The following is a 273,493-nucleotide window of genomic DNA, read 5'->3' as shown; positions in this document are numbered from 1 at the left end:
CAACAACATTTCTTCGTGTATTTAAAAATATGTTTTCCCATAAATGTTTGACGACTACAACCAGAACAGACCAGAACAGCGCTGCGCTGCAATGTGGCTTCATCTCGTGTCTTATGCAACCGCATTTCAAGACGCTGTACAGAATGGCATGTTTTGGGCATCTGGGGGACATGAGGCTTTCTTTTAATAAAGACGGAGACGCTCGTAGGCAGAGGAGAAGATGGAGATTTCGAATGTGAAATTCAACAGTGTTGATGCTTTTGGTGTCTTTTTCAATAATAACGCGATTACATGCGAGTGCGTGTACCTAACGTTCAGTCACTTAGTGACCGCGTCTCGTGGGTATGCACGTACAATACATGGATGTATAAATCATCCGAGTGTTAATGTGTGTTTGGGCTGTAATTGTATCCCACTAAACACAAGCGATGTGGTGTAAACTATGAAGTGGAGGTGGCGTCAGATGTACAGTTTATTCCAAGTGTGGAAAATAATGGACCTAATGGCACGCAGTGGAATACCCGTGTCCCGCAGGGAGCGTTTCCCCTCTCCCTAATGAGTATTGGAAGTTGCTCCTGAAACGCTGATGTTTCATCGGCACATGTGGCAGCATAAATCGGCACGCTGATCCCGGGCTATCGAGTTTCCTCCCGCACGAGATGGGAGCCCGCGTTGCCACGTCCGCGCACACTTTCACCTCGTGTGTGTTTTTTTTTTCATCTTACAACTCGATCCTTCATGGGGCCAATTCCCGTGTTAGTGGAGAGACCGCTTTCGTCTGAATTTTTTTTGGTTCGATAATGGCCAAGTTGCTGTTACTTTTTTGTGCCAATTTTGCAGATTACAGTAAAACAACCTTGATTTGCGAGCATAATTCGTTCCGGAAACGTGTTTGTAATCCAAAGCAATCGTATATCAAAGCACTCGTATATCAGTTGTGATCACGTGACGCTCGGCAGACAAAGCGTATACGTACTACTCGTATTGCAAAACCTCGCTCGTTTATCAAATTAATATTTATTTAAAAAAATTGCTCGTCTTGCAAAACACTCGCAGACCAAGTTACTCGCAATCCAAGGTTTTACTGTATTTCACTGAACATTGACGAAGTGGGGGGGGGGGGGGGATAAAACATTGACGGCTACGTAGTTTGAAGGCAGTGAGTGGGTGGGTGTATCCTGCGATTCGGACAAAATGCAGTTGAATGGCAAAATCGCTTACAGTTGAATCTCTAATAATTGCTCTTCCGGGGCCGTACAAATCAAAATAAATGTCTAAGTTTTTTTTTGCCAATTCATATATTCATCAGCTGAGGGCCCATTGAGATGGACAGTCTCCAATCGTAAGAGATATTTGGGATCACAAAACGGTGCACTGCGCTTGTGAACTAGGGTACGGGTCGTGTTGGCAGTCGAGAGGAGTGAGGGAGGGCAAGGTGCGGAGGCGAGGTAACGGGAGGCAAGAGAGCCAGAAGATATAATTGAGTGTTCCTGAAAGAGTTGAACAGGTGAATGCGAAGTGTGGCTCGGACTAATTCTACTTTGGTCTCGTTCAAGATGCGTGTCGCGCTTTGAACTTGAACCAAAAGTCGCACAAGGATGACCAATTAACCTGGCTTTTATACGAATTTTTTTATTTTATTTATAGTGGTTAGGACCCACCAAGATTTTTGCTCAAAGTGATTTCTGTTTTATTTTCACCAGGACATTGTTGGTTCCTTTATTTTTGCCCCAGACCAGTTAATTCTGACCTTCATAGAAATCAAATGGCAGGGTTTTTTGTGCAAAATAATTCAAATCTGCTAGTCCAGTAATAACCGTTATTACGGCAACGTAAACATACATCGTTATATTTATTGTATCATAAATAACTAACAATTATGCTTATAATTGGGGTGAAGATTAAAGCATCATTTTTTTGTCCCAATTTTTTTTGTTTATTCCTGATATGTTAACTTATTGTAAACACTGATGCCATCAAAGCTGTACAATACAAATTGCTTACAATTAACGTTTTTGGCTATGCCTTCAGTGGTTTTTCATAAAACAATGCAAATATCATTATCTGAGTTTTTTTTTTTTTACTGGGTGAAATGTTAACGCTTGGGTTCACCTAAAATAAAAGCTTGGAGAGGCCATTCCAAATACGTTCTAATTGTTAGGGCTAACATCGTGAAGATGCTGCGTCTGGAGTTGGCCTGTATCTCGCTGAAGATAGAAATTGTAGAGACCAGACGAACGTTCTGCACAAGTAAAACATGCGACTGTAGGTTGTTTTGTTGTGATTCTAGCTGCATAGCTTCTCAATATTGCTTCCTGAAAACGCGATTGTCATGAGATTGTGATGGCTTGGGGGAGGCCTTCATCTGGCAGGGGATTGTCTAGGAAAATCATATCATGAAATGTTATGCTCCATGCATGTTTCGTAGAGTTACAATGATTTGCACAAATCATTCGCACATGTGTTGGGCCTGAATTTGTGCAAAGCAGAGGTTAATGCCTTTCTTGGTAAAGCAGTGAACCACCCATTATATAAAATAAACCTTCAATTGGCTTATAATTGGTGGGTTTTAGTGGCAATTTGAGTAACTCTGTAAAATACTTTGTGAAAATGGCCTCTCGACTTTTCTATGTCCTCGTGGTGTGGTGGCGGCTACTGTGGCGAGGTGAGCGTCGGTGGCAGGTTGAACTATGGTGGAAAGGGCGCAGGGAGGAAACAAAGCTGAAAATGCTGCTTCGTGTTTGCCCATTTAGTGCCAGGTGGCAACGAATTGGATGTCATTTGGCTTTAAAAGTCTCAAACATCAAAGCACATCTACTCAGCCCAGCAATGCGGTGGTGATCATCAAGGAAACTCCCCAAATCCTGCATTTAGCATAATGATAAAACAATAAACCATTATGTATGGTTGGATAATTATTTTTATATGAACCCAGTGACCCGAGTTCCATACCTGGTCATGCTTTCTTTGGTTGGGGCAGCCTTCATCCAGCCGGGTGGTGGGGGAAATGCAAGAGGCCTGTAATCCAGCCTCCAGCGCTGGAGGGTCCAAATGTTGTGAAACTCCTCTTCCCGTGAGGGTGTCAAGGTGACCCATACCTTGACTTGCCATGAGAAAGCGGTGCAGTGAGTGCAGGACTCCCTCTGTTCCGCCTGTATGGGATCGAGTGTTGCCCCCTCGCACGCGTGGGGTTTTCTTCTTCTTTTGTTCTTCCCCCCAGAGTGATCCGGTTTACATTCCATTCATCTTTGCACACAGCGGTGTGCTTTGAAATTAGTTTCCGCTGTGTGCGAGGATGAGCAATGAAAACCGCGTTCACAGGCACAGAACCTTACTTTTCTCCGACGTTTCAAGGAGTTGGTCAAACATCACAATGTATTGCCACAGCTGAGCCAGTGGTTGGCGCCGGATCTGGATGCCTTCCTGCACGCTCATCCATCGTTTCCTGCGCACTCTGAATCTATGAAAAATGCACGTTACGAATCTGTATGTGTAGTTCTGCACCGTTTAAAGGGCTGTGAATTGCCACCGTTACAGTATATACAGTTAAACCTCACCAGCTCGCAGTAACAATTGCAGTGAAGTATGGTGAAATAGCTTCCATGGCCGGCAGGGGAGGGGGGGTCTTAATCCAGCAGTGGATTAATAACGGGCTGTATTCCTACGCGATCATGCAGTTGTGTACACGTTATGGGGAAGACATGACGGCAAAAACAAAAAGATTGCACGATTGCAGTAAAACCCATCCGTGTGCTCCGAAGCGATCCGCACACCTTCCTGTTTATTGTCAGTGCACGACGTTCTTCCTCTTCTACGAGCCATGCATTTTGGCTACGTACGGCGTGAAAGAAGTTCAGCGTAATGCGCACGCATACGTGCGCGGATGAGAGGGAAGAGCGTTTGTGCATCCCGCGCGCTGCACGCGCCAGCGATGACACCCCTCTCGATGTGCCTCTGGCGGGGGGAGGTCCTTCTGCCAGTCGTGGCGAGAGCAAAGCAATGTCGGGGTTGCCTCCCTTGACTTTTTGTTTACCTGTGCGCACACAGGAAGCAGTCGAGTAAGTGGTTGGCACCACTGCACCACTGCAGCCACGGTTCGAGTCCCAACACACGTGACACTCCCCGGTATTCGAGGCGGTGTGTAATACCAAGGTCGCACTCAATGTGCACAAAGTCAACCACAACACCTTCCCGATCTCGTAGAGGAGCATGAGCCGTCACGCGAACTCCGGTCATCCTCGCAGCGGCTTTTTTGGCTCGCCATCGAACAAAGGCGGCCACCGCATCGCGCGCTTTCAGATGCGCGTCTGCGGCCGTCTGAAACGCTCTTCCTTCCGACATTGGGAAGCCACTGGAGCTGTGCACTGTTAGATCTAGATTGAAAACGAATGTATTTAGAACTGATTTTTGCGATTAGTTTCTCCTTTCCACGCACCTCCGATGAACACGGTTGGCTACATACGGTGCGAAAGAAGTTCAACATACTCCCCTTTATACGGAGTGCACCTACGGTGAGTGGGGGGGGGGGTGCGAACAAGTGCAGTGAAACGTGGAACCATAATAAGCTTTGCCGCGCGGCTGGCTGGCGTTCAACTTAACCAGAGACAATCGGTGCCGTTTCTCCAGCCAAGGGTGATAATCCCACATCGGAGCACCACCCATTCCGAGCGTGGATTTTCCCCGTTCAAAATTCCCACGAAGCTTGCACAAATAATCTCGCATTGCCCCCCCCCCGCCGCCGTGTGCGAGAAGTCAACGTGTAACGCAGCCACACGCCGCGGCATCGAGCGAAGTGACGTGCCTGAACTAGTGCAGGTAGCGAATTTGGTAACGTTTTATTGTTGATGGGTTCTTAATTAAGCCGGTAATATATCTCGCTTTGTGATTTATGATCTCATTTTCAAGGCAGAGCCGAGCAATTTAGCCACTTATGGACGGATTTCATAGTTGTGTAATAATAGTAATGGTGTTTTTATGCAGCAGCAGCAGAATTCATGCAAGTGGTATCTCACAATCTGCAACACACCGATGTTCCAATACAGTGGGTCATTTTCAGCCAAATGAATGCGTTTTTTTAATTATTTTGGAGGAAATCGGAGCACCTCGAGAAAATCCACGCATGCGAGGGAACAACGCTGTATCCCACACCGATGGGACCGATGGTATCAGTCTGCGCGGGAGTGGAGGATGGCAGCCTTCACGTGGCCCACTCTGTTAAGCGAGAAAATCGCGTCGAATGCTATCAACGTGACGAGCGAACATCGATCATCGATTTCCCGGTCTCCAGAGCAACGACACGGTCTCGTTGTATCCGATTTATCCTGGCCAGTCGCGGTATGGCAACCTGAATGCCCACGGAAGGGAGTGTGTGATCCTCCATGCCACGCCTCCACAGTGCTGGATTATACACCACGTGCACCGCGTATCTATTAAAGTATTGTGGTGAAGGGGTAGTGAGTCGTGGTTCGTATGTTGTCATATGAACCTAAGTGACCTGTGTTCAATTCCTGCTCGCGGGAATTGAACTGTCATCAGTCTGATCCACGTTAGCTTGTGTCCGTGTCAGTATAATTCTAGTGTACTTGCAATATGAAACGACAATCGCATAAACGTTCCGATACATCGGGACATCGATCCAGTGCCGCCTGTTCGCCGAAACCACCTCGCCCCTTCTGGATCGCAGCAGCCTCGCTCCACGCCGCGAATTAAATTGACGGCGAGGGATGGTGGTGAGTCTGGACTACGCCCGACATCAAACATAAACATCTCGTGCAGGGAGGGATCCTACCGTCAAACCTCCCGCTTTCGAAACCTTCCACGCCGCCAGTGGTCGACCGTCAACCGAATCGGGACTGGTGCATTGCCGATGCGGCCACCTGACGATGCAAACAAGTATAACCAGTAAAAACAAAGTTTTTCACTATAAATCCTTTAGATGCGTGGCGGCTAGAGTCCTCTCGTCCTCTGGCTTGAGATGGCTGCCACCTATGGGTCAGATGATTGTCTGCCAGTATTAAGCAATTGGTAATTAAATATTTAATTTGTTTTCCCTAAACAGTGTAACATTTTGGAAAAAAAAATTCACGAACATTAATTGTCTCGCACAACGAGTCTGTGTACAAAATGTCAGCTCGATTGGATCACGGGAAGTGGGTTAAAAAACGACCGAAAGATTTGCACGGTCGTAAGCAAGAAAGCAAGCACGCAAGCAAGCAAGCGAACTTAATATAAAGGATTTAAAAAACGGCGCATCAAAGATTTGGCGTCCTACAAGTGCGGCCACTAATCCCCCCAAACGAATCGACCTCATTGTGAACAGGAGGAACAGACGAGATTCCACTGTGCGTCTGAACAGACAATTGAGCGGATAACAAAAAAAAATCTAAAAATACATCTTTAATCTGCTGCTATGAATCCGTACGAAAGAAGAATAATGTAATAAAGTAGGCTTAAAAGTTTGGCTCAAGTAAAAAATAACGACTAAAAACTATGTTTCATTTACCAGGTAAGGCCCACTGAGCTTTACAGCTCTTTTCAGAAGCGACCTGGCCACAAATGATAGCTCACAAAAGTGGATCATCGCGTGGAAATGTACAGCGGACAAATACTTTAAACGCATGTTTATTCTAAATGTGGAGGATATTCAAACTCCAAATATACATTCTAGATTTGAAGCTTTCGTGACTGCAAAGATTCATACTCTTAGGTTTTTTTTCGGTAAAGTCACGTAGGTAAAAATAAAAAATACTAGAAATAATAATAAATCACGACGTTTCGGAGGCAACACAAGTCTCCGTCATCAGGTGGGACCGTCACAGCTAAATTTACTGTATCAAGTGACTTTACCGAAAAAAAGAGTCCAAATATACAGGCAGCTTCAGGGTCGGGATAGAATCCACGACCTCCTGCATAACAGGAGAGGGAGCTAACATCTCGCCACGCGGCACCCCTGTTAAATATGAGCAAAACGCAAATCAAGTGCAAGACGTTCACTAAATGATTGAATATCTGTTTTGAGGGACAACTGGAAAAAAAACACATCGTAGTAAATCTACCTAGAGCAGTTAATGAAGGCATAATGAGACGAACATGATTTAAGAAAGAGTTTGATAAGAGGAGCTTGGAGTCCTTTTAGAAACGCAACTTTAGTGAATTACATTGCAATATACCTCAAGAAGAAAGTTCGTAACAAGGACGTGTATCACCTTCTGTTCCTGTATACGAGTCATAAACACGAACAAAGAACATCGAACAAAAGCTGAAACGTGCGCAAATAAGCATAAAGAGGCTAATCCTTTTTTTATTTTTATTTTTTTACTATTAGTTTTGTGAAATTTAAGTATTTGGTTTTTGACTCCGCTGGTCTTCGCTTTAAAACTGTTATTGTCCACTTCATAACCGACGTCACACTTGGGGAAGTTAGTGCGTCAGCTATGCGAACGGCTGGCGTGGTGGGTGTCCTCACTTGGGTGTTGTGTGCGTGTATGCGTGTGTTTAGGTGTTTGTGTTTATGTCTGTGTGTATGTGTGCGTGTATGTGTGTTTACGTGTGTGTGTATGTGTGCGTGTATGTGTGTGTGTATGCGTGTGTGTATGTGTGCGTTATGTGTGTGTTTATGTGTTTGTGTTTATGTGTGTGTATTTGTTTGTGTATGTGTGTGCGTGTATGTGCGTGTATGTGTGTGTATGTGTGCGTGTATGTGTGTTTACGTGTGTGTGTATGTGTGCGTATATGTGTGTGTGTATGCGTGTGTGTATGTGTGCGTGTATGTGTGTGTTTATGTGTGCGTGTATGTGCGTGTTTAGGTGTTTACGGTCGTTTGTTGTGCTTCCCCCGGCACCTCCGATTAGCACGGTTATCTACGTACGGTCCGTGAAACGTGCAACATGTATGTTGAACTTCTGGATTCAACGTGTACGTTGAACTTCTTTCGCGCCGTACGTTGGCAACCGTGCTAATCGAAGGTGCCGGGGAGCATTCCCCCACAGGACTCCTCGGCCGCACAATCCACATCGCTAATGAATGGCGTCAATTGCCTTAACCCCCAACCCATATGTGATCGTTCCGGACGAATGAGTAAATCGTGGAACTGCAGTGAGACGAAACTCTGGGTGCGTTGTGTTTGAAGCCGTAGGGTCAGGTCAAGGGCGACGTGCAGGTTCACACCTCGTGCCTCGCCACTGCTCTGAGTCACGCGTCTCTAATGACCATCACCCATCACATGCTCGTCCTTACCCCCCCCCCCCCACCATGTGCCAACGAGAATGGTCTCGCTCAGGCTTTGCCGTGCCGCTTAACAGCTGGGGGGGGGGGGCATTGGCGTTGTGCCCCTTAACTTGGGAAAGAGTTTGTGCTCCGTGGTTGTCGTGTTTGTTAACTACAATGATTGATGTACTAAATCACGGTTCTTTGTGAATCGCCTGCTGGATAAAGGGCTCCCACCTACTCCCCCCCACCTCATACACGCACAGTACACACACAGTAAATACACACAGTATACACAGTACACACACAGTAAATACACACACTACACACACAGTACACACAGTACACACACACACTACACACACACACTACACACACACTACACACACGCACAGTACACACACTACACACACACAGTACACACACTCTCACGATGGTGCCCCACGTCCGAACACACAACCGCTTTCGAGTGAATTCAACCCGCATAGTAAATCGAATTTAGCGTTTACAAAATATATAGGTGAGTTTAACACGTAGGCTTTCGCGACAAATAGCATCCATAATAGAGTTTATTTTGAGGGTTAGATCGCGTAAATATCAATGTGTCTCGATTTAAAGCTTTCGTGACTGCAGGGATTCATCTTCTTGGTTCTTTCGGTAAAGTCACGTAGAAGGGAAATAATAAAATAATAAAAATAAAACATAATAAAATAATTCTCACGACGTTTCGGCCACAACGCAAGCAGTCGTCTTCAGGTGAAGACCAGGTCTGTCGGAAAGACAGCGTCATTCAGCGTAATTCAGACGCTGTCTTTCCGACAGCCCTGTTCTTCACCTGAGGACGGCTGCTTGCGTTGTGGCCGAAACGTCGTGAGAATTATGTTATTATGTTTTATTTTATTTCCCTTCTACGTGACTTCACCGAAAGAACCAAGAAGATATCAATGTGTCTTTGAACCCGCCTCCACCCGACACAGCCAATTATTAAGGCGTGTCACCTAAACAGAACGTGCCAATTCGTTCCAAGCACAGCACTAACCGGTTGTGTGTTGGAGAGAAAATCCGCAACGTCTACAATCCTAGCACGACGTTTCGCCGGTAATTGCAACATGCAGGTCAGTCGCTTTTACCGCACGAAATCGCACAAACCGAAGAACTCCCGCCGCATAGAGCGAGGGAGGGGAAAGCGTTTATTGTAAAGTGGCAGTGGAGGCATTGCGTGCCATCTGAAAGCCACGTGCCCCCCTCCCCCCCGTGCTGTGTAATTATAAACACCCCGACTCGGCATCACCCCCGCCCCCCAGTCGAGGTCGGAGTAGCCCCACAAACGCAGGGCTCTGTGTGTGTGTGTTGGGTCCACGACGCCACAGCACCGATACAGCTCAACAACAACAACAATAGCAGCAGCAGCGTCATCCGACGTCCACCACGGAACGGCGGTTAACATCACCGCGGCGCTTGTACACCATGCCACGTGCACTTCGAGGCCACGTGGGAGGCTCCTCCGGGTTTTGTAGAGTTGTCAGTTTTGGGAAAGAAAAGTTGGGTGTCCAACAACCACGCCCGGCCGCCTTTGTCTCCCCCGTGCTGATGATTAAATACCAGATGCAGAACCGATTGAAATATTCGTGACTGGTTGTTTGTGGGAATGGCACTCGGGGTCGTCGGGTTTGTGCCACGGTGCGCTGAGCTAAATACCACCACTCCCCACCCACTCGCACGCACGCCTTCATTTATATCGTACTAGCAGCTAAGACCCGGCGTTACCCGGGTATTTGCGGCTCTGATTTGTGAATGTAGAGTGGCTCAATCACTGTATTCAGAAGGAGGTGGGGGGGGGGGTTTATTGGTGTTACAGCAACTGTTAAGATTTTGCTGTGGCATGGGGCCCTTGATGCATGTAATATAATAACGTGCCCCACACTGGGGTACGAAACGATCTAGCGAAGCTTTTACTGACGCGTGAGTGATGCCACGGATGAACGAAGGAGCGTTCTCACGGGGGTTCACCGTTTATTGGAATCACCAACGGTGTTTTGGGTGATTCAATGAATGGCAATTGTTCGATTAACTTTATGAGGAGGAACCGTTAGATGTGCGCTTGGGGGGCTCTGCCCCCTCCCCCCTATATTAAATATCGGCTCGCCATGTAGCTAAGGACCGCGGGGGTTTAAAAGGCAACTCTGCCAATTTTGGTGGCGGTAGCTTTAACGGTGTTGATTTTTATTTGGAACAGGACAGACTTTCATTTATGTTATATAAATATTACAATAGTAATGGACACATCGATGGTTTGTGACTGGCCGAGTGACTGGTAAAACTTATAATGAATTGATTCTTAAGGGCAAGAAATTTTAAATGTTGACACTCATGTAGCAAAGTCTATGCTTATAACTTCTGTATAAAAATAATAATCTGAAAATACAAACGATTGAATGTTGGCCCACACAAATGCTCGCCTCTAGATTGACTGGTCTCCCTCGAGGCAGGGTCAAACTACCGTTTTAAGTCGATGTACATCTCAACAAAATAATGACGAATATTTGATTTGTCATCTGTTGATGTTCTGTTGTTGTTCTTGAACCAGGTAACATGATTTAGATTCCTGGCCACGGCTCACATCAGTGGGAAGTGAACCCGTATCTGGCCCTGGGTCCCAATGCTTCAACTGACTGCACTCCCCAACTTGGGGAAGTATGATCAAACAATCTCTGTGATCGACACGACAACGGGATGTCCTCCCTCCATCCAGCAGCAGATTGACAGAGCACTCTACATTATGACCGTGTTTTTAATTTTCTATTGCACACATTTTAAAAAAATGTATGTAAAAAGCAACTCTTAAATGACTTGCCGTGTGTGAAACTTACGCGAAATGTGAATCGAAATTCATAGACGTTGCATTTGTGCTTTCAATAAACGATCATTCGTTTTGGTTTACAAACTGTCACTGTTTACACGCCTGGTTTATTTTCTGAAATATTAAACCACCGCTGAGAAGGCCGCGCTGAGTCTTCGCTTCCTAGAAATCCCCAGCAGACAGACACGTGACGGCACGAATCTGGCACAAGTTGCTCAGAGCCAGCGTTGTGTGTGTGCCTGTGCACTGCGCTGAGCAGCCAGACAGGGAATGCGAATTTTCAACGGAGCAACGGAAAATAAAATATCGAATGACAATACGACGAATGCAGAGATGTCATTCGCAGGTTAAAAAAGTTACGCGTTTGTTTATTTACCGAGTGCTTTGTCATTTCATGAAAGTTATGCTGTGCACAGCATGTATGCATTTAAGTTATCGTTGCTGAGCAGAGAGGCACAGAGGCGTAAAACACTCGGCGGCCAGCCACCGACAGCACTAATGGAAGTTGTGACCGATGTGAGTTAATGCGTTTCCTGAATTGCGCGAGGTTATACGCACTTGGGAGAAGAGATGATGGGAGAGAACACGGAATAAATGATCATCGACGAAATGGGTCATTCTCGTATATTAAATGGTAATGACTCTGAGGGATAGAGCAGTTGATTGTGGATGAGAGATTCCATAACTTTATAAAGTGATGAAGTAGGGTAGAGGAAACCTGATTCATTTAACCTCGATGCCAGAAAACAATGGGAAATGGTCTTCTGGATATATGTTAAACGTTGTTTATGGTCGTGATGAATGGAAATTTACGTTGTTTATAGTGCCCAGTTTAAAGTTCGGAAGCCAGAAATGAAGGTCTCAAAGCAATTACAATTGAACAAAATATATGGGTAAATACGAATGATTATTGATGGTGTATTATTTGTGTCTTTCGGTAAAGTCACGTAGATAGGTTCAAAGAAAATAACAAAAAAACTACGACGTTTCGATCAGAACACAAGCGATCGTCATCAGGAGGAAAAAAGAGGGGGAAAGCTGCTGAGGCAGACACTAAAAATAGGGGGAGAGCTTTTTTATTATAATTATTTTTGATGACGATCGCTTGTGTTGTGATCGAAACGTCGTAGTTTTTTTTGTTATTTTTACTATTGTTTTCTTTGAACCTATCTACGTGATTTGACCTAAAGACCCAAAGAATATTAATTCCTGCAGTCATGAAAGCTTGAAGTCAAGATCTTGTGATGGTATGTTTAATTAACATCTGTAAAGATTCTCAAACTTTTTGGCATGGAGACAATAACACATCTCAGATGTTGCATGGTGAGTAAAGTCCCTGGTGTTTTGAGAGCTGGCATCGCATACCAACATCACCCAGAGGTTTATACAATTTGGAATTCCAAGGCAGACATGCATCAACTCGACGAAAACTCACCCAGAATTGTTTTTGAGGATTGTGGGTAACAGAAACAAAGTATCAACTTATTTTAAAAATTCTTTTTTCTATCTACGTGGCTTTACCGAAAGACCCAAAGAATATTAATTCCTGCAGTCACGAAAGCTTTAAGTCAATATTCATCAACCTACCTTCTGTATTTTCACATACAAATTTAATAATGTTTAAGACAATCAGCCTATTGACACTGCAGAACAATATTTGTATGCTTCATCAGGCCCATGAAGGTCAGACCTGATAAGGACCCTTGAAGTCAAGATGTGTATTTCAAATAGTTTAAATAATAAGATAACTGGCATTGTATTGGACAGTGCACTGGAGGTGTGAGCAAAGTAAACAGAAAGAAAGTTTGCTGAAACCACAAAAAAAACCACGATCGTCTTCCTTTTAAAAAAATGGAGACGACTCATTTGAAGACCTTCTATATATCTCAACTAGCTGTACTACCCGGCTTCGCCCGGGACTTGTATCCACCACGGCCGGCCGCCTTTGTCTCCCCAGTGGCGATGTTAATACGCCACACCAGTTACTCGTTTGAGGTTGAGTCGACCTAGGGGAGGTTCAAATAATCGTCACCGGTGGTGGCCGTGAGCGGGAATCGAACTCGGTTCGCCGGGTTTGTAGCGCAGGGTAGCGTTAAGCACTACACCCACCACTCCTCACACACCACACACGCACAGACACACACACACAGACACACACACACAGACACAGACAGCACGCTAAGCACTACACTACCGTTCCCCCTACACAACACACGCGCGCGCGTCCATAGGTACACATACACGCGCTTGCTGCAGACACACACGACTTTCAGGGTGCGTACGGCAGTAACCGACTGAAATAATAAAGCGGCAATGCTGCGCGAGGAACGCCTTAGACCTGCAAGACATTTGTGTAATGCGAGCGTAAACGGACAAACACATACAAACACATACACACACATACACACAAACACAAACACATACACACACATACATACACACAGACACACACAAACACACACATACATACACACAAACACATACACAATACACACACATACATGCAGACACACAGACAGACACATAACACACATACATACACATACATACACAGAAACACATACACACACATACATAGACACACACATACATACACACACATACATAGACACACACATACATACACACAAACACATGCACACACGTACATACACACATACATACAGACACGCAGACATACACATAAAGACATAGAAAAAAACCCACATACATACACACACACAAACACATACACACACATACATACACACAGACATACACACAAACACACACATACATACACACAAACACATACATACACACACACATACATATACACAAACACATACACACACGTACATACACACATACATACAGACACGCAGACATACACATAAACACATACACACATACACATGACCCGGCTTCGCCCGGGATTTGGATCCACGATGCCCGGCCGCCTTTGTCTCCCCAGTGACGATGTTCACACACGACAGCAGTTACGCGTTTGAGGCTGAGTGGACCTAGGGGAGGGCCAGGTCCGTTTCAAATAATCGTCAGCGGTGGTGGGCGTGAGTTGGAATCGAACTGGGGTCGCTCAACCAGCTTAATGACTATTTGTACAAAGAACATATAAATAATGGATTAGAATAAGCAGGCTACAGTCGACATTATAGACTGCCAGTACACGCAGTCAGCTTCATAAGCAGGCTAGAGTGTACATGATAGAGTGGCAGTACGCTCACCGAGCTTAATAAGCAGGCTACAGTCTACATGCTAGACTGGCAGTACGCTGACCCAGCTTAATGACTATTTGTACAGTGAACATTTAAGTAATCGATTGTTGGCGCGTTGGGTTTAAAAGTAATATTAATTGCACACATTGTGGTGGGGGTGGAGTGAACAGTAGGAAAAACTTTGATGAATTTACCTCAGAGTGGCGTGGTGGGTGTCGAGGCCTAGTAGCGTGCAGAGCCTGCGGCCTCGCCAAAATTGTCCACCCGGCAGAGGCAGGGTACGGGTGGCGTGCCTTCCCCCCCCCCCCTCAGCGCTCCAACAATACTGTGTAATGGCTATTATTTAATTATTTACGGAGCCTATGAAAGTGGCGAAGGCGTGGCTAGCCCTTGGCAGGGGCAACCGCCGTCCAATGAAACTGCAGCCCTTGGCGAAGGCGTCCCTAGCCGTTGCCAGGTCCAATGAAAGCGGCGAAGGCGTCGCTAGCCGTTGCCAGGGGCAACCGCCGTCCAATGAAAGTGCGTATGGTCCGAAATCCACACACAGACAGACAGACATCCACGATTTTATATATATAGATAATATATACATTTTGATTTAAAGCTTTCGTGACTGTAGGGATTCATATTCTTGGCTCTTTCGGTAAAGTCACGTAGAAGGGAAATTATAAAATAATAACATTATAAAACAATAACATTCTCACGACATTTCGACTGCAACACAAGCAATCATCATCAATTTTTCTTGCTGTTGATTTCACACCTGATGATGATTGCTTGTGTTGCAGTCGAAGCGCCGTGAGAATTATATTGTTTTATATTTGTATTATTTTATTATTTCCCTTAAACGTGACTTTACCGAAAGAACCAAGAATATAATATAAACATTGTTTACGAAGATTCCAGATATTTTAATAAGTCCATTTAGAGGCCAACCATCCATGAGTGCAAGTTGGATTTTGGAGTCTACGATTGTCCCCCATATTTCCAAGAATCAGATTCTATCACGGCCAAATCACTATCATAAAAAATACATTTCGATTTAAAGCTTTCGTGACTGCAGAGATTCATCTTCTTAGTTCTTTCGGTAAAGTCACGTAGAAGGGAAGTAATAAAATAATAAAAATTAAACATAATAAAATAAAATAATTCTCACGACGTTTCGGCTACAACGCAAGCAGCCGTCTTCAGGTGAAGAATGAGACAATGCCAAGCTAGGAGCTTATATATAAGCTGCGTTGGAGGTGGAGGAAAGAGCGCCTTAACAAAAGAATGTGCATATGAAGAGGAATTTAGCATATTCATGGAAAATGCGTATGAGGTGGGCGGGGGGGTTTCAAAGTCATATTATGCCCATGCATTATGCAGGATCAACAGCACCAAGGGGGGGTGCAGGGATTAGCAGTAACAAAGGAAAGGAATGTTAATGATATGTAGCTGCAGTTACTCAACCACCACGTAGAAAACTAAAGTATAAACTACATAAAAAACTAAAGTATAAATAGCATAGCACCATCAGTATACTTACTATACTCTACACTAAGCTGAGTTACTAACAGCAAGTAATACATTACAATTCTACGTCGTAAAAATTATATAATATGCTTCCATCTAAACTTTATTCTATTGCATCACACGAGCATATACCGTACTATATACTGCCAACATTAAATTATATACTGTATTGCTGTAAACCAACCTATATCTTATACATTTAATATAACACTATGTATTATTCTACCCACCCTAATGTGTGTCGAAATGGTTTATTACGTCCTTCCAATGATTGCTAAGCCAGAATCCATCTTCTCGGTTAAAATTGTCTCTGTGTTTGTATATGTGGATCGCCTCATGAACGAATCTCTCATGATAGCCAGATGGCTTGCAGAGAACCTCTGTCTTGGAGAAGTCAATATCATGTGAGCCCACTGAGTTGTAACAGTGATCTGCCACGGCTGAGGTGTTTGTCCTACCGTGTTTCAGGTCAGCTTTATGTTCACGAATGCGGTCCGAGACATGTCGTTTGGTTTCCCCAATGTAACTGCTACCACAGAGGCAACTTAGTTTGTAGACGCCAGGGTACTGTATGTCTGGAACCACATCTTTTACAGACGGTACCAGATCACGGATTTTATGTACTGTGTTGAATCGGACCTGGATCTTGTGTTTAATCAGGATTTTGGAGATCTTTTTTGTGACCCCAGCAATGTAGGGTAAGGTGATGGTCTTGAAAGGCTCCTCAACAGGATCCTTCTTGATGGTTGGAGTGATGGCTTTGCGGATTGTGTAGTCGGAGTCACCATTAACCTTAAGAGCTTGGCGTACGTGTTTGAGTTCACTGGCAATGTGTTCATGGTCGGAGATGCATTGGGCTCTATGATATAGAGTCTTGATGAGGGAATTCTTCTGGGATGGATGGTGGTGGGAATCCGGTTTTAGATAAGCATCCGTATGGGTGGCTTTCCTGTAGACAGAGTGGCTCATTGAACCATCAGGTCTCCTTTTGATTAGGACATCCAAAAAGGGTAGCTTGCCATCTTTTTCGACTTCCATGGTGAATCTGATGGCTGGGTGTATGGAGTTGATGTGGTCGAGAAATTGGTCTAGAGCAGCACGGCCATGTGGCCAGATGACAAAAGTGTCGTCTACGTACCTCTTCCATCCAGACTGCCACTCTACGCCCGACCTTATGGAAGAGGTACGTAGACGACACTTTTGTCATCTGGCCACATGGCCGTGCTGCTCTAGACCAATTTCTCGACCACATCAACTCCATACACCCAGCCATCAGATTCACCATGGAAGTCGAAAAAGATGGCAAGCTACCCTTTTTGGATGTCCTAATCAAAAGGAGACCTGATGGTTCAATGAGCCACTCTGTCTACAGGAAAGCCACCCATACGGATGCTTATCTAAAACCGGATTCCCACCACCATCCATCCCAGAAGAATTCCCTCATCAAAACTCTATATCATAGAGCCCAATGCATCTCCGACCATGAACACATTGCCAGTGAACTCAAACACGTACGCCAAGCTCTTAAGGTTAATGGTTACTCCGACTACACAATCCGCAAAGCCATCACTCCAACCATCAAGAAGGATCCTGTTGAGGAGCCTTTCAAGACCATCACCTTACCCTACATTGCTGGGGTCACAAAAAAGATCTCCAAAATCCTGATTAAACACAAGATCCAGGTCCGATTCAACACAGTACATAAAATCCGTGATCTGGTACCGTCTGTAAAAGATGTGGTCCCAGACATACAGTACCCTGGCGTCTACAAACTAAGTTGCTTCTGTGGTAGCAGTTACATTGGGGAAACCAAACGACATGTCTCGGACCGCATCCGTGAACATAAAGCTGACCTGAAACACGGTAGGACAAACACCTCAGCCGTGGCAGATCACTGTTACAACTCAGTGGGCTCACATGATATTGACTTCTCCAAGACAGAGGTTCTCTGCAAGCCATCTGGCTATCATGAGAGATTCGTTCATGAGGCGATCCACATATACAAACACAGAGACAATTTTAACCGAGAAGATGGATTCTGGCTTAGCAATCATTGGAAGGACGTAATAAACCATTTCGACACACATTAGGGTGGGTAGAATAATACATAGTGTTATATTAAATGTATAAGATATAGGTTGGTTTACAGCAATACAGTATATAATTTAATGTTGGCAGTATATAGTACGGTATATGCTCGTGTGATGCAATAGAATAAAGTTTAGATGGAAGCATATTATATAATTTTTACGACGTAGAATTGTAATGTATTACTTGCTGTTAGTAACTCAGCTTAGTGTAGAGTATAGTAAGTATACTGATGGTGCTATGCTATTTATACTTTAGTTTTTTATGTAGTTTATACTTTAGTTTTCTACGTGGTGGTTGAGTAACTGCAGCTACATATCATTAACATTCCTTTCCTTTGTTACTGCTAATCCCTGCACCCCCCCTTGGTGCTGTTGATCCTGCATAATGCATGGGCATAATATGACTTTGAACCCCCCCCGCCCACCTCATACGCATTTTCCATGAATATGCTAAATTCCTCTTCATATGCACATTCTTTTGTTAAGGCGCTCTTTCCTCCACCTCCAACGCAGCTTATATATAAGCTCCTAGCTTGGCATTGTCTCATTCTTCACCTGAAGACGGCTGCTTGCGTTGTAGCCGAAACGTCGTGAGAATTATTTTATTTTATTATGTTTTATTTTTATTATTTTATTACTTCCCTTCTACGTGACTTTACCGAAAGAACTAAGAAGAAAAAATACATTCTGCCTGGCTCTTAGAGACGAAGAAAAAAAAGAGGGCAGTTGAATCATGGGAAACTAACGTTGTCATCTGAGCTCTCACAACAGATGAACGTGAACAAACCAACCCTTTCGTTTGGAGACAGCCAGAAAACACAAGCGAGTGTGTGTGTGACTGTTTTATTGAAGGACGGGGATTAATGTAATTTAATTAGAGGCGAGCAAAGAGCCTGCAGGGCATAGTTCCTTTTGGAAATGAGAATTTGATTCTGAAAAAAAGAGATCTAATGTTTCCAGAGAGGAGAGAGGTCTGAGTTAGCGTTTGTTGCCTGCTGCGGCATAGAAATCGGAAACACGCAACACCGATTAAACAAAAACGAATTTCAATAAAAAAAAACACCTGAAATATATGCAGCTAATTATGGATGCAGATGCACGCTGGGGATTGCAACGCGAGGCGCAGATATGAACGGGAGGTTTAGGAAATAAACGAGAAATAAATAAAACAGCCATCATCATATTGGCGGTGACCGTGGAGCTGAGAGCAGTGCGCATTGCGAGACGGGAAGACGCTCGCTCCATGGACGGGACTCGTGGTGGAACGGCGACCAAGAGGGCCACACGCACGACGGGAGGACGGCCGTGGAGTCTGAGATCAGCTCGTGCGGAGACGCGAGACGGAGCACGGACACGTTAGGAGCGGCAATGTGGCGGGGGTGGCCTTCGTCCAGCAGTGGACAGATCACGGCTGACGATTAAACAAATGTCTGTCTAGCCCGTGGGATGCTGGACTGAATGTTTATGGGGTTTTTTTACTTTTATGTGAAGATTCAAACTCGAGAGGTGAATTAGGTACGCGTACTTTATTTCAATATCGACACTAAGAGGTCTCAGCACGTAACAACAACCGCTATTCGCCACTAATTGGCGGTGACGTCAGCACGATGTTTCTGCCAGGACATGTGCACCTTGAGGCCACGTGAAGTGTCGAACGCCCGCTGGCAGGAGGACACGGGGCAGACCCAGGTGCCACGGGTCGACTGACTGAGATGACCGAGATGACTGTGCCCCCTACTCTGCTAACTTGCTGTGCTTTAGCCACCCGGCGCTCCGCTCGTTGTTTTGAGCGTTGCTCCTCCGCCCTCTGTTGTTGTTGGAGGGCGACTGCCCTCACACACACACATCTATTCCAAACACTCAGAGGAGTATGTCTTAGCATATTGTAAACATGGATCATAACGCGATGTCAAAACGCGAGGGAGCTGCCTCTCCATGTCCACCCTTCGTTCGCCTCCTCCACTCCCACCCATAAACAAACTCTCCGGCTGTCGGAATCCCTCTCTGAAAGTGTTTTTTTTTAACAAACCCAGAGCGCGCGTTGTTTTTATCAGCGCGTGAGAGAAAGTGAGAGGAGGGGAGAAAGAGTGGAGAGAGTGAGGGCGGGCGAGCGGGCGGGTGCGATGTCGTGAGCGAAACGGCGCGTCTGTCAGCGGAAGCAACACCCTGGGAACTGCAGTCGAGGCGTCGCGAGCCACGCACGCGAAGCGAACCCCGCGGCACCGCGCGCGATGACTTTGTTAGCGGGACCACCGGCCATGGGGGTTCCATCCCACCCACCCACCACACGCGCGCGCGCGTCCACCGTGGCCAATGTTTGAGATCGCTGCTTGGTGATGGAGCGCTGTGGGGTGGGATGGGGTAGGGTGGGATGGGGTGGGGTGGGATGGGGTAGGGTGGGATGGGGTGGGGTGGGATGGGGTGGTGTGGGATGGGGTGGGGTGGTGTGGGATGGGGTGGGATGGGGTGGGATGGGGTGGTGTGGGATGGGATGGGGTGGGGTAGGATGGGGTGGGGTGGGATGGGGTGGGATGGGGTGGGATGGGGTGGGGTAGGATGGGGTGGGATGGGGTGGGATGGGGTGGGATGGGATGGGGTGGGGTGGGGTGGGATGGGGTGGGATGGGGTGGGATGGGGTGGGGTGGGATGGGGTGGTGTGGGATGGGGTGGGGTGGGATGGGGTGGGATGGGGTGGGGTGGGATGGGGTGGGATGGGGTGGGGTGGGATGGGGTGGGGTGGGGTGGGGTGGGATGGGGTGGGGTGGGATGGGGTGGGGTGGGATGGGGTGGGATGGGGTGGGGTGGGATGGGATGGGGTGGGGTGGGATGGGGTGGGGTGGGATGGGATGGGGTGGGATGGGGTGGGGTGGGATGGGGTGGGGTGGGGTGGGGTGGGATGGGATGGGGTGGGATGGGGTGGGGTGGGATGGGGTGGGATGGGGTGGGGTGGGATGGGGTGGGGTGGGATGGGATGGGGTGGGATGGGGTGGGGTAGGATGGGGTGGGGTGGGATGGGGTGGGATGGGGTGGGATGGGATGGGGTGGGGTGGGATGGGGTGGGATGGGGTGGGATGGGGTGGGATGGGGTGGGGTGGGATGGGGTGGGGTGGGATGGGGTGGGATGGGGTGGGGTGGGATGGGGTGGGATGGGGTGGGATGGGGTGGGGTGGGATGGGGTGGGGTGGGGTGGGGTGGGATGGGGTGGGATGGGGTGGGGTGGGATGGGGTGGGATGGGGTGGGGTGGGATGGGGTGGGGTGGGATGGGATGGGGTGGGGTGGGATGGGGTGGGGTGGGATGGGGTGGGGTGGGATGGGATGGGGTGGGATGGGGTGGGGTGGGATGGGGTGGGATGGGGTGGGGTGGGGTGGGATGGGATGGGGTGGGATGGGGTGGGATGGGGTGGGGTGGGATGGGGTGGGGTGGGATGGGGATGGGGTGGGATGGAGTGGGGTGGGATGGGTGGATGGGGTGGGATGGGGTGGGATGGGTGGGATGGGGTGGGGTGGGATGGGATGGGGTGGGATGGGGTGGGGTGGGGTGGGGTGGGGTGGGATGGGGTGGAGGGCAAGCGGTCGTGTAGCGGTTAGCGCACTGCGCTGCGAGGCCAGTCGACCCGAGTTCGAATCCCGCTCACGTCCGCCAACAGCAGATGAGGATTATACTGGTCAACACACCTTTTCTGGCATAAGGTATTCCAACAGTTGTAATGTAATTTTGGGGTGCTGATTCCAAATCTGGCATCAGTTTTTGTCTATCACATCAGGTTTTTGAGATATCAAATATTGCATTTTCAATAAAAAACTGCAGAAGAAAAATATTAAATAAATGTGGATATCTACATAAAATTATATTATAAACACACTATCCTAAAAATACAGCACTATATTTTAACACTAAAGCAGTCACTGACTCGTAACAACTTGGAATCATAAGTGCCAGAGTTAATTTCGGGTAAAATCAATGAAAATGGGGAATGCCGATAGCATAAAAATGAGATGTGATAGAGCAAATCTGAGATCAGATTTGGAATCAGCACCCTGAAATTAGTCTAAGACAGCTGCAAAAGTCCAGGGCAGAATTTTTTTTTTGTTGACCAGTTAATTATCTGAACCGAGCCCTGGCCACAGCCTCAAACGAGTACGTGTGTGCGTTGTATAGTAAATGTCGTCACGAGGGAGAGACAAAGGCGGCCGGGCGTGGTTGCTGGCTACCCCCCCCTCGCCACTTTTACGCCGTGCCGCCCTTGATCGGTGCTACTCGCTCACAGCACTTTGCCCAAAAGCGTGTTAAGGCTATACGGGGGAGCTTTGTCTTTAGTGGGGGCGACGGATCCCGCGCGCGTGGAGGCTGCTGCGCCCATCGCTCTCCGTGGCTCGCGCCGCGTGTTGCTTCGGCCACGGTGTCCGACGGTTTGCTCCACACCCTCCTGAGAGCTTCTTCAGACGCTGCAGCCCCGGTGGACGCGGCTGGCGCGTTGCGGTTGCCGCTCCCGACATCCGATGATGTTTTTTTGTTGAGATCTTAATCCGTTTTTTTTATTGTTTCATCAACTTTCTCTTTTGATTAATTGACTTTGTTCTTTTCATTATCCTTTTGCTTCACGCCTTATTGTTATTATCATAATCACATTTTATGATGCGCCCTTGCATCTCATGTAACGTCTATCGGAAGGGGGGAGCTTTGTGTAGTCAGCTCCGTTTTTGTCGATTTCCCTTCCTCACTCCGTCCATTCGGGAAGCTGAGTCTGTTACACGCTTTTTAAAAATATCGTCTTAAAAATCACCTCTTTATTTTTTCTACTTCAGGCTTTCTCCGTAACGTTAACTTTCAGAGCTTATAGACATTGTGCTACAGAAAACTTTACTTCATTTATTTAACCAGGTAAGGCCCACTACTGAGCTCTAGATCTCTTTCTCAGAAGCGACCCGGCCATAACATGATAGTTCAACTCAGTAGCTTATCATCGCTTGGAAAATTATAGCAGCCAAATACTCTAAGCGAATGTTTCTAAATGTGGAGGGGAAAATCGGGAGAATCTGGAAAAAAAAATCCAGGCCACCACAGCGAGAACATGCAAACTCCAAATATACAACAGGCGCCAGGTCGGGATCGAACCCACGACCTCCCATATACCAGGCGAGGTAGTTAACATCTCATCAGGGTCGGGATCAAACCCACAACCTCCTATATACCAGGCGAGGTAGTTAACGTCTCATCAGGGTCGGGATCGATTGGGCATGCCGTGATTGGCTGGGCATGTCAACGCGCGCACACGCACACAGGCTCGCGCTATCACTAGGGCTGAACGATTACTCGATTTCAAATCTAAATCGCAATTTGAAACAATGCGATTAGCAAATCGCAAAGGCTGCGATTTTTAAATCCTTTATATTAAGTTCACTTGCTTGCTTGCTTGCGCGCTTACGACCGTGGAAATCTTTCGGTCGTTTTTTAACCCACTTCCCGTGATCCAATCGAGCTGACATTTTCCACACAGACTCGTTGTGCGTGACAATTAATGTTCGTGCAATTTTTTTTCCAAAATTTTACACTTTTTAGGACAAAAATATTATATTTAATTACCAATTGCTTAATGCTGCCATGCAATTATCTGACCCATAGGTGGCAGCCATCTCAAGCCAGAGGACGAGAGGACTCTAGCCGCCACGCATATAAAGGATTTATAGTGAAAAACTTTTTTTTACGGGTTATACTTGTTAGGATTTGAAAGTCCTATTACTTTCTGCTATTTCTTTTATACCTGATGATGATTGCTTGTGTTGCAATCGAAACGTCGTAGTATGATATTATTTAATTTATTATTTTATCTTTATACGTGACTTTACCGAAAGAACCAAAGAAGAATAGATATTTTCCCCAAATCGTTCAGCCCTAGCGTACACTCACGAGTGTGAATATTATGCGGAGACTCCAATTTCAGGTCGGCAGTGAGGTTTGCTTTGGGGTTTGTAAATTGCTGCTGACACGAGCAGGTGTTTAATCAACGAATCAGATGACAATCAGGACACATGTGATGATCAACGTGCCACTGGATGGTGATGTTGGCCTGGCGCCAGACCTGTTCTCCTAAGAGGCCGTCTGGATCTTCCTGGCTTGCAAATCTGAGGTGGCACTCGCTGTCTCTGTGGACTATAATCATGGGGCGTCTCTGTTTTTTTTTTTTAATAAAGACTATAGACCATTTCCTGTCTTGTCATCAGAGACATCAAGCCAAATTGAGTTCGTAAAAAGTCACAGACGCCTAATAAAAAATATATATAGGGAGCACAAAGATCGCTGGCTACAATCTTCAGCAATGTTTCCGGACCAGAACCCTAAATCCACGCCTACTGCACAAACCATTTCAGATGCGGAAACTTGACGCACAAATGGGGAAATTAAAAACTCCGCTGTGCGACTATGGTCAACATCCCGAACAGAACCATGGGGCATATGACGACTCAATGCCCGCTTCACAAATACGAAGGAGGTATCATCACAGTGCGACACTACACTACTGATGCAATTATCTGGCTCGTTTGCCTCAACGTAAAATTACGGTTGTAGCTCTGCACCCTACGTCAGCCACACTAAGAATGTTTCAATAATACAGGTAGGAACAACAGTTCCACACTGCCCACCAGGGAGTATTTGTCTGTCGTGCATAGCCCCTCCCAAACGTGTACGCTCCCGGATTGGTTGAAGTGCGTCACGTGACCGCGAGCTTTCTGTCGTGCACGAATGCGCTGTCCAACCAAGTACCTACCTGCCCACTCCGAAGGAACGTGTTTCATTAAACGAGGAATAATGTAATTTGCCTGTAAGCGATCACTTTGTGTGCATTGTTTGCACCACGTCTTTTTTTATGGACGCGCCGTGTGGTTTTTTTCCTCACCATAATTCCATCGTGTTTGAGGCTGTATCTTCATTATAATTACTATGGCAGATTTAAATAAGTATTTTTGTTAGAGATGCGGCTTGCTATTTGATGATAATCTATATTGAACTTAATTTTTCTTTAAAAAAAGATACTTTTATATTGCGATTATGATTCGCTCGCAAATTTTTATTTCTCTTATCTGTTATTATTTATTGTTGATTTATTTGAATGTGACTTGTTGTTTTTGTTGAGGAGAAAAAAACCCGATTGAAGAGCTTCTTGGCTTAGGCCTTAGAGGGTACTTCAAAATACACCGAAAAAAGATTAAACATCGTTGTATGTTTTCTCAATAGCGAAAACTCCAATAAGAATAATTTACTTTCCAAGAGATCATCTTGAGCCAAATGATGCAATGCGTCCGGAGGATGCCGATCAGATGATATGTTGCAATGCAATCAGCTCGTGTGCATGTGCTGGGTAGATTATTTACCCTGCTAGATGGAAAGAGACGGCGGTGGTCGGGGAGAAATCCCATCCAGCAGTGGATTGACCATGGCCAACGACTACGACGATGATGCAATTATGTGTAACAACTGCACACCCGATCATAGGTTGAATAATGTGCCTTTAAAACAATCGAGGCACCACATCAACAAGCCACTTACAAGAATGTGCTCGCTGCGATGAATCCACACCACTCGCATGACCGCTGTGCATTGGGACTCTCCCATAAACGAGAGTTCCCCCCCCCCTCCTCCTCTTCGCTTCAAACTCAAACAACATTTCACAGGACGCCGCGACTTCCCTCCCTGTTCCTCCGTGAACCCCACGCAAAGCAGCGAGCGCATCGTGGACTCTGTTAGCATTCCAGCGACCCAACTCTTAGCTCTCTCTCTCTCTCCCCTTTCACTCTGCGGGCACACAGGCACGCGACATTCTTGTCGTGATGTGTGCGAGTCGCGCTTGCGTGTCAAAGCCTGGGGTGGTGGTGCTAGTGGTGGCGGTGATGATGGTGGTGGTGGTGGCTATGATAATAGTAGTGGTGGTGGCGGTGATGATAGCGGTGGTGGTGGTGGTGGTGATGATGGTGGTGGTGGCGGTGATGATAGCGGTGGTGGTGGCGGTGATGATGGTGGTGATGATGGTGGTGATGGTGGTGATGGCGATGATAATAGTAGTAGTGGTGGCGGCGATGTTGGTGGCGATGGTGGTGGTGGTGGCGATGGTGGCGGTGGCGATGGTGGCGGTGGTGGCGGTGGTGGCGATGGTGGTGGTGGCGATGGTGGTGGCGATGATGATAGTGGTGGTGGCGATGAGGATAGTGGTGGTGGTGGTGGCGCGCCTCTGCAATGTCCCGGCCTGTATCGTTCCAACGAGCGGGTTGCCGCGTGCGGCTCTCACGCACCAAGTCACAACAAAGCGATCTCTTAGTTTTCGTTGCCACGCGCAATCGATTTTAATGAATGACTACTTCCACCACATTATTATTATTGCTGCGTGTTCAAATGCGTCCTCGTACAATGAACCGTGACGGCATCGACGTGCAATAAGTGATCAGCATCAACAGGTCGCTGCGTGCATCTCGTTCATGGATTGAAACATTAAAGACGAGCCACTGCAGTGCGATGTTGGCCGTGCAAACACAAACTGTGGATCGTATCGTAAATCCATAGCGATACATTGAGACGCACAGAGATACATAAAGACGCATTAAATACAGGTCACGGTGCGATTGTGTCCATGCAACCCAAGCTGTAGACCGTATCGTAAAGCAGTGTCGTCTGCGCTCCTTTAGTGGAGGAGGAACAGCAACACTACACGAGCCCCCTCTCATTGGCATTTAGCTACTGAACACATTTCCATCTCACGCAATAATTACACCGATCAACAACAAAAAAAAATTCTGGCCTGGACTTTTGCAGCTGTTTTAGACTTAATTTCAGGGTGCTGATTCCAAATCTGATCTCAGATTTGCTCTATCACATCTCATTTGTATGCTATCGGCATACCCCATTTTCATTGATTTTACCCGAAATTAACTCTGTCACTTATGATTGCAAGTTGTGGCGAGTCAGTGACTGCTTTAGTGTTAAAATATGGTGCTGTATTTTTAGGATAATGTGTTTATAATATCATTTTATGTAGATATCCACATTTATTTAATATTTTTCTTCTGCAGTTTTTATTGAAAATGCAATATTTGATATCTCAAAAACCTGATGTGATAGACAAAAACTGATGCCAGATTTGGAATCAGCACCCCAAAATTACCTTAAGACCGTTGGAATACCTTATGCCAGAAAAAGTGTGTTGACCAGTGTAATAGAAGTCGTGTTCACTTTGCATTGCATTAGAGCGCCAACAAAATTACATGCATCGCTTCATTTCTCACTTTGACGTCTTCCGTAACGCTGCTGGAGACCGACTTTGAGTCGGGATTATCCGTGTAAGGCACTACGAGTAGAGTTACAAGATACGCCTGTCCATAATAATGCAGGATAATAATACGATGTTATTTTCTACATTCCTACAAATGATATGAACAGGTCGAGCGCAATATGATGTGAGATGGATGTGGTGGCGTGCCAAATGAATTCCCAGGACAACGTTCTGGACTGTTCGGGCTGAATTTAAGTGGCTGTGCGTGGGGAATTGATGGAGTTTAGTTGAACCAAATCGTGATTGCCCTCCCCCCCAGCTGTGTTTAACGAGCATTGAACACTGCAAATTCACAATGGGTGATCCTGAGCTCCGAATGGAAACTACATTTTTGTGGTTGAGAACCGGGATTGCCAGGTGAAGTCGATGAACCGTGTGATTGGAGCAGCTGTTTTGTTGTAATCGTCATGCATTGGTCAGTTCGTGCAACATTTTACCCAGTGAAATGTGTTCAATATTAATGATGTTTTACTTGTGTATATGTGGCGCGCGAATTTTTATACCGATCAAGAGGCAAAGCGAGGGCCAATTTGTAGAGCGCCTGTGGGAATCCGAACTTGATCGTGAAAAACAACGCGCTGATGGGCACAGAGAGGAAAGTTCTCCCACGCACTGCCGGCGATGACACGGATCAGAAACGCGGATATCGACGAAGGAAATGGAACAAATGCTAGAATGTGCGCACAGAAGCATGGGAAGGCGCATCTCTGGAATTATATTTAGTGGGCAGACGGCATGGATGAGAGACCACACGTGGTTTTGACATCAGTGTGACTGTGAAGAAGAGTTCGTAGACTCGGACAGCAAAACGCGTTGGAGTTGGACATCAGAACGCGTTGGACTCGGACAGGAGGACGCGTTGTTGGAAGGGAAACTAAAGCCGCTGCTCGCGATTAATAACTTGGAGGTGGCCAAGGTAGATACTGATCTGCAGAGAATTTCCATGGAGCTAGTGACTAGGTGGAACCAGGTGGACAGTTACAGTAGAAAAAAAACATTCTTACTCAAATTGGAATTGGCAGCCTGGAGCCAGTGTTGGAAATTCCACATTCGTATGACAGGACTGATCTAGCGATAAAACAACAGAAACGGCACGGCGCGCGCACACGTGCATAGTAAAACATCTTCACGGCGTTGCTTGCCACGGAGTGTTATGCGCAGACATCGTTTGAAACGTTTGCTCCAAGTAGACCCATAAAGTTTGCTCTGAGACCTCCCTATGATTAGAACATCGCGAGCGCGTTACACAAGAGACTTTTGACTTTTAAACAACTTTTATTGCCGCCAGCAGCAACAGCACTGGAGGCGATTTCGATTCGAAATACACAATCACGATCAAACAAATTAAAATAAACGCTACAAATCCACGGAGAGAGCGTGCTGCCTCTGAGCCGTCGCTCGCGACGCCAGTTGCACGTGGCGGGCAACGATCATCATCATCATCATCGAGAGAGAGAGCGAGAGAGAGCAATCCTTATTCTTAGGTTTTTTTCGGTAAAGTCACGTAGGTAAAAAAATAAAATTAATAAAAGTAAAATACCTACGTGACTTTACCGACAAAAACCTAAGAATATGAATTCTTGCAGTCACGAAAGCTTCAAATCTAGAGAACGATCCCCCTATCCTCGATCCCCTTCTCGTTGCTGGGCGCACGTGCAGCGCCTAACTAACACTGCACCTCGGAACGTATTTGGCCGGGCCGGAGAGTGTCCGTCGAGACAAGGGGGGGGGGGGGCACTCTCTGAGCGCGGGAGGGAGGGGATGAGGCAAGTTCTAAGCGTGGGGGGGCATCCTCTGAGCGTGGGTGGGGGGTGATCTCTGAGCGTGGGGGGCTCTCTAATCGTGGGGGGCACCCCCTGACAGCGCGGGGTGCTGCGTGCACACAATCGTCAACAGAAGGCGCCTGTGTAAGAAGCCAGCACATCCTTTGTGTGAGCCGTGCCTCGCATCCCACACCCGCTCCTCTTGCCTCTCGCACAGCATCACGCGTACAGACACAGCAGTGGCTCTACACCTGGGCTGGGGGGGGGGGGGAGGTGCGAGACGTGCCACAACTTTTTTTTTTAGAGGGGCAGATCATCGAAAACGCAATTTAAGTACGGGCACGTCAGTACAACTACTAAGTTTCATCAAACCTATCGCACTTTTTCGGGTTTAAAAAACATTAACCAAATGACTCTGAATGTCTTCTTGGTTCTTTCGGTAAAGTCACGTAGAAGGGAAATAATAAAATAAGAAAAATAAAGCATTATATTTTATCTATTTAATGTTTTTTTTATTTAATTATTTCCCTTCTACTTGACTTTACCGAAAGAACCAAGAAGATGAATTCCTGCAGTCACGAAAGCTTTAAATCGAAATTTGGCTCTTAATGTCACTGAATAATACCCAGAAAGACCCTACGTACATGCAACCTACTCGCTGTACTGTATCTTATCTTTTTATCTTGTGAGTGAGTGTATTTATCACATCCACTTGCATAGAGCAACCAAGACATTGTTTGGTCCATTTAGCTGCAAATTCAAACCTGATTCTCAACTGCCCATTATTAAGCAAGGGCATTTGAAAATAATTATGTTCACACGACAGTAAAAATAATAACATTCATGTCCCACGGTCGAATATCACAACAATCGAAATGCATTCGTTGGAAGCTCAGGACGAATTTGCTCTGTTTGGCACAAATTCACGTGAGCCTCAAATGTAATAGAAGTATTACTTTTGCAAATAAATACTCAGCCGACCCGAAGGACAGCACACTGATGATTGTGAATCACCGTGCCCGGTCAGCAGACTGCGTTGGTTCCTTTGTTTGCGAAGCTGCAAGTAATTTCGAATGTAATTGGAGCCTACATTAATAATTTAGAATTTAGCGAGTTAAATGCCATTGCTTTTTTAAAAATAAAGTCCCTCTGCAAAAATATTATTCGGGTGGTAGGGCTGCAGTTGGAAACGCATCATCATCATCATCATCACCGGCAGCCATGGTCAATCCACTGCTGGATGAAGGCCTTCTCAAGGCACCACCTCTAACCATCCTGCGATGTAACATCCACCCGGCACATGCACAGGGACTCATTTGTAACCAATCGCTCCATCTCCTCCTTGGACCCGTTCCATTCCTTTGCTGCCAAAAACACACGAATTGTATGCGTGCGTTCGCACTGTAGGCTGGCTCCCCTGTCATTACCTCCCGTGGTCACTAGTCCCTTCGCACTCACAGCTGACTCCCCTGTCATTACCTCCCGTGGCCACCAGTCCCTTCACACTCACAGCTGACTCCCCTGTCATTACCTCCCGTGGTCACTAGTCCCTTCGCACTCACAGCGGACTCCCCTGTCATTACCTCCCGTGGCCACCAGTCCCTTCACACTCACAGCTGACTCCCCTGTCGTTACCTCCCGTGGCCACCAGTCCCTTCATACTCACAGCTGACTCCCCTGTCATTACCTCCCGTGGTCACTAGTCCCTTCGTACTCACAGCTGACTCCCCTGTCATTACCTCCCGTGGCCACCAGTCCCTTCGTACTCACAGCTGACTCCCCTGTCATTACCTCCCGTGGCCACCAGTCCCTTCGTACTCACAGCTGACTCCCCTGTCATTACCTCCCGTGGCCACCAGTCCCTTCGTACTCACAACTGACTCCCCTGTCATTACCTCCCGTGGCCACTAGTCCCCTCACTCCGCATGCAGGCTCTATTGTCATTACAGGTGTATATACATGTATGTTGAACTTCTTTCGCACCGTCCGTAGCCAACCGTGCTAATCGGAGGCGCAATGTGCGCCCGGGTGGCGCTGCGTGACGCCCGCTGCCTCACAGCGAGAGGCTTCTGGGTGCGATTCCCGACTCGGGTGCCTTTCTGCGTGGAGTTTGCCTTTCTCTCCCCCTGTTCTGCATAGGGTTTTCTCCGGGTTCTCCGGGTCCCCCCCCCCCATAGCTAAAACAGCAACAACAAACCCACACACAATATAACTGGTATTGACCAAACATCCCGATGCTTAAAATAATTATCTGCAAATTACTCAAGTGACTTTACACACACCAGCAACATTGTCCCACGACTGCGAAAACTTGGCAGGACCCTGCTGACAAAAAAAGAGTCTGAAAATTCAGGGAAGCTTTACTGGCGACACAGCACCAATAATAATAATAATCACAATATAAATTAAATCGTTCTGCCTCACAGTGCGCAAACTTGGTCAGATTCCGCGAGCAAATGAACGTCAAAGCGAATCGCTGGCTGCGAGCCACCGTTTCGTGGATCTAACGAACGCGCGTAGGGCGTCGCGTTTACGTTTCCGCGCAATTAAAACCAAAGTGCTAAATAGGGGGTGGGGGGGGGGGTGATAAAAGCGGAGAGCATCGTTTTCAGTCGCCGTCTCTCGGCTTTCTCAAACGCTCCCCGCTGCGCACAAACAATCCGAGCTGATATTTCAAGATGCCGCGTTCGGGTCGAGTTCCGCTCGCCCGCCCGCCCTCGTTGGCTCAATTGAGGGGGGCAAACGGTGCGCCGCCGGGTGCATTCAACTGGCTCGGAGTCGCGGTTTTAAGAGCGCCGACGTGTTTGGACGCAACGCGCTCCTGCCCCCGTGAATTAATTTTTTGCGCGGTCGATGTAAAACCGCGCCGAGCCCGCCCGGTCGCTCGCTCGCTCGCCAATCTACCCCCCGCTTTCGTTTCAAACCACGGAACGGTGATGGATTGCGAAATGCTGGGCTCGTGGTGGCTGTAAACCTTCAGCGTTAATGCTGACTAATGCCTGCCTCGTGTGGGTAAATAGGCGAGGAATAAATCCTTCACCCTCCCCCTCTCTCTCCCATGGCTCAGTGACCTTGGATAGGTCAATATTTACCCGTTAAAATTTGTTGTGATGGTTGGACACACAGCGGACTTCTAATTGCTCGTTCGGCCCTGTGGCGGGGGGCATTGCTAGAACACCTGTGCCGATTATTTATCTCTCAGATTTTTCTTTAAGCAGCAAAATTTGTTTTTCTGTTGGCAATTTTAAAACGCCTGTTTATGTACGAGTGCAATTTCATGACGCTGCTGTTCTAAGTATGTTAATGCTTCATAATTTGCAGCCCGTTGCCAATAAAGTGTTGGATGAAAGCCTTTCAGTCATGGGGGTTATTTGACCGTATTTCAACTTTGCTAATCTGTGTGAGTTGATGAAGTGTATATGTGGGGGGAGGAGGTGTTAGGTGGGGGGGGGTTCCGGACTGTGGAAGTAGATATCACAGTGCTACTTCTTGTGAGATATCTTCAAATTATCTCTGAGCCACGCGATGGGTACTGCTGTACTTTGACACTTACCCTGGTATAAAGATGGAGTTGTTTCCGCTTTGGTTGAAAAGAAACCCCCTAAAATCTAATGTAATGGATGTGTTTCGTATGATAATTGATGACCCAGCTGGCAATATGTTCAGGAGATAAATGCCCAGGTCTGCTAGCCACCAGACGGCTTCGGGAGAGAGTTCGTGTAGTGTCGCAAGCCCTCTGTTGAGGAAGCACAGACTACAGTGCCTTCAATCGGTCACTTGACGAGTGTCTGTCACTCGTCAATTGACAGTAAAGCGTCCGAATAATAATAATTATAATTTCAACTTATAATGAACACGCCAACTGCTCAAGCTTGAAGAGAAAGAACGACTCAGAGACACGAGGAACACGTACAAGTGGGAAAGGCTGCCAGGTGGCGAGCCAGTACCAAATAGCACCCAAGGTCTGCGGTCCTCTGTATATGAAGGTGTTGTCGGCCGATTGATGAGCGTTTAAATGTGGGAGGAAACCGTAGCAACTGGAGAAAACCCACGCGTGCGAGGGGGAAACACTCTATCCCATACTGATGACACGGGCTGAGTCCAGATCTGCGTTTTCCTGGCTTGCCAACGTATGCCACCTCCTCAAGTTCAAGTTCATTTATTAGGTATAGCCCTGTGAGCCATTCGGCTCTTGAATCGGGTGCAACCGCAACAAACAGAAAACAAACACATGAACAAGAAAACATCTTAAAGTGACTATGTGACTATGTGCAAACAGAAAATCCAAGAAAAGACAGCAAAATATTGCAGAAAAAGCACCGTACACCAACACTGTGTGCAAAAATCCCAGTGGGATGCAAGTCAAACAACAACAACCACAAGACAACTTAGATTAAGGCAATCAGTCTACCTCTGTACTACAACAAACAAACATGGCCAAACCAAAAAACTTTTCGAAAATCGCCATAAAAGCTATGAAACAGTGATCATAGGAACTGTGACCGAATTTTCACAATAAACGACGTAAGAACATGTACTACCAAACTCTGCAGCCATAGCTGTCTGCATTAGTCACTCCACAACAGCAGGAGCATCAGTCCTCGACGCCCGTGGGAAGGGCGTTTCGCAACGATTGTGCGCGCGGTGATTCACCAACCCTCGCTGCTTCCACAGCGCTGGGTCACGGGCCACGTGCCTAGCCAGCACCGCCGCCCGTCTTCCACGCTCACGTGCGGACAGTGATGGGACACCCACGCACGGACAAACGGGGCGCAGCAAGGCACCTGCTGCGAGTTACATCTCCTCCCTGCACCGTCCTCCCCCCCGCCAGCCGATTACAAGGCTCCACTTAAAATTCACCAAATGGAGCTGCCATTTAAGTAAATTGCGTGGAAGTAAATTGTGTAATGGCTACAGACAATTTGCGTGGGGGAGTGGACAAAAGGGGTGTGTGGACCATTAGTGCGTGTTTGTGTGTGTGTGTTGAACTTCGTTTACACCGTACGTAGCCAACAGTGCTAATTGGTGGTGCGGGGGGAAGGACAGCAAACTAAACACACAAAGTAGTTCTAAAAAAAATTCGTTTTCAATCTAGATTGTAAAGTGCATAGCTCCAGTGGCTTCCTAATATCCGAAGGAAGAGCGTTCCAGACGGCCTCAGGAGCGCGTCTGAAAGCGCGCGATGCGGTGACCGCCTTCTCTGTTCGACGATTAGCCAAAAGCCGCCGCTGCTGTGAGAATGACCAGAGTGCGCGCAATGGTTTTGCGCTTCTTGACGAAATCGTCAAGGTTCATCGCGGTTCACCTGCGGACAGCACTCCCTGTGTTGTGACGCGTGCGAGTTGGACAAAAGTAGCGAACCGATGCCCTTCGCCAATAGCAGCAGCAGCGGCAGCAGCAGCAGCAACTGCGGTGGTGCTCATCGCTCGTGCTTGGTCTCGGGCCCATCTCCGCATGGGGCAGCGCTGCAGACACCGTGATGAAAGTGTGAGCGTCCGCAGGCAATGGCGTTTCGTGGCACGTGAGGGAGTGTGAGGAGGTAGAGAGAGGAAGAGACGAAGACGATAGGAGCAGGGAGAGAGTGAAAGGGCGTGAAACGGAGAGAGAGAAAACGGAACGAGGAGAGCGAGGGAACGTGACAAACAGCGGGAGAGTGGATTATGCAGAAGTGTGAGATATTCAGACGGGAAATGAAGAGGTGGGAATGGTGAGAGCGAAGGGTGAGAGGCGAGAGCTTGACGCATGGAGAGAGACAGGGAGAGGGAAGGTGGGTGAGGTAGAGTAGGGGGAGGAAAGGGAACAAGGGGATGGAGAAACAAATAGAAACTAAAATAAATGAGAAATTGGGATATACAGTACAGGCTAGAGAAAGGTGGAGAGAGAGAGAGACACGTTTTGCTGCCTGAGATGGCCGGATGGGTGGACGGTCAAGCCCAAAGAATGTGCGGGTTGGTAGCTTATAACAAAAAATAAATAAGGAGATATCTCCTTCACAGATATCTATCTGTCCACATACAAAATATATAGAAGCGTATTTGTTACACAACCCATGGGCCGCACGGCCTTCTGGGAGTGTATACTTTTGAGCAGGATTGTTTCATGGCAAGCAAACTCTGGACCGTGTTTGACACACAGTATCTCATCAGCAGTCAGATTTGCTCGAATAAATATACTGATGAACTGATCTTACATGCAAGCACGTTTTTTTATTACGCTACGGGGACCCAATTATTTGAAAAATAACACGGCTCAATAACGACGCTCATGATTATTTTAGTTGTCTCAGCTGTGCGACAGCCTATTGTCAATTCCCTACCGTGTTGGGGTTCCACCCCACATTGTGTAGGTCATGGGAGTTGTTTGACCATACTTCACCATACTTGTCACTGCACGTTGGTGAACTGGTTCAGAATTCACTGGGCCACAGACGTTAACCGTCGCTGCACGGTGATTGAACACAATGAAAATGTTCACAGATATATTTATTCATAAACTGAGTAAGTAACTTCGTGCGACTTGGGAAAAACTTTCTGCTCCAGAAAAACCGAAATGAAAACAATAAATGCTGGTACCCGCACTGAGAGGCACGCACACAGCCATTCGTTAGCGCGGGGGAGGCAATTTGCGAGTGGCGGACTGATTTATGAAGGGGCCCTGATCATTTGGACACAAATCCATCATTCTTGGCTCAAGAATGTCCGTTAAACATGAGCTATTCTCTCTGCGCTGAGGGTGGAGGAAAGTGGAAATGGGTGGACAAGATACTGGAGTGTCGCTTGTAGATAAGCGTTTAAAGACCGTCATGGTGCCGACCGTCCGCCCGCCTGTTATCCGTGCGACAACAAAAATTGCTTTCTGGGGGCTCACAGGGCCCATGGTGGTGATGAACTATGATGAATGAGAAACGTGCATTGTGGTACCCTGTGAACTGACAGTCCAAATTAGTGCACGCTTGACGGAGGCTGAAGAGACTGCAGACCGAACTACAACTCGGTTTGTCAAAGACAAAACTGGCCGGAACAAAATGTAAAAGCTAACAACTTACTGCATCGTTTTTCCTCAAACCATCATGCATATAAAACAAATGAACATATCACATTTTCTAACTAACCATTTGTGAAGCTCTGAACCGATTTTAATCTTCGATATGTGTGTAAGTTGAACTTCTTTCGCACCTTACGTCGCCGACCGTGCTAGTCGGAGGTGCAGGGGAGGGTCAACAAACTAAACACAAAACATCGTTCTAAAGAATCGAGTTTTGAATCGGAATTTAAAAGTGGCTTCCTAATATGGGAAGGAAGAGCGTTCCAGACGGCCACAGAAGCGCATCTGAAAGCGCGCGACGCAGTCACCATCTATATAAGCAGAGCTTAATGCTGTCTCCACGTGATAATACCCTTCCTTTGTTTGACCCAATGACCTATTTACTTTTTCCCAGATCAATGTCATCGAGTAGCATTTCTTTAAACACGCAAACTACCAACCGGCGTCGACCTTCTGTGCCTCATCAACAACCGAGTCCGGCTCGGTAAATGCTGCCGTGTTACCAGATATCATTGGCAGGAGCACTCCGTCTTCATTCTGGAGCCCTGTTCAACAGAAGAAGAAAAAAGCAATATTGTATACAAACTCGTGAGGTGCTTCTGTGGAGCATCATCGGGGGTGAAAGCAATAACTCGTTTGAAAGGTGGGTTGCTTCAAATCGAAACAGGTCAGACGTGCCTTTAGCAAGAGTGATAGCAGCCGGTTCACATTGGAGAGTTCACTCATCCGGCCTCGGGGCGCGTCTAACGTGAAGAGTACGTGGAGCGCCGGCGAGGCGTGGGAGCCGTGCGCGCGCACTGCGATTGGGCGGCTGTTAGAGCCCAGCGGTCGCCCTGGGTAATACTACGGGGTGTATTGACGAACAAAAATATGCACACTTTGCTTCATGGCGGGTGAGAAAAATCCCCGGGGCATTATTCTGAACGGAGTAGTTTACATGTTCAAGGCGTCAAGGTACACATTTGAAATATTTCTTGAAAAAATATCTAACTGGGTGAAAACTTCATAGCATCATTGCCCCCTATCAAATGATCGTCGTTTGTGAAACGGCACCTTCCTGATGTCCTTGCGATACAAAGATTGGGCGAATACCAATTGCACTACATTCTTCATAATCGTCATCGTTTTCAGCCATGGTCAATCCAGAGCTGGATGAATGCCTCCCCAAGCCGCCACCATCCCTCGTGATCCTGTGATGTATTCATCCACGTAGCACCTGCGAACAATGACTAATAAGCAATTAATAATCATTAGTTTTGCTATTCATTATGGAATCTCTGCTTGTGTTATGAAATTCCGTTGGGGGGAGGACGGAGGGGGATCCTGGGCCATCCAAAGGTACAAAAAATGCACAAGGCCTGAGACAGATCACTTCCCCTATAGCTGAGACACACTTCCTAAATGTGCAGCCAATTTGCGTGACAAACAGCCAATGGTGAGTTTTGACATTCAGTGGAAATCATCCTCAAATGAGTGTGAATGCGCGCGTGGGCGTGTGTGTGCATAGAGCGGTGCGCTACGAACATCGGTGACGATTATATCTGAACCGGTCCTGGGCCTCCTATCAAATTATTACCTGCTGCGTTGTGTGAAAACATCGCCACTGGGCAGACAAAGGCGGTCGGGCGTGGTGCTTGCCGCCCACCCCCTCGTGTGCCATATCGGCCTTCATAGGTGCTGCTCGCTAACAGCACTTGCCCCAACAGTCTGTTAACAGCTGTACGGGAAGGCTTCGTCTTTGTGTATATAGCAGCGTCCAAGACACCACTGGTCTCTTGCTCGAGTGTAACATTGTTATCTGGAAATGTAGCATTTGCAAAAATCATGGAAGCATTGTCCAACCTGCAAATGTTATTTAATTTTATCAACGTCAGCCATGGTCGATCCACCGCTGGATGAAGGCCTCCCCCAAGCCGCCGTCAACCCTCACGATCCTGCGATGTGGTAACTTCGCCCAGCGCCTGCACACAAACTGATTTCATCGCTCCGTCTCCTCAATAGACATAGCCCTAGGAACCGTTTCAATTCCTTACACAAAAAACGAAAACTTTACTCTTTTTTTATTTATATACCAGGTAAGGCCCAATGAGCTATACTGTAAAGCTCTTTTTTAGAAGCGACCTGGCCACAAATGGCTTATCGTGTGGAAATGTATAGCAGTCAACGAACTCTAAACGCGCGATGTTGATGCTAAATGTGGAGGGGAAAACCCGAACTGACCCCGAGGAAAATCCACGCGACCACGAGGGAGAACATGCAAATTCCAAATATTCAGGCGTCAGGGTCGGGATCGGACCCGCGACCTCCTGTACACCAGGCGAGGTAGTTAACATCTCGTCACAGTGGCGAGTAATAAAATTGGAGTGCTTCCCTCTTTGGTTTGGCATTTAACAGAATTTTGGGGCAACTGCTGTTAGTGAGCACCTAAGAAGGCCGGCATGGCACACAAGGGAGTGGGTGGCCAGCACCATGCCCTGTCGCCTTTGTCTTCCCAGTGTTGATGAGTATACACTGCAAAAGGACACTAAATTAAGGCTGAGTCGACCTATGAGAGGCCCGGGACCGGATCAAATATTTTCCACTGTTATTGGTCGTGAGCAGGACTCTAACTCGGGACCGCCCGTGTTTGCAGCATACACGTGCACACATAACACAAAGACAAAGATCCACCGTGCAACCTTAACGGACTGTTGGGCCAAATACCGTTAGCGAGCGCCTATGGAGGCCGCATAACGCCGCACGCACACAAACGCAATCAGGCCGCCGCTTGATTCTGCGATAGGAAACAGCTGTACAAAACCTAATTGCCCGCGTGGCTCTCAGCCCAGATGCCACGGCATGCGACGAGTACAGCGTTCATCCACCGTGCACGGGTGACTGCGTGCTGCACAGAGAAGCGCACACGAATGTTGAAATCGCATCGAGGTGGAGCGCGCCCGCTTGCACGAGTGTGTGAGCAATCATTTATTTTGCCGCGATGAAGACATGAATTAATTTGAACAATCGTAATGAACTATTTAACGTTGAATTACGGAGAGAATGTGTTTTTGGTTCAACGCGTAGGCTTTCGCGACCAATATTATCCAAATAGAGGGTTTTTTTTGGTGTTAGATCGTGTAAATACGCATCGTTAAATCCGCTACCACCCGTCAAAGCCAATTAGTAAGGTCTGTCCCTTCAGCAAAACGTGGCAATTCGTTTCTAGTTCAGTTGGAGAGTAAACCCATGCGTACTCGAATTGTACATTTTGTGGGTTTACTCTCCAACACACCGGTGTTACTGTTCTAGTAACGAATTTGCACGTTTTGTTTACGTAACAAACCTTACTAATTGGCTGCGTCGGGTGGTGGCGGGTTAAATGACACACATTTATATTTACGATATATAATCCAACAAAAAAAACCCTCTTACGGATAATATTTGTTTTTGGTTTCTTGCGGCGATAGAGGTGGACAATTACAAGGTGACGTAGAAGGGAAGTAATAAAATAATAAAAATAAAACATAATAAAATAATTCTCACGACGTTTCGGCCACAACGCAAGCAGCCGTCCTCAGGTGAAGAATGAAACACCACCAAGCTTGGAGCGTATATTTAAGCTGGGTTGGAGGGGGGAAGAAGAGCGCCTTGACAAACTAATTTGCATATCAAGAGGAATTTAGCATATTTATGGGAAATGCGTCGGAGGTGGGCGGGGAGTTTCAAAGTCATATTATGCCCGTGCATTATGCAGGATTAGCAGCATCAAAGGGAGGGGATGGGGGTAGCATTAACAAAGGGAAGGAATGTTAATAGTATGTATCTGCAGTTACTAAACAACCACGTAAAAAACTAAAGTATAAACTACATAGTATGACTTTACCGAAAGAACCAAGAAGATGAATCTCTGCAGTCACGAAAGCTTTAAATCGAAATTACAAGGTGGCCTAGCCCGCAATTATAAAGCCACGCGCGTTCAATGAGGCATGCAAGAGAATTCGCGTGCCACTTGAGAATCACAATATTTCTTTCATACCGCAGGAGCCGTGAAGCTCTTTTTACCACAGATGTCCGGTAGGGGCACGCGGTCAGAAGGTTACAACAACACACGATGCAAAAACACGATAGGAGTGCTAGTAACGAATTGGCATGTTCGGTTTACGTGAAAAACCTTACAAATTGGCTGTGTCGGGTGGTGGTGGGGTTAACGACACATTTATATATTTACGCGATCTAACCCCCCCAAAAAAACTGTATTAGGAATAGGAACGTTTAGCAAATAATTACAATATATATACCAATAGCACTAAAAATTTTATTTTCCAGGTAAAGTCCACTGAGCGATTCGCTTGTTCGTTGCCACTGCAACCCGAGCAGCAGCCAGGGGAGGAAGCGAGGACATCAGCTGGACCAGGTGTATCGCTTCATCGCGTGGCCGTGGGAGATGCCAGCGGCTTGGGGAGGCCTTTGTCCAGCAGTAGATAGAGTCATCTTGTTGGGCGACTTCAATGCCCGAGTTGGTCATGATACTGGCATCTAGTCTAGAGTGATTGGAATGCATGGACCAGATCAGCTCAATAACAACGGTAGGAGGCTGCTAGATTTTTGTGCAGCCCATGGGGGACCGCACAAACTGTAACAACTATAGGGGCATTTCACTCCTCAGTGTGCCTGGAAAGGTCCTGGCAAGGATTATTCAATATCACCTTGCCAGGCATGAGGAGAGGCTTGTGGTGCCCCAATGCGGTTTCAGGAAAGGGCGGTCCTGCACAGATGCCATATTTTCAGTCTGTCTGCTACAGCAAAGGTGTAGCGAATTCAACAAGACCTACATCTGTGCTTTATTGACCTGGTCAAGGCTTGTGATACCATCAGTATATTTGGGCTCTGGGTTATTCTTCGTGCTTTCGAAGTCTCTGACCCTCTGCTCACGATCATTACAGACCTTCATGACGGTGAGTGGGCCCGGGTAAAACTACGTGGCTGGGGGTCGGAGCCATTCCCTATTCACCTTGGGGTGCGACAGGGATATCCTCTGGCTCGCACATTATTTAGCATCTATTTCGACCACGTAGTTCGTGAAGCCTTCGATGGCTGTACTGAAGGAATTTCGATCTGGTACAGATATAATTGGAGACTGATCGATGCCCGGGTGCGGTCAAGGGATGGCTCTCCCTATTGGTCAACCATGATATGTATGCCGATGATCTGGTAATTGCTGCTCACTCAGAGGAGGAGTTGAAGGTGCTGATACTGAACATAGCGCTTGCTACTAAGAGGTGGGGCCTTGACTATCAGCCCCACCAAAACTAAGCACCTGCCTGGGTATTTTGTACCATCGGATACTCCACCCCCACAACTCCCAATTGGTGATGGGGCAGTTCTGGAGAGAGTGGAGAGTTTCCCATACCTGGGCAGTGTGATCATGACCGCCTCCGGTTTGACAGCAGAGGTCTCACTCCGAATCAGTCGAGCGGCATTATCTTACCAGCGATGTCAAGATCGTCCTCTGTGGAGGAGGCTCGTGAAGGACGCTACCGGGAAGTTGGAGGCAGTCGCCCTCCAACAACAACACTAGTCGGAGGAGCGATGCTGACAACAACCAGCGGAGCGCCGGGTGGCTAAAGCACAGCAAGTTGTCACAGTAGAGGGCACAGGTGGTGCATCAGCCAGTCATCTTGGTCATCTCGGTCAGTCGACCCGTGGCACCTGGGTCTGCCCCGTGACCTGCCAGCGGGCGTTCGACACTTCACGTGGCCTCAAGGTGCACATGGCCTGGCACAAGCGTCGTGGTGACGTCACCACCACTTAGTGGCGAATGGCGGTTGTTGTTGTTGAACTTCTTTCATGCCATACGTAACCAACCACGCTAATCAGAGGTGCAGGGGAAGGACAACAAACTTAGCACACAACTCAGTCATAAAGAAATAGGTTTTCAATCTAGATTGTTCTTAGCTCATGGGGCTTCCTAATGTCGGAAGGAAGAGCATTCCAGATAGCCATATAAGTGGATAGGAAAGCGCGCGCTGCAGTGAGCGTCTTTGTTCGATGGTTAGCCAAAATGCGCTGCGAGGATGACCGGAGTTCGGGTGATGGTTTATGTTCCTTGAAGAGATCAGCAAGGCATTGCGGTTCATCTGTGGCAAACACTTTGTGTGTAATGAGTGCGACCTCGTGAAACTTGCATTTAGCTTCGGGGATTGTTGATCACAGATTGCGTGGTGCATTGCAAATCATAGTACTCATGAGGAGGATGGTGGACAAACAAACACCCTTCTATCAGATTTGAAGCTTTCGTCACTGCAAGGGTTCATATTCTTAAGTTTTTTTCGGTAAAGTCACGTAGGTAAAAAATTAAAATTAATAAAAGTAAAGTAAAATAATAATATAATATATAAATAAAATACTTTTATGAATTTTAATTTAATTTTTTTACCTACGTGACTTTACCGGAAAAAACCTAAGAATATGAACCCTTCTATCAATCGACGGTGGCGCTATGAGGATGATGAGCGTGCTCACACGGGAACCCCCTCATTCCTCTGGGCTCGGCTGCCAAGCCAAGACCTCAGTGAGGCGCGTAAAGTTCACTGCAATCGCGTGTTATTGCGCCAATGTTTGCCCACGGATCATGATCTTAATTGGGCTTATCTCTCGTCAACTACCGCGGTCCCGCCTCCCCCGTTAAAGCCACCGCTCCGGGCTGATTTGCGAGCGATTCAGAAGCAGAGCATGAAGAGTTCGCTGGGAAAACAACCGCCGTTATCGGCTCGCTGTGGGTGTTGGCAGTGGCCGCCCCTGCGAAATGTGATTTTAGGAGCTCTCATGAAGTAGTTCGCCTCTGACAGGCACTTGGTGGCAATGGAGCAAAGTGGACGTTCGAACGAATGTGACACTTTAACACCCGTGGGTTTTATGGGAATTGCGTTTTTGGTTTGCCATGTGTCAGCTTTTAGATTCTGACCATGCCTCGTGTGCCTGGTACAATACTTAACAGGTTCTCTTGAACAGCACTTGTACCAAGAGTAGATGTAGGCTACACGGGGGGTCGTCGTTTCTTGCATGCAATGTGGAAATGGTGGCGCGGTGGTTAACATGCTGAATTGGATTTCCAGCCAAGTGTAAACTGGGCCGAGACCACTTTTCCAGTTCCAAAAACTGGCCATTCCACTTTCCATTGCTCATGCCATCATCATCCGAGGCCATCCTAGCTTCCCATAATTTATCTCAGCCTTAAATAAGCACCTAGCGAGCGTAGTGTGTAAATTTCAGCGCTCGGGAGATAACAGCGGCTGGGCATGGCTCCAACCACAGCATACCATCGTATGCCATACTGGCATAAATAGGTGCTGACTATCAACCGAACAATTTGCCTGGTTAAATGGGGGCTTTTTAAAAATATATATATCTGCACATACACATACCCGTCATGCTGTATTTATTTTTGTTACTATATTTTCCCGATTAAATGTAAGTGAATCTGAAAACTCGTGCCTCGATATTTTGCCATGTTATTTTTTTTTAGTATTTTTTCATGTAAAGCACAAAGCAAAGGGCCTGCAGATACTCCGCGTGTACACGTGGGACCAACTGTGGGCACGCATTGTCGCGGCGTAACATACTTGCTTTAATTCTAGATTTGAAGCTTTCGTGACTGCAAGGATTCATATTCTTAGGTTTTTTCGGTAAAGTCACGTAGGTAAAAAATTAAAATTAATAAAAGTAAAATAAAAATAAAATAAAAATCACGACGTTTCGGAGGCAACACAAGCTTCCGTCTTCAGGTGGAACCGTCACAGCACGCTTGCTGCATCAAGTAAATGAGAAATTCCAAAAGATACTACCCCGTATATATACTGGTTGAGGGGGGGAATGAGCCAGGGCAGGCCCCCTTTTTATTATTATGGTAAGGTTGGTGCGGCTTGAAACTACGTGACTTTACCGAAAAAACCCAAGAATATACTTGCTTCAAAACCATCTCGTGGCTGCACACTGCCAATGCAGGTGAGTGTCACCACTGCAGCATGATCGACCAACTCTTATCTTCCATAACAGAGGGTTTTTTTGGGTTAAATACGCGCGTTATATTTACGCGATCTAATAACCCCCACAAAACACCTTTTATGGATAATATTGGTCGCGAAAGCCTAATTTGTTAAACCAACTCTTTTCTTATTCGTATTTATTTGTATAGTTTGTTGAACTTCTTTCGGACCGTACGTAGCCAACCGCGCTATTCGCAGGTGCGGGGAAAGGACAACAAACGAAACAGTAAAAGCAGTTCTAAAGAAATGAGTTTTCAATCTAGATGATTTAAAAGTGCACAGCTCCAGTGGCGTCCTAACATCGGAAAGGAAGAGCGTTCCAGACGGCCGCAGAAACGCATCTGAAAGGGCTTGATGCAGTGAGCATCTTTGTTCGACGGTTAGCCAAAAGCCACTGCGAGGATGACTGGAAGTTCGCCTGATGGTGTATGCTCCTTGACGAGATCAGCAAGGTATTGTGGTTTACATAGCGCCTTAGCCAAGGTGCTGAGCAGAGAATTAGCAACGGTACAGCAAAACTGTGTGATGAGAAGGATGGTAGTACATGATTAATATGATGAATATGATGATGCGGGAAACAGATGATCATGAGAGTGACAATGAGTGGTTAATTGGTGAGTGAGTGTGATGGACGGGTAGGGAAGTTGGGAAGAGGGATGGAGTTAATGATGGGGGAAGGGGGAACAGAGACACAGAGACATAGAGACAGCTGGGATTGTGAACAAGAGGGCGAGACGGAGCATAGAACGAGATGTGACAAGCGAGATATGACAAAAACAACAACAAACCACCTTAAACGCATTTGTTACCATTGGATTCTGGAAGCTAAGCGGGGCTGAGCCTGGTTAGTACTCGGATGGGAGACGGAATGGGAATAGTGTTGTAGGCTTGAGCTGAAAATTGGCCAGGAGATTGCAGGACAACAATGGGAATGGTGATGGTTCACCCACACTTATGTGCGGGTTCTCTCTGGGTTCTATATTCACCTTCTACGAGTCAAACACTATATTTTTGGGTTTTTTCGGTTAAGTCACGGAGATAGAAAAAATAATAATAAAGTGAATAAAATGAAAATAATAAAGATAATAAAATTAGAATAAAAAATAAAAACTACGACGTTTCGATCGCAACACAAGCGGTCGTCATCAGGAAAGAGGGATTAGCCTCTAAAGGCAAACTGTTTATGAAGGTTTAAAATGGGCGTAGCCCAAGTGTCAGCAGCATGGGCGGGGTAGCTAATGTTAATGTTGTTGACGGTGGAGGTTGCTGCGAGTGGTGATGGTAGTAGTGGGCAGCGATGGTCCTGGTGGCGGGCTTCCACCAATTAAAGAGCTGCCAGGTCTAAAATGGAAACATTACAGCCAGTTATGACTTCAACTGGTTGATGATTGCTGAATTTGTACCCATCTTCTCGGTTGAAATTGTGTCTATGTCTGTATATATGGATGGCTTCATGAACGAATCTTTGTTGATAACCAGTGGGCTTGCAAAGTACCTTCGTCTTGAAGAAATCAATTTCGTGTGAGCCAGCCGCATTAAAATAATGATCAGCAACGGCAGAAGTATTGGTCTGACCGTGTTTCAAATCTGCCTTATGTTCACGGACACGGTCCGAGACATGTCGCTTAGTTTCCCCAATGTAACTTCTGTCGCATATACAGCTTAGTTTGTAGACGCCGGGATGTTGCATGTCAGGGATCTTGTCCTTGTCAAACACTCTTGAATGGAATTGGCCAAACATCCCAAATCATGGACCCTCCTGAAAAAAAATGTCTATTCCTTGATACATAATGGTGCGTGTGTCATTATTAATAGCCGGATAGCGAATGTACATCGCAGCACCACTGCAGCTGCAGTTATTAATCTAGGTAAAACAAAATATGCAAGTTGTGAGTTTTTGTTTAGTTGTAAAGCTGCATTGGCGATTAGGTCATTATTCAACTCTGCTCACAGTTGTGTATATTTTCGTTGGCGATGGATGTGCCATCGAGTTCCAAATGAATGCCCAGGTGTGGAGGTGAAGCTTCGCGATTGTTGAGCACGGGCTTGTGATGAATTATCCCGATCCCTGCCAGGGATTGAGAGAAACGCAGTGGAACGCGTGCGAATCCACGTGACTGCTGCCTCAGGATCGCTGGTCCCGTTTGTCCGGACCCATGGACGTGCGCAGACGCTCTCGGCAGAGGTCGCAATCGGGTACCCGGCCGGGTACGATTAGCCGTTTGCGACCCTGGTGCGGCCGGGTACAGATACGGGTAGGCCGTGAGTCACTAGTGAGTAACCGTTTGTCACTCATTTCGGGTAGGGTACGGGTAGGATACGGCTACCTGTGGCCGGGTGCGGGTACCCATTTGCGACCTTGGTGCGGCCGGGTACAGATACGGGTAAGGAATAAAAACCCGTTTGCGACCTCTGGCTCTCGGTGAGACTGCAGTGCCGTCCGCATCAAGATGTCAGAGGCAGCGCCGGTCCCCTTAACGAGAGTGCTCCATCAGCCGCACTGAAATGACCCTCGCAATCAAGAAATCGTTTCGTGACAAAAATAGTGTCGATGCTGGTTGGGTGTAGCCGATTCGCAGGACGTATTCACTCTCACAGTCCTATTTATCACAACGGGTTTCAGCCACGATACGCACGAGCTAAACTGCTCGAACCGCTGAATTGCATGTGCCTAGAATGATATAATTCACTGCACGTGAGTCAGACAATCTAAATATTCCCTTTTTAAAATGCATTACCGAACCACGAACATCAAGATTATTTAAAACACTCTGTCTGTAAGACCTCAATGTATCCTGAAGAAGGCCTATCAGCTGAAACGTCAAGGTCTTTGTTTACTTTCAGTGAAACAATAACAAACCTCTGAGTATGTTTAATTGCCCTCACATTTTACGTGTTAGTTCACTCCAGTAGCAACTTTGTAAGTCAGTAACTAGACAATCAAACTTTATTAAGCCAGGTGAGCGACCTGGGGGATATATTTATTTATATACAATAATAATAATAAAACAACATACTAATCCTTTGTCATGAGACTTAGCCTCAGTTTTGTACCAAATGTCTCTATGTTTTACGATGGATCTGTGTGTGTGTCGTGGCGGAGAAAGCGCACGCATGTCGGCGGATGAAACTCCGCAAAGTTTACACAAAGGCCAGCAACTACCTGCTGTTGTCTGCTGCACTGCCGTCTTCTAGTTGACAACCTTGAAGGCACAACTGTTTTCTGTGGTTATTTTCCATTGGGAGTCTCCGCTCGGCTCTGGTTCGGCCTGTGACAATGCTCAACGAAAACTAAACTAAAACTAAACGATTTTTTTTATTTAACCAGGTAAGGCCCCACTGAGCTATACAGCTGTTTTTTTCAGAAGCGAGATGACTACAAATGAAAGCTCAACGAAGTGGCTTATCGCGTGGAAATTTATAGCAGCCAAATACTCTAAGCGCATGTTGATTCTAAATGTGGAGGGAAAAAAACCGGAGGACCCAGAGAAAAATCCACGTGACCACGAGGAGAGCATGCAAACTCCAAATATAGAGGCGTCAGCGTCGAGATTGAACCCACGACCTCCTGTATACCAGGTGAGGTAGTTAACATCTCGCCTTTATTCAGCAGTGCTTTGACAATGGACTGTAAAAATAATAGTGGTCCAATATAGCAATTGTGAAATCACGTGACATTATTCGGTCCGCTTTGTAACAAGGAAATGTAAAAAAAAACAAGTTGGTGTAACATTTATCTGATGTTGAAATACCTAATTTTTTAAGTTATTGATATACCCATCGCAACAGAAAAAGATCCCGCTTGACTTCCATTCCACACACATATTTGAAGCAGATTGACACCGCTTCTGAAAAATTTGAAAAAAAATTCACTCATAAAAATAAGTGGAACATTCCTCCACTAATCACCACCATGTGGGTATCTCTGCATAAGCATTTCTCTGGGCCATTCAGGTGTAAGCCAAGATTATGGGTCATGAACATTCTCAATGGGTTTTTTGATTTACTTCTTAGCTTGTTTTCATCTGCAGCCCTAATTATCATCAGTGCCTGTAATCATGCCATCGCACCGATTATTACTCCGCAATTATACAGTTGCTTTGGACTCAGGACTCGTACCAGGTGAATAAAGTGTGTGTGCTTTTCTCTACATGCCTGACTTACCCACATCAAACGCAAGAACGTTTCAGTACTTGGAAATTGTAAAGTAACCCAATGTGTGCGAACGCAACTGCATATTCAGTTACAAGCGTGCGTGGTGCACCTTTCCAACGAAATGTAGCGGAGATTTTTTTTTTTTAAAGAATGCCACTCGTTTATTTCATTTATAAACCTCGAACGCTCCGTTAATGAAAACTGTGGCAACTTTCCAGCATCCGTAGCCAAAATAAGGTCCGGTTACCCAGTGACATGTAACAAAATCCTTCTAAAAGTAGGCAAGCATTTTCTTAATTATACAGCGTGTATATTTTTAAAATATACATTCGCAAAATTAATATGTTATAACTCAAAAAAGGTATTGGTTTTACAGCCTCTGGTGTAGTGATTTTCAGAATGCAGGATGAAGATAATTTCACGGAGACAACGCAGTGCTCTGGCCTCGACGCCACAAGGCTACGCCTTTGCCAAGTCTCCTTAGTCATGGCTCAGCTCAGGCTCAAGTGAGCCGGCTCAAAGCCACGCACTTAACTGGAGCTGGCTCTGAGCATGCTCGCAGCCAGGCTCATGACCTCCAAGAGCTGAGCCTGAGCCGAGCTAAGGCCGATTTGCTCAGGTGGCTTTGGAGGCAGGGGGGGCGCCACGGTGGCGAGACGTTAACTCCCTCGCCTGGTATGCATGGGGCTCGTGCGTTCGATCCCGACCCTGACGCCTGATGTATATTTGGAGTTTGCGTGTCTTTCTCTCTCTCTCCCTTGTGGTCGCGTGGGTTTTTCTCCAGCTCCACCAGTTTTTCACTCCACATTTAGAAGCAACACGCGTTTAGAGTCTTTGGCTGCTATACATTTGCACGTGATAAGCCACTTCGTTGAACCATCATTTGTGGCCAGGTCGCTGCTGAAAAAACAGTTGTATAGCTCAGTGGGCTTTACCTGGTAACCAAACCAAAAAAATACTGTCATAGTTTTTGTTTGGTAAATAAATAGAAGGCCATGTCAATCGTGGAGGTGTGTTTTACCATACCTCACCATGTCGGAAAGAGCAGTGGGCGCAGGACTGCTCCATATAACACTCGGCGCCATCCATGCCCTTACCGTGTCAGCCCATTACCCTTGGCCCCCACTCACCGACCCCCCCTCCCCCCCTCTTGTCCAACTGCAGCATTGCCCCTCCAGCCCAACCACCTGTAACTCAGTAGCACTGCCCAAGCCAAATGCCAATCCGATGGCTGCTTATTTTGCGTTGAGCCTCTTCGCCCCCCCAATTGAGGTGGTCCACAGCTCGCAAAGGCCGAAATCCAGGCACCCCGAGGAGATGCAAGCAGCGAGGCAATGTCGCATGCGGGTACCAATGGAGCCGCCGTCTCGCAAGACACCACTTGTCCCGCTCCGGTTGTATTTAGCGTCTCAAGAAACTGTTGTTTAGTGCATTAGAGTGCCTAATTCGTGATGGCTTCGCGTACCCAGAGCTGTCTCGACACGAAGTAGAGCGCTGGGCATATGGGACGGAGGAGAGACGTGAGAATCAAAGTGAGAGGGAGTCACAGTGAGAGACAGACACACGAAGAGGTGCAGAGAGACAGAGAGACTTGGAGGAATACACGACGAGAAAGTGAGATGGAGAGACACAGAGAAACACAGAGAGACACAGAGGGAAACAGAGGGAAACAGAGAGACACAGAGAAGCACAGAGAGACACGGAGACACACAGAGAGACACAGAGAAACACATAGAGACACAGAGAGACACAGAGAAACACAGAGAGACACAGAGAAACACAGAGACACACAGAAAGACACAGAGAAAAATAGAGAGACACAGAGAGACACAGAGACACACAGAGGGAAACAGAGAGACACAGAGAGACACAGAGAGACACAGAGGGAAACAGAGAGACACAGAGAGACACAGAGAGACACAGAAGGAAACATAGAGACAGAGAGACACAGAGACACACGGAGAAAAACAGAAGGAAACAGAGAGACACAGAGAGACACAGAGGGAGACAGAGATACACAGAGAGACACAGAGAGACACAGAGGGAAACAGAGAGATACAGAGACACAGAGAGACACAGAGAGACACAGAGGGAGACAGATACACAGAGAGACACAGAGAGACACAGAGGGAAACAGAGAGATACAGAGACACAGCAGGAAATAGAGACACAGAGAGACACAGAGGGAGACACAGCGAGAAAGAGAAAGTGAAAAGTGACAGCTTAACGGCTCAAACATTACATGAATAGGGAACATTATGTGCAGACTGGTCATCGAACACCATTGCTTACCAATCACACAATTACAAATAATTCAAAGGCGTTCCAATGGCCATTTTTACCGTGATCAGCTGCACACTATGGTCCAGATGTCTTGTGACCGCCAATTAATGACAACCGAAAACGTCCCTCCCCCCCCCGCTTGCATATTTATTTCTGTTTTAAATGAACCTTACTTTTAAAAAGATTAAGTTTTAGAGAATTAAAGACATCTGGACCACCCTGCACGCTGCCGAGTGTTGGCAGTGGTGCCATTACAGACAACGATTCTGTCAGGACCAGTGCGTAACAGTCTTGCGCACACACAGTTGTTACCAAGAGGTGTCCGGTATTGATTTGAAGCTTTCGTGACTGCAGGAATCCATACTCGTTGGTTCTTTCGGAAAAGTCACGTAGGTAGAAAATAAAATAAATCACGACGAAAGCTTTCCCACCTGATGACGGACGCTGTGTTGTGCCCGAAACGTCGTGATTTATTTTATTTTATACCTACGTGACTTTACCGAAATAACCAAAGAATAAATAGGTGTCCAGTTGGCTGAGGGGGTCAAATTGCTGCGCCGGCACCGTTGAAATCCTGGGTTGGTATCCGGGCAAAGCCACCTTTGATTAAAACGGGTTCTCAAGTTTGGCCCGCAATTATTTTCTTCGCCTCATTCCGCCCCTCCGATTAGCGCGGCTGGCTACGTACGGTGCGAAAGAAGTTCGACGTTCAGCTGATGACTGCACACAAAAAAAGAGGCGTCGCTTGATGTGGTCAAAAAAATAAACAAATCCCAAGTTCTGAGAATTAAAGCATAAAAATGTTCTGTTGCATTCCAAGCAGCAAATATCGCGATGACAGGGTGCATCGGGGCATTGCACCTCGTGAGTGAAGCGTAAACGAGGTCACGGATCTTCGAAGAAGTTCTATGATGCCACCTTCAGTGGGACATTCCCTTACATTGGGGTACGCAGGGCTCTGCAAGAGCCGCGAATGAAATATCTGTCGCGTAATTTGACAGCGACAGCACGGTTCGAATACAATTGTGAAAGAGACGAGAGAGTGTTTTATCCGTTATAAGGTGGAGACATACAGCGTTGCATACGGTTTAAGGGGCCGTCCATAAATGACGTCACGCACCTAGGGGGGAGGGATCAGACATTTGTGACGATGTGTGACGAAGGGGGGGGGGGGGTGAGAAATGTGACATCACATCAAAATGCGCAACTTTAAATAAATATAGACAACACGTTCTACTTAATTAAATAGACTTTTTAATAAATGTTTTCTCCTACAACATCAGAGTTCAGCGCCACATTAAATACGCACTACAATGACAATAGTTTAAAGCGATTTGAAGCATATTTTTTTTTGGGGGGGGGGGAGGCAGAGCTTTGTGACGTCATATTTGAGGGGGGGGGGGGTCTGACTTTTTGTGACGCCGTTTGAAGAGGGGGGGGAGGGTAAAAAATCGTCCAAAATCGCGTGACGTCATTTATGGACGGCCCCTAACTCAGATTTTCAATCAAGCGGCCTGGATTTTATAAGTCTATCATTTAAAATAACTCAAAATAACACAAATATATAATAGATTAGTGCCTTTCCTAAAAACATATCATAGTTGAAATCTCATGTACATGAGTATGCATGTGTATGCTGTACATGTGTGTGTGTGTGTGTGGTGGAGTAGCTCACAACAACGAGCGGAGCACCGGGTGGCTAAAGCACAGCAAGTTGGCACAGTAGGGGGCACAGGTGGCACATCAGCCACTCATCTTAGTCATCTCAGTCAGTCGACCCGTGGCACCTGGGTCTACCCCATGACCTCCTGCTAGCGGGCGTTCGACACTTCACGTGGCCTCAAGGTGCACCTAGCCTGGCACAAGCGTCGTGGTGACGTCACCGCCACTTTGTGGCGAATGGCGGTTGTTGTTATAGCGGTAGTGGTTAGCGTTCTTTTCTTCGTACCCCGTGACCCGAGCCCAATCCCCCTTAGAGCCAAAAACAGCGGTGGATATTTGAACCGGCCCTGGACCTCCCCTCGGTAGACTCAGCCTTAAACGAGTACGTGGCGCGCTGTGTAAACATCGGCATTGGGGAGACAAAGGCAGCTGTTGTCAGACGTGCCGTGCTCATAGTTGCTCGCAAACAACACTTGCCACGACAGTCTGCTACAGGCTACATGGGGGATCTTTGTCCTTATTTTTCGGTTATTTCGATTACACACACACACTCGATTATACACACACACACTCGATTACACACACACACTCGATTACACACACACACACACACTCGTATACACACACACGCACTCGATTACACACACACTCTCGATTACACACACACACAATTACACACACACACTCAATTACACACACACACTCGATCACACACACGCGTACTCCACGTCTGCCCCCACCCCCACTCGTGAGCTATTTGAATGCAAAGTCTTGAGGCAGGTCGCCAGCTCGGAGCGCGCATACCGAGAGGGCTAATTAATGTAATCCTCTCCGTCCGCACCTGCGCAAAGTTGGCCGCTTTTTTTCCTTGTTGGGGTTCTGTTCTTTTTTTTTCTGCGGCTGCTGATACAAATATAACTCGGCTTGGATTAAATACAAAACAAAAACATGTCGAGGTTGATTTCATCAGAGGGGAATGTCGAGGCCAAATGTGTTTTTTGTTGTTGCTGCGACGATTGCATCCCGATGATAAAAGCTCCTGTAAGGGGCCGTCCATAAATGACGTCACGCGATTTTTGAAGATTTTTGACTCCCCCCCCCCCCCTCGTCATACGGCGTCACAAAAAGTCAGGCCCCCCTCAAATATCACGTCACAAAGCTCTGCCCCCCACCACAAACCATATTTACATTTTGAAAAAAAACATGCTTCAAATCGCTTTAAATAATTGTCATTATAGTGCGTATTTAATGTGGCGCTGCACTCTGATGTTGTAGGAGAAAACACGTATTAAAAATGAGGCGTTGGAAAGCTTAAATGTTGCATAAAATTAACTTGACAATATTCAACGTCTAACTAAAACTGCAGATGTTCAGAAAATTACATTGAAATTATCTTATAATTATAAAATATTAAAAGTAATTATAACTATAAAAAATACTTGAAATTTTGTAGTAGAACGAAGGAAAATCAATCATGTATTCATTCCACAGAATGAAAAGCCCTGGCAGAATCATTAGAATCAAATGTTTAATAACAATCATTAAAAACAATCACAAAATGTATGCTTCTCCATTCTCCCATGGAGAAGGAAAATGCTCCTTCATGGAATAAATGAAAGGTGACATTAGTAAATTTAAATAATCAAATAGTTAATAATGAAAATTAATCAAAATTAGTGTTATAACAATCATATATTCTTTCCATTTAAAGCTTTCGTGACTGCAGGGATTCATCTTCTTGGTTCTTTCGGTAAAGTCACGTAGCAGGGAAATAATAAAATAAAAAAATAAAACAATAAAATACAATACAAGGGCTGTCGGAAAAAGTTGCGCATTTTGATGTGACGTCACATTTCTCAACCCCTCCCCCCACCCTCGTTACACATCGTCACAAATGTCTGACCCCCCCCCTAGATGCGTGACGTCATTTATGGACGGACGGCCCCTAAGAGAAAACAAACATCATGCCCTGCGCACCTTCTGCTTGGTATATTCACAGAGCGTCTGCACGCAACCCCATCTCAAGACCCCATTAGGGGGCATCCATTTAGTCCGTACGCATGGAGCGGGGAGTTGGGGGGGGTAACCCAAATGCGTTCGCTTGTGTATGGGGGGTCTATTGATAATATGCGTACGCATTGGAAACGGTGGCGGGGGGGGGGAAGCCTCAATACGAATTTGTCTACATTGGCCTTCAAATCAGTTAGATCGTCCGGCGGTGGACGATCTGTTTGCTTAAACACGTTAATATTATTATTCCTTGATCGTTTCTGCGTGGATTAAATATCGGCCGTTCTATAGGATTCTGGGGGGCGGGGTGCGTCAAGCGAACGTACGCAGGTGGGAGGGGGGGTGTAAAAAGTACGTGTGCGTACAGGGAGGGGGGGAGGGTCAAGTTTTTACAGATTTTTGCGTACCTACTAAATGGATGGCCCCTTATGAGCCGGTGAGACGCATGTATCACGTAGACACGAGGTGAAGATACACGGTATTATTATATTTAGTTTATATAGAAGAGAGAAGAATCCGTCAGAGGCAGGGGAGAGGAGGAGAAGGTATTGATCTTGGCCTTAAACAGGGGCAGGTTGGTTGTAAGTTTGAACTTGGGCACATTTTATCGATTTTCTTGTTAAATATACTACTCTTTAAAAAAAAATCTACGTCTCGAGTGTCCTGGTTGGCTGCTGGCTGGGCTCCTGTCCACCCCAACAGTCACTCTCTGTTGTTGTTGTTAGTGGCTGCTGAGAGCCGTTGCCACTGAATCTAGCTGGGTAACTGGCTAAAGAGGCTTTCCCATGTAACACATAAACATTTGAGTTGAATAAAAATGGCGTAAGAAGTTCGGAAGACGTTGAAAAATAATCAAAATCATGGTTAGCGACACTGAAGAGATGGGAGTGACATATACAGAAGACGGTTAATTTAAATTGCTCTAACTTTTCGACGAGTGCTCCTATGAATGCAATTATTTCCCCTGAATATTATTTAAAGACTATAGAACATATAATATAAACCTCACAATGCATATTATCTCGGCATTTATGTAAAAAAAACTACTTTCAGTGCTTCCAGTACACGAGGATTGTGAGAAGAGCATGAACATGGGCAGCTGTTTCTCATTTTCAAATGCAGAGCAATGGGCTCTCTCCTCGTCGAATTAAAAATAAACACAGACTGCATGGCTGCTTACACAAAACATTCGTCAATAATTCACCATTCGTCCATAACACAATCTATATATATCCACAATAGAGGTTTCATGGGTTAGATCGCGTAAATATAAACGTGACGTTAAACCCGCCACCACCCGACACAGCCAATTAGAGAAGGTTTGTCACGTTAACAACGTGCCAATTCGTTACTCGTTCAGCACACCTGTATGTTGGAGAATAAAACCCACGACATTTACAATTCGAGTACGACGTTTCGCCAATAATTACAACCAGCATCATCACGCAGACAGCCTGATGATGCTAGTTACTAGTAACGAATGTGCATGTTTTGTTTACGTAACAAACCTTACTAATTGGCCGTGTCAGGTGGTGGCAGGTTTAACTACGCATTTATATATTTAGCGATCTAACCCAAAAACCTCTTAATGGTCGCGAAAGCTTACGTGTTAAACAATGTCTATATGGCAGTGGTGCTCAAACGTTTTGGGCAAGAGCTCATCCTCATAGCACATTATGCAGGGCCTAAAACGTCACCCAATGTATACGTGTCCTTGCAATGCAGTGTTTTTGAACTTGCAATCGATAGCATGCATGAGGATGGGATCATTTGTCACACAAACAACTCCGTATGGAGCCGGACATTCAGAGGGAGAAAATTCAAATAAAATATCTTCGATAAACTCTGGCAGCTTTTGCACATCACGCAAAAGGAAACTACCGTGAAGCCTTTGGGGGTGCATTTAATGATTAGGATTCATAACACATGCTCAAGAATCTCATACAGCACAAGAGTCTGCAACACTGACACAACAACGAGCGCTGACAAAACACGATACATGGAACAATGCAACAACTTTTCGATTTAAAGCTTTTGTGACTGCAGGGATTCATCTTCTTGGTTCGTTCGGTAAAGTCACGTAGAAGGGAAATAATAAAATAATAAAAATAAAACATAATAAAATACTTCTGAGAATTATTTTGTTATGTTTATTTTTATTATTTTATTGTTTCCCTAATCCCTAATAAAAATAAAATAATTCTGAGAATTATTTTATTATGTTTTCTTTTATTATTTTATTATTTCCCTTCTACGTGACTTTACCGAAAGAACCAAGAAGATGAATGCAACAACTGCAACCCCAGTCGGCAGCCTGACTCGGTGGTAACACTCGCGCACCACAGCGAGAAGGGCCTCGAGTTCCATTCCCCGACTCGTGCGCCTCTCCGTGCGGAGTGTGTGCACGTTCACCCCCTGATTCTTCGTGTGTTTTTCTATGTTCTACGTAAGGCAGGCAGGCAGGCAAGCAAGCTGTGTTCAGAACTCGTCATTGTAAACTCAGCGACCATGCACCCAGTGGATCAGAATATGTGCGCGTATGTTTAAACACATGATCGATCACCGTGGTCCTCGAGCTGTACCGGATCGATTTGTTCACGGGCACTGTGTAAGTCATATTCTTAGGTTTTTTCGGTAAAGTCACGTAGGTAAAAAATTAAAATTAATAAAAGTAAAATAAAAATAAAATAAAAATCACGACGTTTCGGAGGCAACACAAGCCTCCGTCTTCAGGTGGAACCGTCACAGGACGATAGCTGGATAAAGGCCCCTACATTACCACTGAACAACTAGACAAAAGGACGATAGCTGGATACAGCTATCGTGCTGTGACGGTTCCACCTGAAGACGGAGGCTTGTGTTGTCTTGTGTTGCCTCCGAAACGTCGTGATTTTTATTTTTATTTTATTTTTACTTTTATTAATTTTAATTTTTTACCTACGTGACTTTACCGAAAAAAACTAAGAATATGAATCCTTGCAGTCACGAAAGCTTCAAATCTAGAACTGCGTAAATCGACTCAGTTGTGGCTGTACAGCTCTCAGATGTGTTTTCGGGTCGTATCGCGTGTCGTTCGGCACAGTGTCTGACGCTTTATTCCACACGCTTGGAGCCTTCTTCAGGAAGTGAACCGAAGAGGCCTACGAAGTTGCAGAACAATCGTGCAAATGGTTATTTAGTGTTAAGTAGTATATAATGTTGCATCGAACTAGGCTCCACATCTTTCAGAGACGGTCCCTGCCTTTTACATCTGGCACTTCACCACCATTGCATTAAGCAAGGTTTCTGTTCAGAATTTGCTTTCTACTGAATCAATGCTGATGAAATAATGCAATCCCTGAAGACTTTGGGGCTGATATGCTGTGTATAAAAACACGTTTCATTTATTAATATCGAGTAACAGACGTAATGTCAATGAGATGCATTGTCTGCCCGTCTATTTAGTTGGCATGTAAGTTTTCATCTGTTGGGGTCATTGGCCAACACCAGTTACACCGTGCGAACCTCCGATTAGCACGGTTGGCTATGTGCTTTGCGAAAGAAGTTCAACATACATATATAAGCCTGTAATGACAATAGAGCCAGCATGCGGTATGAGGGACTAGTGGCCATGGGAGGTAATGACAGGGGTATCAGTTGTGAGTGCGAAGGGACTAGTGGCCATGGGAGGTAATGACAGGGGAGTCAGTTTTGAGTGTGAAGGGACTGGTGGCTACGGGAGGTAATGACAGGAGATTCAGCTGTGAGTGCGAAGGGACTGGTGGCTACGGGAGGTAATGACAGGGGTATCAGTTGTGAGTGCGAAGGGACTAGTGGCCATGGGAGGTAATGACAGGGGAGTCAGTTGTGAGTGCGAAGGAACTGGTGGCTACGGGAGGTAATGATAGGGGAGTCAGCTGTGAGTGCGAAGGGACCAGTGGCTACGGAAGGTAATGTCAGGGGAGTCAGTTGTGAGTGCGAAGGGACTGGTGGCTACGAGAGGTAATGACAGGGGAGTCAGTTGTGATTGCGAAGGGACTGGTGTCTATGGGAGGTAATGACAGGGGAGTCAGTTGTGAGTGCGAAGGGACTGGTGGCTACGGGAGGTAATGACAGCGGAGTCAGCTGTGAGTGCGAAGGGACTGGTGTCTATGGGAGGTAATGACAGGGGTATCAGTTGTGAGTGCGAAGGGACTGGTGGCTACGGGAGATAATGACAGGGGAGTCAGTTTTGAGTGCGAAGGGACTGGTGGCTATGGGAGGTAATGACAGGGGATTCAGCTGTGAGTGCGAAGGGACTGGTGGCTACGGGAGGTAATGACAGGGGTATCAGTTGTGAGTGCGAAGGGACTAGTGGCCATGGGAGGTAATGACAGGGGAGTCAGTTGTGAGTGCGAAGGGACTGGTGGCTACGGGAGGTAATGTCAGGGGAGTCAGCGGTGAGTGCGAAGGGACCAGTGGCTACGGAAGGTAATGTCAGGGGAGTCAGTTGTGAGTGCGAAGGGACTGGTGTCTACGGGAGGTAATGACAGGGGAGTCAGCTGTGAGTGCGAAGGGACCAGTGGCTAAGGGAATGATCGAGAAGGGAGCGTGGTCAGGTGACAGAAGAGGACGGTGGAGTCTACCGGTGGAGCGAGCGTCCAGAGTCAGCGAGAATGATCGAGAAGGGGGGCGTCGCCTCGTGTTGGTATAAAAGGGAGATGCACGGGATACTCGGGGCTGTTGCAGTGGGACTCTCTGCCTGATGTCAAGTGAACGTCGTGTCTTCAATAAAGTGCCATCTCAAGAGAAGTGTGTCAAGTCGTCATTATACACATATGAACCAAGGCCGTAATTATAATACATATTGTGGGGGACACATCCCCCCCAGTATTCAAATATGCTCAAAATGTCCCCCCCCCCCAATATATTGCTATACAATAGATTTCTGTTTATATGACTGTGGTTATGGTTGTACTTTATGTATCCCTAATCTCTGCCATTGCATACAATTAAACAAGAAAGGTAACAAAGAAAAAACAGAGCAATGCAATACAATACACTATTAGACATTATTGTAAAAAAAAAAAAATCCATCCTATGTGTTAGTGAATTTTTTTATATTTTAGGCAGGAAATTCGTTTAAAAATTTAGATTTTTTTTCTGGGAGGGGACCCCCAGACCCCCTGGAAGATTTGGTCCCCTCCAATGTTGACACCATGGCTACGGCCTTGCCATGAACCCACGTGAACGTCGAACATTGACGCCGAACGGCACCGGTCACACCGTCGGAGAGAGAGAGCTTTCTTCACGGGCACTTAGTCGCGAGCCGTAAATCGCCAAGTGGATTTATCTGTAAAGCAGTCCGCAGACTTGCCCCGGGGGCGGGATGTGCTGCCTTAAGTCAACCCCGCGTCCGTTGCTGTTGCTGTTGGTGGTGGTGGTGGGGGGGGTGGAAAGCCGTAAGCCGCCAGCTTCACCTGTCGCAAGCCATCATCGAGCCTTCCGCTCGTTCTTCACGGGGGTTGTTGGGGTTGGCGAGCCTCGCTCCGTTTCAGTGCCGCCGCGTCTGTCCGCGAGACGTCTGTCTTCAATTATTGAGATTCGACGCCAAGAGAGAGGGGAAGAGAGAGAGAGAGAAAAAAAATAAGTTGTAAATGCTGCACTTTGTCTAAGAAACCAAAAGTAGCAGCAGCAGCACCAGCAGCTGTGTGTGTGCATCTGTGTGGTGTGTGTGTGTGATACTGTTTATGTGTATGACTGGGCATGCGGTATACATGCCTCTGTGTGTGTGTGTGTTTAAAGGAGAGTGGGAGCGGTAGTGGTTAGTGACCGTGCTACGAATCCGGCAGCCTAAACGTAACGTCCAATCCTGGGACTCCCCAAGGTACAATTCAGCCTTAAATGGGTACCTGGTGCTGTTTATGAACATCAGCACTGTAGAGATGAGGGTGGTGGTGTTCGCCACAGCATCCTTATCAGCCTTCATAGATGCTCCCTTACTTGCCCCGACAGCCTGTGTAGGCTGTACGGGGGATCTTTGTCTCTTTTGTTGAGATAATGCAATGGTTAGCGCAATGCACGAGAAAGCCAGAGACCTGGATTGCATATCTGGCCAGGAAAATACACCAGTGGTGAGGTAGTATTTGCACCTGTTCCGGACCTCCCTTAGGTTGGCTCAGCCTAAAACAAACAAACGTCAGCTGTGTGCGTTCTGCATGCATTGCGTGGCCATGTCACGTGACGTGCAGGGCAAGATGGGGGCACAGATCCCCCGGTCACAAGCCTGCCTTTTGCCGACTACTCACCAACAAATTGTGTGGCTTATTCATCTTTTCGTTGTTTCCAGCCTGCGCACGCGTTTCCGTTTGTTACAAAGTGAAATGTTTTTGTTTGTTTCTGTGAGTGCTTATGGGTGCTTCTCTCTGTGCGTGTGTGCGTTTGTGCATGCTTGTATGTATGTATGTGGCGTGGATCTGTGTACATTTTCTAATCCCGTTCTCAGTACTTTCCTGTCTGACCTGCACATGTCCTAAATCCGGGCTAAGGTGGCTTCACTGGTGCCTCACAATAGTCCCCTTTATCCAGAAGGGGCAGCATATAAATAGGGCTTTAACCTCCCTCACCTCTGCCATGGCTCCCTGATCCTTGCTCCAACCCTCTCTCTGCGTGAAGGCACCGGCTCAGCCAGAGTTTTGGTTAAGAGTCGTGGGTGTGAAATTCCGCAGTCATCACGATGTTTCCCAGAAGGTAAATATCACTGAATTCCACACTTTATTAGAATTCCGCATCAACATCGCATTTATTGACACACTCAACGTATCCCCCCACCCCACCCCACCTCTCTCTCTCTCTCTTCGCTCTCAATATGCAAGGGGCGCCTTGAATGGATTATTTTTGCTTCAAATGCCTCGACGCTTTTAGGTAGAGGCGTCGTCTCCGAGAATGGATGGACAGGATAGCGCACAATGGCGGCACCGGTACATCATACTTCCGCAGCAGCTCCTACAAGACATTGCGGGAAACACAGTCATGTGCTTTCCCCAATTCTACAAAACAGAGGTAGACTGGAGAAGCATACCGCCCATGACCTCTCAGATAGAGCTGGTCCATTGTTCCACGACCATGACGGAATCCGCATTGTTCCTATTGAATTTGAGGTTCGACCACCGGGCAGAGCCTCCTCTCCAGCACTGAGGCATCGGCTTTACCTGGGACTCATACTCTTAGGTTTTTTCGGTAAAGTCACGTAGGTAAAAAGTAAATAATAATAAATAAATAATACTGATAATAAAAATAATAATATACATAAAATAAGTGCGTTATTATGTTATTTATATTATTCCTATTACTTTATTATTATTTATTTATTATTATTTACTTTTCCCTACGTGAGTTTACCGAAAAAACCTAAGAGTATGAATCGTTGCAGTCACGAAAGCTTCAAATCTAGAATTTACCTGGGACGTTGAGGAGGGTGATCCCTCTGGAGTTGGAGCACACCCTCTGGTCCCCTTTTAAAAATAAAATGGAAACCACGACCCCAGTTTTCCAATACAGAGGTACTGTACCCGCCTTCCATGCAAAATTGAAGAGGCGTGTTGACCACGACACTCCTACACTGTCCAGCGCTTTCAACACCTTTGGGCGAATCTCGTCCACTGCAGCAGCTTGGCCAAGACAAAGGCCCTCAACCGCCGCAGCGACTTCAGCAGCCGTGATGGATCCGACCCCCGCCAGCTGTTTCGAGGGCTGCCAACATGAGATGAGATCATGTCCACCGGGTTGAGGAGCTCCTCAAAGTGTTTCTTCCACCTCTCGACTATCTCCTGAGTTGAGGTCAACGTTACGCCGCCACCCTTACTGAAAACAGCCTGGGCCACGTCGCGTCGACCCCCGCCCCCCCAAACTCCTCCCACGCCCCGGGGATTTCGCTTGAGCGACTGCTGCAGCTGCCGCCCTCTTGGCAAGCCGGCACCTCTCAATCGAGTCGGGAGACTTTTTCCGAGCATAGCTCAGAAAGTCTCCTTCTTCATCTTGCGAGATTCCCTCACCACTGGTGTCCACCAACGGGTCCTAGGGTTGCCGCCATGACAGGCACCAACTGCCTTCAGGCCACAGATTTTCGCAGCTGCATCAACAATCGAGGTTCTGAACATCGTCCCCTCGGACTCAATGTCCACGACCTCCCCTGGAGTGCAGAAGTTTTCCTGGAGGTGGAAGTTAAAATCTTTCTGCACTGGGTCTTCTGCCAGACGTTTCCAGAAAATCCGCACTATTCGTTTGCGTATTCCACGTCTATCTGGTTGGTGTCCCAAGCATCAGATCCAACTTACCACCAGATCGTGATCAGTTGACATCTCTGCCCCTCTCTTCACACGAGTGTCCAGAAAAGTCAGTCTTAGGTCCGATGATACAACTATGAAATCAATCATTGACCTTCAGTCCAAGGTGCTCTAGTACCAAGTACACTTATCAGCCTCCTTGTGTTCAAACATGATGTTTGTTATTCACATTCCGTGACTAGCGCAGAATTCCAATAAAATCTCACCGTTCGAGTTCAGATCGGGGGGGGGGCATTCCTCTCAATCACGCCTCTCCAGGTATCTGGATCGTTTCCTACATGAGCATTGAAACTAGGGAGTTGGTAGGTGGCACTCTGTCGAGCACTGCACTCACCGTCTCGAAGAAGGCCAAATACTCTGGATGAAGGTGAGACCGACTATGTCTATCTTCTTGGTTTTTTTGGTAAAGTCACGTAGACGGGAAACAATAAAATAATAAAAATAAAACATAATAAAATACAATTCTCACGACGTTTCGGCCACAACGCAAGCAGCCGTCCTCAGGTGAAGAACAGGTCTGTCTTCAAGAACAGGTCTGTCTTCACCTGAGGACGGCTGTTTGCATTGTGGCCGAAACGTTGCGAGAATTGTATTTTATAATGTTTTATTTTTATTATTTTATTATTTCCCTTTTACGTGACTTTACCGAAAGAACCAAGAAGATGAATCCCTGCAGTCACGGAAGCTTTAAATCGACTATGGGGCTTCTGCTGCCTATGAGAACTCTTATGTCTAAGTTGAATGACCTACAATGACCAATATCTGCAGTACAGATGTAAGGGTTGTGCTCCTATCGTGGATAAAGAGGTCTTCTTCTGGAGGTCTGCACTATGACACAGGGTGATGCACTGCTATCTGCAGGAGTTCTGAATGAAAGTGTGTCTCATGACCTAATGCCTATAGGACATTTGGAATATAATGAAAAGGGTCCAGAAGTAATAAAAAATGTATCTTACTGACACGATGAAATGTTGCTTTTGGCGTTCCACAATCCCGTGTGCGCTTTTTATGTTATGTATGGTGTAAAGCTGTTGCTTGCACCATGGCTTTTTTTATCCAAACATCGTCTCAAATTATTTTAACTGTCATATTCTGGGAATGCTCTATTTTTTGACGTGTCAAGCCATAGGAATAACAATTCGCGTGCATTAGGCTCTGAAACGGCATGGCATTCAAAGGGCCTTAATAAAACACAAAACAAATGGAAATATACAAAATGGCACCAGGACAAAATAATTGAGAAAAATGGTGTTCCTCAGCAGTTAGCACGTTTTAAAGTGCGAGAACTCCTAGCACAGACCTTGACGTGCAATCATGGGCACGGCGTTAAATGGTTAATTACTTGTTTTTTTCCGATTTGCAGCATCGTTTAAGTAAAACCATCGCCGAACAAATGAGCCATGAGACATTTGGTGGACGCCATTTTTATTGTATTTCTTTTATTTTCCACAACAATGCAGAAGCAGAAGGAACTGGGATACACGCCATCCGAGTGATCGATGAACTACGCACACGGAATGGCAAACGGGACTCCATGTCAAACACAAAGGAGAGAAAATACAGAACGAGATGACGAGCAGAAGGCTTCAAAGAAATGGGGGAACAACTATAAAAAAAAATACTTTACCAGGTAAGGCCCCACTGAGCTATATAGCTGCTCTTTTTTCTATAAGCGACCTGGCCACAAATGATAACTCAACGAAGCGGCTTATCATCACGTGCAAATTTACAGCAGCCGGATACTCTGAAGGACGACCTGGAGAAAAATCCACGCGACCACGGGAAGAGAAACATTTAAAGCTCCAAATATACTGGCATCGTCACGGTTGGGTTCGAATCCACGACCTCCTGTATACCAGGCTTGGTAGTTAACATCTCGGCACCCAAGCACGCAGGGGCAATACAACAGCCACCAGGATTCAAGACATCGTCAAATTCCCAGGACAAGCCCGGAAACACGAAGCGACAGAGAGGTGGGTGGCCCAGGCTGTTTAGGTAAAGGTGCAACCCTGCAATTGGCGCTACGGTGGCGAGATATTGCCTAACCTCGTCAGGTATACAGGAGGTCGTGGGTTCGATGCCAATCCTGACGCCTGTATATTTGAAGTTTCCATGTTTTCCCCGTGGTCGCGTGGATGTTTTTTTTCGGCTCCTCCGGGTTTTCCCTCCAAATTTTGAACCAACATGCGTTTAGAGTCATTGGCTGCTCTAAATATATACATAATAAGCCACTTCGTTGAGCTATCATTTGTGGCCAGGTGCCTTCTGAAATAGAGATACAGCATATAGTTCAGAGGGCCTTGCCTGGTGAAATTAAAAAAAGTTTTGTTTCAAATTGCTGTCCTCTTGCTACTGCTGGCGAAAGCGCCGCCGCTTACAAGAAAACTCTAGAGAGCACCTTCACGGGGTAATCATTGGCCTACTCTTCCACGCTGGCCAGGCGTCTTGGAAGAGGTGGGAGCGCCAACACTTTACCCCGCCACGCACGTGACCTGCCGATCGACTCAATGTGGCGAATCCTTTCATGCCGCTGGGCGGACGTAACGTCGGTGAACATGAATCTACGATGTCACGTGGCCCCCCAATTGCATGCTAGTTTCATTACGTGGCCCGCCGAGCAATGCCGTTTAAGAACCCTACTATACGGCATCGACAATTGAACGTGGGTTAGCGGGCAAACCAGTAGGGCCTCACGGCTTTGAGGATATGAGTGAAATTCCCAGCCGAGGTTGGATAATCTTCATAGTTATTGCCATTTATAAATTTAATATCAAATATATCCACACCCCTGCCTCTCTCCCTCTCTCTGCTGCGAAGAAGGCACATTGCCTGAAATGTCAGCCCACGATATATTTGCCATTATCAGGTAGTTTTAATTATAAACGTGGTGTTTTCTAAATCCTACCACTTCGTGAGGTTTGCATCATCACTTGGTGCGAAATCAACAGTGATTGTGCGAGGGGAGACTGGTCCCCATCACAGGAATGTGGAATTTCCACCAATGGCTCTGCCCCAGCCAATGGCTGGGCACTTGTGAAAGAATGGGGACACTCATGTTGGCTTCTGTATAGCCGAGTTTGCATGGGAGACAATAGGGTGCACTCGCCTGTTCTTTGGAAGTGTTGTGAAATGTGGAACTGCCACTCATCCTGAAGAGACACTCACCTGAATGAGGAAACGGGTGTTGTTGTATAAATTTGGATCACGCATTATCCTTCCGCACACACCTATGCTTCTGGCATTCAGAGTCTTGAGCAAATAGTGGTTGCAGGCAACGCAATCCATCAGACTTAAAGAGCAGGCACTCGGTGTTGGGTTAGTTCAGGTAAAGTGTCTATTCTTGTGTATTCATTTTTGTTAAATGGACCCGTGCGACGTGACAGCCACTGATCTCATCGTTAAAGTTCGAGTACCCGCTTAGTGTGTAGACTTTACAGTCGTGCGTGCGTGTATGGCTGTCGACTTTTTTGGGGGGTCTATCCATCTTAAGGTGTTGTTGTTTTAATCTTTGGGTTGTAGGAAATGTCAGGCCAGCCGACTGAAAATGCTCAGCTGTTGTGTGAAATCTCCATGTCAGCCTATTCGACGTGCAAGGATGGATGTGTTACTTTTATATTGTGCTTTTTTTTCCCCACAGTTGTATTTCAATCGAGCTGTCAGAGTGACGTCTCGAACGGAGGATTCTACTCGTTAGCCCGAGCACAGCGGCGCGACTCCCCTGGCTTCACGAACAGCCTGCAGAAGGAGGCAACACAGAACTGTTCTCGATTTGAAGCTTTCGTGACTGCAAGGATTCATACTCTTAGTTTTTTCGGTAAAGTCACGTAGGAAAAAAATGAAATTAAAATTAATAAAAGTAATAATAGAAATAAAATAATAAAAATCAAGTGAGGCTCACTTGATACAGCAAATTTAGCTGTGACGGTCCCACCTGATGACAGGAGACTTGTGTTGCCTCCGAAACGTCGTGATTTTTATTAATTTATATTCTATTATTACTTTTATTAATTTTAATTTCATTTTTTATCTACATGACTTTACCGAAAACACTAAGAGTATGAACACAGAACTGCTTCTGAAATCCCTTCAGGTGATGCTTTTTTTTTCACACACTTAGGGGGCAGCACTCTCCCGCATGCACTGCGACAGATGGATGTTCATCCCATGACATTCGAGCCAACATTTTTGCCTGATTCTCAGAGCTAGAATTTACCCAAATCAAGCAATACATTATGAGTTTTTTTGTGTGTGCAATTTATAAGTGACTGGGTGGAGACCATCAGCTCGTTACATATGACAATCTAGTTTAATCTATGGGTGGCTTCCCAATTATGAAAACACGATTGTCCTGCAGCGCCTACTCAATCCTCTGATTCCCAAAGCCATTGGGGCAGCTCATATAATATTTAAATAGTATTTTTGTTCCCCTTCTCAAGTATACAGTCTCACGGCATGGCATAAAGAAGTTTTCATTTGCTATCCGTGCAGTGATCATTGCACCACCATGTGTAATATAATGGCCCTCGAAGATCACGTGACAGAATTAATTTGAAAGTTCTTTAAACAAGGGCCTCAATTCACACGAGGAGCACGACTTCTATATGTCACATGTCAAAAATACAACATTTTTTTTTTTACTTATAATCAGAAAATACATAACATCAACTGAAAGTGTACAAGAGATTTGACATTTTGTGTATTTGTTGTCATTGGTGTCTGGGCAGAGAGCATCTCCTTGCTTCGCTTGAGAATCCAGTTTCATCACAGGCGGTGGAAATCCGCATTCGATTTTGCATTCTCAGCAGTGGCGGCTGCGTGATCTGACACGCTATTAACCCTTAAATCCAGTCAGTCGCATCATTTATTCAATGTTTTTATTTTATTGTATTGAAAAAAAACTAGGGGAAGGTACAGCGTACGGTCAGACGGGGTTGCCTGGGGTGCGGCGGTAGCGAGATGTTCACTACCTCGCTGTGATATGCAGGAGGTCATGGGTTCGATCTCAAACCTTACGCATGTATGCATTTGGGGTTTGCACGAGGCTTTCAGGAGCGTTGCGGGGGAGGCAAATGAGGGTTGAGAGGGTGTGGTGCAGAGGTTGGGTGACTCACGGTATTCAACGTCTTTTTTTTTACAAACGTCTTATATATAATCTTTTATTTTGGATTAAACCAGCGTCCTCAATTATGATTCTTGCCAATACTGGTTTTGCTGATCCACAGTCGTCGTACTAATTTTACGTCAGGCGATGCGGAATTATTTAGCAAAAGGCAAAATTCACTCTGCTTCTCTGTTGCGAGTTCTAAGTTGCCGTCCCTGTGACGTCTCATGTTGTTGTCCACTTTTTAAGTTTTAGGACTTTGGGGCTGTGCTTAGCAACTGTGTAAAAAAGCAGGGATGAGATTCTCATGTTAAAATGTCAGATTATAATTTTTTTTTCCCATAATTTGTATCTTTTTTTTCTCTATCTCAGAATTGAGATTGTTGCATTGTTCACAATACACTCGTATACTTATACAATGTGTCTTCATGCTCAACAAATTTGACGTCACCCAATTCCATGCAACAGTACTTTGTGGTGGGAAAAGCTTTGACATGAGATGGCATTGAAGTGATTTCACTCCCTGTAATGTCACATTTTCAGATTAATCAAAAACTATTTTTCTTGGATCAATCGAAATTTCGTATCTGGGCTCAAATTTGTGTTGGATCGTGATGGATTGATGCGATAATCGGGAACACCTCCCGATAGTGGCATCGTCTTGTCATCAAAACAGACGCACGGCTATTGTGAATAATGCACGAGATTACACCCTTATTGTGCAATTCAAGACTACAATCAATCGAAATGAGACGCCGATTTAAATGCAGCCAGATGATATCTTTCATACGCGAAACAGAGAAGGGCTATGTGACAGCAATGGGACCACGTGTCACATATTCACAGGATTCTCAGTGGCGTTTCCCCCATTCCATTATCTACCGACGAACTTAGAGCTGGCGCCTGTCCTAGTTTTCCCAGGATCATCTCTCTTTTTTGCAAAAGTTGTCTCGGGAAATCTATAAATGTTCCCGGTAAGTGAAAAAAATGAAGTTCTCAGCTTTGCCATTTTTCGCAACAATACACCACTCAGGACAACGCGCGCGCACGAAAGCCCTCCCCTCGTCCCGTGACATATGCGCCGTTTCCATTCTGTAATTCAGAGGTTGCAAACTCTACGAGCAAATGGCAAACCCCTGGCGATGCTCCTGCATCCACGGACTCGAGGCAAACGGCGCAGCGCTGTCCGCGCTCCTCCGCAGGTCCAAATCGAACGCCATTCACGACGGGGAGGAGGAGATGGGGGGCGGGAGAGAGCCTGAATGGCAAAACGAGCGAGCAAACAACAGGGACCGCTGCACAAACACCGGGGCCGATTCATTAAACTGCATTCGCAGGCATCAAGGGCAGTGTGTGAGGGTTGCCGGGGACAACCTCGACGATTGTGAGATCGCTGTTCGTTTGTCTATTGAGGAACCGGCGCTTGCTGTACTGCATTTGAATCGGCTGGCCCTTCCACCGCCGTGCTTTGCCTCTGTGCTGTTCTGCTGGTGGTTCGACTGCGCGTTTTAGTTTGGGAGAAGGGCATAGCTTGCGTGAAGCAGATGAACGCTGGTCAGTGCACTGGGCTGTTATAGACAATAACAACTTCCTTAAGCGACACGCAATTGCTTTGGATTAACACGACTGTTTAGCATCACTTAAGACCAATCTGCCCCAGATGTGCCTGGTATCATAAGATTATGGAAGTTGAGAAAGGCTTTGAGCCTAGGTAGTACTTTAAACTGAGCTGAAACTATTTTTTTTCTTTTGACCAGGTAAGGCCTATTGAACTAGAAATATTTTTTCAGAAGCGCCACAAGTAATAGCCCAGCGAAGTGGCTTATCACATGGAAGTGCATAGCAGCCAAATACTCTAAACGGCGTGCACGTTGATTCTAAATGCGGAGGGAAAACCCGGAGGGCTCTGGGAATAATCCACACGACCACCAGGGACAGAGAGGAACACGCAAACTCAAAATATACATACTCTTTGGTGCTTTCGGTAAAGTCACGTAGGTAGAAAAAATAATAGATCACGACGTTTCGATCGCAACACAAGCAATCGTCATCAGGTGGGACAACCACAGCAAGAAAAACTGCTGAAAAACTGACAAACTTTAACTGACAAACTTTAACTGAAGTGGGACAACCACAGCAAGAAAAACTGCTGAAAAACTGACAAACTTTAACTGACAAACTTTAACTGAAGTTTGTCAGTTTTTCAGCAGTTTTTCCTTGCTGTGGTTGTCCCACTTGATGACGATTGCTTGTGTTGTGATCGAAACGTCGTGATTTATTAATTTTTCTACCTACGTGACTTTACCGAACGAACCAACGAGTATGGATGCCTGCAGTTACGAAAGCTTCAAATCAAGATCCAAATCTACAGCAGGCGTCAGGATCGGGATCGAACTCACGACCCTCCTGTATACCAGGCGAGTGAGTTAACATCTCGCCACCGAGGCGCCCCTCCGATGGATGACCACCAGGGCTTGCCAGGTGTTGTAGGCGTCGGGCTGAGCGACGTCATTCCCTCGGTATTCGTGGGGTTTTCTTAGGTTGTATTCCCTGTTTCCTACCACAAACCAAACATTCATTCATGGCGTTGGTCAATCATCCCGACGCAGGATCTGCCTGAAAAAGATTATTGAGACTCCTTGAGTCTTGCCAAGTTAAATAACTGGCAGTATTATAATTATTCCTTGCAGATCCTATATATATATATTTTTCCTGTGATGTAAAAATAATTGAGTATGAATCGACAGATGGTTATATTATGAGTTGGGACCACTACCTTAGCTTTACGAGAATAAAAGAGGAATGATAATTAACACAACCCCAAGCATTTATCATTGGGAGCGATGTTTTGGTGCTTTCCATGAGCCTCGCGTTATTAAAATTCTTGCAGCGCTGGCACCAGTGGCATTCAACCTCCCTGCCAACATCACCACCACCACCACCTCCTCCTCCACCGCCTCCTCCTACTCCTCACTTTTGTAGTGCAAAGATTTAAACCGTCTGGCTCGGCTGGTGTGGGAGGGATGGACATCTAAAGGAGAGTCAACAGAGAGGCACATGTTTGAACAGCGCACGTTATTCAATATCTGGGGCAGTAGGCTTGGCTTGGATACAAACGGAGGCGGGGTGGTTGGGGGGAGATTTAGGGTTCTTGCCCAAACGTCCAAGGTTCAAACGGTTCATAATGCTTCTGCCACTTGCCCTGATTTAGCCCAGACTTTCCTGGTTTTGGGAGTAAGGTGCATGATGTTGCATACTTGTGCACACAAAGACAAAGATTCCCCGTGTAGCCTTCACAGACTGTCGAGGCAAGCCTTGTTAGCGAGCGCCTATGAAGGCCGGAAACGGTACACGAGGGGGAAGGTGGCCAGCACCACGCCCGACCGCCTTTGTCTCCCCAGTGGCGATGTTTACACACCGCACCAGGTACTCATTTGAGGCTGAGTCGACATAGGGGAGGCCCAGGATCGGTTCAGATAATCGTCACCGGTGCTGGTCGTGGGCGTAGCGCAGTGCACTAACCGCTACACCACCACTCCTCACTCCTGTGCACACATACAAAGACAAAGATCCCCCATTTAGCCTTAAAAGACTGTAGGGGCAAGTGCTGTTAGCGAGCACCTATGAAGGCCGGCACGGCACACGAGGGGGTGGGTGGCCAACACCACGCCCGGCCGCCTTTGTCTGCCGATTGACGATGTTTACACATCGCACCAGGTACTAATTTGAGGCTGAGTCGACCTAGGGGAGGCCCGGGACTGGTTCAGATAATCGTCACTGGTGTTGGCCTTGAGCAGGATTCCAACTTGGGTCGTTGGGTTCATAGCGCAGCGCGCTAACCGCCTGTGTTTTATCATTCATTCTTACCTGATGATGGTTGCTTGTGTTGCAACCGAAACGTCGTATTCTATTATTATTATATGTTATATTTCTACGTGACTTTACCGAAAGAACCAAAGAGTAATCAAATCCAGTTCGTGCGCAATACCTCATCTCATCACGGCGTTTAGACATCCCGTTGGATCTGTCCTCCTCCTTGGCAGTCACTCATCTGGAAGACTGGTCATCTTCCCTTCTGGCTGCAACCATTGTTCTCAGAAAGTGGTACGTAATTTTATCGACCCCGGAGGGATAATGAGCTGAAGTGACCCGCACCTGTGAGTTGAAGCCATGACCTTCCCTCTCTGATCACCACTCTGCTGCCTCTATACGTGTTTGCTTTTTCATGAAAACGTGGCAAAACACACACAATGCACCGACGTTGTGTGGAACCAAAGCTTGTGGAGCTCTCCGATGCGCACTTCGGGTTGTGTTCGTTGGCACGACGTCCGACGTTTCACCGCACGTGCCGCGGAGCTGCTCCGGGAGCCAAAATTCCGTTGCCGAGAAACGAAAGTTTCCGCGTTGCTGAATGATGTTGGGGCGCGCGGAGCGAAACGTCGAACAACGCCACGCGGTAGAACGACGCCCCGCACGGCCGTAACTTGTGCGGCGCACGTGCCGTGACGACAGCCTCCGCAAGCGGCCACGCGAACCGAGGCTCTGCGCTCTGTCGTGCCGGCGTAAGCAGCTGGGTGCGCTCCGTGCAACTTCGTTCGGCGAGGGGGCAGACATCACCACTGTGGCCCCTTCCACCCCCCTCCACCGCGCGGAGAGCGATGCGGATCTCGTCTGCAGCCTTGTTTTGGCGCTGGTGATTTGATGTGGCAGGCAGCCTTGATTGCCCGTAGAGGTGGAGTGCGAGATAAGCGCGGCTTGCATGGAGGCGCGCAGGAAAAACGGGCGCAATCGCGTCTGACGCCGATCGGAACTATGGCCACCAATTTACTGTTAATCTCTCACCCAACAGTGCAACCATCTACGCGGCGAACCATCCCGCCTCCGGTGCCAGCCGTGCGTTCGTCTGGCCCTTCGGTGCTGATGTGCACACATTAGTTCGCTTCTCGCGCCCCCGCAAAGTTACGTGCCCCCACACACACACACAAAAAAACAAAATTCGCGGACGTTAAAAGTTGCCAGCGGATGCCGATAGGAATCTTTCGCATTTGTTGCCGATCGCAATCGAGCGCGCACCGCCTGCAAGAATGTTTCCAACGTGCGATCGGTCAACAGAGATGTCTCTTAGCGCACCTCGTCGAGACGGCGGTGCGTATTTTTGGCTGAACGGAGCATTTACACAAGCGCCGTGGGGTGAACGAGCTGATTTTGTTCCACGTTTACATCACGGCCCAACGCCACGGCTGTTATTGTCTGCGATGAAAAACTGCCAGACGTGGCAAACCTTCTGTCCTCTGCTTTGTACCTACAATCAAGTAACAGCAATAACAACGACGCTACTGAGCAGCCCTTTGTCTGTCCACTTGCTGGATGAAGGTATCCCCCAAGATACGTTAACCATACTTCACCACGCTGCCTCAGTCCCGCTTGGTGAAGAACGGGGCCCAAGAATGGTGCGGATATCACTCGCCGTGGCCCGGGAATCGAACTCAGGTTGTCTGGTTCATAGCGCAGTGCTCACCACTGTGCTTTTTATAAGGATGCTGTATAAAACAATGCTCATATTGGTCATTGCTGTACTTTACACATTAACACTGACTGTAGCATCTGCCTCTGGGAATGCATTTAATTTTCTTTTTATATTAAACAGGCTGCTGGCACTACAATTTCACGGTCGTTTGTCTTCGCCAAGTAAAGTGATCGTCTGTGTAGTGGAGTGGCCAAGTCGCTTGCTGACTGCCACCGCTCCCCAGGTCACTCCTCTAAACGCATTGCAGTGGTGAAAGGTGAGCCGCGATGATGGAGCTCCCTCCTCCTTGGAATGGCATTACATTCAAACGTTGATTTCATAACTACACAGCCCTTTTTCAAAGCACTGCTGGCCGAAATCCTCCCCACACTATGTTGGTATTGTGTGTTTGTTTGACCATACTTCACTCTGCTGGTTAGTGTCTTCCGCAGTCGGGGGAGGGGGGGGGGGCTGAACTGGTGGCGAGATGTTAAGTACCTCGCCTGGTATACAGGAGGTCGTGGGTTCGAGCATGACCCTGACACCTGCTGTATATTTGGAGTTTGCGTGTCTCCTCGTGGTCGCGTGGATTTTTCTCCGGATCCCTCCACTGTTAGAAACACGCGTTGAGATTGTTTGGCTGCAATTAATTTCCACGTGACGAGCCACATTCCTCGAGCTACCATTTGTTGTCAGACCGCTTCTGAAAAAGAGCTGCACATAATTGGTTTTTTACCCTTTTATCTGGCAACAAAACTGACACCTTTTTTTACGAGGAGTCATGTTTGCATAGACCACAATACCTGCAGTCATAATGCAAACAAAAAACACAACTCTGATAATGTATGCACTGTCCTTGAAGTTGATTGGTCCACACCCGAGACAGCTTTCCTTAGAGCCTCGTCTCACATAGGTTGGACCAGATGACGCCAAAAAAAAGGTGTCAGTTTTGTTGCCAGATAAAAAGGTAAAAAATCAATTATAATATTTTTTACTGGCAAATGATGTACCAATGGTGAAGAGCTACACAGTTCAGTGGGCCTGAGCTGGCAAAATAAGAACAATCGCTTTTGTTCTATTACGCATATCACGTGCCATCAGTGTTGACTGTGACTGGGAGTCGAACTCAGGCGACTGCTTTCACAGCGCAATGTTGTGAATCACTATGCCACGGCTCTACCCACTTACCGCAATGTGCTTATGTTATATTCTATCTGGTTACTCCCTCTCTATGTTTGAGTCTCGGAATTGGCATCCGTGTTCGGGACCCAGGAATAGATTCGTAGCGAGCCGTGGTGGCGTCGTGTTGAAGTTTATTTAGGACACTGCACATTATTTTTGTATATATATAACAGACCTCGGCTGACCGAGAAATCTTCATGGGTTTAGTCTGTGTTGGTTTAGCCCGCACCTCCAATAAGCACCGTTGGCTACGTACGGTGCGAAAGAAGTTCAACGTACAATCCATACATAGACTCACACAGTCACTCACAGTCACTTACCCACTCACTCGCCCATCCTCCGAGTAATACGATTGGCTGCGTATGGGGCGAAAGAAGTTCAACATACGTACGTAGAAGGCGGTGAAGCCTGTTTTCCGAGGCTTCACCAGCGAATCGCGAAGACATTTTTTTCTGACCTATCCTTGGGTGGAAGAGGTGGAGCCTTGGCAACGCTTGTGCTTCACATCAACAAGGTTCTGGGCTCCATTCCCGACTCGGAAATGTTCTTGCCCTGTCCTCCACGTTCTCCGGTTTCCTCCCAAAGCGCAAAAAGAACAACCACAATGCAACTGGTGTTGGTCAAACATCCCAATGCTGAAAGATTACCTGCAAATTACTCAATTGGGATTACACAGCAGCAGCAGCAACATTACCACCCGCTACCCCCCCCCCTCCTCCCCATAATCCCCCCTCCTGCTCCCACCCCATTGTGAAAAACCTGGCAGGACCCTCCTGAAAAGGTGTCAAGACCCAGTGAAGCTTTTCTACGTAAACAAACTATACATTCTACATTTGAAGCTTTCGTGACTGCAAGGAACCATACTCTTTGGATTTTTCGGTAAAGTCACGTAGGTTAAAAAGTAAAACAAATCAATTAATTTAAATTTAAACGTATACATATCTATCGTTCTATATCGCATTCTTTCTCACCGTTTGAGAAATATGCTTTTCAATCTCAATGGCATTGTTTATATCATCATGCCTCAGACTGTGGGAGGCGGATATGACCCAGTCAAATGCAAATAGCAATTTACTCTGGCATTCCTGTAATATCGGCGCCGACATTGGTGACTTCGATCCAGACGCGCAGCACGGTTGTAGGATATTTTGGGCTCTCGTGGTGCCTGTGAAATATCTGTGGGATCTGGCAGAAGGAAGACGGCTTCGGTACCAGTGGCGCTGTGGTGACCACTTGAAGTCGTCCTGGTGTGACGGATGCAGCGATGCTATCCGCACTCTCTGGATGTATCCGATTGTTTATGTTTAAAACGTGAACGCGGAGGTTTGATCCAAGCATTTCAGACGTGCGGGAAAGCATGCTGTGTAGGCTTGCGGTACGATGCGAAATCTGTTTTCACGGTGTGTTGATTGTTGCGATATCAGTATTCCGTAACATTGTATTTGCATTTCACTCTCATTGTGGTTTTGGTGCTGTGTTTCCCAGTACCAATCTAACCCAAAAATAAATATGTTTTCTGGATGATATTGGTCGCGAATGCCTACGTGTTAAACAGTACCAATAAAGTGGACGTAATCATTATTAAACAGCAGCTCACTCAACGTAAGCCTGCCTAAAGCGTTTGTGGTCATTTCGATCCATAAGGCACATGCTGTTAGTTACACGAAAACGATTACATGTTACGAAAATGTTGACATCACATAGTCGCCACTCCAGATAATATAATTCAAAGCACGAGTTTAATGGATAATAGTGATTTACTTACAAATGTAACTGTTCCATTTGTTTTTTTTCTTTCATAATTAGTCTGTCAAGAAGTAACACAAATGACATGAGCTCCGGTGATGACGCTTCGACGATATTTTGCAACAACAACAACAACAAGAAACAGGCGATACTATTGCTGTGGCTCTTGTGCATCTGAGGCTATCCCTCGCAATCGAGGATAATTGCCTTCCATAGAAAAGTTGGATCATTATCTGCGGGTACGAAGATGGCTGAAGAGAACGATATGGGATCGAGCACACAAGCGCATGTGTCACAGACAGAGTGGTGGGGTGGAACTGCGTTGCTAAGTCGGGCTGCAGCGTTGCTGTTTCCGCCGTTGAGTTTCAAAATGTTGAAATAGACCCTTTGTGTGTCTCCATCTGAGGGTGAGCCTGAGTGGGTATCGATGGAGCACGTATTCATGTTGGCCTTGAGGACATCATTGAAGCGCTTTCTCTGCCCGTCTCTTGAATGCACACCCAGGCTAAGCTGGGAGTAGAAGATTTTGCTGCTTCGGGAGTCTGGAGTTGGGCATACGGACGACGTGGCCGGCCCAGCGAAGCTGATGTCGAATTTATCATGGCCTCAATGCTCGTGGTGTTTGCTTGCGAGAGGGCACTGAATGTTAGTGCGTCTGCCTTCCCACCTGATTTGAAGGATCTTCCACAGGTAGCGTTGATTGTACGTCTCTAACGCTTTGAGATGTTTCCTGGATGTTATCCACGTCTCAGCTCCGTACAATAAGATAGAGATTACGACTGCTTGATAAACCATCATCTTGGTTTTGGACCTGATGTCACGTTCCTCAAACACACCTTTTCTCAGCCGACCGAAAGCTGCACTTGCACATTCCAGGCGATTTTGGATTTCTTTGTCGATGTCAGCATTCTGAGAAAGAAGGCTTCCGAGGTATGGGAAATGCTCAACATTTTCCACAATCTCACCGTGGATGTAGATTGTCGGAGTTGGGGACTGCTCATTGAGAACGGGTTGATGTATAAGACCTTAGTCTTTAAAATATTGAGCGTCAGTCCCATTTTCTCAATATGCCTCGGTAAAAGTTTTGACGATTGCCGTAACGCCGCTTCTGAATGGTCACACACGAGAGCATCATCCGCATACTGGAGCTCAGCAACTGCTGTCGGGATGGTCTTAGTTTCAGATTGACGTTGGTTGACGTTGAACAGCTTACCATCCATTCGGTAGTTTAGCTCCACTCCTGCTCGAAGCTTGCTAGTAGTTAGCTGTAGCATCGCGGCGAAGAATATTTATAATAGTGTTGGGGCAATGACACGAACTTGGTTGACTTCAGTCTTAACTGCAAAAGGGTTTGTCTACGTTATATACCGTGGTAACTTCTCCTTCTGTGACATGGACAGATTGCTGAGCGAGATGTTAAATACCTCCCCTGGTACGCAGCACGTCGAGGGTTCGATCCGTGCCCCCGAGGGCCTGTACATTTGGAGTTTGCATGTCCTCCCCGTGGTCGTGTGGATTTCTATCGGGTCCTCCGGTTTTTCCCTCCACGTTTAGTCCAGTATTTGGCTGCTATAAATTTCCGCACGATGGTAAGCCACTTCGTCGAGCTTATCATTTGCGATGGCCAGGACGCTTTTCAAAAAGAAGCCGCCTAGCTCAGTGGGCCCCGTCACAAATCGGTTGAACGCAGCCGAGCAAATCAACGCGGGCAGCCCTCAGTTGAAGCCGACACGGAAGCAGCCGACCGAGGGCCGTGAACTTGTACGAGACGGCCAGTCGCCACGTCCCCGCTGCGATGGGCGCTCGTCAGACAAAGACAAAGATCCCCCGTGTAGCCTTAACAGAATGTAGGGGCAAGTGCTGTTAGCGAGCACCTATGAAGGCCGGCACGGCACACGAGAGGGTGGGTGGCCAACACCACGCCCGGACGCCTTTGTCTCCCCAGTGCCGATGTTTACACACAGCACCAGGCACTCATTTGAGGCCGAGTCGACCTAGGGAAGAAGGCCCAGGACCGGTTCAGACAATCGTCACTGGGTGTTGACCGTGAGCGGGAATCAAACCCGGGCGGCCGGGTTCACAGCGCAGCGCGCTAACCGCTCCACCACCGCTCCCCCACGCACACTCACACAGGCGAGACCATTGTCAACTCATCAGGATTGCCCCCCCCCCATACCCACCCACCCTCGCGACAAGCACACAGGGTCCCCTCCCCCCCCTCCCCCCCACGATCATAAACGACACGTCCGCTCGTCACGTCAGCGCTCGCCCGCGTGCGTGCGCGCGTTAACGGGAGTCGCGACATCGCGTCCATCCGGCAGGAATTGTAAACTGGCGACGGCGAAGTACGCTAAAATAAATATCCGCCTTGGGCCCCCCCCACCCCACCACCACCTTCCCACACCCACCCCTCCCCAAGCCTAAATAAGGAAAAAAAGAAACTCGTGCTCCAAATGAGACTGTCTGTGGGGTAATTGAGCGAGGGGAAGTCTGCCCGTGCCGCCGATGCTCGCCTCGATAGGGGCTGTTCGGCGCTGTCGCCGCCGCGCTGAGAGGGGGCTGACGCAGGCGATGGGCGCGCAACAATGCCACGCTTGTCCACCGCGCCGCGCTTATCTGCGGCGAGCTCGAGTGATGGTCGGCAAAATATCACGTCCTCCCTCCCTCCCTCCTCCTCCTTCTCCTCCCGCACGGGACGCACGCAGCAAACATCAGCACGTGGAGCGTTCGCGGAATCCCCCCCGAGCGCGCGCGCGCACGTACGCATGGGCACAGCGAGGGCATGCGGGCTCGTGACATTCTCCGCGCATTCCAAACACCGGGTATGTCGCCGCTTTACGTAACGAGAGAGAGAGAAATAAATAATTGAGTGAGCACATCTGTGCTGCTGCTGCTGTCTCTTTGCGGGTGTGCTGGCGAGTGCAAGCAGTATTCGATTCTCGGTGGTAACGCCAGTACTATCTCCACTGCGCCGAACGAATATATCGCCGCTCGATGATTTGGCATCATCGAATCAATAGCCGTCGTCCATTCGTACATTTGGGTTTGGCTCCGTTGATTTTAACAAAAGGTTATCACGAAGGAGCTACGTTGCACGGATGAGTATCACATGCGGTAGTTTCAAAGCGTGAGGCCGTTGTTGCCACGTGGCTTTAACAGTTGAGGTAATTTGTGAATAATGATTTCCAACGTGGCGAATTAGGACCGTAACGCCGGTACACGTGGGCCCAACTGTTGCTCGGATGCCACGTGATCTTGAGCGCCCGCTGAGAAGCAGGCCGTCCACATTTACGGTAAATGCACCTGCCGTATTAACCAGGGCAGCCGCTCGGTTCGAATCGCGAACCTCTGCAAACGAGCAGCCGCCTCGGCCCTATGCACGTGGTGGCAACTGGCACTTTTGATTTTGGGAGCGCTCGCCTATTTAACGGGCTCAGCTGACATTAATTAGCAGCTGTGCATAAAAAGGGGGGTTCTGTGGGTGGTTACATTGTTAGTTGTCGCGTTGAGCGTAAAATAACAACGATCCCATTATTGTCATCAGCGGCGATCCTGTTCACTCTATGGCGTGTGCCCCAGCTGCGGCAAACATTGAAGGGGTTAATCATCACGGACAATTCGTATGATCTTCAATGAGGACTCCTAATTCTTCTCCTCTGCGCGATGGCGATGGCAGAGCACTGAGCGAGCGGTGCTGTGATCCTGTTTTTTTAGTCCTGGAAGCGCACCCTGGATTCCCAAGTTGTCTCGAGTCGACGGTCTTCGTGACAAATTGGGCACCGTAGACACTTGGTGCACATCTTCTTGGTTCTTTCGGTAAAGTCACGTAGAAGGGAAATAATAAAATAAAAATAAAACATAATAAAATACAATTCTCACGTTTCGGCCACAACGCAAGCAGCCGTCCGTTGTGGCCGAAACGTCGTGGGAATTGTATTTTATTATGTTTTATTATTTATTAGTTTATTATTTCCCTTCTACGTGGCTTTACCGAAAGAACCAAGAAGAGGAATCCCTGCAGTCACGAAAGCTTTGAATCGAAAATGTGTGCACAGTTAATGTCAGGATGACATGTTTCACTTATCATCACGCAGCGCTATCAAACCCACATCATCATCATCATCATTCCATATTCCTGGCAGCATCGCGGTTATCTGAAACATTTTTTTGCGATCTGGCAATTTAATCTGCGTGAATCGTCACGGATAACTAAAGTGAAATGTGACAGCAAGGCATAAGCGCGAAGACCGTTTGGGTTTTTTTTGTTTCTATGTGGGTGGTGGAGTGGAGTGGTAGGAGCCACAACTCGTTTAGGGCCTCAATGCTCAGCCTGCCAAACGCGAGCGCATTTATGTCCTCACACGTTCCATTATGCTCTGACGTGTGTCTTTAACGTCAGTCAGTGAGAGAGCCCTGGAAATGCAAATACAAATTCGCAAGGATCCCAATTACGGCATCGGGTATCAAGCCCAGGCCTCTCCCCCACCCCCAGCGCCTCCCTCCGTCTCAACGCGCCCATTCAAATAAATCAGCACAAAGGGATGGGTTCACCCGTTTCTCCACCTTCAACCCACTGGTAACGTATATGTACATATGTATGCGTTATACGTATGTAGTTGTGGTTGTGAATATGATTGTGAGCTGTAAAGAGGAGGTTAGTGCGCTGCGCTACGAACCTGCCGCCCCAAGTTCCATTCCGGCTCACGGTCAACACCAGTCATGGTCATCTAAACCGGATCTGGGCTTCACCTGGGTCGACTCAGCCTTAAATTAGTACCTGGTGCGGTGTGTAAACATCGCCACTGGGGAGACAAAGGCGGTCGGGCGTGGTGCTGGCCACCCACCCGCTCATGTGCCGTGCCGGACTTCATAGGAGCTCGCCAACAGCACTTGCCCCAACAGTCTGTTTTGTGTATTATGGGAGAATCTTCGTCTTTTTGTTGTGAATATGATGATCCAGATTGGCATCTTGAAGCAGCAGCTGCAACGGGATTTCGTCGATTTTTCCCTATTGATGCTGATGGAGACGTCGGTGCTATGTGAGTGAAGACATCGTATGGAAACGGCCATTCGCCAACACGCGCATCTGTCCCAATCACCATGAATTATATCCTGAGTAGCTGCGAATTCAAGCGTGTAAATTATGAGCTCGGAACAAAGTCAGTGATCGTGTTCACTGGCGACAATGCCGGATTATCCCAGTAGCAAAATTAGCATATGCTACGGGGCCTGCACTTTCAAGGGCCCCGCGCTAAATGCTTTCAAGCTGTCCATTCCGGTTCAGTGATTCTGCATTTGCTCTGTTACTATAGTACTATATTGCCTTCAACTTTTATGAATGACTGGATTCATCCTCTTGGTTCTTTCGGTAAAGTCACGTAGAATGGAAGTAATAAAATAATAAAATAAAACATAATAAAATAATTCTCACGACGTTTCGGCAACAACGCAAGTAGCCGTCCTCAGGTGAAGACAGACCTGGTCTTCACGTGACTTTACCGAAATAACCAAGAAGATGAATCCCTGCAGTGACGAAAGCTTTAAATCGGAACGACTGGATGTTTAAGGTTAGAGATTTGTCGTAGTATCCGACTGTATAGCAAATGAAAAAATACAATAACCTTACTATGTAAGTAAAAAAATTGTGTTTTAATATTTACGTGTATTTTTATTTATGTAGGGCCCCCTTTATAAAATTATGCTACAGGCCCAGCACTAGCTTAATCCGGCACTGACTGGCGATACATACATTGGGATTTTAAACGACAGTCATGAATCGTTTGAGACTATCCGCGGTTTCACGTGACCAGCAACGGCAGTCTTGTTTGCACAATTAACGCATCCCTGCAAAACGTTTCCATTTCCAGGCAGAACCGATCGACTCGTCAAACTCTTCAACACCGCACCTTCTTCAGTAAGCGCACCCAACTCGCGTCTTTCGCATTGCGCACATTAACGCAATTAATTCCCAATGCTAATTAACAGCTCTCAATACCGTGTGAGTGGGGAGATGGGGGTGTGTGTGTGGGGATGGTGGGGTGTGTGGCCTCGTCATAATAAACACAGCGGGCCCAGGGGCAGATGGGCTTTGGCCTTTCAATCAACAGCGAGAAATGCTCAACAAAGGCACCCTCCAAGGAGGCAGACTGCCCGTCATGTTAACGAGACCTTTGGCTTTTTTACTTGTTTCCTCCGCGTCCCCTCTGCATCCGCAATGGCTACCATATGGGCAGAGGCGTCAAAGCTTACACCCCCCTCCCCCGCCCCCCATTTAGCCTGACAATGACTCCCAGCCTCCCAGGCTCTGGGGGTCACCACCAACATCACCGCTTCCATCACCGCAGCCACTGACAAATGTGCACTCCGAGCACCATCCAATGGCGTATTTATATATATGTATACCACTGTGCCGTGCCACTAACAGCACTAACACCATCGCCACTAGCTTTACTACCATCACTACTAAAACCACCCACACTGCAATACTCACAACCAATGCAATTACATTCAAAACTTAAAACTTTCGTGACTGCAGGAATTCATATTATTTGGTTCTTTCGGTAAAGTCACGTAGATATAAAAACAATTAATACAAATAAAAACCACGACGTTTCGATCGCAACACAAGCGGTCTTTATCAGGAAAATGGGGTTAGCCTCTAAAGGCTCACCCCCTTTAGAGGCTAACCCCCCATTCCTCTAAAGGCTAACCCCCTTTACCTGATGAAGAGTGCTTGTGTTGCGATCGAAACGTTGTGATTTTATTATTATTATTTCTATCTACGTGACTTTACCGAAAAAAACAAAGAATATAAAAACCAATGCGATTATATAGCGTGGTCCAGATGTATTGTGACCCCAAATTAATTGTCCCCTAATTTTTATTTATTTTATATTGCGTACATTACATTCCACACCCATTGGTATACGAACAAATATTAAGTTGTAGAGAATTAAATGGGGGAGGGGGGGAGGTCACAAGACATCTGGATCACCCAGTATAATTACTCACTGTTCCAACTACCATCAACGCTGTACCATTACCATAACCACTATCACCACCACCACCGATATCAATCACTACCTCCACCACCACCACCGGTGATAAAAAAAAAGGAAACATAAGCGGGTGTATTTTGTTTGCGAGCACCTATTAAGGTCAACTAACAGCACCACCGCCACGTGCTAGCTGTGCTCCACTCATCCCTCCACCTCCTCTCCCACTCCCCCGGCTCCTCTCCCTCCTCCTCCTCTCCCTCCTCACTGCCACACAGGGCGCACACTGCCATTGGCGAGGTGAGGCTCCTTACGCCCGCAAGCGCGTGTCGTCCTCGGCACCCGGGTGGCGATGATGCCACCGCGGAACGCGACGTGCGAATCGGTGCTCAGTCATCGCCTGCAACGTGCTAGGGTGGCACGCGTGGTCCACGCACGCGCGGTGCAGGCACGCGCGGGGCAGGCACGCGCGGTCCAGGCACGCGTGGTGCAGGCACGCGTGGTCCAGGCACGCGCGGTGCGCGGTGCAGGCACGCGTGGTCCAGGCACGCGTGGTGCGCGGTGCAGGCACGCGTGGTGCAGGCACGCGTGGTCCAGGCACGCGTGGTGCAGGCACGCGTGGTGCAGGCACGCGCGGTGCGTGGTGCAGGCACGCGTGGTGCAGGCACGCGTGGTGCGCGGTGCAGGCACGCGTGGTCCAGGCACGCGCGGTGCAGGCACGCGTGGTCCAGGCACGCGTGGTCCAGGCACGCGTGGTCCAGGCACGCGTGGTCCAGGCACGCGTGGTCCAGGCACGCGTGGTGCAGGCACGCTGGGGGGGGGGTGGGCGCCCCAGAGAGAGAGTGGGAGGAGGGGCGAGAGGGGTGTGAGGAAGAAGAAGAAGATGATGTTCTTAGGTTTTATCGGTAAAGTCACGTAGGTAAAACATTTTAAATTAATAAAAGTAAAATAAAAAATAAAATTAAAATCACGACGTTTCGGAGGCTACACAAGCTTCCGTCTTATATGAATATGAATCCTTGCAGTCACGAAAGCTTCAAATCTAGAATTAAGATGACGATGATGTGGAAATCGGGATGGTGATGAGATTGTAAAGGGAAAGATCTGTTTTTGGCCATCTGTAAAGAAGATCATCATAGCTCATCGGATCATCCCAGTCTCAATAAATGTTCTGAGTCTGAAACAAGGGAACCTGTGACTACTGGACATCTATGAAAATAGCTTCACAGCTCATCGGATCATCCCAGTCTCAATAAAGGTTCTGAGTCTGAAACAAGGAAACCATCCAGGGCTGCGCTGAGACGTTTCTGCCGCCGCTCTGAAGATCATTGACAAGATGCTTGAGTTTGGATGCTGGAGCTCTGCACTATTACACTTGCTTCGTAACAATCATGACTATGGTCTGCTGTGACTTGTATGTATGTTGAAGCTTTTTCGCACCGTACATAGTCAACCGTGCTAATGCGGACATCCACGAATTTTTTTTTGTTAATGCGTACACTGGTTGTGAAGGTATTTCGCCAGTTTCCCGAAAAAAAATTCGAAATTTATTCACCAACTCTGTGTCTACGGGTAACTCCGTGACGTGACCTGTTCGATTAAAGAGGTCAGGTTAACGAGCTCAGATTTGTTTGGGCACATGCCGAAATCAGACTGCTGGCATGTGGGCCTTCATAAAATTGAGTGCATTTGGTGTAAACAAAGTTCAGGAATTGACGACGAGTGTGTTGATGCATTGTAACGCTTCAGCATCAGTTGGGCACTTATGCCAGGGCTTTTCTAAAGTGTCCCTTTCAGAGACCACCATGCCCTTTGCCCACGGAGACCTTTAACACCGCTGTGTTAATGTAAATAACCTAAATTGCTGAATGGACTTGCCGCGATCTGGCTATCGCTCGCCGTTAACGTGTTCGCTGTACTCACCTACGGCTCTGCTGCTGTCAATGACATTGTCATGTCATTTGTCGACTTTTTTTCTTCACATTTCCTTGGAAAGCCTCCTTGTATCTGGCAAGGCAAAGTAATTATAATATATATATTGGGGAGGACACATCCCCCCCCAATATTCAAATATGCTCAAAATGTCCCCCCCCCCCCCAATATATTGCTATAAAATAGATTCCTGTTTATATGATTGTGGTTATTGTTCTACTTTATTAATCCCTAATCTCTGCCATTACATACAATGAAACAGGAAAGGGTAAAACATTTTAAAAAGAGCAATGTAATTCAATACACTATTAGACATTATTGTAATAAATAAATCAAAAGTCCATCCTATGTGTTCGTAAATTTAAATATTTTAGGCAGGAAATTCGTTTTCAAATTGAAATTTTTTTTCTGGGGGGGGGGGGGGACCGCCAGACCCCCTGGAAGATTTAGTCGCCCCCAATGTTGAGTCCATGGCTACGGCCTTGGTATCTGGACACATTTTTACATATTTCTGATGACGACGACAACGACAACCACCGTGCACACGGAGTGATGAGAGCGGTTCGCGTGCAGGTGCGCAGAGTGGCGGGGGAGGATGCTTCCAGTGGTGGATTCGCCGTGGCTGATGATGTCGATGACGACAACAACAACAACAACGCAGATGACGACGACGACGATCTCGTGTGGTTCCTGGTGGTGGTGGTGGCCTTTTAATCCGTGCTTGGTACAGTACTATTTCCAAATGCAAGCGCAGTGGAGCAGTATCGATAAGGGCCTCGTAATGCAAATGATACATTCGTTTCCTTGTTGCACTGGGGAGGCTAATCACGAGCACATTTCCCCCGCTGGGCTGGGCACCGGCACCGAAATTGAACGCCGCACGTTTCACACATTTCACCATCGGCCGTGTCATCAGACCCTCTTTCATGGGCTGACCCTTTCTTGCACGAGACAAGCAAAATAAACCCAGCCTCTCTCTGTCTTTCTCCATTAAAACAAAAACACCAACCCGTTACCAGCAGACAAAAACACGTGTTTAGCCAAAAGAGGCAAAGCTGGCTGGTTAAAAGTCTGCTCGTAGTCACGCATGTTCATTTGAGAACTCACGAGGCTTGTCTCTGATGGCCAAATCGATAAAATTGCACTGAATGTGCCAAATCCCGTCAATGATCTTGAAAGCTAAGCATGCTTTGAACCTGGTTAGTACTTCTACGGGAGGCAGTCTGGGAATAACAGCTGTTGTAGGGAGCCTAAATATGGCAGTAGAGTCATGGATTCATGTATCTATCTACACGGAATTTTCAATGTTGACCTCTTACGTGTGTAAGTTTTTTTTTCCGGGTACTCTGACTTCCTCCCACTTAAAAAAATAATAATGGGATTGGCCAAATATCTTAATACAATATCAATGTATTGTGACTCAGGAATGCTTTCCAGTAATGCTTTACTGGATAAATAAAGTGCATACTTATTATGATATCTGCCTGGGTAAAGCATTGGCGAGAGCGTGTGATTTGCATTTGGAACGTTGCAAGTTTAAATCCTAGTCGATGTTCATCTCGAGTCAATAAATAGAGCGGCACTTTGTGCATCTTCCACAGTCATGTGGAATTCTCATCACCTAGCTCAGGTCTATAATTAGAAGTTTAGAATGTCTGCATGCTCGTTTGAGCCGAATAATGCCCTGACTTTTGGTTTTTCACTTTGCGTTCTACCTAACACATGCGCTGAAATCCCAGCATGCGTTTTTATATTGCAATTTCACCCAGGGCTTGCACTGTATTTTAATTTCCAACGAGCATCAATTTCAGTCATTTGACTACAGCTGTTTGAAATAAAATTAATATATTTCGAGAGAAGGGCAAGGAAGGCCGTCTGGACATAACATCATCACGCTCCCCCCCCCCCCACCCCACTTATTAATATTTAGCTCAGTGCGATGCAGACTGTGTTACTAAGATGCCCTCAATTGCCTGGAGCGTGTCAAGTCCACGCTGCGTGTCCACAGGTGCGGTCTGTCTCCGCGAGTGTCTGCGCGTGTCTCCTCCGCGTGTCTCACTTCCACGGCGGCCTCCTACAGGTGCCGGATCTGACTGTCGTGTTTGGCCAAGTTTTGCGAAATTGGATTGCTGCAGGAAACCGGGCTGCAGTGATTTGGCGCGTGCGTGGAGAGCGCCGCGTCTACACTCGAAGTCTTGCACGCGCACAGAGTCATCACCCCCCCCACCCCCACATACACACACAACAAAGACAAAGTTCCCCCGTATAGCCTCAATATACTTTTTGGGCAAGTGCTGTTAGCAAGCACCTATGAAGGCTGGAACGGTACACGAGGGGGTGGGTGGCTATCACCTCGTCCGGCCGCCTTTGTCTCCCTAGTGGCGATGTTTACACACCGTACCGGGTACTCATTTGAGGCTGAGTCGACCTAGGGAAGGCCCAGGACCGGTTTAGATAATCCTCACTGGTGTTGGCCGCGAGCGGAAATCGAACTCGGGTCGTCGGGTTTGTAGCGCGGTGCACTAACCACTGCGCCACCGCTCCCCCGTATAACCACACACACGTGCACACACATTATGTATATGGAGAGATAGTGAGAGGACAGCTGAGTAATGATAATGATTCCTCGCTTGGAAATTAGATTTAATTCTCAGAAACGAACACGATACCCATCAGATTGTTAGATCAGCATAAATATGGAATTGTGGGGGAGGGGAGGGGGGGCTTCTGTAATTCCTGGTGGAGGCGGGGTAGGAGGGGAGGGCGAAATATATTCATAGATTTCAGACACGGATACAAAGTTGACCGACCCATTACTAGGCTGATGGCTTCTTCCATTTATCTTACCAGTTTTCTTTTTCTTTTTTTTCTTTTCTTCAACCGCCTATCCATGCTCTTAGGTTCTTTCGGTAAAGTCACGTAGATATAAAATGAAATAAATAAAATCACAACGTTTCGGGCGCAACACAAGCGTCCGTCATCAGGTGGGACAACCACAGCAAGAAACAATTGCTGAAGTGGGCAAAAAGGGGCTGCTGCAACAAGAGGCCGAATCTAGATCGCCTATCCATGGACTAGAAGTTATCCGCTACCTCGTCCGGGTGTAAAAATAGCAGGATCAATGTCGGGGCATAGTAAAAAAAGCTGCATGTCCAGGATTTTTGGCTTTTGTGAGTTGCGATAGAAGCGGTTTAGTAGCCAGGAAGAAGTCAATTTTGGACAGCGCGCAGTGAAGATGTGAGTTAAGTCATTTTATTTAAAGCTCTCTAGGGGTCGACTAGATGGTGCTGGGGAATTATTTCAGCGAGGAAGAGTCTTTGGGCGGTATTATCTTACCGTATTTAGAAGGTAAATAGGTGCACGTTCCACTTTGAATGATAAAGTAACGATCGCTGGTTTAAAACCAGTGGTGGAATTCGACATTTCTATGGCAGATATCAGCCTCTCTGTAGGATGACCACAGATAATTTCTCACCGAGGTGCTAGATGGGTGGCACGAATTGTACCCACCATGTAGGGATGGTGGTGTCAGATTATGGAATACATTTAATTGCAAACAAACGTTGCAATCTACTTTACAATTGGCAACGCGGGGCATTTTTAAAACAAACGCGCAGACATCGATATAAGTGAGTGACATTCTTTAAAATCCCTTACGTTGTAAGCATTAACGAAATAATAAATCTATCCAAATAATTGCCACATCAATATTTTATGTATGTTGAACTTCTTTCGTACCGAATGTGCTAATCGGAGGTGCGGGAGAAGGACAACAAACGAAACACAAAAAGCAGTCCTAACGAAATGAGTTGTCAATCTAGATGATTTAAAAGTGCATAGCTCCAGTGGCTTCTTAATATCGGAAGGAAGAGCCCTCCACACGGCTGCAGAAGCGCATCTGAAAGCGCCCAATGCAGTCCCCATCTTTGTTCGATGGTTAGCCAAAAGCCGCTGCGAGGATGACCAGAGATTGCGTGGTGGTTTATGCTCCATGACGACATCAGCACGGTATTGTGGTTCATTTGTGGCAAGCACTTTGTGTGCGATGAATGATGTACACGTTCGGCTGGAAGCCAATGCAGCTCAGCGAGCACCGGACGGAACACGGTCGGATCTTGCAGTACCCGTCACGACACGTGCCAAAGAATTTCGTACACGCCGCAGTTTGCGCACTGCTGCCGTATACGATTTTATTTTTCTTGACCAGATGGTAACTCGAGTGATCAGGATAGTTTCATTTGCAAGAGCATACGATCTTGAGTTGCAATTGCACGTGCTGCGATGAAGGGTCATTGCCCGAAACGTCCACCGTTATCCACTTTTCTTGTAAAGACCACTGCGTTATTGACGAATGTGTCGCATAATAAACAGCACGTTTTGGAAAAGCACGCGTGTTTATTAGCGCGTGGGAATAGCTTGACACTCGAAGGTGCCGCTTACGCCCCTTGTCAAGGGACGCCGCTGCCTTTCTCCGTGACCGAACCGTCACGTCCGCGAATATAGTTGGGCCTTCAACATAGACGCGCATTCTCAGGATTCTTCGGCTTTAGTAGTAAATGCCTGAGGCCTTGAGAGTCGGGTCCCCCGCGTGTTCTCACTGACACCGCCTCGACTGGTTTCGCACGCTGACGCCGTTCACCTCTCTCGGCAGTCAGATGGTGCGTAAAAGTCTCAACGGCGCATTCCGTGTCTTGCGTGCCTTGACGTCATCACGATTGCTCTGCAAGTGACCGCTGGGGTCCTTTTGCTTGGCTTTAAAAAAAAAACCTGCTGTTATGATTTATTAGCCAGCGCGCTTTTGCCGATCTCAACAAAACCCGAAGCTTCTACATTAAACAAACGTCTTTTGTGTGTTTTGCGTGAAATGCTGCGTTGGCAGCGGTGCATATCATCTCAAATAACAAAACACAAAACTCTACACATTCGTTAATAACGCTGCCCCAAAAGGAAAAGACAAAACAATATATAACATCGATGTTATAGATACAGTAGAGATGAATAAGGATACCACTGGCATTAGTTGTTTGTGCATCGCCTCGATATTCATATAAATGGTCCAAATGTGTGCAACCCAGGTGGCGACGGTTCCATGCACGGAATGCCCCCCCCCCCCCCACCGTTTACGAAGGCTGACGTTTTGCACGCTTCGTCGCTCGCCAAATTCTGCCTCGTCCATTCTTTGTACGTCCGCTGTAAGTGCGTACGGACGTTGAAACTTCTTTCGCACCGCACCTAGCCAACCGTGCTAATCGGAGGCGCGATAGTTTTATATTTTTTATATATATAGCAGCCAAAGGTGACGACGTGGGCTGGTACGCGGTGTTGTTATCTGCGGCGAAGGCGCGCTAACTTGGCCGTTTAGGGCAGCAAGCAATTGATAAGGAGGTGGGGGGGGGGGTGTCACCCAATAGCGGAGTTCACGTCAAAAGGGAAGACGTCACCGACAAGCGCGTCTCTATCAGCCGCAGCGACGGTGACATTAAGCATCGCATGCCTTAGGAAACCACAAGCCCTAAATGAAGCTATATTTATCTGTGTGTGTGTGTGCGGGCTAAAGGTACATACAGTACGCACGAAGGCGGGGGTGGTGGGGGGGCTGACATTCGATGATAAACGCCGTACCCCCGCGGACTGACGTGCCGTTGTGATTTATCACAAACCCACACCCGCTGTGTGTGTGGGTCACGCGTGGAGTTGGTGGGTCACGCCGAGATGGGAGGGCTGCACACGACGCACGCTCACGTGCTCGAGACGCGTTGCCCGCTGGGGTTTGGCCAAATGTTCATGACCCCCCCCCCCCCCCGCGTAGCACAACAACAACAAACAAACAAAAACAACATAAATTCCCAAATGTACATCGGCAGCATCCTCTTGCAAACGAGTCGTCATACGATTACAAAACAACAATAATCTGAACGTAAGTGAGCCCGATGTTGTTGTTGTTTTGAGTATCGTATTGATGAATTTTGACTTAAAGCTTTCGTGACTGCAGGAATTCATATTCTTCGGGACTTTCGGTAAAGTTACGTAGATTGGTTGAAAGAAAATAACAAAAACATCACAAAAAACTACGACGTTTCGATCGCAACACAAGCGTTCGCCTCTTCCTGGTGACAAACGCTTGTGTTGCGATCGAAACGTCGTAGTTTTTAAACAAATGTTTTTTGTTATTTTCTTTGAACCTATCTACGTGACTTTACCGAAAGATCAAAATAATATCGTACGTATCTTGGTCTCCCCTCTTGTGCGTAACACGTGTGTGTGTGTGTGCACATGCACGTCATTCGGTATAGAATGTCCTGCTTTAGCATGAATGTTGACAGATGCCGCTAATTCAACGTTTGTTTTGCATAGTTTCTCAACAGTGACAGACTCTTCCCAAACTTGCCAAAGGTGTCTCAGCGATAAATCAAAACGATTGCGTAATCTTACAGGTAAATGCATTTTTTTCTTCCTTTTAATATGAATGGGATGATTCCCAAGATTAAAACTATCTCTATTATTTTTCGATTTAAAGCTTTCGTGACTGCAGGGATTCATAGTCTTGGTTCTTTTGGTAAACAAAGGCATACTTTTCTTGCTGTGGGTTTCACACCTGATGATGATTGCTTATGTTGCAATCGAAGCGTCGTGATAATTTTATGTTGCATTTTTTTGTATTTTAGTATTTCCCTTCTACGTGACTTCACCGAAAGAACCAAGAATATGTATCTCTGTTATATGCAGGCACATACAAATATGTCATAACGTCCATATGATATTTCCGCAAACTTAAACGTACTTCGATGTTGATATTTTCTATACAATGCTCAAGAGCAACTCCAACATGCGTTATTGTAAACAGAGGCATAAAACAAACACATGGCCTAATCCAAAAACTAAAAATGGATCATTCATGAATGTACTCGTATGTATGTGCCTGTAACACATACAAATGCCACGTGCATGTGTTGCGTGTGCACAGTGTGTACTCTGTGTTAACGTGTACTCTATAACACATTCCTGCGGAGGGAGCTGGTAGGAACGTTGGGTTGCTCGGTCAATGGTCAGGGTCAACGGCGCAATATGCCCGACTGTGAGGGCGGGCACAAGCCGGCGTGAGTAGGTTATACGTTGAGTTTTATAAGGGCACCACGGAGTGACCAGCCCCTCCCCACCCAGCCCCACCCCTCCCACCCCACACCCAGAACCACCCAGCCCCACCCAGCCTCGCCCCACCTTCCCCTCTCCACTGAGCCCCACCCCTCCCATTTTTGGATGCACGACGGACGGACGGACGGACACAATAATCCCCTGTGGGCTGGTGTAACCAGGAGGTTCCTACCCGTATAACACGTATATATATTTGCACGTGTATGCTTACACAACATACACGAAAAACAGATTAAAGGAAATGTATTATACGCACCTAAGATTGCGTCGTGTTTGCTCCTGCGAAATGCAATGCATTTGGTTTTGATCCATTTCATTGAACCGCTTGCCACGCGGAATTGTTTGAAGCTGTTTGACACTTATTGTAACGTCCTCTCTGGGGGAATTGTGCACCAACACAGGACATTTACGCTGGCGTTTAAGTACTGTACTGCATTGATGTGCTAGACTTTGGGTCTGACGGCTTGACCAGCCGGTATCATCCCAGTGCGATGAATTTCGGACGCAAGGACACGCAGAGTTGTTTTCACCACGATGGCACAACCCGAATTGGCATCTTCCTCACAAATAATATTTTTTATTGAACGTAAAAAATGCACGGTGAATACAATGCACTGCCTACAATTTGCTTGCAAACTTGTCAATGGGAAAACATTTAAAGTATGGTTCATCTGTGCATATCTCGGAGCTAAAACTGTTGGCACGCAGATGCACTTTGAAACAAAATCCACGCAGCTGCAAAGTCAATGTCGCTCATGAATTCTAGACAGTGACGCATTTCAGCGGGCTAATATCTGCCATCAGTCACTCAGCCAGGTGCCCTGGGGGCACCACGGGGTATTGCCTTTGCCCACAGGGCGGCTGAGTGTGAAGGTCGCCAATGCGCGCAGGGAGGGGCAGGGTTTGGTGGATTGCCCAGGTATTTGTCTGCATGTTGTGATGCACATGGCATGACTGTGTGTGTATGCGCTTGTGCGTGTGAGGAGTGGTGGTATAATGGTCAGCACACTGTGCTATGAACCCGCAAATCTGAATTTGATTCTCAGCAACGATTCATGTCAGCGGTGAGCGATAATCAAGTGATCAGAACTGGTCTCAGGCCTCTTGTCGGTCGATTCAGCCGCAAATGAGTAACCCGGTTTGGTGGGATAATGAAATTATGCAGAGGTCATCACTTCGCAGTAAACAGAACATGGCTGATAAAGATAATGAGACACGTGGTGCTCTCAAGTGCTACGCATGCTTTTTGTGTTGAGGAGCCAAGCGCACACACCACCACACCGGTTACCGATTTGAGGCTGGGGCCAACCTCGATGGAGTGGGGAGGGCATCTCGGCTCTGATCTACAAAATTCTTGCCGCAAATTAACCACAATGCATTGCTGGTCATCCTCGCACCAGCGGCTTTTGGCTAACTGTCGAACTGCACCGCGCTTATTCAGATGCGCTTCTGCGGCCGTCTGGAACGTTCTTCCTTCCGATATTAAGAGGCCACTGGAGCTATGCACTTTTCAATCATCCGGAATGAAATGTTTTTCTTTAGAGCTGCTTTCTTGTTTTAGTTTGTTGCAAGGCCGTAATTATAATATATATTTAAGGGGACACATCCCCCCCCCCCAATATTCAAATACGCTCAAAATGTCCCCCCCCCCCTCCAATATATTGCTATCAAATAGATTTCTGTTTATATGATTGTGGTTATGGTTGTACTCTATTAATCCCGAATCTCTGCCATTATATACAATGACACAAGAAAAGGTAAAAAACAAAAAACCTATTATACATTATTGTAAAAAAAAAATCCATCCTATGTGTTAGTGCATTTTTAATATTTTAGGCAGGAAATGGCAGGAAATGAGTTTTCAAATTTAGATTTTTTTTTCTGGGGGGAGGACCCCCAGACCCCTTGGAAGATTTGGTCCCCCCCAATGTTGACTCCATGGCTACGGCCTTGGCTTGTTGTCCTTCCTCAACACCTCCGATTAGCACGGTTGGCTACGTGCTGCGTGAAATACGCTCAACATAGTACATGGATCCTACTCTGTGATTCATAACTCTGCGAGATCACATTGGCACACCCTTTAAATAAAATATTTTAAAAGTGTATTTTTTCCAGCTGTGGTAGGGTACGCCTGACTTGTCGGTGGGGTTGGTGGCTCACACAGAGATGGAGCCATCATATCGGTGGATGCACCCTCTTGCAGGCCTCTAGGAGGCAGCAACGCGATAAGAGTGCCACACTCGGGGGTTGAGGAGTCTTTTGTAACCAGGTGAGATGCTGTTATAAGCGTGTATCTTTATGACTGTAATCCCATTCGTTACACTCGTGATATAAAATAATCGTATCACCTTACGCTAATCCGGAGGTTACATTGCTGTGTTGCAACAATTCACTTGGGGAGGGCGGGGGGAGATGGTGTATTATGGTGGATACAAGTGTGGGTAGCTTAACAGTGTGTTCTAGAGCTGTACTGTAAATTGTTTGGCGTTATGTCTGATATTTTACTCTACGTGTTAGGAACTTCTATGGGAAATAAGCAAGTGTGGCTTACTTCCACATGTTGTATTTTAACATGTGTTGTATTTTGAAAGGCTATTGTTTTACACATTCATAGAGCCATAACACACCACTTTGTGGTAGAGCTGTTCCATTATCCTTCAGGGCTGTCGGATGGATAGACTGCCCACCATCATAGGAATGTGGAATTTTCACCAATGGACTCTAGGCTTCCAACGGACATGTGAATGGCCCATGCTTCTTTTAGCAAAGGCACACTTTGACTTTTTGACTTTGAACATACAGTGGTGAAGACTTTGGAATGTTGGACTGGCCAGTGGGGCACGATGGGAGAGATGGGCGTTGAATGATCCAAGCACTGACGTGTGCGTTCAGTGGGGAGCGGTGGCACGGTGGTTATCGCGCTGCACCATAAACTCAGCAAGCCGACTTCGATTCATCGCCACGGTCAACATCAGCCACACACCAGCCCCTCGTGTGCCCTTCCAGCCTGAGTAGGTGCTCGCTAACAGCACTTGCCCCAACGAGTTATATAGTCTGCATGGGGAAACACTGCCTTTGGCCGTGTCTAACCAGTGGTGCCTCATACGCATGGAGTCTCACAAGCTACCCAGTGATTCTTAGCGAGCATCGCCCATGCATGTCGGATGTGTGTTGGGGTAATTAGCCATAATCCCATAACTGTTGGTTTTGTTTGCCTAATTTCACCTCCAAATGGACACCTCATTTCCCCCTTAATCACCAGGCGACCACTGACACCTACCTGGGATAATGTGGGAGGTCCTGTACGGACAACGAGGTGTGTACGCGCATATCCTTGGCCGACCGTGTTACACAATGACAATGGCACTCGTAACAAAGCTACTTGGCTAATGTAGAACGCTAGCGGCAGCATACGCCTATGGCGAACACATTGCAGTGTTGATGCCTGGTACTCAAATCAAAGTCTGCCGATAAAACGTCTTGGAGTTGTGCGGAGCCATGACGACTCAGGTTTAGCCTTTAAAATATAGATGTATTGTAAAATGTCCTTGAGCATAGCCTGCAACGGTGCATTTCGTATTGCTAATTTTAATTAACAGCAGTTATAATGCACATAGGGGGGTATAACTCTTTTCGCAAACAAAAAATTGTGCAATTTAAGAATACATCCGAAATGTTTGTTTGTACTTGGCTACCGATGTAAAATTATTCAGAGAGTAGAGAGTAGGTACAATTTGGGGTCACAATGTGAAAAAGAGCTTTATTGCTCATCTGATTCATCCAGCATAATTATGCCGATTCAGATTTTTTTACATTTTAGTGATTTGTAGCGCCTCTAGTGGCCGCAGGGGTGATGTGAATCAATAATATGCAAACATAACAATGTACAAACACCCAGATTCTTACACCGAATTTGATATCGTGCGATGGATAATCAAAATGCATTGACGAATCGATGCTCAGATGCAGCCGATTTCTAGAGTGTAGACAAACATACAGACATTAGATAGTACGGTCACATACAACATGTGCAATGAATTAATGTTTAATATGAAAGACAAATATGGTACTTAGGTAATGCGTCATTATCGAAAGCACACCACTTAGGGCACAGCGCAATGCACTCACGTGAGATCACAAAGTTAAAGTGGCTACGCTGCTGAAGTTCAAACTTAGAATGATCGTGGTGCCACTGTGAATGCATTTGAGTCCAGAGCTCGCGGATTCAAGAGCAACTTTATTGGCTCCGACGCTCAAACCTTCTACCTACCTATCCCAGACAATACAGGAGGGCACAACGTACAGGGTGAACCACTTAATAGAATTCCCCGCTACAATAATAGGGAGGCACTGTGGAGATAACGACAACTTTTTAATTCAAAAGCCAGCACACACGTCTCTCACCGATCTCAAATGGCACCAAATATAACGCCGCAGTTTGACTTCCCCTCCCTCTGCACGACGTGGAGCCATCTTCCGCCCTCGCACGATTTGAACACCTGTTCAGAAGAAAGTGAGAGGTTGCGTTAGAAATGTGGGGTGTCTATAAATGGATCGCCGGCCCGTGTTATTACGATTGCCAATACACAGGGAGCGCCACCGGTGCCCGCGTGTGCACGTGAGATGCGTCAAGTCGCACTGCATGGGGCGCGTACAATACAATACGTTTCCACATCCACTCAGCCCGATCGGCGGTGTGTGTGTGTGGCTGGGTGTGTGTGAGTGGCTGGGTTTTTGAGGATAGATGTGTATGTGTGGCTGGTTGAATGTCAGTGGTTGAGTTTGTGTGGCTGGATGTGTGTGTGGATGGGTTCGTGTGGCTGTGTGTGTGTGTGGCCGGGTTCCATCCCTTCTCTACGCTTGCGAAACGTGGACCCCCTTAATGGAGCATCTTCGCAGATTGGAAACATTTAGGCTGGCCTGCCTACGATCCATCCTGGGTTTAACCAGGCTGGATTGTGTGAGGAGCTCACAAATCCTTGAAAGATCTAGGCAAAGTCCCATCGGTGAGCTCCTCCGGCAGTCAAGGCTGCGTTGGCTAGGTCATGTAGTCCGCATGCCCAGCCACCGCATGCCGAAACAGCTTTTGTTTGGTCGGATCGAGGGGGCTAAACGGGCGCGGCACGGGCTAGAGAAGAGATAGAGTGATGTGGTACAGGATGACGTGGAGCTGAGTGGACTTGCCGATGACTGGTACCAGCGGTGTCAAGATCCGCCTCTGTGGAAGAGGCTCGTGAAGGACGCTACTGGGCAGTTGGAGGCAGTCGCACTCCAACAACAACGGAGCGCGGAGGAGTGACGCTCACAACAACGAGCGGAGCGCCGGACGGATAAAGCACAGCAAGTTGGCACAGTAGGAGGCACAGGTGGTGCATCAGCCACTCATCTCAATCAGTCGACTTGTGGCACCTGGGTCTGCCCCGTGACCTCCTGCCAGCAGGCGTTCGACACTTCACGTGGCCTCAAGGTGCACATAGCCTGGCACAAGCGTCGTGGTGACGTCACCGCCACTTCGTGGCGAATAGCGGTTGTTGTTGTGTGTGTGGTTCGGATCGTGTGGCTGGTGGTATAGCGGTGGTGTAGCGGTTAGCGCGCTGCGCTACGAACCGTGACGATTATCTTGAACCGGTAATGAGCCTCCCCTAGGTTGACTCAGCTTCAAATGAGTATCGGTGTGGTGTGTAAACATCGCCATTGGGGAGACAAAGGCGGTCGGGCGTGGTTCTGTCCACCACCACCCCCCACCGCCCTCGTGTACCGTTCCGGCCTTCATAGGTGCTCGCTAACAACACTTGCCCCAACATTCTGTGAAGGCTACACGGGGGTTCTTTGTATGTGTGAGTAGCAGGGTGTGAGGTGTGGCTTTACGCGTGTGTCTTTGCGTTAAGTGGGGGGGGGGGCAGACGCGCAGTGGTTAGCGCACTGCGCCACGAATCGAGTCCCGCTCAAGGCTGACAACATCAAGGCTGACATCACTGGCCACGCTCAATCCACTGCTGGATGAAGGCCTACCGAGACGTGTGTCCGTCTCACGGTTGTGCGATGTCATGAATCCGCCTTGTGCGGCACTTGCACACTGTGACCATCAGCACTGGGAAGCAGAGGTCGCAACCGGGTACCCGATACCCGTACCCTACCCGATACCCGGCTACCCGTACCCGGCCGGGTACGGGTACGGGCAGCCGTTTGCGACCCTGGTGCGGCCGGGTACGGGTACGGGTAGGCCGTGAGTCACTGGTGAGTCACCGTTTGTCACTCATTTCGGGTAGGGTACGGGTAGGGAACGGGTACCCGTACCCGGCCGGGTACGGGTACCCATTTGCGACCCTGGTGCGGCCGGGTACGGGTAAGGAATCAAAACCCGTTTGCGACCTCTGCTGGGAAGACAAAGACGGACTTGGCGTGGTGCGAGCTGCACACCCCCCCCCTTCCCCCAGCCCACCTTCCCTTAATAGGTGCTCGCTAACAGCACTTCACTCTGCAGCCTGGAAGTATTGACGCGGGATCTTTGGGGTTGCACGAGTTTCAGTTAAAGCTTTTAAGTGGGACTGGGTCTGTCTTGCGGAGGGGGGTCGACGCGTTCACGCGTGTGTGTATGTCGGTGAGTGTGTGTGTGTTGGTGTGTGTGTGTTGGTGTGTGTGTGTGTTGGTGTGTGTGTGTGTTGGTGTGTGTGTGTGTTGGTGTGTGTGTGTTGGTGTGTGTGTGTGTTGGTGTGTGTGTGTGTTGGTGTGTGTGTGTGTTGGTGTGTGTGTGTTGGTGTGTGTGTGTTGGTGTGTGTGTGTGTTGGTGTGTGTATGTGTGTCGGTGAGTGTGTGTGTGTGTGTCGGTGAGTGTGTGTGTTGGTGTGTGTGTTGGTGTGTGTGTGTCGGTGAGTGTGTGTGTGTGTTGGTGTGTGTGTGTGTTGGTGTGTGTGTGTTGGTGTGTGTGTGTTGGTGTGTGTATGTTGGTGAGGGTGTGTGATGGTGTGTGTGTGTCGGTGTGTGTATGTCAGTGAGTGTGTGTGTCGGTGAGTGTGTATGTGTTGGTGTGTGTATGTCGGTGAGTGTGTGTGTCGGTGAGTGTGCGTGTGTTGGTGTGTGTATGTCGGTGAGTGTGTGTGTTGGTGTGTGTGTGTCGGTGAGTGTGTATGTCGGTGGGGAGCGGTAGTGTAGCGGTTATCGCGCTGCGCTACAAACCTGGCGACCCGGGTTCGTCGCCAGTGACGATTATCTGAACCGGTCCCGGGCCTCCCCTAGGTCGACTCAGCCTAAAATGAGTACCTGGTGCGATGTGTAAACATCGCCACTAGGGAGACAAAGGCGGCCGGGCGTGGTGTTGGCCACCCACCCCCACGTGTGCCGTGCCGGCCTTCATAGGTGCTCGCTAACCGCACTTGCCCCAACAGTCTGTTAAGGCTATACGGGGGATCTTCGTCTTTGTGTCGGTGAGTGTGTGTAGGTGAATGTGTGTCGGTGAATGTGTGTGTGTCGGTGAGTGTATGTGTGTCGGTGAGTGTGTGTCACGATTGTCTGAACCGGCCTTGGGCCTCCCTTTGGGTCGACTCAGCCTCAAACAAGTACCTAGTGCGGTGTATAACAAAAAAAACATCACCCCCACTGGGGAGACAAAGGCGGCCGGGCCGTGGTGCTACCCACCCCACATCAGTCCGTTTAAAGTGTTGGAGGTGGTGGGGGGGGCGATCTTTGTGTTGGGCACAAGGGGAGCTCATTGAATGAATCTGCACCAAAGTTGGCGAAGCCGGACCCAATGGGCGTGAACGTTCATCTCCCGTCTCTCCCCCCCGCCTCTGCCCCCGCCAACCACACACACAAAAAAAATCCACCCAGCTCTCTCTCACTCACTCCTCCTCCTCCCCACACACACACACGCCCCAAGCCACTCGACACGAGAGTGCTCCGTTTGCTCTCGCCTCCTCTTCCCCCCCCCCACGACTACAAGAAGCTTCAGCAGCCGCGCCGCTCACAACTCGGCAGTCAGCGGCCTCTGGCAGACGCGCACTCGCAATCCTCCTCCCTTTACGCCTCCTCCTCCTCCTCTCTACACTCCACCCACGACTTAGCCTCCGTGTAATAGACAGCGCCAGCCTACAAGTTAATCGACGTATATTAAAGAGAGAGAGAAGAGAGGCGAGAAGCGGGCTTAGAGAGGAGACTTTCCAACGAGTTGAAAAGAAGAACTGCAGAGAAGCGAGAAGTGAATCCACTCCACGGGCGGCAGGTAAGCGCGACCAAGGGGCTGCTTGTGAGCACACGTGTCCTCCTTCCTTGTCTCTAAGGTGCGATGTGTATTGGGGGGTGTGTGCGCGCCTGCGTGTGCGTGAGTCACCTTAAGGGAGGGTTTATGCACAACGTGATTGTAATACGTCGTGATTATGTCACGACAACTCGGGCGCTGCCGGTGGGGTTCGCGTTGTGAATTGATGATGCACGTGCACATGGCACGGCGTTACGCCCACACACGTGTGATGCAAAATGTAGTTCGAATGGGGGGGGGTGGGGGTGGAAATAACGTTCAATTCGGAATTGTGCAAGGGAGTTCATGTAATTCATCATCACCGCGAAGTCATCCAGCAGTGGGATGTTGTGAATGAATGGTGAAATTCATTGGGAACTAGCCCGCAGCCTAAAATGTGCTTTCTGTTAGAATGTGGATTTGTTTGGACGCGAGATTGAAAAGGCGCCAATGCTGCACATCTCTATATATATATGAAGTTGTACAAGACCGCACGCAACCCAAATAGTCTGGTTGGTCGTGAGCAATGCGCGCTTTTTGATTCAAGTGCCTGGCTGTTGTTGATTTGTGGTGGAGTGGAGGGATGCCTGGGTTCGATCCCCCACCATGACTGTAATCATTGGCAAAAATGGTATCTGATCGGATGGGTCCCTTTCCCGCACCACCATTCAACAATCCGCATTGACTAGCATGGCGAAGTATGGTCAAATTACCTCCCTTAGGGGCAATCCATTTAGTAGGTACGCAAAAATCTGTCAAAACTTGACCCCTTCCCCCGTCCTCTGTACGCACGCGGACTTTTTACAGCCCCGCACCCCCTCACCTGCGTACGTACGCCTGACGAACCCCCCCCCCCCCACCCCGAATCCTATAGAACGGCCGATATTTAATCCACGCAGAAACTATCAAGAATGAATAATATTAACGTGTTTAAGCAAACAGTCCACCGCCGGCTGCATTAAAGAATTAAGTTGCGTACCTTGGTCACTTATTTTGCTGCGCTGTTTGTCTGACAGCTGAAGAAACTGAACCTTGGCTCATTTGAAGGCCAATGTAGACAAATTATTATCGAGGCTTCACACCCCCCCCCCCCGTTTCCTATGCGTACGTAACATTATCAGTCGACCCCCCATACGCAAGCGTTCGCATTTGGGTTAACCCCCCCGCTCCCCCCTCCATGCGTACAGACTAAATGTATGGCCCTTTAACTGACATTGCCCGCGAGAGAGCTTCATCCAGCAGTGGATTGACAGAAAGGGGCTGTGTGAATGCATTGTGGATGTATTGTCTATCTACACTTTGCCCCAACAGTCTGTTAAGGACATACTGGGATCTTTGTCTTGTATTTGTGTGTATGTGCTGTTCGCGTGCCTGACCCACGTGCGCGTACGTGTGTTTGGTGTCGTCCGAGTTTCGATTCCAAAATCATATTTGACTCTCAAGTCATGGCGACTTTCTTCTCGACCTGGCTCTAAAGTCGGGCTGAACGATTAATCGATTTCAAATCGAAATTTGAAACAGTTGCGATTAGCAAATCGCAAAGGCTGCGATTTTTAGCGATCTGACAAGTCCTATTACTTATTGGAATGTTTTTATTATTCATTATTATAACTTTATTTATTTAACTTAACAATTGTTACATGTTATGTTGTTCTATTTAAATTGAAGTATTTAAATAAATACATGTTGGAAGCAATTAATATATTTAGCAGTTCATATTTTGATGGTATCATGTGGAAATGCTCCATCGCATGTTTTAAATTATTACACAGTGAATTGAACTAAGCTTGACTTGAAACAAATGTAATCGCAAATCAAATTGCAATTAGATAATTTCCCCAAATCGTTCAGCCCCACTCTAAAGTGACCGCCTGGTCACTCGGGAGAGACAAAGGCGGTCGACCAGAGGATGCGGGCTTTCTACCACCAACCCAGATGCGCGCCGTGCAATTTGACCAGGGAAGTCCTCGTGGATATGGGAGTTGCTTTCGCCAATGACATCTGGGCCAGCAGCAGCAGAAGCGTCTGTCTCAGAAGGCTGACTTGCTGACGAGGTATCAACCAGGTGTAGCGTCTGCTTGGTTAAGTAAACACTTCTGGATGATATTGGTCTGGAAAGCCAAGAGGCTGAGGCTACTTAAAGCTCACCTTTATTGATAGACTGAAAACGGAGTTGTATGTCATCGGACTTAATGGGTGATCACTGACGTGGCAGGATTTGCAGGAAATGAATGCTTATCACGTGGTAAGTTCTGTGCGCCGACTATCTCTGATAGGTTTATCTACATCTGTACACATTTGCTCTGGGATTAAAAAGGCTCACCTTGGGAAGAATTTCAGTTGTTTTAGTGCCGATTATCTGTTCCGGACACTGTTCAAGGGCGTGATTCGAACAAATTACCGTCAACGTAAAGTGATATACTCTGGGTTGTGTGTGTGTGTGTATATATATACTGTGTACAAACAGTACATTAAAGATAAAGATCCCCCGTATAGCCTCTAACAGACTGTTGGAGCAAGTGCCGTGAGCGAGCACCTGTGATGACCGGCAAGGCCAAACACCACAGCCGGCCGCCTTTGTCTCCCCAGTGCCTGATGTTCACCACAACGCATCGGGTTCTCTTTTTAAGGCTGAGTCAACCTAGGAGAGGCCCATGGCCGGTTCAGACGTTCGTCACCCGACCTTGGCCGTGAGCGAGACTCGCTGTGTTCATAGTGTAGTGCGATACTCCAACGACAAAGACATATATACACGCAACACACATGCAACTCACCTCGTTCAGGGTAATACGGCTTAGGACCTAGGACGTAACATTCTAATTAGTAAGCTCTGCAGCTAATACTAGCCCATTGTGTACGCACTGAAATGCTTCCCCCCCGCCCCTTCGCAGTGTTAATTCATTTTCTGCTGTTGGGATGCATTGGTTACATGAAGTCAATTAAAAAAAAGGGAGATCCAACTTGACCTTTGAACTACTGGAGTACACCGACATAAATCAAATACCGTATTGTTGCAGTCCACCCACCTATTATTGGCTTCCTGTAACAATATTCTCAATCGGCGTTGGTTTAAACGTGCACGTATTAGACATGTTTCAACCTTCTATGTCTCACCAGCAGTCAAGTTTGTTTAATGCTGCTGAACTGCCGTATGCTATTGGCAAGAGCACTCCGTTTAAAATATCGTCTATGGGACTCCCTTCCACAGCAAAAGCAAAAATGCATACCAACTTAGGCTTTACGTGAAAAATGCGCGTGTACTCTAATAGCATATTGTGTGCGATGATGTCCATATGTACGTTGTGGTGTTGCACATTTATTCCTGCCGTCGATCGCTTAGTCACATGTTCCTGCAATAATGTCGTGGCATCTATATGATGGGGAATGGCAATGTGCGAGTATTCCTGTTCATTGGTTTTTTACCCTTCTATCTGGCAACAAAACTGACACCTTTTTGCAAGGAGTCATGTTTGCATAGACCGCAATACCTGCAGTCATAATACAAACAAAAGAACATAACTCTGATAATGTGCACTGTCCCTGAAGTTGATTGGTCCACACCCGAGACAGCTTTCCTTCGAGCCTAGTCTCATATGGGTTGGACCAGATGACGCCAAAAGGCGCACAACTCAAGGACAATGCACCATCAGAGTATGAGAGCTCGGGGCAAGCATCTACACTATGGGGACCTCATTTGCCAGTAAAAATATGATAATTGGTTCTTTACCCTTCTATCTGGCAACAAAACTGACACCTTTTTGCAAGGAGTCATGTTTGCATAGACCGCAATACCTGCAGTCATAATACAAACAAAAGAACATAACTCTGATAATGTGCACTGTCCCTGAAGTTGATTGGTCCACACCCGAGACAGCTTTCCTTCGAGCCTAGTCTCATATGGGTTGGACCAGATGACGCCAAAAGGCGCACAACTCAAGGACAATGCACCATCAGAGTATGAGAGCTCGGGGCAAGCATCTACACTATGGGGACCTCATTTGCCAGTAAAAATATGATAATTGGTTCTTTACCCTTCTATCTGGCAACAAAACTGACACCTTTTTGCAAGGAGTCATGTTTGCATAGACCGCAATACCTGCAGTCATAATACAAACAAAAGAACATAACTCTGATAATGTGCACTGTCCCTGAAGTTGATTGGTCCACACCCGAGACAGCTTTCCTTCGAGCCTAGTCTCATATGGGTTGGACCAGATGACGCCAAAAGGTGCACCAATCAACTTCAGGGACAGTGCACATTATCAGAGTTATGTTCTTTTGTTTGTATTATGACTGCAGGTATTGCGGTCTATGCAAACATGACTCCTTGCAAAAAGGTGTCAGTTTTGTTGCCAGATAGAAGGGTAAAAAACCAATTATCATATTTTTACTGGCAAATGAGGTCCCCATAGTGTATTCCTGTTCAGTTACAGTCCTTTCTCAATCCATTGCTGGATGAAAGGCCTCGTTCAGCAGTGGATTGGGGGTTGTTTCACCTGTAGGTGTTGATCATGGGGGTTGGGGGGGGGGGGTGTTGACCATACGGTGTTGGTCAGTGCGGGTTGAAGAAGGGGAGGACCAGGAATGATCCAGATATCACTCGTCGCTGACCTTCGCATCGGTCAAGTTTCAAACGCAAGTAGCTGGGTTCATACCGCAGCAGCGTCGCGAACCACCGCGCAATCCCTCCACCGTAAATGCAAACCCGTTGCGTAATCAGTTTAATTAAATTAAGTTGCATGAGTAAACATGTTGAGTTAAACTTGCGCACTTCGTAAGATTACAAAAAGTGACCTTTCTATCGTAGGGATCATCCAGTGCACACACAGAAACACATGCACACATTCAAATCACAAATCCACATTCTAACACATTGGCTTTGTTCAGATTTTTTTGACCCAAAGTTCCTAGAACTCTTTCCATGGCTATTTTTTTCTGTCCCCCCCCACCCCCCTTTGGCTACCCGTCAACCCGTAAATATGTGTGTGTATCTCCTTTGAAATGTCTCCAAAGCAAACATCCACGCACAGCCCTTGGTGTGTCTGCCTCCCGGGCAAAAAAAGAAAGAAAAAAAAACTGGAAGGAGATGGGCTAAGTTGTGTGCCGTGCATTCCTCACCAGGCGAGCGAGGCAAACTCGTGCCTGCATTCCTTTAGCCGACTGCCACCCGTGCCCTCCGTTGTGTTGTCCTATTGTGTGCAGCAGCAGCAGCAGCAGCACCACACGCTTGCTTTGCTTTCCTTATTGTCTGCCCATTGGTTGCGCTGTGCGTGTGCGATGACCATATTACTACTACTCGAGCAGCTCCGCACGGCGTGAGATCTGTGCTCGTTCGGACGCGATAATGGCTCGCAGTTGTGCAAACAACGTAAAACAATGCGTAAAAAACATGGTCCGGTAACACGCTGGGTGGGTCATCCAGGCTCTCAGAAGCCAGTCGGGAGCATGGACGACTCTGCAATCGAGCAGCTTCGTTGGTGGGGCGTTTGAGCTCCTAAGGTGTCTGGTTCTGGCTATCGGACCATGATCTCATCATCAGGACCTTTTCAATCATCCCGAGCTGTATAAGAGCTCCCTGCGATTGGATTGGAGCTTGACGCTGCATCCTGAAACTTGTCGGGCGGAAAAATCGTGTACCGGTGCTGTGCATTGCACACTGCGCGTGCAGATGATGATGATGATAATGATGATTAACAACGTGTGGTGCCGCAAAACACGAGTGAAGAACGTGGCGGACAGGGCACCCATTGCGTGGGCATGTCGCGCAAGGTCAAGGCATTCAGTGGCTCACAATGGCGTTCTCCCATAAAACAACAAGCCGTGAAACCTATAAAGGGTAGAAGTGGTGTTGTAAAGTCATTTAATGACCTTCTTAAACATGGATAATGAATACGTGGGGCATAAATCGTGACGCAAAGTTGTAACCTCATTTCCTGTTTGTTCAATGACGGCAGGAAAGATATTGGCCTCCGTGCCAAATTCAGATCGATTTTTATTATTAGGGAATGCATCATTGCCGCTTTGGTTCGATGACTATGGGGATCTACGAGTTAGACTCTGGCAATCTGATGCGACGTTACCCTTGGCATTTGCGGAGACCTCAAATATTCGGAACACTTCGACAATTGTGCACTTTTCCCACTGATGCGCGCAATGGATGCGCTTGAAAATGCCTCTCAGGTGACAGGTGATGCCCAACGGTCCACGTTTTAGTCGAATCTCGAGTTCTGCAGCTTTTATTATACGAGTGCGGGGGGGGGGGGGGTTAATTGTGATTCGTCAGTGAGGTATGCCACGATCTGTACGTGTCAGGGGCATATTTTGTTTTAATGTGTGCGCAGCAAGGACAGTCGATACTGCTGGCAGACAATGTGCTCCGCAGACAAATATGTCGTCGACATATCGTGCATCGGGCGACGCGTTTATGGGCACTCCCAGGTCTTCGGTAGACTCTTTTTCAGGACCGCCGCAGTGTTTTAGTGCGGCAGAGATGCGCTTGGTGAATTCTAAAGAACGTAATTATCTTCATATATATACACTCACACACGCGCAACCGTTTACATACGCAGCATTTTCAAAGTATGATGTGGGGGGGAGGGAGTCATGTCATTGCGAATGGGATGCTCCCCGTGCGCATTCCGTTACCCCGTTCAAAATCTGCTGATGAATAAGGCGACAATGGACTATGATGTTCATGATGAATTATCCAGTAACTAGCCAGTGTCTTGCATTTTTTTCCACGTTATATATATACAATAGCGTTCGATAAATGGAATAGCTTCTAAATGGGAAGTGTTATCACGTCTAGGTTTACCTCCGATTGCACCTTCCGGTTTTCACGGTTGGCTACGTATGGTGGGAAAGAAGTCCAACATTCGCTACATTCACAATTGTCTCATCAATAAAGAATGTGTGTGTGTCTCGTATTAATCTTTTTTTTGGCAGTAGTTTAACGCTTGAACCATTTTTTTTTACATAAATGTCACGCGTTCAAAGTTGTCACAGAAGCATGCGCGATGACTCGCGGTTGAGTAAACTAAGGCGGGGGAAGTTTGTCTTGAGAGCAATCCCCAAGCCCACTTTAAGTGTCGTGTCATTAAATGTATTGCATCGCCTTTTTATCTAAAAACGCGAAGGCGATTAATCGTACCGCTAATTAAAACAAAAACAGCGGCGTCCACTGCAGTAGCTCAACGTGCATGACTTTGACACAACAATTTAAACCTTAGCAGTGGTTGTATGTGCGTCGATTTGCATGCAGCTTACTTGCACGTGTCTCCACGTAATTGCGTTCAATGAGTTTAATAATTTCTGAAGGGCAATACAAAAACGGGCAATACAATGCGCCACTTTAACCCACAGTGCCGTGCGCCTGAATGTATGACAGTCGCAACAAAACCGCCCTACTGCGTGCACAGGAAACCCGCCTATGTAGACGTCCCCACCACCACCACCACCCAACACGAGTGCGACGTTGGCTCTTGAGCGGCAGTGATTTTATACATTCACAAGCTGTCACCGTGGGGGGGGGGGGGGCTCTTTGTTCGGCACTCTGCCACACGGTGCGAAACCCCTCGCCATTTACCTTGGGGGTCTTTTTGTTGTTGTTGTGGTGGCCATACAATGATAGGGGGGGGCCCCCAACGAACGCAGCGTCGTCGTGTTGTGTGTGTGTGTCTACCTGTGTGTGTGTCTGTGTCTACCTGTGTGTTTGTCTACCTGTGTGTGTGTGGCTACCTTTGTGTGTGTCTACCTGTGTGTGTGTACCTCTGTGTGTGTCTACCTGTGTGTGTGTGTCTATCTGTGTGTCTGTGTGTGTGTGTCTGTGTGTGTGTTGTGTCTACCTGTGTGTGTGTGTCTACCTGTGTGTGTGTGTGTCTACCTGTGTGTGTGTCTACCTGTGTGTGTGTCTACCTGTGTGTGTGTCTACCTGTGTGTGTGTCTACCTGTGCTGTGTGTGTGTCTACCTGTGTGTGTGTCTACCTGTGTGTGTGTCTACCTGTGTGTGTGTCTACCTGTGTGTGTGTCTACCTGTGTGTGTGTCTACCTGTGTGTGTGTCTGTGTGTGTGTGTCTATCTGTGTGTGTGTCTATCTGTGTGTGTGTCTACCTGTGTGTTTGTGTGTCTACCTGTCTGTGTGTGTGTGTCCTCCTTACGGTCGCAGTCGCTTGTTGCGGCGCGTGTCTCAAGTGCATCTCCGTCATTCCCATTGAGACCACTCGCAGTAGAACGTGTCTTAGAACGTGTCCAAGAGTGGGGCAGACGATTTCGTATCTCGACACAGTTCTGGCACACGGAAAATGGAAATTTCACCCTCCTCCACCCCCGACAAGAGCGTGTACTCTAGGGCTGAACAATTTGGGGAAAATATCTAATTGCGATTTTTCTGACATTGCGATTTGATTTGCGATTACATTTTTTAAAAGTCAAGCTTCAGTTCAATATTCACTGTGTAATAGATTTAAAACGTGATGGAGCATTACCACATGATACCATCAAAATATTAACTGCTCTATATATTCTAATGCAAGGATGATAACTTTAAAGATAGTAATTGCTTCCAACATGTATTTATTAAAAAAAAAATTTGAAATAGAACAATCAAACATAGAACAATTGTTAAGTTAAATAAATAAAGTTAAAATAAAATAAATAACACATTCCAATAATAAAGTAATATGACTTTTAAAATCTCACAATCGAAGCCTTTGCGATTTGCTAATCACATTTTTCAAATTGCGATTTCGATTTGAAATCGATTAATTATTCAGCCCGAGTGTACGCCTAATGGAATTACCTTTGCACAAATCAATATTTTTGCTGATCCCGTAACAAACTCCTCCACTGCTCATTGTAAACGCTGAGCAGTGTGGTTGCGTGTGTCTTCTTTTTACGTAACTGTTATTTTTACCTGCAATGTATTTGAACGGGGATACACGTGAACGTGTAAGTTTGGCGTACGTATTAACGTTTGACTGATATTCATGGGAATGTCATAACAACGTTGATTTTCTAAAAGACTCGACCAAAAGTATGAACAACACCCAATACACCGCTCAAGCCCTGCCTTGATACGTTGAGCGTACCCGAATACAGGTTTTACAAGAAGCACAATCACACATTGCCTTTTGAAGGCCATGTAATTAATGAGTTACTACTTGCTGAACAATTTCAATTAGTAGTATCTCATGGTACGCCTGACAGGGTACATCAGGGAAGGCTGTACCACCTGAAACCGCTTCAACTCCACCACACAACTTATTTGTTTGACTTTTAGAGCAGAAATTGAAACGTTGAATAGAGATTACAACATTTCCGTGTCGGGCGGCCGTCCATTGCACTTGCGAACCCGGCAAACCAAAGTTCGATCCCAGACCATAGCGAACTTCGCCGGTGTTGAATGAAGTTCTTTGCATCCCCTGTCGATTATATGGCGTTTCTTTGACCATATTTCACCACACAAGTCATTGCGGATTGGTTGAGGGTGAGAGGATCCAGGAACATGTCAGATATCACTTTGGGAATAAAATTACCCTCCGCTTGGAATGGAGCCAAGATTTATATTGTTGAAGCATCTCGTCACTTCGCAAAGTTAATATTTACAGTAAATGTGTTTTGGGGCGCATGCACCAATACGCATGCATCAGCATTGCTGATGAGTGAGGTTCATATGGGTTATATTCTTATTCTCGGGTCTTTCGGTAAAGCCACGTAGATGGATCAAATAATAAAAAATAATAAAAAATAATAACAATCACGACGTTTCGATCGCAACACAAGCGCTGATAAGGTAATGAGTTATGAGTGTAAAGGTGTCTGTTCAGAAAAGTGAGCGACTCGATCAGATGAGCCTTCTTGTCTCGAAGTTTGTTGAAAGATCTAATAGTTGCGTGGGAACCCTCCCCATAGAGGCGGTTACATCTTGAGTCATATGGGTCATGTTGGGTAAACGGAAAATCTTAAAATCTTAAAATCTTACAAAAATGCCCTAAATTACTTGACAGCATCGCTCGGACATCGAGCGCTTTGTACGCTGAACACACCGTAGCATTACTCAGAAGAATACATATTTTAAAACATAGTTTCCTGAAGTTCATTATTCTCTTGTTCTTAAATATCTTGCTCTGAGTTCCTGTTGTGATTATTTATAGAAAGCTCATTGTCAAATGGTTTTTCCACTTGATATTATCTGTCTCTTTCATGGTTTTTAAAGAACTATTTTGTTGCCTATCAAAGACCCCCTCTGTTCTCTGTGTACAGACTCAGCTCATCGAATCTCTGCATGATTGTAAGATGTTGTTGTATCTTTCTCAAACCTTGAGTAATCTTACAAAAAGTAATCTCATTTCCTTTCCCCCGTATCTGCCCAAGTGAATCAACGTCCTATTGTAAAACGTTGCGGGCACAAGTTGACACAGTATTCTTAACCTACGACCAAGTCTGAATCCATAGTCTAATCATTGTCACCACTTACTTTTACAATGCATTTAAATTTACAGATGGTACACCAAGATACATTTTACGTGTCTCCGTCTAGGGCCCGATTTTCCTGTGTTGACATTTATGATATGAATGCTCACTTTGATATGCACTGTGCCCTGCAGTACACAGTTTATATATAGTTTTTCTGCAGCACTTTGGGCTAGTAAGAGGGTTTTGCAACATTAAAGCTGGCGATGTGCATATGAAGATATTCTTAGGTTTTTTCGGTAAAGTCACGTAGGTAAAAACATAACTTTTTAATGTTTTTACCTACGTGACTTTACCGAAAGAACCTAAGAATATGAATCATTGCAGTCACGAAAGCTTCAAATCTAGAATGCATATGAAGACATGAACTTGGCGATTTACTGTGGCAAAGCCCTCTTAAATTGCCTTCATGTGTTTCCCCTATTGCGCAGCACGTTAAGTTTATAATTTAGCAAATAGTGACGTTGGTTTGACCTCCCGTGCACCCGGCTTGATAATGATAGTTAACCAACAACGACAACAACAATAATCACGACCGTGCGTTTGCAGCAGTGCACAAGCGAAGACAGCAGGACTCAACGCGTTGGTTCTGAACACTGGGTCTAAAAAATGTAGTTTGATAATTGGTGATGGCTCTCTTTGCTATGAAGATGGGTCAATGAAGGGCCATCGCTATGAAGAAGGTACATTGGCCGAAACGTCCCCTATCATATCTTTTGAGGAAGTGGTATTGACGAACGCGAGTTGTTGAAAACCACATTGTTAGGTTGACAGATATTGGACAGGGTGGTACAGCCTTGGATTAGTCGATCACTGATAGATCATACGCATGCAACATTCGCATGCAGACATTGAGATCGGAGGTGGTACAGCAAGTAGGCTTTCCGACTGATATGTTTAGAGTTTGTGTGTCGCCTTGTGTTACGAGTGGCTTTCCCACTTGCAAAAGTACTCAAACATTTAATTTGCAAAACATAACGAGGCAGGATCCTCATTTAAGGCTCTTGTTGTGTGCATCTTTAATACACAAACGATAATAATAAATAAATAAAACCTTCGATCTGTTTGGCATGTGGAAGGAAACCAAAGCACCTGGAGAAATTTCGATTTAAAGCTTTCGTGACTGCAGGGATTCATCTTCTTGGTTCTTTCGGTAAAGTCACGTAGAAGGGAAATAATAAAATAATAAAAATAAAACATAATAAAATACAATTCTCACTGAGAATTGTATTTTATTATATTCTCACTGAGAATTGTATTTTATTGTTTTATTTTTATAATTTTATTATTTCCCTTCTACGTGACTTCACCTGGAGAAACTCCACACATGATGGGATAACACGAACAACTCCATACAGATGGATTCAGTGTTACTGTACTGCCAAATTCTGGTCCAAGCCTACAACACCTCGTGGCGTTTCCAGGAAGCCCCTCGTCGTAGTGCTAACCAGGCTTAGCATGACTCGGCGTCTGAGATCTGTCTAGAAGGGCACATTCAGGGTGAATTAATCATAGCCAAATGAAGTAAGGCAAGTCATTCCCAGCAGTTACATATTCACTTTGTCCCTATGTACAGTATTGTATATACATATACGTTTGACCATTTTCCCTAACTTGCCTCCGTTTGTAGATTCGCAATGTTTTCGCAAGCCAGTGCTTATTTCTTCAACGTTTAAATCGCACCGTAATCTACGTGGGATATTTTACGTGCGCAAGGAAAGCTCGCCGTGGTGTAGAGCAGCCAAAAAAAATGAAGTCATAATCCAGACCGTGAACCTGGCTCGTCTCATTCGTGCCCAGAACCCCAGCGAGAGTACAGGGAAGAAACGGCTGTGTGTGGTGTGCAAAGCCTGCAGTGATTATGTATGTATGTTGAACTTATTTTGCACCGCACGTAGCCACCGTGCTAATCGTACGCCTCTTGGTGTGGCGGACAAAGTCGAAAGTCAACAGTAGTCAGTGGGCATTTGCAGTAACGTACAGCAATGGCATCTTAAGCAGAATAGCGTTTTTACGTGGCAAATTATCGTAGCTTTGTAGTGCAAGCAGCAAGACTGCAATACATAGATTTGTAAAAAAAAAACAATAATATTTCGCACGTAATAAAAATGGCACACACTTTCAAAAGGTACATTTTTATTTGAAATAATGTTTTTGCTGTTGTAGTTATGTTAATTATTTACCTATAAAAGCCTCGGTGAGAGATTATCCTCTTTTCTTGAAGGCTTCTGCATTGCGATGTTTGGTCGGTTAAATGTGTGTTGGCTTGTGGGACGACACTGGAGTGGAGCACCCGTACACACAAGAGGGTTAACAACACTCGGGACTGACACCTAATGGTCACCTTGCAGCCCAAATCCTGCACACAACAGGCAAACTCCTGGTGTGATAAAACAAAAAATATCCTGAAGCAGAAGCTCAGTGCTCGATACAGCAGTCACGTTTGCAAATGTGACGTGTAACTTTGATCCTTACCTGCCGTGTGTATCCATAGTTCGATGGTAATGTGACTTTGTATTGAGTGTTATCCTGGTGTGGTCTGAGACTGCTTGGTTGTTTTTGCTGTCTTGCCCAAGCTTGATACATCATAATTATATTATTAATGTATATTATTGTATTTATATTTAGTTAGTTGTGAACCTTTTATCTATTTTGCACTCCTATCGTTGTTGTTGTTGTTATTATTGTTGTTGTTATTGTTGTATTGTGTTGCCGTTGTAACTTGCTGACCGACCCATACTGGAGATCTGTGAAAAATGAGCTTCATAACTCATTGTATTCCTCTTTGCAGTCTTAATAAAGATTCTGATTCCATGCTGACATATTCTGTACTCGGTAGGATCAATGAACCCTGCTCGGCTTTCAAGATCCAATGAGATAGATGTAGATTGATCTGTGATTTAACCAGGCGCTTCATCCTACAGATTCATAGTAATTCTGAAGACACAATTAAATGTTTATACGATACCATGTTTAATACTGTGGATGTTTAAACATTGCAGTTGCTATGCTTATGCATTGTAGATATTTTATGGGTCTGCAAGGTCGTTTTCTCTTCTATGACATGCATGCTTCTCTATTCGTGGTGCCTTATTTATATGTCTGGGGACTATCAGGAACAAGCAAACACTTTGCCTTATATTTAATGAAGTTACAATTAATTCATGATCAAGGATAATCCTCCTTAAATTCTCAACGCTACCTCCCACCATGAATCGTATATTTCTCTGCACACGGCTCTGAGCATATTATCATTATTCATTGAGGACATCAGATTTTTTGGGAAAAAAACACTTTATTTTGCCCACGCATAAAACATTACGTCCTCATTCAAATAAATAAGCAACACGTGTTTTTGATTAGCTGCACGGCCAAAGGATCGAGTTTTTTTTTGGCAAACCACGTTGTTACGAGAATTTACCCGCTAATGCTCGTAACAACTCTGCCTACGTTTCTTTCTGTGTTGCCACTTCGATTTAAACGCCCAAGAGAGGAATATAAAAAAAAGAGTTTGCATGAATCAATTTGTTTGTTTTGTTTCCATAACACAGGGCTAACATTCAAAGGTCTGGCTTGCTCGGGGCAATGTAAAAATTGTGGCCGGGACAATGAATCGCGAAGCCACATGACCAGTGTGGACATGTAATACATTTAATTAAAATGTTGTGTCAACTAATTAAACTTTTTTTTTTCTTCCCCATCACATGCCGAACCTGGGCTTGAAATGTTTGTAGAAGGTGGTCGAGGTAAAGGGGGCAGCCCTGCGCTTGCTTGCAAGTCCCCGCTGCCCGCGGAAGGAACTCCACCAGTCGGAGCTCTGAATGGGTTGGCCTCTAGAAGGTGTTTGGCCTTCTCTTCCTAAAAATAAGCAATGTTTTTTTTTTATTTTACCAAGTAAGGCCCCACTGAGCTATATAGCTGTTCTTTATTCTAGAAGTGACCTGGCCACACATGATAACTCAACGAAGTTGCTTATCATCGTGTGGAAATTTAAAGCAGCTAAATACTCTGAATGCACGTTGAATCTAAACGTGGAGCGGGAAAACCAGAGGACCTGGTGAAAAATCCAAATGGCCACGGGGAGAGATAACACGCAAATTCCAAATATACAGCAGGGGTCAGGGTCGGGATCGAACCCACCACCTCCTGTATACCAGGCGAGGAAGTTAACATCTCTCCACTGCGGAGCGCCAACACTGATATCGTTACTCCATCTCTTTGGTGGGCGTCCTATTGGGCACGTTCCATTCCTGCGCTACCACTCCGTTCTTATTCCATTTGAAACGTAATGCCTTCATTCGTGATCATTTCTTAACACGGCCATTCGAAACAACGAAGTGGTAGGTTCACTGAAGCTACTCACCGGTAGAGTGTTCGCCGCTTGTTGCGGAGGTTCACGGTTTAAATCCAGCGGCCGCCCTGGTTATTACTTTGGGCGCATTGACCGTGACGTTACTCGCCGTCTGCTTCAACAGCGGAAGTGAATTATCCCCTCGCAAGAGTTGTAAAGCGCACTGAAATGCCCCAGCATGTATAAGGTGCCATATCACATCTTCGTCATTGCCATTATTAAGATGGTCAAAATCGGGCTCAGGCAAACCATATTTAAATAACCAACAATATTGATCAACTAGCCTATAGCCCGTCCAAGGACGAGTTAATAATGTTGTTAATCTGAAATATTAAATAGAAAATAATGACCCGCTCATGATTATTAATGAGGGGGTGGGGTCCACACGAGGGACGTCATCAGCTCATGATTATTAATGAGGGGTGCGGTATGTGGAGTAACGTCACGCGCGGGACACACGCACATTCTTGGCTGATTATATTAGTAATATATTCCTGAACGCGGCGGATGAAGACTTTGTAACCGTACCAGTCGGCGTCCGGGTCAATCTGCATCGTTTGCTTTTTCTCGCATCTGTGCTTCCTCCCTTGGCACATTCCTAATCGTGTTTGACCTGCAATGACAATAAACATTTTGTGCCAAGTGCAGAAGAATTTGAAAACCGGGGGGGGCTTCCTATCCTCGGCGCACTTCAATCTCTTGGCTACGCGGGGGAGCTGCGGGTGCTCGGGGTTAACAAACCGTGGGGCTGCAAAAAGGCCACGCTGGGTGGGAAAGCCTGTGCAGTCACGGCCATGCCTACAGGTGCGAGCGTGTGTGCGCGCGCGCATGACGAGATGTTAACTACCTCGGCTGGTATACAGGAGGGCACAGATTCTATCCTGACCCTAAGACCTGTATATTTTGAGTTTGCAAGGTCGCGTGGATTTTTCTCTGGGTCCTTGGGTTTCTCCCTCCATATTTATAATACACATGCGTTTGGAGTAATTTGGCTGCTGTACATTTCCACACGATGATGAGCCACTTCGTTGAGGTATCATTTGTGGCCAGGTCGCTTCTGAAAAAGAGTTATACAGCTCAGTGGGCCTTACTTGGTCAAATAAAAATTGTTTAGTTTTTATTGCGGGCGGAGTGGCAGTCTATTGCTATGAACCCGGCGACCTGAGTTCAATTCCTGCTCACGGCCAACACCGGTTAATATCTGAACTGGTCCTGGGTCTGCCCTAGGTCGACTCAGCCTCAAATGAGTACCTGGTGCGATGTGCAAACATCGCCACCGGGGAGACAAAGGCGGCGGAGCGTGGCTCTGGCCACCCACCCCCTCGTGTGCCGTTCCCGCTTTCATAGGTGCTCTCTAACAGCCCCAACAGTTTGTTGAGGCTATATGGGAGATCTTTGTCTTTGCAGTCGATGTGTTCTTATATTCCTGTGCATCTGTGTATGTGTTAACACGAGTATGCGTGCGTGTGTATATGCATTATTTACGTGTGTTGCGTGCGGAACGGTGGTGTAGTATGAACCCTTACGAACCTGAGCAGCCACGGCTGACATAGGTGGCAAATATCGGCACTAGATCTGGTGCGCTGCGTGAACATCGGCATTGGCGGGGGGGGGGGGAGACAAAGGTGGACATTCGTGGCTCCGACCGCGCCGCCACCTCGCGCGCCACACTGCCCTTCAATAGGTGCTCTCAATCACAGCACTTGCCTCCCGTCTATTGAGGCTGTACAGGGGGGGGGGGTTCCTTGGTCTCTGTGTGTGTCGGCGTGAGTGCGTGAGTGCGTGAGCGAGTGAGCCGTGTTCACCGAGGTGTTGCGCTGTCGCCCGCTCCGTAGCCCCCGCTGCTGCTGCCTGCGCTGCACGCAAGCAAAGAAGCGAGAGCCGGGGGGGGGGAGCGGCTTTGGAGGTTGCCAAGTGCGCGTGCTCCTTGACCGAACAAAGCAATTGATCAGACCCCCCCTCCCCTCCCGCCGCCCTCTCACCCCCTCCCGCCTTCCTGTCCCTATTAAAACAAAAAAGCAAGGATTAAAACCCACTGTTTCGGAGTGGCGCACCTTACAACTCGAGATGAATGATGGATGCACACTTGCGTGCGTGCGTGTCTCTGTGTATACACCCATCAAATGAGTACCTGGCGCATTGTGTAGTAAACATTGCCACTGGAGAGAGACAAAGGCGGCCGGGCATGGTGCTGGCCGCCCACTGAAATCACGTGCCTTGCCAACCTTCATAAGGGGCTAGTCGCTAACAGCACTTGCCCCAACAGTCTGTTAAGGCTACACGGGGGAACTTTTGTCTTTGTTTGTATATACCCTTCACTGGCTACTTGAGTGCTCGCAATGTCAACCCGCCACCTATGCATGTGCTTGAATTGTGCCTGGTCCATGCACTGCACTATGAACCCGGTCAGCTGATTCTTTTTTATCCCCGCTATGGCTATCATCTGAACCGATCCTGTGCCTACTCCAGGGCAACTAAATATATATACACACGTACGTGTATTTAATACGAGCGCATACCGACAAAAAGGTACACAGATTATTTCGTTTGGTCCTCGCAAGCTTCCGAACGTAACAATAATGTTGGCGAGCGCCTATCGAGGCAGGCACGGCCCACGAAGGGTCGGTTTCATGCGCACCACGCCTGGCAGGGCTGCCTTTCCCTCCCCGGTGCCATTATTCGCACGCGGCACCAGGCACCGAGTTGGCCTCGTGGAGTCTCACGATACATTCCGATATCGCCTTCCAATGAAATAATCCGTAAATGGGAATCCAACCCAAGTGGTTGGGATTGCAGTGCAATGGCATGCGCGCGACACATACACACATACACACACACGCGCGCGTGCACACAGTTTAGCATATCCAGGGATTATAGGAGAGAAGGCACATGAGAGATTACCGCTTCATTTCTTCGCTGTTGGGTGAGTGAACAGCAGCGCTAAATCCCAGGATTATAGATCCGCCGAGCGTGGTCGCACACCTCTTGATGCTGCGAGGCTGGGGGGGGGGGGGGGGGGTTGCAGAAGGAGGGGGCTAGACCTCTTGGTGGTGTGACCCTAGGAGGAGTTTTTGTTCTTGATGGACAATAACTGGAACCCAGAACTGCCGCACTTCGCCCCAGCACCGCACTGCTTGAAGTGTTGAGCAGCGAGACGACGCTTGCGCGTACGTGGCACTCCACACTCGGGGCTTTAAACTCGTATGGGTGGATTTGGCGAGAGTGGGAACTCTGTTTCGAAATGCGCACTCGCTTTTAGGGTGTACGCAGGTCGGCAGGGGTTTATACCGTGCAGGGGTTTATGCTACTAACTAACTACTATTAACTTTTTACTTTAACAGGTAAGTCCCACTGAGCTATATAGATGTTGTTTTCAGAAGTGACCTGGCCACAAATGATAGCTCAACGAAGTGGCTTATCACGTGGAAAATTATATTGGGCCAACTACTGTAAACACACGTTGATTCTAAATGTGGAGGGGAAAAACCGGAGGACCCGGAGAAAAATCCACACGACCACGGGGAGAACGTGCAAACTCCAAATATACAGCAGGCGTCAGGGTCGGGATCGAACTCACGACCTCCTGCATACCGGGCGAGGTAGTTAACATTTCGCCATCGTGCATGGATTTATACCATGCAGCAGCACCTTTGTGATGTGGCAGAAGGAAGGGAGCGAAGGCCACGTGTGGTGTAATTGGAGTCCTGGAATGGCTGTGATGAGCATTTGGTGTTTGCAACTCTCTAATTAGAACTGATGTGATCAAGAAAATAAACGACGCATTCGTCAATGACGCCTTGTGTTGAAATGGAACCATAATTGGCGACATTTCTGGCGATGGCCCTTTTTCATCAGGGCGTAAAATAAAATCATCAGACAACTTCAAAAGGTAAAGGCTTGTGTTGCTGTACCGTATTTTAAATACCTTTTAGCAATTTTTTTTCACAGTGCTACAGTATTGCAGTTCATCAATTGCAAAGCAATACATGTATAATTTTTGGTGTCCCTCTAAATTCTGAGGCCCCTATAAGGCCTCAGCGTTAATCCGGCTCTGGCAATGCGGACAGCGCTGTGGCCCTCACGTACTGCCAGCGGCCCAGCGTGCCTGCCGGGTTTGTATTGTGTTGACCCGTTGGGATATAACGGGAGTCCTGCACGGAGTGAGCGACCCCCAGGAACGTGACCTCCTTCCCGCCACCCTCGTCCGTATTGAAGGAGGATTAGAGTCTGGGCGTTGAGGCGTGGTTGGAGAGAGTGCTCGTGCGGAGAGAATGGTGGCCCGAGAGAGCGTGCGCCCCTCTTGTGAGCACACAGCACTCCCGTGAGGCTGAGTGGTCAGGTAAACGTGTGAGTGCGCGTGCGCGTGTGTAAGTGTTCTCAGTTGCACGGCGCCATTGACAAGTAGCACCTATGAAGGCCCGGCATGGTACATGAGACAGTGGGTGGCCAGCACCATGCCTGGCCGCCTTTGTCTCCCCAGTGGCGATGTTTACACACTGCACCGGCAGCCAATTTGAGAATCGTCATTGGTGTTGGTGGCCGTGAGCGGGAATCGAACGTGGTTCGCCCCCATACACACGTAACATCGTTATTTCATTATAACTTATCTGACAGGCAGAATGGTGAGTTGTATGCTGCAGCATTGATACCACTGCAGGCAAGGGGTCCTCGTTGTTTGGCAGGGCGTCAAAGGGCGTATCTGACTACTCCACGCGATCACCCTCTGGGTTAAGAAACAAGAGAACTTGACCCAGAAGCTGGCAAGGCAAACGCCCCTCTCCCATCGGCTGACGAATCCACTGTGCAGTTGACGCAGTTTTTGATGTTGCTATTGTATCCGTGCCTGATTCACGAAGCAGATGCGCCTATTAAAAAAAGGGGGGGGGGGACGTTTGAGGGAGAGGACTGCGAATGGGTTTTCTGATGTTCCTCATGGATTACTTCGTGTAAAAAAAAAATGCAAGGAAAGTTTGTTCCGAACACTTTTGGCAGTAACAGAAAAAAAAGAGGTCAAAGTGTCAAACTTGTTCCGGTGATTGTGGGCTCGTGCTCGTCTCTCTCTGTTGGTGGTCCCGAGTTAGTCGTGAACATTCCACCTCGCTATCGTGGGGGCCCAGTCTCCCCATCGAAAAAATAAGAAAGTATGCATGTTTTATTAACCCCAAAATGATTATTGGCAGCGGCGTACCGCTGTTGCGTAATGGCCAGCGAACTGGCATCGTAATCCGGAAGGTCTCCCGTTCAATCTCCTGGCACGGTTCGTCGACCAAGCAAGCGGGGTCGCGTGAGGTGGGGTAAAGTGCGAGTAAAGTGCGAGTACCCCCCACCTCGTCTCGATGTGAGCAGAGAATTTTCAGGGTTTGTGATTTTTAAATCCTTTATATTAAGTTCGCTTGCTTGCTTAGGACCGCACAAATCTTTTGGTCGTTTTTTAACCCACTTCCCGTGATCCAATCGACCTGACATTTTGCACACAGACTCGTTGTGCGTGACAATTAATTTTCGTGACATTTTTTCCTCAAAATTTTACAATTTTTAGGACAAAAATATTATATTTAATTACCAATTGCTTAATGGTGGCATGCAATCATCTGACCCATAGGTGGCAGCCATCTCAAGCCAGAGGACGAGAGGACTCTAGCCGCCACGCATATAGAGGATTTATAGTGAAAAACTTTGTTTTTACGGGTTATACTTGTTACCTGTAATTTTCCAACCCTCTTCCACCACCACCCCCCCCCCTGCAACTAGGGTTTTAGTCCAGGACCCTTGTAATTGTGAGACGAACATTCTAACCATAACAGTGCCACCCAGACAAATCTATGAGCAGACAAAAAAACCGAAATGCCTTCACACACAACTGGTGTGAACTGGTCGGTGACGTGAGAGATATCCCGGCTCCGTGGCCTCGTGCCAGCGTTCCGCTAGCAGGTATGCCGCGTCCCCTGCGAAGTGTTTTGCTGCATATTGTGACCCCCAGCTATATTGTGTCGTCTGTCAAACCGCCCCACAAAAACAAAGCAGGCCACGTGAAGAAGAGAAAAAAACGGTATTGTTGATGGCGACTGGTGGAAGAAGGCTTAGAAGGAAAGGAATCTTTTGTGGGCGGAGTATTTTGTGTGCAATGCGTGCCGCCTTTAAATGCACTGGTACAGATTAAGCTGAAATGTGGTGTCGGCTAGGTTGACCAACGTCTTGCCAAATGCATTCAGTTGCTTAATGAAAACTTCAACTGCTGCACCACTTAACTCCAAAATAAATCGTTAGCCAGCAAGGATTACCATAATTACAGTTATTATATATTTTTTTGTTTAAGAAAAAAAGTTCATTACATAAAGAAAGTATTCCCCCCCCCCCCCTTCTTCTCCGTCTCTTGAGAAGCTTACGTTGCTTTGTTACAACACTTGGCATTACAGAGGAATCTGGCTGGAGTGCTCTGAATTAATGAAATAACACGGCACAATGACATTCTGCGTAAGCTTGAGCGGCATTAAGTTGAACATTATTCCCTGGCGGCTTCGTCGCCTCTTAGTTTAATAGCTAAAACAATGTTCACGTCTCCGATGGCCCTTTGCTCAACGATGCCATGCGCTCAGCCTCCACGTAGGGTTCTTCAAACAGGCGACGCTGGTCACGTGTTCTCACAGATGTCGAGTTGGCAGTGGGAAAACCAACAACGCAATGAGCCAATGATCTCCAATGCTCGTGCACGCATAGGTCAAAGGCCAAGGTGGCACCGCGTCGGCTCTGACGGTTGTGTGTTGCGGGGTTGTCGTGAGTCACTTGGCGCGGCGTCCGACGTTTTGCTCCACATGCCGGGCCCTTTTTCAGTAACTGAATGACCATAGGATGTCTCGTCGACATTAGTGTTATCAGGATGGTGTGGCCAGGAGCGGCATGTCTGCTTCCTGTTGTCTCCCCAGTCCGAGTGTGGAAAATATCGAACCACAGTTCAGGCTGACTTCTCATAAAGGAGGAGGCTCGTGAAGAGTTCAGACGCCACTTGCCACTGATGTTTTCCGTGGCCCAGACTTGAACTCCGGGTTGCCAGGAACCACTGAGGCGGTGCTGCTGCCTATTGCATTTGCGCAAACACACACGAGACAAAGTCAAAGATCCACCATACAGCGTACGTGGGCTGTGTCAGGCAAGTACTGTCAGTGAGCATCTATGAAGGTTGGCACGTTGCACAAGCAGGTGGGTAGAGCCAGCACCTTGCCAGGCTGCCATTGTTTCCTTGGTGCTGATATTTACGCACTGCACCAGGTATTTATTTAAGGCTGAACCGACCTAGGGGAGGCCCAGAACCAGTTTAGATAACCACGAATGTGAGCCGTGGTCAGGAATCAATCTCGGTCTACTTGGATCGTAATGCAGTGCTCCAAACACTATGCCACCACTCCCTATTAGAGTCCAACAACAACAACAACCGCTATTCCCCACCAAGTGGTGGTGACGTCACCGCGGTACTTGTGCCAGGCTACGTGCACTTTAAAAGCAACATTTAGAGTCCACACACACAACACACACACCACACACACACACACCACACACACCAAACACACACGACACACACACGCCACAAACACACAACACACACACGCCACAAGCACACAACACACACACAACACAAACACACACAACACACACCACAAACACACACCACAAACACAACACACACACACCACAAACAACACACACACACCACAAACAAAACACACACACACCACAAACACAACACACACACACCACAAACAACACACACACACCACACAACACACACACACCACAAACACCAAACACACACCACACACACACAACACACACACACAACACACACACAGCACAACACACAACACACACAACACACACACGTGTATTCAGCTGTGTAACACAATCAGGTGAACCGTGCTAATGTACACTCTGACAAAATCTCCCCAGTTGCATTGCAGCTGCCTCATCGTCAACAAAACCCCCCAAAAATATCCTTTTTTCATCGTAATCAAAACCTTATAAATACGGTGTATATATATATAAACAGAAGAGCTACCATCAAAGTCGCCTGGCCCCTATGTGTCCGTGACGCACGACACTATCGCCACCGTATCGTGAAGATGGCACACATCTTGGCAAGAGGAGAGAACTCTACTAACACCACGCATGCCGTGCTGTGTAAACACAACTGCTTTCCCTTTGGGCCAAGGGGGGGTCTGTTTTTTTTTCAAACCATAAGCCACACGACTATCCACGCAGCAGATCGCTCCTCTAGTTAAAATCCACAGTCATCCTTCGAACTGCGGTGTATAGGTGGAAATTGAACGTAACATCGTTAAATTTCCACCGAAAATTATTGTCAAATATTATCTCAGTCATTTTTATACAAGCGTGTGGCACCTTGCCGGACTCCCCTTTTAATATGTGTTTTGGTACTTTCTTCATGTATCCGGAGTGTCCACTGTTCTGTTTTTCTAAATATATTTTATTATTTCAAATATTACGTGATAATGTAGTGTATTCTTAGGTTTTTTCGGTAAAGTCACGTAGGTAAAAAATTTGAATTAATAAAAGTGAAATAAAAATAAAATAAAAATGACGACGTTTCGGAGGCAACACAAGCTTCCGTCTTCAGGTGGAACCGTCACAGCACGATTGCTGTATCAAGTAAGATACTGTATCTTAGACGAAGCTTGTGTTGAATCCTTGCAGTCACGAAAGCTTCAAATCTAGAAGAGATAATGTAGTGCTTGGTTTGCATCGTTCTTGGATGACTTTATCAATTTCTGCGGAGTCAAAATGCTGTTGCAGAGTCTACACAGGGGCAGGTTCAATGGTATTTTGAAACTCGTTTGGGTTTCATGACATCGCAAGGATCGTGGGCGGTAGTGGCTGCTCATCGAGTCCTTCATCCAGCAGTGGAGCAACCAGCTGCTGATGATTCTATTGTCTGAGGATCGCAGAGCATCGCCGCTTCTTTTCTGACCGATCGTTTCCGGCAGACGTTCTAACCAACCCACGGCTGATGTGACCTCGCGTGTGCAACTTTTCATCGCGTGCGCGTCCTGTGAAGACGTCAACGTGTGGAACTGTGCTACGTTTCAGATGTCGAATGCATCTTGGGCGTTCCTGGGGGATTTGGGGGTCGGCTCTCACTTTTCAGTCTCCGTTGCTGCAGCCTTAACCTGTCGCAACGCGATCGGTGGCCGGAAGGTCCAGGCTCTTCTAAATACAAGAAATATGAAGCCAAGGTTATTTTTTTCGCGTGGACTTGGTTACATTTTTGCTGCTGCTGTTGTTGTTGTAAATTACAGCCGTACGTAATGCACTGATGCAAATGGTGCGTGATTGATGAACCAACAAAAAAGCAGACTGTCTTAACGAATTAATCGTGTTTTTTTGTATTGCATGTGGTGGTGTAGTCGCACGTGTGCACAGTGCTACTGACGCGTTGTTAAAGCGTATACATTTTGCTCGTGTGGGTTTGGCACACGTACAGCACGTATTTATAATCGGGGAGCAGATATTTGTTTTTCTAAGGAGGCAGCCTGAGACTAAAATCCCTGGATATTCTGCCAACTTCTTAAAAGCAGCATTTAACCAAAACCATCGGTGCTCCTCTACGATTGTGACATGACACAGAATACATTTATTTTTATATTCATTGCTAGCGGCATACAAATAACGTTTTACAGCGGTCGGCAAAATGTCGGTGAGATTAACCAAAAGATCCCAAAAAACATACGTAATCATGTCAAGGTTCCACGTTGACTTGCAACGTGATGTGGCCCAATGCAATGCAAAGGGGAATGAGTAGGAGAAAGCGACCTAATTGGCCACCTCGGCGTTGTGTTCCGCTTGACCCAGCTAGGACCCAACAGGGAGTTTCCTAAGTGAGATTTATGGAGCAACAGAGACCTCCGTTAACAGAGGAACTCCATCACATTGCACGATGCCGAGCGCACTGGCGGGGCCGCCGCGAATGCCACGCTCCGTTAGCAAGCAGCCTCATCTCGACAGCTCTCACGTGCAGTTTGTCGGGTTCTGGCCACCTATGTGCTGCTGGGTTGGGCATGAGGTCCGACGTTTCGCTCCGCGTGCTGGAAGCTCCTTCAGGAAGTGAATGGAGCTGGCTCACTTCTCCCCCGATTATATGAAGTTGCCGGCCGCTGCCGGGGTTTAATGTCGGCCAGCCGGTGTTATTTATGACATTGGAGGGTTCTACAGCACAACCGCAAAAAGCCTTCGCAGTCACCTTATCTTGAGCTCTTAACGCGCGGCGTAAAGATCCGTTTGATTTAGTGTCAAATGATAAATATAAATGGTTTATTATACATCATGCCGTAGTATTCCTGCCACGATGGTGCCAAAAAAATGTGTGGCCTTAATTTGAGAGTAGGGGAGACTCTTTGTCATTTTGAGTGCTACTCAGCCCTTTATTAAAACCAGGCTCGAGCCCATTAAAACATCATTTAATTGAGACCATATTTAATATGCATTTCTGTAACACAGCGAAAGAAATGTTGATTTTTCAAATTCTTAATTATATTTTGGCGCAACAAAGGTTTTATTATAATTATCATCATCATCATACATCAGGCTGGATTATGACTTGTGTAAAGACGGAGTGATTTTACTGTGAGCTTGCAGCATTGTCCCGTGCTCCCAGCTCCACATCTCGGCTGTGGCTGGTGAAGCCGTCACAGGGATTTCGCCGTGCGTGCAGAGCACTTCGTTAGTGATGGTGGTGGCACTGGGAAATGGAGATATTTTTTGCCGATTCCTGGCCATTGAGTCAAGCGGACACTGGGGGAGTGGCAGGCTGAACGCTGGTCTTGATCATTTGGAACTGTGGAATATAGAAAACAATGAAGAGAAAAAGCTTGGAGGCGTGGACATCCAATCTGCCTGGTACGTGCACACCTTTACTAGGCGGCCTGACTCCAACGACAAAGATTCTCCGTGTAGCCATTACAGACTTTTTGGGCAAATGCTGTTAGCGAGCACCTAATAAAGGCCGGTACAGGACATGAGCGGGTGGGCGGCCAGCACCATGCTCGACCGCCTTTGTCTCCCTAGTGGCGATGTTTACACACTCCACCAGGTGCTTATTTTAGGCTGAGTATACATAGGGGAGGCCCAAGACTGGAGCAGAGAATTGTCACTGGTGTTGGCCATGAGTGGGAATCTAACTCGGGTCTCTGGGTTCGTAGCACAGCGCGCTAACTACTGCATTCTAGCGCTTCCCCTACAGCATTGGAGGGTGAGTTGGTACCGAACCAGCACTCATTCTCATGAATGCACAGCCACTGATGTGGTGGGGGGGGGGCATGAAGGCTGTGACAACCGTCAGACTGGGTATAGCCTCACTGAACAAAGTTGTAGATTGTTTCCCATGGCATTTAGGTTAGGATATGTGTCGCGCACGTAATTTATTATTCCGTTGTACGAGAAGCGTTTTTCGTTTACAATGTAACCTCTGCCTTCCCTGGTACCCGGTGGGTTGGAAGACATAGAGGCACCCACACTTTACTTCAGAGAAAGCCGCCCCTTGAGCAACTTCCCGTCGCGGAGTTGTGAACGTAACAATAATTTATTAAACCAGATAAAATGTGGGACTTTTTCCCAGTTCTGTTGATTAATGTTTTGCGTGCAAATAATGTTTACGAGTGTCTGAAGGGAGTGGACGAAATACATCCGAGGGAATAATACTGCAATCGACATCCAAACACAGCATTGCGTCATCGTGCATAGTGCTCGTTACACACAAGTACTCCCGATCAAATGTGTTTATCTCTGCACAATGGCAAGTTGCGTGCTGGAGGGAGGAGGGCTATGAAATCGGCGACCTCATTTAGTTTTCCCACCCACGGCTGTCGTAGGCGGTGAGCGATATCTGTACTGGTACTTGGGCCACACTTTGCCAATCTGCACTGAACCAGCTTGAACGAAGTATGGTCGAAGAAAACTCCCCGAGCTCACTCAGCGCGGAGAGGCCTTCATCCAGCAGAGGATGGAGTCGGGGCTGTAAATTACTTTTAAATTTATTTAATCAAATAAAAATTCGGCACAGTGACGTTCACAATGGAGGTGAAACGAAATCAATTTTCCTCTTCACAATGGCCCATTGGCGTAATGAGTGGGGTTAAGAGGGGGAAGACATTACATTTTGTTCCTGTATTGGGCAGACAATACCATTCAAACACCTATCATTTTACGTGCCAATGTTTTTTTAAAGCAATTTCAATGCTTATATACCCCCCCCCCCCCCACACACAATAACGCCTAACGCTGTGTACTATCGCGCCACAATGGTTTCTGTTTTGCCGTGCGTGCGATCGCGGGCAGTCGCTGTCCTCTGCACCTCCTGCCCTGCAAACGAGCACGACACAAAATTAATAAAAAAATCGGAATGCACTTAAGCCCACTCGAAAACCTTTTAAATCACCGCGCGCGCATTTTTACGCCTTCCCTTTGCCCCCTCGCCCGGGCAGCGATCCGCCAAGGGTGTTCATGTAGAACAATCGGCAAAGTGCGGGCCCTGCCTCGTGGCTCTGGCCCAGCAGCAACTCCGCTGCCTGTGGAATTGCCGGAGTGAATGGAACTTGCAGGACCCCCTCCTCCCCCCCATCTTTCCACCTCTCAGGTTTCTGGTTGAATGAATGAGCTCATAATGGTAAGGCACGAGGTGACATGCCAGCAATGACAAAAAAAAAACATTTGGTGGAGGTCTGGTTAAAATGCGACTTGATTGTATTCCACCGTGCACGCATTGCACACGGCGGGTTTATTTTCCTTTGCTTTTTTTGTTGCTGTAGTTGTTGTCTCGTGGACGTGAACGTCACGTGGCCGCAGAAACCACGCCGGAGCTCGAGAAACAAAAAGATATCGGCTTAAAATCGGCGAGCTATCAATCGTCGCGCTTCACCTAAGGGCCACTCGACTCGTGTTGTGAAGGAGATGCCATACGTTTTAAAAGTATCAACGGACTCGTTGAAATGCAGTTTTTTTTTTCTTAAATGTCCACTTTTCACGTCGGAATTTAGTAAATTTAATTTAGGCTTGAAATATAAGCCCAACATCGTATTGCTCTGACTTGTATTCGTACCTCCAAATTCATGAGCTGTCACTCCTAAACAAATGAGACGAGGCTCTTTGGCTTCCACAAAATAAGCCAAAATACCATTCGAGGCCACCAGTTCATGCGCCCTCCGTAGCAATGACTTTTGTCAGCATTTGTTTATAAACGGGCATACGGTTTTGCCCCACGTGCTGGAAGCGAAAAATCGGACATCGTGCAGGACAAGACAAGGAATTGCCAAAAAAAAACACGTTTGAGAAGCGTACGGCAACATTGGCAAAAAAACCTACGCGGCAGTGCGGGGTATCGAATGTTCGTGATGAGTGAGAGTCCATTGAGACGAGAGTTTGCTTTTTCAAGGAAGACGTACGTCTCAGAGTATGTATGTACGTGTCTATATTGGGGAGCGGTGGAATAGCGGTTAGCGCAGTGTGCTACGAACCCGGCCACACGAGTTCGATTTCCGCTCGTGGCCAACACCAGTGACGATTATCTGAACTGATTATGGGCCTCCCCTAGGTCGACTCGGCCTCAAGTGAATACTTGGCGCGGTGTGTAAACATCGCCACTGGGGAGACAAAGGCGGTGACTGGTCACCCCACCCCCTTGCGTGCCGTTTCTACCTTCACAGGTTGCTTGCTAACAGCATTTGCCCCAACAGTCTGTGCAGGCTATACGAGGCCTCTTTGCATTTTGTCTTTACATATATATAAAAGCATGTGTGCTTTTATAAATAGCTTTCTAAGACAGACCAGGCAAGAAGCAGACCTGCTGTTGGCCACTGGGTGCTCAATTGCCCTCCCAGCATGAGGGCCCACGCTTGACACGGCGGGGAGGGAGGGGGGTGGCGTGAGATTTCGTGTCGCCCCCGCACGCCTCTGCCGTGCCGCATCTGCTCCAGGGCCACATGGCTCCGTGTGGCTCACGAGAGCCGGCGGGTGGGCGGGGGAGGGACACTGACCGCTGAGTGGTTGTGTGAGCAGGTGTGCTCCCGCGGGGTGTGCGTGCTGTGGGCACGTGAGATTGAACACGCGCGCGTCTGTGCGCGCGTCCTTGTCTTTGCATCTGTCGAGTGCTGGTGGAGGCGGTGGCGGCGTGGGGTGGTTTTCACGCTTGCGCTGTGTAATTCGATTCGATACCCGGCAACGGCTAACGTTTGCTGGTCGATATGCGAGTTGGTCTTGGCAATCCTCTCGGTGGACTCTGCCTTAAATGAATACCTGAAGCGGTGTGTATGGATGACAAAGGTGGGCCGGGCTTGGTTCTGACCCACACCACTGCATTGTGTTTCTTGCCGTCGTTGATATGTGCTCACTGGCAGCACTTGCCCCGACGGCCTGTGTAGGCTACACCCGGGGGGGACGTCTTTGTCTTTGTGCATGTGCTGAGTGGTGGCGGTGTCGTGGTTTTCACACCACGCTATGAATCCCGTGAAACGGATTCCATTCTCAGCCGTGAATAATATGAGTGGTGAGATGTGTCTTGAACCTGTTCGGTGTCCCTAAGGTCAACTCGGCCTTAAATAAGTGGTGTGTGAACATCAGCACCAGGGAAATACGGCCATCCCAGCACGATTCTGGCCACATCAACTCCTCTTGCGCTGCTGCACCAGCCTTCATAGTTACTCACTAATAGCACTTGCCCTTACAGTCTATATTGTTGTGCAGAGATCTTTGTATCGTTGTTTTTGTGCCTATTTTCTCTGCGTATTCATGGCCTTGGGTATACGTGTGCGTATCGTTGAGTGTGCGTATGAGTGTATGTCGGGCGCGGTTGTGCAGCAGTTAGCACGCTGCACCGTGAACCCGTAGATCCGAGTTCGTATTCTGCTCAGTCAACACCAGTGATGAATATTTGAACCGGGCCTGAGCCTCCCCTAGTATGGCTCAACATCAAAAGAGAGCAATTGGGGAGACAAAGGCGGTCGGGCGTGGAGCTGGCCACCAACCCCCGTGTACCATTCCGGCCTTCTTCATAGGTGCTCACTAACAGCACTTGCCTGAACAGTCTGTTAAGGCTATAAGGGGGATCTTTGTCTTGTTTTCATATTAGTGTGTGTGGGGAGTGGTCATGTAGTGGTTGGCGCGCTGCGCTATGAACCCGGCGACCCACGTTCGATTCCCGCACACGGCCAACACCAGTCATTGACCTCCCCTAGGTCGACTCAGAGAAAAATGAGCACCTGGTGCGGCGTGTTTAAACACCATCACTGGGGAGACAAAGGTGGCCAGGCGTCGTTTTGGCCACCCACTCCCTCGTTTGCTGTTCCGGCCTTCATAAGTGCCCCAAAAGTCTGTTGAAGGCAATACGGTGGATCGTTGTCATTGTATGAGTGTCTATTTTTTAAATCCTTTATATTAAGTTTGCTTGCTTGCTTGCGTGCTTGCTTGCTTGCTTGCGTGCTTGCTTGCTTACGACCGTGCAAATCTTTTGGTCGTTTTTTAACCCACTTCCCGTGATCCAATCGAGCTGACATTTTGCACACAGACTCGTTGTGCGAGACAATTAATGTTCGTGAAATTTTTTTCCAAAATTTTACACTGTTTAGGGAAAACAAATTATATATTTAATTACCAATTGCTTAATACTGGCAGACAATCATCTGACCCATAGGTGGCAGCCATCTCAAGCCAGAGGACGAGAGGACTCTAGCCGCCACGCATATAAAGGATTTATAGTGAAAAACTTTGTTTTTACGGGTTATACTTATTCATGTGTTGGGTGGCATTGGTTTTAACGCACTTTGCTATTTATGGCGGGCGAGATTACTTTCTTGTCCGTGACTAACATCAGGGGTGGCACATGTTTTCTGACCCTGTCCATTGGTCTCCCCTGGGTAAACTCAGCCTTAAAATTAGTCGCCGGATAAGTGTGTCAATATAGGGAACAGTGGGCCATTTTTATGACGAAAAATATATATTCTTGAAAATAAAAGTTTAAAAAACTTTCAATTTGTATTTTATTTTTGATTTCCCGATTCACTAAAATGCTAGTTGTAATGCTTCATGGCTTCACGTGCCCTATTTATTGTAGATGCCAGCAAAAGGTATCTGTTTAATCACGTAAGTCAATTTAAATCTGAGCACAACCCACACAAAACTACACACACACACACTTGGCCACAATATGTGCAATTCCTCCACACGTTCATAATAGGACATTTATCAATGTGTAGCGCGAGTAAAATTTTCTAATTGTAGCTGTTGCCTAGGTTTTTGTGTCATTGTCCATGTTTCCCAACGGCTTTCACTCTGCGTTCACAATGGCGAAAGTCATCAAATGAACAATGAAACCCCCTATTAAAGTCGACACATTGTAACAAAAAAAAACTCCAAGAAAGTGTAAATGAATCCAGTTCACACACAGACACACACGCACGTAATAACCACGAGCGCACCATTGCAAAAAAAATAAACCCAAGTGTGAGAAGAGAGGCAAAGGAAATATTACAATAGTGGAGGTCGCTGTGTAAATAGAGTGCGATGTGAGACATGAGTGAGGGACAGCTCGTTCACCTCAGGGGCGTGTGGGGGGGGGGGGTTAAACATTTTCCCAACGTCAGTATTTTCAAGGAAATATCTTCGATTGCAGCCATGTGTTTCCAGTAACAAAAATACAATTGCAAAATCGTCGGCATTTGCATGGCAATAACGCGCAGCACTTGAAGTTTTTTTGTGTGTGTTGTTGTTGCAAATTCACATTTTAGACATGCGGGAAGCCATAGCTGTCATCGCGGGGCTTACCCAGGCACATTTCTTTTTTTTTACAGCCCTTGGATTCCCACACCAAACCACTGTGTGTGAGCACAAGCTGACAGGTGGAATGCACGGCACAAATGTTTTATTTATTTATGTCCCGACCGCATAAAGGGCCCGCCGCTCGGTGTCAACAAAGGACCCACTTCCCTTTTGAGGACGTCATCAAGATCATCATCATCACCACAGCGTGTGGCAAATGGCACTGTTGACTGAAACAACAAATGGGTTGATTAGTGTGTTAGACATGTAGAAATGCCCTACTGGTGTGTTAAACGAATCATCATCAGCAGGCAGCATCGTCATGACCGTGTTAGAAATGGTGAGTCACTCCCCTGGTGTGTTAATCAGTTTGCGATTACATAATGGTGCCATTTCAAAAAAATAATGAAAAGGCAAATAACTGACAATGATATTGGGTTGCTTTATTTACCAACAAAATCCTAAATTAAGCATCGGAACCCTTTTAGAAGGGTCCTGTGTTACAATGGTTGGCTCATATCTATAAATGTTGAGTGTGGGAAATCCAGAGACCCTGGACATCTGTAAAAAAAACAGCTTCAGAGCTCATCGGATTCTTCCCAGTAGAGTACAGCTTCTGATTCTCATTAAATGCACATTAGTAGAAAACACTCAAACATCTGCACAGAGATGATGATGATGATGATGATATTATTTTCGGTGACTTGAGGCAGTGAAGTGGCCCAGCGGTAGTATGGTCGTCGCCTGTTTCAGAGCTTCGTGGTTCGAATCCAGCGGCCACCATGATTAATACTGCTGGTGTTATTAACCCGAAAACTACACATCGTCTGCTTCACACTGGACATCAATGATCCCGTGGCATCATTCAGCAGAGAAGGCCATTGTGTGCATGAGTCCTCGTACATATTTTCCAATAAAATAAAAACAAACTAGCAAATTACTCAATTGGTGATTATACATCAAAGTCGCTGCTGCGAAAACTTAGCATGACCCTCCTGAAAAAAGGGTAATGAGACTCGGTAAGGTTTAAAGGGGAGGAATCATCGGAATAATAATAACAGCAGCAGCAATAGGTTGAAGTGTGAGAGTGAGTTGTTGAACAATAACATTTGCTTTTGACAGGCGGCATTCAAGCGTGCATTTTGGAACGTGCAACTGGGACCTCAGAAAAGCTGCTCTTACAATGAGAAGCCTGTGACCCCGTGGCACACGCAACGCGGAGCGTTCGTTATAGCCTGCCACGTGCGTGTGGCGGGTGGCGGCCACAACGCAGCGAGGAACGTAAATGACAAACAGAGGGGACAGAGAGGGGGAGAGAAGAGAACGGGTCTAAATGACGAGCCCACACACTTTCAGGTGACTTTTCAGAATGTGGGGGCCAGTCGAGGCGATTGTCGTTGTCGAGTTGAGTTGCGTCGAAGGAGCGCCGAGTGTGGGCTCGGAGATTCAGAAGTGTTTGGGTGTGTTGGTCTACGCGGATTAACCCTGAATCGGGCCCGTTTGAAATTAGCGATGCGGTGGGGCAGTGGGCTCGCGCATAATGCTGCTCCTCGTTACAATGTCATTCCGTTTGCACAGGGGTTAGAGCTTAGGCTTGCTCAGCTCAACTGATAGGAACCGGCTTCTTCTTTCATTCATTGATTACCCTGCTTTGATTGAGGCCCTGGAAAAGGGGGATGCCACCTGCTCTGTCTTTTCACGGAGTTAGTTTTTTTTCTCTCTCTCTCTCTCTTATCTGCTTCCCAATTTGAAATGCCTATCAACTGAGCAAAACCAACACAAGGGAATCTCTGTCCGCATTGTGCGACTGGACTTGCCTGTGCATGTGAATGTCTGTGTGTGTATTGTGTGTTGGTGTATGCTTGCGTGTGGGGAGCGGTAGTGTAGCGGTTAGCGCGCTGCGCTATGGACCCGGCGACCTGGGTTCGATTCCCGCTCACGGCCAACACCCAGTGACGATTATCTGAACCGGTCCTGAGCCTCCTCTAGGTCGAATCGGCCTCAAATGAGTGCCTGGTGCAGTGTGTAAACATCACTACTGGGGAGACAAAGGCGGTCGGGCGTGGTGCTGGCCACCTACCCCATCGTGTACTGTTCCGGCCTTTAAAGGTGCTCGCTAACAGCACTTGCCCCTACAGTCTGTTGAGGCTATACAGAGGGGATCTTTGTCTTTGTGTGCGAGTCCGCATTGGCATCACAGTGCGTAAATATATTGCCGAACAACATACAATGCGGGTAAAAACAACACGAGGGCTTTTGGGGCAACACATTCGGTGCATTTCCTTCAGAAATGACTCCTTACGTGCACCCTCCAGTGTGGGAATGTGGAATTATCCGCCAGTCACTTTCCGCCGCCAACAGGGAAGAGTTGCCGAGGCACGTGTGCGATGCATTATCTCAGCACGTATGTTCAACTTCTTTCGCGCACCGTACGTGGTCAACCGTGCTAATCGGGGAAGGACAACGAACTAATCACAAAAAGCAGTTCTAAAGAAATTCGTTTTCAATCTAGATATGAAAGTGCGTGGCTCCAGTGGCTTCCTAATATCGGTAGGTAGAGCAGTCCAGATGGCCTCAGAAGCGCATCTGAAAGCGCGCAATGCGGTGATCATCTTTGTTTGATGGAGAGCCAAAAGCCGCTGCGAGGATGACCGGCGTTTGGGCCATGGTTTATGCTCCTTGACGAGATCAACGAGGTATTGTGGTTCATTTGTGGCAAGCACTTTGTGTGTGATTAGTGCGCTCTCATAATGTATTCGTTTGGCAACCGGAGGCCAACGCCGTGACATCAGATGTGAATGTGCAACCACATTCTCGTTTCGCTCGGAAAGATCGCATCGCGTAAGCACGTGGCCATACCCGGCCGCGGAGGAGAACTGATCCCCATATGGCTTTCTTAAGGTCGTGTCGGTTTACACAATCAAAATCGTTAAAAATGCTCGGGCAGTTTGGACCTGCTGTTATGATGAAATTGCACACCGTTAGTGATTCACAGCAACCAAAACTGTAGGCGAATCGAAAGTGAATATTGAATGTGCTGATTTTCCTAAGTAATGGTATTGTGAGGACAGACGAAATTGTGTGGGGTTGAACGACTAAGAAAAAACCAAAATGTCTGTTTTACGAAGGGAATATGGAACACTTTGCACTCTGCAGTGAAAGGAAAACTTATGCAAATGCAACTGCTTCACTCTGTTTCTTAGGTATGAGTGTGCATCTCTTCTGAGTGGTAGTTTTTTTTCCCCTACATTATTCCTAATTGGAATGCAATCACGTGCCGTAATTCAAACGTTAACATTAACGTCACTTATTTTGCACACTTTCAAAAGTCTGCATGGAGGGCAGAGGATTTATATATATATGTATTTAAGTCCACGGTCACTAAAAGAACCCACAGATTTTCCCAGGAAATATCTCATCACGAATCTTTGAGAACAACAGAAGCTCGTGAGATCAACTTCATTGCTCTCATTCGTAGCCCGAAGGACATTTTACTTCACGATTCGTACCATAATAGCTGTGGTCTCTTCCACGACTTGTTCCTTCTTGATCTCACAGCCTTAAGCTACGCCACAGATCGCTGTCCTTCCCCAAGCTTGCTTTAACCCTGCCTTCAACCTCCGCCCCCCCCCCTTACTCACCCCCTACCGTTCCCCTCCTAAATTCCCTCTTATCTCCTGCCTTACCGCGTCTCTCCCCCCCCCCTCCTTTCCAAGCCCTCGAAAGGGCATCAGGTTTGTTGGAAAAGCCATCAGTCCTGTCCTGCCCATCCCCTTTTCTAAGTGTCACCACCCCCCATCCCTTGGGTCAACTCGGGGCAGCAGCTGCAGCGAAAGCCTTCGCCGCCGCCGTTCGAGATGGTTTTGGTGGAAATTGCCCTGGATTAGCGGCGGTTCAGATTAATAGCCTGCAGTGTGTGGCTTTTGCCTCTTTTACTGCACGGAGGATGTCACCGCACAAAGGCACGCGTGTGCTGTCTTTGTTGTCGGAGACATAACTCTGGGTGAAAATTACACAGGTTACCCCCGGATCTTAGAGAGAGGCAGGTTTATGGGGGGTTTTTTCTTCAAGGGACAAATGGCCATTTTCGCAAATGTGCTCAGGATCAGCTATGGGGATAATTTTTACGAAAGGTTGGCTGAAAAAAAAAAGCTTGTGTTTGGTTGGGTCACATGCGTTATTAGTGTAAAAGATTGTTGATCGCGAGCCAACATGTCTGAAGGCATTTTCTCCATGTTGTGATTACGGTAGGAATGTTGGCAACTCGCTGTGGCATAATTAGAGAGAAAGAGAAAAATAATTAGCAATCTGCACATTTAATGTTGCATAATAATTTAATCGAGTGTTTTGTGTGAAGGCCGGTGGTTGTGAGGGATGGAAGTGTGACGTGTGCTTGAGGATTTTTTTGTAATTGCACTCTGCATGTTTGCGTTGGCTATTTTACACAGAGGGGATATGAAGGGACACTGATAATACATCTGTGAGCATGATTGCATTTTTCTTGGGTGCCTATGCTAGGCAAGGGGCTGTGTAGTTCTACACATAGGCAGGCTTCTGTGGGGGAAATTAAATATTAGGCAACATTGCACATTAAAGAGAAGCCAATTGTAACAGTAGATTACGCAACACAATTCCTTGGATATGAAAACTGGGTCACTTGCTTGATGAAAAGCCGACTATTGTTCCTCCACACTAGGCGACTACTTGCTTGACTAAAACTCTTTATTCCAAGCCACTTAACAAAATTGGAGTCCACTTCTGGAAAATGATACCGGATTGCATTGGTTATCAGGTGACCCATACTCAAAATAACCCCCAATAATACATCTCATAGACAGGCTTGGCCACCTTTGCCTCCCTCGCGGCGATATTTTGCACATTGCACCAGGTACTCATTAGAGGCTCAGTCGACCTCAGGGTGGGCCCAGGACTTGTTCAGGTAATCGTCACTGGTGTTGTGCACGATTGGGGAATCAATCCTCAGGATAGGGGGGGGGATTGTCGAGCAGCACGCCAACCCCGACACTACCGCTCCCCGCTACGCACAGACAACCACAGAGCTGCATCATAATGGGCTTTAGTCCGCTGCATGCCAGCAACAGGCCTGCATCTGAGGCGGGCGCACTCACCTCCCTACCACATCAAGGTTCACTGCTTCGAAACCGAATACTCAAAGGCTCCTGGTCCCAGGCAGACAGGGCTTGGCGGCGTGATTGAGCCTCCATTTGTCGGCCGCTGGCATGGGGGAGGGGACGGGTTGGAGTTAGACGAGAAAGAGAGGGGGGAGGAGGGAGGGGAGGTGAGGGAGGCGGGCTACCTGCTTGTGGCGTGTCTACAGGGTATTGTGTACACACACGGGATCGGGGTCATGTGCAATCGAAAGAGGGAAAGGTCTCGCCTGCACGCTACACCGCGGCGTGCGAGCTGACGGCCCCGGGGTGTTCGCGTGCACACCGTCGGCTCTGCTGTTTGCACTCCGTTGTTCGGGATTTGCTTTTCTTAAGTTATTACAAAGTTTGTCAATGCACCTCCCCTCGACCCTTCCACCCCTGTCCCCACCCAGGCAATGTAAATGGCTACACCGCAAGCTATTCATTCAAATTGTTAGTCGATGCAGATGGCCAACTGTGGTGAACTCACACCGCAACGTCAAAGCATCGTTATACACACGAGTGAACATTGGGCATTGCCTACGTCTGTTGCCGGTCCCAAGCCAATCGTCAAATTATTAGGAGTTGGTGTATCCAAGTAAAGACCGATGCCGATTTCTCACGTAGTGGTGCTTATTTTACCAAGTCCAGAGCGATGATGGGTTTAGTCACTCCCAGCCAGGATTTGAACTCCTTGTTCCTGAAACCTGAGCCATTGCCCAGATCCTCATGATGGCCTTCTGGGAGCTCAGAATTCCCACTGCATTAAGTCCGCATAAACAAAGCCCTGGACCGGTTTAAATATGCAGTGTCTCGTCAGCAGTCAAGCTTGCTTGATCCAATGCTGCTGAACTGCACACAGATTATTGCCGCCTGTATCAGGGTTACATGCAGTGATTGGAACCTTAACACGAGAACACGACCCTTCACCACAGCCCGGTGCACAACCCTAAACCTAGTGGTAGTCCTAACCCCGAACACAACATTGCTGTTGGTAAACGGAACGGTCATTTCACTTAACTCTAGCCGATAATGAACCAGCTCCCTATGGAGAATACTCGCTTGGAGCTGGGCTGACATTTTTGGGTTGAATCCAAGGCAAGGTAATTGGCTGCCTACTTTTCAAATTGAAATAAAAACGCGCATTGTTTAAACGTGTCCTGTTCGGCGTTATTAGCTTAGCCCCGAATGTATAGCGTGGGTGATGTGAGTGGTGTGTGTGCACTGAACGGCGAGTATTATAATGGTTCAGACAATATATCTTTTCCATAATGAAATTCATCATAGTAAAAATAATTTGTGTTTACTTGGTACACACTAAGAAGAGTCCCGATAATAATTGTCATAATCATCGCCATTTGTCAGCATCATAATCCGTATGCATATGCATACAATTCTAAATGCATTCAAACATCCACACGTAGCATCCGTGCAGTGAGTGCACTTAACAATTAGTATAATGGGCAGAATTTTTCTGTTTGAAGAATGGTGTTGTTCATCATCAGCATAAGTATTTGCATTTATGGAGGCACTCAAATGTCACGGTCATTTCAAAGGGCCTTGCAAAACACAAGCACGACAAAAATGCAAACATCGCCGAGGTTAAAGAAACGGGGGAAATGTCGAGGGCACAAAAAAAGGATGAAAGGAAACGACGAGCAACAAGAGGACGTCGCGGCCACGGGGGCCAAACGAGGACACGAGCAGAGCGCACCGTGCCCCACAGCACCCCAACAAACCCGAGGGTCGGCAGAGTCTCACAAGTTCGTCGAGCTCTCATTTGCTGTGGCCGGGGCCGTTTCTTTGTTATGCAGTCTAGTCTTAGTCTTAAGCCTCACCTTACCATATTAATAAAAAGTATGCGGCCCTTGCCCCACCACCTTCTCCAACCATTATATAAACGGAGTGGTAGCTCCTACAATCTCTCATTTACTTGATACAGCTGTCGTGGCTGTGACGGTACCACCTGAAGACGGAAGCTTGAGTTGCCTCCGAAACGTCGTGATTTTTATTTTATTTTACTTTTTAATGTTTTTACCTACGTGACTTTACCGAAAAACCCTAAGAATATGAATAATTGCAGTCACGAAAGCTTCAAATCTAGAGCTAAATACCTCTGTGGGCTTTATCTGGTATGATACAAAAAAAATGTTTCGTTTTATTTGGGGAGATATATTTTAAGTGATTTGTTTACCTCTTCTTGGTTCTTTCGGTAAAGTCACGTAGAAGGGAAATAATAAATAATGAAAATAAAACATAATAAAATCATTCTCACGACGTTATTTTATTATTTCCCTTCTACGTGACTTTACCGAAAGAACCAAGAAGATGAATCCCTGCAGTCACGAAAGCTTTAAATTGATTTGTTTACCTTTCCTATACTTTGAACTCCAATCGTATTTGTCGTATTGTTGTTGTCACGTTTTGACTTGCCCCTACTGGACACGTGTGAAGAAAAAATAGCTTTACAGCTCATCGAATTCCGTCCAGTATAAAGACAATCTGATTCTGAGACGACGGCGAAAAAGAGGCCAGCCCAGTCCACCATCCGCTCTGGCACCCATCCCCAACAAGCACCGACCTCGCTGTTGTGCAAACAGAAAAAAAAAACCCATCATACTTTTATTTATTATGCAGAGGGACGGGTAGGTGAAGGAGTGGTGTTAGACACGTTATTGCTCGTCTATTTTCTTATTTATATTCTCCGCAACGATGCTCAGGATTATTTAGTGTTCTGCATTAATATGATTTTGCTTCAAATTCGGACCCATGTCTTAAATAGAGAATCAATCGGCAGCATTGGTTCAAACAAACCTGACTCTGCTGGTAAGACACTCTATGTGAACACCGCTCGAGAGTTTTGCTTTTGTTGAATTAATGCTAGAATTTATTAATTCCCCAGAAGGTCCTGTGGCCAATGGGACATTTCTTTTTTTATTTATTTCATGTGGAGGCACAGAGACAGGAGATGCATCGCTTGCTTATTTAGTTTTCTGCCATTACATCGCCACCATGATGAAACAAACAGGGATGCTCCTACGTATTGCCGTGTACACATATTGAATGTGGGAACATTTACAGACGAGCACGTATACAATGACGGAGACTCGTCGACTTGTGTTGACTAGAGATGCTGCATCCGGTTCAAATTTACTTTGAATGAAAACGGAATGATTTAAACGAGCCATGCACGTGGTCATGAGTCAGTCCTCTGCGTCTATCCATCACACTCAAGATGCACAATCTGGTGATTGATGAATGGGGAAGCCCCTGCGTATTGGCACAGAGCTTAGCACACTTGACGCAGAGGATCGTGCTTCATTGCTACCATCTTCAGGCAATCAATCGCTCGAGCGGAGCCCTCGACAGCCGCCGTGCAAACAGGGAGGGACACTCCGTGTAGGGTTTTTTTTATTTGCCCGTAGATTTTCGTGGCCATTGCAACGATCCATAGTTATATTTTGATTCGGCCACATGGCGGTTTCTTTGCCAAAATTCTCGTCTCGTATCCCTCCACCACCCGACAAACATTGTCACGTTTGTTATTCCTACGTGACAATACGTCGATCGAATTGAACAGTAGAAAGCTCCACCACCGGTGGGTGGCTTGAAACATTTAATGACTGAACTCAATGTTGATATGTTCGCTGTTTCAAACATTCGCAGCAAGAGACCATTCCGATAGTCCTTTAGGAGACTCCGATTTCAATGGGCAACTCTTGCTTGGTTTTGATGTGGGAAGGTACAACTCTAGTCAGTCCCATTGGCAGTGCAAAAGCCTTGAAATAGTCAGAATAAAGGTGTTTGGGTGAGATCGCATCAATATAAATGTGTCGTTAACCCACCTATTAGAAAGGTTTGTCACGTGAACAATACAGGCCAATTAGTTACTACTTCAGGACATCGGCGTGTTGCAGAGTAAACCCACAACATTTACAATTTGAGTACGACGCTTCGCTGATGATTACAACCAGCTTCATCCGACGATTTTCCAAAATTGTGAAGAAGTCTTCCTAATTTCCGGTCTTAAATAGAGTCAGACAATGTACTCGCTGTGTACCTATCAGGTGCGAAGATCAGCGGGGGGTGAATGCAATCATATCAATTACAATGGATGATGTTAAATTGAAAATATGCAGTACATATTACTGGTTGGGTTAAAATAGTGCTTCGTCGGTTTGAAATTGAGTGGATGTAGTCACACTTATAATTGCATTTTTAGTTTTTTTACAACAGAGTTACCACTTCTCCCTGGAATATTAAACGTGGTGGATGTAATGGTTCATTCCGCCCCCTCCACCCCGCCATGGCCCAGAAATGAAACGAATTGTCGCGATTCAGAGGAGCGATTCAATTCAAGCGTTAATGATTTTTCTATCTGTGGTGAATTTAGTGGCGGGCAGACTCAAGTAGCTGGATGGATCACATCGATGCATCACATCCAAAATATACACATTCAATATATTGCACGCTAACATAATCAATATACATCATTCCAAAATAGATGTTTTTGGGTTAGATCGTGTGAATCGAAATGTGTCGTTAAACCCTTCGCCGACCCGGCACAGCCAATTAGTAAGGTTTGTCAGGTAAACAAAACGTGCCAATTCGTTTCTACTTCAGCCCACCGGTGTGTTGGAGAGTGAAACTCACAACACAACATTTACAATTTGAGTACGACGTTTCGCGCTAGTAATTACAACTCACATTATCAGGCGACAGCCAGAGTTGTGGATACATCCTGTTTCTGTCTTAGAGGGATACATGTGATGTCATCACTTGTGAGCCAATCAGATACGAAGGCTGGGGGGGGGGGGTAATGTATGCATATAAATTACAATGGATATCCATTACCATTCCATAAATCATTCCATTCCATCATTACTCCTCCATCATCATCATCATCGCCATCGCCGCAATCATCTCCATTGTATTTAGAGAGCGAGTTCCATCTGGTGAGTCCGTGGCCTCTCTGGGCAGTCTGGCCTTGGCCATAAGAATGTCGAATTTCCACCACTGACTTCGTGACCATGACAATAAAAAGTCAACAACTATCATATAAGAAGCTTATCATAATAAAGCTCCCGTTCCTCCCCTACCCTTTCGTGATCCCCAAGTAAACACCTATCGCTGTCGCTCATTCCTCAATCTTTGTACGGCCCCTCCGTCAACTACATCATTCCGTTCTGTGTCATCGTTTTCTGAGCTGTGTCAAGTGCCATCGTGTGAAGACACTCTGTAACTTGCAACAAGGTTCGGTGTATAATAAAGCGTCTCCTAAGTCTCGTCATGTTTTGTCCAATTTTGACCTCTACCGTGCGAGAGGAAATTTAAACGGCTGCAGAGAACACACGAATACAAGGGGATAACTTAAACTTCACAGGGATGCATGCATACTCGAATTATGGTACTTGGTAATAAAAGAAAGGGTCAATCAAGCTAAGCCATATTTTACACTTGTTTAACGTTAGATTTTATCATGTTATCCTGAAATAAAACGAACGCAATGAAACTGACTTGAGAAATTCCCCCTCTCATACACACAACTGTAAATATTAAGTTTTTTTTGTTTCTTTCTTTTCATGAGCCAAGTGCATATCTGTATGAGATGTTGGGATCGGTGGTCAGGCCCTAGCCAGGGTCCACATTGATATAGGATACGACTGTGGCGAGATGTTAACTACCTCGCCTGATATACAGGAGGTCGTGAGTTCGATCTCGACCGTCACGCCTGCTGCTGTGTATGTGGAGTTTGCGTGTCTCTCTCCCCGTGGTCGCGTGGATTTGTCTCCGGGTCCTCCGGTTTTCCCCCCTCCGCATTTAGAATCAACGTCTGAATTTCTACGTGATTAAGTCACTTTGTTGAGCTGTCGTTTGTGTCCGGGTTGCTTCTGAAAAGAAAGAGCTACATAGCTCCGCGTGCCTAACCTGGTAAAAATGTAAATAGTTTCAGCTTGGATTTGTAGAACCACGTCGACGGCGCAAACACGAGACTCGATCTAATGAGGCTTTGGTGACATCAGCGCGGGCACGTCGCACAAGGACCACACAGTTCATTAAAATTCCGCCGCTCGTAAGCAACGGTGGATTTGTACACCGTGTTGGTGTGTGACTGCATCTTGTACCTGCCACGTAGCCTCAAGCCGGGGCGACTAGAAGACACTTAACATAGATTGAGCGATCAACAGACCAAATAGTCTCGGGTGTATGAATCTATATTGAAATTCTTTCAGCAGCGTACGTAGCCATCCGTGCTAATCGGAGGTGCGGATGGAAGTATCATAACCAGAAATTAATAACTGGAATTTATCCAGCAGTGGAGACGGAATGACTTCTGCGCACATAATATAAATACAAACAAACACCCCTTGCACATTGTGTTTACATTATGAAACCATATATGACACAATTTTCTTGCACCATCGTCATGTAAACGCTTAAACGTGCCGTGAAGTTACGGTGTTTAAAAAAAAAGTATTACTTTACGTTTACGGTTTGCTGCGCGTGTGCTAAACACAAGGTCACAGTGTCAACCCCTTCAGCATTTAGCGCAGGCAACGAGGCAGCAACGCAGCGGTCACAGCTCTCGCGCGCGCAGGAGGTGCAACTGCACCGCGGAGGGGTGGGGGATGTGGGGGGCAGGCGCCGGGCAACGAAGAGGGGGGGGGCGGTGATTGGACAGGGGGCCCTAATCAAATTCCCGGCACCCAGTGCCGGATTAGGCTTGTGCGAGGCCTGTAGCGTATGTTATAAAGGGGCCCTAAATAAAAATAAAACATCAATATAAAAAACCTACATTTTTTACTTGCATAGTAAAGTAATTGTATTTTTTCATTTGCTATACAGCCAGATAATACGACAAATCGCTAACCTTAAACACCCAGTCGTTCGTAGTCGAAGGCATTATAGTACTATAGTAATAGAGCAAGTGCAGAATCACTGAACCGGAATTTATAGCTTGAAAGCAATTTAAAGCTTTCGTGACTGCAGGGATTCATCTTCTTGGTTCTTTCGGTAAAGTCGCGTGATTTTACCGAAAGAACCAAGAAGCTTGAAAGCATTTAGCGCAGGACCCTTGAAAGTGCGGGGCCCGTAGCATACGTAGCTACTTTTGCTACTGGGTTAATCCGGCACTACCGGCACTAGAACCCACGCCAACCAGGCTCCGTCGCGGCACTCACGAGATACAAAGAAGGCTGCTGCAGCAGCAGGGTGTTTTCATCACGCGGGTCGAGTATGACGCGACGAACATATTAGGGAACGCGTTTTGCTTTTAATAACGCGGATGCAAATTGGATATAATGCGGTTAAGTGAACGTAACTATGTCACGCGACCAGGAACAAGCGGTTCTACGGCTGCCTCGGTGTAGCATCACACAAGGCGGGATGCTGCTGGATGCTTCTAGATGCTACCCACGCACCTCAGTCTTTGTTCAGCCTGCATAAGCATCTCGCGTGATATCGCGGACTAAACTTTACCCTATATTATATATTATTGATTATAACGCGATGTTTCCATAACGCGGTGTTCTTCAGGAACGCAACTACCGCGTTGTAGGAGAAAAGACTGGATGTTTGTTGAACTTCTTTTGCACCGCAACGTAGCCAACCTTGCTAATCGGAGGCGTGGAGTTGCACTCCGCTTGGGAACGCACTTCAAATGGCACGCTACGAACGCTGTAGAAGTGACCTCTGTTGATAGGGAAGTGAAATCGGTCGGAATTCTTCTCGGAACCTTAACTGAGGGCTCGGACCTTGGGATTTTAGAGTTGGTAACAGGGTGCCAAATTTGGCCACACATCACGTGATTAATATCACGCGATGTCGGCTGTGGATACAGTTATACAACGAGTTATGCGTCGCCTTGTGCCTAAATCCCCATTAATCAACACCTGATCAATTCAATATTAAATCCACATCAGCCTGCCTGCTTAATTGTGCTGTTGCATAAAGGGGTGATGTTCATGTAATCGCGTTTGTTACGTAAAATGCACCGTGTGCGTGTGAGGGATGGATAAACACAATGAATGTGTGCTCAGATCCACATTCAATTGATTTCCCATCGTGGCCATCCCTAGGTATCAATGCATTGTGCCATTTGAGCATTACATAAAATTACGGTTGCATAAATAATATTTCTAACTGACTTTGAATGGGAAGTATTTAAATCTGGTTAACGCACTGCACTACGAACCCGGAGACCCGAGTTCAATTCCCACTCGCGACCAATAATCTCGTGACAAATATCTTAACCGATAATGGGCCTCCCCTAGGTTGACTCGGCTGTAAATGAGTTCCTGGACTGATGTATAAACATCAGCACTGGGGGAGGTGGTAGGGTGTGCTGCTGATTCCGGCCATTAGATTACGTTAATGACACAGAAGAAAAATAAACCAATCATTTTAAATCAAACCGCGATCATGATTCGCGACAATTCATTGAATCAAGAGGTAAGTTAATCGTTATACCTCTAATAGTAATAATATGAATAACGATAATATATTTGGGATTGAGTTAGCCGCATTCCCAAAGATTAACCCCCCACCACCCCCCCAATCTGGCACTGTGAACGACCCGTCCACACGTGCAGTGCAAGTCCATGCCCTCTCTACGCGATGTCGCCGTTCTGCGAGGACCCTCGCACCGTCGGGCTTTTCGGCTTTTCGCGGCACGTGCGCAGGGCTCGCGCGAGCAAGCGCCTGTCTCTCCGCGTGTTTGGCTCTCCGAGCGTCAGTGATCCGCTTAAGTGAGGGGGGGCCTGGCCTGTCCCGGCTCCGTGTTTGCGCACCGTTTGAAGAATGGAGCCGGTGTTTGTCCACGGCCCGCCCGGCCCATGCTTGGCTCCCGCCGTCTTGGTCCCCTTGTCTGACGAAAGTTCGCGTGGGTGTGTGTGTGTGTGTGTGCGCGCGCGCACATTCTATATGTGTAATGGAAGTGGTTGACTAGTTCAATAAATATTGTGCTTAACGACAGAAATTACCTCCACCCCCCCCCCCACCCACTTCCCACCAGTATGGCAAAATGTCACACCGCATTGCATGTTTGTTGGGAGCGATCGGTGTGGTGGTTCCCGCACCGCGCTACGGACCCGGTCGCCAGATTTGCTTTGACTGCCAACGTCGTAGACTGTGGGGGAGGCAACAGTGGCTAGTTGTGTATGGTCCTGGCCTCACCACGCCTTCGTGTACTGCCCATGCCTTTTAATATGCGCTCCGTGGCATCACTTGGTCCCCACGGCCCATGGGGCTTTAACGATCTCTGTGTTTGTACACGCCAGGGGTTGCAGAGGTTAGGGGGTTGCTGCTGCGCCCTCTCTCAACGCGCCTGACGGGAGAGCGACGGGCGGTGGAGGCAGCGATGGGGCTTGAGCGATGTCGGCAGGTTATCGGACTGCGCATCACGCGCTGCATAAACAGACGCCTCGCATCAAGATAGACGGCAGCGAGGGCGAACAATGCGCCATTCAAAAAATCATCGCTATCGCCCGCGGCAATCGTCCACGGCTACCTTGCCAAGTAGTGTATTGACGGTGTGGCGCTGAGGACAAAAAATCTCGGCGGAAAGAAAAGAACACAATGTATTGTTTTTATACAGCATAGGGTGTTTTTTTTTCTTCTCTTTTCTCCTTTGGGCAGCATTCCATATAGTGAAAGGATGGTGCAGTAGAAACGCGCGCTGAAGAGTTGAAGGTGCAGCGCCCGCAAATTGCGGGCTTACGCCACCGCTGGCGGGATGGCCTTCACTAGAACGAGCTCTCGAGAGAGGGTCTCTTGAACGCACGAGAGGGAGCTCTAAGAGGGTATTTGGCCAGACATCTCGGAAGAGGTGTGTGTGTGTGCGGGGGGAGTAGAGTGCAGGGAGTAGCCGCGCTTAACTGTCAGCGATGACATCAAGGGAATCGAGGAGCGCACGTAAGATTATTGCAAATTCTAAAAGTGTGTTTATTTGACTCTAGCCCCCACGTATCGGCTGCGATTTTTGCTCGTGGTAGATAAGTGGGCCAAGTACTACCGCCCCCTCTCCCCCCGCCGCCCATGAACCAGTTTGCAGCAATACGAACAGTTCAATTCCTGCACGTGTCCAGTGATCTGCTGTAAGCGCTACGTTACCAACGCGTGTAAACTCGCTTGGTGTGTGCTGAAGACCCCCCTCGGATTAATCTTCAAGAGCAATTCGTTGCGCTCTAAATGCCTGCATCACTTTTTTTATTCTGTAAAAATCACATTTCTCACCCTCCTCCTACTACTCTGTAATCAAATATGAACTCAAAGTTTCCCATCGTTTATTTTTATTTTATTTCCTCCCCAGGTTTCACGTGTTTTTGCTAATGGCGAAATGAATCGTGCTTTCCAAGTAGGTGTTTTTACAAGCGGTGTATAAGTTGAGAAGAGTCACTTTGCTTGCACGATATTATAATGTACTACCAGGTTGTTATATCTCGAGCCATGTGTGAATGCCGCGTACATTTGTACGTGGCATTATGTGAGTGCCCCTATGTCTGTAAATTGTGTGCGGGTGCCATGGGTATTGTAAGTGTGTATACAGGATGTGCGTTTAAAAGATCACGTGAGATAGCATTATAGAAGTGAGGGCACGAACCAATATTATGTCCGTACGTAATATAAGTTTCAGACCTTTGTCTAGCCACTGCTGGATGGAGGCCTCTCTCCACGCATTTCGCTCGTGCGAGTTGGTGAGGACAAGGACCCATTTTGGATGTCACTCGCCGCTGACGTTAGTCGTGCACGGGAATCCGCTTCAGGTGGCCGGATCCAAAGCGCATTGCGGTAACCTCTATTGCCGCTGCCTCGCTCTACACCCACCGCACGTTGCTGCGCATTTATACGTGCCGTTTGCAGGACACGAATGGTTGCCCGTTGACGCAAATCAAACGGCGAACGTTGCAAAAAACTGCCTGCGGTAATTGTGAACCCCACACTTCTCCCCTGTAACAAAAAACGCGTCGCGGCAGCAGAACGTGAGCGTGTGTTGGCGTCGACGCCGGCAATCAATGAGGGGTCGCCGTGGGCTAACTCCGTGACCGAAGCTGGGCAGCCAGGACATCTCGGATTGTAAAAATGAAGCCGCCCAAGAGAGTGCTGCGTATGCAGGAGGTCCTGGGTTCGATCCTGACTTTGACGCCTGCTGTATATTAACATCTTAACACCTGGTTTGTTGCCAGGAAAAAGGGGAAAACCTATTCCGTAACATAAAACAAGTTGAGTTTAGTCTTATTAAAAAAATTCAATATCAAAGGTGAAATCTCTAAAAGCAGCATGTGCCTGAAAAAGAGTCTTGACACCAAGTGCAACATTTAAAGGGCCAGCAGAGCGACAGACAAAGCGACAGACAGAGCGACAGACAGACATAGAGATAGACAGACAGACACAGAGAGACAGACACAGAGAGAGACAGACACAGAGAGAGAGAGACAGACAGACAGATGTACGTCAGTACCGCGCGTAGTGGGTTGTGCCATCCCGGGCAGCACCTGCGGGCCGTGCCGAGCAGGCACCAACATCACAAACCACTCTCTCGGGGCTGCCCCCTTCCGCTGATGGACCTGGAGTACCCAGTGGACAAGCGCTGAATGAACTTAATGTCGCATTCCCGTCATCTGGAACGCATTTGACGGCGAGTGGAGGTGACATGAAAAGCACTCTAATGGGCAGGAGGTCGCTTTACAGGTCTGCTTCTGTCACGGGGTTTCTGTGACGGTAAGCTAATGTAGATGAAAACAGCGGAGATGGTTTTTTTTTAACAAGAGAGAATGTGGAAGGGGGGGGGGGGGGAAACGGTACCTCTAAAAAGCCACGAAAACAAGCATCTGCCTTTATTTGAAATCGATTAACTTGCGGATTTCTACATTACTGTCATTCGAAGTGCGTAGCAATGCAATAATGCCAGCCATCTATATGATTCTTGGAGTGTTTTTAAGGAAATTACGTCTAAATTTGATAACCGTGTAACTGTTGAACGTTACTATACATTACATACACATTTTTCTGGAAAATACTGTGCACGCTTATATTTTCTCTTCTGTACACACAGTATGTGTGTGCAAGACTGTGTGTTTGTAGCATGTGTTAGTGTGCAAACGACTAATTTCAATGAGAACAAAATATAAATGTAAATACATATATTTTTTTACCCAAATAGTAGAGTTTCATCAAAGTTAATGTTCAACAGTTTCAGTGTAGCATTTCACGGTGAAATGCTACACAGGTGGAAAATATTTTACGAAACTAAATGGAGCGTAGAGCAGATGCTCCTCGCCGCTAATTGTAGATGTACGCAAGCCGAACTGGAGCTGTTTAAGTGGCTGCATGATTCAAGCCATAGCCATTTAAAAAAAAACTAATAATAATAATAGTTAAGAATAAGCAGGTGATGGGAGTTTTTGCGCTGAGCCCATCTCGCTTGGACGGCCGTGGAAGAGGGGGGGGGGTGCGGTGAATTTTCTGCCCGCTTTCCCGGACTTCGCGTAGGCCAGAATGTGCAATAAAAATTACATTTAAAAAAAAATAACAGAGAACATATTTTTTCTTCTTGGTTCTTTCGGTAAAGTCACGTGACTTTACCGAAAGAACCAAGAAGATGAATCCCTGCAGTCACGAAAGCTTTAAATCGTAAAGAGAACATATTCCTTGTTTCACATTATCGGTTGGTATGTTCGAGCAACAAAAATTGGAGGGTGTCATCTTTTTCGTTCAATGTTCTTGGAACTTCTTGTCGGCCTTTGTCGCCGATGACCGCGGCTCAGAGGTCGCAAACGGGTTTTGATTCCTTACCCGTGCCCGGCCGCACCAGGGTCGCAAACGGGTACCCGTACCCGTAACCTACCTGATACCCGGCCGGGTATCGGGTAGGGTACGGGTACGAGTACCCGATTGCGACCTCTGGGATGAAGCCATGTTGCAGGCGTGGGTGGGTTGATTCTAGGAACTTGAATTGTGAGAAGAGACAAGACGTTGGGAAATGAGTGACAAACAGTTACTCACCAGTGACTCACGGCCTACCCGTACCCGTACCCGGCCGCACTAGGGTTGCAAACGGCTACCCGTACCCGGCCGGGTACGGGTAGCCGGGTATCGGGTAGGGTACGGGTATCGGGTACCCGGTTGCGACCTCTGCCGCGGCTCGCTCACTTGGAAAATCTCGCGGTTTTGGGAAAACGCGCGCCTGTGTGGGTTGAGGATTCGCACCTGAGACCAACCGGGAGTGGTGCTGCTGCTGCGGCAAGCTCCTCCGAAACGCCGTGGCCTCTGGGGAGATGTGTGGGCAAGAACAGTCGTTGTTGTGGGGCGGAGGGGTTTAACCATAGCCCAAACAGTTGCTTATACTCGTGCTGTTATCGTTTATTTTGTAATTGTGCACGGCAATCTTTACGTGAAAACACACCCACTCAAGAGATATGCGCGGAATGTGGAGAAAAAAACGTGTGAACCCTGAGTTGCACTCGGATTCCATCATATTTAGTTTGGATGCAAAAGGTAAAACATAAACATCATTGCGAAACTGCATTTGTAACAACCTCTGATAAATAACCAGGTATCTGTGTTACAATAACAGGTTAAATAAAAAACAACAACAGCAGCAGCGCCTTTTACTGTCGCTGATAAGAAAGGAAGATCCTGATGTTATGCGCGCAGTATTTAGGCTAGCTAGCCTTCAGGGGCATTTGCTAAGAAGGCAAATCTGCCCGAAACGTTGAGTTATTTAACGTGTAAGTTCACTCGTGCAACAATAACTGTGTATCTGTGTTCCCTTTGAAGATGGCAGATTATGTGTTCACCCGTTGTGTGTCTATGTACGGCCCATTTGTCAATGCAATGTTGGATGAGGGGCCCTCTCCCCGTGTCATGCGAGTGATCGGGATTATTTGACTGTACTTCACGGGGGTCAGCACAGGTTGGTGAAAGGCCGGGAGCATAGGTGTTCGAGCGTAGTGTAGTACAACGATGGATTGTGCTGAGCTGCCCTCCGCTGGTGGTGGTGGTTGCCCATACAAAGTCTATCCAGGCTCAAAAACCTGCTTAGCTTTGGAGATCTGAAATCACGCACACTTGCAGTGATATTTAACTTTTCCGTGAAACTCAGTCATCCTTTGCCGAATTACTCTTTACAGATACCGTATCAAAAAATATAATAATTCCGAAAATAAACAACTATATGTTTTGTAGCAACTGCCTCCTATGTTTTTGCCTGAAGCTGTAACCTGCGTAATATGTGTACATAAACGTACATTTACTTTAGCACAGAGGTGACGTGGACACGCAGCAAGCGCATTCGCTGCTTGTTGCACAGGGTTCACGGTTTGAATCCAACGGCCGCCCTGGTTAATGCTGTGGTTGCAGTAACCATGACAATATATATATTACGCACCGTTTGCTTCACAGTGGACATTAAAGATCCCCCGAGCGTCATTCGTAAGAGTAGTCCATTGTGTACCGGCGTCAGGGTCCAAATACGTCAAAATAAAAAAATGTCCTGCAATATCATCATCGTCACGATCCATGGGCAATATCGGCCGTAGGTGTCCACTGCACATTTCGTCATTTGGTTTCCACTTTCCTCTCTGTCTTGTGCCGAAATGCTCAAGTAGTGCCACGTCTTTCTGGCACCAATCTCTTGTGATGTCGTCATCAAGCCGTTCTCTCTGTGAGGTCTTCCTCTCTAAAAAGTTCATTCCTGCAATGTACTCGATTGCAATTCTACCTCGCAATCGTCGCCCGCTACTGGCAGACTGATGCCGCAGGTCACCCTTGAAAATGAGACCGTATCCCTGGCCTCGTGAGTTTTCACCTGGTCGAACAAAAAAAACCTCGCAGAGTTTTAAATACCAAAACGTGAAGGTACGCACTATTTTGCTCGTGTCTCTTCAATGGGAGGATTTGGGTGTCGTAAAAGTCGAGTGGGAGGGACGTTCCACAACCCATGCTGCCTGGCTGCCTTGTTTAACATTATCAGCCGGTATGTTTGACTGCAATTGGCATCGATGTGGATGCAGTGGATAAAAGTGTGCTCCCGCCGATTTAATAATAAAACAAACACTGCCTCGTTACGGAAACACGATAAGCTGAAGTTTCAGGAAGTGACTTCTTGCAATCATGAAAAAATGTGATCGCAAATTCAAAGGGGATTCAGAATGTTAAATGGCATTATGGGTATTTGGTCTTGCCTTTATATATATAACAAAAAGTTTAATTCGAGACAACAAAGGCTCTCGTGCGGATTCACATTTCATTATCAACAGAAAGAACATTACATTCGAGTGAGTCATACTTTGTTATTAACCCTTAGTCTTGGACTAAGCACAATGAATGTGCATTGCATTCTAGTGTGCGTGCGTGCGTGAGTGTTCATGCGCAAAATGTATTATCAAAGAAAGTCCCATGCCTGCTGAATGGTTGCACAATTCAAGGGTAACACTTTGTGTGTGTTCTCTCTCTCTATCTCTCTGTGTCTTCACAGTGCTGCCAGCGTATCTCTCCTGCCGGACTTGGATTCCACACCCACGCACACTCGCAGGTACCGAGACGCCTTTTAAGCTGTTCACAAAACCCACAAAGACAACGGTCGCCCGTATAGCCCCGAACAGGCTGTTGGGGAAAGTGCTTTTCGCGGGTACCTATGTAGGCCGGCACGGCACGCGAGGCGGCGGGTCGGTGGCCAGCGCCATGCCCGGCCACTTTTGCCTCGCCAGTGCCAATGTTTACACACCGCACCAGGCACTGTACTCATTTAAGGCCGAGTCAACCAAGGAGAGGCCCAGGACCGGTCACATTCGCCACTGTGATTGAACGTGAGTGGGAACGGATTGAACTTGGGTAGCTGTGTTTATAGCGCAGTGCTCTAACCACTACACTACTGCTCCCTACAATACTTACACATGTGCCGACACACATTTACACACACATTTACAAAGAAAAAGACCTCCCTTATAGATATATAGGCTGTCAGGGAAAGTGCTTTTTGTAAGCACCTATGTGCATAGACAAAGATAAAGATCCCCTGTATAGCCTTAACAGACTGTAGGAGCAAGTGCTTTTTAGCGAGCACAGATGAAGGCCGGCACGGCACATGAGGGGATGGGTGGCCAAAACCACGCCTGGCCGCACCAGCTACGCATTTGAGGCTGAGTCGACCTAGGGAAGGCCCAGGACCGGTTCAAATAATCGTCATTGGTGCTTGCCGTGAGGGACTCGAACCTGGGCTGCTGGGTTTGTAGCGCGGCGTGCTAACCGCTCTACATAGACACGCACACACTCAAATACACACGTGCACACGCACAAAATGAACACAGACAATTTCATGCACACATCCATATATGTACACACTGCCACACACGCACATGAATGCACACACACAATCGCGCATGCACGTGTTTGTTTTTTTCGGTAAAGTCACGTAGGTAAAAAAAAAAATGTAATCACGACGTTTCGGGCGCAACACACGCTCGTGTGTGCACATGCATGTGCGTTCATGCCAAGATACACAACACACATGCGTGAGCACGCGCACACAGACACAAGAGCAGCCACGTGCAAGCCAATGTCATCTTGGGACAATGCACTCTACTCTCTGCCCACTCGTGCACAAAAAAATACAAAGATTCCCTAATGTAGACGATGCAGTGGAGTTGGTGGGGGCAGGTGCTGTTGGCAGGCACCTATAAAGGCTGGTAATCCGTACAAGGTGCACAGCACCTATTATGCCTGCCCACTTTCATCTCACCATTGCAGGCACTAAATGTATTGCCAGGTGCTTATTTTGCAAGCAGTGTGACACAATAAATTGTGGTGAAATACACTACGTAACCACGATATGATTGTGTCATGGACATAAACACACACACAAACGGAGACATGCACACAAGCACAACAACATACGCCATTGACTAAGTGGCTGCCTGTACCAGGCTAGGTGCACTCGTAGGTCACATGAAGTGTGGAAGGCTCGCTGCCAGGTCACAGGACAGACCCAGGTGTTATGGGTTTACTGATTGAGACGGCTGGAAGCTTGCACTCGCTGTGCTCCCAGCTATGCCAGTTGGGGCAGTGGGTTGACACGCACACTCGCATGTACACACATGCCCGTATGGATAGACGTGCATGTGCTACAAACATATATTGAAACTGTGAATGCATATACACACAGCAGAAACCATTGCAGCAGTAGTAATGCACACATTAGGAATGATTGTTAGATGTATTGCCAGCCGTGCAGTGCGTGTGTGTGTGTACGTGTTAAACCGACGCGAGTCATTCTGACCTGATATAACTGGCAGGGATAAATCTCAGGTATGTGCACACAAACACAAAGATCCTCTGTATAGCCGCAACAGACTGTTTGAGCAAGTGCTGTTAGCGAGCACCTATTAAGGCCGACACGGTTCACGAGGTGGTGGGTGGCGAGCACCACACCCGGCCGCCTTTGTCTCCTCGGTGGCGATATTTACACACTCCACTAAATAACAATTTGAGGCTGAGTCGACCTAGGGGAGGCCGATTCAGATAATCGTCACTGATATATTGGTAGTGAGCGGGAATCGAACTCTGGTCGCCGGGTTTGTAGCGCAGTGCGCTAAGCGCTGCGCCACCGCTCCCCACACAGACACACACACATGCATACACACACCACACTGAAGCCATTCTTCTCATGGACTGAGTTGAGAGCGATGCACAGCATGAAGGCATGTCTTGTGTGCACACACCTTTCAATAAAGTGGCTGTGGTGCTGATAAAGGCTGACGGTACAGCTTTTGCCATCTCTACTGCTAAAAACTCATTAAAGTCCTCATGCCACAATGCGCCTTTTCACGAGGCCGGTGTCGGCACCCACGTTGGTCCCATCAACTTCTGCGAGCAAAGTCGAATAGCACCACTCTGCTGTAGAACAGACTCTACTAAAGGGTAGAATGTCTCAATAACAGGCAGCCCCTGGGTGTTGTGATGACCCAACATCCTCATTTTATCTGCCAGAGCTGCATTACCAGTAGAAAGCATTTACTTGGATTTTGTATAGTTTCTAAATATATTTACTACTATAATGAGCCAAGAATGTCCGTGTGTCCCGTGCGTGACATCACTCCACGACCGGCCAGCCCCCCTCATGAATAATCATGAACCGGTGACTTCCTTTCCACATGGATCAACCCCCCCTTATTAATAATCATGAGCGGGTGATGTTACTCCACATGTAGCAACCCACCCTCATTAATTATCATGAGCAGGTGACGTCACTCCACATCGAACAGCCCCCTTCATTAATAATCATGAAGAGGTGACGTCTTCCAAATGGACACCCCCCCCATTAATAATTATGAGCGAGTGACGTCACTCCACATGGGGGGGGGGGGGGGTGAGGCGCCTCCTCACCCCTCCTCAGCATCAACTTACAACCCTCACTACAAAGGCAGAACCCTCACGTCACGCGATCTCCGTAGCGCTGTTGAGACATAGAAGTAAAAAGGATGTCATGATGAACAAAGGATTATAACCTTAAAATGAAATAGGTCTGTGTCACCGCGGCCTTACAAATGTCACACGAATGGATGCAAGGAATATCACGTCGCGGTCTGATTTTCACTTGCAAGTTTCAGATTTACTGAAATACACCCATCGTCCTTGGACGGGCAAAAGGCTAATATTCTAATATTTTACCAGCGGATGTGTCGCGTCACTAGGCCCGATGGTGTCTTTTACACACATTTTTGCGCCCTCTTATTTCTACGCCAAAATCAGCGAACGCAGCTCCGAGTTTCCACAGTGCAAAGCACAGTGCAGAATTTGAAGTCCTGACCTTGTGATCGTGACCCCGCACGCGCGAGAGCCATTGCCTCATCCACTCGGACTTAAATGACATAATAAGAACACCAAATATTCATCCTAAATTAATCGCGTGTGAAGAAGCATACTGGGGAGTTGAGAGTCCTGCTGGTGAGTGGGGCCTGTCGTCACGTTACGGTTGCCACCTCTGAGATGCAACAAACTGGGACATATCAATTGAATAAGAATATCTCACAATACCAGTCGAGGGGAGAACTATATTTCGATGCATTGTCTTGAGAGGTGTATTAATGCCCAGCCGACAAAAATCCAGGACTTTTAATATCCCAGGAAGACCTACGTAATTTATAGGACAGGTGACAACCCTCAGACGCTTTGAAGCGACTGCACCAGCTAGGGTTGCCACCTGTCCTGGTTTTCCCAGGACATCCTCTCGTGGAGGTAGCTGTCCTGGGAAGTGTGTAAGTCTTCCCGGGACGTTAGAAGTCCCGGATTTTGTCAGTTGGATGTTAACGGAGCACATCATTTGGTGATCCTGCATTGGCACAAATAATAATAATAACTCAACACTTTTCTCAATTAACACTGCCTTAAAAGGAAACGTGTATAAAAGGTGACATTTCAGGCAATGGTTCTTCTTCCATCATAGTGAGATATTCTGCTACCTATGATTTTCCCTGAGGTGCTCGTTTTAGTTTTGTACCTCCTGGATGTGGCAAACCGGAGCACTGCCATTAAAAACTCGATCGCCAAAAAAATGTCTCGAAGTTGAATTCTTGCTCTCAAATGAGCACTGGGACCAGTGCTCATCTCGTGTCTGCAGCAGCCATTGAGAAAGTGGTAGACATTCTACATTCCTATAGAAGAGGTGGGGGGGGGGGGTGGAGTGGTGATTCTCACCATTGGACACCCTCTGTTTTATTTTGATTTAAAGCTTTCGTGACTGCAGGGATTCATCTTCTTGGTTCTTTCGGTAAAGTCACGTAGAAGGGAAATAATAAAATAATAAAAATAAAACATAATAAAAGAATATTGTAATATAATAAAATAACATGTAAACGGCTGCTTGCGTTGTGGCCGAAACGTCGTGAGAATTATTTTATTATGTTCTATTTTTATTATTTCCCTTCTACGTTACTTTACCGAAAGAACCAAGAAAATGAATCTCTGTTTTGCTTTTTTTTATACTTCACCCCCCCCCCCATAAAGCGAGTTTTTTAGAAGCTGTAGTGGCAGTGGAGTTTCACCGTGCCGGTGACACGGGGAGTTCCGTGCAGCAGCAGCAGCAGCAAAAAAACCAGCTGAGTGGCTGGCAGGGAACGTGGCCGTCGCTGGGGTCAGCTGGCATGCCTCCTCCGCTCTTTAAGTGCTTGTGTAACTCCGTCCCCAATCGGAATTTACTTTTACTCTTTGTGCCGTGAAATCAGCCGTGCTGGCAGCGTGCAAACGAGCAGCCACAACCACCTTACTCAGTCTTGGCAACAAGAAAAAAAAACATCTTGACAGAATGTAATGGAGGTAGGAATAATAAATACATTAAAAGCGTTGGATCATTGTTAGTTGATTTAGGATGTTTGGCACAGTTGTAGGATTCTCTCTCTCTCTGCATGTGTATGCTGCTAAGTGGACTCATGGCTCTCTTAGTCCCAGTCATTTGCACTCTATGAAAGCAGCTTGCAAAAGCAAGACTGGGTATGAGATCTTAATGAGAAACCTTCACGGAAGATCTTTAATTACGTATAAAAATGTCTTGCTTATGATACAGCCCCTGGCTAAAATCTTCATGACGTATTTTCCAAAAAGAATGAACAATAATAGTAATAAAATAAAACATTACGTTTAAAAGAAACCTCAGACATTAACAGTTCCAGCAATGTTTCAATGATATGTGCGGTAATTAGCGATCACACACTGAAACCTTGATTTTTCCTTCACAAGAAAAACTATTTTAATCTCGGCCTGGGTTCAGGGATTTGAAGCCGTGATATCGACCACGTCAATGGGGGGATACTTTGAAGACTCAATTCACATCGTGACAAAGTAGCCACAACACGTGTACTGCCTTGCTAATTTCTCCCCCCATTGTTGGTGATGAAGACAAAGAAGGAGCAGTCACGAGCGTGTGAATTCAGTCAAATGTGTTGCGTGTAAAATATCTAGCATTCGGTTCTATATTGCCGCAATTAAATCAGCGTGTGAAATGCTTAGCCGAGGGACCATTTGTCGGGGAAAAAAACTACATCGCTCCCCTAAGAAAATTCACTGCCACACTGCCCATCGCAGCAGGAATTTGTACAGTGGTGCCGAGTGCCGTTTTCTAAAGCTGAGTGGTTATAAATACAACTCGTCGAAATTGCCTGCCATTCCTCCGTTCATCTCCTTGGTGTGTAACCAGAATCCTCGATTGCCTTGAGCTTTCAGCCAAGGGTCAGTGGCGTTTTCTCCGGGGACACGGAGCTGTGAGTGCTCGCGAACCATTTGCGGCCGTCTTGTTTGTGTTGTCTGCCCTGCAAACAGCAATATCTCACAAAGAACATAAACACCCCGCCTGTGCGACCCATTAACTTATTTTCCTCTTCCGTCATATTTAGCAGTGTGTAGGAGAAGGCCAAACTATGCAGTATATGGATGTTACGTATTAGTAATATAATAAGCCAAGAATGTATGTGTCCGGCACGTGACGTCACTCCACATGAGCGCCCCCCCCCCCCCCCCCGTCAATAATCATGAGCGGGTGACATAACTACACATGGAGCACCCCCCTCATTAATAATCATAAGCGGATGACGTGAGGCACCCCCCCCCTCCATTAATAATTATCATTAGCGGGTGACGTCACTCCACATGCCGCACCCCTCCCCAATAACCATGAGGGGGTGACGTCACTCCACATGGGGCACCCCCCCCCCCCCCCCCTCATTAATAATCATGAGCTGAACAATTTTTCTATTTAACATTTCAGATTTACTGCAATTAGGGTTAGGGTTCCTTGGACGGGCAAAAGGCTAGTTCAATAATAATAATCGCATAGGGAGCCTGGTCTCCCGATATTGGGATGTGGAACCTCACCATTGCCTCAAGAACCCACGGTGGCTCAGAGAGACCCCAGCAGATTTGCGCGTCGCTCCATTGCTCAGTTTTTAGCAGGGAGGCACTTTGCATAACGAGGAGGGAATCCCATCCACTCTGCAACGGGAAAATAAATCGGCTTGTCGTTGTCATACTCATCTTACAATCGTCTACGAGTAATGTTTTCATGAGTAATGAAGTGCCAGGATGAATCTTTTTTCATATATATTTTACATTTGATAGAATATTCTGATGAAATAATTACATTAATGAGCACGCATTGAAAAGTTGGAGTAATCTGAAATGAACACGGTTCAGTCTCATGCCTTTCGTTATCCCACCTATGCTATAGCATGACGTGTGCTGCTATGTTAAGTTACTTATTTGACTCACGACATATTTCAACTTGTTTAATATATCCTCAATTATCGACAACGCATTCCATGATTTTCTAGAGTTCAAATCATGCCTCGTTATGCAAATTACAATAAATTATACGTTTGATTGTTGGCAATATAAAATTATTGGTATGTTTGGTCATTGGCAATATAAAATAAGTTATTTGTTTTATAATCGAGGGCACGTCAAATTACGAGATATTAAACGTGTACAAGGATCAAACGTATAACTATGCTGCGTTGAAATGCCGTGGATTTTCCACTGCGTGCGCCTGCTAAATGGACAACATTTAAAAGTTAAAATGCACAGCTATTATTTGTTACATTTTCTCGTTGGATCGTGTGTGGGGGGGGGGGGCATTTTCCTGTTCTGGCGGAGACACAGGCCATGTGCCAGTGAGCCACGCCCAGTCAGAGGGGGAGGCAGGAGGCTTCAGTCAGCCGAGCAGGCTACTCCAAAACCGGGGTAAATTTTCAGGTAAGCCAGACTGCAGAGGCGGGCCCAAATTACTACCACAAGCATTAAATAATGAATCAATCGAAAGCAAACAACTCCAATCCTTTTTTGTTGCACAAAATTAGCATAAATGGACCATTAACAGGGCTGAATGCGTGTCCTTTTAAGGATTTTATTTCCCATACCCACACACACACACTGCCTCGACCGTGATGGCGTCCTGATTTGTGGAGGGGAGGTTGGTTTGAGTTATTGTTGGGGTGGAGAGGAGTCCAGCACAGCAGGCAGTTTGTAAACTCCGAGAAAGAGATACACAAACCAATGCGGAGTTGGTGTCAGATTTAATGAATTGATATCAGTTGTTTAAATCTGAGTACATCCCAAAGTGTGCCACCCGACGCTTGTTTGATATGGGGACAAAGACAAAGATCACCCGTATAGCCTTTGACAGACTGTTGGGGGAAGTGCTGTTTGTGAGTAGCACCTATCCACCATGCCTGACCGCCTTTGTCTCCGCAGTGGCGATATTTACACACCGCACCAGCTACTCATTTGAGGCCCAGTCGACCTAGGGGAGGCCCAGGACCGGTTCAGGTAATCGTCACTGGTGTTGGCCTTGGGTGGGAATCAAACAGGATGGCCGGGTTCGCAGCACTGCGCGCTAACCGCTACACTACCGCTTCCCAGTACCAATACCTGCCATTCGCCACGTCACCAAGGCGCCTGTGCCAGGCCAGGTGCACTTTGAGGCCACGTGAAGTGTCGAAGGCTCGCTGTCAGGAGGTCACGGGACAGACCCAGGTGCCATGGGTTGACTGAGATGACTGGCAGACGCACCAGCTGTGCCCCCCTACCGTGCCAAATTTGCTGCGTTTTATCCATCTGGCAACTCCGCTCATTGTTGTGAGCGTTGCTCCGCTGCCCTCCATTGTTGCTGGAGGGCGACTGCCTCCAACTGCCCAGTTAGCAGCGTCCTTCACGAGCCTCCTCCACAGAGGCCAATCTTTGACACCGCCGGTACCAGTCTTCGGCACTAGTCCATCATCTCTTCTCCACACATACACACACACACAAAACGTGCGCGCACTTTGACACTGCGCACGGCTGACGCAGAGCGTGACCGCTCCCGGGGGCCTGTTGCTACTTCTGCGGCTGTTGCCTTTGGCTGCTAAGTGCTCTGCTCACGGTGACGTTAGGAGCCCGAGGGGGGTGGTGGTGGTTGGGGTTTTCTTGTCCTCGCGAACCGCCCGTTATGCAAACGGTGAAAATAAGTTTTGGTGGGTTTCCATGGCGCTCGACCTTAAATAAGTGGCAGCCGCTCTCAATGTGCCGCGCTGTCGCCCGAGTGTTTGCTCCCCGGCGTGGCGTCTCAACGTGAAGTTTAAAGTTTCAAGTTGGGGGACGGGAATCGGGACTGGGTGAGGAGTACACGGACTCGGACTGTCTGACGCCACGTCAAAATGCTTGCTTAGGGCAGCGTATGAATGGTTTTGTGGGGAAAAAAAAGCCCAACACTAAAATAGAAGCCATGATCAAACCGTAAACATTGATTCAAGCGGTCTAAAAAAAAAAACCTTGGCTTGTGAAACGCGTTGTGTGTCGCAATGCGTGGGCTGGCCAGGAAGACTCACTTGAGCTGCTTGTGTGGCACTGAAAAGGGAGGGCAATGTTGGAGCTTTTGTGGTTTTTCGGGAAAAGTCACGAAAGATGGCACACCAACCACATGTTTGCGTGGTTCGGTGTTTTGCTGAATTAAAGTGTGAACGTTTTGAAATGTCCGGCAAGGAGACCTGTAAATTTAGATTCTTGCAACATTATCAAAGACCGTGTCCTCAAACGAGCCTCTGTTTCTGCAAATAATTTGTCTTCGTCAACAGCCATGATCAATCCTCCCCACTGCAAGTCGGTGCCATCTCTGACAGTTTTGCCGATGCAACAAGCCACATGGCACCTGCACACATTTCAGTGCGCCATCTCAGTGGTGGACGTGCTTGAAGATGTATTCCCTTCTTTGACTGCCACTCCGTACAAACAACTAATGGGTTGAAAAAAGTCAGAGTTTCACATTGCATACTGTTAACATTTAAACGTATTGTCTGCCTTCTTAGCGCAAGAAAAAACTAAGAACAATTATAATTTTAATAACGCCTTGTCAGATAATTGATAAGGACACTACTGATGATAGGGAGTGGGTGGAGTGTGGTTGGGATGGATGCATTCCACTTGCCTCCATCATTACCCCCTGTCTCTTGTGTTCCTCTGCCCCATCTTTCCTTCTCATTTTACAAATTAGCACGACCATTCCTGCTATTGATGCTAATTCTGGCTGTGGTCAACTGAACGTGACACCTTGTTAGTGTATTCGCACAGTGCAGATATTTTTAGTGTACACAAGTGAACAGTTAAGCTCACACATGCGCATACAAATACACGTATTATCATGTTTTTATATGGTGATGTATAGGCATACATAATAATGTTATGTATTTTGTGATATATATTTTTACAGAGATTACAAAGGGCATTTGCGAAAAAAATCCTCATCATATCAATGACTCATGTATCAGATTAAAGCAGGGTCACATTTTTTTCAAACAAGCAAATCTTACAATATTCTTCCAAAAATACTGATACCGTTACAACCACGGCAGTCTATTCGAGTTTGTGTTTACGCTATACAATTTAAGTTAAGCAATTTGCACTGTCGACATCGTATCCCGAGATTGAATAAACTTCACTCTGCATCGCCCTGTGTCAGAGAACGATCCTGGAACATGATGTCACAGAACGACTTCTGATGTTATTTCAATATGCCTCCTTTATCCACAACTAGGGATCGTTTTTATTCCAGCCAAATATATATTTCGCGAATAAAATTGCAATATTCATCTTATTGTTTAACACGTCGGCTTTCGCGACCAATATCATCCATAATACAGGTTCCTGTGGGTTAGACCGCGCAAATATAAATGTGCCGTTAAACCCGCCACCACCCGAAACATATTGTAAATGTTGTGGATTTGCTCTCCAACACACCGGTGTGCTGTAGTAGTAACGAATTGGCATGTTCTGTTTACGTGACAAACCTTACTAATTGGCTGTGTTGGGTGGTGGCGGGTTTAATGACACATTTATATTGACGCAATCCAACCCCCCAAAAAAATCTGTTATTCATAGTGTCACGATTTATATAATTTAGTGCTGGTTAAAGTTTATTGAGACTATACGTTTAACCAACAAGGTGGTATGAACAATTTTATCTAGAATTTAAATCATTTCTTTTTGCACAGCAGAATATATGGTTATATGTAGAGCACAATATTCATATTCCCCAGGGTCACCCTTGCAAATGAGACTCCTCCTGGTGTCGTGTGAGTTCTCTCATCTGATTAAATAAAATCAACTCAATCTGTTTTCACTCGCCTGATCAACTTTGTTCAACGTATCCGGTGCGATTTGCTTTAAACATTTGAGCGGTGGCATGAGTGGAAATCGTTAGCAATCGGTGGGATATCTATTCATGGAGCACCCTGCATGTACTGTACACATTTAAATTCACTTGCTGACATTTTTGTGTGGCAAGTATCTGTGCTGTAACCTGGGAAGAACTGGAGTCTTGGCATGAATACACCCGTTGCAGCTCGTAAAATGCCACTGTGTTTATCCATGGATTTAACCTCTGTTTGAATCGTAAATGTTCCTGCGTGAACTATTTGGATAAACTAGGCCAGGGGTCGGCAACCAAAATAACAAGAAGAGCCATTTCTTTCCAATTCGGTACAAAATTCAGTATTTCAAGAGCCGCAATGCATCTGAGTACGTACTCATCGTCAAGAAGCAGCCCGTAAAGAGCCGCATGCGACTCCGGAGCCGTAGGTTGCCGACCCCTGAACTAGGCCTACAGGCAACAGAGGCATGGACCCCTCTGAGCACCATTTTAACACGCGTCTCTGAATAAACGGGTTATCTGACTTAGTAACGTGCGCCAGTTACTCCGAATAGAAGAGCGTTGAGGTGTAATGTGTGCTTGCTTACCAAGTGGCTTTTCAGACGCCCAATCATAGAAAACGTCTTCTATAAGCGTGGCCAGCCGTACGTGTGCTCCCTTGAATAACATCGGCCCCTCGCTGAGCGGCAGTTTAATATAAATTTCTCGTAACTGTGCGCTCAAAGCAGGCACCAGTGATCCCGCCAGATGCCCGGCCATCTGCTTCATTAGCCCAAGCTCCTTTAGTGTAATTCTGATTGCCGCGATGGCTATAGAACATTGCTTTCGACGCTGTGGACGTTGACACACTAGAGGCTATATTGCCTGGTAATTCCTCCCGCATGTTGCTCTAATTACCGTGAGCTTTACCATTCTCCAGCTATTCGTGCACACGCTGTGCTTTATCAGAACCTGTGCGTGGTGGGTTGTTGAGGAGCTTAATGATTTTTCGGCTACGGGGCTGCAACAGTGGCTGTTTTGCATCATCATGAAGGTAAAGGTGCAGCCCTGCAATTGCTTGCTCACGCCACTACTGGCGCAAGGACCTCCACTCGAGGGAGTTGTGGAGAGCCCCTCTGGAGGGTATGTTGGCCTACTCTTCCACACTGGCCAGACGTAAACTAAACTATAAAAACGATTTGTTTTACCAGGTTAGGCCGACTGAGCTGTATAGCTCTTTTTCAGAATGATAGCTCAGAATGATAGCTCAACGAAGTGGCTTATCACGTGGAAATTTATAGCAGCCAAATACTCTGAGCGTGCGTTGATTCGAAATGTGGAGGGAAAAACCGGAGGACGCAGAAAAAAAATTATCGCGACCACGGGGAGAATATGCAAACTTCAAAATACAGGCACAATCGGGTCCGGATCGAACCCATGTCCTCCTGCATACAAGGCGAGGTAGTTAACATCTAACCACCGTCTTCGAAAAGGTTGGAGTATCTACACTTTACTGCACGACACACGACCTGCTGATGTGCCAAGTGTGCTGTTCCCACGTGTTTTGCTGGGTGGACAGATGAGTGGGGCGAATTCAGCAACTTGCCCATTGTTACAACTTCCACGCTGGGAAATCAAAATCGACAACCTCTGGATTTCGAAGCCCGGTGTGCTAACCATCGCACCACGGCAGCATCCCTTGCAGGAGGACCAGTGTGACTGTAAAATATGATCGTTTATGATGATAACAAATATATAGCAGCAGGCTGCTCACTCATTCTGCAGCACCGCTCGCTGGCAGGAAGACCAATAGGCCGCAAATGCAATTTACACATTAAGTAAATAAATGTGCAACCATACCAACCCTCGATACATTCATCTTTATAAATGTGTATTTTTCAAAATACCCTTAATCACTGCCTGCATGGGCAGTGGCTGGTTACCCACATTTTAAATTGGTACCGGCAACTTTCACAAAGCATCGGCACGCAATCTTCATTGGCTGGGAGCACGCCACGTGGCGTCCCACCTTATGCATGCTGCATGCTTTCCCTTATATCAGCATGTGAGTAAGCAGCAAGAGTGCAGCTCGGAATGTGTTGAGTCAGGCTTTGGTTGCTGCTCATATCGTCAACGCTGCAGCGAATAAAACTCGGCGTCGTCTGGTGTAACAATGCCTGCATTGTTTAAACGTGTACTCATCTTTACACGAATCTCGGAGGGGACCCGATCCGCAGAATGGAACGAGCGAATGCCCCTGCGACGACCAGAAGCGCCGCACGTCAATTCTGGAGCCAATCGAAGAGTTTAAAACGTCCATGTCAAGCTGCGCCTCGCACTCAGTGGCAGTAAAAGAAGTTTACAATGAAAGTGGGAGTACTTTTGTTCCCTGTACGTAGACACAAACCAGATGCGGCGTTTAGAAAAAATAATAGCTAATAGCTTGTTTAGACTCGGAAGAACCCCGCGCTCTCCTCTGGCTCCTTTCAGCCGCAATGTCTCGCAACGTAATTCCTTTGCTGTCGCTTAAACTCCGGTCCCATGTGTGACCAAACTGTAGCGAGAGTGTTGCTTTCTTTTTGCGTGCCGTTTCGTGAGCTGTAACATTACTTGCGCGTGAATGTTATTCGGAAGTGCCATCTTTTACAATTTATTCCAAATAGCGCCTTTGCATGGACCACGGAACTCGAGTTGACCCCCCCACACCACACCACACCACGTGCGCAATGATTTCAGGCAACTTGGGTCGCCTGCCAGATTTGGCTAGAAGTCTGAGTTATGCCCGAGCAAATTTTGCTTTTGCTGGCTGTGGTCCGGATTTCGATGGCACAATCCGAGTAAGCAGACGCGTTGTCGCCAAACACGGATGTTGTAGGCGACGGGAACGTTCAACTTCACACGTGGATTATTGACTTTCCCAGCTCGCTTGTTAATGCGAGCAATTGGGAATTTCATGGAATTGCCATTGCAAATCGAGTTGTCAGTTGATTTGAATTTCTGGAAACGTTGGACAAACCCAAGTGAACTCGAGTTGAATTGATTTGGCTGTCCATGCACACAAGGCACTACGCAGATTGCCGTTTGCCTATTTTGCAATACAACATATGCATATTATTGATTGTCATTCTCAAATGTGCGTCATGCCCTCTGTTATATAGTAAGTGTTCTGTATTCTGTAATGGTTCACACCCCTGAACATTTGATTAAATGACTTGATTCAGGGTTGGCATTGTATGCAGAAATCGATTATTTCTTGAACATTGTGGTGCATTTCTCAGCCTCTAGTGGCTGCAGACGTCACACAACCACATTACATACAATGTATAAATATCTAAAACGTCGATACGTGCGCGCACATTTTCACACACGCATCACGACCTTCGTAATTTATACGTCGAAGATTCATCGCATCGTCGCAACTCGAATTTTAATGCTCGAATGCAAAACGACCGTGCAAAGGAAGTTCAGCAGTTGGCCGTTACTGTGACCGATTCCCTTCTGCCGGTGTCTTGCGGTTTCTGCTCGCGTTTCCGATTTATGTGGCCGTGAAATGATGGCGTGTCTGATGCCTTCCATTGTCTCCGCATTTACGGCCGCCCGGCGCTGCCGCCGCCGTTTTAGAACGGTCATCACAGCCACGGGTTACAGCGCCCCTTCACTGCGACACGCAGCGCCCGTCGGAGTGCGCCGTGCACAATACGCGTTGGGCTCTCTCGCTTGAATGGGGGAGCTTCGCCCCGCTGTGGTAATCCCATTGGCACAATAGCTGGCGTGGCTAAACAACAAACCCTTAGCCTCGCAGAAAGCAACCCGCCGCTTTAACCCATCCGCGCCAGTAAACCTCTAACAAACTCCATTCACTCGGGGCCCAGACTTTTCTCGGAAGCCGCAGCTGTGGCCGCGTTTGTCTTTTGTTTTACGCTCCGAGCTGCTGTAATTGCCCTCCTCCTTTAACTCTTTCAGGGGTCTTCCTATGCGCCGGGCCATGCATGTGTCAGTGATCAAGCACACTGCCACTATTAACTTAGCGTCGGCCCAAAAAAACAGCCAGCCTGTTTGTTCAGTTGTCCAGGTCATTAGCCGCCTCTTGCTGTGCTGCCCCTGCACTTAGCGTAATGTCGTCCTTGTGTTTCTTATTAACCGCTGCCGCTGCTGTGCTTTGTAGAGTGAGGCCGTGGTGGGGTGTCGGTGGGGTGCAGGCCGGCCGGGCGGGTGGGTCTCATCTCTGCTCGGCTTTAAAATCCACCAATTATGTGCGGTGCTCACCACAAAGTGTCACGGCGGTGAGCACTTCCCGTATGGAGCTTTTTTGGGGGGAGATGTGAATCATGGGATATTTTATCCTTCCATTATAATCATTTGAACACTGAAACGCCCAATAATCCCTGAAGACGGTTCTCAGTAATGAGCCGTTGTTTGAATGTGACTTGTACAAATACACCACGAGTACATTCACCTTGATTGGCAAAGTTGATGATGAATCCTTCGTTCACAAGCTTGACTATCCAGACTTTTGGAAGTGCGCACCAATAAAATGTTAACAATACGTTTGTGTGTACTTATATTCTCTCGGTAAAGCTTCGCTTGATTACAACACTTTCTTTCAAGGCCTGTCCCGATCGCTCCTTGGTGAGCGTTTTTTTGTCGATGTAAATATTTAATCGGTCGATATAAATATCCAGGGGAAGGGCGGTTGTTTGTGTGTGGGTTTTTGTACGTATGAGGGTGTGTGTGTCTGGACTGTGAAAAGGGCGCCTTCTACTCTAATACAAGTGTCTATGCCGCTGGGACTCATCTGGATGCCCAGCGCACGTCGCTGCAGACACGAGCTGTTACTGTAGGGGCTTTCATTAAAATATAGCGTGTCTCTGTACTTTAATAGGTCCTCCCGCTGCTATTTTAACATCGTGTAACTCTAATACCGCCGTGTCGCTTGCTCGACTGCAGCCCTTGCTAATCACGCCGTCTGCAAAACACAGCACGTTCTTGTGTCAGCGCGGAGTAAAAAAAAACGCGTCCAAAATAAAACGTGAAATCGTTGATATTTAAGTGCGTGAAAATGCATTTATTAATTGATGTTGCGTATTTATTTTTCGGACAAAGTTGAACACCGTCGAGCGAATCCACTCCTGGCGCGGCGGGGCGGGCGCGTGTAATGAATACGTCGCGTTGATCGACGGGGCTCCAATGTTGCGAAATTTCTGAAAAAGTGTGCCAAGAAATATGCAAATAAGATCCAGAGTGATTATCGGCAAAACACGTGGAAGGTTTAATAATACTGCCAACAACCTCCAAACACGAACTTTGTTAAAACGAATTACCGAGGAGGTGCCCTTGAAACGTTTAATAACACAAGCGCCGCTAATTTTGCAAGGTTTGGTCGAACGTAACGCGATGCAGATGGCCGATTACTTAAATGAAAAGATGGGTAAGAGACCGCTGGAGTTTTCCACGCGCGCGGACACGCACACAGCCGGGCCCCGCTCACTGCGCTCTCCCTTAGGGAATGCTAAAGAGCAAAACAAACAAAGGCCCCATTTAGAATTAAAAAATTTAAAGTGAAAAATTTTGCTTCGCACGGTAGTTACTGACTGACGCGGCCGCTCTACACCTTCACAAAATAATTCTAACGGATTCCCGAAGTGACGAATGCAAACGTCAATTTATTGCACGTTCTGCAGAGTCATGTTTGCCCCCCCCCCCCCCCCCCCTTTTTTTGAGAAAAACTAAAAACCACAACACCGTGGAACCCCCCTCTAAACTGAGTTGATGTTGGAGGACCATCGGGACGGATTTTTTTTTTTAATCCGTGTTTATCCATGCAAATGTTCTCATTGTATCTGTGCAGTGGAGAAGAGATGAGCATGGATAATTGGATGCATGTGCCACCCACGTGCAGGTGATACCCTCTTATCTGTGCAAATGCTCTGATAATGGGATGAATTTGCTACCACCTCCGGGTAGACTCCACTAATCTGCACAAAGGCACTCAGATAATATCAAGAATTGTCACGTGGATAATGGGAGCCTGCACGGATCAATGCTGGGGCATGGATAATCAGGAGTATCAGATGACAATAGGTTTTCAACCTCCAGGATCTCCGCAGTGCTGGCTTGGTCCCGAGCCCGTGGAAATATCCTGCTTGAGCCGACTGGCCACCTTTCCCACAAAGCACGAGAGCATCTCTACATCTGTTTCTCCATTCGTTTTAAGGTCACCCTGTACAGAGGTACAGTGTACAGTCCCAAGTAAAGTGGAAGGGGGGGGGCGAGCAGCATAAGGGTTTGGCTGGCAGACACTTCTCTCGACACCCGGCGCGCGCAAATGCAGAAACCCGTAGGACGGCACGCTCGCTTGAAAGAAACCCCGAGCGATGCCAAACCGAGGGCCACGGACCAGGGCAGCCCCTTGCCCGAGCAGCTCCCACTCGCTCGCGCACGAATGGTGACCGGAGCCCGTGCGATGGTTCATGCTCCTCGACGGGATCGGCGAGGTATTTGTGGTTTGTTTGTGGCGAGCGCTTCGTGTGCGATGAGTTGCGACCTTAGCAATGTATTCGTTCGGCATCAGGAAGGCAAACTTAGCTCGGCGAGCACCGGACCAGTGTCGGGGGGGAGGCACCGCTTTGATTCGTGGCGCAATTCTGCGCGGCCACCAAGAGCGCCCAGCCGCGACGGTTTCAATACCGCGCTGGGCCAACTTTGTTTCAGAGGGGTGGGGGAGGGCGTCGGAGGTGAACGAGGGCTCTCCTCACGCTGGCTCTGTGCAGCCTGTTGTTAACGAGCAACGAGTGAATGCGACGGAAAACGTTTTGAAAGTAATAAACGAAGGGATTGTTCAGTGGTAGATTTTCCCGCCGTATATATCATTGCCATACGTACACCGCGTTTGATTTGTCACAGTGCATCACGCATGCTCAAGCAGGTTCATGTATACTGCTTGCTTATGAAATATAAGTGCAACCTTCATATCCTAACTGAATAGCTTGATTCAGTCGAATAATTGTAGTTCATATGTGGAAGCGTAATTAAAACCTCGAATTTTTACCCAAATCCATACATTGTGAATTTAATTGTGGCTGTGCTCAACTAACCTTTTTATATATAAAAGAAAAATGAACAAAGGCTGACCTAGCCGTGGATTTTGTGCCGCAACATTGACAAACCAAACCGGTCAATCGTTTCCCCCCCCCCTGCCCCAAGCCAGCACAATTTTAACCGCGTGATTATAAAAAAAAAAATTTCAAAATTTCTCACCAGCCATAAAGTTGTGCTGGCGCTGCGGAACAATAACGAGGGCGTGCGCTGAAGCGCGCGTGGCCCCCCTTGCTCTTCCCCGTGGCAAAGAAAGACGCGTTGGCTGGCGCCTGTCATTTTTTTTTCTCTTCTGGCAAACGGCAGAGCACCCGAGCCGCGTGCCAGCCAGATCGGTCACGCACGCCGCGCGGCCGCTATAATTAACACTTTTACAAGCGACTTGTGGGACGTCGCACGCGAAGCAATGTGCTAATCCGCGCTCGCGCCGGTTTTACGCGGCCGCGTTTACACGGCGGGATTACACGCCGCCAGCGACGACGTTACTGGAATGAGCCATCGGGGTTTAGCAGGCACGGAAAGGGTGTCTTTTGCCAAAGCGATAAATAACATCTGACAATTACGATTGCCAGATGATGTTTCGCACATCTGGCCACGGTTTACGTTGGCAAGCGGTGTATTTATGGAGATTTCTTTCACGGTTGATTGGCCCCCAAATATAGGCCGAGGAGCAACGGAGGTTTGTAGGTACCATAGTACATTTGAAATTTGAGCTGGTTTTAAAGTAAGGTTTTAATTAATGCATGAATCCGTAAAGTTACAGCTGGTTCCAGTAATACGTCCACTCGCATTGTTACAGAAAGACCAACAGAAAATCACTGGAAATGTTTTCCCCAGGAAGGCTTCGTTGAGTCTCAAGACTCGCTTAAAAATATATATTGAGATTGTTTCGCTGATGCCATTTTGGCATATGGGAGGAAGCCGGAGTACCCAGAGAAAACCCACAGATACAGGGAGATAATACTCCACCTTTCCATTTTCTGGCCCACCTCCATGACGATGGCAATGATGACGATGCTGATGACATTTTCCCCATCTTCTATGTAAGTCTTTACCAAACAAACAAATAGGAATCTATAAAGAAACGTTTGAGTGTGTGTGTGTTTAAAACATCATTATTTGTATTAGTTAATCCATATTTATCTAAAAAATCACACGCATTTAGTTCAAAGGCCCCTGTGTACACGAGTGAAAACCTCTCAATGTTTTTGCTGCATAAAGAGGGGACCCCCTTGCCAATGAAAACAATTGGCTGAAAGTTATCGTGAGCATTTTTGGGCGATGTGTAAAACTCTCGTCAAATGAAATTACCTCATTGATGGCAGCGCGGTCAAATTGCAAAGCTAACGCGTCGAAGTCGGCGCCTTCTCATTGTAAAAGTGCCAGCCAGCGTTTTCCCCTTTTGCCGGAGCTGCGATTACAACGCGCCTAAATGGGAATGCTCATTTCCTCTGCTCATTCAATATTGCCTGCGTGGCTTCGTTTCGGAACGTCCACGCAGTATTTTCTCACGCGTTTTGCCTCGTCCGGTCAATTTTCGATCCCCTTTGTAATTCATTTTACAAACTCGACCCCTGATTCTCTGGATTATGAAACGCTCCAGAAATTAAGACGTGGCCCCAAAACCTGTAGCCAGTGTCAATAATGTCACACAAATCTGGTCACGACAAGACAAAGCAAAGATCCCCCGCATAGCCTTAACAAACCGTTCGAGAAAGTTCTGTTAGCGAACTTTACGCACCTACGATGAGCACGGTTGACTGTACGGTGCTAAAGAAGTCCCAGGAATGGTCGAACTTGGGTGACTTGTTTTGGAAACGCAGCATGCTAACCCCTGCACTGCCGCTCCGCTGGTCACACACAGTGACACAAAGATCCCCCATATAGCCTTAATAGACTGTAGGGGCAAGTGATGTTAGCGAGCACCTATGAAGGCCGGAACGGTACACGAGGGGGTGGGTGGCCAGCACCACGCCCGACCGCCTTTGTTTCCCCAGTGGCGATGTTTACAAACCGCACCAGGTACTCATTTGAGGCTGAGTCGACCTAGGGGAGACCCGGGACCGGTTCAGATAATCGTCACTGGTGTTGACCGTGAGCAGGAATCGAACCCGGGTCGCCGGGTTCATAGCGCAGCGCGCTAACCACTACACTACCGCTCCCCTCACACCTACACATACACACCTAAACACACACACCTAAACACATACACAACAACAACAACAACCGCCATTCGCCACTAAGTGGCGGTGACGTCACCACGATGCTTGTGCCAGGCCAAGTGCACCTTGAGGCCACGTGAAGTGTCGAAAGCCCGCTGGCAGGAGGTCACGGGGCAGACCCAGGTGCCACGGGTCGACTGACCGAGATGACCGAGATGACTGGCTGATGCACCACCTGTGCCCCCTACTGTGCCAACTTGCTGTGCTTTAGCCACCCGGCGCTCCGCTCGTTGTTGTGAGCGTCGCTCCTCCGCCCTCCGTTGTTGTTGGAGGGCGACTGCCTCCAACTGCCCAGTAGCGTCCTTCACGAGCCTCCTCCACTGAGGCCGATCTTGACACCGCTGGTACCAGTCATCGGCAAGTCCACTCAGCTCCACGTCCTCCTGTACCACATCACTCCATCTCTTCTCCAGCCCGTGCCGCGCCCGTCTAGCCCCCTCGATCCGGCCGAACAAAAGCTGTTTAGGCATGCGGTGGCTGGGCATGCGGGCTACATGACCCATCCAACGCAGCCTTGCCTGCCGGAGGAGCTCACTGATGGGACTTTGCCCAGATCTTTCAAGGATTTGTGAGCTCCTCACACAATCCAGCCTGGTTAAACCCAGGATGGATCGTAGGCAGGCCAGCCTAAATGTTTCCAACCGGCGAAGATGCTCCACCAGGGGGGTCCACGTCTCGCAAGCGTAGAGAAGGGAGGGAATGACCGTGGCCGAGAAGACCTGAAGCTTCGTGCGGAGCGACAGACCAGGTAGCTTCCACACAGCGTTACGCAACCGATGAAAAGATATTGCCGCTCGACTGATTCGGAGTGAGACCTCTGCTGATAGACTGGAGCCGGTCATAAGCACACTGCCCAGGTATGGGAAACTCTCCACTCTCTCCACAACTGCCCCATCACCAATTGGGAGTTGTGGGGGTGGAGTGTCCGATGGTACAAAATACCCAGGCAGGTGCTTAGTTTTGGTGGGGCTGATGGTAAGGCCCCACCTCTTGGTGGCACGCTCCAGTCTCAGCAGCAGCGTCTCCAACTCCTCTTCTGAATGAGCAGCTATTACCAAATCATCGGCATACATAACGTGGTTGACCAATAGGGAGCCATCCCTTGATCGCACCCGGGCGTCGATCAGCCTCCCATTATATCTGTACCAAATGGAAATTCCTCCGGTACAGCTATTGAAGGCTTCACGAACTACGCGGTCAAAATAGATGTTAAATAATGTGGGAGCCAGAGGACATCCCTGTCGCACCCCAAGGTGTACAGGGAAAGGCTCCGACTCCCGGCCACGTAGTTTTATCCTGGCCCGCTCACCATCATGAAGGTCCTTAATGATCGTGAGCAGAGGGTCAGGGACTCCGAAAGCACGAAGAACAACCCAGAGCCCAGTCCTACTGATGGTATCATAGGCCTTGACCAGGTCAATAAAGCAGAGATGTAGGTCTTTTTGGAATTCCCTACACCTCTGCTGTAGCAGACGGACAGAAAATATGGCATCTGTGCAGGACCGCCCTTTCCTGAAACCGCATTGGGGCTCCGCAAGCCTCTCCTCAGCGTGCCTAGCAAGGCGATGTTGAATAATCCTTGCCAGGACCTTACCCGGCACACTGAGGAGTGAGATGCCCCTGTAGTTGTTACAGTCGGTACGGTCCCCCTTCTTAAAGAGAGGAACCACCAGGGCATCCTTCCAGTCCTGCGGAACCCGTCCATTGGTCCAGACTGTTGTTATGATGTCATATAGGGCAGTCTGTGCACAAACGCCACCCTCCCTCAGCATTTCGCTTGGGAGATCATCTCTGCCCGATGCCTTCCCTGGTCTCAGACTCCGGATCGCCCTCAGTACTTCCTCAACAGCTGGCACCTCAGCCAGCCACTCACAGGGGGTGACCTCTTCCAATATTTGAGGCACCGCAGCCTCAGCAGGGTTATCACCACTTTGTGCCATGATGTTTTCCTGGCTGAGAGAATTTCCCTCCCCCAGGACTTCACAGAAATGCTCAGCAAATCTGCAAACCTGTTCCTGGGGGTCGGAGATTGGATCACCGTTTTTTCCTCTAATGATGGTAATAGGTGTGGCGCTGCAGGTTACTTTTTTGATGGAGTTAAATAGTGATTTGTGATCACGGGCCACTGAGGCAGACTCCATCTCCTCAGCAACCTGCGACCACCACCCATCCTTACAGCGCCTTACGGCTCTCCGAACTTCCGAGCGAAGGCTGCGGTAAACCTCCTCATTCTCTGACGTGGGATGCTGTAGGCGATGAGAGTGGGCCTGACGCTTTTTCTCAATTAACCTGAACACCTCCTCTGTCAGCCAGGGTTTCTGGGGAGGTCTGGACCGCGTACCCAAAGCAGCCATTGCAGCTGCATGAGTCACAGTCTTAAACCTCGCCCATTTCCCCTCGACATCAGGTGGAGTGGGGGACGATGCCAACCCCAGCCGCAAGCGATGATGAAATTCTCGCTTGCAACTTTCATCAGCTAACTGAGACCAGGCCACTTTTGGTTGGAATGGGATCCTGGGTGTACACCCACCACCAGAGTGGAAGAAAGGCAGGCGCATCTTACAGATGACTAGTCGATGGTCAGAGGACAGATCAGCTCCACGGTAGGTCCTGGTGTCAAGGACATGGGTTCGCATCCGCTGGTCCGTCACTATGTAGTCCAGCAGATGTTCTTGCTTGGACCCGGCATGTATCCATGATGTTGTGTGGATGCGCCGATGCCGGAAGAGCGTGTTGGTAATTACAAGCCCATGGGCTGCACAAAAATCTAGCAGCCTCCTACCGTTATTATTGAGCTGATCTGGCCCATGCCTTCCAATCACTCCAGACCAGGTACCAGCATCATGACCAACTCGGGCATTGAAGTCACCCAACAAGATGACTCTGTCCCGAGTGGCCACTTTAGCCAGCACCTGTGACAGGAGGTCATAGAAAGCGTCTGACTCATCGGCTTTGCCTGCATCCCTCCACGGATGTTCGTCTTCGGTGGGGGCATAAGTAACCACGACCACCACTCCTCGCCTCTGGTTGATGGGAAGGCGAGCCCAAAGTATCCTGGGGCTTACAGCTTCCCACACCTCACCGCCACGCTCCCACGCCCCCTTCATTCTTTTGTTCAGAAGAAGAGCCACACCCTGTTGTTTGGCAGTCTCCTGCCCCGAGTAGAGGACTGTCCACCCCTCATGGTGGCAGGAGCCAGAACCGGTCCACCGGACCTCCTGAATGCCACAGAGATCCAGGCGGTACCGGTCCAGCTCCCGACAGAGGAGTGGCAGCCTCTCCTCCGCAGTGAGCGTTCGAACATTCCACGTGGCCATCCGCAATGGTTTTTTGTTGTTTCTGGAGGAGCCCCGAGGGTGAAAATTCAATCTCCTGGCTCCGCCAAATGGGGTTTGGCCAGGAGACGTCATAAAAGCCTGACCCCCCGGGGCCTCCGGCACAAGCTTATTTGTTACAGGTTTATGTTTAATTCGTGGTTTAGTGGTGGTTAATTGAAGGTGGAGGGGTTACCAGCCCCTCACACCCGTCCAGAGCCCCCGTTTAGCCACTGTGGTGGTCACAGACGCCATGAGGGGAGAGGCCAATGGGCATTGGCCCTCCCCCCACAGCACTGTCCACGACAGTGTTGCCCGTCCGGCACCGCGAGGAGGTAGGTTGTTTTGCCGGACAAACACATACACACACACCTACACACACACACCTACACATACACACACACACCTACCACACACACACACCTACACACACAAACCTACAACAAAGATCTACCGCAGCCTTTCAACATTTGGCTTTTCATATGGAGGTCCCTGACATTCTCCGGTTTAAGGTACAGATGGATTCCATTTCCGTTCCAGATACCACCATAAACATTTTTATATTTTAATATTTAAATATTACGTACATATATGGGGGGGGTGGGCGGGGGCGGGGCAATGGGGGTCAGAATCCATTGTTTTAAAATACAGCGCTGTGGAGATGGGAAAGAGTATCTTATAGCAAGAGTATCTTAACAAAAGTATCTTAACAAGAGTATATTTCACTCGGGAGCATACGGTAAAAATCACGACGATTTCATACAGTGCCATATCATGGCGAAGCCATTCCAGGCGAAATCAATTCTCCACGCATCACTCAACACGCACAGTAGCGCACGTCTAGCGGGCACAACGGCGCCACGTTGTGACGAGAACACCTCGGAGCCGATGCGGCAGTCACTTGTCGTCGATGGGGCAGTCGCTTGTTGCCGTCATCGTTGGACGCTCTGCACGCGGCTCTGGTGCAGCGTTTCTCCCCGCCACCTACACAGCCCTGAGCCCCCCCCCCCCCCCCCCGCGGCTTTGCACTGCCACCCACCCCGGTGTCGTGCCCAACCCAAAGTGCCCCCACCACCCACCCACCCACCCCCTTTGAACCCTCCTCACTCAATCCCATGGCTGGCACGCGGCGTGTTCCTTGACCATGCCCTCACTCGCTCTCTCTCTCTCTCGTTGGGCTAAGCCCTTTCTCAGACGTGAACAGCGCCTTGAGACAAAGTCAGTGGGGTTGGGCTGTTGAACGCATAATCCACTCGCTGCTGGTGTCCAGACTGCGTCTCACCAAAGCCACGGCATTAAAAGCCACTGCGCAAAGTGGCAGAGCCTCGTGTGCAGTTGTCTTGGAGACGGACTGCGCATTGGCGAGGGTGATGATGGCAGTGCGGACCACAGATTGTGAAAGTAATTTTTTTTGTATTTGTTGTCGTCGGGGCACCAGTGTGTTGGTGTTGACATTCCCTACGGTTCGCTGTTTTGGGGAGAGGAGACTACAATCACGCTGCTTACCATCAGTAGAGTTAGCCCAGCACGTGACCTTGCCATCGCCGTCTTCGTGACCTTGTATTTTATCTGCAAGCACGCCGTTAGGGAAAAAAAGGGACTCAGAATTCCAGAGGAAATGTATTTTTGGTCACAGTTTGTTAAAAAATTCGCTTTCAGTGTTTTTCAGTGAACTAATTGCACAGGTTGGCCAGTGAGCCTTCCCTGCCCAATCAACATTTTTATTCTTATCATTAAAAATGTTTATAAAAGTAAGCGAGCTTGGGCCGGATGACACATCGCAAGAGGTAATTGATGGTCAAAAATAATAATAATAATGGAGCGGCCGCCAAGGAATAGAATTGGTCTGAGAGGATTTGCCCCGCAAGGAGATGGAGCGATGAAATCGGCTCATGTACAGGTGCTGGGTGAATTGCAAAAATCGCAGGTTCATTCGAGGTGATGACAGCGTAGGGAGGCCTTCATCCAGTCGTGGATTGATCATGGCTGTAGATATCCTGACCAATCTCACTTTTGCTGACAGTTGGAATATGTTCTCTCACTGATGTTCTCCTCCTTCCATGTCAGCCACATTGCAGTTCCTGGCACGAATTTTCACTTGGTACACTCATACTTTTTTGTTGCACACAATGGCTTTTTACCAAGGTACAACATCTTTCTTTGCAAAAGGAACGACTGCTTGGTAGTTTCAAATGTGGCCCGCATGTGGCAATGTTTATAGGTTTCTGGCCTTGTGTTGGTGCTGGCCATCATTGAGTCAGTCCATGTGTCACGGTCGTTGCTTAGGGAAAGAAAAAACACCCTGGTGTTGGTTATAATTTATAATAAATTGTAAAACCCTGTAGGGAAAGGTCACAGAGTCATATTTCAACCTTTCATTTTGGCTTATTAATCCACCGCAGTCTTCGCACACAACTGCTGGTGTCACAAACATTGCGTCGATACGCTCAGTGTGCAACCTGAGACTCGTAAAGTGAATTTCACAGTCGTTCAAAACGTCGTCGTCATCGTCATCGTCGTCGTTCTCATTATGAGCCATGGTCTTGCCACGGCTCCCCACACTTTTGCCATCTGTCATGATTTTGCGATGCTGGAGTGCATCTGGTTCCTTCTCGTGAGCCGATCTAAAAGCTAAACTGTTTTTTTATTTTACCAGGTCAGGCCCCCGCTCAGCGTTATATAGCTCTTTTTCAGAAGCGACCTGGCCACAAATGAAAGCTCAAAACAGTGGCTCATCATGTGCAACTTTATAGCAGTCAAATACTCTAAACGCACGTTTCTAAATGTCGAGGGAAAAACCGGAGGACCCGGATAAAAATCCACACCACCACGGGGAGAGAGAACGCAATCTCCAAATATACAACAGGTGTCAGGGTCGAGATCGAACCCACAACCTCCTGTATATTAGGCGAGGTAGTTAACATCTCACCACCGTGGCACCCATCACTGCATCTCCACGGTTTTGGTGTTCTTGGGCGCGTGCTGTTTCTTGGTTGCCGTTCCATCACCAGTCCCGTCTATTGGTCATAATCTCCAGCGAAGTGTCCTGTACGAAACCCACTTACCTTTTCTAATTGGACCCCACCTCCAATTAACACGGTTGGCAACGTACGGTGCGAAAGAAGTTCGGCATGCATGCATACATTCAATGATGTCTCTGATTTGTACGTTTCGGTAGTTCTGTTTAACCATCTGGGCTAATGCTTGTAAAAAAAAAATCTTCGAATGAATGGTTGGATGAACGGGCATGCAGATGTACGAAGATATGAGGTCAATGACCCTCGGTGGATTGGCAGGACTAGAAATAGACTCCATGGCATTGTAACGGCAAACAGGTGTCTGGCCACGCTGGGCTACACAGAACAATTTTTAGCATCGGGCACTGAGCAGGCGACACTTGTGTTACATTTCCCTCAATATCGTGCCGCTCGTTCAGCGAGCCCTTCTAGAACCGGCAAATGAGATGGGAAGTTTGTACTGTTGGTGCTTTTGCATCGCAAAGCACCGACGGTACAAACAGCCATGAGGGATGGTCTCCACATTTTTGTAAATCATCATGCTCGACATTAATCATCACCAACAGCCACGATCAACACACGCTGTTGGATGAAGGCCTCCGCGAGTCATCACCGACTGCCGTTACCCTGCGATGTAATAATCTATATAGCATCTGCACACGAGCTGATTTAATCCCTTTATTTCCCCCGGAGGATGTTCCATTGCTTGGATTTAATAGAAGAGTTTTTTTTTTTTCCTCACGAAGGCCATTCTGTGTCTCACTGCTCTGTGTGAAGAGGTCATTGGGCGGATTGTTCGATTCATCTTATTGCGGAGTGCCATTGCGTGCGGCATAAAAAGTTAAAAACAAACTGCGTATTCAATTAAAACTGCGCAGTCCAAGTTATTCAGAGTGAAAGCTTAGGGTGCAGTTCAGTTCTCCGGTCTATTTCTGTATACATTTATGTTGAACTTCTTTCACACCGTACATAGCCAACCGTGCTAAAAAAAATACTCGTGTTATTTTAAATTGTCAAAGAGACGCAGTACCCATGAATAATTGGATGTCTTTATTTACATACACTGTGTTAAAATTATACATGGCATGACATCGCTATGAGTGCATTACATTTGCATTAACGAAAGGATGTTGCGTCAAATGTGCGAATTTAGTAATTTATTTCCAGCTATCCTGTGTCACATCTGCTAACAACCACACAAAACATCATGCACGTGTTTACTAAAATTACAATGAAGTCATTGCAAAAAGAGAGTGCTGGAAGGTTCGCTTTTTTTTTTACTCCAAATGTGTATTATTCTATAATTGTGCCCAGCCACAACATATAAACATGACCACGAACATCAAATAAGGCTCGTTGGCTTCAGATCTTGGATAGGGCACGTAGCTTAAGTTCATACGCGTAACCATAATGAATCCAGCACTGCTCTGAGTGTGCTGTTGCCTGCCTCGCATTAATAGACCCTGTGTGCCTTGCCTTTCTTTGGTTGATCCTGTTTCAGGTTGATTTCATGTAACCAGGGAGAGAACTCGAGAGAGACCAGGATAAGGAGTCTCATTTGCAATACTGACCTGGGTCACCGAAACAAAAACAACAGCAAAACAAATAAATTACCGAAGCAAAGAGAACGGAGCACAAAACCGACTGCGCATGTGCTTTGAGTTTGAATTTTGAATCAAAGTGTCATTCGTGCGAGGAATCGCAAGGCTGCACAATTCACAAAAATGGAGGCGCGTACATTCAGATAATTTCGGCCAATTAAATGATGAGTATTTATATTTGTGGGAGGCATTGAAAGCACCTGGAGAAAACCCACGTGTACATGGGACAACACTTCCCAATACACATATGGTACAAGGTGATATTCGTCCACATTTGCTGTACTGCCTTCTCCTGGGCGAGTCACAGTGGCTCCTGGACGCTCAGAGTTTCCGTGATCCACAAACCCTCGCTGCCTCCACGACGCTGGATTACAAGTCACGTGTAGTGCCGGATGAAACTCGTGCAGGGCCTGTAGCATATGTTATAAAGGGGCCCTAAATAATACAAAAAATGTAAACTCAGATGTTTTACTTGCACAGTAAGGTAATTGTACATTTTCATTTGCCATACAGCCAGATAATAAGACAAATCGCTAACCTTGAACACCCAGTCGTTCATAAAAGTTGAAGGCAGTATAGTACTATAGTAATAGAGCAAGTGCAGAATCACTGAACCGGAATTGATAGCTTGAAAGCGTTTAGGGGCGGGGTCTTTGAAAGTGCGGGCCCGTTGCATATGTAGCCACTTGTGCTACGAGGATAATCCGGCACTGGTCACGTGCACAGCCACAACCGCCCCACCGCTTTGTTAGACACACAAGTGTATAACGATTATTATTTATAATCACGGACACCTACATTTTTTTTTTATATATTCATAGACAGAGAGAAAATATAATGATGCTTTACTGGATCTAATTTGATGGTAATATTAGAGGCACCTAAGTGGTTTCCTCTGACATGAATGTTAATGTTGCTAACACACACACACCGAAATGTACCAATGTATAATACCCAAATTCATCCAGTCAATTCTGGTGAGTTAATGTGGGTAGATATTGCTCGGTATATTTAGCATTTGCAGGCGTGTAAGGTTCAGAGTTGCTCATTAATATATTTCCATTGGCACATCATTTTCTGAAAGCTGGCCTGTGTACATTCCTCCTGCAAAGCATTACTATCAAACAGTCTAGAATTTCCCTGGACTTCCAATTGCTTTTCGCAGTCAAGCCTAAGTAAATCGAACTGGGAATCTCATGCTCAGCATGAGATGGGGTATTTTTGTTCGCTCGCTTTATTTCAGACACGGCGAGGCTTTAACTGGAGCTGATCGAGCACCTGGCGCCTGGCGCAAGTGAGCGTGGAAACGTGAGCGCCGATCTTACAGGTGCCGAGAGAGAGAGAGAGAAAATGTTGGACGGCAACGGAAAATGATGAAGGGGAGCATTTCGAACTGGTCGGCACGTCGTACAATGGGAAATGTAAAACTGTAGATTGTATAATGGCCTGTCTCACAGCGTTGACGGCCAAGAATCGCTAATCTATTGTGTTTTTTATTAGGATCCTGCTAGTCTGCTGCGTTATGCGCAGATGCTCGAGCGTAAACGCCCAAATGGCGAGGCTGTGTTTGAGAAGCCTGCGTGATCTCCACGCGGTGATTTTTCCAGATATTGAGGTAAAGTCGGTGCTCGAGTGAGCAATATGGCAGATTTTTTTCTGTTGCTCCGGTGGCTCTGGGCCGGTGATGAACATTTCACATTCTCGTAGAAGAAACTGATCTCTCGGAAAAAATATAACCACGTTTTACTTCCCACAGTGGTAGGACTTATTTGCATCATTGTCATCGGTGCTTATTTTAGGAATCCCAAATGCCCTGTGGGATGGCGAAGAGAAGGCAGTTGCAGAAATTACCTTTCAGTTTGTATCCCCTCGTATGCGTGGCTTTTCTCCAGGCACTCTGCTTTTCGCGCACGTGACACTAACCACTCAATCTTGATTTGAAGATTTCGTGACTGCAGGAATCCATGCTCTTTGGTTCTTTCGCTGGCCCCACCCTCTTGCCCGATGCGGCAACCCCCCCTCCCTCCCCCCCTCCCTCCCCTCTCTCGTGGTCAATATAATGCCTCGTGCACAGCAGTCTGATTCTCTCACCTTAGACGGTCGCTTGTTGTTGCGATCGAAACGTCCGTGATCTATAACTTTTTCTACCTTCGTGACTTTACCGAAAGAACCAAAGAGTATACTAACCACTCATTCATGTAATGGGCCAAACGCCCTAAATGCAAGGCTCATTCCAAACGAAACGTCACGTCTCGGATAAAAAATTGGATTGCGAGCATATTTCTTCAGCGCACTGGCAGTGAGCTTCACCGATCGGAGTTGGTGAATCAAAAACTTTTAGAACGTGACAATTTTCACAACGTCTACAAGTTGCAGGGTAGGGTCCCGTTCACCGCTGAATCTAGGAACGCGCAAGCGGTTAGCGTTAATTTTATTTAGAGTCATAGCGTCGTTGTTTTTAAAGAGATTGTACTCGCCGCAGAGAACTGTAGCGACACGAACTGCACTCTATGATAGCTACCGCCAAACTGTGCCGCGTGTCCTTCTCGCTTGACCTGGTGGGAGCCTCGGTAGAAAAATGTACGAATTTGGGCCTAACCCAAAAATAGATCAATCGGCTGAGCCTACCCCAGAAACAGCAACCGAACTCGCACACTCCAAAGCGTTCACCAGGCGCTCCGATGGTGAATGTAGAGAGGACAGGACCTCAAATGCAGCTCGGCACCTCCGATTAGCACGGTTGGCTACGTACGGTGCGAAAGAAGTTCAACATACGTACAGCTCGGCTTAATTTGTGGTGAGGTCGCTTCTGAAAAACAAGCTAATTTACTCGGTGGGCTTTACCTGGTAAGATTTTTTGTTAGTTTTACGTGGATATTTTTAAGTCATTTGTTTACCTTTCGTATACTTTGCACTCCTATCATGTTGTTGTATTGTATGTCTTTGTCACGTTCTGACCCGCCCCAACTAAGATGTCTTTGAAAAAGAGCTTTGGAGCTCATCGGATTCCTCCAGTGTAAATACATAAATATTCTGATTCTGAGTTACCAACCCCACCGGCTTTTGAAGCCAAAAGCATGGATTTTAAACCGCTTGAAAGGAGGAGGCTAATATGCCATAATTTACCATTTCTTAGGGGAATGTGACCTCAGATTCCCCGGGAGAGGGTCTGTCTTGATTCATGTTTTTCTACTGACGAGTTGTGAACTCTGTTGGACCCTTTCCTTGTTCGTCGACGGGGTAGGGGAGCCGCTCAAAGGGTTAACGTTTAGATCGAGAGAGCCTGATGTGGCATCGTCTCACTTTGAAGCCCTCGCAATCGTGAATAATATTCTTGCTTCTTTCTGTAAAGTCACGTAGAAGGGAAATAATAAAAGAATAAAAATAAAACAATAAAATTCTCACGACGTTTCGATTGCAACACAAGCAATCATCATCAGGTGTGAAAACCACAGCAATAATTTTTTTGAAAAAAGTGGCGTTTTTTTTCTTTCATCTGAGGACGTCTGCTTGCGTTGTGGCCGAAACGTCGTGAGAATTGTATTTTATTATGTTTTATTTTTATTATTTTATTATTTCCCTTCTACGTGACTTTACCGAAAGAACCAAGAAGATGAATCCCTGCAGTCACGAAAGCTTTAAATCGAAATTTAAGCTAAACTTTTTATTTTACCAGGTAAGGCACGCTGAGCTCTATAGCTCTTTTTCAGAAGCGATCTGGCCACAAATGATAGCTCAAGAACGTGGCTTATCACGTGCAAAATGTATAGCAGCCAAATGCTCTCAGCGCATGTTGATAAATGATGAGGGAACAACTGGAGGATCCGGAGAAAAATCCACGCGACCACTGTGAAAGAGACGTGCAAACTCCAATTATACAGCAGGCGTCAGGCTGGGAATCGAACCAACGATCTCCAGCATACTCGGTGAGGGCGTTAACATCTTGCCACCGCACCACTCCTCCCTCGGCCAGGCAGGGGAGCGACTGCGCGAGTTCCTGAACCCGCAAATTTGCGCTGCCAACTCGATCGGGCAAAATTGCGACAGGCATCACGAACTTTGCTGTGCACTTGCATGCGTGCCTGCCTGCCTACCTGCTTTAAGTGTTATTTATTTGAATCGTGAAGGTAAAACCGCCGGTAGCCGCATTCAGCGCCGATATTAAGCACACCTGGCATGTGACGTTACAGGCAGTTACACAGACAAAGCGCCGCTGCAAGAATGACCGCACGCCCTGTGAATTGTGGGAGTAGTGTGTGTTTGTATGTATGCAGTGTGCATAACAGAACGCACACTAACACGTTGAACGAAGTGCAGTAATTGTTTGTTTTTTAACCTTGAGTGAGCAACATATAAATAATTAATTTTCACGTCCTCTCTCTGGGTGGAAAGAAGCGTCGGATATTTGAAGAGTCAAATAAATTGGACTAGATGAATAAAGTCAAAGCCTCTGCCTGCTCAATTATGCAGTGGTTCAGCACTTCTTTTAATATTTAGTCCTGAGCTCGTGGTAGTAAGTCCATAATCCCATGGCATGAGCCAGCATATCCATAGGATAGACACTGTTGACTTCAAACCAAGTGGTGCTTATTTTTATCAATAAGGGAGGGATGTAAGTCTGAGTCAACCGATATGGGTTTCAGTAAATGTCCAGCTTCCTATGTTTGATCATAAATGCGGCGACCTGTGTGTTGGTCTGTGTCTTTGTGTTATCGTTAGCCCTATTATTTGACTTACAACAAACCGCCGTTGTGATTCTCAGAAAACATCATGATTACAACGTACTCTAAAAGTCCAAACAATACAAACAACACTCTCAATAACCAAATACAGACATGATGACATAGCGATGACTGAAACATTCTAAAACAGCAAAGTGCATTTAATTGTTTTACCAGGTCACTTCATGCCCTCTTAGCACTGACCCTGATGTGTCCTCTGTGGTCTCACCCCAGTGTGAAAAGATTCTCTCCCAATGAGTCTTGTGTCCACGTATGAGGCTCGCCCCAAAACGTAGCAAGGAAAGTCTCCCATTAGAGGTTAGGGCTTTGGTGTAGAGTGCTGGCACGGTGGTTGGCACACTGCGCTGTGAACCTGCGCACTTGAGTCCTGTCCCATGGCTAACACAATTTTCGAGTGATATTTCAGCTGGTCACCTTAGGCCCTTCGTTTACAAATCCGCACTGAGGTACGGTCAAACAAACACCGTCACTGATCCAGAGTTGGGTTGCCTTCAACTAAACAGTCGATTGGCAAAGGGCTGAAAACAATCATCATTATTATTATTTACATCTGTTGCTATATGTACATACGGGTCATGTGAAGGTGGATTGTTTATTTGATGTATACGTGCTTTTTGGGTTCCTTTTGTGCCTGTTAAAGACATTAACTTTAATGGCAGAGTCAAGGAATGGGTACTATTTAGACGGTTATTTGCATGCGTGGTGGTGTTTTTCGATGTCGATAGAGTTCATACTCCTCGAATTAGCACGGTTGGCTACGTATGGTGCAAAAGAAGTTCAACATACACACATACATATGACACTCCAGAAAGTAAGACGCACCCCAAATTTGACCCTGGTGTCAATAAAGTATTTCCAACGCAACAAAGATAAAGATCCCCCGTACAGACTTAACAGGCTGTTGGGGCAGGTGCGGTTAGTGAGCCCCTATGAAGGCTGGCATGAAACACGAGGGTGGGTTTCCAGCACCACTCCCTGCCGCTTTGCCCCCCCAGTGGCGATGTTTACACACTGCACCAGGTACTCATTTAAGGCTGAGTCGACCTAGGGGAGACCCATGACCGGTTTAATAATTGACACCTAGTGTTGGCCGTGAGCGGGAATCGAACTCGGGTCGCAGGGTTGTAGCGCAGCGCGCTAACCGCTACACTACCGCTCCCCCAACACAAATGCATTGACACCCGGCAAACATGCACCTATAACGTTTTTTCTAATGAAGGGAAAAAAAGTGTGTTATAATCCCCAGAATTCGGTGTATATGTAATTGTATATATATATACGATTATGCTTGTCGCTGTAACTCATTCAGAATAGCGATACATTCAGGATTTTCATCGCGTCTTGGGCTTTAACAGGCAGTGTAATAACAGTGACTTTCTCACATTTTAGTTTTGTTCAAATTGCATACATTGATCGTGTTGTTGGCAATCATTGCGCGTGTCGGTAAACTTAACTCATTTTTACACCCGTGTAAAAACTTCTCCTGAACACGGAACTCGGGTAATGCCTCTTTATTTCTGTGGACTTCGTTTTGTATGATTTAAGGGGCCGCACACAGCAGCCTCATTAGAATTACGAAGTCATTGAGACTCTTCACTGAAACGTTTTTCTTTTACGCTCACAGCACATTTACAGTAAAGCAAGCGTCTTTGTTGGTGGCGTTTTCATTGAGCCGTTAAGGGTATTTTTCGTGACCGCTATAAACTGTAAAAGAGTTATTAATGAGGTTGCTTGAGAGTCTGTGTGAATGGGCGCCTTGCTGTGGCAATGAGCTCGCTTATTGGGTGATTTCTTTCAGAAATTATGCGTTTTGGCTCTGTTGTATTTGGCGCTGAGAAATGGTGAATGAGCAGGCGACGAGGCTTTTATTTCCGTCCGCGTTCTGTCACGCACCGTGCCCAAGACCCAAACAAACAGCTCTGCAATAAAAACGCAGTCGCTCATGGCCATCGTCCAAATTGGCACCAGCAAATGCAATTGACATTTGGAAACTTTGCACCGAGTGTCACAACAAGGCCATTCACACTAGGTAAATGCGAAGTTGGAAAACTGGATAAAAGTGTCTCCCTGCTTAAATGGAGTGAGTAGTGGAGCCGAAATGGTGGTGGGGTGAGTCTATAAGATGGATAATGTTGTCAAAGGTAAAGGTGGAGCCTTGCAGTTGCTTGTGGCGGGATGTTAACTACCTCGCCTGGTATACAGGAGGGTCGTGGGTTCGACCCTGACGTCTGTATATTTGGAGTTTGCGTGTCTCTCTCCTCATGGTCACGTGGATTCTTCTCTGGGTCCTCCAGTTTTTCCCTCCAAGTTTAGAAACGTGCGCTTAGAGTATTTGGCTGCTATAATTTTCCACACGATAAGCCAATTTGTTGAGCTATCATTGTGGCCAGGTCGTTTCTGAAAAAGACCTTATAGCTCAGTGGGCTTTACGTGGTAAAATAAAACTTGTTTCTAGTTCATAAAAATATATGCATAGTTTGTTTATGCCACTGTTGGCAGAAGGGACGCCACTAGAGAGCCCCTCAAGAGGGTATGTTGGCCTACTCTTCCACTCTAGGTGGGAGAATGCACACTTTATCCCACCGCACCCAACCTGATGATTGGCTGTGTTGACAATTTAAGTATCAGTCTTCGTGAGTGTAGCTCCAAGATAGTGTCTATTTAATGCATCTTTTAAAGTATGATTTTATTTCTTAAGATTCCACTGAAGAATAAACAAAAAAATTCTGGATTGTCTCTGCTGTCTGACCACCATCTATCCTGATTGGCTGGGAGGAAATTGTATAATGGTGACCCTTATTAAAACAAGAGGGAGAGTAATTAACGTGGAATTCTTAGCGTGGATATGGTGTGCACTCAGAACCAAAGCTGGTTTAACTTTGGGGGAGATGATTAAATTCAGTCGCTGGAGCTGCTATTTCGCCATCGCTTGCCCTGCCTGCTGGGCATGTTTGTTGACCACAAATTTAATCCATGTGCCCTGCTCAAGAGAGGTGGCGTGTGGGAAGGGGGGAGTGGTGACAGAGGATTCAGGAGAGCAATATGAATGCAGACGTGGGGAAATGAAAAGCGAATAATTCCGCGAGGACTTATTGAGAGCGAAAGAGGCATCTATAGTGGGAGAAACATTGAGGCGGCAAGAGGGAAGGGGATGGGATATGGAGAGGGTGTGCGACGAGGGTAGGAGAGGTGATGAGAGGGAGATTGAATTCTAAAAAAAGAATTGAGAGCGAGTGAGATAAATAATGGGAAGTTGAGCAGCGGTTTGGCAATCTGGCGCTCTCTTAAATGTTGGCACTCGCAGTGTGAATGGCAGGCATCGTGGAATTTCTAAAAGGCAATTTTTATTGTATTTTTAAGCCGACCAAGCCACAAATTGAAACTTTCTGCAGACAGAATTACCAAAAAGAAAACGGCACCAGGATTAAACTGTCATATTGTGATGTTGGCCAGATATGCTCTGGATTAAGCGAACGCAATTTTCTGTTCGCGATCATCCCATATCTATTCCAGGCTGACTTTAAGCAATCGGAGAAGTAGCCAGCATCCAGCGCACCAGCATGCAGCGATGCGTTATTTTTTCGTGAAATTGCCAACCATACACACATTGGTGATACGATGTTGTTTTCCTGACTCGTGTCTTTATTTTTTTTCACCAGTCTTCTTCAATCTCACAGTCAAGGTTGTGGACAGCACCGCACACGAAACAAAGAAAAACCGAAATCCACGCAGCGTAATTTGTGAATGCATAAATATCGTGTTGCGTGACTTTTAATGGTTAAAAATATATAGTTTGGTTCTGACATTTTTAGATTTGGCCTCAGTGCATTGTCAATGCGTTTTCCCCTTTTTTTTCCACAACTAAACTATAAAAACATTTTTATTTTACCAGGTAAAGCCTACTCAGCTGTATAGCTCTTTCAGAAGCGACCTGGCCACAAATGATACCTTATTATGCAGGAAATTACAGCAGCCAAATACTCTAAACGCACGTTGATTATGACTTTGGAGGAAAAAACCGGAGGACCCGGAGAAAAATCCACGTGATCACAAGGAGAACGTGCTAATGCGAAATATACAGCAGGCGTCAGGGTCGGCATCGAACCCCGACCTCCTGCATACCAGGCGAGGTAGATAACATCTCCGAGCCACCGCAGAGGCCAAACGTCCGGGGGTCTACGTGTGCTATCTCACGAAGTCAACCACGAGTGGCAAGTAAAGCGCCATGGGGCCTTTTTCATTGGAATCGTGGCCCTGTGATTAATTGGCCTCCGTTGTTAATGATGCAAAGAACATTAATGAGAGTTTATAATGAGGAATTATATATTTTTCTTTTTGCCATTTGGTGATAATGTTGTAATTGCGTTGACAGTAGACAACATGTTTTATTCTCTCTCGACCTTTTGGTTTTGCATGGAACTCATTATGGGGGTTTAAGTTCTGGCAGTTGGATAAATTAAAAACACAAATTTTTAAACGAACCGATCTTTATCAGCCACCACTCGACCAAATTAGTAAATAATGCGTCCACATTTGTGGCCGTTGAAAGTTGTGTTTTAACGAGCACTGATTATTTTGAAACTGATCCGTATTCCCTAATCGTGTAATAGAATAAGTGCATTGAATTTATTACAAAAATTGATAAGTTCAAAAGAATAAAGTGCACATCTGTGCATTTTTAATAACCCATTTTCAAGTCATTACCTGCATTCCACACACACCAATACGACGTATATTGTATCCCACGTACATCATTATATACCGCGACGGCAAGCACCGTTGGCGACAACCTAATAAGGCTTTTGCGAGTCATTGTGCCACCACTCCAAAGACAAAGGTTCCCCATGTAGCCTTAAAAGACTTGGGGCAAGTACTATTAGTGAGCACCTCTATGGAGGCCAGCATGGCAAACGGTCAAGTGGGTGGCCAGCACCGCGTCCAGCCGCCTTTGTCTCCCCTAATGCTGATGTTTACACAAAGCACAGGTACTTGTCTCCCCTAATGCTGATGTTTACACAAAGCACAGGTACTTGTCTCCCCTAATGCTGATGTTTACACAAAGCACAGGTACTTGTTTATGGCTGAATTGTCCAGGTGGAGGTCCAGAACCTGGTTGTGGCACTTTGCTATGAGCCCGGCGACCCGAGTTCGATTCCAGCTCACGACCAACACCGGTGATGAGCATCTAAACTTGTCCTGGGTCTCTGTCGTTCGATTCAACCTTAATGAGCACCTAGTGTGGTGCATAAACATTGGCACGGGGGAGACAAAGGCAGGCTGGCATAGTGCTGGCCAAACAACCCACAATTTTGCGCGTTTGCCAGCCTTAGTAATGGTCGCTATCCCGTGTATTTCTATTATCTGAAGCATTTTTCTTTATTTTTCACATTTTACGTTTCCTTGCATCGGCAATCTTGTTGAATAAAAAAAAATACGCAGTTATAAAACGCGATTGAGAAGACATGATATTTTTGACAGTTTGTTTTGTGTCAGCGTTGGTGGAGTGCTGTGCGCACTGTGCTATGAGCCCAGCCACCTGAGTTTGATTCCAAACTACACGGCTAACATCAGTGGCCAGTGATATCTGAACCGATCCTGGTTCTCACTTTCACCAACCCACACTGACCAGTATGGTGAAGTATAGTCACCCCCCCCCCACTCCCGACATAAGAGTGCGGGAACGCCTTCATCCAGTAGTAGATTAATAGAGAGGTGTAAATGATTGTAACTACTCTTTAAATTGTTTGGATGACTTTCTAAGATGCCATTCGCCTTTGTTTCGGCTGTGCCTAAGTGAATATATGTTGTCATGAATTAATTTGTTTGTGTGTCGAGTTTGCCGTGTATGTACTGGTACAAATGTAGAACACGGGGAACTCACGTTGCCAGGTGTACGTGTGGCCTTGTGTAGAACGTGTGGCGAATAAATATAACGCCACGGCTCTCTAAAGACGGTCCGTCCACCCACCCATCCACCCACTCATCCACCCACCCACTCACTCATCCACCCACCCACCCACTCATCCACCCACCCACCCACTCACTCACCCACTCACTCACCCACTCAACCACTCACTCACCCACTCACCCACTCACCCACCCACTCACCCTCCCACTCACCCACTCACCCTCCCACTCACCCACTCACCCTCCCACTCACCCACTCACCCACCCACCCACCCACTCACCCTCCCACTCACCCACTCACCCACCCACCCACCCACTCATCCACCCACCCACCCACTCATCCACCCACCCACCCACTCATCCACCCACCCACCCACTCATCCACCCACTCATCCACTCATTCACCCACCCACTCACTCACCCACTCACTCACCCACCCACCCACTATAACCTTGGGGTAACATTTCAGGTTTACCAATCTCTCAATCGTAAGGCCAATGGAGGGTGCAAGCCCAGAGATTTGCGAACTAATGGTTTGAGACCCCAAGTAACGAGCGCGAACCGCTGGCAGCTGCTCCTCTGCTATTCCTGCTTTGAAACGTTGGCCAAAATCCGTTGAGCTGGCGCAGCGATGTGCCGTGCTCGGCAAGCAAACCTAACGCTCATGTTTATAGCTGCGCGGCGTTAGTGCCGCGTGCCGCTGCCACACACTAACACTTTGCACATTCGGATATTAAAAATAGCGCATCGTAAGTGTTAAACCTTCAAAAGATGGAAAACGTGTGTGCTCTATGACTAATACATTTCTTTTTTTCACGATTCACCCCACGGCAATGATATTAATTCAGTTGTAGTTGAGAGTAATGGGATCGATTCGTGAATACATTTTTTTTGTTTCACGCTTGCGGGATCACGTTGAACCTATACTGGTATGATCCTATAGAATATATTTTTGTATAAAAACTATAAATATATCAAAAATTTGAATTCTGCTCTGTATCCCTACATGTGAATACAAATGTGTTTTGTCTATCGGCCTATTGACTCTCCACTTCAATGCTGTGCAGCAGCCTTTGTTGAAGAAAGCAAATCCTAGACCAGTTTTAACCTTTTGAGTCTCGTCAGTAGTCGGGTTTATTTAGCAAATAACACATTCATCGTGAGAATTATTTTATTACGTTTTATTTTTATTATTTTATTACTTCCCTTCTACGTGACTTTATCGAAAGAACCAAGAAGAAATAAAACATTTTCACGGGCGGCTTTTGGCAGCAATGAAACAAAGACGGTCACCGCATCGCGCACCTTCAGATGCACTTCTACGGCCGTCTGGAAAGCTCTTCCTTCTGATGTTGGGAAGCTACTGGAGCTGTGCACTTTTAAATAATCGAGATTGAAAATTCATTTCTTTCTCACCGCACCTCCGATGAGCACGGTTGGCTCCTGCACTTTGCGAAAGAAGTTCGAAATACATACATACTTACATGCAAGCAAAATGCTACTGGATAACCACATTTTTCTGACAAGAGCAATCCATTTAAGTTATCTAACCTGGTTAACACGTGTAGCAATATTATATACAAACTCCTTATGCGAGATGAGTTTTTTTTTTATGTGCATCCATACATGGAACTGCAAGTCTCACTGCCATGGTAACGGCTAGGGGGAGTTTAAACTCAGTTGTTTCTTGCACAGGTGAGTCAATGATTGTACGGCGAGTACAGTTATTCATTTTAATCAATTAATTCTACTCTCGCATCTAACCGGTGATGTCGCGCAGCAGTAGAGCAATGCGCTAGCAATCGGAACGTTGTGAGTTCAAATCCTGGCCAGGGGTTCACGTAGCCCATCATCGTTCGGGGGTCGACAATGATGACCATACTAATAGGGGTTTTCCCCTTTTTTCTGGCAACAAAACTGATACCTTTTGCAAGGAATCATGCTTACATTAACCACAATACTTGCAGTCAAATGCGCCTTTTGGCACCTTTTGGCGTCATCTGGTCGAACACCATATGAGACGAGGCTCAAAAGAAAGCTGTCTCTGGTGTGGACCAATCAGTTTCAAAGACAATGCATAAATTATCAGAGTATTTTTTTTTCATTTGACTGCAAGTATTGTGGTTAATGTAAGCATGATTCCTTTCAAAAGGTATCAGTTTTGTTGCCAGAAAAAAGGGGAAAAACTCTATTAGTATATTTCGGTACTCGCAAAGGAGGTCCCATGATGAAGAATGATGACCACTTGGTGAGGAAGTCAACAGTGGCTGTCCTATGGAAAGACTCGTCCCCGCCGTAGGATTGTGGATATTCCTTGCCTGCCTCAGGGCTGTAAACAGCGGACGAGCCCTGCCTCATTGTTCATTGACCGATATCTTCTCTTCCACGATGAGCGATGGTACGATGAGCGATGGTACGATGAGTGGTGACGCTCAAACGTCGCCCAACTCGTCCCGTTGTTTGTGAGCCTGGCCCTGGAATTCCGCGCGTTTCTCAGCGACCGCGTAACAGTCGAGAGCGCCAGGGCAAACACGGGCCGTCTGAAGAAAAAAAACCACAACAACGAGAGCCCGGAAGAGGACAGGAATATTATGGTAACCGATTAGACGTAATTGCGTCGGCGGCTGGCCTAATTAATTCCCCCGCGCTCATTTAGGTAATTTAATGTGCGCATTTAATATGATTCATTGAAGGGTAATTCTGGGAATTATCCCCCCCCCCCCCCCCAAGAAAAAACTGTTTCTGGATGACGAATAATTAAGCATCATTATTGTTTTTTAAGCTAAAACATCTCCTGAAAAAGGTTTTAAAGAAAACTGTAAACATTTTCAAAGAGAGCTCTCATTCACCACCGTTGCATAGAAACAACCAAGGCAGCAGTGGCACCAGAAAGAAGTTGCAGGGCTGCACCTTTACCTTTGTTGATACACAATATGTAAAATTGTCGACCGATTGTTTGTGCGTATATTTAACGATATGTTCAATGAAATCGCGAAATATCACGTTGACGTATTTTCCACAAATAAATATTTTGCGGAGTTCCCATAACGACTGGCTGCAAAAGTGGCCAGGAAATAGCAGCAGAGTAATTGTATTGCATTAATCAGTATGGATTCTCGAGTGTGTAATCCCTTTTCTATGCGCCTGGTTTTCTTGTCACATGGGCCAAACGCTCATGAATGGAATTGGCCACACATCCCAATGCAGGACCCTCCTGAAAGAAATGGGCTTGGTGACTCTGCAGCTCTTCTGGGTAAGCAATTAACGTTATTATGATGATAGTTATTATTAAGAGCTGTTAGGAATTTGTAAACTGCAACATTGGTGTGTTTAGTACATTTTTATTGTGAGCTTGTCATGGTCAAGAGCCTAATAATAGCGTAGATATTAGGCAACTTGAATCGCTGTGTGTTTTGGCTCAAATATTTGTGAACCATGCCAGTTTAAGACCCCTTCAGCTGAATGCCAAAACGAGGCTCTAAAACCAAACACATGTCATACGCAATCCATTTCAAACGTGTTCCACATCAATTATCGGCAGGTATTTGCGTGGGTTAGTTCTCCAGCAAATATCGCAAGATGAATAGACAATAAAGATGAAAATAGTTTGTTATGGCTGGTAGAGTGCGTTCATGCAAAGCACATTTACAGTACTGTGAACATATCAGAGTTGTTCACCGAGCTGTGAAGTGGCCAGAAGACGGCAGTCAATCAGTGGATTGTTGGATCCATCTGTGTAGCACTTTTGAATGTTGCTCTCTCGTATGCGTGGGTTTTCTTTGCGTACTCCCAATTTCCGCTCACATGTAGCAAACTGCTCATTGCCAATCATCAAGATGCAATACCCTCCAGAAGAGGAGTCTTGAGACTAAGGTTTTCCCAGGTAATTAAATGGCACCATTGTGAGTATTGCTTTGACTGTAGAGCAGCCATAATTTAATCCAATAAAATAATTGACAAGAAGGGAAATCTTCTGAAGCGTCGAAATATTTCTGTAGACGCACAGCATTGGCTACAATTTCACATTCAGGAGGTCAAGCCAGACGGCCGCGTCAGGAGCCCGGGAGCAGTGTATGATCGCCGTGATGTCTCCGGCGTGTTTGTGGATCGGGCATTGCGTCGTTATATCCGTTGCACGGTCTGTTCTGGATGACCACGGTTGCACACTGGATAGGTTTTAATTTCCAACTTGTGCATCAGGTATCCCCATCTGTCACGGTGTGTGTGCACATGCGATTTAGGGTGCACCATGAGATACGTGGCAAGCGTGTGACTTCCCTGAGGCTGCGGTATTGATCGTGAGGTTGCTGGCAACGCGGTCACACCTCTAGAATTTCATTTCATGTGCGGTAGGAAAATTACTTTGGGAAAAGTCGAATTAAGTTAACCAAGTAATATGATATTCTGACACTGAGGTTGAGGGGAAGTCAAGAGCGCGGCTGTTGCTGGGTGACTCGCGTGAATCACGTCGCTGTTTTGTTCAGTTCTCATACAAGAGATGAGTGTTTGTGCCAGCATTGGACATTCAGTGCACGTTAATTTAGCAAGGTTTCAGATAACCGCTCATCAGTGGCAGTCCGCAGGCCGTCAATGCAACTACTGCCTTCGTTGTTTGTTGTAGTAACAAGCCCACGTCTTGTCTTTCCCGCCTCTCGCTCGCAGTACTGTTTCAACTTGTGCGCGCGTTTGAACGTGCGTCATTCTTTAGCAGCTCAAAACTGTGTTTGATACATACGTGTGGTTGCGGGGTGGCACAGTGGAAACACTTGCGTCTCACAGACAGAAGGGCCCTGGGTTCGATTCCCAACAATGTGGAGTTTGTATTTTCTCCGCCTGTTCTGCTTGGGTTTCCTCCGGGCTCTCAAGTTTCCTCCCATAGCAAAACAAAAAAAAAACCCACACAATGTAATTGGTATTGGCCGATCATTCCAATGCTGAAATATATAAAAAATAGCAGCAATATTGTCTCCTACTGCGAAGAGAGTTGAGACTCAGTGTGAGGATGTCCAGGATAAACACGCGTGCAAATAGTTGATAAACAGAGATGTTACACATTCACTTGACACTAACTTTACAGCTTTGATTCTGAAGTTTATTTTATTTTGGAGATATCTCTGCTTTGCGTTGTGATGCAAATAAGTGGCCTTGCTGGCCCATTGGGGGCCCTAAACAGAAACTTATTTCCCTGTTAAAATCATATTAAGGTAACAGAAGATATAAATATATAATTTCAGAACTTAAGAGATGCAAACAAGATAGACATAATAGACAATTTGTTTCTTGTATTGATTAGCTCGTTACATTTATTACCATTTTAATTGGGGTTGATATGTCATGCAAACCAGACTTTTGTGTTGTTAGAATAGGGTTTTTCCCCTTTTTTAGGCAACAAAACTGAAACCTTTTTACGAGGAATCATGTCTGCATTAACCACAATGCTTGTGGTCAGAATGCAAACAAAAAACACACTGATAATATATGCATTGTCCTTGAAACTGAATGGTGCACACCAGAGACAGCTTTCTTTTGAGCCTCGTCTGTAACGGTGCTTGACCAGAGGACGCCGAAAGGCATACAGCCCAAAGACAATGAATCCTTGAGCTGGCTGTTGGGGGCCCTCTGCGCATTGCCTTGGTTCGCTTTGGGTCCAGTGCCACCACTGATGCAGAGGCCCTGCCGTCTGACACCCGACGAACACGCCCGCGCAGATGCGACGAATTCGTTTTGGAATTTGGAAGCGGGCGCTGAAAATGTGCATTCCTTCAATGCGAGCACTCTCTTCCATCCCCCGTAGCTGGGGGGCCTGCACAGGTGAAGTGCGTTAATGCATTATGAAAAGTGTCCCTCGCGTGTCTGATGTTGGATTTTATTTATATACTTATTTTTTATACATATATTCTTTTCAAAGAAACTTGACATACAGCTAGGAGATGGTGAAAAAAATGTGCAGAAATTGTTTGCAGCTGTTTTGAAACTCTCTCGTCGAAAGTTTAAAGAGGAAGACCGTCTGCAGGACAAAACGATCGCAGCTGGAGGAGGCGGCCGAGTTGTCAGTGCTCCACCCGCGCGCAGCTCACGGTTTGATCCCTCCAGTCTCCCCCGCTTATTACAGCTGGGAAATTAGCGAAGCGCTAATGTTGTTGCACAGGTCTACGCTGTAGGTATGTAGGCTGCCCCGACGGCATCATCGAAAACGAATCTACCGTGTGCAATCATAACGAAGGTTTTATTTATTTAGTTTGGGTTGGATCGCGTAAGTGTCAATGTCAAGGCGCGCTTCCCCCTCCAACCCAGCTTAAATATACGCTGCCAAGCCTGGTGGTGTTCATTCAGACGCTGTCTTTCCGACAGACCTGTTCTTCACCTGAGGATGGCTGCTTGCATTGTGGCCGAAACGTCGTGAAAATTATTTTATTATGTTTTATTATTTTATTATTTCCCTTCTACGTGACTTTACCGAAAGAACCAAGAAGAAGTGTCAATGTGTCTTTGAACCCGCCACCACCCGTCACGGCCAATTAGTAAGGTTTGTCACGTGAAACAAAAGGTATCAATTGGTTACTACTTCAGTACACCGGTGTGTTGGAGAGAAAACCCACAACATTTACACCTCTAACCCAAAACAATAAAATGTAACCCCCGATCAAACCCCAAAAATATTTATTGTGAATAATATTGGTCGCGAAAGCCTACGTGTTGAACTGCAGTATCCAGCAGTTGTAGCACAAATCTTGAAAAAAAAAATACTTGTCGGTTTACACCACGATGCCACTTAGATCACAGCCTCTCTAGTTTCAGGTATTAATGTTGACTTATAAAAATCCTAAAAGTGCCTTAGTTTTGGCTCTATAAGCTGCACTCAATATCATTGATTCATAATGAGCCTAACGGTACCTTAGTCTGGCTTTTCGCGTGTTATTTCATCAATTGGTGTACGTGTATGTGCACACATATGGTGACGAAGATGTTAGCACATTCCGCTAAAATCCAACTACCCGAGTTCGATTCCCCGCTCACAACCACCAACAGTGACGATTATCTGACCCGATCCTGGACCTCCACGAGGTTACCTCAGCCTCACATAAGTACCTGGTGTGATATGTAAACATCGCCGCTAGGGAGACAAAGGTGGTCGGGCGTGGTGTTGGCCACACACCCCCTCGTGTGCCGTGCCGGCCTTCAATAGGCGCTCGCTAACAGCACTTGTCCCAAAAGTATGTTAAGGCTATACGGGGGCTCTTTGACCTTGTTTGTATTAGTGTATCCTTGTTCACGTAAGGCATATAAATGAAGGCCAATATTATCTCCTGAACTCTGTCACGTCGAGTCGGCTGTGATGTCACAACACCCGACTTGCCCTTAACTTTCTGGTGACAGGTGCCACTTTTTCAGAGAGATGTTCACACAGTTAATTAGGTGTGAACAAGAGCTCACATTTTTTGGACACATCAACTGGTTGCCCTGGAAATATCCTTTTTATAATTAGGGTGCTTTTAGTTTTAATTGGAGAAAATAACGTATACCTACACTCCAAAGCATACTCAACTGATTTTTTTGTGTTTAGTTTGTTGTCCTTCCCCCGCACCTCTGATTAGCACGGTTGGCTACGTACGGTGTTAAAGAAGTTCATACAAACAATAACATACACACTCGGTTATTCACTGAAGCATTATCATCAGCCAGTTTCAATCCACTGCTAGATGAAGGCCTTCCCAAGCTGACGCCCCACCTCTCGCCGCCCCGTAATGTAATAATCCGCCAAGCACCTGAATCCGAGCTGTGTGAATCGCTCTATCTCCGCGGCGGCCGTATGATCAGATGTGTTCGCTGCGTTTCAGAATCAGAATCTTTATTTAGACTGGAGGAATTCGATGAGCTTCTAGAGCTCTTCTTTCACAGATGTCCAGTAGGGGCGGGTGTCAGAAAGGTAATCGTGGCCACCTGCCGTCTCTGACGACGGTGGTTAAAATATATATATGTTTAAAAAATAGATTCTGACAGAATTTTCAGATGCTCAAAACACTTGCCTGGCACTGGGGAGCTGTCCATTGTCACGTGTCGGCTTTGTTATCGTCGTTAAAGTTGTCCATCATGCCCCCCCCCCCATCCGCTCCCTTCCTGCCATCACAAATGTAAATCATTGCGTTGCTGATGCCACGGTCAGCGCAATTCATTTTGTCGAAAATCACCGACAAGTGACGGCGGTTATTGAAACAGGATCTGAAACAACGTGCGCCAGTGTTATTTATCACAACAGGTAGGGGGGGGGGGGTGAACAATAACGCAGTTGTTTCATTGCCTCGCGCAGTTATCGCAGTGGTTAAACGTGAATTATGAAGCCGAAGAAATGGGGAGCCGTGTTTTGCGTGTCCCAAGGGCAGGGAGTTTCGGTAGCTTGTAGAGTTTAATTAGGGGCTATATTTTGTCGGTTACCTGTGGCATTGGCTTCAAGCGCCATATGGCCTGGGGTGTGGAGTAAATTGAACTCAACACGTGAGGGCAAAGAACATTGGGTTATTGTGCCCTCACACAAAGTGTTCACCAAATGACTTCCCCTTACCGTTGATGGGCTTGCAAGTTTGGCATTTCTACTCCGTCTCGGCCCATCTCGTTCATACCGTACGTGGAATATTCGTGTCGCGTTTTTCTAGAATGATGAGCATTCATGTTTCCTGCTGAATAAGCCTCATCAAACGAATGCAATGACATCGTGGATACATTTATATATAAAATAACATTTCCAGAAGAGCCTTGAATTTAATTAAATTCGCCAAGGGAATGAAACGTGTACAAAACAACTGCTGCAGAGGAGATTATTATTATTTCATCACAGGTTCTTGAGAGATGATGATAGTAGCTTGGATAGGCCTTAATCCGGCAGTAGATTGATCATGGCTAATGTTGATTGAATAAACAAAACATCAACACAAACCATGTATATTTATATTTTTAAACACGCTCTTGCAAGTACGGTTCTACGTGAAAAAAACAACATTTCTCAAGGAAAAAAATACGACGAACAAATATTACACTGCATAACCGCAGCGTCGTTAACGTTCACGAGCATCAGAGAGAGCATAAAGTCATCAGCTGACATTTATATATACACGTGTGTAATTGTATGCATATACATATACATACAAATACACACCTTTGTTGTCACCGAATATTGTTGACAGAATACTCGGACATGAGTACGACATAGGCAAACAACATACATATACACAGCAGCTCGACACAGAGACGCTCTGTTGCTGAACCAATTATTCCGCATCGAGAATGCAGAGCAGCGTCATTAATGAATGCGAGCAACAACACCTGTCGACGGCTGCTCTAAAAACACAAACGGTCCGCTCACTTAAATACCTTGGGCAGTCGGCGCAAAATTGGTGCGTCGCGTTACTTCCTCTGCGCGACGCATTGACAATCGTAGTAATAGGTTTTTACCCTTTCAACTGGTACAAAAACTGACACCTTTATACAAGGCATCATGTTTGCAATAACCACAACACAAGCAGTCAAAATGCATGATATGCACTGGACAGTGCATCTCATTATCATCATCAGAGTTGTTAAATCAGAGTTGTTTCTTTTTGTTTTCATTTTGACTGCTTGTGTTGTGGTTATTGCAAACATGATGCCTTGTATAAAGGTGTCAGTTTTTGTACCAGTTGAAAGGGTAAAAACCTATTACTATATTTTGCCACTGGTAAAGGAGATGTCTCATAGCATTGACAATCATCGCGTTTGGTGTCGGCTAAGCGAATAGCGGTCAATCACCGGGGCATTCCGCTTGCGCACCGAATTGTGTGTGTGTGTCTCAGAAACAAAACAGAGGATACAACAACTCCGATGTGCCTTCTCTGGCGAGAGGGGGTGGAGGGTTCGGGGAGAGGGGGTGGTGGAGGCTGCCTTCTCGGTGTAAAAACTGTTGTGATAGCTGCTTCCGCGAAATCAATTACGTTGGCTCCTCTCTCTCTCCTGCCGCGTGTGGCGAGAGAGGCCAACCTGCGAGCGCTGCTCGTCGCTCGACGTCGGCCGTGACGGTGTTCATTAAAGCGACGGCTGAAATAATACGAGCGGTGCCGATGGCGGGGGAAGGGGGTGCGGTGGTGGTGGTCCTGTCGCGGTTCAGTCAGGGAGCTGGTGGGAGGTGGAGGAGATGTCTGCCGCAAGGAGAGGCGTGGGGTCGCGCGGCACAGTTTCGATGAAGGTGGGCGGCGTCCGTCTGTCAGAGGAGACGCTCGCGCAAGCCCTTCCAGGTGTCTTGCGTCCAGCGAGCGTCGCAGAAATGCATTGGGGTCATCGATGCGCGCATGCACGCACACACGCGTGGTAGGTATGGACACCCTGCGGGCTTTGTCGGACGGACTCGGTCCTCCTTACCAACGTCAAGCCGTCTCGGTCGTTCTCTTGCAAATAACACGATTAAAACTGGCCTGCCGCACATCTGCTGATCCGTCGTACCTGTGACAAACTTAACCAGTCTGGACCACAAAGGCCACCGCTTCTTGTGCTTGGCGCTGTTCAGCATCCGCTAATGGAAAATATGCACAACACAGTCGTGTGCAATATGAAATATTTCAGAGTTCTGCATCCTTCTCAATTCCCAGGAAAGAAAAGAAGCCATTACTGTCTTGTTGTTTTCCATTGCTCAGATCGATGCTTGAACATTGCATAATGCAACACGTGACGAATGCTCATAACTTTGAATGTTAATGACAGCGACTGCCAATTCGCTCGCACATTCCGCCGCCGGTTGAATTTGGAGCGGGATGAATGAAGCAACTGGTGGACGGACGTTCGAAAGTCAAATATTTGCCGTGCCTCTTCTCCTGCCGCGCGAAACGTTCCTCGCTACGCGTAACGTTTCTCTCCCTGTTGTTCTAAGCAGCACCACTCTTTTTTCGCCACATTTATTCCCCCTCCCACCTGTCCTCGTAGCCCCCGCGTGCACAAGCGCTCGCCGTTGTCATTTGCCAGATACCCGCTCGGAATCTGAGCGCATAACTCCTCCACACAGACCGCAGGGGCACGCGATGCCAACGCTCCTCGCGAGACACCTGCAGAGGCAAGCGAGGTGGCCCAACAAACACACTCCCCTGGCAGGAACTCGCTCAGACATTCCACCGCTGAGCAATAATATCTGAAAGGGCAAGCAGGTGAAATAATTTCCGCGTGTTTAATTTTTTTTTTCTGGTTTAAATCCGTGGCCGTAGAGGTGGCGAGAGAGGTGCGACGTTCTCCGTCCTGGATTTAATTCCCGACTTTGCGTTATATTGTGCGGGCTTTGTGCCTGCGCCGTGGTGAAATAAACCCAAGTATCGGCCAGCTTTTACGAGGTGCCCGCTGTGATAGAGATGAAGAGGCTTGCAACGTTGATGATAACCGCATGTGTGATAATGATAATCTTGAATGTGGCAGCTCCATTGTGAGAATAAACACGAGAACAAGGTTGCTGGTGATAACTATGCTGCTGCTCTTGCTGTAGATGCTGAATATGACGGTGGTGGTGGTGGTGGTGATACTGGTCCGAACAAATCAGTGTTTAACTGCTGAAAACATGAGGCAATGGGTTGACGCTCCCTCCATTTTGTTGATATGAGCCAAATGGTGATAATTCCACATTCTCATGCCAAGGGCTTGCTCATCCATAAAACAACCATGGTTTACGATGCTGGTGGTGGGGGAATTTTACTTCAACGTCTTGTTCACAAAACCTTCGTCTTCCCACTGCCGCTGCTGCTGCCTCTGCTGCTGCTTCTGTGTGCGGTGGCGATGGTCCCTGCTTGTTATCTGCCGCTGTGCGTCTGGCGTTCGTCAGACACTGCGCCTTACCGTGAACTGGCCCATTCTTCGTGGACCCTTCACGTGGCTCTCGATATTCGCAGACGCTCGAGGCAGGACCTGTATTTCACGATTCTTTATTTCCACAGCGGCGCTGGCAGGGCACGTTTATTTACTAGTAAGACCGTATTTCCGCCCCGTTGAGCTTCGGCGTAAGCTCAGCAGGGCAGGTGCACATTGAGAAAACGCCGCAGAGATTGTTTAGAGGGGCAGTGGATTTGGGGGGCTTTACGTGACATTAGCAATAATGTTTAAGGTCCAACGTTTGATATTTGCTTTCTTTGTACTTCAGAAAAAAAAAGTGTAACCTTGTTTGACCTAAATAATGCAATTTAAGGCAACTTATGGCTTTTTTTTATATATATAAAACACAATGTCTGTGCCCAAGCAGACTATGGGACTATTGTCGTATGACGCACGTGCAAAGCATTTCGAGGTTAGATCCGATGGTTTCTAATGGCCCTGGTCTCGTGCAGTACCGTCGGCGATTGTTTACAAGAGACACATCTGTGTGTTGGATTGGCCGAGGCGCGGGGACAATCGTGCTGCGGCCTCCGGGTTTTGCCAGGACATAACCCCGCTGTGTTTGTATGTTCAACTTTTTTCGCACCTTTACGTAGCCAACCGCCGCCGTATGTGCGCGTGCCACAACCATGGGGGTGTCGGTGGCGTCCTCGGCCTAATGCTGCATTTGGTTTCAGTAGGCAAATCACATCGGCTCCTTTGGACAAAGTGAACCCGGAGGACGTAAAAAGATTTAGCAAGTGAATTAGGATTGAAATGCAATGGGGTTTTTTTGCCATAGTTTCCACATATTCATTTAGTTTGGTATCTATCAACGGATTTCCCTGCAAAAGTAAGCAAAACAGCAATACACTCACCGTGGTTTAATAGTCTATATGAAAACCAGTATTGTAATATAATATATATAATGCTGAATGGAACAATGAAATGGATTAGCTTCCGACAGTGACTAACCATGGAGCGAGGTTGATTTTGCAGCAATTATACAGCAACACGTGTGCAGTATTTGGAATTAATTTGCATACATATTTAGCAAAAGCAATCGGAATGAGATGTTTTGAGAACACATAGGGTCCATAGAATTCCAGCAATGTTTTTTCGTGTCAATATCATCCCAATTATTCATTCGGATCGACTGAATGTGGCATTCATGAGTGATGGCGTTCAATTTACATGGTCACACTTGTGCAAAAATAACAACTCATTTTTGGATTTATAAATGTTGCTTTAAAGAGCGGTGGAATTTCAAAATACAAACCTCAGGGAGGAAATGTCGATGGTTGCCAGACTGTGGTGACTTTTATAAATAACTTGACAGTTTCTGCTCTTCCCCCGTGACCTTTGCAACCGCAAAGGTCACTTTAGTAAATCAGTGGCGTGTATATTAGACCACAACTTCCCTCCGTTTTTTACGTTGGTATTCCCCCCCCCCCCCCCGCTTCCCTTTTGACAATAGTGCCCATGATTTGCATCTTTATTTTATATATTCCTGTCTTTTATATATTCCAAGCTGGACACGTACTTCAGCGTATAATCATCAGGTTCTTTTCTTTACTGTTTCATACCAGCAACTCACTTGAGGGTATAACATGCATTCATTTCGGCACATTCCACTAACCCCTCCTCAAAAGCTTTGTATTACAATTGTGTTCCACCACACATGGACTCTGTCATGTTGGCTGAAGAGCAGGAACTATCAGAATGGTAATCAACTTTCATGAGGAGTGGGTGAGGCTTTGGTTCCTTTTCTCGATATGTTCTCAATGTAATCTTTCTTCCCATTCCATGAATTATACTGGACACCCTCTCTTAAATTTTTTTCTCCTATCATCTCTTTTCTTTTTCCCTATGCCCCCTTAAACTACTTTAGCTTTCCTTCTATTTCCCTAGCTCACTGCTGGGGAAAACGGTGGACTTGGTCTGCGCATTAGCTGTACTGTCGTTTAAAAATCACGAAAAAAGTTATACACGGACGAGGTTTGTGACATTCTAGCAAGGTGACCCTGTGTGGAATGTGTGCTTCGCGTTTGGAGGTTTATGGCGCTGCTGTAAATGCATGGCCCTGCCCGATGTGATTCTGCCCCATAGCCGTGAAGCCGTGCTGCGTGGACAGGAGCGTTGGGACACGTGAGCCGATATGTGATTGCCCAGCGATCCAGCCGGTTAGGCCGCAATCCTGCACTGAGTGCCTCACATTTTAGGGCCATTTGCCAGTGACCCTACACTTGCTTCTTCCCACGTAGCTGTTTGCAGTGAGGGCTTCCTGACGTGTGCAATGCCCCTAGTAATCAGGACTAATGGGGCCCTTTATCTTATTTTATTTAGCGTTTGCTCCCACTGGCTTAAAACTGCCGGTGAGTGCAGCTGGGAATTAACTCCCATTTTCTCGTTTGAGAAGAGGCATTTTAGTTTTGACTTTTTGAGGATTTTTTTTTGAGTTGGGGGGATCCGTCCAACAGCTCCATCGGATTGGATGAAGCTCTTGAATTGAGATTAATGGGAATGATATTCCACGTATTGAGAAAAAAAGACAGCAATGGTTTCTTGAATCTATTTGTGTGGATTTTCTACGGTTATTCTCTCTCATGTATGCCTTCTCTGATTGCTCCGATTTCCTGCTACCCATCAAATGCTCAGCAAGGGAATTGGCCAAACATCCCAATGCAGGGCCCTCCTGAATAAGAGACTTCAGGTTCGGTGAGGCTTTCCTGGGTATAGACCTTCATTATTATTATTATTTATGAGAAACGAGCAGCCATGCCACTTGTTGTAAAAACAAAATTTCGAGGTTATTACGCGGCGTAAATTCGTGCAGCTGTCTACACATGCAAAAACATGCATACACACATGCCGAAATACGGTCACTCGTCCACACACAGATGCACATCCACACACACATATATATATCCAAAATACATAGATACAGACATACATATCTACTAGAACATTTATTATTGCACACATACACATACACACACATATATTCACCTAAAGACATACAGACGTAAATACCCACACAGACAAAGATCTCTGTATAGCCTTAACAGATTTTTGGGGCAAGCGCTGTTAGCGAGCATCTATGAGGGTGGCACTGCACACAAGGAGGTGGGTGGCCAGCGTCACGCCCAGCCACATTTGTCTCCCTATCGGCGATGTTTATACACTGCACCAGGTACTCATTTGAGGCTGAGTCGACCTAGGAGAGGCCCAGGACCGGTTCAGATAATAATGTGTGTCTGTGTGTGTCACTGATGTTGACCATGAGCTGGAATCGATTTTGGGTCACCGGGTTTCTTCGTGCGGCGTGCTAACCGCTGTACTACCGCTCCCCTTACAAATATACTAGCTGTACTACCCGGCTTCGCCCGGGACTTATATCCACCACGGCCGGCCGCCTTTGTCTCCCCAGTGGCGATGTTAATACGCCACACCAGTTACTCGTTTGAGGCTGAGTCGACCTAGGGGAGGTTCAAATAATCTTGACCGGTGGTGGCCATGAGCGGGAATCGAACTGGGTTCGCCGGGTTGGTAGCGCAGCGTAGCGTTAACCACTACACCCACCGCTCCTCACACACACAGACGCACAGACACACACACAGACACACACACGCACACACACAGACACACACACACAGAGGCAGCACGCTAAGCACTACACTACCGTTCCCCCTACACAACACGCGCGCACACACACAGACACACACACATACACACAGACATACACATACATACAAACAAACACATACACACATAGTCATGACCTGGCTTTGCCCGGGACTTGTATCCACCACGCCCGGCCGCCTTTGTCTCCCCAGTGGCGATGTTAATACGCCACACCAGTTACTCGTTTGAGGCTGAGTCGACCTAGGGGAGGTTCAAATAATCTTGACCGGTGGTGGCCATGAGCGGGAATCGAACTGGGTTCGCCGGGTTGGTAGCGCAGCGTAGCGTTAACCACTACACCCACCGCTCCTCACACACACAGACGCACAGACACACACACACACACGCAGAAACACACAGACAGACACAGACAGACACACAGACACACAGACAGCACGCTAACCACTACACTACCGCTCCCCACACACCACACACGCACACACACAGACACACACATAGAACACACACACAGACACACAGACAGACACACACACACAGACAGCACGCTAACCACTACACTACCGCTCCCCACACACCACACACGCACACACACAGACACACACACAGACACACACACAGGCAGCACGCTAAGCACTACACTACCGTTCCCCCTACACAACACACGTGCGCAAGTCCATAGGTACACATACACGCGCTTGCTGCAGACACACACATACACACACATACATACACGCACATACACACAAACACATACACACACACATGCATACACACAGACATACACATACATACAAACACACACATACATACACACACACATACATACAGACACACACATACATACACACAAACACATACAGACACATACATACATACACACAAACACATACAGACACATACATACACACATACATACAGACACACAGACATACACATAAACACATACACACATAGTCATGACCCGGCTTTGCCCGGGACTTGTATCCACCACGCCCGGCCGCCTTTGTCTTCCCAGTGGCGATGTTAATACGCCACACCAGTTACTCGTTTTGAGGCTGAGTCCCTCCCTCGCCACTCTGTAGAGGACGTGAAATTTGTATGAATTTACCTCAGAGTGGCGTGTTGGGTGTCGAGGCCTAGCACCGTGCAGAGCCTCCCGCCTTGCCTGATTTTCCCACCCGGCGAACGCTGGGTACGGGTGCCGGTCCCCCCCCCCCCCCCCGCGCTATTAAAAATGGCGTCCACCCCTCGGAGAAAAGTTGCTACTCGTTGCCAGGGGCAACCGCCGTCCAATGAAAGCGGCGAAGGCGTGGCTAGCCGTTGCCAGGGGCAACCGCCGTCCAATGAAAGTGCGTATGGGCCGAAATACACACACAGACAGACAGACATGAACGATTTTATATATATAGATATACACGAACACACGTGTCCGAACACATGTACTCATGCACACACACACACGCTTTAAAAACGGAAGTGCTCAAAGCCAACGAGGAATCCCAGTTCCCTTGCGCTATCGAGCACCTGTACCTGAGGCATGGGAGGGTTGCGTGCTTTCACCCTTGGACAGCCAAACAAAGCGAGCGACATTATTATTGCGGCGAAAAGAAAGGCGTTCCAAATATTATTTCAAATGGCGCATACTGAGCTTGGCCTTTAAGTCGACTACATCAGATATATGCGAAGGATATGTACACCCACTCGTGTTATCCTATACACACACAGGCCTGGCTGGATAGCTATGTACTTAAGACGCCTGTCACCGAGGCAGTTTTCAAGCGTTTGATGATTCAAATCGCCGGCTGCCACGAGCACTTCTGCAGAGCCTGACCAACGCATTCTGTCTGCTGCAGAGTGGATGGTGAGAGCCCTCTCATATCTTTTTGACATCATCCATGGAATGAGACAAACGGTTTTTACTGCGTTTGCAGTGATGCGTGAGCATATCTAACAAAAACGCAACATTTCGCATGATCTCCCTTCTTCCTGGCATTTCAACTAAAATATTGCTATATATTTGTAAGGGTGTTGATTCACTCTTCACCACACTGGTGGGCTAAAGTAGTGAACTATTTGTCTTTTGTAAACGTGACAGTTTTTTTTTACTGTTTGGCCATGTCGGGTGGTGGAAGGTTACGACACATTTATAAATAACGCGATCTAATCTAACAACGTTTATTATGAATTAGGGACTGTTCCTGTGTGCGGAGGAGTCGGTGCTAACGCTGTGCAGGGTTTCCCAAGACCGGTGGTGATTCATTTCTTCCCGTGATGAGTGGGAGGGGAAGTCTGCGACTCGGCTTTTGTTGTCTCTTGTGACCCTCCCCGAACTATCACGAGAATGATGTCACGTGTGTTATGCATGTCTGGGTGGTTTTTCATGTTGTGCCTCTGCTCATAGTTTTCGGTTTTTCCGCTCACATTAACCTGGCGAGACACATCCTATTTTTACTTTTTGTGGTCGTTCTGTAATATATTCCTTACCTACGAAGGTTGTGGTTTTTCCCAGCACTAATTTTAGGCAAAAAAATTTACTTTTTTCCGATTCCACTGTATCCTTTCTGATAAATGGTTTCACATTTTCACTTGGGGATGAGAAGGCTAAGAGTGGCGTAACATCCAGGCTGCATCCTGATTCTAATGAGTCCATAACTTCGGTAGAAATAGTTTGTGTGCAACCGATATATTGTGCTTGAACAATTAATCATGAACCTCACGTTTATAATTAAAATTGTGCCAAATGGCATTCGTTGTATGAATTGACAACGGCACACACGCGCGGTGTCACCTTTACAATTTATTCATTTTAAAACGACCGCTATTTGGCCGTAATCTGGTGCACATGTAACAGCGAGGCCGGTTCGCGTGACCCCAGCAAAAGGTGATCTGGTGACACATTAACACAAGCGGCACATGGGCCACTTGATCTTTCACCCCCTCCTAATGTTCGCATCACATCGCCGTACCGCCACATCGAGCGAGCCCTTTCCAGGGTCGACTTCCAATGCTAAGCCCGCATCAATAAAGCGTGTGCGCTTTCCCTCGCGTCCTGTTGGATGTTTAACAAATTGACCTCCGCTCCCGAACATGTGAGCGCTCGCCGCCGCTGCCTCTACAGCACAAACCTGGGGTGGCACGAGTCCTTGGTGACTTGCCACCGGCGACTTGTTCGCATTTTTACATTTTTACTTTTTTACTTTTTTACTTCACAGTAATTCATCAATCACGGAGTTAGAAACATTCGTAGTTTTTGTGTGTGTTGGGGGCAGGGGGGGTGCCTGGGAAATTGTAGGAAAATTACTTTGCAGCCATAGGAGTGGCTCAGAAATAAAACATCACTCGCTCGGCAAGTGGACGTTTAAAAAAAAAAGAGAAACATGTGCAGTGTAAATGCAGTCGTGACGTGTGCCACAAATTGTGACCACACAGGACTTTGTATGGGTGGGGGGGCATGGAAGGCAGCTGGTCCATATGCAAGGGGAGCTCTCGCTCCTGCCTGAGCCCCGAGTGGAGGGTTCGGGCACAGCGATTGTAGCCACCCTCGAGGGTGACTCTCCTGCCGCTCAAAACTGCGGGTCAGGATGCAGCTCAATTGACCAACAGAGCATAAATAAATAAGATCGTGAACTCCTGTTCTCGCCAGAGTCAACTCGGCTCCGTCATTGTCATGAGTGGCAGCGCTCGGCACAAGCAAGCCAGGCAAAATGTCAGGGCCCCAAGTAGTCAAAGGGGCCTGGATTCATTAGAAAAACAGATGTGTCAAATATCAGCTCAAATGAAAATCGTTTTCAGCATGGCAACCAGTAGGTAACATCTCGCCACCGCGGCGCGCATCCTGTTGGTTGTATCATTGTTTCTGCTACGAGAATGTGGAGATCAGCACGACCCCGTGCGTGTTTGATCACGAGGACAGTGATTTATTTTTTTAAACGTGAAACCGCCGCCTCCTCCTCTACAGCAGCTGCTTCCCTCCCTAAAATAGAAATCTTCGGGTCACCCCTGAGAACAGATGTCCTTCAAAATGCACTTCACTGATTGACTTAACTCTGAAAATCATCAACAGCCAGGGCAGGTCAATTGTCAGTTGAACTCTTTCATCCATTCTGCCATGTAACCTAATTAACTGCATCACGAGCAAAAGACACATAAAACACAAATTCACTTAATGATGACGTGCCATTGTTTCACCATCATAATCACATCAGCAGCCACTGGTTCAATCTATGGCTGAACGAAGACCAACCTCTTGTCACCCCCCTCCCCCCACTCCTCCCCCTGCGGTCTAGCACAATACCGAAATATGTCTCACTCCTGCACACAAGCTGCTCCTCCATCCCTCCGCCTCCAATGATGATCATCCTCTCGGATGCGTACCCTCACATTCGTCACCAGTCTCAACCATCGTTAGTCCTCCCTGCCGGTGATGTTCCCTGCATGGTCGTCGTGATCTCTCTAATTCGTGTTTGTTCTCCGACCCATGTTTTTCCATCTCTCATTGTGATTCCCAGAATTCATTTGTCAGTGCAAATGTTTTTGTACTTTTCACTTTCTTGTTCAGTTTTCTTTTGCGACGTGCGTGTTGTTAAATCGCTTGTCTCAGCATGCAATGAGCACTCATTAACACCCTCCTTTTTAGGCTCATTCATGTTTCTATCCAGTATTGAGTTATCTTTTCCCAAATGCACGCCAATATGTTATCGCTCGTCCCTTTGTTTGATCGTTTGGAGCCTGGGTCCACATTTTAATGAATGACCACATCCTGCACATACTGTTTAGCAGTTGCTGTCCCAGTTGTTATGCCGTACAAAGGTAACATTGAGATAACGCTACAGCCAACTCTCAACACCTGCTGTGAAAGTCATCAGTTGGTTCATGCGACCCACTCACCCATGAAACACTTGCACCGCATACTCTGCCTATTTTTTTTGTGTTGCTCCCATTTCAACCATTGTTCATCAAGCTTCAGCTGGGTGCTGCACGCGACTGTGGTTGAGCTGAAGGCACACCATCATAACGTAACTGTATCCCTACATTTGGGAGACGCTTGTTGAAAGGATTTAATGCACAGGCTAACAGCAGCTTACGGGGAGATGTTAAGAGTGGGCTCCCGTTGCAAACGTTTTCGCGCAGCGGCGTGACGCGGGTACGGGGGGAGCTCCTCGTGCTGGCGCGTATTTCCACAGCCCTGTGAAATCGGACCCAAACCGCGTTTGGGCTATTCTTGGTCCAGCCCAGCCCAAAGTCATTTCTTGTCCCTAACGTTTTACGAGCCCCACACGGCTCCATGGGTACGCCCTAGGCCCCCTCTGGACTATAAGACCGGCACACAGTGGCCTACTCTTCAGATTGGTGTCGTGGGGATCCTTAACGTCCACTGTGAAGCAGACGGCATGTAATTTTACGGTTAATGCAACCCACCGTAATAAAAAAAGGGTGGTCGCTGGATTTGAATCAGGACGGCCGCTAAGATTCAAAACATGAACTTCTGCAGCAAGTGGTGAATACACGACCGCTAGTGCATCTCACTACCCCCTTGATGTTCAATGTCAAATAAAATCATTAGTACGCTTGCTATCCGTGCCAATCTTATCGCGCAAGGCTCTATGTTTCACAGACGTAATCTGCAGTGGCTAAGAACCATTGTAGTTTGGAATTAGCAATCGGCTGTCACCTGCCCTATAAGCTCAGAAATTGATTGCATATTTACATTAATTGACATGCCTTTTTAGACTTTGACCAGCAACAGAACTCCCCGTATGTCCCAAAGCTATTCGTGTGCAAGGTGAATGTATAATGAATGTATAATGGTTCATATACCTCAATCACAGCACTGGAGCCCTCTGAGACTGAGGGTCCTCATCTGAAAAGGACAATGGACATCCATCAAGGGCCACACTGATTGTTTACACATCACTGGCCTATGCCATGCACTGGTCAAATGAGCACGTCCATCCAATCAAATCTTGACCATAATCATGACCCTAGTGGCTCTATCTATCCATCTCTAACCTTGCCTAGGAAACCTAATAATAATAGTGATGTTCCTTTGTGAGGTAGTACAGCAAGCATGCTTTTGGCCTATCAAGGAGTTTGTGCGTTATCTCTTCATATGGCTGGGTTTTCTCTGGGCACTCTGGTTTCGTTCCATACCAAAAAAAAAATGCTTAATCTGCGGCTTTGTCCAAATGCACCAATGCAGGTCTTTATATATAAAAAATATTGGCACTAAATGAGGCTTTTATTGGTTAATAAATAAATAAGACGCCTTCTTGGGGCCCATAAAATGAGTACGAACCGCTTCGTCAAAGCGGCCAGTCTCTTCTGTGCAATGAATTGCCTCTGTCATCGGAATGTGGAATTCACATCACGGGCTCTGGGCACCTCAAGAAGTTGAGCTCGTAAACCTGTCACTCATTTGCATGTCCAGACACTGGGACGTGACTTGGATATTTTAATGTTACGCTTGTTTTACCCAGGAAAGTTTCGAGGCTTTCTTTTTTTCAGGAGTGTCCTGCCAAGTTTTTCGCAGTAGGTGGTGGGGGGGGGGGCGATGTTGCCATGTGTAATCCCAATTGAGTGATTTTTTTTTATTTGTTCAGCATTGGAAAGTTTGGCTGACACCACTTACATTGCGAGTGGTTTTCTTTTTTGTTGTTTCGCGATGGGAGGAATCCGGAGAACCCGGAAGGAAACCCAGGCAGAAGACGGGGAGAGACTATACAACGTCCACACAGAAAGGCACCCGAGTCTGGTGGCGTACCACTACGCCACCATTGATAATGATTACTATAATTGTCGTTGTATTAATAATCACAATGCTTCGAGTTCACTCGTGGAGCAGTTTTTTTTTGCCCTTGACGTGCCTGACGTTGCTCCTCAAAGTCCTCGCACGGTGCCAGATTCTGCACGTGCAGACGGACTACCGCCGGGGACCTAACCTTGACGCCCGTCTCCACACGACAGACAGATTATGTTACAGACTTCATCAGACAGCCTTTTGTTCGCTATTGCAGGTGTTCACGCTTCTAGTGTTCCAATTTTTTCTCGTACAGCAAGTACTGTACCGCCAGCGGTGAATGGCTCTGATTTATAATAAGACAGTCCTCGATAATAGTGCTTTGTTTGTCGAGAAAGTCACCCACTGAGTCTTGAGACTTCTTAGCCAGGAAGGGTCCACCTCTGGCATTTTGGTCACTTCTCGTTGATGTTTGTTGTTCATAGCATGTTCTCCGTAACACGTTTGTTGAGGGTTGTTCTTAAATTCGAGATAAAAAATGGCAGATTGCATGTGGTGGGGTAGAGTGTGGGTACTCCCACCTCTTCCAAGATGTCTGTGCAGCGTGGTAAATGAGGCCAAATCAAATCTGGAGGGGGCTTTCTGGAGATCCCTCTGGAGGAGGCCCTTCTACCATCGGTGGGCATGCGCCAAGCAATTGCAGGGCTGCACCCTTTACCTGTCGATGCTTAATGTACGGAAACAAAATGTTGTGAAGCTGCTTTACACGTGGCTAAACCAATAGCAATTGTACAACGGCAGCACCAGTTATATTTTAAATGAATCTGCAGAAAATTTGGTGCTTACAAATTAATCAATTGGCCAGACATCCTTGTCATGCAACCATGTCATTGTCGTCGGCAGTCCCTCGGGGTTCTAGGATGATGTTCATCAGGTTCAGTGGTCGCTCTTGAGGTTGCTGAAGAGTCAAAGTCTGGATCCGCAGATCTTTGGGCATTGGGGGCACGCGGTGACTAGGGGAAAGTGGGATCGGCAGTGCCGGTTTGGCTTCCTAAATGGAACTGTGTACACACGCAATGATTACAAAATCTTGTGCCGAGCTTAGCAAATGTAGGCTGTCCATAGCGGGAGGTATCTCCTCCTCTGCTTTTTAGCCAGACTGTGGTGGGCATGCACTCCTTTAATCCATCACTGTGGAGGCAGTGAGGGTTGGTAGATCACACACAAATGTTGTGGAACTCTTTTCCAATGGGCGTCGAGGAGGTGCTGTACCCTGGCTCACCAGGAGAAGGCGGTACAGCAAGTGGAATAATCGCCATCTGTGCCCATCTGTAGGGGGATAGAGTGTTGCTCCCCATGTATAAGTGGGCTTTCTCCCAATGGCCCAGTTTTCTCCCACTTGCATAAACAACTCGTTAATTAGTTTAACAAGGAGTAGGCTTTCGTGGCCAATATTATCTATAAAAAGGTTTTTTGGGTTAGATCGCATGAATATAAATGTGTCGTTAAACTACCACCACCCAACACAGCCACTTAGTAAGGTTTGCCACGTAAACAAAACATGCCAATTCGTTACGAGTTCAGTACACCGCTGTGTTGGAGAGTGAACCCAGAATATTTACAATTCAAGTACCGTGACGTTTCACCGGCAATGACAACCAGCCTCATCAGGCGACAGCCAGAGTTGTGGCGAAATCCTCCTGTTTCGGTTTAACTCATTAATTGTCTGGAAACATATTAAAAAAAAACCCAAAGCAAGACCCTCCTGTAAAATAATCCTACCACTCAGTTTGGCTCTCTTGGATAAATAAGCGAAAGAAGTAAATTCTCGTGTAAAATTCAAAAGGGCAGTTTATATATTCAGGTCCCATTTGTTGAGGAAATTAACTTGCGTTTGTTGAGTCAGTGTGTAGCTCATTCGTTCCTCCATTCCATAGAGGTATCATATTAATAGCAAATTATTATATTCAGGCAGCAGTGTCACCTGGGTCAATAACACACACAAAAACCCATATAGCACTAGCAGACTGTTGGGGCAAGTGCTGTTAGCGAGCACCTAATGAAGGCTGGAACGGCACACGAGGGGGTGAGTGACTAACACCACGCCCGGCTGCCTTTGTCTCCTCAGTGGTGATGTTTACACACCACACCGGGTACTCATTTGAGGCCGAGTCGACCTAGGGGAGGCCGTGGACCGGTTCAGATAATCGTCACTGATGGTGGTCTCCCCAGTGGCAATGTTTACACACCACACCGGGTACTCATTTGAGCTTGAGTCGACCTAGGGGAGGCCGTGGACCGATTTAGATAATCGAACTCGGGTCGCTGGGTTCGTAGTGCAGCGCCCTAACCGCTGCACCACCGCTACACACCCCCCCCCCCCCCCCCACTTGGTAGTGTGTAGATTGTATCGCGTGAACTTCCTCGTGTCCACACCGTAGTGCTGGTGACACTTCGTAATGAGCTTTGAGAGGGCTCCACGTGTTCACTGACATCCCTGCGTGTTTCCATTGATTCTGATATGCGCTCAAACTTTTTTTTTTCTTGTTATAAACCGTATCTTTCGCAGAGCTCCAATATTCAGTCGTGCAGTTCAAACTGCTTTCCAATAAAAATTATTTCACAATGGACGATAACTTTTAAATTACCCTAGTCTGTTGCAGTAGGAAACGTTGAATGCCGATGATGACACCGTCCGCTTTTTCTCTCTTTGTGCAACCTTTTTCAAAGTACAATTTTAATTAAGACAGCAGATCAGGTTTAAACGCTCTCTCCAATCACGATAGTTTACGGTTTTATCTGCATTATTCACACGTTAACTTTCACCGACTAGTTTTCTTTTTTACTGCGGCATTTAAAGTGACATTGCATCAATCAGTCGGGATTTTTTTTTAAAACCCATCGTACTAAAACGTCTCGGAAATTCTCCCCCACCCTCTGCTCCCCCAAAAAATAAAACCCGGTGAAATTTCGCCTTGAGGCACCGCTAAAAAGGGCAGAGATATTATTTACTCCGCTGCCGTGGTGATTAACGATGGTGCAGTGTGATCTCCGTGATACAACCTCAATTGGATGGTTCTCACAAACACCCGGGTGGTGACTTCCCAGCCTGTGGTCGTGCAATTCCTGCGGCAGAATGGGGGCCGCTGATTGCCAAATACCCAGAACCGCAGCCCTAAATTTTTCCTAAATTTTTTTTTTTTGATTTTGCTGAGAGGAACAAGCACACGTGTGACCACTGCTTCGTTCTCACAGTTGTTTAAAGTCACGCAAGAGAGAGAGAGAGAGAAAGAAAAAACATGTTCTCTTTGACACATTTTTAAGGTTATATCAGCCCGAATGATCACGTGCACTTTATTTATAACGAGGTGAGAGCCCATTGAGACTTAAACGTCTCTTTTGCAAAATCAAAAGTGATCAGCCCTCCGCTAGATCTGTTTTACTTCTAGATGTGTACCTCAGACCAAGTCACCATTAATACTCCCCACCTCATCCAATCTCAGAAGGGTGCAGCTTGAATAGTGGACCACCAATCATATCAGGTGTTATGAGATTGGGTTAGCGTAATGGCAGTAGAGGTGAGTGCAGCAGAATCCATTGTTGTACTATACCTATGTGTTCCCATGCCGATTGTCTATACCCCCCAAATTTCACCAAATAACTCTCGAAACCCTCATCCAGCAGTGGATTTGCAAAAAGGGCTCTGCACATACACCAATGGATGTTTCATTTGTCTATTCATTAAGGAGAAGGATTGGCATTGTAAAATTTACCTTTTTTATTATTGCATAAATGCGATGCATCTGATAGCTCCTCACAAAATGCGAGGAATGGCGGCAGAGAAGAGTTTGGATTCGAAGGAGGCAATCACGCGATGCATTGATCCCTTGCGAACCAGCCCAGGTGTCAGACTCGAGCAATGCCTTGCTTGAGGTGAGCGTCTTAGCGAAGTTCCTGACAGCTACCCTTACACCCAGTGATCGCCTTTAAATCTTAAGTCATGAAAGTGGACGGTGCTGCGTTGTCTCCGGGGTCTGAGTCACCGTTGAGAACTGACAGCTCCGATTTGAATCCAGACAGCCTCCTCATTCAATGGAAACAGGTTTTCCAGTGTAGTGAGCCGGTTTTCTTACCAATGACTTCACGAAAAATTCCCCATTGCGTAAAATCAAGTGTCGTACGTAATTTGACCTTTTCCAGCTCCGAGGGAATATTTGGCGGTTTGACACACTCGTGGCTCATGCGTGCAGCTGAATGGGGTGGGGCCTAGAGGCTGTGTGGTAGGACAGGCCCTCCAGAGATGTCACGGGAAAGACCATTGACGAGACTTCTGGGTCAGTCCCAAATGTCACACGCAGCTCTGCTGTCATAGTGAGTTATAGAAGATAAATGGTTGGTTCCCTGCTTTCACAACACTCTGATAGCACGATCGGAATACAGTTTGTGACAAGTACAAAAGTAATGATTTACCCCACAAAATATATATGAAAGTTTTGTAAGTGGAGATGAGTGTTTTCACTCCAGCATGGCACTCTGAGCAATTGGCTGTCATTCTTAACCCGAGCTCTGGCACTTAGCAGGTATGGCTCCTCCACGAGTCCCCTTCTGTCTCCCCCAGTCAACGTAGCCCACCGTTTTGCTTTTGGGGCTCTTCCCGCCGGCCTGCTGTATCAGTTTCCACTTTCCTCCTGTCGCCCGGCGAGCCTCTGCCGGGGCTGATGAAGATGAATGGGGGCGTCTGTGCTTCTTGTGGCCCTTGCGACCGACGTCCCCCGCCGCCCGCGGTCCCCTTGCGCAGGGGCGGCCGCTGCGTCGAACGCCTTCGATCGGCCCGCGCGGCGGTGCGCGGCGACGTGCGGCGACGAGCGGAGAGCGAGAGAGCGCACGCCGCCGGCGGCGGTGCCGTCATTGGCCCCGCAAGTGAGACCCGAGAGCTGGACATGGCATTGTCGGGGCTGTTTGGGGAAACGCAGCAGCGTAGAGCAGCACGGCGCAGCTGAAAACACGGCCAGCTATGCAAACAAAGAACAGCCGCGCGCACATTTTCTCTTGATGCGCTCTGCGCCGGGGCTGGCTCTGATTAAAGAGACGCGTTATTGTAGCGCTGCGGCGTTATGGTGGCATACGGGGTTCTTTCTGTACGCTTCGTGTTCCGTGCTGTCGGGAGTCTCCCGAACAGGTCCGTGACATTGATGTACAAAACAGAATGTGCTTCTGTTTGTTTTTTCCCTCCACCACAGTTCCATAACGAGACGTGCGCACACCCCCCACAATCATTATGCCGTAGCAGCATAGTTGGCCTGTTACATAGCCCTGTACGTGTGTTCGTATACGTGCTTGTGAACGTGTGTGTGTGTGGCTACGTATTTCTGAGGAATGGTAGTGTAATGGTTTGCATACTGCACTATGCACCCAGTGACCCGAGTTTGATTCCCCATTTTGGCCAACATCGGTGACGAACATCTTAACAGGGTCTGGGTCTCTACTGAGTCGATGCAGCCTTAATCAAGTGCCTGATCCGGTATGTCAATATCAGCACTGAAGAGGCGAAGGTGGTCAGATAGTTGTCTTGTTGACCACACCACTCCCTCGAAGTTGATGCTCCGTACCCGCCGTCATCGGTTCTCACGAACAGCACCTGCTCCAACAGTCTGTTGGAGGCTGCACAGGGGATCTTTGTATTCCGTGTGTGTGGATAGATATCAAAGGATAAAAAAAAAACCCACTCGGTGGCCGAGCCAACGCTCTTACCGCACTTCACAATTAATATCGCTCGACAAGTCGGTGAGGCAGCGCGTTGGATTTGGAAAGAGAGCGACCGCCCCAGGAGTTAAACCCAGATCTTCCAGTCAGCGGCTGGATGTGCTCCCAATGATGAGTGACGTAAACCTTTGTTTTTAAAACGTCTGTGGTCTATTATGTTTTACAATGCATCATTATATATATATGTGTGTGTGTATAAAACAAATATCTATTGACGCCTCGAATGGACGTTATTTAATAATTCTGAATTAATTAAATGTTGAAGACGTTGACTTTCTTTCTTTAACTTTAACCAAATTAGTTGGGTGGCGATGTGACACAGCACTCACGATGACAACACCCCCAAGCTCAATTCCAGCGATGCCCCACAGTGGCAAGGTGTCAACTACTTCGCCTGGTATACAGGAGGTTGTGGGTTCGATCTCGACTTTGAAGCTTGCTGCATGTTCTCCCCGTGGTCGCGTGGATTTTTCTCCGGGTCCTCCGGTTTTTCCCTCCACATTGAGAATCAACGTGCATTTAGAGTATTTTGGCTGCTATACATTTCCAAGTGATAAGCCACTTCGTTGGGCTATTATTTGTGGCCAGGTCGCTTCTGAAAAAGAGCTACATAGCTCAATGGGCCTTTGCTGATGAAATACAAAATAGTTTAAGTTTAGTGCAAATCCACATTGTGGTAAACTCAGCCCAACAAACCCCTCTGGGGGCTGGTAAAACGAGTACCACATTGTGGTAAGTTAACGGCTGTCGCAGTGACGTGTGGTCTTGATTCATTCAGTCATTGATACAATTTATAAACGTGCACAGATTGAACTTAATAGAGGGCATTCAGAGGTGCGGGAGAATACATTAAAGATCAACGGGAGTCTTCAGATTCTGACAATGTTTCGACCCGCCGCCGATGCACAGCGCAGTGAGAGTGAGAGAGGCAGTGAGGGTGGGAGAGGCGGTGGGGGTGGGAGAGCCGGTGAGGGTGGGAGAGGCGGTGGGAGTGGGAGAGGCGGTGAGGGTGGGAGAGGCGGTGAGGGTGGGAGAGGCGGTGGCGGTGGGAGAGGCGGTGAGGGTGGGAGAGGCGGTGAGGGTGGGAGAGGCGGTGGCGGTGGGAGAGGCGGTGGCGGTGGGAGAGGCGGTGGCGGTGGGAGAGGCGGTGGCGGTGGGAGAGGCGGTGGCGGTGGGAGAGGCGGTGAGGGTGGGAGAGGCGGTGGCGGTGGGAGAGGCGGTGGCAGTGGGAGAGGCGGTGAGGGTGGGAGAGGCGGTGGGAGTGGGAGAGGCGGTGAGGGTGGGAGAGGTGGTGGCAGTGGGAGAGGCGGTGAGGGTGGGAGAGGCGGTGAGGGTGGGAGAGGCGGTGGGGGTGGGAGAGGCGGTGAGGGTGGGAGAGGTGGTGGCAGTGGGAGAGGCGGTGAGGGTGGGAGAGGCGGTGAGGGTGGGAGAGGCGGTGGGGGTGGGAGAGGCGGTGAGGGTGGGAGAGGCGGTGGAGGGTGGGAGAGGCGGGTGAGGGTGGGAGAGGCGGTGAGGGTGGGGAGAGGCGGTGGGGGTGGGAGAGGCGGTGGGGGTGGGAGAGCGGTGGAGGGTGGGAGAGGCGGTGGGGGTGGGAGAGGCGGTGAGGGTGGGAGAGGCGGGTGAGGGTGGGAGAGGCGGTGAGGGGGTGGGAGAGGCGGTGAGGGGTGGGAGAGGCGGTGAGGGGTGGGAGCAGGCGGTGGGGGTGGGAGAGGCGGTGGCGGTGGGAGAGGCGGTGAGGGTGGGATGAGGCGGTGAGGGTGGGAGAGGCGGTGAGGGTGGGAGAGGCGGTGAGGGGTGGGAGAGGCGGTGAGGGTGGGAGAGGCGGTGCGGGTGGGGAGGCGGTGAGGTGGGAGAGGCGGTGAGGGTGGGAGAGGCGGTGAGGGTGGGAGAGGCGGTGAGGGTGGGAGAGGCGGTGAGGGTGGGAGAGGCGGTGAGGGTGGAGAGGCGGTGAGGGTGGGGTGGGAGAGGCGGTGAGGGTGGGAGAGGCGGTGAGGGTGGGAGAGGCGGTGAGGGTGGGAGAGGCGGTGAGGGTGGGAGAGGCGGGGTGGGGGTGGGAGAGGCGGTGGGGGTGGGAGAGGCGGTGAGGGTGGGAGAGGCGGTGAGGGTGGGAGAGGCGGTGAGGGTGGGAGAGGCGGTGAGGGTGGGAGAGGCGGTGAGGGTGGGAGAGGGGGCGGTGGGAGAGGCGGTGAGGGTGGGAGAGGCGGTGAGGGTGGGAGAGGCGGTGAGGGTGGGAGAGGCGGTGAGGGTGGGAGAGGCGGTGGGAGTGGGAGAGGCGGTGAGGGGGTGGGAGAGGCGGTGAGGGGGTGGGAGAGGCGGTGAGGGGGTGGGAGAGGCGGTGAGGGTGGGAGAGGCGGTGAGGGGGTGGGAGAGGCGGTGAGGGTGGGAGAGGCGGTGGCGGTGGGAGAGGCTGGTGTCGCCTCGTCTCCCGTTCGAGAGACCTTGGTCAGGAATGGTGAATTTTTCACCTTTGGCTCAAGGCTATCATCAAAGATGGAAAAAAACCACCACCGCCCAGTGTTTAAACATTGATTTCTATTGACTTTGATGGATTTTTCTTTTTTACAACTCTCCACGGAGCGTTTCGGGACAGTGCTGTCGCAGACGATCGACTTGGGTAACGTTGCGATCTCGCGTAGTATAAATGCACGGCCCCATCGGACGTCACAACTTATCAATGAGCGCGTCCGGCCGGCCTGGGTGATTCATCCCCCCCTCTCCCCCGTGCGATGTGGGGGAGGGCGTGGGCCTGGTGGGCTGTCTCACACCACCCCCCCCCCCACCACCAAGCTCACTCCCTTGCTCGCTCGCTCACTCACCCACGCGTTCCGTAACTGATGTCATCGGTGGGCTCCGACGCACGCGCGCGGGGGTACACGCTCTCGATCCGTGTGGGAATCGCCAAGTGTCTTTTTCTTGGGCTCGCTTGTTCGCTCGCGTTTTCGCAAAGAGCGCCGCTCCCTTTCACTCCTCAGCAGCTTCCGCTCGGAAACACACAGGTCGGTTTTAGATTTACGCGCATTTTTTTTCTCCTGTAAATCAACGTATTGTTTCGTGATTTGTGCGTTATTTAACTTTGATGCGTCGTAAAAAATGTAAAATGAATGTACGGATGATTTTAAATGTTGCGGACGATGTAAGAAAAAACATCAGTCTGCATTCTTGAGCGCACGTGCACCGGCATGAACTGTGTACTGATTTTGTGCGACATGCATGTATGTGTGCACACGTGTGAATTCATGAACGAAATATATTTGTACACCATAATATATCATGGTCACTGTATTTAATAATAGATCTGAGTCAGTTGATACTGTAACATTGTTAAATGCAATAAAGTTCGCGCATATCACCTTGAACTTTATATGCCCTTGCAGAAATGTACGACTTATTCGTATATATAATATAACTATAGGTAGTGACTTTACTTTCTTGTAAGACATTGTTTAAACTTAAGTTTTATTGGAATTTGTATAGCGAATGCTCGTAAATTAGAGCTATAATGATTTAATATGCTCTTAACCAGAAAGCTTTTCCAACAATGTTTTCCTCGTAAAATCATCAACAGGAGCCGTCATATGGATAGACTCACCCCTGGCATGAAATGTAAAATTCCCCTTGCGTGCTCAGAGCTGTAAAGAAGAAGAAAAATATCTCCCCGTTTGGCAGAAATTTCGTGAACTTATGCAATGTGTGCTTCGATACTTTATTGATATTTATTAAGTGACTTTCTTACCTTTCCCCTTTCTTATATTGTGTGTTGTATAGTTTTTTGTAGTAACGTGCTGACCCTCCACCGAAACTAAGCGACCTGGCCACAAATGATAACTCAACGAAGTGGCTTACAAATAAATGTAAATTACTATTGTTATATGTGGACATTTATAGCAGCCAAAAACTCTCAGCGCATGTTGATTCTAAATGTGGAGGGAAAAACCGGAGGGCCCGGAGAAAAATCCACGCAATCACGGGAGAACATGCTACCTCCAAATATACAGCAGGCGTCATGGTCTGGATCGTATCCACGACCTCATGTATACCAGGCGAGGTAGATAACATCTCACCACCGTGGCACCCCGATGGGACATCTCTGAAAAAGAGCTACATAGCTTAATCAGATTCCTCCAGGATAAGTAAAGATTCTGATTCTGAGTTTCAGCAGGAAAACCACTTTGACCATAATAATTGCCATTAAACATAACTTGCGATACACTTGCGAAGTGGCCGGGGCACTACCCCACACCAAAACTAACGCTGCCTCAACGCCCCCTCTGCGTCGTTCTGTCCCACAGCAGGCGTCTGCAGCGGAAGGCCCCTGACCGGCGCGGAGGAGCATGCGACCGCTCGCACGGCCGTAACCAACGCAAAGCGCCACTCCCCGAGACGACGACCCCAAGCCCACCCCCCCCAGAACTCCCGCAGCGACGCTCCGCGCCATCGAGGGCATGGCGGTGCCACCGCAGCCTCGTCAGCGGCGCCAGCAGCAGCTGCTGGTGCTGCTGCTGCTGGCGCTGACCGCGGCGCTGGTGGCCGACGGGGCGAGCGGCGCGCGCTCAGCCGCGGCGGCGGCGCCGGCGGCCGGAGGACGGGGCAAGCTTCAGCGAGACCGACGCAACATCCGGCCGAACATCGTGCTCATCCTCACCGACGACCAGGACGTTGAACTAGGCAAGAAACGTTGGCAGATTGAACGGCCACCCCGGTTTTGCCGTAGCGGACGGGCCCATCATGAGTCCTTGAATTCGGGGGGGGGGCGGGGGGGCATCTCTGCACGTTCGTTACTGTCATTAGGAAGCCACTGAAGCTCTGCACTTTTAAAGCATTTAGATTGAAAACTAATTTCTTCAGAACTGCTCTGTGTTTAGTTTGTTGTTCCTTCCCTCGTCCCCCTAAATAGGATAAATATGTACATATGTATGTTGAACTTCTTTCGCACCGTACGTAAACAACCGTGCTAATCGGAGGTGCAGGGGAAGGACAACATATGACTTAAGGTATGACTTAACGTGTGACATTTCGGGCAATGGCTCTTGTTGGTAGCAACGTGAATCATCGGAAGATTTTTCAGTTAACTCCTTGGTAGCCAAGCGTACTAATTGGAGGTGCGGGGCAAGGACAACATTTGACATAAGGTATGACCTAACGTATGACATATCGCAACGTGAATCATCGGAAGATTTTTCAGTTAACTTCTTGGTGTGAAAATGCAGTGTGGACTCGAGCAGTTGGCTAAGCTTGGATGCGCAGGATAACAAAATTGTGCAGCAGGAGAAAGAGCAATACATCTCCCCCGCTGTCAATGAAGATAATTCGCTTATCCACGATGATGATTGATTGATGATACAACAGACAGGAGGATCTACTGATAATAATTTTTTTTGGCTGTTTCCACCAATGATTGTTATAGGAGTGATCATCCAAATGCGATCAAGAGAATTAGCATGTACCCCACGACCCACTGCATTGTTACCTACACACACTGCAGGGGATTTCTATAGCTTCATGCGGTGTCTGTGATTAGTTTGCTGTACCACCCCCGCACCTCCGATTAGCACAGTTGGCTACATATGGCACGAAAAAAGTTGTACATACATACTGCACAACAATGCGTCGGTTCATGAACATCGATTAATAATAACACATAATTTGATTGCATTGACAGCAGAATAAACTGCTGTTGCCTTTGCGTGGTATGGTGAAAGCTAATTATAAGTTTGATATCAGAATGATTATATGTGTATGATAATACGTTATTAACCCCGCCAGATCAGTGTGGAATTTGCACAAAGGCTGTAAAGTGGAGATGACCAACTGCCTCTTTGCTTTGGCAGTGAGAAAAGGCTAAACAGAGGGGTTCTGTGAATGTGGGGGAAGGACCACAAACTAAACACTAAAAGCAATTCTCAAGAATTGAGTTTTCAATTTCGATGATTTAGCACTACATAACTCCTGTGGCTTCCTAATGTCAGACGGAAGAGCGTTCCACGCGGCCGCAGCGGCGCATCTGAAAGCGCGCGATGCGGTTGACCGTCTTTGTTCGATGGCGAGGCAAAAGCCTCTGCAGCGAGGATGACCGGAGTTCACGTGATTGTTTATGTTCCTCGACGAGATCGGCAAGGTATTGCGGTTCGTTTTGTGGCAAGCACACTCTGTGTGTAACGAGTGCGGCCTTACAACATCAGAGGAGCTGAACAGAGCGTCTTTGTACGTGTGTGGTGTCTGTGCGCGAGCGCAGGCTCGATGCAAGTGATGAACAAGACGAGGCGCATCCTGGAGCAGGGCGGCGCCCACTTCACCAACGCGTTCGTCACCACGCCCATGTGCTGCCCATCGCGCTCCTCCATCCTGACGGGGAAATACACGCACAACCACCACGTGTACACCAACAACGAGAACTGCTCGTCGCCCTTCTGGCAGGCCACCCACGAGCCCCACACATTCGCCGCTCACCTCGGCGGCACCGGCTACCGCACAGGTGCGCCCAACAAAAAAAAACTGTCCGCCCCCCCCCCGTTGATTCCTTCCCTCGTGCGTGCGTCTATCCGTTTGTGTGCGGTCAGGGTAAAGTGGTGCTTCGGCGTTCCGTCAATTGCTTGCGTCAGAGGGCAGTGGAAGTGATAATTGACGTTTTTGTTCCGATGAGTGTAGGTAAAACAAGGTTAGGGATGCAGCCCCTGCAAGTGCTTGCTCATGCCACTGCTGACGGAAGTGCCTCCACTAGAGTGCATTTAAGAGAGCCACTCGAGAAGGTGTTTTGGCCTACTCCTCCTCGCTGGAGAGGCTGCTTGGAAGAGTTGGATGTACCCACACTTTACCCTACCACACGTGACCTGCCTACCCACTTACTGGAGTGTACCCATTTATACCGCCGGTTGGATAGAGTATTTGTGAAACATGTCCATTGTTTCGAGTTCCATGGTGGGATATCGAATGGAACCGGCGACCCCCGCTGGATTGCATGTCCAGCAGCATCCCATTAAGTGCACGGTGCATGCATAAAATAACGCGTGTTTCTGTCTGTTTGCCGATCATTCTCCATCGAGATTTAATGGGTTCGCATCACCCCAACAACCATTCGGGGCATTGCCCGCTCGCCGTGATTATTTTCAAAGAAACGTGACCATGAACCGCAACAAGTTATTGAAATTGGGGGCTAGTGGGGGGGGGGGGTGAGGGGGTAGGGGGGGTCATTATTAATTTGCACGTCATGTGGCAGCGATCGAGAGGGAGGAGCGAGGGGCTTGCAGGCGCGTGCTTCATCAGTTGGGTCTGGAGGGAAAGACGGATAAAATAAATAATTGATTCCCAAAAGCCTAGCCATGTCAGCGAATAATTGGGTAGAATGTATTTGTTGAAGCAGCAGCGGTGCACAAATGATAAGAATAACACAAATTTGTTATTGTAATTCAGCATGATCCCAGTACAGGCCATAAACCGGACAAAAGGTCCTGAACTCGGGGCTCCTGGGTTTGAAAGGAGGGGGAAGAATTGGGCTCCACCCCCGCCCCACCCAGGTGGGGGGGATCCCATGAGAGGGGAGCGTGCGTTTTTATATCAGCGGGGAGGGGAAAGATGAGAGACAAAGAACAAAAGTAAGAGCACTCGCTCAGCGTCGAGCGTTGAGAGGAATCTGAATCTTTATTGAACTCCCACGCATATTGTGCTGCACAGATTGGTCAGAAACCTATTTGCTGTACTGTCTCATGCTTGCGCTAATTATGTTTTTTTTTTATGCAAATATGGTTGTAATGCACATCATGGCCCGATCTGCATACCATTGAACCAACCTTAGCTCATTGATGTTTGGATCAAACTTTAAATTTTATGGAGGGGTTTTTATTCCTTTCTTGCATATTTCGTGTTGGGAATTAGTAATGAATCTCATGACCCAATATGAAGTGTACCTTTCAATGGAAACAGTTTTAGAGTGTAACTCAGAGTTGAAGGGCAATTACACATGCATAAGGACATACCACAACAACGTATTTAACGTGTATATATGTGTGTGTGTGAGTGTGAAGCCCAAGGAGGTAGTAACTACTGTTGATGGTGAATCTGCTCGCATGTAACGATGATAACGATAATGATTTGGGATGCACACTCACTCAACATACAAACAAGCATTTAGATTATTTGGCTGCTATCAATTCCCACGTGTTAAGCCACTTCGTTGAGCTATCATTTGTAGCCACTCGCTTCTGAAAAAGAAGCCAAATAGCTCAGCGGGCTTTGCCTGATAAGATAAAACATAGTTTGGTTTTATTTGTATTTACTTGGTACTCCTATCGTGTTTTTGTGTTGTTGTTGTTACGTTCTGACCCACCCCTACTGGACATCTGTGAAAAATAACTTCATAGCTCATCAGATTGCTCCAGTGTAAATAAATATTCTGCTTCTTATTATATAATTATGGGCTCGGTGAGCCCCTGCAGCCAATCAACTGCAATCATGTAATGCATGAGCAATGTGAGGCAGATGAAACTATCTTACTTTATTGACTCGTAATAATTATAATCATTATGGCTTTCAATCGCTCTAAAAAGCCACACCGAGTCCCAAGACTTGTTGAAGATGGTCCTGCAATTCGATTAACAAGGGGCGCTGTGTGGACGAAAAATAAACGGTAGCCAGGGAAAGTGCATGCATGCAAGTGGGTAACACACAAAGCTGCACACAGACGGATTCATGAATCCATTGTAATACTGCCACATCCTGGCCGCCGTGCCTGACAAACACCCTAGCCTGACGGAAACCTGCCATTTCCCGTCAGCATCCGAGCCACATACTCAGCAGGCTCAAACCGGCTTAGCTTATGAGATCTGCCAAGGTTCGATACAATTAGGTGACATCAACTGTGCTTTAGCGATTTGTCTTCGATCTGTTCACGATTTGAATAGTTGGGCCCGGCACTGTCCTGAAGCGTGCTGCATTTTGACCGCTATTCATTAACCGGCAACTATCGGTCGTCTTGTTGAGGTCACGTGAGGTCGGGTCAGCCTTCTCCATTGGCCGAGGCTGCCAGCTCTTGCCCTGGCAGCGGCATCGCTGATAATGCGCCGTCGGGGTGGGACGATTCATTCTCTCTCAGCAATTTAATGAACTCTCAAAATTATCCATCCTTTGACTTTGCAGTGAATATTTCCCACAGTCACGAACGGATCACAGGGATTGTATTGAATTCCCTCCGATTTGCCTCTTTTCCCAAGCTCTTATAACCTCGCTCAATCCAAGTGTTACACTCTTACACGAAACTGAAACGAAACCATTTTTTTTATTTTACCAGCTAAGGCCCACGGAGCAATATAGCTCTTTTTCAGAAGCCACCTTGGCCACAACGAAGTGGCCTATCGCGTGGAAATTTATAGCAGCCAAATACTCTAAACGAACGTTGTTTCTAAATGTGGAGGGAAAAACCGGAGGACCCAGTAAAAAATCAACGCGACCACGGGGAGAACATGCAAGCTACAGATATATAGCAGCAGGCGTCAGGGTCAGGATTGAACCCACGACCTCCTGTATACCAGGCGAGGTATTTGACATCTTGCCACCATGATAGTTATTTATTACAACTTTGACAGTGCTGTTTGTTGTTGGCCGCTTGACTTTGGGCCGCTGGTCCTGTGCTTGGCGATTGTGTAGAAAAGACACATGCCTATCAATACAATGTATTTATTTACCAGCTATTAGCTAAATATATCGCAAGCTCAGAGTCTAAATTAATTAATGAATTGATTCATCGTTAACTCTTAATGTGCCCTAAACACAGAGCCAGGGGTGTAATTTCCACATTCCTAGAGCCCTGACCATTATCTCCTTAAGATTGCCATCGTTGATTTCTTACACAGGACTGCTAATTTGTATTGACCCCATGATATGTGATTAGCTGAATTAACCCTCGACCGAGTGTTTTGAGTTTGCAGGGTTCAGATTGTGAGACGAACACTCTTCCACAGTGCCACCGGGCTGTATTATTAAAGCGTTGTCAGTCAGACATGGTCTTTCCACTGCTGCACCAAGGCTCCCCCCACACTGCTGCCATCCATCGTGATCCTGCTATGCTACTTCATTCCTCCACATCTCATCTCTCCATCTCTGTTGGTTATCATCCTCTTGGTGCGTGTTTTGCCCTTTGGCTGCTATTCCACCACCAGTCTGATCCATGGTTCATCGACCCTCCTAGCCACGGTGCATGATGGGTCCAGCGAATGCCCACTCCACTTTCTCTTGAGTTACACGGAGCGTAAACATATTTAATATGCGGGATGGCGTATTTCATATTTTTTTATTCCAAATTGCTTCTAAATGGTGTAATTTTCGGGCGGCATTTTTTAAATCGTATCCCCTATTATTATATAACCAAAAACCCCACACAATCCACACTAGACGGCCTCTTTCTCCCGGCTCCACATTGAGCCATTGAGGCGTAGGCTTACAGCGAATAAACCCGAGATCATAATGACCCTTCATTGCCCGTTTAGTGCCATTTCACTCCAGCGCCGCTTCGCTCTCTCGCTCTCTCTCTCTCCGCGTGGCCCTCACGCTGTCTTTGCCGTGCCCACAGTAACAGCGGCCCGCACGCTTCACCCTTGCATTCCTGGGGCAGGGCCGGGGGTGGAGGGGGGGGGTCTCGTCCGTTTTCTTTTTTCAGAATCCATAAAACCCCGACCGCCACCCTCCCATTCTGTTCCCACCGCACGCCGAACGCTCCCCTCCCATGCAACATGCAAAGTTGGCGCGCGAGAGCCGCGGCGACCTAGCAGCGGTCGTCACCGCAGACGCGCGTGTTTTTTTCCCGACGTCTCGTTCGGAGCGCCGCGGCGTTGCCGCCACAACCGCCTCCGTACACGGTCACCGGACGAACAGAGAGACGCAACGCAGTAGACGTTGTTTAAGATGCGTGCGCTCACGCGTATTGCCGAAAGTTGAGAAAATTTCCCACACTTGCAAATTGCTCCTGGAGTTAACATGCCACCCTCTCTCCCCTCCACCGTATGAGTATCCACGTCAGTTTTTTTTTGGGGGGCGGGAATAACCTCCACTAAATGTTGAACACTGTGGGCATAATAATCACGTGATGCTGCTGTGTATTTTGATAGCATTAACCGTCCCTGCCTGCAATATTTACATGGAATTCTGCTAAACCAAACAGCTACGAGGCATTATTAAGCACAAGAATGGCAATACATTTTTCAATTCATTTGTTTATTCCTTACTGCTCGGGGGGGCATGTTTTACAACTTGGGTCACTGCAATCATCATTATCATCAACCACTTTGAGGCTGCATATGCCAAGCCACACCAGGGCTTGGCCCAGATGAGAAAAATTACATAAAATGCCATGTTGTTCACAGGGATCATGTTCTGACCGACCAAACGCTTCAACATTTCCACACCAAACTGTTTACAGAGATTTTTTTTCTTCCAGTAGATGGATATTCAGTGGCATTCTACTATGTAGTAGGATTGTATATATATATACACTTGTTGACAACCTACAGACATGGTGACATGTATCACCAAACACCAGTGAAAGACAGACCGAGTGTGGAGAGTGGCCGCAGCCACACAATGGGGAAAGGCATCTGCCACTCGCCTCTCGTGTGTTTTGTAAACCCACCAACCGCTACTGTGTTCCACGGCTAAACTCCCGACCCGCGTGCCCGCATGCGATTCCTGCTCGGCATTCGGAAGGGTCACGGTACAGAGGAAGTAAAACAAAAAAAATTCTTTCAAAAAAAATAAACCGAAACCAAGCTGAAAAACAAAAACACTCGCCAGCGGACGGACGGACGGACAGAGACGGACGTTGTGGTGAGCTAATGTGCTTGCCGGTCCTCCCGCATTGCAAGCCAAGCAGAATGTCGAGGTCTCCCTGCTTGTAACGTCAACGTTCAGTGGCCATCGTGCCCCTGCGTATGTTTGTGTTAATAACAACAAAATTTAAAACAAAAATATCCCCCTTTTCTTACGTTCGGCAATGGCAGGCGGCTGTCACCGCGCGAGGAATCGGGGAATACTAATGAAAACCCGTAAAGTAAACTAAACGTGCCCGTGGCGATGTCAAGGGGACGCTCTAGGACGGTTCATGTCATCATCCTACGTTTTTCTGCGGATATTTTAAGTTTCAGTAGCAACCTTTGGGGGGGCGGGGGGGTAGGTGGGGGGAGAGAAATGGTCTCCAAAGCGAGAACAACAACAAAACAAGAAAACCGTTGTAGAAAATAACCAAGAGGAGTAAGGGCACGGTGTACCAAAGCGCGGGCATCCTGTGTATATACAGCAGCATTGCTGTCGTAAGAAACCAACTCTGCCCCAAAGAGGTAAACATTCACAAGCAAAAGCTTCGTTGTCCCGACGTCCATGGGTGAAAATGGAGGATGGCGGTCAATCGGAATACGCCGGTTTATCCGAGGGTCGTGGCGTCACCACATTTTCCCAGGTGTGTGCATGCAACTTTTGCGAGAGAGAAACGAGCGACAACTTTGTAACTGTGATATCAAAAATTAATATACTCTTTTTGCAGAGAGGTAGTCACCGGGCAGGTGTGGAGCAGTTCTAAGTTGATTTGTAGAGAAGCAGTTGGGGCCGTTTAGAGTACAGTATACAGTGGTAGAGTACTTCATGTACTGACTGCCGCTAGCACCATCACTGAGATCTGTGAGAAGTGCACGGCAAGATGCCCTGATGGCTGTCGGCATTTTTCCGGACGCGTGAATGGAAGACTTGTATTACCGTCTATGACAGATGCCGGTTAATAGAGCATTCCGAGTGGTAAAGTGCAGGATAGTGGAGTGTTTGCCATAATAGGTGCTGTTAAGGGCAATTGCCCATCTCTAATGGAGATACGTTGCGTGTATGTACGTATGAACCATTAGTGCGTGTATGTACGTATGTTGAACTTCTTTCGCACCGTACGTAGCCAACTGTGCTAATCGGAGGTACGGGGGAAGGACGGCAAGCTAAGATTAAAAAAAATGATGTGTGTTGGCTGTGAAAGAGAAGCATCTCCATCAAACGCCGCTTATTATATATACGTATTTATTGTTTCCATCTTCAGGGCAGTTTTATTGACGAATGAGTTTGAGTTTTGCGTTATTTGTGCTCGTGCGCACCACTATCAACGCGGTGCCACGCACGTTTTGAGTCGTTCTAGGCCGGCGTTGATGGTGGCGGAGGAAGCGTTTTTGAGGTCGGCGTTGGCAATTTGTGCGGCTGCAGATTTCTTCGAATCGCCCGGTTTCCCAGGTGACGGTTTCCCAGGTGACGGTTTCCCAGGTGACCGTTTCCCAGGTGACGGTTTCCCAGGTGACGGTTTCCCTGGCGACGGTTTCCCTGGCGACAGCTGCTTGAGCAGCCGCGCTCCCTCGCGTCTTCTCATTCCCCTGTCCGCGTTGAGCGTTGCGCGCGAGGAATCTCTGCGGTAGCGGCAGCAGCAGCGGCAGCAGTGTCTGTCGCCTTTAAGGCGCGGAGGGCCACTGGCGATCCGCGTGAGAAAGTGGCGGTTGTCTGTGGGGAGTCTGGACAAGATTTGACCAATTTAGTTAACACTTTTTGCGCCCAAATATTACGAACCTCTGCCGCTCTGTTCTGGATAACACGACATAGCGGCGCTTACACTTTGCAGTGCGCTTGTGTCCACGGTTTGCTTTGAAGATGTGTGTGCAAGTCTACAAAGCTTTTTGTCGAAGATGCCATGTACCTAAGATATGTCAACGCAAATGTAATCGGAGCAATACTCGCTCACCCCAGCGTAAGAATATTGAGATAAACATGGGAGCTGTATTTTAGCGCGAAGCACAATACAAGAAAATTATTTAACTTTTCTCGTCACGTGAAGCGTTATAATATTATAAACGTCCCATTAACTACACCCTCGGGATGAGAAGTCACCTCAGGTGTCCAAAAATAGCATATGTCAAAAATGTATAATACATAGGGGTCTATTATAATTACTATAATTGTTTTTATAACTCCTGTAATTATATATATTTTTTAAAGAAGGTTTAAATCCCGCAGGCTTCGTTATAATGGATGAGTGGGAAGACCAGGTGTGCTAAGAAATAAGCATTCTCACCCCAAAAATGTGTCACTGCAGCAGTTGAAGCTGATGATATATTTACTTGTCTCTGCTTCGGCTGAGAAGACTTGAGTGGCCTCGTCAATAACACCCTCTTTGTAAGTGAAAAACACATAATAAGTTAAAAATGTCAGGCGGTGACCTTTTTTCTCAGTGGGTCATGAGCGTAGCCTTGAGGTTGATTTCTCGTTACAAACGAGTGACTGATTTTGTGTTGCAAAATATCCGCCTTTCGTTTGCCAAGGAATATGCGGGGCGTCTGATCATGTGGTCTGACTAGTGGGATGTGCATCTGCGTCTGTCCGCTGCGTGCATTTTAGTGACTTACTTCATCGTGTGTGTCACACGTCTGTGAACATTTGTCTTCCGAGGAGATGGAGCAATCAATTCAGCCCGTGTGCAGGTGCTCGTTGGATGGATTACATCATAGGATTGTGAGAGATGGTGGGGGGAGACTTTTATCCAGCAGTGGATTGGTCATGGGTGATGATGGTGATGACCGTTGCATGCGGTTCACTATCATTCGGTGTGTGTGTGTGTGTGTGTGCGTGTGCATGGCTCCGGAAGACTTCTTTTTGGGGAGCGGGTAGTGTAGCTGTTAGGCCGCTGCGCTCATGGCATTCACCAGTGACGATTATCTAAACCAGACCTGGGCATCACCTCGGTCGACTAGGCCTCAAGCGAGCACCTGGTACCATGTGTACATGTCGCCACGAGGGAGACGGGCGGGCGTGATGCTGGCCACCCACCCTCTCGTGTGCCTTGCTGACCTTCGCTGGTCCTGCTTGCTGACAGCACTTACCACGACAGTCTGTTAAAGCTATCCGGGGGATCTTTGTCTTTGTGTGCGTGCGTGCGAATGTTTTCCCGCAGGCTTCTTTGGGAAGTACCTCAACGAGTACAACGGCACGTACGTGCCCCCGGGCTGGCGCGAGTGGCTCGGCCTCATCAAGAACTCGCGCTTCTACAACTACACGCTGAGCCGCAATGGCGTCGCCGAGAAGCACGGATTCGTCTACGAGAAGGTGGGAGCCTCTCCTCCTGGGAAGTGCTTGGCTCGATCGGCGTTCCCGGCGCTCTGCTCGATGGGCGTTACCAGTGCCCGGCTCGGTCGGCATTCCCAAAGCCCGGCTCGGCGTTCCCGGCGTTTCCAAAGCCTGGCTCGGTCGGCGTTCTCGGCACTTGGCTTGGTTCTGGGCGAGTGGGGGGGGGGGGGGGGGCTGAGAGGAGCGGCACGGCACGATAACGCTCGTGAAGGGCTCACATGTGGCAACTTAGAAAAATGACCAGCAAACGGTTAAATTGTGATGACACACGCCACTCATCGCTGCCTACTGGCTAGAGTATTGCTCGTTTTCCGGCAAGGGGCTGAGTGGCCTTGTGCCCACAGGGACAGCTTGCCCACTTTGGGTGCCCTTTGAAATGTTCGACACGCGTCGTGATACAAGTCCGGTAACGCGTGTGAGGTGCTCTTGAGACACCCAGGTGTAAAGGGCGCTTTGTCTGTTAACATTTTTTTTTATAAACCAAAGGTATATATGATCAATTGTAAAGCATGGTCCTGTCCCTAATACCCTCCAACATCCCCTGACCACAGATAAAAAATATCGCTAATCTGGCAAACCAAACAAGCTCTCTTATTTGGAGAGCCCCTACGGAATAGGGGGAAGGGAAGGGTGGGGGCTGGAGGTTTGTTGTGCCACACATGCCAATGCAATTATAGAATTGTGTACATCACCAATACAATTCATCGCGAGTACTCCTTCCTTGTGTAAGACCAATGTAGTGCCAGTTTCACGATAGCGTTGTCCATGCTTTCCATGTGTTCAAGAATATGACAAAATTAAGAAATGTAAGAATGTAACAAAAATAAGAGAATTATTTCCGAATATTTAATTTGGCTCATTGTCATTACTTTAAATGTTACTGTTTCCCATGACATGTATACATCCTGTGTGTGTATGCGTGTGCGTGCATGCACGTGCGTGCCCTAACTGACATACTAGCAATGTTTTTGGTGAAGTTCCATATTGAGGTGCAATGAAAAAAAAATCTACATTGGCTATTCGTAATGGAAATTATTTTGATATAGGATTTGGTAGCGTCAGATATTTTTTCTGCACAAATCTTGGCTTACTTTTTTTCAGACATTGCCTGCTGCGGTTTAACGGTAATTCCACAAGGCAGGAAGCTGCGATGAACCACCTCCTTTACCAACGTTAACGTTGTTGAGATGGATCGGCGATTTTCTCAAATGGTGCAATTACTGCTATAGCCATTTACTGGGTTTAATAATTAAAGTAAAAAACGGAATATGTTTTCACAGTGACCGAAAAGGCTAAACAAAACTTTACTGGGGTGTGTAATTGACTATGAACTGCCCTGTTTTGGAAGCGATTAAAACACTTGATTATTCCAGTTTAGAATTTTAAGAAAACATTCCCAGGCTCATAAACCATGCCGAGAGGGGATGCAGAGCGAAATAATACAACTTTTAGAGTTTAATCGCACGAGATTTGTTATTTAATTGGTAATTCACAAATGAGCTAAACAAATGAATGCCACGTCTGCTAAATGAAACAACACATTTATCCGTCGACATTTCTCAGTGTTGGCCTTATCCTTTCCCGAATTACATTCTCATGCGATATCACATCACCGAGTTACTTAAGCCTAAGCACTGCAGGACAAATGAGACGTGCCTTAAGGGCTGCATACGTTCTTTAAGCACAGTCGCTGGGGGGCTAAGAAGTCGGATAAATTACTTGACTTGTTCCAATTGTTCAAGAATGTTAAATCACTTTCCATTTTAAACGTGGAATTCTCTCCCCAACGAGATCAGTGCTTGCGTCGTGTGTGCTGCGATTCACGCGTTGTTAATTGGATGGAATCCGTCGTGTACAGCTGATTTCTCTCAAACAAGTATCTTATTGCTTCCTTAAATGCATGCATTTGAAATGTCATACTAAAAGGGAACATATTTGTATCCAGTTTGCAAGTAGGCTTGTTTTTTTCTTCAAGAAGAAGCTCAAACTGCTGTGAGGTAGAATCTGTAGTGAAGCTCCTCCAAGCAGTTGGAGCAAAATGTCATCGCGCGTTGATGTTGGAAAGCTGTATCAGGTCAGGATCTGATCAATGCATTGGCACTGGAAAAATAATATCTTTGTCAACTTGACAATCGTATCGGGTGGTGGAGGGCCAATGACAAGAACTTTGGCATAAAACTACCGCCACTTGGTGGAACCCTAAAGTGAATGTGGATAAAAATTTGCTTTTAAATTGCAAATATAGTGAGCTGAATTTCCATGGTGTGACCTTTATTCAGAGCAAAGAGGAGGGGGGCGAAAGGCGAGGGATTTAATACTCTTAAATTTGAATGTGTTGACTTAAATTTGCAAAAAAAGCAAGTTGGCTTGTACAACCTTTACCAAAGGCACATGCTAGCCTCTAACAGTCAAGCATTTTGCAATAACAATGAACGAGTAAAGAAATCTGCTTTGAATTGTTTAATATGCTCAAGTATTAGTAGTACACGTTTTCCACCTGCAGCAATGACGGTTCAGCATCCTATCTCACGATGTGTTGGGCTGAAAAGATGTTGTTAATATAGGGTGGAGTAATGGGAAGTCTAATTTCTTGCCAACACAAATAAGCTTTTGCAGATACAAGTGGTGGTTAGTGAGAGGCAGTGCCCGGGTTTTATTTTAAGTTGTCTTTAGATCTCACTTCTTTCTCTGTTTAAGAGGAGCCTGGAGTCGGTGAAAATGTCAGCTGCTCTGATTTAAAGTCTCAAAGCTCCATAACCACAGAGGGATTATGGCTGCTCGTGCCTGGATGGAACAATTCTAAAATAAATTATTTTACGGCATAGTTAGGCAGCAGAAATCCTCTTGGGCCCTACATGGTTTATATAGAAATAAAAAAAAACTATTATACACCACTATAAATTCTTAAATAATCCCATGTAAGTTTACTTGGTATATATCCAGTAAATATCCTTTAGGAGCTCTTTAAATCTGCTAGAACAAAGTACTTTATCCCCAAAGGATTTTTACATAAAACATATTGCAGCACAATAAACACACTTCTCACATTGTGTGTGTGTGTGTGCATGTTTGGTGGGGCGTTGTGACATTGTGGTTGGTGCACGGGTAGAATCTGCAGTGATCTGGATTTATATTTCTAGCCATAAAAAAACATCAGACAGTAGACCTCCCGATAGGTGAGTTATGCCTTCAATGAGTACCTAGTGGAGCATACGTAGATCGGTGTTGGGCAGAGCACAGTCGCGCGGTGTGATTCAGGCCACACCGACTGCCTCGTGCACCAACGCCAGTCACAATAGGTTAGCAGCATGTGGCAAAGTGGAGAGATTACATTGTTTCGCAATCAGAAGTTTCTGAGTTGCAATGTTGCCCGGCGGTTGACCGAGCCTTGCATTGTCTTTCATTGTTCCACTTTGTGGGACGTCGCCAGTGGCTTCCCTGTGGATAGATTTGCCTCTGTCATAGGAATCCTACACCAGTGACTCAGGGCAGTAAATCAGAAATAAGCACTCCACCCCATGTTCCATTGAGCAAATAAGCCACAGTGTGAGTATTCAGTAGCACATTCCGAGTGCAACGATTAATTGATTCATGACTAAAAACAGAATCGGTTGCCTTGCTCATGAGGCCTGCATGGTATCTTCTGTGTTAGAATGTATTGTTTTAATTTGCATACATTTCATGCACTTAGTTCATGTGCTGATCCCTGTAGCCACTATAAGCACTACATTGGATCACACAGTTAAATCAAATTGCAACGCTGAATCGTGGAAATTTGTGGAATTGTAACGGGGTGAATCCTTGCATGCCTCATTGACATAAATAATGACAACAATCATCTCTGGTCCTATGTGTCTGTATACGTTGGTAAGCGTTAGTGTGATGGTTAGAGCACTGCACGTTGAACCTGGCAACCTAAGTTTGATTCACCATCAGGGCGAAATCCATCGTGGGCTTTTCTTAAGTAGACTCAGACTTGAAGGAATACCTGGTGCAGTGTTCATAAACTAGACAAAGGTGGCTGGGCATAGTGCCACTTGGCCACACCACCTCATGTGTGTGGCGGCCTTCAGAAGATGCTTGCGAACAGCACTTGCCCCAACAACCTCATAAGGTTATGGGGGGGGGGAGGAGATCTTTCTCTGTATCTGTGTGGCTGTGACTGTCATTGTGCGTGCACTTAAAGATGCTAATCATGAGAACATTGTGTCTATTAGCCGTCTTAAAAAAAAAAAACACGCGGGACTTATTTTTCCCCCCACTCGGGATCTTGCGAAGCAGGTGGCTGAGGATTGAAGCGAGTCCGAGCGTTGTCGTGGCCTGGCGATTGTAAGGGATAGGAATTACAAGTGTTTTTTTCTGGGCGTGTCCCAGGGCTTCGTGCAGTGATCCCACAGCAGTTGATAGCAGCCCCCCCCCCCCCTCTGGCCAGGAACCCCCCCCCCCCTTTGCTGACCAGGACCCCCCCCCCCCCCACTTCCTATGCCTGGCAGAGCCCCGACTTGGCCGATCGTGACCGAGAGGCCCTCGGCCAATTCCACATCCCATTCACATTGAAACGAAACACCAGCAGCAAAAGGACAAAAAAAATCCTTTAAAAGATATATAAAACATCGAGTGCCTTACATTTAAGTAAGCCGAGAACCACGGAGCTAATTCATCGTGAACCAATTTTATTTGATGGGTACAAGATCGGCTTTTCAATCACGCACAGCAAACCTTGTGTAACTCAGTGCACTTAACCCAGAAGAAAATAAGCGCACCCCGACGTTCTAAAGTAAAACAAAGCAAAAAAAAGGCAAAAAGCCCTGCGCACACCCCACAGAAATGTGAAATCTTTGGAGCGATGTCGGCAGCGAGCAAACCCACCCCAACACGCTCACGTGAACAAGGAAGACGCCTTTTACGTTGGCTCGTTTGGTCCACATCCTTGTGCCTCCGTGCGTTTCATACGTAAACTAATGTTCCCCTGTGATTGCTTAATCCGTGAGTAATGATTCAAACTTGCGATGCGCTGCCGCCGCGCACGCCGCTCGCTCACTCGCTCTCATAGAGAGAGAGAACGACTCAGAGGCGCTGGGAGGAACCACAGACGAGCAGGAAGGCAGCCACACGGTCAGCCGGCACTGCCAGCAATTGCCCAAGCTCTGCGGTCTTCCATATATGAAGGTGTTGTCAGTCAATTGATGTGTGTTTACACGTTGGAGAAAACCGTAGCGCCTGGAGAAAACCTGCGCTTGCGAGGGGGAAACACTCTATCCCATACAGACGGAACAGTTGGAGTCCACATTTTTGCCGCACCGCATTCTCCCGGAGAGCCCAGGGTATGGCGGCACCTCGATGTCTACGGCAGGGGAATTTGGCAACATTTGTGCAGTGATCCACCAACCCTCGCAGGATCACAGGCCACGTGCAGCGCAGCTACCAGCGTGCAGCTGTCTGCCGCGTCTCCCGCAGTGTCTGCCTCTGGCCCGTGGTGCTCTGCGCTGTGTCTGTGTGTGCGTGCAGGGAGCGGTAGCGTAGCGGTTTAGCGTTCTGCCCTACGAACTCGACGACTCGAGTTCACGGCCATGAACATTGACGATTATCTGAATCTGTCCAGGGCCCTCCCCTAGGTTGACTGAGCCTCAAATGAGTACCTGGTGCAGCGTGCAAACATCGCCACTCGGGAGACGAAGGCGGCCGGGCGCGGTGCAGGCCACCCACCTCCCTCGTGCGCCGTGCCGGCCTTCGTACGTGCTACTCGCTAACAGCACTTGCCCCAACGGTCTGTGAAAGCTCACACGGGTTGGGGGGAATTTTGTCTCTGTGCAGGACTACCTCACCGACCTCATCACCAACGACAGCATCTCGTTCTTCCGCCGCTCCAAGCAGGAGTTCCCGCTGAGGCCCGTCCTCATGGTGGTGAGCCACGCGGCCCCGCACGGCCCCGAGGACTCGGCGCCGCAGTACGCGGACGCGTTCCCCAACGTCACGCAGCACGTGTGAGTCTCTCGCTCGCTCTCTGGGCGACGCCGCATGGGTTCGACCGCCGACCCGGGTTTGCCTCTCCGTGTGGACTTTGTTTTGCCCTCTCTCACTCTCACCCACAGTTCTGCGTGGGTTTCTAACCGGGTTCTCTGCTTTCCTCCCATAGCTAAAACATTTTAAGGGTGCTTCAACAATGTTTTTAACACCTATGTGGGACTATCGTTTTTAATGACACGTGCCTGGAATCTTCTCGAGGTGGTCTCCAGAGCCTGTTAGCAAGCACCTATGAAGGCCGGCACGGCACACGAGGGGGTGGGTGGCCAACACCACGCCCGGCCGCCTTTGTCTCCCTCCTGGCACTGTTTATACATTGCACCAGGTACTCATTTGAGGCTGAGTCGCCCTAGGGGAGGCCCAGGACCGGTTCAGATAATCGTCACTTGTGTTGGCCGTGAGCGGGAATCGAACTCGGGTCACCGGGTTCATAGCGCCGCGTGCTAACCGCTACACTACCGCTTCCAACGCACATATACACACACATATATACATAAACACAGGGATTAATTTCTGGAGCTCTTGGAAACTATTCTGCACCCCAACCTCTCCACGGGGTGCAGGCGGTTGGGGCTCCATGTAAAAAAATGAAGCTCTGCATAGACACACAGACGTGCACACACGTGAACGTATACGTATACTGCGATCCTCATCATCGCCACCGCCACTTTCATCATCATCATCATCGCCGTCATATTCATCTCCATAATCACCTTTGTCTATAAAAGCAGACCTAATTAGAGAACTGTCGCCCACACACACACACATCAGCTTGTATGGTGTTCATGTGCGTTCTTTTGTATTTTTCAACTCGGATTTGAACTTTATTTCAGCTGGGAGGGCCCATAGAGCTAAGGAGCTCTTTTACAAGGCATCAACTCATTGAGGCCTTGAGCGAGTGGCCCTCTTTATAATGAGTTTATAAATATATGAATTATGTACTTACCTCGACGATGCATTTCAATGCACTGGATCAGTATCGATGCTTCGGAGTGTTGTTAAGCCTTGTGTTAAAAATGAAAAAAACCTTTTTTTTATGAATAGAACCTGAGTGATGAATAGTTACGATGATGGAACAAGTTGAAATGTGTTGACTTCCCACGTTAAAACAGGAAGGGACGTTGACACGCTCACTGGTGATGTGCAGCCTAGCTTGGTTAGCATGAGAATGTAAACACCTCGCGATCCCCATTGTCTTCGTGACCAAGTATCCCTTACATAAGCAGCTTAACAAAGACTGTCACGGCCTCTGTTGTGACTGGCCCCACAGCTCATCCCGGCTCGGAATGTTTTGGTGTATCCAACAACATCCAACTCATCTCAGGACACTCGCTCTGGAGTCGCTTGACCCGGCTGAACCGCTAATTGTCATAAACACGGCCGGCAACGTGCGCTTGGCGTGGCGTCCGGGCGGGCAGCGTGATGTGTGATGTCTTCACTCGCCATGTTTTGGGCTCATGAGCCGTGTGGCGCTGAAAGCTCGAAAGATAACAGCTCTGAATAACAGCCCGGCGCGGTTGTAACGCGGCGATGCGCCCGCTCGCCATGGTGGTTCGCGTGGAGATCCGCTGTCGATGTTTGTATGCAGCAGCGTTCAAAATGCAGGATGTTTACCAGGCCACACACGAATGTGCCACGTGTGTTAGCGTCGGGTTCGCTGATGAGCGGTGGAATGTTGTACGTGGGTGCCGTGAGTGGCACGGTGACGAGTGACTTTGTCTGTGCTCAGGCAGGGTGAGAGTGGGGCTGTGTGAGTCACTTTGTCTGTGCTCAGGCAGGGTGAGAGTGGGGCTGTGACGAGTCACTTTGTCTGTGCTCAGGCAGGGTGAGAGTGGAGCTGTGACGAGTCACTTTGTCTGACCCTGCTCAGGCAGGGTGAGAGTGGGGGTTGTGTGAGTCACTTTGTCTGATCCTGCTCAGGCAGGGTGGGTGGTTCTTGTTCATCGTCGTAGTTACGCGGCTGGGGTTTCTAACGGGCTTAGCTGTGGCAAGATGTTAACTACCTCGCCTGGTATACAGGAGGTCATAGGTTCGATACCGACCCTGATGCTTGTATATTTGCATTTTGCATGTTCTCCCTGTGGTCGTATAGATTCTTCTCCGAGTCCTCCGGTTTTCCCCTCCACATTTAGAATTAACAAGCGTTTAGAGTAATTAGCTGCTTTAAATTTGCATATGGTAGTTAGCCATTCCGGTCAACGCAGGCTGGGAGCGTTTACACAGGAGCATAGCAAGTATTCTATAGGTCTACCACAGTGGCGTATGACGCATTGCCCATGACACAGTGCGGTGCCTGTGACAACCTGGCATGCATAGTGGTCACCCATCCCAAGTACAATCTCACCCCCGCTTAGTTTCTGAGGTCTGAAGAGACCGGCACATTCCGGGTGATTTGTTCACAGGCATTACGTAGTTATGGATAATACATTTCTCGCCTAAACTCAAATTCCCTATCACACGTAGTCAATTACAGTGGCTGTTTGGTTCACGGCAATGAGCCGTTATCCGTGCGAGTAGCTTCTGTTTAGTGTGCGACTCTGGTCTGCCGATCGCACTGGAGTGCGTTCAAATTTAGCGGCAGCAGGAGGAATCGTCAGGTCTCAAGGGGTGCAGTGGTGGTGGCACTGGGCATCAGAAAATGCAAGCAAATGCTCAGCGCCCCAAGCAGCTGAAGGAACCCTGGATTCATGAAAATATAGGGATGTATCAACCAATTTTAAATTCAAATTCGCTTAAAAATAGCAAGTTAAATAACTTAGCAATCCCATTTATTTCGTCTCATCTCAATCTTGCATGCATCTCTCATCTCACTACATATCTATGTGTGTCTACGTATGCCTAATCCCATTTCCCCATATCCCTTGTCTGCATTTATTTTCCCATCTCACTCGAATTTTTATGAATTAGGTGTCTAGCGCCAATTCTAATATTTTCATTGGCAAGAGTGACATGGATCACCAATGTGACAGAAGCAAATCAAATACCAATAAGGTACAGCAATGAGGCGAATAGGAATCGGCGCAAAAACAACTGCGTCGTAACGGGTAAAATCAATAACACTGCGCAAACATAAATGAATGAGGAATAATACATTCCCTGGAGCGCAAGTCGTGTCGGGAAGATTATCTTTTCGAGCGATCGTAGTGAAATTTGCTATTGAGTTAAAGAAACGCAAAACAGGAAAGCGGATGACACGACAGCTTGGACGCGAGCGGTGGGCCACACCCAATCAGACTGGATCGCAAAAGTCTGGGTAGCGAACCATTACCCCTCAACATCAGCATCAGCAGCGTGCCACTGGTGCCGCTGGCCACCCATTTGCACGGAGTGAAAGCGGTGTGTGGGAGCGACAGAGGCCCGCCCGCCCGTGTTGTGAAAGACAATCTTACGCGCGCCGCCTCATTACCGCTGGGAGCTCCCCGGCATGAGCAGTTTTGTTAACGTCTGGGTAAATAAGCGGCGCCTTAACTTCGGGGGCAGGGGGCGGTGGGTGACAGCGTGCCTTTGGCTCTCCTCTCAGTGTCGCCTTCATTACTGAACGCAAATAAACAGAGGCGAGACAACCTGAAGGGCAGCCCCGTGCTAAAACACTCGCCCCCCCGATCGCAAAAGCAACTTCTTTTTTTTTTTAAAGTGAGGACGCATTTGATTTGTTTTGCCCTCCAATCGCATTTTATTTCATTCGTTGTGTGAAACAGTCGCTTCTCTGAGCTGATGATGCCTTTGCTTGCCAATCAGGACTCGTCCTACCCTCTAGTGGGGTAATTGGAACACGGCAGCAATCGTTTCTTGTAAATCTGGGCCATAATTGAAGGGCGCGATGCACATTGATGAATGTAGAAGGCGTCGGGGGTATATATTGACAAAAGTTCGCCCTTGGGTGGCAAAAGTCATCTAAAGCAAAACAACGAATATTTAAAGAAAAACAAATATTTTATGGCCGAGTTAAAATTATGATAATACCCCCCCTCCCCCACAAGCATACTGTTTTATCATGAGATGTTGTTTGACCATACCTCACTATGCTGGCCAGTGCATGTTGGTGAAGGGAAGGGCTCAGAATAAATTCAGATGTCATTCGCCACTGATGTTAGCCGTGGCCGGGAATACACTGACGGTGGCCGTGTTCATAGTTGCAGTGCGCTAACTACTGCGCCACCACTCCTCCCTGTAGATTACAGTATATTTTTGGTCGATATTTTAAGTTGGATGACAGCATACATTTTTTTTAGACTTCATTATTAGAAGTTCTGGGGTTTTACCAAACAATGGCATTGTCCTACAACCGTCCAATGCGCATTCCTATCGCAGTGAGACCACGCTTGTCTGTGAGTGTCAGCTTACACAGACACGCAGACAAATATACACTTCGCAATCTTACGCAATCATAATAGCATTATCTGGCAGATGAATGAATGGCTTTGATGATGAGATGCTCGAAATCCTCCCACCAACCGAGTACAAGTAAATCACCTATGGTCATGAGCTTTGGGTAATGACCTAAAGGATGAGATCACGGGTACAAGGGGCCGAAATGAGGTTTCTCCGCAGGGTTGCCGGGCTCACTCCTCTGTGACCGGGTGAGGAACTCGGTAATCCGGGAGAGCCTCAGAGTCGAGTCGCTGCTCCTCCGGATCGAGAGGAGCCAGCTCAGGTGGTTTGGGCACCTTGTAAGGATGCCCCCCCCCCAGCCCCCCGGTAGACTCCCCCTGTAACTCTACCGGGCACGTCCCGCTGGGCGAAGACCCCGGGACCGGCCCAGGGCACGCTGGTGGGACTATGTCGCTCGGCTGGCCTAGGAACGCCTGGGAATTCCACGGAAAGAGCTAGAGTCTGTGTATGGTAGTGTTGAGTGTAGTGTAATAGTGTATAGTCTTATAGTGCTGGAGTCTGTTGCCAGGGACAGGGAGGTCTAGACCGCCCTACTCAACATGCTGCCGCCGCGACCCTCACCAGGTTAAGCGGATTGAGAAACGAACAAACAAACGAACAAATTCTCTTGGTGATATTTTTTTTTTTTAGGATCCATACATTGATGTCATAAACACACAAGAACACAATTTAATAAGTGAACGTCTGCCAAGGGCTATGAAGAGCTGTCACAGCTGTGGCCTAGATGTCTCCGCATCGGGCCTATCATCTTGCCTCACAACCGAATTACGCTCAAATCGGCCTTCAGACCACCCCTGTAGCAATAGCCTGTGACACCAACGCATGCCGATAGTCATCTTGAATTTGGGAACCCCCGAGGTTTGAAGGACAGATGAGGCAGGTGCTTCACTGTAAATGATAAACACTCTACCCATCGCTGTGATCTCTAAAATATGACTGGCCACTTGCCACTGTCGCGAAAGAGAGCTATGGCACGGTCTACGTTTGTTATTTAAAGAATTTACTTGGAAATTACTGTCAAGACTATATGCCCTAATAATGTCTCATTTAATCATATTCTTGGTTCTTTCAGTAATGTTACAGAGATAGAAAATAAAAATAGATTAAAAATAAAAGCAAAAAATCACGACGTTTCGATCGCAGCACAAGCGGTCTTCAACAGACGGAGATAAGAAGACCGCTTGTGTTGCCATCGAAACGTCGTGGTTTTTTTACTTTTATTTTTTATTGTAATTTATTTTTACTTTTATTTTTATTCTCTATCTACGTGACTTTACCGAAAGAACCAAGAATGTGAATTCCTGCAGTCACGAAAGTTTTAAGTCTCATTTAAGCCTTTTCAATTCAAGACGTGCCTCAAAATTGAGCTGCTTTATATATCCCAAGATTAAACACTACATTGTAAAATCGTTATTTACATCTAACACACAGTAACAATATTGCTCTCTTGAATATCAGAACTGTCTCTTGTCTGTTTTAAATGGTCCTTGTTTATTTTAATGCTTGTTTTAATGGACAATTGCACTCATTTCGACGAAATTTGTGGAATTTTGCTTAAATAACACTTTACAAACGACTGCTGCTGTTAATTAACGTTCCATATAAATTTACTTTTTCTAGAATGTTTTTAACATATTAACAACACACGGCGTCAGACTTTTCTTCTTTTCCCCAACACTTTAATTTATTCCAATTGCGCTTTGGCCGGCCATCATGTCAGTTTGTGGAGGTCTTTGCTCGCGACTTATTTAAACGGTGATGGGAGTAGTCTCTGGAACCGGTGTTAAGACGCAAGACGAAAAAAGCAAAAACCCACCCACATGTGGCCATATGGTTCGATTGGGACGAGTGCTGTTGGTGAGGACCAACTGAGGTTAGAATGGTGCACCTGGAGTGGGGGTGGAGTGGGGGCATGGGGAGTGGAGGGGTGGGAAACGTAGCCAGCACCATACCTGGCCACCTCTATTTCCCCCCCTTCCCAGTGCTGATGTTGACATACCACACTGCGCACTCGTTTAAGGCTGACGTGACCGTGGCGAGACCCAAAAACAAGTTCAGATACCGCTTGCCGATGATGTTATCCGTGGCCGGTAATGGAACTCGGGTCGCTGAGTTCGCAGCACCAGTAGGTTGACCACTGTGCCACACAGGCGCACGCACCAGAGGTCGCAAACGGGTTTTGATTCTTTACCCGTACCCGTACCCGGCCGCACCAGGGTCGCAAACGGGTAGCTGTACCCAGACCCGGCCGTACCCTACCCGTACCCGGCCAGGTACGGGTATCGGGTACCTGATTGCGACCTCTGGGATGAAGCCATGTTGCAGGCGCGGGTGGATTGATTCTTGGAACTTTAATTGTGAGAAGAGACAAGACGTTGGGAAATGAGTGACAAACGGTTACTCACCAGTGACTCACGGCCTACCCGTACCCGGCCGGGTACGGGTAGCCAGGTATTGGGTAGGATACGGGTATCGGGTACCCGGTTGCGACCTCTGGCACGCACACACAATGACAGAGAAAAACTTGTGGGGGCAAGTGTTGCTCGCGAGCGCCCACGAAAACCCACCACACGAGGGGGTGGGTGGTCAATGCCGCGCCCTGCCGCCTTTGTCTCCCTAGTGGCGATGTTCAAATACCGCACCAGGTACTCATTTGCGGCTGAGTCGACCTTGGGGAGGTTCGGGATAGGTTACGTTTTTCGCCAATGTTATTGGTCACATGAAGCAGGAAGGGAACTTGGGTTTACGGGTTCGAAGCACCAGCACGCTAACCTCAGCACTCTTGCTCCGCACACGCAACAACAACAATAACCGCCGTTCGCCACTAAGTGGCGGTGACGTCCCCACGACGCTTGTTCCAGGCCATGTGCACCTTAGCGCCACGTGAAGTGTCGATAGCCCGCTGGCAGGAGGTTACGGGGCAGACCCAGGTGCTACAGGTCGACTGACTGAGATGACTGAGATGACTGGCTGATGCACCACCTGTGCCCCTACTGTGCCAACTTGCTGTGCTTTAGCCACCCGGCACGCACACACAGACACGCATTCACTGCTGTAAACTGCTTCTGTGGATTTCTATTGCAAAGATAATATTGCTGATCGGGTTCAGGGAGGCCTCCTTTATTTCCTCAATGACGTGGATCTGCAGAGCCACAGAACAGTGGCTTTTCAGAATGTTCCCATCTACTTGTTAAGCTGTTTAAGCCCAGGAAAAGATTACTGTCTGTCAGGATGAGCAAGAAGGATAGGAAACTATTTCTGTCGTGGGATTTTTCTCCCCTATTAAAATTCAACAGCGCAGGGTTTTTATTCTTAGGTCTCACAAAATTCCACAGTTTTGACCACTTGCTTGTCACTCGTGAGGCATTAGATACAACAGTCTTCGGTGAGAGCAGACAACAAAACAGAGGCAACAGGTAGTGGAATCCATGAACACTGGCTTATGGTTTTGGTGTATATATTATTACATTCTTTGATCATTTATTACGTAAACTGATGTATATTTCTTTGTGGTTGGGGTTGTGCAGTGGTCCAGAGCACATGGCTCGCAAACGGAAGGTTGAGAGTTCAAATCCCAATTAAGGCTAGACGCAGCCCTTGTACCGTTCGATAAAATAAGTGCCACTTTGTGGAAGTAGTCAACAGTGGTTCATTCTCACCTCCCTGCCATAGGAATGTGGAATTTCCATTGTTGATGGAGTGTTGTAAACAGATGAGGACTGCCCCGCGCTCGTGTGAGCTGGAAGCCACGAGCGTTTATTTGGTGCACAAGCCAATTTTATTTTATCTTACAGTGGTTTGATTCAGTTGTGTTTTCTGACTTGCCGCTATGGCATATATTCTTTGAAATTATGCTGCCTTTAAAGTACTCCTTTTTTACACAGCACAGACGTGTGGTTTGTTTTACAAATCCTTTGACCAAACTCCCTATGAGCGACATCGTTCCACCTATGCTTGTGCGTTCTCCTCGTGCACAGCGGCGCTGGGGTTTGGCGGAAGGGAGTGACGATCGGCGCACTAACTCTGTTCCGCGTTACACCCTGCGCTCCCCCCCTCCCCCCCCCCCCCACAAACAGGACCCCGAGCTACAACTACGGGCCCAACCACGACAAGCACTGGTTCGTGAGCCACACGGGGCGGATGCTGCCCATCCACATGGAGTTCACCAATGTCCTCCAGCGCAAGCGGCTGCAGACGTTGCTGTCTGTTGACGACTCCGTGCAGAGGGTATGCCACGGCCTCCTCCCCTGCGTTCGGCGGCGGCGGTGGTGGTAGTGGCAGTGGTGGTGCCATTGTTGTGTCTGCAGTTGTTTGGGGCAGTGGTGATGCCAGGCAGAAGCAAACTCAGAAGCAGGCTTAGGGTCCCAGTTCGCTAAAATACATTTAAAGTTAATTTAAAGGCATGTCTTTTTTTATTCATATATTTGGTTTCAGAATTAAATGTTTTTGCACTTGTGTGCAAAAATAATGTCGTGTATGAAGATTATGTTAATGAAGATGACAATAATAATGATGGTGACCGACTGAAGTCCAGTTAGCCATGACAATCGGTGCTTTTAATAGCAGGCTAAACACATTTCTCGTTTCTTCTGTTGAGTTAAATATTTCTTCGTGCCATGCACGCTTCTGTTTGAGCTTTTTGCTGAATATGGCGTGTTACAAATCTTGAATTTATTGACGGTGATGATGATGATTATGACGATGACAATAATGATGGATGATAATTAACAAGGACCCCCGTGACTGCCTAGTAATTAGCACACAGCACACCAGGAGTGGCGGACACGATGTGCCTGTACATTTGGAGTTTGTATGTTCTCCCCGTGGTCACGTGGATTTTTCTGCGGGGTCCTACGGGTTTTCCCACCACATTTAGAATAGACATCGTGCATTTATGGTATTTGGCACCTGCTATAAATCTCCACGTGATAAACCACCTGATTGAGCTATCATTGTGGTGGCCAGGTCGCTCCTGGAACAAGAGCAATACAGCTAAGTGGGCCTTACCTGGTAAAATAAAAAATAGTTCGTAGTTTAGTTTAAACAGTTCTCCTCTCCGAAATGACACAGTCACAGTGGATGGGGAAAGAGGAATAAAAGAGGGGGCAGGGGGGGAAATTACACAATTAACAAAGTCACAATCACAAGAAATATTCTCTCAACGCTCTCAGGAACCCAAGCTCGCCAGGAGTCGACTTTCACGACAACTCCCTTAAGTTTAGTTTCCCACTCGATCTACCGACGAGTTAACAAACGGGACAGCGCACGCGCCCCCCCCCCCTCCCCCCGTCTCAAATTCGCGTGAAAACTCGTCCCCCTGCCGGATGCCCCACGCCCAGATCTTCACCATGCTGGAGGAGACGGGGGAGCTGGACAACACGTACATAATCTACACGGCCGACCACGGCTACCACCTTGGGCAGTTTGGCCTCGTCAAGGGGAAGTCTCTCCCCTACGAGTTCGACATCCGCGTGCCCTTCTACGTGCGGGGGCCCGACGTGCAGCCTGGAGTCAGGTGAGCCGGTCCGTGGTTCATCGGCGTTGTGCTTTGTACTCTGGGCCACGTCCTTACTCGAGGACGTTGGCGATCGTGGCCTTCCATTGAATTCTGTCCACGATATTAGTCGGGGATGAACATCAATACTTCTAGTTCTGGCCACGTCTCGATTGGCAAATACAGCAGCGGTTTACCACGGCCGTCGGCCGGTTTTATGTCGAGTTTACTCGCGTAGCCTTTGGTTCACAACCTAGCCCGCAAGGCTGCGGGTGGGAGACCATTCAGATGTTGCCATTATCACCGCTCTAGCCACTGTACTGTTGCCATCGCCTTCATAAATGCCATTGTCACCGTCATGATCGTCATCATCATCACCATAGTCAGCCATGTTCACTCTAATGCTGGATTAAGGCCTTCCCAAGCCATTACCATCTCACACCTCCGATTAGCACGGTTTGGCTACGTACGGTGCGAAAGAAGTTCAACATACAAAGATGCATCACTCGCACACCTGCAATGTAATCATCCACCCAGCGCCTGCACATGTGCCAATTTATTTGCTCCATCTCCCCCTGTGGATGTCCTCTCGGACGCGTTACATCCCTCTGCTGCCGCTCGGTTCGCTGTTCTTGACCGATGGCCATTGTCACCTCTCGCGGCGTGTCCTGACCAAGCCCACTTACGTTTCGGAATATTTTCAATGATGTCTTGAACCTGCATGTGCTCTGCAATCCACGTGTTGAACTTTCTGTCCATCAATGTCATTTCAAGGATGCTTCTCTGTACACTTTTCCTGATCCATATTATAGCAGAAAACGTACAACGATCAAGATACACGTATATAATTGTCATTCTCATAGTCATCGCTGCTATCATCAACATCAACTCAATATATTGGCAACGAGTTGCCTCTATGAGACTGACAGGCAAAGTGTATAGATGCTAATGCTCTCCCCGTGGTCGCGTGCGCATTCGAGATTTCTGAACAAAACGCCCGCTCGGCAAAGGACACTTGCGGCGCACTGCTTATTTAAACAGGCTCGGGTAAGAACAACAATAATAATAACGAAAGTTCCCTAAACACAGGCGGAAGACAAAGTCAGGATAAGCTCAATTGAGCATCACCAGCAGTGAGGTCGACCGCTCCGTCTCCACGACCCACTGCCCTGCGTCATCCCTACGTGGCTCTCGTGTCTTTCACGATCGCTCGCGGAACCATGTGACTCGGCCCACCCTGTTGATGCTGCACCTGGGCCCCTGGTTTTTCTGGCTTTTCCCAGAACAGGCCGGGGGCCTGGGACTTTCCTCGACGCTGCCCGTCGCGATTGTCCACAGCCCTGTCGTGCGGCGTACAAAAAACCCCCTTTGTTTGTGCTGCGCCGGTCGCTCGCATCGTTTGGCCAATCGCAGGATCCCCCAGATCGTGCTCAACATCGACCTGGCGCCCACTATGCTGGACATCGCCGGCCTGGACGTCCCTGCCGACATGGACGGGAAGTCGGTGCTCAAGCTGCTGCTGCCCGATCGGCCGACGAACCGGTGGGTGAGCGAGCGGCCGTGACCGGACGCGGCTCGTTCAGCCCCCCCCCCCCCCCGTGGTCAACGTGGGCCGAGTTGATTTAAAACGTCGGAAATAGACGGCGCGGTGCCGCGTGCGTTATGGCGTTTTAGCCGCGTCATCCACGTGCGTTGGCATCTGCCGTCCTGATATGAAACCAAGCCGCTGACGAGAAATCGTAATCAAAAGCGGTCAACCAACACACGCTGAGCAGCAGCCATCTGACTGCACACAGAAAATGAAGCGATAATGCAGGATTACTGATATCTTGGAAGCTGCCACGGTGTAAGGGTCAGCGCGCAATCTCGAGGTCGCCAGTTCGATTCGGTGTCCCGTTGCGGGAGTTGAATGGCGGTGCAGGTTTTTTTTGGATCTCCCCGCTCGCCTCTGTACCAACCGGGTGGCACAAATGGTGAGCCACCGGCTCGGTGTGGAAGAAGAGACCAAAATATTCTCAAGAGGGTCCCCCTAATTAGTTTCTCGCACATTGGCACTAGCAGACAATTACAAAGCTGAGCCACTACCTTCAACCGACACCTGCCTTTGGCGTTCTCATTACACCGGTAGCCTGACAGCTCCTTGCGACGCCGCTTGTGGTTCATCGCAGCGCCGCACCGCAAGCCGCACGCACGCGACTTGCAGGGTCCCCCACAATACGCAGGCCGCGCCGCTCGCAACGATAACACGGCGTTTGCTGTGTCGCGCCCTGCGCACCCCCCCCCCACCCTGATCGTGGACGAGCGTGCTACGGGGGAGGGGAGGGGGAAGTGCACGTGCTTCGAATCCCAGTTGGTGACTCCTCAAAGTTCTTTCTTTGATCCTCTGCTCCAATTTAATTGTTCACAGTCTACGCGAGAGGCATGTGTACCGGACGTATGTTGAATTTCTTTCGCACCGTACGTAGCCAACCGTGCTGATCGGAGGTCATTCCACCACAGGTTCCACCCGAGCCTGAGGAAGATGAAGTCGTGGAGGGACTCGTTCCTCATCGAGAGAGGGTACGAGCGCGTGCGCCACCACCTCAGTGTTGTTCTTGTTGTTTTTTGTTTAATGTGACCTGCAGGGTACTTCATAGCTGTGTCTGGGAAATATTATGCCGTCCATTCGAAGACACTTTATATTATTTTACGAAAACTTCAAAACACACGTTCGTGCCTTTTCAGTATTTTTTTTCAAGGGAGTCTATGGGCTACATATTTCTCTGCTATGTCATGCATCTGTCCATCGATCTGTCCAGCCACCTGAAAAATACTTTATATGATCTCATGAAAAGTGCAAAGCCCCTACGCCGTTTGCTATGAAACTTGCACGCAGATTAATTTTCATGCCCAGATCTGTGGGAAGGATTGCCCATAAAACATTTATTTACAAAAATGTGCATTTTCCGTGGGTCTACCAGAGCACTTAGCATGCAAGCATTTAAACGCGTGCGTGTGCCTGTTAGGTCTTGTGCCTAATGGTGTGGAAGCTCCCTTAGTGCATTCACTTCTGTAGCATTTTTTTTATTGTGGACTAAAAGGGACTTTCACTGTCGAATATCCGCTTAGGAGTATGGCACATATGATCCCCTACCCTCCTTTGCAAGTATTTTTATATGTTCGTGTGTGTATGTGTGATTGTGTGGGGAGCGGTGGTGCAGCGGTGAGCGCACTGCGCTACAAACCCGCTGACGGTCAACACCAGTGATGATTATATCTGAACTGGTCTTGGGCCTCCGCTAGGTCGACCCAGTCTCAAATGAGTACCTGGTGTGTAAGCAGGGAGATAAAAGCGGTTCGTAGCGCAGCACGCCAACCGACACATACACGCACACATCCCTGCGAGCGCCGGACCCACGCGTGCGTTCACGCGCGTGCCTCTTTGACGGAACGCTGCGTGCGCATCGGGCCTGCAGGAAGATGTTCCGTGTGAAGGATGCCAGCGGCTCTGCACACACCAACCTCCTGCCCAAGTACGAGCGCATGCGGGAGATCTGCCAGCGCGCCGAGTACCAGACGCCCTGCCAACAGCCCGCACAGGCAAGTGGCCAGCGTTCCACCTCTCTTTCTTTCACACACACAAAGACAAAGATCCCCACCCCCGTAGAGCCTCAACATACTTTTGGGACAAGTGCTGTTTGTGAGTAGCACTTATAAAGGCCGGCACGGCACACGAGGGGGTGGTTGGCCAGCACCACGCCCCCACCGCCTTTGTTTCCCCAGTGCTTATAATAATAATCACATATATTTGTAAGGCGCATTTCATACGTAGATCCCAATATGCCTTGTATGGAAAGCAGCTAATAAACAGAATCAGGGTAAATCGCCAGAACTCGGGGATGAAAACCAATTGGTGTCTTAAGATGGACTTGCATATCTGGTACAATCGTCACTGGTATTGGCCGCCGGGTTTGTATTCGCAGCGGGTTAACCTTTACCCTACGCCTCGCTCTCTCACTCACACGCACACACACACACGCACACATGACGTTTCCCATCCTTGCCCCTCCCTCGCCGCACCAGCCAAGGCCCCCTTCAAGTTCTTTACTGCTCGGTTATCATTCTCCAACCAGTGGCAGGGATTTTAGTCGCCAATCAAAATCTGTGAGTAGCAGCGGAGGTGTGAGTGCTCAGAGCAGTACAAAGTCAGGTCAAGTTAACGCACGTAGGGGCTTCACCCCCCGAGCAAGGAGTTTATAAATCAAATCAAAAGCTAATTCATATTATCTTGGGCTTTTTGTGTGTGCAGTCACCGGTGATCAGTGTCAGACGATTTAATCACCGCACTTGAAAATATATTAAAAATGCAGGCGGCAAAAACCGAAGATTCGAACCCAGAATCTCAGCGGAGCCCGCTCAGCGGCCCTGTGTTTATTAACCCCACGAGCCACCGGGTGACCCCCGTGTCTGTCACCCCCACATCTGTCTCACAGTCTCAATGCCTCCACCTCCGCCCGGTGCCCCCCCCCCCCACCCCAGAAGTGGCAGTGCGTGGAAGACAGCCTGGGCAAGCTGCGTCTCAACAAGTGCAAGAGCTCGCTGCCGCACGGGAGCGTGCGTCGCGCCGCGGGCGGCGGGCGGAGCGCCCTGCGGGGCAGGGGCCGCTTCGCGCAGCGAGGGGGCGGCCGCAAGAACGACGACGACGACGATGACGTCGAGGCGGAGGGGGAGGGTGAGGAGCGGGAGGATGGAAGCGAGTGCGTGTGCCCCGACAACACGGGGGGAGCCCTGATCCCGCGGCTCAGCAAGGCCGAGCGGAGGAGCCAGCGCAAGTTCCTCAAGACTCACCTCACCCAGAGTAAGGGCCGGGGCGGGACGGTCTCATGAAACGGTCCCGTCACTAAACGGGTGTGGTACGACAAAGAGAAAATGTTACGATACGATATCTGTTTTTGTCCGGCGTTCGTTCTTGCCGTGGCTGTCGTCCCGTGTGTACACGGAGGACAGCCGCCACTGGTATTCAATATTGTACCAGGATTCTTGGACAAGGTGTTAAGAATTCCAGAAGGGGGGGGGGGGGGGCAAAGCCTTCGGCAGGTAGGGCTTTGCCCCGACAGGGCTGTCCACCGCCGTTCTGTCTTTTATCTTCTGCTGCTGCAGCTGCTGTCATTTCACCGACTTGGTCAGCATCCGTGCAATTTTTTTTCCCACTTCTCCTTCTGTCGCAGAAGCAGAGCAACAACTACAATTTCACGTTCAGGAGGCCAATCCAGATAACCGCACTTCGCCTGCGAGGGTCCCTCAATGCTCAGTTGGAGGATCCTTGCGCCAGGGCTTCTCTTTGCACGTCGTTGTTTGGCCCTCAAGAGCTCGTCTTTTCTCTTGTTGTTGTTGTTCTGGAGAGCAGGAGATCGATGATCGATGTTCACTTGCCACGCTGATGGAAATTCGTCGTGATTTCTCACTTAACAGAGTGGGCTGCGCCACAGGCTTCCGTCTTCCACTCCAATGCCGCAGTCACACGTGGATGGCACGCACAGAACCCCTTTGGGCATTCATTAATGCACGGTGCACCTCCTGTGAGCCTTGCCATCGGGAGATATAATATTAAAAATAATAGGCTCTTTACGTGGAGGCTCTTGTACAAAACCACTTGAAGGTGCTCATGACGATAAAAACAGTACTGTTTTTAATGTCTCCCCACCGATTCTTTTCATCGTGGAATGTTTCTCCAAAGTATCCGCATTTGTTGAATCTCCCGTTGCGTTTGTCGAGCTGTCTCTCTCATCCTTCTTTCTTCCTGTGTACACGTCTTGCTTTACTTTTGTGTCTTCTTTTCAAATTGTGCACATTTATATCCTGCAACACAACACACACATAAACACGCCACCTTACGCAAACGCTAATAGCCCCTTCCCCCACTGTGCGTCCATGCACAGGGGGTGACGGAGACAATGTGCGGAAAAACACCGGAACTTTTTACTCAAATGAATCTAACGCCAACGTGACCGGCATAGGCACGGAAGGGGGTGATGGAGCGAGTCAACTCTCAACCGGGATTTGAGCTCGTTGGCTTTACAATTGCCCGATGTCCGCTCTCGCCGCTGAGCTGCCTGGCTCCCGGTTGCCTTTGGCTGAGCGAGATTGCGAAGACGGAGCGTGCGTTGTCGCGGCCGCAGTGGGCACCACGGGGCTCCCACGGGGCGTGCACATCTGCCACTCGGCACCAGGGCCAATTGCAATCAGGCAGGCGGGCTGCAGCGTTTCCTCCGACGTTACATTTTTGGAACCTGACGGAACGCGCTGGCGAGCAATCAATTTGGTGAATGCGCATAGTTTACGTGGCCGCGTAATTTCGACCAGTGAGCGATTCAGTATGGAAATCGAAAATTGCTCATTTGTATCGCTCGGATTTTATATTTCCGTTCGTGGTACATATTTGGTAGTTGAAGGTGGGTTGTTATTTTTCTTTTACTCAAAGACAAAAATCCCAAAGTAATTATGTTTAGTATGGTATTATCCCTGTACTGCAGAAAGCCATATTTGGCTTGTGGATATTGCACGAGTATATCAAGTGTGGGGCCTAATTACTTGCTGTTGCTGGGCAGTGCTTGATTATGATGTTTTGTGATGGCAAACATCCATCAGTGTCTCCTCAGCTTACGTAAACTCATCTCGATGCCCGAAAGAGCAATGTGGCAGCACTCATCTCCATAGGCCACCCTGAGCTCGTGGTAATTCTAAATTCCAAAAATGTTGACTGGCATTTGTCAGCAACAGAAAGGAACTGATTTCCACATTTTCATATTTTTTTGCATACGGGAATCATTAAATTGGTGGAACATTTTTAAATATATATACAGGGTGCTTAAAAATGTTTTAATACTTCTATGGGACGATCGTGTTTAATGCAAAAAGAACTGATAATACACTGTAACATGATAACAAATGAATGTTAATTGCTTCAAAAAGTCAGTCTCCATTTGTTCACCATCATTGTCAACGCGTGCCTGGAATCTTCTCCAGGTGGTCTCCCGAGCCTGGAGGCACATTTATCGTGGTATTGTTGCAAATTCTCGGAAGTGTTAACATTTTTTTGAAGCACCGTATAAATAGATAGATACTCTAAAAGAGTCACAAAATAAGTATTTTTTTCAAGCGAGGTCTGGGTTTCAATAGTTACAGTAAACAACAAAAGCTCGTGAGATGCACTGGCTGCTGTGACTGATGGACATATCATCATCCGTACTTCATATTCCGACTGCGCCTCCCATGCAGCTAATCTCAATACGACCTGTAGCAGGGGACCCCAGTGGCAGCTGTCCCTGTGAGGCACAAGATGAATCCAGCACCAGCCAGCGAGTCGCCATTAATATACGGTGGCGAGATGTTAACTACCTTGCCTGATATACAGGAGGTCGTGGGTTCGTCCCAACCCTGATGCCTGTATATTTGGAGTTTGCGTGTCTCTCTCCCCATGGTCACGTGGATTTTTCCCAGGGTCCTCCGGTTTTTGCCTCCGCATTTAGAGTGGCTGGCTGTTAGAAATGTAAATGTGGCAGAGGTGGGACAAAGTCATTGTTATGCAAGTCCAAGTCGAGTCTGAAGTCATCAAATTCATGACTCGAGTCTGACTCGAGTCCAAGTCACATGACTCGAGTCCACATCTCAGAGGTGGGACAAAGTCATTGTTATGCAAGTCCAAGTCGAGTCTGAAGTCATCAAATTCATGACTCGAGTCTGACTCGAGTCCAAGTCACATGACTCGAGTCCACACCTCTGAAATGTGGTAAACCACTTCGTGGAGCTATCAATTGTTGCCAGGTGGCTTCCCAATGAAGCAATTCGCGAATTGATTGATGAAATTTGACAAACTGGTAACGGTATTCTTCGCTGGCTGCGTGTGGCCAGAGTACAAGCCTCGCTTCCTGCGACCCCGAGCCGTCGAGCTCTCGGAGGAGGAGGACCAAGAACGAGAAGAAGAAGGAGAAGAAGGAGGAGTAGAAGGCGGAGACACCTCGGAGGAGGAGCTAGAGAATCCGGGAGATCCACCGAATGGACCGGCTCACCTCGATGCTGGACAGGAAGAGTCTGGCGCCCACGAAGCCGCCAGGCGGCTCTCCCGGCGGCACGCGGCACCGGGCAGGGGCGGCGGTGGCTGGCCGCAGGGCCGGGCGACGCGCGTCAAGGCCACCAAGAAGAAGGGTCTGCTGAGCCGCAAGAAGACCATCGCGTTGTCTCCGTCGCACAAGGTCACGCGCAGGTAGCCCGACGCCGCCGCTGTCGCTCGGAAAGTTTGTGCACGAGCGTCTTCGTCGCTCTGTTGTTGTTGTTTTCGTCGGCCTGTGACTTCTCACTGCTGGGAAAAGCTGCCCCCCTATATTATTCCAAAGTGGACATCTGTGAAAAAGAGCCTCATAGCTCATCGGATTCCTCCAGTATGAATAAATGTTCTGCTTCTGAGCATGGGGTGGTGATAATAGTGGTGGTGGTGGTGTTATCCGTGAAGGAGCGTGCGGCGGTGCTCATCTTTGTTTGTGGCCCCGGTGCGTATTCCACATTGCTATGGCGGGAGCCAGACACTCCATAAACAACCGATGTCACATGGAGCGTTTGTGATGTATGTAGCTTTTTATGACCATTGAGGTGGTGCTTCGGGGTTATAACAACAATGTCCTTTATGCAGGGAAGACTCAAGCGGATCTTATTTGACAGGTGGTGGCCGATTCATTTCACGTTCGTTTAATGTAAATACACCCGAAGTGTCTCTTAGACTACGCAAACCTGGGGGATGGTGGCGCTCATTTACATTGGAGGGACTGAACTGGGAGTAAAAATTCCACATTCATATGCTGGGAGCCAGTCTTTCATCCGGCTTTCACCGCTTATTTTGTATGCCCTCATGGGCATAGCTGGACTACCGTATATCAGCACTTACCATCATTGTGTGTATGTATGTTAAACTTCTTTCACGCTCTACGTAGACAGCCGTGCTAATCAGAGGTGCGGGGGAAGGACAACAAACTAAACACAAAAAGCAGTTCTGAAGAAATTGGTTTTCAATCTAGATTTTTTTTTAATGCATAGCTCCAGTGGCTTCCTAGTATCGGAAGGAAGAAAGAGCAGAAGTGCATCTGAAAGCGCTGCACGATGCTGTGTGACCTGTCTTTGCTCGATGGCTAGCCAAGAACCGCTGCTGCGAGGATGACCGGATTATGCTCCTTGACGAGATCAGCAAGTTGTAGTCATGAAATACTGCAATGGGGAAGGCTGCTTGTGATGACCCTGTCAAAGGGAATGATGCTTGCAGCCCGTGCTGGTTTTGGCCCATTGGGGGTCCCTAAGTACAACATATTTCTGTGCCACCCCCACCCCCCCCTTTTGAGTTCACGAATTCCTCGTTAGATGACAGAAGAGACTTAGGCAAGCGATAGAGATGTAGTGGGACGAGAGAAATGTGGATGAAAGCTCGAGGTGTAGTGAAATGGGATGGTGACAGTTACAGATGAGATGTAGTGAAATGAGAGCTATGTAGACAAGACACAGAGATGCAGTGAGAGGAGACATTAATTAGCCTGATTAAGAAACTTTTTACCTCGTGTTTATTGGGATTTGAATTCACGATGATGTTTGGTGCATCCATATTTCGTCGGCTGCTTGAACTGCTTGGGGATCCTGAGATTTATCCGAGTTGGCTCATGCCTCGCACCGCCACTCCTTGCAGCCTGGCCTCGCTGCGAGAGGCTTCTCACGTAAGGTGACAGATCTCCTCTCGCCGTGAATAAATTTCCTCTGGTGCTCGCGCGCGTGCCCTTTGATGTGAATCCACCAGAGCGGATACCGCTCGCGCTGCACGCATAAATGAAGAGGAGAAAAAACAACGCACGAATGAGCGGAGGAATGGGTGAAAGAATTAACTTTAAATAAACAAAGCAGTGTGTGGGCCTCATTCCGCTGGCTCGCGTCGATGCACACGTGCAAAAGAAATGGGCGGAAGCGCTCGGCGTTCACCAAATGCATCGGTTTCTCAAGCGCGAGGCCGTTCGCTAACTTTTGATATGTGCCGATGTAAAGGTTTCAATCATCGCAAATTTCACGCCATGTCGTTTTACATTCTCAAACCCACGTTTCCAAAAGGCGTATTTATTTCCTCACTTCAAATTCACCTTCAACAATTGCCCCGGACATGTGTGTACTATATGCTGCTTTGTTCTTGAACCTTTACAAAATGTGGTACGATTTTAATGGGGGCAGCTCCCACGGATTTCTTTCTTGCCCAAGCCCTGCCTGCGAGCCTCTTATTCCATGTGTTAATGCCGCCCGTGCAGGTGTTATATTTTCTCCAACAACACGGTGGGCTGCGATAACGTGGTCTACTCTTCCATCAAGGCGTGGAAGCATCACAAGGGCATAGTGGAGCATCAGGTAAGGCACTTGCAGACGACAGAACAAGGCAAAGGCAAAGATCCCCCGTGTAGCCTTAACAGACTGCTGGGACAAGTGCTGTTAGCGAGCACCTACGAAGGCCGGCACGGCACACAAAGGGAGTGGAGTGGCCAGTGCCACGCCCGTCCGCTTTTGTCTCCCAAATGGCAATGTTTGCACACTGCATCAGGGATTCATTTGAGGCTGAGTGGACATAGGGGAGGCCCTGGATAGATTCAGATAATCTTCACTGTTGATGGGTGTGAGCAGGAATCGAACTCGGGTCGCGGGGTTCGTAGGGCAGAGCGCTAAACCGCTACCCCACCGCTCCCTGGACACACGCACACATACAGCGCAGTGCAACACCGGCCAGAGGCAAACACGCGCGTGCACACACATACAGATAGAGAGCCTCGTAAACATGTGCGTGCAGCGTTATAGGCTGCTGGAGTGAGCGATGTTAGCAAGCGCACATTAAGGCACGTGACAGGATAGAGGTTAGGCAAACACTACACACACCCTGCCACCTCCGGCGCTCCGCATTGCTGATATTTCACCAAACTGCCACGTGAGTTAATGTACAAATCCTAGGTGGAGTTGACTCGGAGAATGCGCACGTGTACATTTGCACATATACGTGCACCCGCATTCCTGCAAGGCACACAGATACACCTAAGCATGCAGCCACATTAATAGAGATTCGTGCATGTGTAACCAGCACACATTCTACACTCTGTGCAGTGTCCCAAACAAAGATAATCATGTTGGACACGAAGGCTTTCGCCTGATGAAGCTGGTTGTCATCGCCAGCGACACGTCGTTTACTTTTCAACACTACCGGTGTGCCGAGGTAGTCACTAATTGGCACGTTTTTTTTACGTGACAAACTTTAATAATTGGCTCGGGTGGTGGTAGGTTTTACGACACATTTGTATTTACACGATCTAACCCCCCAAACAAAACTCCATTAAAGTTAATCATGACTCACTGATTAGCTGATGTAAATATATTCTGTGGTTCTAACGACATAATTCCAAACACCAACTTTTGTAATGTTTTGCTCACTAAAATTATAGACTGAAGGCTTATTATAATGAGTCTAAAGTTCTATATTGGTTTAAGTCTTGTGCTAAACACTTACAAATGTATGATGCTTTCCAATTGGTGAAATTAAGTAATTTAGCCTCCTGGGCAATGCTGCTGCTGGATAAAGATCTCCCCACAGCATGTCGATCATTGGGGCTGTTCGACCATACTTCACCATGCTGGTCAATGCAGATTGGTGAAGGAAGAGGAAGCAGGACCGGATTAATTTATCACTCACTAATTACACTGGTCAACAACAAAAAAAAACATTTTTTTCTGGCCTGGACTTTTGCAGCTGTTTTAGACTAATTTCAGGGTGCTGATTCCAAATCTGATCTCAGATTTGCTCTATCATATCTCATTTTATGCTATCGGCATACCCCATTTTCATTGATTTTACCCGAAATTAACTCTGTCACTTATGATTGCAAGTTGTTGCGAGTCAGTGACTGCTTTAGTGTTAAAATATGGTGCTGTATTTTAGGATAGTGTGTTTATAATATCATTTTATGTAGATCTCCACATTTATTTAATATTTTTCTTCTACAGTTTTTATTGAAAATGCAATATTTGATATCTCAAAAACCTGATGTGATAGACAAAAACTAATGCCAGATTTGGAATCGGCACCCCAAAATTACCTTAACACCGTTAGAATACCTTATGCCAGAAAAAGTGTGTTGACCAGTGTTATGTTATAGGCATGACCCGGGAGACTATAACTCGGGTCACGGGGTGCACTAACCGCTGGATTGACGCTCTCATCCCCGCCCAGTCACCAGTATGCATTGTGTAGAGGAGTAAAATGGGGACGTGACGTCAGGTGTGCCGTTCAGGGCGATGACGTCACGTCTCCTAGGGTACTTAAGGGATACCCCGTGACGTAAGCGGGGTCACCGTGGGAACGGGTAGAGTAAGCAGGGTGAAGAGGGAACCAGGGGTAGAGAGAGGGATCGAATAGGGAGTCTGGGGAGAAGCCGGTGGTAGCCGTAGAGGTGCCTATCTCTCCGCTCGGTGGAGTCGGCAGACTCCACGATCCGACACGAGAGAGAGAGACCGGAGCTAGCCGGCAGGGACCCGGACTCAGAGTAGGACCCCTAGCCTCTGGGAGTTGTGTACCCTGCTGTGTGATATTGATAAGCTTTAATAAACCCTGGCGAAAGCCCTTAACTTACCTCTGTCTCCGAGTACGTCCGTCGAAACTACTCGACAATATGTAAGTGGATGAAGTTGAATGGTGCTTCTGTGAACCCGGCCAGATTGAAGCTCTGCAGGACAAAATAAAGAACCTGAAGGAGGTGAAGGGACATCTGAAAACCAAGCGCCCTGAAAAATGTCACTGTGACAAAAAGAGGTTTGTGCTTCCGCTGCACAGCGAGGCGCTCGCGACGCCCCGATTGCAACGCCGCGTAAACTTAAACCGACAGAAAGTAAGATGATTGTCTGAAGATAAAAAAATAACCCTGCCTTTATCTACCAGCTGTATAATTGCATTATGTGATTGATGTCGTCGCACAACAATTTGAGCTCAATTGCAAGATTTTGTCTGTCTCTACTTTTCAGTTCCCTACCCCCGCATTAAAACGTGAAAATTGCCCCTTTACCGCCTAAGCCTTCCTCAGAGATTCAGAGGTTCGTTTATATTATTTTACTGATGAACAAAGGTTGTTTGCCCCGTAATGATCTCACGCGTGTATCTGTTTGTGTTTTTTTTCAGTTACTTTACAAAAGGCAAACTCTTTAACGCCAAAACGCACCTCAAAGTCGACACGGAACATCCTTTCAAGTGAGTGTGCTTGTGGGTGTGTGGCCCTCCATGGTATGTCACTCGGAGACTTTGGAAATCCAACATAATTGGGGATTCTTTTTGAAAGTCCTTTGCTCAAAAAAAAAACCTTGCGCTTTTTTTCTCTGCGCGCGGCCTTTTTGAGGCCAGAAATGTACATATTTTCCCCACTCGCATTGTGCAAAGGAATGCCCCACAGTCCCATCCTATTGTGCAAAATAAATTGTTGAAAATCGCCGGGATTTGAAATAATAGACGATGCGCGATATAAAGAATGGGGCTGCTCCTTTTGGGCTGTTGCTCAAGCGTTTGTTCCCTCCGTATCGCCCAATGGCACTCATTACTTTCAAACAGCTGTGATAATGTTACCCTTCACCAAAAAGCTGGAATTTCAAACAAATGATTGTGTTTTTCAACAAACGGATGTAGTCCCAGTCTGAGATCAGACTTATATTTATAAGACTGCATGCACATAATGGACTGTGTAGATGTGCAGAGAGCGGGTGGGCAGTGCGCGACGTTTGGAGTGCCGTGCAGGTAAGGGGTGGCTTGGGGTGAAGGGAGGCACACAGTTTCTGTCTCCGTACTCGTAGGCGTTACCGAACGGGGAGGAGGGGTTACAGCTGTCCGTGGCTCCTGAGCCAAAGGTTTGAGAAATCTTCGCGCGTTACGAATTAAGAGCGCGATGTGATTAATTACGCGATAATAGCGGATTACTTGAATGACAATCGTTTGGTGTGGAAGTGCTAAGTGCCCGTAAGCTTGTCAGCACATTTTGTCCGTCCTGCTTGTATAAATGCGATGCACGCGTTCACGAGAGCAGATTGGTGCATTCTTCCACTTGAAGCTTCCATTCGTCCGTTTCTTGTGATAATCCACAAATACGTATTACATTCAACTATTTAGATACATTTATAGATTTACAAACTCTACACTAAAATGCGTGTGCACGTGTGTGCTAACAGAACTTACCGCAACAGTCCGTACAAGCCGTACGGCGAACTTGCTTTTACCATTTTTGTATGGGGAGCGGTCGTATCGTGGATTGCGCAATACACTACTATCCCAGCGACCCAAGTTTTGATTCCTGCTGATGGCCAACATCGATGGCGAAACTATAATTATCACGTGTAATATCTCAACCGGCTCTGCCCCTCCCCTCGGTCGACTTGGAGTACCTGGTGCGGTGTGTAAACATCGGCACTGGGGAGACAAAGGCAGCCCTGCGTGGTGATTACCACACACCCCCTTCGTTGGAGGGACAAGTGCCGTTTTGTTATATGGGGAACCTTTGTCATTCGTGTGTGTGTGCATGTGCGCAGGGGTCCTGAGCAGGAAGCCAAGCCCTGGCAGAGGCAGTACAACATGGAGAAGCGCAAGAAGAAGGAGAGGAAAATCCTGAAGCGGCTGAAAACGGGAGACAGCTGCAACTTCCCCGGGCTCACGTGCTTCACGCAAGACAGCACGCACTGGCAGACCCCGCCGTACTGGACCCGTACGTCCTGCACCGCCGCAGCCACGCACACCCACGGCGTCGGCCGCGTGACCAGTCGCGCATTACCAACCATCCGGCGCGGCAGCCACTCAATAGGAGTTCATTCATTCGTTGGATCCCACCGGTGGCTCTTTACCTGGGGCGCACGCTCACGTGCGAGACACGGGCAGATTTTTTGTGAGAAGGTAAATCGTCGAAACAAAACTTAAGCACGGGCACTTGAGTACAACTACTTTGGTTTACCCCGAGCTCTCATACTCTGATAGTGCATTGTCCTTGAGTTGTGCACCTTTTGGCGTCATCTGGTCCAACACCATGTGAGACTAGGCTCTAAGGAAAGCTGTCTCGGGTGTGGACCAATCAACTTCAAGGACAGTGCATACATTATCAGAGTTGTGTTTTTTGTTTGCATTCTGACTGCAGGTATTGTGGTCAATGCAAACATGGCTCCTTGCAAATAAGGTGTCAGTTTTGTTGCCAGATAAAAGGGTAAAAAAACTATTATAATACAACTACTTTGTTTAATCGAACCTATGTATTTATTAACATCATAACAAACAAACAAACAACAAATTACGATTGAGATCCAAATGAGTGCAAGGCTGCAGTAAAGGTGAAGAACCACTGGCTTGTGCTGCCCCGATGTCGCTTATTCTTCTCTGCTGCCCCCTCCTCCCATAGACTGGAACTCTCTAACCCCGACTCCCGCAGCCATCTGTGCTATTGGCTCCCTGCCCTTGTTCAAGTGACATGCTCACGACCTTCCCTTTTGTCGTCCTGCCTATGAGCGACTGCCCGCCGCTTTCTAAACGAATGCGTGCACTTCTGCTGCACTGCGTCTCTTTGAGATGCGGGTCCCATTCAAATGATTAATACATAGTAAACCGTGGCTATACTATGGATCTACTCATCGCTCCATAGTAATGTGGAATATTGGCCGCAGCTCAGATCTGTAAGGAGGAGATAAGTGCCTGCCGTAGTTTGGGCAGAAAACCACATTCAATTCACCATCTATAATACATGTTTTTTTGGGTTAGATCACGTAAATATGTGTCGTTTAACCCACCACCACCCGACACAGCCAATTAGTGAGGTTTGTCACGTAAACAGAACATGCCAATTAATTACGAGTACAGCACACCGGTGTGTTGGAGAGCCAAGCCACAACATTTACAATCTGAGCACGACGTTTCGCCAGTAATTACAACTAGCTTCATCAGGCGACAGCCAGATTTGTGGAGAAGTCCTCCCATTTCGTTGTTCTAACGGTCCCGTCCGAGCACCGATGTGGAGGCCTAGAGGTGACGCTGACCTTAACCCCCTCCCCTTGTCTCTCCCCCCACTCTCTTCCCATCCCCCGCCCCACCCTTCAGTCGGCTCCTTCTGCGCGTGCACCAGCGCCAGCAACAGCACCTACTGGTGCATGCGCACCATGAACGAGACGCACAACACGCTCTTCTGCGAGTTCGCCACCGGCGTCGTCGAGTATTACGACCTCAACGTTGACCGCTACCAGGTGAGCGTGGACTTCCCCCCCCCCCCCCCCCCGCACACACGCACATGTGCACAGAGAGAGGGACCGCTCCATCTCACGAGGTGCAGCACCACTCATGCAGGGTCTCCACTCGAGGGAGCCCTCACGAGGGCATCTTGGCCTACTCTTCCTTGTGGTGAACATGCAAACATGCAAAACATCATCCGATAATGAAGCTTTCGTGACTGCATGAATCCCTACTCTTTGGCTCTTTCGGTAAAGTCACGTAGGTAGAAAATAAATTAAATCCTACGTGACTACGTACGTGACTTTACCGAAAGAACCAAAGAGTATAAAACATCCTCTGATAATATATGCATTGTCTTTGAAACTGATTGGTCCACACCAGTGACAGCTTTCTTTTGAGCCTAGTCTCAAAGTGTTAGGCCAGAGGGTGCTAAAAGGCGAACAGCACAAAAACAATGCCACTATTAGGGCATTTATAGCTCGGCGTAGAGCATGTTTTATGTTTTATGTTTGCATGTTCGCCACAAGTACGTGTGGTTAATGCAGACAGGATTCCTTGAAAAAGGATTCTGTTTGTTATTTTAACATCTTAACACCTGTTTTATTGCCAGAAAGGGTAAAACCTATTGTTATATTTTAATACCGGCAAGAGAGGTCCCATATTTGACTAAACTCAGCTGAAGTAGTCCATGGAGCACACCGACCACATCGTCTCCCCATCTGCTCCCCCCCCCCGCCCCCCCTCTCGCACCGCCCCTCGCCCGACAGCTGACCAACACGGCCCGCCTGCTGCCGCAGCCCGACTTGGAGAGCTTCCAGGCGGAGCTCAAGGACCTGCGGGGCTGCCAAGGGCACAAGCAGTGCAACCCCGGGGCACACAGGGCTCTCCTGCCCTTCGACAGGAGCCCGCAGCCCAGAGGTGAGCACACGGCCAGCGGCTCCCTCGCCGCCGCAGCAGCAGCAGCATGGCAGGGAAGGCAGGACAATAAAGGATGAAGAGATATACCCTGAAGAAAGGCCATTGTCTGAATATTAGGTGGTAATGGTGAAGGTGCAGCTCTGCGGGAACCTTTTTTGTGTTGAGTTTGTTGTCCTCCCCCGCCCCACACCTCCGATTGGCGTGGTTGGCTACGTACGGTACGAAAGAAGTTAAACATGCACACATATATACCACACCTACCACGCAGGTGATGTTTGTACGTGGAACTTTCGTATGTATGTATGTTGAACTTCTTTCGCACCGTGCGTAGCCTTACCGTGCTAATGGGGGTCGTGGTTGGCTACATACGGTGTGAAAGGAAGTTCAACATACGTACATAGACTCGCTCATGCCACTGCTGGCGGAAGGGCCTCCACTACAGGGAGCTCTACAGGGCCCCGACTTTATCTTCCACACTGGACAGGCGTCCTGGAAAATGTGAGAGTACCCACATTGTACCCCAGGACAAGAGAACCTGCCAGTCAACTCACTGCAATGTACCCATTTGCACTGCTGAGTGGACAGAACTTGGCCATCGTTTCGACTGTTCGGTCAGTTCCTTCGTAAGAGTTCACAAGTGGGAGGAAATCAGAATGCCATAGATTCACGCATATGAGACGATAACTCTCAATAATCTGCGCAGCCCGGCCAGGTTCACGAATCCACTGTCTGTAGTGACATGATCCTCGCAAGCTTACAATCTAGTAGTTTGTTTTAGAGTTTAATAAATGTACACAATAACGAAGCATTTTGCCCCAATGCATGACATCACACCCTCAACCCATAGCACTCGTGTTGAATTGCACACGCATATTAATTTTATAATCCAATGTTCAGAATTTCCGACTGCAATTGATACATTTTTTTCCCAGCAGGAACCATGGAATCTCGGAGACAGAATGAACAAGGGTGAGAGGAAATTATTGTACTTAAAATAATCCTCCTATTATAAGAATAACTATATTAAGAAACGTAAAATAAAAAAGGGGGCCGATTCGTGCAGCTATTACAGCTGTCAAACCCGCCACTCTTTGGCAGAAACATTGCCAATTCACGCGGGGAAAGGGGGAGGGGGGGTGTATCCGCACTAAAAAAACGCGACCAATTCCGCTGCCGACCGTTCCGTGGAGGCAGAAAAGGGGCAAGGGCTCTGCACGCCATCGTGCAGAGCCGTGTCGGTTACGCTGAGTGACGTGGCTTGGTAGTGGGAGCGCTAGGAGGGCATCGCAGCCCGTTCTGGCCCCAGGTGTCGTGCACGTTTGTTGCCGCCGCAGTCGCACGGGCAGGTGATGGATCAGAATCAGAATCTTTATCTATCCTGGCGAAATACGATAAGCTATGCAGCTCTTTTTCATGGATGTAGAGCAGTTTCTCAGATGTCCAGTATGAGCCACCTCCTGCTTTAATAATGGCGGCGTACAACAGGGTGTTGAGCGTGGCACGTGGCTAATAATGCTTCGACTACGAATAATAATGACGCTTTCACAATCGAGGAGAAGAAGCACCTCATTGTTATACATTCCTACCGTTCGTCATATAAATAAATGGGCGGTAGAGTGGCGCAGTGTCAACGCTTGTGCCTGAGAGCAAGAGGAATCCTGGGTTTGACTTCTAACTTGGGCATCTTACTGCTTTATGTTCGTGCGTTCTCCCCCCTCCCCCCTCCCCCCTTGTGTTGCAGTGATATTCGCTGGGTTTTACAGTTTCCTCCCATCGCTAAAATCAAAACACAATGTGACTGGTGTTGGGACGAAAATTCCAATCCTGAAAAATGGCCTGGAAATTACTCGATTGGGATGGCACACCACACAGCAACATCACCCACTCCTGCAAAAACATGTCATGACCTTCCTGAAAAAAAGTCTTGATCGGTGCTTTATATATATATATATGGTGTCATTCATGCAAACTGCATGTCACAATACTGCACAAATCTGCAACTAACGAAGGTTAAAACATTTTTTTGAGATATTTTCCGCCAATTAATGAGCATTTACACACGTGGCAGGAAACCAGAGCACCTGGAGAAAACCCCCACGCGTGCACGTTTACGCAGTGAGGCGTCACTCGGTAGGCAGGCATAATAATAAATAATTATAACAACAGTAAATACCAAAGGCTCCAACAGTAAAAATACAGCAACGCGTAAAATACTCTGAGGTCAGCGAGAGAAGCTTCCCGGGCCATTTCGCACAGCTGTCCTGTTTCAGTTGCGATGCTAACTTGGCTTCTTCGCGGGAAGCAGTATTCTAAATTCATTCATGTACACTATCGCTTGACATGTTTGGGCCTTAATCCATCTCTGTGTGTAATACGGACGATTATAAATCCACCTGCATCCGCTTTGTTTGACAGGGACCGGACTTGGGCTGGCTGACGAACTTGCACCGAATTGAAAGAAACTAGACGAGGAGGAGGAGGAGGAAGAAGAAGAAATGAGAAGTTTAAAAGAGACTTGAATTGGCCAGTACAGACCTCGCAAGTGAAGCCTGACTTGGCAAGAGGACTGCAAAACGTAAGACTTGTGCACAGAGTTGTCTGTAAAGTATAACCCACCCCCACCCACCCCTCTGCAGACAAAAGCTGCGCGTTGCTTCGACTTAACCATGACGCCTCTCAATGTCTCCATGGACCTTGCCTCCTTGCGGAGCTACCAAAAAAAAATGAAGAGAGTGTCCGTGTAGTCTCTGACGATGGCAACGGAGGTTCATTTGCGTGCGACCGCTGTGCGTGCGTTGCGCCCGCCCTCTGCGGACGTTGGGAATGGCGTCACCGTTGTGCGAGAGGTCACACGGGCACATATTCGCACGTGCACTGACAAATGCAGTATATCCTGTATTTACAGGGTGGCCCAAAAAGTCAGGACGCAGAGTTGGTGATTTCATTTATTTTAACACTGGCATTAAAACGTTTTATTTTTTCTTTAAGTTAATATTTGTATCTATTATCATTTATTAATGGGGTTTTTTGTGTTCAGATAACATTAAGTAGAATTAATTTAGACAAGACATAATTATAATCTTAAAAACAATCCTGAAATGATAATAAAATTATTAATGCACGCATTAATGTTAATGGAAGTCCATTTAAACGTGTATTGAAAGTAAACCAAATAGCCTAGGATGTCATTTGTTAAAATAAACATAACCCTACGTGTGCTGACTTTTGGGCCACCCTGTACATACGCACACGCAGTGTGTCAGATGGGGCCCAATCTGTGCATCGCTGCAGTGTCGGAACAGAATCGGTAACGTCGACGGTTTTGTATCAACTCTGCTCCTCTGTCTTTCACACAACGCTCCTTTTGCCGTGGGTGCGTTCAGTGCATCTCATTCATGTGCTGTGATTTCCAGTCAGAAATCAGAAGTGGCTGTGTCGATCCCAATATCTCATACGTAAATAATTTGAATTTCATACGCCTAAATAGGACCATGTGCTTGACCGAGCATAGGATTATTTTTCCTTTTGCAGTTTGGGATTTTTCCTTGTTTTTGCTGTTGTTCCCAAAACCTGTTTAGTTGTGACGCACGTGCTGTGACGCACACGTGTTATCACACGTGACCTGTTTAGTTTTTACACGCACATTGTTTGCAAAATCATTTTTACAACTCATTTTAAACGAATGCGGAAATATTAATACTTACTTATATTTTCCTTGTACAGTGGCTGCTCTTTCGTAATCACACCTTTATTTCTCAAATTCCTGTAAAACACACACAGGGTTTTTCTTACACCACTTTCAAATATTAATGTAATTTTTCTAATGTCCAGGATACGAAAAAGAGCAACTTTTTTTCTTATCACTGCACATATAAGTAACACTCTCACATGTAATATATTAAATACACACACAGTTTAGCGACACTGTATAGTGCATACATTGCTTGGTTTGTCTTTCTCTTGCATACACTTTGCTGTGTTGTGTTTTTTTTTAGTCCATCGTTGATATCAGAATTCCAGACTACATCAATATGACATTACGCCTGGAGATATATTCCAGGTGAGTATCGTCAGCGTAATAATCTCGATAACCCAGCTTCTGAAATTGACCCATTTTAGAAGTCACATGGTCACTGTGAGTTCCCGACAACCATTCCAAACCATTCTGTCTATTTTATAGGTGAGTGCCATGATCCTGTCCAGGCTGCAGCTTCTTTTTACCAACCGCCTGTTAAGATTAACACGTTGTGTTCTTGTTACTGAAGGTAACCCGCATTTAACCTGACCATGCAAGCAGCGGCGTGAACACGACATTTGCAGGTCTGCACCCTTTACCTTCTAACCTTGGATCCGGCATCGAGGCCTCTCTACTCCGGAGGTGTGGACTGTTGCGAGTGACCAGCGCAACAGTAGTTGTAGCAACCGGACCATACGCTCAGTGGTCAATTTATCAGTTTTCGATTAACCCGATTCCTAGTTCAGATGCACGAAACAGAAGTACAAAGATCCCCCTTATAGCCTTAACCAACTGTTGGGGCAAGTGCTGTTAGCGAGCACCTATGAAGGCCAGCGCGGCACACGGGTGGGTGGCCAGCACCACGCCTGACCGCCTTCGTCTCCCCAGTGGCGATGTTTACACACTGCACCAGGTGTACTCATTTGAGGCTGAGTCAACCTAGGGGAGGCCCAGGACCAGCTCAGATAATCGTTACTGGTGTTGACCGTGAGCGGGAATGGAACTCGGGTCGCCGGGTTTGTAGAGCAGCGTAGCGCTAACCGCTACACCACCGCTCCCCCAATAAACAGCAGTGTCCACCTCTTGACACACATCATTCCAGTGGAAAACAAGTGCAGCTTTAGAGAGAGAGGCACTGAGTTGTCATCGTGAATGTTAAGTACAACCTACAATGTCTTTAGTGGCCAAGTTTTCGTATGGTCTTCTGAGCAAAGTAACGTGTCTGCAATGGAATGTCGTGATTAAAAATAAAGTGAATTAAAACATTGTTACTTTTGTCGGGGTTTTATGGGTAATCTGAATCATAACGATATAACCTTCCATGGCCATACTTACAGTATTTTCTATTTTTTTAAATTAAATATTCAAATGTAATGTCAATTTGCTAACATTTGTGTTTTGTTACTTACAATCCCTCCTCATTGACGTTTATTATTACGCATATACATTGTGGAACGATCATACTTAGGGATTTAGATGAAACAGTTGAACTAATTGTGAGGATGTATTAAGGAATTAAAAGTGCAGTATAATTTACAAATGTCAGTTACGATATTTGATTGAATATGCAAAAAAAATTCCTTTTTATTGTTAATACAAACTAGTTATTGCGCATATATAGGCGTCTGTGTCTGTCGTACCAGAGTGCAATTTTCTCACAGCTTGGTTAAGATACGGTGCCGTACGCGATCTCTCCAACTATGGACAAAACGCATGCTGGATTAGAACTCCATTATTTACACGTTTAATGTCGTGCACATTACCTTCTGCGATGTTACAGTTTTTTTTTTTTATAAGGTGATAATAGTCATATTTAATGCACCTCTGCAAAGTTTATTGGAATGAGCTGATGATTTATATATATGTACAGGACATTATGCTTCGATTCTGTTGTTCTCTAGAGATTTCTGTATTTGCATCTGAGATGTACGTTCCTATTGTGTCATGCATTATTCATTATTACACTGTCATCTGGTCTTAATAAATAAACGAACAATACAAACAAAACGTTTCTTTGGTGAAGCATAGGTTGTCTAAACGAAGTTCTGCATGATGTTTCTGTCTCGTTTCTGTACTAGCCTAACTGTTATCGAGTATTGAACGATCAATATTTTCATTCAATCGGTTACTTCGTATAGAGCCTGACGACAGCCCATTGAGGCAACTCGTCTCTACTAAGACAGGAGACCTGGGCAAACAAAAATACAAAGGGGAAAAGGAATGAATTTGCAGGCTATATTGTTGTCTAAAAGAGAAAAAAACTGTGGGGCTGGTAAGTGTGTGGCAAGTGTTGGTGAGTGTGGGTTGGCAAAGGGGTAGTCAGGACTCTCCACTGATTGTTAACCGTGACTTTGAACGTGGTCACCGGGTTTAGAGAGCAAAGCCTCCCCCCCTTCCACCTCACCCCCTCCCCTGCCTTCT

General features: G+C 47.4%; 1 protein-coding gene and 1 long non-coding RNA gene across 6 annotated transcripts; one reads left to right on the top strand and one right to left on the bottom strand.

Moving 5' to 3' along the window:
• Positions 1–99,953: 99,953 nt before the first annotated feature.
• LOC133344246 (extracellular sulfatase Sulf-1-like) lies at positions 99,954–273,079 on the top strand. 5 transcript variants are annotated; one of them, XM_061554317.1, is made up of 22 exons: positions 99,954–100,282; positions 152,556–152,612; positions 188,874–188,947; positions 223,408–223,780; positions 225,348–225,587; positions 234,063–234,214; positions 240,050–240,219; positions 248,728–248,878; positions 249,991–250,166; positions 251,559–251,687; positions 252,645–252,704; positions 253,601–253,724; positions 254,664–254,982; positions 258,036–258,387; positions 260,453–260,549; positions 262,895–262,989; positions 263,353–263,421; positions 264,744–264,916; positions 266,290–266,432; positions 267,186–267,336; positions 268,269–268,305; positions 269,752–273,079. In XM_061554317.1, the coding sequence occupies exons 4-22, from the start codon at positions 223,558–223,560 to the stop codon at positions 269,771–269,773; spliced, it is 2,883 nt and encodes a 960-aa protein (XP_061410301.1). In that variant the 5' UTR covers positions 99,954–100,282; positions 152,556–152,612; positions 188,874–188,947; positions 223,408–223,557; the 3' UTR covers positions 269,774–273,079. The 5 variants fall into 5 exon arrangements, with proteins under 5 accessions (XP_061410301.1, XP_061410300.1, XP_061410303.1 ...); XM_061554316.1 differs by having other exon boundaries at positions 223,405–223,780; XM_061554319.1 differs by lacking the exon at positions 188,874–188,947 and having other exon boundaries at positions 223,405–223,780; positions 268,272–268,305.
• On the bottom strand, positions 137,090–164,052 carry LOC133344248 (uncharacterized). The gene is made up of 3 exons (XR_009755333.1): positions 163,832–164,052; positions 150,287–150,346; positions 137,090–137,165 (listed from the first exon to the last, which is right to left on the bottom strand). It is a non-coding gene; the product is annotated as an uncharacterized LOC133344248 (long non-coding RNA).
• Positions 273,080–273,493: the final 414 nt, after the last annotated feature.

This window comes from Lethenteron reissneri, chromosome 19 (genome assembly GCF_015708825.2).
Source record: "Lethenteron reissneri isolate LAM-NWPU_2019-01 chromosome 19, ASM1570882v1, whole genome shotgun sequence".
Taxonomy (NCBI): domain Eukaryota; kingdom Metazoa; phylum Chordata; class Hyperoartia; order Petromyzontiformes; family Petromyzontidae; genus Lethenteron; species Lethenteron reissneri.
The sequence above is the reverse complement of the archived record's forward strand: the minus strand, read 5'-3'. Positions and strand labels throughout refer to the sequence as shown.

Excerpts from the sequence above, each read along its gene's own strand:
- LOC133344246 (XM_061554315.1), top strand. The coding sequence starts at position 223,558 with ATGGCGGTGCCACCGCAGCCTCGTCAGCGGCGCCAGCAGCAGCTGCTG. Across the intron at positions 225,588-234,062 it reads CGGCACCGGCTACCGCACAG|GCTTCTTTGGGAAGTACCTC; the intron begins GTGCGCCCAACA and ends GTTTTCCCGCAG. Across the intron at positions 267,337-268,268 it reads CAGGAGCCCGCAGCCCAGAG|CAGGAACCATGGAATCTCGG; the intron begins GTGAGCACACGG and ends TTTTTTTCCCAG.